The sequence below is a fragment of the Pelmatolapia mariae genome, linkage group LG14 (genome assembly GCF_036321145.2).
Source record: "Pelmatolapia mariae isolate MD_Pm_ZW linkage group LG14, Pm_UMD_F_2, whole genome shotgun sequence".
NCBI classification, from domain to species: domain Eukaryota; kingdom Metazoa; phylum Chordata; class Actinopteri; order Cichliformes; family Cichlidae; genus Pelmatolapia; species Pelmatolapia mariae.
Window position 1 is genome coordinate 33,125,959 of NC_086239.1, and position 288,358 is coordinate 33,414,316.

A 288,358-nucleotide genomic window follows, 5' to 3' on the forward strand; every position below is an offset into this window, starting at 1 on the left:
GGGGAACAAGTGCTTACAAAACAGCATGAGAGGTTTTTATCACATGTGATGAATGCAGTTTATCTCAAATAGCATTTGATTTGAGGTGTACCTAAAAATCTGTTCATATAAGCAATGTAATGCAGCACTGTAATGTAGTGGTTAGCACTGCCACCTCAAAGACAGAAGTGCCTTCTTTGTGGAGTTTGAATGTTCTGCCAGCGCTGAATCACAGAATAAACAAAATTTATTCACTCTTTAACTAATTTGTGAGATTCATAAGAGAAACCAAATCATTCCATAAGTTCCAGACATTGCAAAAAGTCTTTGGTTTATCAGCCTAAAAGTTAAAATACAGTTAAAAACAGACCTCATGTTTTCACTTTTGTTGATTTTCATAAAAGCATAGAGCTTATTTATGGGCCTCTGCCAGGCCACGCTCTGTAACAATCACAGTACCAACACAGTTTCCCAAGCCTTTGAAATTTCAACAGTAATACATTCATCTTTCTGCATTCCCAGTTGTTTAGGCTTATTAATATGTTTTACCAGGTATAATAAACTAGATGGAGGTCCCGGAATTGGGTCATTCTTTAAGAGGAATGGTAATGAAAGTGAAAATGTCCAAAAAATTGATGAGATTTATAGGACGTTCTACAGAGAGTACAAGTTTGCACTGTTTTATGTGCTGGTGGAAACAAGCAAACATTCATTTTAAAACATGAAACCTGCGATACTTCCAGCAGTCCTGCTGTTTGCTGTCAGATTTTGAATGTCTTCAATATTAATCAAGTTTGACTTTTTTTCTTTCAACATTTAAAGCCGTCCAGTCACATTTCAGAACATTAAATTAGAGTTAAATGACATGGAGCTTCCATGAATCATTAACCTCACAGCCTCAGAATTGTTCAAATCCATGCCACAGAAAATGAACAAGCTGCAATTATCTTCTTTTTGAGCTGCCAGGTTGCATAAGAGCTCAAGCTGAGTATTCAGATGAGTTTCATTAAATGGGACTTCAGTGTTCTGTTAAACATTTTGTTGCTTTGCAAACTTTTAGTAAAACTTTTAGTTAATAAGAAAAATATTTATCACAAAATTGCATATTATTGAGTGTTATCTATATTCCAACTGAACAGAGGAAATCCTTAGACATTCCTGAATTCCTGATCTCTACATTGAGGCGATCTAGTGGGAGTGTTGGGCTGCAGGGTGTGCACTCTTATCATCTTCTCACCCTCTCTCTTTTACTTACTCACTCACTTACTTGCTCAATCTCTCTTTCATACACATTGTGTGAGTGCAAAAATAAGATCACAAAGCAATATCAGTATCATCATTACAGCTTTTCATCTGCATGATGGACAACAGACAGGAGTTGGGTAATGGACACATTTATTAAAGCTTATGCTATAAACATGGATCATCTTCTTCAACTTGTCTACCACAAGCCCAAAACAGATTTAGTGTAACTAAAGTAATATGAAGACAACTGTAAAGCCTATAAGCATGGAACAGAAGAGAGACGCCTATAAACAACAGATCCTCACAGACAGACTGGATGGGTCACCGTGCCAAACAAGCACACTCATTTACAAAATTACTTATTCAACAATTATTTCTAGAGGACTAGCTTCTAGATATATCACTAAAACACACACACACTTGTTTTCATATCTTAATCAGACATCTAATTGACATAATGCTTTCCCAAGCCGCTTACTCTAACCATTGAAAATGAAGGCCCAGCCCTATCCCTTAGCCTGAACCTAACCATAACCTAATTGTAACCCTGACACTAAAACCAGATATTGAGCCTCAAAAATGCCTTCAAATTCAAGTATAGTGATGTGCCAATTTTCTGTCCTCACAAAGATGTCTAAACGTTCAATTCAATTCAATTTTATTTATATAGCGCCAAATCACAACAACAGTTGCCTCATGGCACTTTATATTGTAAGGTAGACCCAACAATAATTCATACAGAGAAAAACCCAACAATCATATGACCCCCTATGAGCAAGTACTTTGGCGACAGTGGGAAGGAAAAACTCCCTTTAAACAGGAAGAAACCTCCGGCAGAACCAGGCACAGGGAGGGGCGGGGCCATCTGTTGCGACCGGTTGGGGAGAGAGAAGGAAGACGGGATGAAAGACATGCTGTGGAAGAGAGACAGAGATAAATAACACGTATGATTCAATGCAGAGACATCTATTAACACATAGTGAGTGAGAAAGGTGACATGAAAAAGAAATTAAATGCATCATGGGAATCCCCCAGCAGCCTACGCCTATTGCAGCATAACTAAGGGAGGATTCAGGGTCACCTGATCCAGCCCTAACTATATGCTTTAGCAACAAGTAATATTTTAAGCCTAATCTTAAAAGTAGAGATAGTGTCTGTCTCCCAAATCCAAACCGGAAGCTGGTTCCATAGAAGAGGGGGCTGAAAACTGATGGCTCTCCCTCCCATTCTACATTTAAATACTCTAGGAACAACAGGTAAGCCTGCAGTGCGAGAGCAAAGAGCTCCAATGGGGTGATACTATAAGGTCATTAAGATAAGATGGGACCTGAATATTTAGGACCCATCTTATCTTAATGTACACACACACAGACAGAGACACACACACACACACATATTAGTGTATATTTTTCAACATTTCTTGCTGAACAAAGTATTGACAATGCTGTTGAGGTCCAAAGTCCTGGGAATATTCTCATCGTTTTGTCTCTCCTTCTTCTACTTTGAAGCACCATGTTTTGTTTTGTTTTTTGCTTTTTTGCTAAATTTATAGTGCTGTGCTGCATGTCAAACATCAAACTGTAACATAGTTTGTGCGGTTTGTGCTCATTTTCCATAAATGACAGCACAGTTAGGAAGTGCAAGTAATACACTTACCTGGTATGCCAAACACTATCAAAACTTTTCAGAAAAACCTTTAATCAGCACAGTTCAAATTGACTTAGCATGTGCAGCTAAAATTCAGTTCATAAGGAAAACTTAACTGCATAAATTAGGCTTTGGTTCACAAGGTAGAACCATGACTTAAACATATAGTGACATTTTTAAAATACTTCCAATATTAAATGTAGTGAATATATATGCATGCCATGTAATGCGAATTTGATAATTATGTTGACTGGGCCCATTCTACAGCTGCCTTCCAGCTGCATCATTGGAAATTACACCTTTGACAATGACCACATCCATTAGTAAAGAAGAGACACTGAATAGTTTGAGTATGAAAATTACATTTTTTGAAAACATGATTGGGATGTTGTTTTTAATTTTCTCATTGGTCACATAAAAACTTTAAAAACTAACAAACAAAACAAAAAACGAAACAAACAAACAAAAACACTACAATGCCTTGAAAAAGTATTAATTAGTGGTCTAGTCAAAGTCTGGACGCCCAACTAGTTATTAGATTTAGGGGCAATTACTTTTTCACCTGGGTCCAGGTAGGTTTGGGTGTCTTTCAGTTAATATATGAAATCACAGTTTAAAAAGTTCATTTACACAGGTTATCTTTGTCTAAAATTAAAATTCATTTATCTTACACATGTGTGAAAATCTGTGCAAAAAACTACGAAATCAAGAAGGGAAAAAATACTTTTTACAGCACTGTACCTCTCATTTGAAAATGCAATGAAAGCTACATTTATACTGTCTTATTCAACTAAGAACAAGATAGTGAAGAGAGTGTGGCAATTATTGAAAATTGCAGGTGCCAATAGCTAGATATTGTGACAGAGCCAGTCTTTCTATTTCAGTCTTTATGCTAAATTACTATAACCAGCTGCTGGCTTCAGGCATATATTAAATAAACACTTATGAGGAAGGTGTTGATTTATTATTTTTTTCACCAACTTTATGCCAGAAATCAAAATATCTAAACCTGGTGTTTGTTTTTAAAAACACAGATGTGACTGAATACACGGACTGGATGATGCAAATTAGTTTTTTAACCTTCAAATTACAGTTTCTGATCGTTCCACGGTGCAGCACAGAAAATCACATCACCAGCAATGTGCAGAGACAAAATAAAAAGCATTTTCTTACTCTAAATGCTGGGGAACAATGCAACGATCAAAGTTTTAATTTGATTGAATTTTATTTAAAAGAGTATTAGTAAATTTTGAAGCAATTTTACAAAGCTGATAAATCATTTCTGCACTCAACTGGAAGCAATTTTCAGACATTAATCAACTAATCTAACTCCAGTCTGAGCTGTGCTGCTGTTCAGTTGCAAAAAGTAATTTTACTTAGAGTAGGCTTTCTTTCTCTCTTTTTCTTTCTGTCTCTTGCTCGATGTAATGTATGCTGATTGCAGAGCCTATAGAGAGTGAACCAGCTGCCTCTGATAAGCTGTGCATTGTAATCTGTGCCAGGTGGAAAGAAAAAATAAACTTCCAAACTTCCAGATGCCAGTTGTGAAATTCAGTCTACAGCACATTTAACATAGGGTGGAAAACAGGTGTCAGTAGATGTTTATAGGATAATGCTGTTAAATAAAAAGAAGGGTAGTTCCACCAGTCTCATTTTGAATGAGTGCAATTAGTTAGAGGTAGTTAACAAGATTAATGTCCCCCAATTTGTACCATAGCACAGTATTTCTGAAAGAGAATGGGGGAGATGACACAGAAATCCAGATCTTTACTTTTTTTAATAAGAGCTGCCATGTATGTAAACAGTGTAAACATTTTCAAATATGCACTATTTGGATCTACTGCTTACTAGACTTTTAGAGTGGATTATTTTTGATTTATTAAACCAGTGCTTTGTTTCATGAAGATAATTCCCGACAGAACCATGTTTCCCACAACTGCATCAGTTTCCAGTTCAAAAAGCCTTGAAAAACATCAATAAAATTTGTATAGTGTTAAATACCCCAATTCTTTAATCTTTGGGCTGAAGGAAGAGCAACACTCGGTGTATAAATGCTCAATCAACAATCTCTTTATTCCATACGATTCTCATTATTCCATACAACACTTTGAGCATTACAAACGTCCGGACAGGAGATGTGCACAGGAGGGTGTCTGGCAACATCTCGAAGTGTCTAACAGTTACACATACTCTTATAGCTTCTTTCCAGGGCTTTAAGCCTAAACCATATTCTTTCTATCTTACGGCGCCTAAGTGACGGCCTTGGCTTCCTGTTTTATCTCCTCCTGATGAGATGGGGCAGAAAACCTCTACACAATATGTTCTGTTCTCTTTGTAAATGTAACTAATATGTAGTAAGAATTGGTTGGCGAAACATTGGTAGAGTTTCTGAAAGTGTATGAGTGACACCTAGTGGAAGACATGACATGAGCCTAACCTAACCCAACACACTGCATTGTTCAAATTTTGATTAATTAAATAATCACTGAAAAAAAACTTTAATGAATCTAAAACTGATTTGGTATTTTAGATGCCACCCATCTATAAAATCAAATAAAAAATATTTATTAAGTAATTTATTCATTCAGTTATGGAATATGTTATTTTGAAAGGAAATCAAAACAAATAAGGTCAATCAGTGGGAATAGAATTATAAAGTTTTAACATTATAGTGTTGGAAACTCAGTAAATCAGACAAGGTGAAATGTTTATGTTTTTAAGCACAGGGTAACTCTTTTTAAGAATGTGCAGGACCTGCTTTTATTACCACCCTCTCAGTGTGAAGCAGTGGTAGAGACTGTAACTTGACCTTGGCTCTTAATGGCTGTGCGACAATGGTGCCCCGTCCCACTGGCCTGTCTGCCCCTTTGTTGTGTCTATTTATATTGTCCAGACACAGTGCAGAGGTTATTCAGAGGTGCCAGTGAACAAAGGAACAAAGGGTGAGAAATTTTTCTCTTATTGTCTTCACTCTTATTGCTTTTTTCAAAGAAAAACTTTGAGATTTGTGGTTTTCATATTTTTTTTTCTTTTTAACCTGAACATATAATTCAACTCATCAGTTGTGAATTTCAGTTTTTTGGTCAGCATGTCAGCTAAAGGACGCCATTAAAATTTGTAACCCATGTCATTCTTGGAAGCGTAGGTGCAGTATTAAAACATATATGTAGTAATATGACTGTAAACATGTTTCTGGTTTGACTTGTTCTTAGATGATCACACTGCTGTGCTCTTAAGCCAAAATGGTATGTAAAGTAATTTTTACTTTTTAAAACTATCAGAAATTTTTAAGTCTTACTCTGCTTGAAACTGTTACTACTGTTACTACCTTCTGTGCTGGGTTATTTCTCTCATTAGGTAAAAAGCTAGAAGATGCCAATGGGCTATCATAAGCATTGTGACAAGTGTTACAAAGTCCACTGTCAAGTCCCTGCGCAGACCTCTGTTTCATGCATAGTCGTAAAATGTCACAAAAACTGTGGTGCAAGCCTCCACATGTGCAAGCAAGAAGAGCACCAGCTTCTCTGTCCTAATGAGATAGTCCCTTGCCTTAATGTTTATTATGGCTGTCCTCTCACCATGCTGCGCCACAGGCTGGCCAAACACTTAGAGGTCTGTCCTGCCAGCGTGGTCTGTTGCTCTCAGGAGTGGAACCGCTGGCCTATTTCAGAAACTGACCTGACCTTTTATAGAAATGTTTCTGAAAACCCTCTGGTAAACACTGAGGAAAATCTTGATGTTGCTATGGCTCATAGGGACCAAGAGCAGCTGTTTCAATCAATCAAAATGAAGAACATTTTTCCTGAGTTGATGTTGGAGGATTCTGCCCTGCAAAACATTGCTGCTGGGATCAACAGTCCTGCAGATAATGCTTGCTGTTCTTTAGACGGTGGTGAATATACAGAAAACGGCAGTGCAAAGTTGGATGAAGAACTGAGTCAAGAGGAGAGAGATACTTTGGCAAAGTGCACGGATGTGACAAGTATTCAAAATTATAGCTCCTGGGAGAAAATATTCAATAAGGAGAAGGAGGGATGCAAGCAAACCATCAAAAACCTGAATATGGGGGAAAAAGGAAAGGAAAAGGAAGACCAAGAATCATCAAAGAGTCAGAAAGAATTACACCAGGGTGGAGAATGTCCTGTAACTGCCAGAACCATGGACGGTGCCACTGGCCTTGCACCATGGCAAGATGGGGTCCTTGAGCGTTTAGGCAAAGAAGTCAACATTGCAGAATATAATATGTATCTGGTGCACAATGGGGTAATGCTGATTAACTTTGGGCAACTTGCTGCTTGCACACCAAGAGAAAAGGATTTTGTCTATGGGAGTCTGGAGCCCATTGAGGTGAAAAGTGTCCGAACATTTAATGTGCCTACCAGCTATCGAGCAAAGCGCAATCACTTGAAAGACCCCTCGCGAAAGGCCCAAACCACACACCAGAGTGTTGACACTTCAGATCTGGGCATTTCAGTTGAGGATCTTCCAAAGTGTGAAGAGGTTAGCACAACACTTCTGTGCTCCCTGGAAAAGGAACTGAAGGGACATTCAATCTCAGAGAGTGTGTCGACAGATGGTCTTTACACAGATATAGGAACACAAACGTACATCTTTTCTTCAGCTCCCTTCAAGCAAGATGCTTCCTTAGCTGATGTCATAGCAGGTAAACCTTGTCGTCTTTATTTATACATCGAAGCAGAATCTGTCACTAGAAGACACAACAAAACAAGTTCAGCCTTCAGCTACATGTGTGGCCACTACTTTCGCCGTGATGAATACTGCTTTCACTTCAAGAATGTGCATTCTGACATACAAGCCTCTCTAAATGGCTGGTTTCAGCAGCGTTGCCCTTTAGCATACCTTGGTTGTACTTTCACCCAGATGAGGTTTCACCCAACAGGTCAGGACGCAATAGTTAAGTTCTCCAAAGATGGCGGCACTGTGGTACTCCAACCAAAAGCCAATTCATCACTCTGTGCAGGTGGGAAAACCTTCAGTCCTCAAAGGAATGATGCACAAAATCTGGATCCCCTAAGCAGCCTTCCTTTGGAGATCATTCAGCATATTGCTGGTTACCTTGACAGTTTTACATTGTCTCAGTTGTCCCAAGTCTCCCATCTATTGAGAGAGGTGTGTGCCACATTGCTGCAGGAGAGAGGGATGGTCTCCCTCAAGTGGGAGAAAAAGAAACACTCCAGTGAAGGAAGTTCCTGGATTTGCCAAAAGAAAGCAAGTATTCTTATTTATCTAGATATATTGGTTTTCTTTTGCAAATGTGTTTTTTTTTTTGTTATAGTCACTTTATATTCCCTGACCTGTAAATTTGATTGCATTCACAGATAAGTGTGTGCACCATATTGTTTTACCATTTCTATTTATTTACATCATGTCAAACTTCTCTATCAGTTTCCCTTTAGTACCTGGCATCAGTCTATTAACTTTCACTGGAAAATCTGAGTCATTCATACAGTATGACAGCAGCTGCACTGTAAACACTCCTGACTCTCAATAGTCCTCTCTAACAATATTACAAACTGAGCTGCAGTTGTGTTGGCAACAGTTATTGAGTTCCCACTGAATCAGACCCTGGAGATTTACTGCCTTTGTCTGTGTCCTTGCAAAATATCAGCTTCTTCTAAGGTCAGGAACCACAAGGAAATGAAATTTAGCTTTCTTTCCTGACGTTGGTGTCCAAGCAATGGTTTGGTAATTAACAGCAACAGAAGAAACAAAAAAAAAGCACCACATAGCATATAAAGAAAAATAAGGCGATTGTAATTGGGCATTATTAGAGGTTCACCTACGACAACTAGAATTGAACCCTGGTTAAAGTCACACAGTTAGCTAGCTTGGTGGCTCAGGCCACTACCCCACAAGGATGCCTGTTGGTCCTGGAGCCGGAAATTAACTAAATCCTCTCTGGAATTATTAGAACTGAGTAAAGGGTTCACATTTTAAGTGGTTCAGATTTATGTACGCAGAGCTGTGGAAATTTAAATGCATTTTTCATTCAAGTACCATCTCTTCAGGACAAACGTTCAGCTGTGCAGAACTCTTTCAGGCTCTGAAGATGCCTGCTTATCATCATCATATTAAAGAATTTCGGTAGTTTACAGAAATACCTGAATTTGGCAGCTAGGGAGGTATAACAAAATGAATGAATGAATGAATTAAAATCTTTTGACTGAGAACACAACTATAATGTCCCAGATTTGTTGAAGATCAAATTAAATACGCTGGCAAAAAAAATGACTTGTTGTTGGTGAGCAGTGAAAATGAAGGTGGGATAGATAAGACATCTATTTTTCAGTTGCAATTTGGTTGTACTTGCTTTCATAATTTTTTAGCTACACTAAGTAGTTTTCCTGCTAACAAACGTGTGATCAAAGCCCCTCTGCTGGAGCTAATGAAGCAAAAACACTATCAATGCACGTGTGTATATTTTTGCATTGACTATCTCTGTACTGCAGTGATCATGAGACAAAGAGCATGCCGATGACATCAGTGATGTGGAATGGCCTGAGGCTTTGCTGCCAGTAAACAGAGTGCTACCATAACAAGTCAGATATGTGATCATTCATGGAAACATAGGATGTTAATAAGACTGTGTAGGCAACAGCTGGGTATTTGCTCTCAGATGAATTGCATAATTTGTATACATTTGTCACGGATCAAAACAGAAATAACACCATGCCCTAACATGTGATAAAAGTATTATGTGATCTAGATTCCATGGTATTTAAAAATACATTCCTCCTCATCGCAGTATACTGTAGGTGCAAAACAGTTGATAGATGCCATGACAGCCTCCCACACCTCCTTCAATTCTGCCTCTGTGTTTTACAGGTTTGGAAATTCAGCTCTCAGTTTTCCTCTGTGGACAGATGGAGCTTCAGCGATACTCCTTCCATGTCAAATCACCTGGGAACCTGCTCCTTCTACCAGAGAGAAGATCGCACTGAGCCGGTGGCTTTACCCTGCCTGGGAGAGGTCAGAGACAAACATGGGAAACTAAAGCATAAAAGATAACGCTCACGTCTCAGAGCACAGCGGGCAGACCACAACACGAGTTATGCCTTGTTTGAAATCACCGAGACGTAACATGTATGCACTCATCTGAAAAGTGGAAAAAGCATCCGCATGTAGAGCTGCTGTATAAAAACAGAGCTGCAGTGTGTTAAAGCCCTGCAGAAACACAATCTGTTGTATATTAGAAATAAGAATAATTTAGTGTAGCAGGATATCTTGGTGATGTAATCATCTTTTTTTTTTCTTTTTTTAAGCATTTACTCAGATCATTTTTCTTGTTGGTGTGCAAAATTCTCTGAGATGGATCTTGTCATGCAGTGTAGTGTGGAGAGAAACATGAATGCTAAAAGACACCGCTGAATTTTCGCATTTGGGCATGTTTTGCCTGGGGAACATCCTCTTGATATTAGATGAACCATTTGGCATGACTGAGATGACAAGTGCTGTTTGTTCCAGCATATTTCATCCTTATGGTGAAAGGCAATGTTTGAAAGAAAAATCAAGGAAGGGGAACCGCTGATGACTGTTTCAGTATGACAAGACTGACATCTAGTGGATAAAAACTTAAGTATCTCATCTGTATCAAATGGTATGATTTGGCATTTTAATGCTGGAGATTACATCACATGCTGCATGTGTCATATTTAATAAAATACAGCAGTGCCTGTTTTGTGATGAGAACAACTCTGTTTGAAATAAGTGTGATCTGCATGTGTGAATAAATGTGACTTTTAGTTGGATTTGTGACTTTTTTTTAAAAGCAGCACAATGAACAGAATTTAAAGAACATCATAAAAAGGTTAATTTATTGATTTCAGACTTTCAGAGAAGACGAACACCTAATGTTTTACATCACTGCATGTCAGATGTTTCAGGGTTGCGTAGTTTGTTGATCACCTCTGACAGCATTTTGTTACACAGGGCAGAATATGGATTAAGGACCACAGCCTGTTGTCGAGCAAATTCACTTCCAAGTGCAGCTGCTTTTTCAAAATCTGCTCTGGCTTCATCATTCTGGCATGCTAGTCTATGTAAAAGGCCTCGTTGCACCAGCGCCTGGCAGGCAGTACGCCCAGTGCTGCCGCTCAGAGCAATCGCTTGGTCCAGATCCCCCAGGGCTCCTGCAAGAAGAGAACAACACCGTGAACCAAACACATGTCTGGAAAGTTGATTTTTTTTTTTTAGGCCATGATGTTCTAAGATACTCAGCTTTGGCTTTGGGTCAGGCTACTGAAAAATTCATTCTGATAAACACAGCTGAAATGTGCTTGAACTACTTTTCTCTCAAGTACTGTGGAAATCAAATAATGAGGAAAAACCAAAAAAGTCATACTCAAGTAAACTGCTCATAACCAAGCATTATCCATTCAAACGCTTTATATGTATTAGTAATATCCTTGTTCTACTGGTTCAACAACACTTTTGCCTACAAACCTGCCCTTCTTATGTCAGGCAGCAGGTAAAAGCAACCAAACACAACACTATCTCAGAGCACCATCGCTGTTGACAAAGTGCATCAGCTAGACAAAGCTCCGGTATTCATGCTGGCCTTAGACTCGGCAGTCTGATAAGTTGGCACACCGTGGCATCTCTGGAAAGGGTTATTATTGAATTTGTTGCACGTACCTGCTGTGTCCCCCTTCAGCCGCAGGGCCTGTGCCCGGTTGTTATAGGCAGAGGCTCGCTGAGGAAGGATCTGGATTGCCTGGCTGAACAGCTGAAGCGCAGTTTGTAAATCCCCAGTCTCTGCTGCTGAGACACCCCGCATCTCCAGCTCTTTCACTTGCTTCAGCAACTCTCTGTCAAAGCCACTGTCTGGCAGGAGGAGATAAACAGGTTGAAAAAGGACTCAAACTCAATTGACAGGTACCGTGGAAAGGAAAACAGAGAAATGTCACTCGGAAATCAGTTTGGATTACAATGTCATGTTTTTCGCAGCCTAGAAATGGAATGTGTTCAAATAAATTCAATATACTGTGACATGATATGTTGAGACACACCAGTCAGAAGCTCATGCTCACCATCATCAATTAATTCCTCCTCTTGGTTTAGGCCGGGAATGTCTCCAAAGGGGGTGGTGGGGTTGAATATAGCCTGGAGTACAGCTCTGTCATGTGCCGAGGCCATCTTACTGTCTTACTGGCGTCTGCAAAACAAGGAGAGAAAGATGGCATAACAGGAAGAAAAAATCATTCCACCAAAATTACAGCGGGACAGAGATTTCTTCCTCCCCTAACTTTTGCCATTTCTATCAGCCAATCAGAGAAGGGGGCGGAAGCAGAGGTGGACTTTGAGATTTTCTGGCACTAAATACATCTGCATCTTGTTAACTAAAAAATGCAGGCCAGTAAAAACTGCATACCGCACAGCACAGACTTAAGCACACCAGAATAAACTGGAGGTCTGTGCACATTGGAAAAACTCTTATTGTTCACTTTTATTACAGTTCTTATATTATCATGATTCATTTTTATCATGATTGTATGTGTTTGCTTTATATCATGACACGTTCACATATGTTTAGTGTCTCTTTCAACCCCTCTGTAAAACACTCTTGCTATGTTTGAATAGTATTATACAAATACAGTTGGCCTGGCTTCATTTGACTCTTGTTGTATTGGTAGAAGGAGACAGAATAACCCTCGAAATGTTTTATATGATAGTTTTTGTTTGCTTGTTTGATTTACCCATAAGCATACTCTATCCATGGTGGGCCATTTTATTAACCACACAAACTGTTGCCATGAGTGGCAAAGTGGCTACTTTATAAGACCGTAGGTGTACCCAATAAAGTGGCCACAGGTGAATGCACACAGGTGCGCCAAATTAAGTGACCAGGATTTACTTAATAAAGTGGCTGGCCATAGGACTTTATCATAAAATAATAACCATTACAACAAATACTGGGTGCTTTTATTTTCCTTTGGTTTGCTAAATTTTTGAACAATTTATCGCCCCAAAATTTACTGTTCATTTTATTCAATTTATTCAATTTTTTCAGGAAAATCAAATCCCACTGATAATTTGATTTTAGTCTCAAAAACAGAGAAAAAAAAACTCATGTAAAAAATATGAGACCCTTGCATAGACACATTTGGGTGTTTGTGGATTTTGTGCATGAGGTTGTTTCTCAGAAAGCTCTAGTAAGTTGTTTGTGGTACTAAAAACACAGTAATACAGGAAGGAAGGAAGACGATGCCGCAACCACACAGATCAGAAGCTATAGTTGCCTATCATCCCTACTGCTTGCAGATGTTCCTGCACTTAGCAATATCTGCACCAAAGTATATATACACATTGATCAACTTGCGTATTTGAAAACTGAGAACCATCAGTAAAAATATCTATGATGGTTCTGTTCATCACTCTCCTTGTGCTCTCTACAGGTAACTGAGCTCTTATACCGCTAAAGAAAAAATGTTGCTTTATTGTATGTGATTTTTAATATCATTGCTGCTGCTTTGTGCTGCTTTTATCATATGATTTATGCTTTATTTTAGTATTTCTCTTAGCATATCTCAAATTACAGCCTAGACAAATAAAACAATTGCATAATAACTCATTTTTTTAATGTAAAGAAGCTATGTAAATGTTTGCATTTAGTGTAATTTCAACAAGTTCCAATACATGTTTGTGGTGGGTGTGACTCAAGAAGTACAGTGGGTTGTCTGTTAATCATAAAGTTGGTGTTTTGTTCCCGTCTCTTCCAGTTTGCATATTGAAGCATCCTTGCAAAAGATAATATACCCTGAATAGCCCCTGATGCATTTATGTGAGTCTATAAATGTTAAACAAGATGGTTAGGCATAGAATTGAAGCACTCTATGAATGTGTAGATGATAAGGTAAAAAGAACTCTCAGTGTGTTCAATTAGAGTAACAAAAGCACTATATAAGTACCAATCCAGTTTAGGTACTTGGTAAAGTTGCTGTAAAGTGGTACAACCGAAAGTTTCCCAGAACCTTCAGTTGTACTACAGGCTGGTACCACAGTAATGATCCTTTAACTACATGTACCCACATTGGGGCACACAAGTTCTACCACAGTTCTGATCTTCTCAACATTTATTTATTCAAAGTGCTTTCAGAAATACTAAATTGAGCATGTGTAGACATCCAAATCAAACTCTGCTAATCTATGGTACTTAATGTACTGGCACAACAGCAGTGTGGGTCAATGACACAGAGTTTGGAGTTTTGGTTGGTGTATAATTTCTTTTAGTTTTGAAAGTGGATTATATTTGCCATTTTTTAAAATAGTTTTTTGTGTTTCCTTGTGTTCATGAATTTCATTACCACTTTGATTGATCATATGTTTTCCTGTTGTTTTATTATTTGCACCTCTAGTCTTCAGGTTTGTTAGTCTCTCTTTCCTTCCTGTCTCCTTTGTCTTGTCTTGTGTTCAGTCCTCGTCTGCGTGTTAGTGACTTCTTGTTTTATTTTTCTGGTAGTGGTTCCATGTGTTTAGTGTTTAGTTTTACTTTCCCAGTCTTGTTTCTGCAGTCAGTTTCAGCTGTGTTCCCCGGATGACTACTCATTAGCACAAATAAACTGCTTGTCTTTTTAAATTCAATCTGCATCTCTGCATTTTGGGCCTCACTCGTTAACACTTGATAATCCCTCTTTCTATAAATGATCTAAGAAGACAAATATTAAACTGAATACTTATACTTATTAAATACTTACTGAATTACTAGACAAATTGTAGCATTATTAAAACTCAGAAAAAATAAACTATATGAAGTAAAATAATAAAGTATATTATCTGTCATATCAGTATAATATAAACTACTAAGGTCATAAAAAGGAGCAAAATCACACCTTTCACTATTTATTGCTTGAAAATGTCCAAAAATTAGTTACATTTCTCATTTCACTGTCCTACAGTTTAACCCTAAGTATGGCTTAATAGATGCACATGGTATATGTTGAAAATGGGCCTACCATCATTTACTGTAATTATAGGTAAACAGGGCATATGACAAAAAATATGGTGGCGCCATTTTTCATTCCTCAAATTTCACCAATTTCTAGAAATCCTATGCAAACAAAACCTATTTCAACTTTTAGAAGAACTATTTAACCATGTAATGTGTTAGTTTCATCAACTTACCAGAGTTAGTTTTGATATTATGACCTTAAGTGTAGGAGTAGTGAAAAAAGAACACATTTTCTGACATCCAGAAAAAACAAAGTTTGTAATGCTTTGGGCAACTGTTGATAAGCCAGATGCATACTGCTACTTTCTTTCACATAGTCTGAACTTTTCTGATTGGCTTTTGCTGATTATAGAACTACATGGATTTTTCCATGCTGTTCTACAGCCACAGAGGCGTGATGGAGGCCAATTTTGATGTCTAGTTACCAAATTGTTTCTGTATGCTGCAAATTCAAATTTATATATTATCTTAACTATTTTAGAGAAAAATGTACAAGATCATTATTTGAAATTTGGATAACTTTAATTGGACTTTATGATAAAAATGGGTTAAACTGTGCTATACTAAATATTGCAGTCAAGGGAGTTTTTCCATTTTTTGATTTATTTTATTCACATTAAGTGTATACAAAATATAAAATATTTAGCAGGATAGAAAAAAATCAGTCAGGGTTGGATAAAGTTATGGTAATTTATTACTGTGCAGAATGAATATTTTCCTTTTATCCCTGCTGCTTCCCTTTGTGAAACAATGAAAAATCACATGAAACTCTGTGAGCAGGCAAAATCTCCCACTGGTTACACTGTTCATACTGCGACAAAGGTTTTCAAAAAGATATTATTTTGATCGAAGGGGGTCACAAACCACTAATGTAAAGAATAATATTTGAATAGTACACATATCAAGCATTTGAGGTAAACAAAAGTGTTTTTCTGATTTTATTTACAGTATTGGAAATTATAGCTTATGTTGCAGAGTACAGCAAATGTCTGCTGTTGATGGTAAACGATACTATAGGGCTTGATATGCACCATCTGGGGCTGATTACTATATTACTGATAATAAAGAAGACAAATACAAATATTTGAAACCTATACGATGTATAAGATGTATATAATTATTATGGATATGTGATAACAGAAACAGTGTAATATTTCTGCTGTTGAATTGTTTTCTACTGACATGCTCAATGGAGCCGCTGTGTGGGAGATATTAATGCACTCTACAGAAATAGAAATGTTCAGCGAGGGGAGGGGAGAAAAGTGGTGCAGTTGTTTAAAATGTGCAATGTAAACTTTATTTTGCATGCTCAGTTCTGTTTTTGACTGTCATATTGGCCTCAAGTAATGGCCATTTATCCACTCTCCCAAGAGATTCAGTGGATTTATCAGGGCTGATAACCGTAATTATCTTAAAGAAGTGTCATGAAGTGATATGTTAACTGTTATAGTCAGTCTTACAAATACAAAGTTGCAAAGAGGATACTGAAGCTTCATCAGTATGATCAAACCCCTTTGTTGAAACTTAGCTAATTCAAAAAACGTACAGACAAATTAATGCCAACGCCTGTTATTGAGAAACATGAGTAAGCTTTGAACACATAAAACTAACTTGATCTTGATCTTTTATTGCTATTTTGACTTGCAGCTCTGTGGTTAGATTCATCTAGTTCTCTGTGCTGCTCCAGTACATGTACATCTGCTAGACAGGAGCACTGAGTGGTGTAGTTGAACTTACTGCTGAAGTGAAACTGGAATTCACCACAGTTTGAGATGTCAGCTGATAAGAATGAACTCTAGTTTGTAGTGTGTTCATAAAAATGTACTACAGCCTTAAAGAGTGCTAAATGTCACACCTGTTTTCTCAGTTCTTCGCAAAGGAAACAAAGAAAATAGTTAACTGGCACATCACAAACTATTCACCTTTTTTTAAAGACAAAATCTAAGGTTAGGGTTACCACAAAATGATGGATTCAGTTACACAGGGAGAAACAGTACTCTCATTGCCAGTTGTGTGTTCTTTGATTTTGAATTTAACTTTGGAAATGTTGTCTCTGTTTTTCTATCTGAATTCCTGTTTCTCTTAAATACAGAGTAAACTGTTAATGAGTAATTTACTTGTGACATCTAAACAACTTGTGATCACTATGGGCAGGCTATTTAGCCAGAATAAAAGCCAAATAAAAAAGGTAATAATCAAGCATAAGAAGCACATTTTTCATTTTGTCTAAAATCAGATCAGGGACACTCAGCTCTTAAAAGTGGAAAAAATATGTAGTGCACACCCTTGTTCACCAACGGTTATACCCATCCTGCAGGAAAACAATTACAGTATCACAAGAATGTCACTGCTACTGTCATTGGTGAAATGAAGAGCACTGAGCAGACTCGGGTATAGGGAGACCAAAAGTAATAGCTTCAAATAGAGGTGCCGTTGTGTTACAAATGGGTGATAACTGCAGCAGGGAATAAGAGATACTGCCACTTCGGGAAACCAACAGAAGTCAAAGTACAGGTGAGAGTGATCGAACCTAGATGATCAAACATGGAAACACTGTGGCTTGTCAAGGTTCTCATTGGCTTAGAAAGTAACTGCAAGTATCTCCACAAATATCTGTAAGTGAGTCCCAGAGATGAAAATGGTTCCAGTTCAAAGCCTTTTCCAGTTGTTTCCAATTACTGATAGCAGTGATCTGGAACAAGAGGGAGATTGTGGAGGTATGAGTTTCTGGTACCTTTAAAAGGATAAGGCAGATCTGACATTGAACTGTAGTAGCTGAAACACAATGTTTGTCTTGATAGGGGGTCCTCGGTTATTATGAACTGCATTTTTGGTTCATTTTTAGCTTTGTGAATGATGTGGCTGTTTCAATTGGCACACAGATCTTGTGGCATTCAGAGTTGAGGTCTGTAGCTAAACACTTCTTTCTGATATTCTTGTTGTGCTGCATTATACTGACATATTTATTATCAACTAGGAGTATAGGATTTTGCTGCATGCTTCTATTCAAAGAATAGCCACAAGTTTTACCCTTTAGCTAATGTATTAAAAATGAAATGAAATGTACAAAATCATGCATGGTGTGAACTATTGTGGCTGCAAGGCAATAGCTACTGTAGGCTCTACATGTTGTAGGCGTATTTGCCTATTTATTAGTGATCAAGAAAAGACCTCATGACCTGAGCCACAAAATTTTAAGCATGTACTGTTTATGGTTTAAGCATTTAGGGCATTGGCTGCAAAGAGTTTGCAGATTATATAGTGTTTTTTCCACATTTTGGACAAAATGATCTGTCTCCCACTTCTTTGAATGTTGATTTAAATATGCTTAAATTAAAGGTTAGATTTGGTACTTAATATCTATCATTGTAATTTGATTAGAATGGCTGTAGCACATACCCTTAAGAAAGAAAGAAACAAAAGCAGTGATTCAAATACTTACAGTTGGGGCACTGGATTTAAACGTCTGTTATACTTCTGCATCCTTTAGACAGAATGGTTACTTTCTTAGATGAGGGGAATCTGTGAGAAATAAAGGCTTGATTGCTGAGCTGAGAGAAGTTTCATTTTTAACCACTTGAGAGAGCTCTTGCTGCTTTTATTTCAGCTGGGCCTCCTGTTCTCCTTTCACCAAGTCAGCACACATAGCTTGATCCTGCAGGACTCCCATTTTCCACAGGGTAATACAAGTTAAAGAGTAAGGGCTGGGCTATCATGTCCACGGTCACTCAGTAAGAAGTAGATTTTCTGCAGACCCATGGTGTGTTCCCCATGGTCTCCCTTATAGTGCAAAAGCAGAAAGGCAATTGTGTGCGGATTATCGGTCTCCTATTACCACAAATGTCATTGCATCAGCACCACTTAGCCTGATTATGTCAATAGAGAAACACATTGACAGTATTAACAGACAGAGGATGGTGGTGTCTTTGGCATAGACCAAGAGGGAAATTACCAGATAATCTAAAAGCATTGACCAACAGTGGCAGCACTGCGGTAAAATCCACACATAAACAGCAGTGAGTGCATTCTTTGTATTTCTTCTGAGCAGTTGCAAGGACAATAGATTAAATCTGACTGTAAAAGCAGAGAATAAATAATGGAGCAGCATTAACTGGTGCGCTAACAGGGAATTAAAGCGAATGCTCATTAATTGTTAGTAAAATGGAAATTTCCACCACCAGTGAGATTTTGTTTTTTACAAGATATCCACTGAGTTTAGCTGAGCAGCTAAATACAGATGATTAAAATTTTGTAAGAAATGTTTCTTTTCTTCTGTTTTTTTCATTTTTAATGTCTGGTAGAGAAATTGACTTGGATAACCTAATAAATGTGAGAGGCTTTAGCTTTGCTCCACTACTGTCTGTAAATCTGACATCAAAGCTTGTGCTCATAATCCTTCTGCCCTATGGAGGTAAACAGGGGCCTCTGTGTCGATACCTGGCCTGTTATGATGACGAAGGACTGTTGTGTGCTGTGCAGGGGCATTCTGAGCTGGATTAAAACAAAATAATCTGCTCTGTGGAGAGTTAGGGAATAAATGCAGTGGTACCACGGGTTAGGTAAATAAACAATGTACGCCTTTTATGGGAAATCTTTGCTAAAATTACATCCTCTTGTCTCAGAATTGCAGGGGAAATATTATCCATTATTTCTGAATCCTGTATGCTTAATTTAAAGCTAATAATGGATGGCAACACAATTTAGCCACCAGCTTTGTCATTTTTTTTAATTTGTAAATTACACAAAATGCTGAACACCAATATGAAAGCACTTCACAGCATAGCTTACAAAAGCCGTTTTATTGAGCATTGTAATGGGTTGTCCATGTTCTCAATCAAGTTACCGCTCTTCTTTGTGTACTCTACGACCTTTTGTGAATTTGTCAACAAGCTCCAATAAACATGCTCCGATGTGGAAATTCCTTCTGTTTGCCTCATGTTTCAGCCAGGCTCAATGTGGAAACACTGACAGGCGCCACTGATGTCTCCCACAACGTGTGAAACATGCTGCATGTTGGGGAATCCATATTCAAGCTCATTATAATTTATTACCAGCTCATATTGATGTTATGGTTTGGTTTTTCTATTCAAAGAGGCTACTCAGAGTGCTCTAGTTTCAAAACTTTCAAACCCCAAAGTGATGAATCCAAAGACTTATGTGTTAGGTTAAATGGTGATTTCTAAATATGCTGAAGATGTGGATAAAGTGTCAACTTGTCCAGATTGTAACCTGCCTCATGGCCACTGACAGCTAGGATAAGCTTAAGCATTCTTGCAAAGCAAGTTGGATAAGCTGTTAAGAATGTGGATGGATAAGGAAATGGATAAAATAGTATGACCCTGATGGCTCTTTGTGTGATTGTGCAACTATATGATGTGACTCCTCGCCTTGAAAGGTAACCATAGTCTGTGTCTCTCTACCATCAGGGTGATTCTAAGAAAACAAACCATTTGCATGTTTAGATTTAAATATTGCAATGCTGTATTTCATAGGCAAATGTCAAACTAATGGACTCGTGGACATATATTTATTCTCTGACTGACATGTGATGCAGACAGATCTTTACTGCAATTGCTGCAACTTGACAAAAATGGCACACAATAGTAATTTTAAATGCTAATTTTAATCCTTAAACATATGCATTAGTTAGCCAGGTTTTTGTTAACATCATCTCCACTATGCAAATTAATATATTTGGAACAGTCACTACACTGCTCCCATCAGGCTGAGATGCATTACATTTACCATCCAAGTGATTCTTGTATGAGATGTCATTTATAAAATGGGTTAGTAAAAACATTAAAACCCCAAACTGATGAAGTGAACATTGATCACCTTGTTGTAGTGTGCTGTAACAATCTTGGGGCCTGTACTTTGGGGCCTGTATGAATGTACTTTGAAATGGAACAGCTACCTGAAAGTTGTTGTAGTCCAAGCACACTGCTTTATGTCCCTCCAGAATACTTGCTTCCTCAACTAGCAACACGTCCCATCACACTACAAAACTGGAACACGACAAAGAGTTCAAGGCAGTGATCGAACTCCCCAGATCCTGCAGATCATGGGCATTCAAAGACTGCTGGAAAAAGTCTGATATTCCCACAATCCACAGAAGTTGCCTTTTGAATAATGCTGTCTGTCACACACCACAAGACATCATTTGAAGTCACATTTCTATACACAAACAGGTCGGAGATGTTTTGACAGTATACAGAGGTGGTTTTAATATTGTGGCTTATTAGCGTATATTACACGTTCGACTTTTAAACTGCCAGGTCTAATTCATTATCGACTGTAAAATAGGTAGAGTATATATTTTTAAATGCTAGAATTGACATTGTAATATAATGTTGGACAAGACATACACTAACTGTAAGAACCATCATGGTTTGTGTTTTGAATGCAACTCTATCTTTTGAGTTTTAAAACAAAATTAGATTCACTTGGGCATACACATTCCCTCATGCTTCCAAGCAACCAACCAACTATGATTAAAATCATGATTGCATCAACTGAGGCACAGAGGAAAAACTAAATCCAAATAGCAATTTTAGGATTCGGGATATCTGGACATGTAACTGTAATGTTTTCCCAAAGTAAAGTGGTGGAGCGTGGCCGGAACTGTCATAACGAACCAAGGATGATTTATGGTTTTTACTGGGGGAAAAAACTGTGGGATTTAAGAGGAACAGGTTGCTTTGTTAGAGAGGTGTTGTGTACATCTCAGCTGTTGATACAAAACAACACACTGAAACTTTGGGACAGAACTAAAACTAGTGAGGTGAGCCATTCTAACAGATTTCCCCAGGCTAATGTACATTTCAACCCTTATGGGATTGTTTTGCAGATGTTGAGTGAAATTTGATTTTGGTTTGGAGTTATATTGCATGCGCACAGATGTGTGTCTTTAAGGTGAAATTTAACACATCTGAACGCATGCACTTAAATTAATACGGTGTTAGCATGCAATTTAAAAGTGTGATCTATCTATATTTAGAATATAGAATGGACATTAAAGAAAGAACATGAGTGGAAGCTTTTGTCACTAAATAATTAACTTTATTGAGAGACAAACATACCAGTGCTTAATGATGTATTCAATTTTTTTTCTATTGATATGGCGTTATTTTTGTGCCACTATTCTGAGTTTTGGACGAAATGGATTCTGGGATATTGCATTTCGTCATTTCGAGCTGATTGGAGACCAAAACAGCCAATCAGATTTTTTTGCATCCAAGTCTGTGATTGGCTGGTTTTGTGGCACAAATATAACGGTGTACAGAAAGAGTTGAGCGCGCACGGGCAGAAATGTTGAGAGCGCGAGCAACACATTGCGAGCGAGCGCAAATGCAAAAACTGAGCGAGAGGGGCTGCTTTTGTGTGTGTGTATGGATAATAGCAAACACTGAAATACATTTATTGCACGCAGCAATGAATTTTGTTCCCTCAAATTCAGCTTTTCTTCGCTCAAAATAAATTTCTCCTCAAAATACAACACTTGCACCTGCAAACTTTTTTTACGTGCGCTCAAATTTTTTTTACGTGTGCTCAGAATAGTGGCACAAAAATAACGCCATATATTGATGTCTAATGTTAGATTAGTGCACAGAGCTCTTTTGTACTACGTATATGTGCTAGTGCATGTATTTGCAAATCATAAGTCAAATCATTCCAATGCATGTATGAATATAAATAAAGTTAAAACAACCAATCAGTATCCACCCATCCATCCATCTATCCAAATTCCTGGTTACAAGGTTTTAGATTACAATATTTTAGAACATGTCAGGCTTTTGTACAAATCACCAAAATACAAAATTGTGTGACTAAGTCAGGGAACTAGAAGTAAAGCCATTTGGGATACTGAGTCATAGAGGTACTCTTCATGTGACCCAAAGGTCCACTGCCAATAATGCTAAGGAAGGGGATAGTTTAACTACTTACCTTGGAAATCGGTAATGCAGTACCAGATGCATTGCAGTCTGCTGTTTTGGTTGCTTAAAAATGGTTTTCACTGAGGTTCACTAAGTAATATTGGCTTCTTCTTTTCAAACCAAGGTATGTAGCTCAAAGGGAAGTGAGGAAATTCATCCACTGGGAGCGAGGGAAACGTCACCTTTTGTTCCAAAAGTCCAAGCCCTGTTTAAATCAGTGACAAAAACAATACCCAAACCACTCTGCTTCTTCTTAGAAAGACAGAGAAGTGTGTTAAGCTCTGTAGCTGCATTTTCTTTGGCAACAATAAACCTCGATAAGTTGGTAACATCAATTCTAGCTGATGCATGTGAGTCTGATATCTGCAGGGAATTAAACACTATATCATAGTTAGAGGCAGTGTCTCAAAGAGGAATATCATTACAATTTGTCCATGAAAAATATAAATGATAGATGAACACATAATCCACAAATTCACTTCTAGTCTCAAAATTTGGCAACAAAGATGCTTTATCTTTATTTTCCTTTTGTACTGTATAATTTTCACTATATTTTGGGGGTGTATTCTCTTTTATACTGTGTTTGCGTTTCTTTCTTTTTTCATATTACACATTAGTGATAAAATATCAACTGCATTTGTGAAGAAAATTACATTTTGCTATTAAATGTATTCCTCTATAAAACAGGTATTATGCTCGCTCCACCGCATTGACAGTGAACACATATAACACTATTCAATCAGTGTTACTCCTCTGCTCATCTGACAGCTCTGTCTGGGTTTATAAACATGAGTAAGAGTTTCTCACTGCACTCTGAAGACTCGCTGACATTTTGATTGGTACTGAGGGTTTCTTTAGCAGAAAGAGTAATATTCGGTGGTTCTGACTCTGGAACAGTGAAATAAACAGTGTTACAGTTACATCACAATTAGATATTCTGTCAGTTCATGATTTTGCTTGAATTTGGTAACAGTGCAGATACTTATATAGGTGCTTATTTTGAAAAAGCAAAGGATAGAAATATTCTGAAAGATCTAATCGAAGGGGCAACGCACCTTTAAGAATCAAAACACGTAAGCGGAAGCTTCTGTCATTCCTAAATTACTGTAATTGAGTAACAACAGAATGAGATTGCTAGAAGATGTATGCAAGCAAATATTTTCTGTTGCTGTCTAAGGTAAGATTGGTGATACTGAAGATTGCAGTTTGATTCCAGTGTTTATCTACAATGTATTACATTGTACCTTTAACATCAGAGGCAGAAAATAAATACAAAATGCTCCTCCACTTGCAGTTTTCCCTGGAAAGCACACATCATCCTACCATCACATTTCTCATGCATTTTTTAGAGTCAACTGTTCTCATGCCAGGATGCACTTGAGAAGGTCTAGTTGGTCTTTGTAAGGTGCCATCTGCATGTCTTTAAAGTACCCTTTTAGAAAGTTAAACAGGCACATGAATATCCCTGGAGATCATTTACCTGAATTGCATAGAAAATAAGATTTTTATGGTGGAGTAGACATTACAGTTTAGCCACAAAGTAGAATGGATAGCCTTGGTCCAAAGCTTATTTAACACTTGATGTCATGCGGCTACACCATTTGTGCAGGCGGGATAACTCATTTGGAAAATGAAAAGTCCCTTGGAATGATGTGTGAGATCTAATCGGGCGCAATATTGTATGGTTTGTAGATTACTCCTTGTCAGCCAGTCCACCGGGTGCAAAAATGGTTAGTTAATGTGTCAGGCTGGATTGTTTGAAGAACTGGGCATAGCTGTATAGAACTCAGAGAAACATTTCATTTCAAAGCAATATTGTTCAATCTATGTTATCCTCAGAAAGCTTGCAATAAATACACAATATACATAAAAGTAGTAACTGTGAAATAGATCATATTCATTGCTATTTCCCACCAAGACTACTCAGTGCTATGGAAAGCCTTAACAACTGTGTGCTGATGCAGTTATGCATATTGACCAAAGGATGGAGCCCAAAGACAGAGCTTCCTGGGCATGCTGCTGGTCACTTGAAGGGATACAGTCTGTGAGGTTCATGCATGGAGACTGAATAAAACATGATGCCTCTCTTACGCCTTCAGCAATACAACAGCACCAAGCCTTCATTTCATCACCGTCTAGCTGAAGCTGCATTTGATTTTTTTTTTCCACATTAGAGTATTCCAAGGGATTATCACTCAGAGCAAGATCTCAGGTTTTATTGTGGTAATTGAAAGCTCCAAGGTAGTTTCCATTATTATAAGTCAACAAGGTATTAATAGAAACAAAAAGGGAAAAGCATTAAGGGCAAATTTGCCGGTCTCTTCTTTAGTGACTCATAACATTTGTATCTGGAGGCTGCTCTGTTTTCATCTGGCGCAGGTCTTTTTGGAGCTGTCCGCCCACTTGCAGTTCCCATGTAAATACAGTTGTTTGTTATGAGCTATAGTTCTTGCTGCAGGTTTGAGGCACTGACCTCAGTCCAACTCTAATTAATCAACAGAGCAGTGCCACGTCCCACACCATTAACCTTTTTAGGAGTGAGACGATCATAAAAGGCACAGGCCAGACCTGTGAGATAAAGCCCGGTGATTTTATAAACTCAGCCTCTGCTGCTATTGTTGGTTCAACTGTTACATCAGAGTAAGTTTCCAGCAAGCAACTTGTCCTGTTTACACTGTTTTTGTTTTACATTGGAGAGTGTACTCTTAAAAGCAGTTTGCTTAAATAGTCGTAAACCAAAATGTCTTTAGGTCTTGTTTAGTTAACACTTAAACAAAACAAAAAAAATTACGTTATGTGGGCAGCAGCACAGTGGTGCAGTGGTTAGCCACGTTGCCTCACAGCAGGAGGGTCCTTGTCCCTGCATGGGTTTTCTCCGGGCAATCCAGCTTCTTCCAATCTGTTTTCTAATGGATTGGCAAACTGTCGAAGGTGTACCTCCACCTCTGTTGCTATGACAACAGGGACAGTCTCCAAGGATTTTAAATTGTTTACAAAAGATGTTTCGAATGGATGTTATATATATATGCACTATTTTTCAGTTGTTTTTATGCTTTACTTAACATTAAAAGAAAAAATGTTTTTATGTATGTCACAAGGTATTCTGAGAAATAATTCATGATCAGTGTATAAAATGCTCCAGCGTGTTCCCTTAAAGCATGATGCAAGCTTTAAGGGACAGAACAGAACAGTGGGCTTTACACTGTTGGTTTCTTTTAACTGTGATTTCATTTTTTTCTAACCCTAATCATTTAGTTTCAGTTGCCAAACCACAAACTTTTCTCAACATTTATCAAGTCATTTGGTGTGACTTGCCACATTAGCAGAATACTTGCATAAGTCAGTTTTAAAAACAATGACAAACTATTTTGTCATTTAGGCATGACTGAGGGCAATACTGAAGATGATTTAACTTTCATGTAATTAGGTGCACATCTTCAACCCGTTAATCTGCCAACAAGCAGCTCCAGAAGTTGCACTGGATACTTTTTGTCTTTCTCATGAGCACCTAGGCAGTACTTATGCAGGAGAGGAGGACATTTCCTTATTTAGTTTCCAATCTTCTTTTAAATTCAAACTGTAGTCCTTCCAGTCACAAGTCTGTTTTTCAAAGGTCAGAGAATCTCCGGGAGAAATAACCATCTGTTTCACAGTTGTCTTGTGTACTCTGTTTGGAGATGTGAAAATAGAGAAAATACAACTTGCCATGTGCACAGCAAAAAAAAAAAGAAAAAAGAAAAAAAAGGTACACTGTCAAGTGCAAGAAAAAAAAGAAGAAGAAAAAAGAAACTGAAAATCAGCCAAGCATCACCTTGTGCTCTACTTCGCATTTTTAAAAATAAAACTACTCACTGTTTTCCATATTTGGCAGTGTGTAGTAACTGATTATTTAATAGTAAATCATATATTGTACATCAAAGTTTACTTAAGGAACAGAATGTGTAAGCACATAGTTATTATTACTACTGAATACTTTCAGAAATGAATCACACAGCAATGCTAAAACATAACATTCTGAAGTTATTTAATAAAGAAAGGGATAGTTTTATATTTCTGAATTTCAAGCTGATACTTTTTCTTCATTAAATTCTTGTCATTTTGCTTTTTATCTGTAATGGAACTCAATGCTTATGCAGCAGACCTGATTCAAATTAGGTTTCCAACAATGAAACTCCATCGTCTGATTCTCTTTCAGACTTCTCAGAGCTTGACTGCAAATACCACCATTCTAGCAGTAATCAATAAAAGGGAAATTTAGGTGGGCCTATCTGGGAGACCTTTGGATACAGTACTTTTGCAAAAATAGACTTATGTACATAATTAAGTTACATTAAGTTACATTTTAGTATTGGCATAATTAACTTAAAGCTCCTGATGATGGCATAGTGTTGAAACACTAATGAAGGACCACTTGGATTTGGCAGAAACAACTTCTGCAACATATGTACAGACACGCATTTAAAAACAATTAACAATATTAATGGGCATAGCAGCAAGTGACCCTGCAATAAGAGCCAGAGGACTACGGTTGCAGAAAAAGCAGCATAAAAGTTAGAGGACTATGTACAATAAATCAGAGAAGGTAAGGCATCAAGGACAACAAATGTAAATGTGATGACTGCACAGCACTATTGGAATTATTTCCCTGTAGTCAAACGCAGCCAGTTCTCTTTCATAGAAAGTGTGAGGAAAGTTCAATCTCTGTGCCACCACTGATGCTACATTGCCAGGTTTTATCTGACCAACAGGTCAGCTTGCAGTTTTTCATTTATTGTGGCTTGGGCCTTTGCGACTCCATTAACTTTGGAATTCTATCACTGTAGCTTATCTGTACATTATTTTGTAATTATGATAATGAGTAGGTTTTTTTCATCATTTCCACTGCTGTGGAAAACTAGCTTTTGGCTGGTCGATTAGAGACTGAATTAGCACACATATTAATAAAAATGAGCGTTGTACTGTAGGAGAAAATGGCCTGTGTCATGTTGCTTTAGGTATTTAGGTAAGTATTCCCTTTGTCAAAAATTGTTTTTTGAGTGATTCTGCTTACTCTAAATCAACCCTCTTTAACAAACCTTAGACTGGGTGTCCTTGAGATACAAGTAGCTTGACTCACTTGTAGCAAGACTTTTGTCACACACAAAACCATTTAAAAGGACAAACAAGCATATATGGTAACATTTTCTGACATGATGCAATGAGCAGAATTTTGAAGCTGTTAAGAAAAGAAACATCTACTAGTCAGCCCCCGAGAGGCTTTTTACTCAGGCGTTATTTCAGTTTGTTGGTGGCATCCTTGGTGAGATAAGATGAGATAATCTCTGATTTTGTCCTTCTCAGCTGAGTGGCAGGTTTCATCTGCGTGGGATGCCACCTAATGTGACAGGAGGTGACACCCTGGAACTAATTTATTCTGCTCTTAAGAGAAATTCCATTCCTCATCTGTCTGTGACACATGCAGCAGTACATATCATGTAGTTAGCAAATTATAGAGATGTCTCATTGGCTGACCAGTGTGAGAAATTAAGTGCTCCTCTGCATGTGCCGAATCCACCTTGGCGCTGTAGAAATTATTTTAGTGTAACAAAAATCTGAAAGTGATACTTTGAATAAAGTATGAGGTAGTCAGCTCATGCCCCGCAAACAGGGGCTGATGGCAAAACAGGTAAGCACATGAATAAATGTATGTCACTTTAATAAATGTATCAGACTGTGGAATCAATTATAATTGATCCCCCATTTATGAAACTTGGCAGGGACATTTATTAAACCTCTGAGGGTTTGGGGTTTGATTAAATGGGCTGAGTGGCTGGGTCTGGTTGTTTTCATGTCAAAACAGCACTTAGTTGTAAAGTGCTTTAATAGTGTGTCAGATAACATTTACTTGCCAGTTGTATATTGTCATTTGTGGACAGGTGTTGGCTCCATGGAGGGTGTAAAGCAGTAACTTTGCCTCACATCAAAATGTGTAATAGCTAGGATTGTAAACAACACAAAACACGTCGTTTTCACAGCGAGGGTTCTAAAACTGTGACATGCTTGTGTGTTTTGGGTTTTTTTGCTTACTTTTATTGTAATGGAGACGCAGGGTTCCATTACCTTAACCTATATTTTACTCATTCATTGATGATTGATGGACTGATCCTGAAAGCTAAATATATAAGGCCAAACATTTTATTAGGGCTATTCTTTATTGTTTATTTTGAGAGTATTATTTAAGTGGCAGTTTATGGAAGGTAAAAATAGCAGAGGGGACGACTGTCAGAAAGAAAACCTCAATCAGAATTGTTCACAACTTGCAATTACTTGTCTTGTAGACTGTAATACTTGGTTTCATATAGTAGTTTACTAAAAGTGTGTGTTGATATAGATATTAGCAGTTCTCACCTTTCTTCTCAGCAGGACATGAAGCAAAGGAGTGAAATTAGCTCAGTCAGCTGCTTAAGAGCCCCTGGGGCAATCCAAAATGGCAAGTTAGGGTAGTGTTGTCATGGTATCTCTAAAATGTGCAATTGATTTATTTACAGGATTTTTATATGTATATAAATATTGTTCTTTGTCTTATATTTTAGTTTGATTCTCGTTTATGAGGATATTTAGCTTTTTACTCGGTTTTGTTAACCCCCAGATTTATGCCCTCCAGTTGCATTCAGAGTGTTGATATTTGTGAAATCCTGTCCAAACAGAAAGACCATTTCAATCTCATTCCTCTTTGTTTGAATCTGAAGCTACTGTTTGCCAAACTGACACTTATCAGTTGGCCATGAGTATCTCTGTGCCTTTGCAGATTGTCATATTTCTCTCTTATTGTTTGCCTTCCATCTTAGGACAAGAAGATTGTTGTAGCTTTACTATTTTTGTGTTATTTTAAGTTTTGGTTTTGTAATATTTTTCATTCAGCTTTAGTTTTTTGGTCACCATTTAAATTTGTTTGTGGTTCCTGTGTGGTACAGTCGTTTCATGTTCTACTTATAGTCTCACCTTTTTATTATATTTAAACTTGCTTTTGGTTTTAGTCCCTGTTTGCCTTTAATGTAACATGCTGCTCAGTTAGGTTTACTCAGTCTCACTGGTTTGCCTTTACATGTGCCCTTTTAGGACCAAATTGTCTGGTTGATGAGTCATGCATCAATAAGATTACTTTTATGTAAAAGCACCTTTTTTGGTTTGTTTAAATGTTAAAAAGAAGGTGAGAATTGCCTCGGTATAAGAAGCAAATAAATTCTAATAGTGGCCAGGAGAAAATCACGGCACACAGTCTGGTAATAGGGAACACTGCTTTTTTTTTTTTTCAAAGTGACCTAGTGGATTGTGATTCTTGCCTCCAGTCCATGGCCCAAGGAGGTCCCCTAGGCAGGCATGCGGACCCTCACGCTCGCTGTTTGATGATGAAATTTACATCACAGCGACCCAAGTGGACCCTAGCAGACTCACAGACACAGAAAGTATAGAATCTATTGAAATCTCCAGGCTAGGGCCTAGCAGTGCAACTCTCAATCTCTTTCTTTAGTCCTAGGTGCATCCATCAGGCTGGCGACCTCATAAATGCACAGTTAGCTTTTTTTTCTCCTTAGACTCCTCTATCACATAGGTTCATACAGGAAGTTCCCAGTCCAGTCCTTTGTTAAAAACATCCCAAAAGTGGATCATTCTTTCAATAAAAAACTGATTATTAAAAAAAAAAAAATAGAAGCAGCCAGATTTTCTCTGTACAGCTAAGGACTTCAAACAGCATCAAGCAGTATATTCAAAACTTAGCCTTGTAATTTGACTTTGGCTTTTACTCACTGGTAAAATTCTGGCACCAAAAAAATGTATGGCTACGCAAGCACTTCAAAAATACTTGGTTAGATTTTAGGTTATTGGTTACATTTAGATAACCTACTAGAAGTTAGGGGCAGATTTACTTAAATGGGGTAAAATAACATGTGACCACAATCCGCAACTAGCATTCATAGGTATTTTAGGGGGGATTTATAAAAGTTGCACAGTTTTCTAAACACAGAAGCGGTCTCTTCAGTTTATGATGCCCTTGTATACACCCCCGCACTGTTTCTTGTAACTTACACATTGTGTATATAGTTTTTTTTTTTATACATACATATATTGTTTTTTTTTTAAACTTGTCCATTTCTTGCACCTTTATGGTCTTGCTAGCTAATTTCATTGTGGAGGCAGCTGTACAATGACAATAAATAGTTCTAATTTCTAAGTTCTTAATATCTAATATCTATATTTAAAAAAACAAAGCATGCTTTTTTGTATTAAATATGTGATGTGGAGTGAGCAGTGTTTGTATTCTTCACGTTCTGGACTATCTTGCCATGGTAAAAAAAAAAAATTAAAATGGAAAAATGGAGTTAAATATTTAATAAGTCAGTGTTTTTATAGGCACATGACTGCACATTTTAGATTTTGCTGATTACTACAAAGGTGGCATTTTAGATATTCAAGTTAACAGTCTTTAGTCAGCCAATCAAAAGTAACACTAACACAGCAAATGAGCCAAAATGGGAGTGTAGCAGCCAGTAGTAGATTACTTTGTAGGAAACATTATTTATTTGAGATTATCTGAGATTAAACCCCAGACTGGATCAAATGTATTTCCTGTACTTAAACTTGAAATATTACAGTCAAGATAAGCAATGACTTAGCTTTTAGTGACATTAGATTTGCATTAGTGCATTAGATTGCATTTGGGTTGCTCTCCCTTCTTTCCCCTTACACTCTCTTACACACACACACACACACACACACACACACACACACACACACACACACACACACACACACACACACACACACACACACACACACATACACACACACACACGAAACCTGCAATTCAATTTCAGTAATCAGATTTATTTTCACCATAGACCATGCTGTTTCCGCCAGAAGCTAACATTGGAACCTTTCATCAACATCTTGACACAATCACAAGTCAAATGTCTAATTTACATTTGGCCTCGTGCCATGAGCTAATTAAAGATTTAAATTTGTTTGGATAGTGAACACAAATCAATAGTTCTTCTCTTTAGACACTTTAGTGGAGTCATCAGTTGCAAAGTTTAACACACAAGTTGGTTTAAGAAGCCGTTGCAGTGACTTAGGCTTGTGCCATTTGAAAATTGCGTCCCTGCTTCCTCTGATTCCTCTGATTTCCTGGTTGCACAAGCATCGTGCATAATGCAGTAATGATGAGTTCAATCTAGTGTCTCGCATTTTGTTAGTGAAGGAAATGTCAAATATAAAATCTCACAACTTGAAGTCCTGAATTTAGGTGGAATTGGTCTTTTATTAATTCACTGATCATTTATTCAGGTTGTGTCCTTCTGATGCAATTCCTGCTTAATTACATAATATTTTATTTTGTAGCAGCCATTGCAATGATGAAGAGCACTGTAAAGGTCCTGTAAATGACAAATAACCATGTTTAAGATGATGTGAAGTGTCTGCCCAGGGATTTCACATCATCTCTTGAAATCCCCTCAAAGTCTATGAAGGTCTTTGAAAGAGTGGAGAAATAGGATAGACTTTTATAGACTTATAATGACCAACTCTCCCTGTCCTCTTAGAAGCAGGGAGAGTCTGCCTGTTGCCCTGTCTGGCCTTTTTGCCCGTGTTGATCACAGTGAAGCACCTGAAAACCCTAGCAGACTGAGATTAGAGAAAGGATAGAAATAAAGTTGCTGCTTGGTGAAGTGGTCATGAACTCAAGGTTTAAGATGTGCATGATGAATGTAAAAGTAAGCGAGACTGAAGAACATCAGTGGTTCACTGGAATACAGATAACCTGAAAAGTTCAAGTAACATGCAATATACCAGATTCCGATTCAGTGAATATATACCAAGCATCATTAGGTGAGGAGTGAGGGGTAGAGTAGTCCTCTGGAGATTAGGCATTGTGGCAGACAACTGTAGGGTGCAGGTTTTTAAACTGTAGTGAGTCTATAATTTTTTTAAGATGGCAATATTTTATTGCAATGTTAAAAGAAACACGCAAAAATACTTCAGGTCTTCAAGGTAGTGGATTCAACTGATGGTTTGGCCATAAAGCGCATGATTCAGACAGCTAATCCTTGAAAGGAAGGCCCAGAGTTCACACTATTACACAACAGTTTTCTATTGTGTAATAGTAGGACCTTTCATTCACTGATTTTACCATCACCCAAAATGCAACACTATACTACTAATACTATTTTAGAATTTTATGGGAAAAGATGATTCATTTTCTATAATAATGTGGAATATTTTGATGGCATACATTAAAATTACACTATGATGCATCACCTCCATTTGTCTGAAGGTCTTCCATGATGAGCTACAGATATGTGTTGTCCAGCAGTTATGTGGATGCCATTAGATTCCATATTGTGGCACTTTCACCTGAGAATTGTCTCACTTCAGCTCTGCTCTCAGAGCATTAGTTTAAGATAGCTTCCCGAGCATGCTGACCTATTTGTACCATCTCTGCACTGCATTCTTAACAATTACAGTGTGAGTGAATCAGTTTGACTTCAACAGTTGTTGCACTGATTTGGACTGTGCACGTGCTTTGCACATTATTGGATATTTGCGCCAAGATTTCAAGATTTGATGCAATTAATTTGTACTTCATCATCCCAGAAAATAATAACTTCCTTCATAAAAAGAATTGGAAATCAGAACAGCTAAAAACCCTTAAAAAAATGTCAAAAAAATCTATAAAAGCAACGTGATATGAGTTTAGATATGACGATGTCCCACTGTTCGGTTGTCGAAATGAATAGGCGTTTCATTTTCGTCACAGAGGTTCAACTCTACTCCTGTTTTGGGTCTTATCCATGTGGAACATTTCTTAGTGTACAAGGCTAATCTGATGATTTATCCATTGATGCCTGAAAGCTTGCAGGCAATGCATTTTAACTTGGAGGCAAGCAAAGTCAATTTTTACTCCATTACTTCTCCCTTCATACATATTTCTCACAGTCCTTAAAATTCATTTTAATCAAAATCTATAAAAGCTAGTTAGCATTGTGGTAATTGTGGTCATGGCCCAATAATTAGCATTTTGTGGATGCTTTGTTGGGTTGCCACAGTTTGTAGTGTGTATTATGAGTCTGCAGGTTTGACTGTTTTATTGTATCAAATAAATATTCCTTTATTCCCAGACTCTGCCCTTGGCATTCTTGCAGTCACTTTAAAAATGTTTGGCATTTTTGTCTCTAATGAGCAACTATGCTGTTAAAGCCTGATGGCATCACAGGTTTGACTCACACAAAAGTGCTTTATTTCCTGCTATGGGAGAGATTTCTTCATGATTGCAATTAATCTCTGGGCTATTTCAGGCAAAGTGAATAACAGGAAGATTCAGAAACTTGAGTTCTCCTACTGTCTGCAGAGATTTTAAAATAAACTTTTTGTGAGCTGTGTAGCATGAAATGATGGCACTGTGTAGATAAAAAAAAAGAAATGTAGGAAACCTGACTGTAGAAGCAGAATGTTCATAAATGCTACAGTTGATCAACTGCAATCTAAAAAAAGGTGATGTAGAGCAAAATAAATATCCTGAAATACATCACTGAATTTTGATATCAAAAGAAAGATTCTATGGGATTTGGAATTACCTTCTCAATTTTTTAGAAGCTATCTCTCCCTAAAAGAGCTGGCAGTTCAGGGTGTTCCCAAAGTTTAATTTGTCCTGTTCATCAAGTGTTCATGCAGAAACCTACTGTCAGAAACCCACTTTTCTTTTTTTTTCTTAGGAGGAACCACTCAAAGAACACACTCGCCTATAATAGATGACCTGAATGAATGTGAACTTTTATCTGGTGTTTTCAGGCCCCTGGTTTCAGTGGATGTACTTGGCTATTAATTATTTACGTCTTATTTAGAGCAGATTGCCCCATTTGGCTTTTGAATGAGACAATCAAACTTTAACACGCTGTTCATGAGAAAAGGCACAACAATCATGACTTCCCTTGTCTACGTCCTTGTCAGTGACTTTAGTATCATTGTTAGATCAGCCACAGTGCTTGCAGGCTGTAGTTGCAAAGCAATGAGAAAAAACATCATGTTCCCTGTGCATCTTGCACTCTTGCACTTAGGAACTGGGACGTTCATACATTCGTGACATTCCTGTCTGATCGCTCTCTTGTGCTGCTTTCATGTTATATTTTTCAAAATTCATGATTTCTTGCAGTTCCTTGCTTTAAGGTTTGCTTTAGGGTTGCTTTAACCTAAAGTTGGTGTGAGGTGTAGGAGCCCAGGACCCCAACCCAGTAAATGTCTACCACATTGGTTCAATTGTCTTCTTCATTTTTCATTTTTTTTTTCAGTTTACCTCATTCTGGCCATCAGCACTACCCTGCTGCCTAGCCTATTACAGTATTAGATTTGATGAGGATTTACACATTTACATGATGCAATTTGAGCAAGAATGAATAGTGATACTGCCTCTAATTACTAGATTAAACAACAATAATAAGAGTAATTTATTGTTGCAAGTGTGTGCGTAGATCATTTTATGTTAGATTGTTTGTCCTCCTGATAGGAGCAACATTAAGCTGTAACACTGAGGCAGGGATTCCCTTAACTATAGGATTATGCCTTCATTTGTCAGTAGCCCTGCTCATTATGCTAACCTATATAACTCATGAGAGTTATATAGGTTAGCATAATGAGACATTTCACATGAGATCTTAGAAAAAAAAAATTGAGGAAGGTTTGGAGTACTCTGATTCAAAGGAACAGGACAGGATCAAATAGAAGAAAAAGGTCTTTTGCCTTTTCAGTAAGCCAAAGTGAAACTGCTTAAGTTTTATTTAAACAAGCAAAGGTTATGCAAAACATGTAACATCTGAAGAGGAGTACACAGCTGCCCCAGAGGTTCAGGGATGGGGCAATGGAAATGTTCAGAGAAACTCAGGTGACTAAATGTGTACTTAAGAAAATGCACGGCAGCACCAGGCAGGGTAATGTTTGCACTGACAAAGCCATTCAGGGAGATTCAGACTGTATCAGCACAGAAGAGACAAGTAGCAGGGAAACATCCAAGCACACAGTTTAACTTTTAAGGTTTAAATATTTAACAGCACATCTTCATAAAGTAACAATGAGTTTAATGTTTCAACCATTTATTAAAGCCGTGTGCTCTCTTCAAGCTAGGATTAAGATCCACTGTTAGCCGCTCCCATATTCCAACCGTGGAAGATGCTGGGAATATCTGAAAACATTAATTTATGAGAGAAGAACTAAACTGCAGAAATTTAATCTAAAGCTATCACCACCGGCAGTTGTAGCTAAATCCAATCCAGTATTGCAAACTTAGTTGGTTTATCTGTTAATAAACTTCTCCAAATATGTAACACAGGAACAGAAGCGAGTACAATTACTATGTTAGCCGTGGGGTAGCCATATTGTAATAATACTTCTCAGTAAGATTCACAAGACGTCTCCGCTGGCTTGTCGGACTCGGATAATAATCAGATTTCTGTTGACTACTCAAATGATTGGCTAATTATTTCAGTCCAAAAGTAAGAATATATATATATATATATATATATACATAATTTGGCTTAATAACATGCTTCGCAGTCTAAAGCAAACTGTATTTGGATGTTTCATGTAGAAAAACAGAAGGACAATTGTCAGGACAACTCCAAGGACTCCCAGTTTTATTTAAGGGTGTTGAATAAACAAGGACTCATTAGCTCTCATCAGTTAGAGGACACAGTGATATTGTGCTTAGGAAATTGTAAACTGACTGTCAACATCTTCATAATAATATAGGGTTTTTTTTAGCCCTTCCAAACCACAAAATGACCTTCAGTAACATATTAGACTATTTCATTTCAAAATACATCACTGATATTATGTGCTTGGTTATACCCCATTAATAAAAGTGGATTATTAATCACATTTTTGCAACATTTGCATCTCTGAAAATGACAAGCAAGCCTCAGCTGAGATATTGTTGAAACTTGCAAAGGATAAATTAGCCATATCTGAGACCTCTTTAACTCTGACTGCTAAACAGGTTTGTGCTGGTCCAGAAAGTCTAAGTCACAAACTTTCTTACGGTTCCAAATATGGCCAAAACATACCCCAAGCTTAAGGTAAGGTTTACAGTAATAATATAGCAAAAGTTCCCAGATGCTTCTGTGTTTTAACATTGGTCAGTCAATTTAGTTTCTCAACTAGAAGCAAACGGAGACACGTGGAATAATCGTTGTGATTCTGTATGAAATTAGCGTATTCTTACAGATGCAGCAACAAAACAGCTTTTTTAATCACTCAGACTCTTTGAGTCTCTTCACAACACGCATACTAAACGCTGCATTTTATTAGGCTCACATGTGATATTCTCATCTGTGCCTTCCTGCAGGGTTATATAACTCAAACATCCCTGAAGCCAGTGAGATAGAAAATGTCGTCTTCAGTTCACTGAGGCATACCAGCCCCTGACAACCATTACTGTGGCCCCGTGCTTCTTCTACATTGTGAGCATGAATACATTTCAATGACTCCCACATGCTCAATCTTTCATGACAGGGATGTGTGTGAATTCTTAAGCCAGCCTCCCTACCTATAGTGCAGTAGAGCTATCAGGGTAGTAAGCTGACTGGCAGAGGAAGAGGCATTTCCTTTTTACACGCTGTCACAGCTTTCTTCACTTACAGCCTGCAAGATTGTTAAAAAGGAATAACCTATCTTTTATGAGCAAAGTTGTGTCAAAACAAGCTAAGGATGAGCCCTGGCAATAATAAAATAAAGAGTTGGGGATTTGATTCAGTTTCACATTAAGAAAAGATTCTTTCAGTGATAACTAAACTTACGGGAAGATTGTAATGGTCAGTTAAGAGTTAAATTTTTATGTAAAGAACAGCAGCATAAACACTAATTGTCTTGCTACACAATTGATTGCAATGCCATCCATTGCTACATGAATGGTACCATCACTAAATATGCAAGTGAGAGCGGTGGCTAATGGTGCTTGCCAATAGGGGCTTGAGTTGATATTATAACAGATTGCACTCCAGTCAGGGTCTAGCCAGTGGGAGAAAGGCACAGCTTCTTTATTCATGTAGAAAATTGCAAGCACAAAGAGGAGAGGTAAACGTCATGGATGGGAGAGAGTTGTTTACACTCTAAGGGAAATTTTACACTTCAAAGGATTGACTGTGTCTCAGTTTTGACAGTGAAAGATAAAGGTTATTTGAAATACATTTTTCCCTTTATAGTTTCCAATCCAAGAAGCCCTTATTGGTCCTGTAGTATCTCAGCCGTATATATGTATATTTTTTGGAAAGCTTATTGGAGCGCTCTTGTAAGAAATTTGCAAAATTGAACAATAGTATGTCCTCATTTGTGATGCTTAACTTTCTCTTTCATTTGTCACGTCCTGCGAAACCCCACACATGCTGTGTGGCACATCAAACAGACAATGTGGATGTGTGATTCTTATTAAAAAGAATGACAAATGTGGAGAGAAGATTAGGGTCTGGGATTTACTGTTGAAAATGAAAGATGGTGCAGGAGCTGCCAAGAACAAAAGAGAAGATCTAGATTTATTGAATGATATATATCAAAAGAAAAAAAAAAAGGGGGGGGGGGGGGGGGGTAAATTTTGCTAAATTTGTATGAGGCTATCTCATCTAACTTTGGCCAGAAATCTATCTTCCATCTCTCTATTTCAAAAGTATAAATCAAAATAAATATACGACTGGTCATCTTCCATAAAGATGGGTTTTGCAGCAGTAACTTAGCTCACAGATAAAAATGTACTCTTCCAATGGTTGTGACTGAAGCCTGAAAGTGCGTACACTTTTTATGCCAACTATTTTCTCCCAAAACCCGAGTGCAGCAAGCTTTTACCTGAATGATGTGTCAAATAAGTTGTCGTTTTCCTTCTTTTGATGTACAGTGTTTTGTCGTCTTTCTGCGAGAGCCCTTTTTGAGATCTCACTTTCAAAAAAAATTCCATCTAAGCTAATAAGATGAAAAGTGGTTTGAGGCAAAGCTAGCATAAACATCATCTGCGCTGAGATTAAAGCACTGTTTCTATGATGAAAGTGCATGCTTAGATGTTCTGCTAATTTTCACCTGTTTCATTCTTAGCACTGTCAGCTCCCGTTGTCAGGATTGTGTTGGTGTGGCAAATTTGAATGTCTGGATGTGATCAAGAAAGTATGGCGGAAAATACACTGTTGTTAGATGTGCTGAAATACTGAAGTACTTTTATGATGGAAACAGTGTGAGACTCACTGAATTTGACTAATTGAGTTTTATGATGGGGGGTCTTCAAGTGTGACTGTGATTTAGACGTACTATTATAGTGTTGGCCTCTATTCATCTGAATGAAAAAAGGTCACAAAGAATCAAAGCAAAAGTGCTCTTTTAGGATATCTAGGACTAGATTCATCTTTAATTAATCTGTCCTTAAGTAGTCTCTCTTATATACATTTAGCACACGAAACAGGAATATCATGAAGGCAAGGACAGCTGTACACATTTGCTGAATGCCTGTCATTTTCTTTGACCTATTTATATTTCCTTTCATTTATTTTTTATATGTTTTATATATCTTTTTAACAAAAAAAAGTATTACATTTTATTTCAGTATATTTTTTTAATTATGCCTTTTTATCTTTGAGAGGGGCAGTCCTCTCATGACATAGCATATATACTTTAGGTCTACAATGCTGCATTCCCCTTAATTAAAACATGACAAGGAAATTTAATTAGTCATACATTAACCTTATTTAACACATATTTTCTTTGAGCAGCACAAATATTTACATGTCCTTTAAATATTATACTAGCAGATATACAGTATGTTTTAACCGACAGAGGTAACTAAAAGATGGAATACTGTACCAGACAAAGTAAACAATCATCCTATAAATCAGATTACTTTCAGAAAAAGATAGATGGCATTTAGGTCACTAATTTGTGTGGCCCCCAACTTGTCAGTGATATCCGAGAATGTGGTGAAGGCTTTTAAATGTGACAGAAAAGAGAATGAACTTGCTGACACATGTAACCCTCAGAGATATCTAGAAGACTTGCCTGTAGTCAGGCAATTATATGAAGTAACCTTGTAGGAACCAAGAGCCAAGATGCAGTGGTAGGAAGAGGGAAAAAAGGAACAATATAGCAGTATGTCTTTCAAAGCGACTCCACTGAGTGTTTTGACAAAACCCCAAAGCCCTGCAAAAGAAGAAAACTGGAAAGCATAGATCGTAGCTCTGCCAAGGCCACATAAACCACTAGATTAGTTCAATATTAGTTTCTTTTCTCTTTTAATCTGCACCTTTATCTGCCTCAAATATTAACACTTATAATCATATAGGTTGTCTGAATCCTGCCTGGTTCAAGTCAAATTAATTGTGTGCAGTCTGAATTGGCTGCAGTGTGATTAACAATGTTTAAATAAAGTTAACACATTGTTACTGTAATCTCTGCTATGGAAAAAATAAAGCTAAGGATTATTTTATCACTGGAAATCTTTTCATATCAGTTCAGTGTGAGAGTCCTCATTGGATTTTGCTTTCATTGAAGGTCTTCCCTTTGGATTTCTGTCTTTGATTCACAGTGTGTAGACTTCCCAACAATAATAAAAAGTCATAATTTTACACAAAAAATTTACACAAAATCCAAGGATTTAATAATAGCTAGGTGGTAATAGATAATGATAGATTGTTGCAAACCCATAGATTGAGAAGCACCAGTCTATATATTTATTTTGGGTATATTTATTTGAATGCAATTTTTAAAAAAATGCTTTAAAGGTTCAATTCAATTCAGTTTTCAATGAAATGTTATTTATATAGTGCCAAATCATAACAACAGTGACCTCATGATGCTTTATATTGTAAGATAAACCCCAACAATCGCACGACCCCCTGTGAGCAAGGACTGGAAGTAGCTTGTTTGCGTGCTGCTACAATATGAATGTATAAATGTGAATCTTGGTGTCTGCATTGACATCGTTCTAGCCGAACCAAGTTAATGTAATAACCACCATAAAAAACATGCTGGCTGAAGGAACCTGGTTGAACTTTTACCTGAAAAGGACAAACTGAAAGACCAGACTCTTTGTTCATTATAAGAGACAAGGAATGCATTTATTTTACTTTTGAGATTCTTTCACATCAGCATACAGTAAATTGATTTTTAGGATGAAGGTGTTCATTTTAATATCCCAGGCCATTTGTAACCGCGAGAGCAAGAGCTTCTCATCAGCTCTTTAAAAATTAAGAATTATTGGCTTCCAGGAGAATATGAAGAGGAGTTGTTCACGCTCAAAATACAACTCTCTAAAGCTTGACTCATATGGGATGATACTTTTGATTCTTTGATCATTTTCATTGCTTGTTTACCCAGCAGCAGTTGGCCCAGGAGAATTTGAAAGGTAACTACAGAGAAAACCAGTACTCTTTGCCTTGTTCGTCCCATAAATTTCTTTTATTTTCGAGTTCACTGAAGATAAAGCCTTACAAAGTCAGTAAGCAAGATTAACACCAAAATATAACATTTGTGTAACAGTTCTTTATTTATATTTTATATTGAAATATTTGCTACACAGTAAAACTGCCTTATGTGTTTGGGTTTTTTTAAATTTTGTTTGTTTGGAGGTTTTTTTCCCATTTGTGAGGAAGGATCATTACGTTGTTTCGCCAAGCTTTCAGATAAGTAGAACACGAAATAAAGTCATTATGCGGGTGTCAGTACAGCTTAAATGAAACTAACGTGTAAACATAACCCATGTGTGATAGACAGCTATTTAATATAGTCAGTTGCAATCATATAACAACACTGTTTATCAATTTTCTGCTCCTGTCACCTCCCACAGAGATGCTGGCTTTAGATTTTGTAGAGGAACAAGTTTAACATTTGATTGTCAGCATGAATCAGTGGTCGTCATATAATCAGGAGATGTGTATGCAGTTTTGCTCAAATTTGAGCTTTTAGCTGAGTTTTTCTGAACTCCATCAAAAGACATTATCTGTGGAGAAATAATTTGTTTGCCTTCTCATTGTGTTTCCTTTGTAGTTGAAGTTTAGCACTTCAGCACAAATGATTTAAAATCTCAGCTATGTGAAGCTTTTGAAGTCCCTGTATTTGATGCACATTTCAGCTAGACTTAATTATTAAAATAGAACTCAAAAGAAAAGCTTTGCATATGGGACGTGTTGTCAATGGAATAACAACTACACTCACTGGCTATAGGACAATAAGAAAGAGCATGTTTTAGGTTTTTTTTTTAAAAAAATATCTGCATTTATTTATGTGTGGGGGTTGTGTGTTCCTGTCTAGCTATCGTTGTGAGGACCGAAATCTGCATTCTACTATACTTGTGAGAACCAGCAGTCACTTGTGAGGACACACAACCCAGTCCTCACAAATTTGAAGGCATTTAAAGCCATTTTTGAGGCTCAAAATGTGGTTTTAGTGTCAGGGTTACAAGTATTCATTTTTAATGCTTAGGGTTAGGGCAAGGGGCTAGGGAAACCACTATGTCAATGAAGGTCCTCACTAAGATAGCTGAACGGGGTTGTCTGTGTGTGTGTGTGTGTGTGTGTGTGTGTGTGTGTGTGTGTGTGTGTGTGTGTGTGTGTGTAGGTAGCACAGCATGTGGCAGGCTACTATCCCCTTATACAGTTTGCAAGGAGAGATGTTGTTTTCCATTATTTCTATTGTGCACTGGTTATCCACAGGAAGCCACTCAAAGTCTGAATAGCACTGATCCATGATACCAGAACCTGCCATCAAGAAATATCTTCTTAAATCTGAAAAGAAAATTTGGTAGTGAAGATGGGTTCGAAGTTTGTATACTGCCTCAAAGAAAAGGGCATTATGAAACTTTAAAATGCTGCTCTTTGTAAGGTCTGTCACCACAGGGACACACAATTTTCTTTCCACAGGCTTCTCATATGGTCTAACATGTTGGCTTTTACCATATAAATACTGGTATTACTGTTATTACGTATCTTACTGCTATTATTGTTATTACTCAGATTGTCCTCTGTGTGAAGAGCCAAGGGTAGTCAACATTTTGGACCTTTAGTGTTTTGAATTCACAGAGTTCGTACCATTTTCAGAGTTACAGCATGTTTCTACAAGGTTTATCTTTTTATGACACAAAGGAAAAAAAGATTTAATGAAGCATTTATGACAGTAAACCTTAGGTCATCCAACAGAGACACAGTGATATTTCTAACTATTCCATTATCTCCTACTTTATATACAAAGTGGCTGAATATTGAGTTATATGATTATTTCTTTTTTTAAACCACATTTCAAAGCTACCGATATCTTAGTATTACTCTAAACTGCTGAAAAATCATCCATGCTGTTGAGCTCATGAAAAAGGAAAGAGAATATTTAACAACTGTTTAATTTCACATCACTCAGCCTGTTAAAATGAATATTATTGATTGAACAATGGATACTGGTATATTTTTGGATACCAGTCAGTGGATGTTTCTTTATAACACTATATCTCCATTTATTTGTTGCCTCTGAACACAGTGCATCTTCATTTTAGTTTTGAATAGGACAAAGGCATATTAAGAACTGAATATGCAGTGTAAATGCAGCTGGCTCATTAATTTGAGCATAATCTACAGTTTAGTAATTTGACATGATTTATGATGCACTGCACTTTGGGCTGAGGAAATCATGAAATAATGTATTTGTGTTTTTTTTTATTTGAAATATGAAAATCTGTTTATCTGCACCAGCAGTTTTGCCAGATGCAAAGCTAATGACAAAGGAAAAATATTGATGTTAGTATTTCTTTTATTGGTGCAAAACTTTATCCATGTAAGTTGCTTGCCCTGAGATGTATCGGAGGTCATATTATGTGGGGAGGCTGCAGTCTGACTGATTAAAAACACTGAGATCTAAATGGCAGGATAAATCGTGTTTGCTCTGTTTTGTAGGAACTGCAGATTGACTATCCATTTCAGTTATTCAGAAACCAATAACACAATTTAATTTATTACCTGGGTTTTTATGACTCAACAGTTCATGGCCTAATATGTTAGTATGCAGGTGTGAAACCAGAAAGAGAGTGCTGGACATAATGTGAGGTTTTTAAAAGAAAAAAGTCAAGTGTTTGACTCATATCATGCTTGATGTACAAGACCTGACAAACTTTATGTCTCTATTAGAACTGAACATAGCAAGCAATGAAAAGCTCTACAGTACTGAACAACAAATAAAACAAAATTCATAGTTACACCTTACACACACGCACACATATTTACACTCCAAAGCAAATATATATCCTACACAAACAGCACTGGAATGTCATTCCTGTGTGGAAGTGTGGTCGTATGGACCCAAGGGATGGTACTCAGAACTGAGGGGATTGCACTACCAGAGAAGGCAATATTGCAAGTAACTGGGAATCCCACATGCAAAGGGGAACCATGAACGGGCCGCTAGAAAAGACGCAACCACCAAATACCTGCAGAGAGTAAGGCAAGTCCTGATAAGTTAGCTCAATGGGAAGAACACACTGGCCAAAGGAGGAGATAGAAGCCACTGACATCAAGATAAGGAAGCTCCTTACCATGCATGGATGAGACATAAGAATCATAATCCAAGATAAAAACAACAAAGATCCATGAGTACATCAGGAAGAGGGCCACAACTGGCTCATGTTTTGTGAATACCTCAGGCAACAGAAACCCAAAAAAAAGAAGAGAAGGAAGAAGAGGCACCATTACAGAAGGATGGGTACCTGCATGCCGTGTACCACCAGCAGATAGAAGAAGGGGATGATACTGAGAAATCCTGCCAATAGCTGGACAGAGCTGGGCTGAAAGACAGCACAAAATCAACAATCATGGCAGCACAGGAACCGCACAGGAGCAAGGATGCCCCTGAGACAGTCTATCACATAACACCAGGTTGCAAGATGCTAGCAGGCAGGGCATACATGGCATGCCATAACCAAGCAGCTGGAATAGTATATAGGAACACCTGTCCCAAGTATGGCCTAGAAATCCCAAAGTCAATATGGGATACACCTCCTAGGGTGACCGAGCTAAGATCCTGTGAGACTTCCAGATACAGACAGACAAGCTGGTGTTCACTAACCAGCCAGACATAGTAGTGGTGGACAAGCAGAGAAAGATGGCCGTAGTGACAGATGCACCAGGATATACCAAGTGATAACAACATCAGGAACAAGGAACACGAGAAGCTTGAGAAGCTCGAACTCTTCTCCAGGCACAGGAATAAATAAATCAAAACTAAAGAGTGAAATCCAAAACTGCTGCCTAGAGCGATTACTTTAGACGTTGTCAGTTTCTTTCCCTCTCGAGGCCTTGTGGCATCTTTTGGTATAAAGTGATCAGAGACCATTCAGGTTGGTAAACATGAGCAGACTGTGTGCAGTTTACCAAGTATTTTGCAACATTCAAGTTTAATTTATTCAGAAATGGATTTCCTAAAAACGTCTATCTTTACATCAAATTCTAAATTGGCCCCTTGAGGTAAGAATGAAAGGGACTACTTACAAATGCTATTAAACAAAGTCCACGTGTAAAATTATGAAATGGCTTTTTCAAACGTGCATCCCTCATTTTGAGTACAGAATGCACTTTGCAAAGACCATTTGGCCAGCAGGTACAGATGGCAGAACCCCTATTACACTTTCATTCATGTTTTCATTTGGGTTTCCAGTTAGCATAAAAGACAGGGAGACAAAAGCAAAGGGAGAAATGAGAAAAAGCGTCTGTGCTGCCAGTTAATGGCATTCAAGCCACTCAACACTTTTCATAAATAGTTAAACCCATTACGTTTTCAGAAGTGTTAAAAGGGATAATCACAGTTTTCGACTTGTCAGCAGGACATTTAGCGTAGTCCTGACCATTCTGCTCAGATGTTCGGCTAATGGTAAAACTAAATCACATATTAAAAAAAGAAGAAGAAAAAAAACAAAACAAAACTTTCTGTTGGTTCTGCTTCATCACATTCATATTGTTCATTGTTGTGGAGAGCAAGACAGGACAGAAGCAGATTAGACTGTCCTCTGATGAATGCGTTGGAGATATCACCTCACAGGTACAGGTTTACACAGAATTACAAATATGGTGAGGCAGCTTGTGACAGGGCAACAGTGAGGCTAGCGGAGTGCACCCAAGTGAGACAAAATACAGCTAGATAGTAAATCACTGGCTTTGGCTCCTGGGGGCAGTCACACTGTTGAGCTGCATCATGGATGAGGTACTATATTGGCAGTGAGCTGAGGATGTGTTTGAAGTGATGAATAGTGGAACCCAAACACATAACATATCTGGGCACAATTTTGTTGCTTAGTATACAGCCAGGATAAAAGTGGATAAAACAGATTCATCTTCTCAGCCCTGAAGAAAACCACTTCTGCTTTTTTTTTAACACATGAAGTGTTTCTGCTCCAGTGGTAACTGCCTGCACCTTTTCAGGTTTGAAAACATTTCGCACAGTAAATTGAGCATAGAAATGCATTTGTTAAGTTGATTCTTGAGTGTTTATTTGTACCCATTTTGCTATGTGAAATAGCAATGATGCAGTTACTCCATGACGTTAACATATTTACCTAACTTGCAAAAGACCCCTGGATCAGTTTTGGGAGGGGACCAAAACTGGATCACTTAAACCCGAGGATTACGTCAGGAAGGGCATCTGGTATATAAAACCTGTGCCAAATCAAATATGTGACTCTATCTGCTGTGGTGTATGCTTGGGAAATTAGGGACCAGTCCAGTGCGTCTATAGAATTAACCTGTATTAACTTGATATTCACTGTACCGGCATAGAAGAGTAATTTGGAGAACTCACTTCTGTGACTTGATCGTGTTAAAAAAACAAATGACGTTATTTAGTCATCACCATAATTGCTGGCACAGACCCAGCCAAATGGTAAGAGTGTCCTTCCAAAGAATTACCAGAGGAAAATGATGTTTGAGAATAGAGGAGTAATAACGTACATGCCTGAAGTGAGTTAAACCATCAAGTGTCCGTCAAATTAGCCGTTAAGAGCGCTCAGTCAATTTCTTCCTTGTTCTTTTCCTTTAGAAGGCTTTTGCTACCGGGTAGACTGTTCTGTTGTTGTCCTGCATTGCAGAGGGACTTCTAAATAAGGTATAAAGCAAGCGGTTGTGACAGCCCATAGAAAGGTTTGCCCAGTATAGTCCAACCAGAAAGTAAAACTTTCCTGAAACCATGATTTCTGACACTACACAAAAAAGAGAAACAAACTTCAAGATTTGTCTTTTAGTTTCTCGACTGCAGTATAGGAGAGGAATATTTTAGAAATGAAAAAAAAAAACCCATGTCTAATATCAATACATGAGAGTCAGAGTTTCTGCTCCTTACTCTGACTGTGCCTCTTTGAAGAAATAAGAGGGAATGTAAAAAAGTACATTTTGCAGACCTTGTCACAAGGGATTAAAGAGTATTGGGACATGATATACAAATATGACAAACCTGTGATAACAGTGATGGAATGGAATTGGAAATGTTGTACCCAGTTTAAAAAAATCTTTTTATATCGCACCAGTACCCACCCCGCTGTCAGTGTGACATTTTCTGTTCTTGGCTCTGCTCTGGAATATTGGAAAGCAGCTGTAATTCCTTTGTAGTGTATTGTTGTAGTTTCTGATTCCTGGTTTCCAAATGATTACAATACAATTCTATCTTCACCTCCATACCACACCATGTACAAGGCTCTTAATATTTTTTTCATCATTAAAGTTCAGCAGAACAGCAATACATTGAATGTGTAAGGCATAATCATTTGAATGTGTTTTCTAAGGTATCCTTTTTACTTATATTTTATGATATTATAAGAAAAATGACAAAAACTGACTTGTCTGCAATCTGGGTTATCAGGGTTGCTAAGGCTGGAGCCTATCCCAACTACCACCAGGCAAGATGCGGGATACACCCTTGGACAGATTGTTAGTCTTTGCAGGGCTAACACAAACAGACAGACAACCATTCACACCTATGGGCAATTTAGATTCACCAATTAACCTAACCCCACTAGCTGCATGTCTTTGGACTGTGGAAGGAATCCAGAGTTCTTGGAGAAAGCCCACGCAAACACAGGTAGAACATGCAAACTCCACACAGAAAGTGATTTTTCACTGGTTTTAACACCTTTCCTGCCTTTTTAGTCATGCTTACAAAAGTGGCATATAATCTCATTAGCCTGACAGTGCTAACATAAACCAGTTGGATGACTTTATATAGTTCCACACTATATGGGACAAAGCAAGTCAGTCCAGGTTGATGAGCACTATTAAATAATGTATTTAATAACGTCTGCCCTGAATCTGCCCACTTTTAATGGGATGATAAATTGTGCACTGGCTTGTTATTTTAAGAGCCATATGGCTGTCTCTCAGGAGTTAATTAATTTCATTTATATCTTTGAAAAGGTGGGCCTACTCTAATTCACATAAATTGTCATCAAAATGCAGCACAGACAGGCTTTTAGTTCACCCTCCTGTTCTTATTCCACAATAACTCAGCGGACTTCCTGTTCTGTTATTTCCTGCCTGTGAAAATATATTTACATACGTTTTAAGGTTACAAACACAATCACTATTCAAACCTTGTTCGTGATTTGATATGGGATTCGTTCTGCTGCACAGTATTCCTCGGGGTAGAGAAAAGAACATGTTCTTTTATCCTAGCCACTCAAAAATGTAGTTTAAGATTGATGCAAGTCTATAAATCTGTAAAAAAATATCGCCGATAACTCAAAGCAATCAGTGAATAGCGTTATTAAATGGCGTTTCCTCTTGTGTTGTTGTCTGATTTAAAAGAAAATAAATAAATAACAAAAACAAACAGTCCCCACATGGGGCCTGTGTGAAGGATGTACATTATCTTATGACTCTGCAGTCTGCTCTCTTGGCTGCCTCATCAAACAATGCCATTATCCCAGATCAGCATGTGCGACATGGGTAGATAAGAAGTGGTAAATTACACAGCAGTTATATACTGCAAGTGGCAGGCAGTAAATTTCTCCCCAGCAGCTGCATTAAATCGCATCCTCTCGACAGAAAGGTGTCTCCTCAGTTTGAACTCGTGTGTAAGTCTTTGCAGCATGGTGCCTCATCTCCCTTTTAAAATACCTCTTACTTGTCCTCTGTGGAGGTTTCTGATGTCCCTCAGCACATATTACTAAACAGGAAATTGCACGGATAGACTCCTCTGGTGATCCAGATTCTAATTATGTAAATGAACATGATTTTATTTTAAGATTTAATGCTGATAGTGAACTCCCCAGTTTTGGTAAAACATGATTCTGCCTGGCTGGAAGGTCAGTTGCTTTCTTTCATTAGATGTCCAGCCTTGAGGTATTGCCAACAAAATATAATGACTTTCCTGCATTAATATGCTGATCAAATTCTGGGTTACAGGCATAGACATGTTTTTTTATCCTCACATTTCCCATCAGATATTCAACATCAAATATGCAGGAGCATCATCAGTTTAGTTTTAGGCACACTGTAACTGCTGGGGGTTACTTCCCGACATCACATAAAGAAGCATGCATCCTCACTGGCCATTTAAACATGAATGGATAGCACTCATGGCAACGCCTGGCTGCAGAGATCATTGCAATCTGTTTGGTTTCAAGAGTTATGCATTTTAAATGTCCCCCCCCCCCCTTTTTTTTTAAGGAAATGACCTTGGAAGAATGCTTAACACACTGTTCTCCAATAATTTATCCATGCAAAAACATGAAAATTCCCTGCCCTCCTAATGTCCTTTGTTTTCAAATAGTGTATCAGTACAATGCAGAATGTTTAGCTCATACAGCTAGAGTTAATGAGATCATTGCTAAGACACAGTGCTTTTCTGAAGGAGGTTTGGATAAAAGGTACACAAAGTAACCCTGTAAGGAAAAACTGGAATATACAGAGTATATATGTTCAGGGAGTACTTTAGATATAGTCAGAACAGGCAAACCTTGCCTCATAGCATCACTGTCATACCCATAATCACATTAAAAATGTCCTCTCAGCTGCCATTCCTTGCAAGAATTCTCTGAAAGAAGGTTTGTCAGTGATGCCAAACTGGTTTTAAATATGATCCCCCATCCCAGCACTGAAATTGGTTACATGTACTAATATTGCATTAAAAATGAGGAATCTCTGTATAAATTTATGCCCATTCTGTGGTTTTTCATGACAACCTATTTCAACCTATTTCAAATAAAATGGTAAAAGTGGACTTTTTCAACAAAGAGATTTGTGACCTTAGATATAATGACATAGAGGCATAGCTTATAAGTAAACTTCCACTGAATGACATCTCAAACTAATGATGCTATCGTGACTTTGATTGAGGGCTCTACACTACACTTATTGGGCACTATAAATAAAAGCGAACAACAAAATAAAGACAAACGTCACAGAGAAGTATCGCCAGGGGTTGTTTTCATAATGTAAATATTGAGGGCAAACATCAACATTAAGTCAAATAACGCCGAACATATCTGCAAGCTTCAGTAAACTGTGTTTCAGGATTTGTACTTCACAAACTCACAGCGCACACAAATTTCTGAGCAGTGATAACTGTCATCCTGAAGGTCAAGATTTTCAATAGCCTGTCTTCAGAATTTGAGATAGCCAAGGTATGAAGAGATGGAGATAGAATAAGAAAAAATGATTATAGTGGAATCTGGCATTTTCTGGATGAATGCACTTTGGCACTCAGAGGCTGATTGTGAGTGACACTCTATGACCGGGCCCAGCCCATCTGAGCATCTGTGCTGTCAGAGACAGAGAGGGGAGAAAGGGGGTCTGGTTTTGTGATCATGTGGCTGTTATTTTCTAGCTGAATAACTTACAGCTGGAAGATTATATTCGACAACAGTATGAGAGAATAAAGTAAGGTTGGCATTTCTTCGTTTCAGTTGCTGTGCTCTAGTGTCAGGTGATTTAATGCACTTCTGGCAGCCATATTGGAAGCACTCCGATCCTAGCTTCAGTGGATTTTAACACCTAATTGTATTTCTAAACAAAGTGACAACGTTGTTGTCTCAACTAAATTTATTAGACATGGGACTAATTTAGCACAAATACATCTGATTTTGCTTTAAGTTGACATCAGCTTGTTTGCTAGAGAAACATACTACTCTAACCATCACTGTGTCAGTTTTGACACATCAGATTTTCACACCAGAAGAGTTAGGCAGCCCACACATGGGTTTCCGGCCAGGGAATATGCTTCAGTGTCTTGGAAAGGAAAAACAAGAATCTTACATTTATTTTCAGAAAGGCACAAGTTTAACAGTAGTCCATGTGGATGTATCGCATCCACAGCATCAAACAATGTAAATATCACATCTAGTGTGACGTAAGTGCAACTCACTCAACCAAGCAATATAAATGTCCATTATTACTACTACCAAAATGAAAGAAACAATAGAAACAATAATATATTGATGACCTGTACAGAGTAAAGCCTCTCGCCCTAGGATAGGCTCCAGCCCCCCTTAAGATAATGATGGATGGAAATATGTAATTATATTAACAAAGTTACTTTTGAATACTTGTTTTGATTGGTCCTGTAGCAGCTAACTAGCTTTAGTGGTCTAGACCTCTGCACCACTCTGATTATGACGGATGGCAGCGATATGTTTTGGCAGTGTTTAAAAGCAGGAACTTTATATCCCCTGAATCAGAAAACACATCGCACACTGCTTCGACATGTAATTTTGAATTATCGATACATTTTTACGTCATAAAAACTATAATAACTCACTACCTGCAGCATATTTTTATGTGACTGCTGTAATGTTTGAACAAAATACACATTTTAAAAAAGTGGAGACATCGCTGCCATTGTGTAGCACAAAAGCACAGTCAATTAGTCAATTCATGACTAGCTTTTGTTAAGTTACTGTTTGTACGTTTATCTTTGAATGTTTTTCAAGACTGCTACAATGATGTGTAACACCTATTTGGCATTTTTTACACTTAAAAGCAATAAATAAACTACAAGAGTTTTGTAAATGTAACTGTAACGTAATGCATTTTAAAGGCAAAGAAATCCAATTTCAGTTGAGTCCTATATGTCTCGTGATATTTGAGGAAAATTTTAGCTATTTTTCATGTTTTAGTAGTTGATAGAAATTCTACATGGCATAATTCTGTTTTGGGTATCTTAATCTAATCTGGCTGTTTGGACAGTTTTCCAGTGGACCGTCATGATGTTGTCAGTCGCAGATATCTGGAGATTTATGATGCAATCGCACAGCCATTATAAAAATGAGAGTGAATATATCATTTGGCTTACATTTTTTTGTAACTTTTCACACCTATAAGGAAAAGTAATTGTAAACTGTCTGAATGTAATGTCACCATTTTTTTGCCAGTCTGAGAAATATTGATGCCCCTTGAAATGCGGTCTGGGAATGATAAGACATTTGAAACCTTGATCAGATTGGAGATCACATGAGCTGAGATTATAGACTGCTACATAAAACAAAGGTTTTCTTTGGCTGTGGGAAGCAGTTAGGCTGCTTTTGTTCTTTCTGCAGAGTTCCTGTTGGCTTGACCTAAGTCAGGATGACATGTTCACCTCCTATCCTCAGTACCTATTTCTGGATGACTGTAACTTACTCTGACATTGCTAGGGGCAGCACTTCCTCTGTATTACTCATGATAGAAAATCTCACTAATGTATTTTGGCCGTTATTTATCTCAGGAAGGAAAAAATAAATAAAAATATGAAATAAAATTCTGAGAAGTGAAAGGGAGTAAAATGTATTTTGGAGCAACAAAGCTGATAGTGTAGAGTAAATAAATCATTTAGCTGAATTTCAAAGCTTTAATGAGGAAGCAAGTGAGAAATTGAATTATTTTGTCAACATTCATCACCATTTGGAATAAATCATATACCTAATCATATTCTACCAAATCAAAACAATAAGAAATATATGACACAGGAGTTCTGTTTCAGAAACTAGAAAACAGTACAGCAAAAAGTAAGATTCCATGACTAACTAACACAAGTTCATGTCAAAATCGGATTTGAAGTCAATGAGGACCAGCAGTCACTTGAATATTAGTTATTTGTGGACACAGGGGCATTTGTGCTTTGTGTAGGATTTTTTCAAATGCTCAAGGTCAAACATCCACCAACGATATGTGAAAGAACTTGTAAGTACAATGTATAGACAACAAATATTGTAATCATTACAAAAACGTGCTCCCTTTTCATTGTGACGTCTAGTGGCAAAAATAGCACTACATCCACACCTTTTTTAGGAATGATCACAAAATGCTAACAAATTTCTTTCCGCATTTCAGGAGGTTATTGGCATTTTCACTAACATTGCAGAATTCATTTGTAATATAAAAAAATCATCTTCAAGAACATTGCCAGAAGGCATGCTGAATAGTTTAAATGACTGATCAAGTTTTACATACTTCAATTATTGTCCAGTTTGGTGAATAATCTGGAAATATAAAGTGTGTCTGAGCTATTCAAGTCTTAGAAGGCGTTAGGCAATACGCGATCAGGCAAAGAGAGGTTCGAAAAAAAAAAAAAAGCAGAGTTAACTCGAAACTCATTTTAATCAACCTTTTCTCACCGCACATAATAGGCCACATTTTTCTATCTAGTCCATCAGGATAATCACCTTTGGTTTCTCATGGTGCAATCAGTTTGACTCAGTATCAAAGTTTAAATCACAGAACGCAGCACAAAGGAGTCTTTCAGAGGTCTGAAGGTCTGATAGAGAAGGAGGGTCCTGGTGACACGACCATTTGAATAAAATATGCTTGAAGATTAAAACCAGCTTTTGGCATTTAAAAGAAACAGGGTGGAATTTAAATAATCAAAGGGGCTTTTCTGAAAAGCTCGGTGTTTTGCTTCAGATTGGAGTTGAATCTTTTTTTCTCTCTCTTTTCTTTAGCAGCGCAGGAAAATTAGAGATTGAGATAGCGTGCATCAAAGGCAGTCACTTATACTGAAGGCTGTAATGTTGGAGTGTTGCCTGATAAAATGCTAATAGAATTCTGGATGAGTTTATTTTATTTTTTAATGTTCTTCATCACATCATTGGAGCAAAACTAGAAAATACTACCAACAGAGGTAGTTCAAACATAAACAGGGCCGACAGTAAATCTGCTTTAAATGTGAGCAAAGCAAACATAATTTCAAGACTGTGAATGTCACTACTTGTATATTGACTGAAATTTGGAAATCCACTGATAGCAAGCAAATTGTCGAATCAAGCATCACTAATCTGTAATTGAGAAAAACAGTAAACAAAACTCATCGTTTTCTGTTTTATTAAGATGTGTTAATGTGTTTGCAATATTGCTGCATTTTAGAGTGCAAACCTGTAGTGACCGGCGAAATGCAGACAGATCCTGAGAGGGCTGAGAGCTCAGTTCTATTTATAATGCATGGGGCACTTGCCTGTCCTCATGAATAAACTGTACTGGAATGAATGCTTCCCACTGGGATTACAGTATGGGAGTGAATGGGAGGATAATGTCAGCTGGTGTTTTAGGTGGAAAATTGGTGGGGCATGTACCCTTCCTTTGGTGGTTTGCAAGTGGATCAGTTATTGATGACGTAAAACATAAACAAGGATTGTTATTTCATATTTAAAACAAACTGTATGCGGTTCCTTTTTTTTAATCTTATTACCATGATTTACAGCATGTGAAAACCCTGTATGTTCATTCTGTAACTGCAAGCTCACCAAAGTTTTGCACTGTTCACTGTCTCCATAACATTGTGTGTGACCAAGGGATCTTCAAGGGTTGCATAACGCTGACTCCTTTGCCTCACTACACTACTTTGTACACTGGGTTTATTTTTCCCACATTAGGCCATGTCTCTAAATGCTGAAATTCATGTATGATTACATGTAACGGCATATAAATAAAAGAATACATTACATTGTATTTTTAACTTATACATATGTCTTGTTTTAAGACTTTATCCTAAAACTTATATAGCAGGACCAGCTTTCCTCAGCATAGACTAATTCATCAATTATCCTCCCAAGCCAACTGAGCTTTGACTTTCACTGGTTACTACTTGCAGTCTGGCCTTGTGTCCTGCTCACAGCATTTTCAGATTGGTTATATGTCCTAAGTAAAACCTAATCAATACTGCACTCCATATTTGTGAGCCAGAGATGACAGAAAGGGGAATGCTTAAGCAGGATCCCACTGCTGTTAATATATATGTGCAGTTGCCATAAACACCACACACAGTTGTGATGAATTTTTATGATAAAAAAAAGGTTTTAGTCTTTATGACCAACATCACCTCACATTTCCAGAATTTTGTAGTGGCAGAATAAGCACAAAAACAGACAAAAGTGGCACTTTTTTTAAACCTGCCCTGTCCAGCTGTTAGTTTTTCCAATTAAGGGTTGATAAGATTTTGTGTGACATGATGTGACATCTTGTATCCAGGCTCCAGTATAATACACTTTGTTGCAATAAAAGGCAGTCAACATTAATGTTCAATGAAATTGTTCATGCATTAGTTTTGTGTGACTTCAGTGGAAAGACAAACAGCAAACCACTGAAAAATAGATGAGAAAGATGGGTTTAGAAAATGCAACATCCTTGACCTCTAATTTCCTACTTCTAAATTCAGACGAAACTGAGGTTAGTGGACTTGATCCTAAAAATCATTGTGTCTAACTAGACATTTACTTTATATGACATTGCATTGGCCCCTAGTTCACTGTGAGGAATCTTACTTGTAGGCTGTAATATTGTAAATTAATTATTGTTAGTATCATAATCGCCCCAGCTCTCGGACTATAAACTCACTTGTGGTTCTTAAGACTTTTAAAAGTAGAATGGGAAGCAGAGCCTTTAGCTTTCAGGCTCCTCTTCTGTGGAACCAGCTTAGGCTACTGGGGGCTTCCCATGAAGTACTGAGCAGTTCTTCTTCCCTCAGCCCCTTTTCACTTCCTGTGTGTTTATACTACTATTGTATTTAATCATTAATAATCATTAAACTTAGGCTTTTTCTACAATTTGTCCTGTCTCTCTTCTGTCTTCGCTTTCTTCTCATCCCCACATAAATAACTGACTCTTCTTGACCCTTGGTATTTATGTCTAGTATTGTAGGGTCTTTACCTTACAATATAAAACGTTTTGAGGAGACTGTTGTTGTAAATTTTCACTATGTAAGTGTAACTGAATGGAACTGAATTGATTTGAATAAAGATTGCACCTCCACTCTAAGTTAAATTTTCCTTATTTTGCATTTACTAACAGGATAGTTTTCTGGCTAACTTCCCCATAGACCATCCCCCCAAAAAGCTATGGGAATCATCTGGTCTCATTTTTCAAGGTGACATAAGGTTATTTACAAATACATTTGCCAAAAAATAAAATAAAATAAAGATACTCCTCATCCTCATTATTTTTTTTTAAATAAATTAAAAGTAGCCTATCATAAAGTTGCTCATTACTGCATAAATGTAACTCTATTATTTGGCCAAGTAAGAATTTGTGGGGTTTTGTGTCTGTTTTATACTTTACAACAGAAAAGTCTGAGAATTAATTGGATAACTTGCAAATTGGATTCCAGTTACCTGCCACACCTCTGTATGAGCACTCTGTTTGCCAACTCTCTGACCTGTTCTATGCGAGTCTGTCTCCCACAGAGCAGACAGACTCAAAGGGGAGTCCTCTGCAAAGCGTGATGCAATAGAAGAAATCCTCTGCCAGCAATAACAGTATTTTCAAGGGTTCCCTGTTATCACATTAATATATAACATCCAAAGAATGTTGCAAGTATGTAAAACAACAAGATATCGACTAAAAGGGCCCATACATAGTAACGATTTCTATCTGCCTTTGAAAGCTCTGTGTCAGCCAAACCCTTATTTAAAGTTGCACTTTGTATTGAAGCATTTTGTTTTGACTCTAAACTAAGCTGTGGTGACTTAAGCAAAAGCAATGCTGAGGCACTGTTGTATTGTTTGTGGTGATTAATAAGCCCATTGACCCCTAGGTATCATTGTGTGAAAAAAAATGTGATGACTCATTCAAGCATGATGAATAAGGGCATGCTGTGACTCTAAGGGTGAACTGAATATCCTGTTTGCATTGTTAGTTTATAATATGTGTTTAAGCGTGCCATCCTTTAAATTGCTCCTCTCTGCAAATCACTGTATCCTGCCTAATCTAGCACACATCCATTATATGCGTGAAAATACTCTTCAGTAAATCACCATAAAGCATTAAGAAATTCTAGCTGTAAAATGTAAATGTAAAAAAAAATATCAAACATTACTGATTGATTTAATTGCAAAGCTCTGTGATTCTCAGACATGCCATCTCCTTTTCATATTTAATACCAGCAGCCCAATTTACTTTTTAATTCCTTTTTCCAACCAAGAACAAAACAGGCGATGGAATTTGTAAACAACTGTCTCTGTTTTTTCCATCTCAGTGCTTTGATGTGACCCTAAGGTGATGCCAGTGGGATTGACAACACATTCCTGCAGGGCTTTCGGATTTGGAATAAATCACCAAGACAGGCGTTACCCTCTCGGTGCTTTGCTCCTGGACACTAATATATCTCCTATATAGCTCACTGCCCTAGTCACTTCGTTCAGATGAGAAAAACGACAAGGTGCCTTAGGGGAAATGAATTGCATGCACGCAATTTATTAATACATGGGAGAAATAACACCTCATAAATGTCGGTAGGTAAGGCGAAGACAGTGTATATTTGACAACGATTAATTTATTCCCGACAACGCGTTGCTTATGATACAGAAAGAAGGTGTGAGACATCCCAGGCTTTTTCAAGTGTATCATGTCGCAACGGGAAAAAATAAGAGGCAAAACAAAGAGAGATGTTGGATATGACACCTTTAGATAAAAAAAAAACACACCATCAACTGTAAAAACAGATAATGAGGTCAATAATAAGTGAAAACATGTCCAAAACAAAGAAAAACAGTGATTAAAAAATGATTTAAAATATCCTTTAAATGTGGTTTTACTCATCTAGGAATAGCAGTACTGTAATTTCCCAGTGTCATAATTAAACAGAAACATGTATGAGAACTAAAATGACAACAACCTTCTACTAAAGGTGTTGTTATAATAAGACGAGCCCTTAATTCTTTGTTATGTTGGTTTCATTTTTGTCAGAAATGGTTAGGGGATTGAATATTGCATTACATCCAGATTAATGCAAAACCAGTTGGCAGATTATCCAATGGCTGCATCACATCTTATTTCACGGGTAAATAAAGGATCAAGAACACATTAGAGACTACTCTCGTATTTAATCAAGTCAGAGCTGAACATTATTTGCCCACATGACATAATAAAATGTTTCATTTGAAGTGGATGTTAAGTATTTATGCCACAAATCACATGACCTCTTAAAATATCTCTGTCTTTTTCATATTTTATGCCTCCTGCCTAATTTAAAGGAAAGAATTAGAGCATAAAATTACTTAGCTCTCTACGGGGAGGAAGCGGTGGACACACACATGACATTAAGCACTATCCTTTTCCTCACCCAGAGCTGATGCCAACAAAAGAGATATTTTGCTTCCCACAGACTCTGAAAATGTTCAGTGTAAAAGCTCACTGGCATCAAAAAAGTTGTGTTTTTTCAGGCTGATGTCGGAGTTGACTTTTATGTATTAATCCATTCGGTACCAAGAGCTTGAAATCCAAACATGCAAAGTTGGGAGGACAGGATTACATGCTGCAGAATTAGAAAATAAAGAAATAAATAATAATAATAACGTGATTAATTTTGATGCCATCTGCAGCCAGAAAATCATGCTTACTCTGGAATCTAGAAATTTCTCATCTAGGTAAGCTATAGTGTAGATTTTTTTTAAATTATAAACAGGCAAAAAGTCACCTGAAATTGAAAGGATCCAAACTATATTTTTTAAATATATATTTGCAGTGGGAATCACCAGACATTCCACAACACGATATTCTGACAATACTTCACTCACACTATGATATCATTGTGATTTTTAACATTTTGTGATTTTTCACCTTTTTACAACTGCAACTTATGTCCTCAAAGTTAAACTTGGTCAGTGTGTTTTTTATAATTTTTTGCTACAAAATAAGATTATCAAATACCAACACTGTTATTTAAACCTGCCATAAATCTTGCCACAAGCCGGAGTAGGTCTTCTCTCAGTTTAATATCAGTCTGAATGGTTTCAATTTGGTAATCACATGCAATCTGTTTGTGATAACATAGCAATTAAATGGGATATATCATATAAAATCACATATCTGTTGCTGTCGACATAGACAGAAACTCACATTTAACAAAAATGTAACATTTAACATATAACCAGAATACAACCAGCTGGCAGCTAGTTGGGTCGAGTCAATTCAAGTTGCACTCACTGACAAAGACTCATTCAGAGTGATGGCAACATGTTGTCAGTCTGTCTGCATTTATAAACTAGACAACAATCGTTTGCAAAATTTTGAGAGGGATTGCAGTCAATCCAAGTCAGACTGCAATTGTTTGCAGAAAGATTGTCTCTTATTAAGTGAGGTGAGCGTTCTTGTTTGCAGTATTCCCAGAGAATTTTAGAGGGAGAGAGGGAGAGAGAGGGCGAGAAAGAGAGAGAGACTTTAGTGCCTAAACTGGATTGGTTGGATTTGGGAATCATTTTCATTTTGATCATTTCAGGCTTTCACCCAGTTAACTAAAAACTTAAATCAACCTTCAAAAACTCTGCTGCCCTTAATATTTAATGATACATCTGCACGAATTTTCGTTTCTCCTAAAATGTTATTCAGCATGTTGTTCAGGAAATGGTTCAAAATGTTAAAACTAAGAACAAAGACTTCAAGTGGCCACTCTGGCTGGCGGTAATACATTATCCACAGTATCTGCACATACACTGAGGATGCGTAGAGTAAGTGAGAAGGTCTTTAGCAGCATTTGCCATTTCTGATATCACTTTCATATATAAAAACCCACCAGGAGTCTATGACAGGCTCTGAGTGCAGGATGGGTTAAATTCTTTCCAAACTGCATGAATCTGACAGCATTACTGAATTAACACACACCTACACACACACTTATATGTACATACATACACATACACAGACATAAATATATATGATCTCCCCACTAGAGCCGTGTTTATTCGAAATGACATATTTGCTGCCCCATATGCTCTAGTCTCATAATCATAATTTCTCTCTTTCTTTCATGTCAAAGCAGCAGACATGACTGTAATTGGAACACTCCACAAAGCTTACACAAGGAAAGAGTCTTTGTTACAGATATATAGGTAGAAAAAATATTAACTTTTTTATGCCTCCTTTTTGACTGGAAAAAAAAAAGCAGTTCAGTTTCTCTGAGAGCAACATTGAGGCTCCAGTTGAGAGAAATAGTGAATGCTGCATGTCATTTTCATTTGCTAAGTATTTAAAACAAAAGCTATTTGCAACCACTGGCACAGAAACACATGCTGACAAGCAAGTGATTGTATACATTATATCATTTTTTATGTAGAGCAAAGGCACTGACCTCTACAAGAAAAGTCACTTGGTCTCCAGAGATTCTAAAGACCAATCTCACAGCAGCATAACAGGATGTAAAACAAGCATGAGTAGCTCACAGCATCAGGAGTGTTAGCTAAGCCAGCCTTGACATCTCTTATATAATGCTAAAAGGGAGCGCTACGTTGGGCTCCAACCAGTCTTGGGCACAGCTATTTCAATAAAGAATATTCCAGCTCCACTCCCCGGTAATTCTGCATTGTCACTATTTCTTTTATTATTCTTTTTTTGCATAAATAAAATGAACGACCCGTGTCCCAAATGGACTTAAACGCATCGCCTCCTTTGCACCAGATGCACATAGTGCTCATTGCTCAGTCAGTTATTTCGAATGTAGGAAATCCATTACACATGCATCATTGATTTTAAGCTGCATTTGCATTGTGAAGAGCCTTAGGTGTTGACTGTGTTGTAAAAAGAACTGTGTTTTTACTGGCAAACAAAACCCCAGCTAAAGCAGACACTAAGCACTTTTTGTAGCTTTCTCAGACTGTTTCATTATGGTGCCTTTCATGAATTAATAAAAGCAGGAACAGATGAAAAATAACATTTCACACTGTAGAGGCTTTGATTTCTCTCAGACCAGCATGCTAAGCATCATTTGGTTCAGTTCCTGAGCTGGAACATTACTGGAACAGTGATTATATTTTCTTAAACTTCTAAAAAAAATTAAGCGAATTTTTTGGCACTTTCCCAAATCAGGTTTCGCAGTAGGCATTTTCTTTAAAGACTGCAGGTTGTGTTTGAGTGTTGCACTGCAGGATCAGAGTGTGGGTTGTAATGCATTCATTCAAAACATTCATTCAAAAGCCAAATGGAGGTTTGAACTCAACAAAACTGTAGGGCAACCAGCACTGATGATATACTATATATCCACCCAATTTTTTTTTTGAAGTAAATAAAAACAAAAAGAGCCTTTTTATTTTGTTTAATAAAGGTGACTTCCACCCCAAAGAGGTGAGACAAACAATCAGAAACGTATTTTATAATTACACCCTGTGCCAATGGATTTATACAGTATTGTGCGAGTGCTGTTGTTAAGGTGTTATCTGAAGTTCCAGGCTCTCTAACTGTGCCTGTGAATGTAACATAACATTAATCACATACTAACAACCAGAAATTACTTTGAAACTCTTTGGTGTAAAACTTTAAATCCCGTACTTGTTAAAAGGTACGCTCCAATCAGCGAGAAGGGGGCTTAAATTATGGTAGATGAAGTGTTATTATGCTGCTGATTGACCCTTTATTATGCCCTCCATTCTTGCATCACTAAAAGTCCGATTACCCAATTGCATACACATAAGATTTATTTGCATTTTATTTACAGCAAGCGTTGATGATGTGACTCTAGTGACCATGACATTGTCTCTCGGCAAATTTGCATAATAGCAAGTTAGGAGAACACCCCTGCAATAGTTTCAAGCCCCTATAATAGCAAGCATGTGAGATACTGAGGTGTCCTTGAGCATACACTGTAACTGCTCCAGGCATGCTGTTTTGTAGCTGGAGCCACAGTCTGACCTCTGTAAAAAATAAAAAAAGAAAAGAAAAAAAAGATAGTTTCCTATTCAAGAATCCGTAGCCTCTCATGCATAAAGAAAATTCAAACTGTGACAGCTTTCCTATTATAATACATGAATAAAATACAAAATATACAGAGAAGTCTGCAACCAAGCTCAATTCATGGAAGGGAATCTTTCTCAAATATGAAAAGGTTTCTGTGAGAATGTGGAAATCGCTTCAGACTGTTGCAATGATTAATCTAAGTACTAATCAATGTCAGCTATAATTACATGTTGCAATGTGTGTTCGTGGTTTGATAAACTGTTTTCCTATCTCCCCCCACATCCATCACATTTTATTTTGTCTGTTGCTTGGGAGGACACAAAAAACTGGGCCGTTCCCTTCCAGAGGGAGAGGATGGTCTCCAGGGAGAATTTGCAACACACATGATTATCATCCAGCTGTTCAATTAACTATCAGCTTTCTCAGAAATGAATGAACAGGCTGCAAAAATAAAGAACACTGACGAAGTCAAGAGACAAATTGAAACAGTGGCCTCGTGCATCTGAAGGCGTGAAATATGAAAATGGACACATAAAATGCAAACTGTGGAGAAAAAAAGAGGGATTTAGCTAATTTCCGACAAGAGCCTCACAAAATATGCATAATATCGATATCTTGCCTCTCTGACAAGTGATAAGGATAATGAGCTTTTCTTCTTCCTCTGCTGGATTCAAGGAAATCACATTCTCTATGTTACAGATGTAAGTCTCATTATCTGACCTGAGTTTCTTCACTTCAATTCCCACAGTCTTTGCTCACTAAGCGCATCAGGCTGATTAAAGAACTTTTCTAGGAGACTAAGCCTGTTTTATGCGTGGGTCCTGTGTTATCACACCACAAGCACAGCCCTGTGCTCTGGCGGCCAAATAGATAATATAGCCTACACATCCAAAAGCTGGTTTTAACTCAGACAGCAGCTCATCACCTTCTTCGATTCCTCAGGTTCCCTCTCCTTCAAATAGCATGTCACATAAGCACATGGTGTGTACTCATCAAAGCATTGCTGCAGTGAAATGTACAGCACTTTGCAAAGCTTTTACACACATTCTTTCTAAATCTTATGCTGCAATTTACTTAAATATTGTTAGAAATTGTCATTAGAATTATTGTTCAGTAAAAGATGCTATTTCAAGATTCACTAGCAACTAAAGCTGATAATTGAAATTAGGATAAAACATGAAAAAAACACCTCAATTGTATTTATTTATAGATATTTTTTTTTAAAGAATATGCCCATTTAACTGTACATGTTGATCCTTAGACTGCTACATTAGCACTGACGTGTTTCAAATATATTCTCTCATATTTTCAAAAATAACTACATTTTTCTATCTTGCAATTATGTTTGTTTTATTTGTTGTTTTCCAAGCTATCAGCATTTATTATTTCCTGTTGGTTCGTTTAATGGGAATTTTAACTTTACTCATACCTGTTTTAGTCTCTTTGTGGTTTTAAAGGTCACGAAGCAGATTTTGTTTTCAAATGTAAGCCATCCTGTCTCCAGCAGTGAAATGATGTTTGAGATCTTGTTTGATCAAGTCAGTGCGATGGCTTCTTCCTTTTTCTATGGGGACAGTAAAAATATTGTCAGGTCGGCTTATCATCAAAAAGAACCTCAGACCAGAGTGTGGCAGGCTTGTAGGACCCCTGTAGCTATTTCAGCTTTCTGTTTGCTATGACAACCATATTCATCATGCAATCAAACACTTCTTCTAGTTTAAATGGTTGTTATTGGTCTATTATGAGAGGAAAATGATTCAGTTAAAAGGTTTCCACGGGATGGCATAGAAAAAAAAGAAGTTACAGCCTTGTTCAAGATCTCTTTCATCCTTTATAAATCTCCCACTTTACTGCAGCCAAAGCATCTATCACATTTCCTCCGCCCTGTTTGAAAGATGGCATCAAGCACTCTTCCAGCATCTTTTTGGTGTTCTGTGCCTTACAAATGTTCTTAGATTTTTATCCAAACACTTCAAAAAATCCTAGATTTACCTGTCACTTTCTTTGGATCATACTCTGTCCACTGTCTGTTCTTCTGCTTATCTTATTGTTTTTTCCTTTATTGGTCAGTTTGACATAGGTCTTTTCTTTGCACAAGTGCCAGCATCATGGAGCAATGTCTTCATTGCTGACATGGATGCTGGTGTTCTACATGTACCATTTAATGAAGCTATTATTGACTGTTGTCTGTTTCTCAATCTCTCCCACTTTACTTTTTATTATCGTTAGCGGTAAACGGTGTCTACTGTTCCCTTTACACATCTGTATAAAATCTTTAGTAATATTCTACATGGGCCTTACTTTTTCCAAATAAAAGACCCTGCCATTTTTGAGAAGATCTATAGTCGTACCCACATAGATTGTTGCTGCAGACACACAAGCAGCTAAAATTACTGCTTCATTAATCAGCATGATTTTATTTTACTTACAGGACTTTGCTAGACGTTATGCAGTATTTTTCACTTACACAATTACTATTGCCTTGTATACACTATAAACATTTATGTAATGTATATGCAGTATATTACCTCATACATTGCTTTAAGCCCTGAATTGAAATGCACTGAAATTACATTTGCAAATGTTTTCTTCTATTTCTCTCTTTTTTTCTCAAATCATTTCAGATCAATTCCAATATTTCTCATTTTACAAAAATGATAAAATAGTGTTATTTTTTAGATTTCATCCAAGCATTAGGACAAAATGTTCATCTTCCATCAGGGAACACAGTTCTCTGTGTTTACAGAAAAACGGTCCAATTTCCCTTTATTATGCCAGTACCAGCCATTAAATGCACATTTCTGTTCAACAAGTTGGAAACACAGCATGATGCATTGCAAATTATTCAATCAATTATCACAGACAGGATGCCTGCGTTTATCATACAGGGCCTAAAACGTTGTTTTTACTGAGAAGTAGAGTCTGTTTTAAAAAGGTAGTGGCACCTTCTCTAACAGGAAAGAGGTTTTAGCCACTCACCTCTACATCAAGATAATCAGCAGACCTATTATCGCCTGTGTGGTTAGCAAGTCGCCAGTGATGGGCAGCTCAGTGGGATAGGTTGCTGTCTGGCAAAGCAGAAGGAGGACTTGCTAATGTAGAAATAAGTTAACGGGAGAATCTATTTATTGTCCTCATAAACGTGGCTGTTGTGAAACTATGGGTCATGCAACTTTCAACTTTTTAGAAAGAGTCAAGAGAAAAAAGATTGCTTGTGGGAAAAAAACAACTGTAAATTAGGATGAGTGGAGTGAGCCTAGTACCCAGAGGAAAATTTTGCTGCTCACAATGGTATTTTCTTTGTCCCATCAGAAATAAATGATGTTCTTATTAGGAAATTACTGGATTCTTCCCTGTTTCTCTGAACACCCTCCTCGCCCCTTTAGGAGAAATAAGGAGCCATAGAATAAATCAATATAAGACAAATTATCCTGTCCACTTTGAGAAAAGCAAGAAAAACTCGAGAAAAGCAGGAGATAAAATACTAGGAGCTGAGACTTGAATTTGATCACTGAGACAAATTTCTGATTATGTGCAAGCTCATTTATAAGCCAAACAAAATTTCTTTTGGATCTTGCTGTTATCGCAAGAGCTGATTATTTCAGACAAATCAAGATCGATGCAGTGAGAAAAAAGGAGCATTTTAAATAGAGCCTGCAAATTTTTTGCTGCTGATCCTCAAACCGTTTATTTTTTTTTTCCTCTGCATTATAGTCTTTTCTCCATTTTGGGCTTTTAAAACAAGTGTTCATATCAGTGCATATAAGACAACACATGTCTATGATAGGCTATTATCAGGCCATAATATCAGGCTGATGTGAAAACTGTCGCATTTTACGCTCCTGATGTTTCAAGCCTGAGGGACACTCACTTCTCCTATGTCAAACACATGCCTGAAGAGAGATGCAGTGTAGCATCAGTCAGTGAAAACATCACCATTCTACTTGTTCTGCTGCAGTCCTGTGTTGATCATAGAAATTGAGTTTCTTCCGGCAAATGGCAAAATAAAAAAACAACAACAACTCTAGAATACGTTTTAAAGCCTTGTTGTGATAACTCAGTTTCGTCAGCTGGCCCTCAGTTCCTATTCTGTCCCAAAAGTGGCCCTTGAACTGAGCTACTTGACTATCACAGATACAGGATGTTATCGGGTCAAAATCCATCCGTTTCTACAGTATTTTAGTTAAATCAGCAAAATCCAAATGCAGAGGAAAACAGGCTATAATCAATTTCCACATCCTGAAGTGTTATCAGCTACAGCAGATCCAATTTTTTTTATTTCAGTTATCTTTGTATTCTCAAATGTTGCTACGTTGACTGAAAAAACCCCAAACAAACTGTTTTTTTACACAACAACTTTATAAGACAGGTTGTTACCAGGAGGTGAATGCTGATAACCCCCTGGCATGCTCAGAGGGTATTATTCAAACTCATGCAGGCAAAAGGCAGCAGAGATAGGCTCCTGAACTGTTGGGGTTTCAAACAGGAATATGAGACCAACATGACAGGATGATGTTTTTGTGATTGGGGGAGGTGGATTTATTAATCCGGGGCTGTTGACTGGGGTTTATTTTCTGTTAGATGACTTATATTCCTGCAGCATGCTTGATCTCTTTGAATCAGATTGCACCTTATCAGGAGAAACAGACTGTGCAGAGTTATCTTAAGATACTGCAGCAGGCTCAGCTCTCCATCCACGTGTTGTTCGATAGGCACATTAGCCACATCATTATTGCAGGCCCAGTGACATTACAGCTACTTTGAGGTAACTCCCTATTGCGGTGCTTGCTAAATATCTAATTGAAAACCAGATGTTTCTCTCACATAAGCATTAAACGGGATTGATCTTGAGCTGATTCCTTTCCCCCTCTGTGATAATATGAAAATAAACAAGATGCACTTTAGTACTTGAGGTATAAACAGCCTTCCTCCCCTTTCTCTTAAATAAAATGTGCTTTTCCTGATCTTTTATGAAATAAATAGATAAATGTGTTACATTTGGTGGTTTTTATTACATTTTATAAATTATAATTATATAAGTTCCATGACTTTCTGATGGTTCAGGTGTAATAAAATATATTATTTAACTCCTGTTGCCTGCAGCTAGAATTTATTCAGACAGACAGAGTAATTTTGTCCTGTGTGCACCTCCAGAATAGCACCAATGATGAGCCCTGTGTCACTGCCCACCCATTTGCTGATAGCCTACTGGTCACTCACAGACTCTCTCATTTTCTCAGAGCAGGCCTTTGAAGCACAAGACTGAAATTAAAGATCTCCAGATATAATACTTTCCTTGCAGCACTTTACTCTTTTTTTCTCCATCTTACTTAGCTCTTCAACTCCACACACTCTGCACAGTAGCATTTACAAGTATAAGTTGCAATATTTTTACATTTTTCAAAGAGCGAAATAGCACTTCACGTGTTGTATTACAAACATGTTTTAATACAGAAGTGAGTGGTTGTGTTTGGAGTAAGCACTGTTTATGTTGGCATAATGAATATCTGCTAAAATGTTTTATGCAGCACATGCTAATTTTTACAAGTATGTTGTTTGTTTTTTTTTAATTTAAAAGTTTTGGCTAGATGAGCACAAACTAACTTTTTTGCTCTCCTTGTTATATGTTGACTTTCCAACCCCTAACACAAGATAATAATCCCAAGATAATAATGGCAAAAATAAAATATATCTCCTGCATGCAGATCATTTCCTGAAAGCTAAACATAAGAGCTATTGATTGAATTTGGGTGCACATCTGATGGCTTTTGTAATTGTTAATATTGATGCCGGTGCAGAAAATTACATTGAAATCTGCAAGAACACAAGGAGTGAAATTAGTTTCTGTCTGCTGCCATGCTGTTAAAAGCATTAAAGAGTATTTATGGAGTGCAGATATTGTCTATCTTCCTTATTATGTGTATGAATTACAAGATGACAGCCTCTAAAAAGTCAGATCATGCCTTTACCTTACCTTTGCCCAACCTGATGATGTTATTATTGTAAAACGAGACAAACAAAAGAGAGAGATTAGACTGTGGCTTGATGCCATGCAGACATACGAGGAGATGCATATTAACTTAGGACTCTTCTTCTAACTTTTATTATAACCTTTAGACTTGGGACATTTTTGAATTGGACTTGAGGTGGATAGTCTAGCTTTGCTCTATCTTAAATTGATACGCTATTTATCAGTTATCATTAGAGTTTCATCTTAATTTTAATCTTTTAAGCTTTATTTGCTGTGCCTATGATTTTATTGTAGTGGATTTTGTGTATTCTGTGTTTTTGTATTCTGTAACAATGGATTTAAAAAGCACTGCACGCACAAAAAAAACATTGTTATTAATGTAAAATATCTGATTATTGAAATTCTATTCTCTCATTCCATTCATCCACTTCTCACCTCTTGGAATCATGTTTAAAGGCACTAGGCAAGTGGCATTTTTCCAAACAGCAGTCTTCATGTTTTGGACCAAAACTAACCAAAACTGAAATCTTTTCCAAAATGTAATCAAGCAGTTTTTAGTGTTTAAACATAACAAAGCAGCAAGTGAAAGTAGAACAAAGATGGAAAAAAAAAAAAAAAGCTCCCAAATGGACACAAACTGTGACTTCCTTGATTTACTCCACTGGCACCCCTCCAACCTCCTCGTGTGGATTTGTGGATTTTATCACACTTTAAAAAAGGACCATTATCTCTCAATGTCTAATATTACTGTAGCTAATGGATCGAAGCACTCAAGCCAAAAGACACTTTATGAGCAACTGACAGAATGGCATTATTAGATGCCTTGGTATGAAAATGCATTGCTTAAAATCCCATATCTGTACAACAAACACCAAATACCTTGATACTATTTGAAATGCAGAAACGACCATATAAAAAAATGAAAATAATAATCATTAAAATGCACATATAATTTTGTAGTTTTACATATAGAAACCTTGCTCGCAGCCAGTTCGTCTGTCGTAACATATGCACAAGGTGAGCGCATAGTGATAACGCATTTGCGGTTTTAAAGCTATAATATGTTGATTTTACATTAAGGTATGCTTTTGTGTCGAAGATAGATCATTTATAATTCAAGTAAAGTTCTATCACTTTTGCTCAAGAGTATGCTGCAAGGACAGCTTGAGGCTACATTTCTACGGCGTGGTGTTAAAGTTCTGAAAAACAACAAAAAGAGTAGAACATTCATTGTACACCATTCTTACCTCTGTGGTATCTGTTTCATGATCCCTACCTAATTCTAGAGCAATATGGTGACTGGCTTAAAAGATCATTTTCATACACTTCTTATACTTTGAAGTGTCAGTTTATTTAGGCTGGTATTTTTTTACATTAGTGGAAAACCAAAAGTAGTCTTTTGTGTCATTTCTCCCTGATAAATTTATGCTAATAAGCTCCTGGTAAATAAATCATGAAATATAAATAGAAGTTAATAGGCACCAACAGAAAGCATATGTCTCTCTGCAAACACTTTTAATGATGTATTCCTTTGAAATAAAATGAAATCACCCGCCTCAGGCAATAGTTGGGAATATCCTGAGCTCGATGCAGTCAGCATTCAAAATGTCCTATCTAGGTTTGTGTACATTTACTCTGCTTTAATTTACATAGTCCAGTGAAAACAATATTTCTTATAAATCCAGTTCTTTCTCTCTCATTGCCCAATTTTGTCTGTTTTTTTATAGGTTTATTAAGTCTATGCCCAAGTATGTGTATGTGGATGCTTTCAGTGAAAAGCACATGAACGGTATCCTGTCAAAGCTATAACAGCAAAGCAAACTAGCTGATATTTGTTATTTAAGAATTATGCTTTGGAGGTCCAATGCTCTGGAAACATTCACTCAACAAGGGGCCTAATTTAATGATCCCAGTATAGGTGGCACAGCAGATGATAGATGATTACGTAAACAAGTAATTTAGTTAACTTAACGCTGATTCATCAAGCATCTCGACTGGAGGATTGAGACTGTGATAGTTGCATGGTGACAGAGCAGCTGTGTCACCTTCAGGTGTCCTCCTCAGAGTCTGACAGAAAGAGATTCTCTTTCCATTATCACTTTGTAAAATTGCTGATGTAGCCTGTACTTTGACAACATTGTGAAAGTTTTTCACATCACTTTTTGACTTTGATTCCTTTGCTCTCTAGATAATGGGTCTAGAAGAGTAGTTTGTGGGTGTAACTGGTTTTAAATTGTCTTTAAATATTTCTGTGGTATACTGCGTCTAATGGAGACCATTTTCTACACGGAATTTTAAAGCACAACAGGGGCTGTTTTTTCTTTCCCAACACAGCAAATCCTTGTTGTATAGGAGCAAGAAGGATGTCAATTATATTAGGTCTTTTTATCAGACAGGACAGGCCTGGAGCATTTTCTGCAAATTTGTAAAGCACATGTGCTAAACCGCGGCTTTAAATGCTGCCACAAAGGCTGGATTCAATTCGTTCTCCACTCAGCAATCAATTCAGGGAAGTGGATATTCTTCAAAATTCAAAAAATTGAAAAGCTTTTGGCATGAAAAGGTTGTCATACAGAACCAGGGGATATCAGAATGAATGCTCGACCATTAGCAAATGAGGCAGTTTCTATTTACAATTTGAAATGATTGGATTGAAAGCAAATCATCCCTGTCTGGCGCACATGGACATCATTGACAGTAACCTGCCTTCCACAGCTTTAGATGAAACAGTTATGCTAAACCTCGCCTATTTTTAGCACTGATGAGTGAAATAAATGTGGCTTATTGCCATCAGGAAGGTGCCGTGATTATGGAACCACAAGTGATTTAGGGACGCTTGATAGCACCCTTAGTATGATAATTTAGTTTTCATGTCGGGGGAAGTCAGGTCGCTTGTGTATACGTGCAGAAAGAGCCACATTTTAACAAGGCAGACAGTCAAAGTGGAAACATCCTATCTAAGCTATAGGAGGCAGAAGTGGCTTGAAAATGAGTGTGCTGATAGATAGTTAAAACCATGTAACTTAGCAAGTGCTGCCATGCATGTGATCCATCTCATTATCCTCAGAGCAGAGATTTTATCCTGCTGCCACTGCAAAAGCGCCTTCGTGCTGAGACGTAGCTGTTGGATCCACATTCCCAAAGATAATGCAATCCACAACACTTCTACATAGTTTCATCCAGTGCTCAGAGACAGAAAAGTCAGCCGTAAATGGATTAGTATAGCTTTTAGTATTAGAATATATAGACAATAAGAAATGTTAAGGGACAAATGTGGACCGGATTCTGGTTGTTTAAAGTTAGAATCATTTAATATATATATAAATATTGTTTTAGATTAAGTAATATCTAGGATATTAGTATTAAAAATCAAGTGTTTGCTTCGGAAACCCAATTGAAAGTATAATTTCCACTCTACTTTGTGTCTGTGACAGGATACATTGTTTTGCCATTTACCATTTGCCAGCTATTCACTCATCCTAGGTGAGCGAGAGGATATGAATTTGCCTTCTTTGTTCAAGATTGATTTCTTCTTTAAGCTGGAAACGCTGGGATTTTCCTAAATGTTCCCTGAAGGGAAGAATAATCCAAAGTCTATATTTTCTGTGGACACACTGGCAAATTCACGTGCACAATTACATCAGCCTTTCTTGTCTAGTAAATGGAAGACATCGCGATTCATAAATAAAATGCTGAATACCTGCTCGGCACACACAATATGAAATGCTGTAGGCTGGTTGTTTTCTTTGGATAGTCTTTTTTTGTTTGTTTGTTTTTTGGTAAAGCTTGCCACATTTGCAACCTCATGGAAGAATACTGAGTTTAGCTTGACAAAGAAAACTCACCATATTTTTCATAGGAATGAAAACTTTGGTTGGTATTAGGAGCTATAGTTTCTATTCCTCTGAAAAATCTTGTAATGCCCCCTTTTCTCTCTATTGGGATTTTATTTGGTCCCATTTTCTTTGACCTCCATAAAACATATTAGTAAATATCTCAGCTTTAACTTCATATTTCATATCGGAAAACTTGTTTGATATTCTCTGGGCTTCTCAGCTGAGAACTAAAGTCTCCGAGGCTTTTTTTCCCAGTGATTTGGATTACATGCTTGTCATACCAGAGAATGCTTTTTCTCCTCCCACTGGTTTATATTTGAAGAACTAGATGAAGCATTGTCAATAAAAACATTATAAGATTGACCCACCTTTTCTAAAACAGATAAGACCTTGCTGTTCACTGTAAAGGAGATAAGCTGCCTCATATGTCCATTGCTGGCTTTTCTCCTCTTATGTCTTTTTTTTCATGTTGTGTTGGTGTGTGTGACATTTTTAGAGCACATGAATATAAACTTTCTATTATGGTCATGTATGAATTATATTTTAAGTAAGTTCAACTAGTGAGTTGTTCTATGTGTATTTTCTTTCTATTTGTAGCACAGATTTTTGGAAGTTGCCTTTTGTTCCGTATACACATGCATACAAATGATTTATAATCACTATGACCTGTCTATCAACACACCCTCCTGGACATCTCTGCTTAGAGAATGTCGATTTGAAGTCATTATCCCCTCAAGTATTTTATCATGCAATGCATCAATAATCTTCTTTTTTATATAATTGAACAGTATTAAATCTTGAAGGAAATCAGTTAACGGATGCCTAGCAGGTGCGTTTTTTATATCCAGATGTTAGTATGCTGTATTCAGCCTGAATACCTGCCTGTGTGGCTGCATGCGGATCCTACTTTACAATATAATGTAAGTTTTCCACATGTTAAAGCAGCACTGTAGATTTGCCTTTGTTCAGACTGCTTCTAGGCAAAAATGTCTCCATCAGATGTTTTTTTCAGGCCAGGCAAACTAACAGCTTTGGATCAAAAGACTTGTCTGCTCTCCAGGGAAGCAGACTTGGGTCGGACCCAATGCAGATTTCATGCTATTACGGACTGCAGAAAACCTGGATTCTGTTTTGCTCATCAGCACATTGCCAATGCGCTGCCATATTTTTTTGTGCTCACAATTGCAAGTTTGTGACAGCCTACATTAGGTCACGAATACGGCACATGTCTTGCTGTATAAATCAGTGTTTGCATCACTTCCTGAGGTGCCGACAGTATTTGGGATTGAAGCATTAAATAAATGCAACACACCCTGTGCATAGTGTACTGATCTGTGGCACAATGTAAGTGAATGATTTGTTTTTCAATGGTTTTAAATTTGAAATTGGGGCAAATTGAATATCATTGGGTGGTTATGAGTTAAATGAATGTTTTTACCTCAAATTTTGATCCATAACATTATGAATACAAATTTTGGGGTCTTTAAGTCATTTCTAAAAACTTTTAAATAAAGGTAAACACTGAAAAGGGATCACAAAGATACTGAGAAAAAACACATAAAAGAAACAAAACCTTAGGGACGCACCAATACTAAACACTGGTATTGACTGCTCTGACATATTGGCAACTAAGATTGAACTGACTAACATCTATGGTTGAAAACTACCACTATCAGCATCTTCTAGTGGCCACACTGGCTGTTGGTATTAGCCCAAAATTCACAGAATGCACACTCCTATAAAGGACCAACTACCTACATTGTTTACATGCAAGTTTTAAGAACTATTGGCCATTTATATACTCTTGTGAAATTTAAATCTGAAACTTTTATTGGAAAGTCCAGCTGAAATAATCACTGCCTCTCAATATATGTCCAATTTTAAAATTCTGTGATAGTGTCAATTATTTTGTCTCTGTAGTCAAAAATCATTTATTTGACACCGGTGCTATGACTGGAGAAACTTTTTCCTTGTTACCTTTGTTGGACCTACTCAGTACTTTAGCCATCGCTACTTTTTCTGATCCATCTCCATACATAAATTATTATGCAGGGCAGTTCCTAAGTCTCGACAGCAGCTCAAACCTCGCCTTGAGCTCTGACACAAGCAGTAGTTCAGAATAAGCGTATCAAATTTCATCAGCTTGCCTGTAAATCAATCACCTCGGCCGCTCGATGAAGGGGGCATCGGAGTTAATGCACCAAAGGCAAGGGGCAAATCTGGAGGTTTTTTTGTTGCTTTTTTTAAACTGTTATCTCTTGTAGGAAGTTTGGCCAAGCGTGGAAGCTTTCTGACAGCTGAGTTTCGACTCACACAGTTACAAACGCTCAAGCTGGCAAGTTTAGCCACCTGCAGTAATGAAATGCCTTGCTCAAGGGCAAAGTTAAGGTAGTTGGCCTTGAAGGGAAGGATTTTATGTTCCCTTCCTGAGATCCAGATTTTCCAGGTCTATCAGATTTAGACTAATTCCTACAGTAAACCTCCAGGCTTCTGCTGCTGCTCTGACCTTTCAAGGTATATGAAGTTAAATGATTAGCTTCCCAATGGTAAAATGTAATGTTAAATTGACATTGTTAATTCATATTGCATGTTTTATTCATAACCCTGGAAAATACTCCTGCTATCTCGTGTGATACCCATGAATTTCCACCTTCAGTATGTGCCTCATCAATAGTCAGCGAAACATTTTAGCTGCAAACTACACAGTACATTCTGATGGCATGATTACATTTTGTAAAAACCATTACCACAGGAAATGTGTGCAGAATTTTTAGCAGCAAGTCTTTTGTTTTTCTTTCTATTTGACGAAACAGAATGTCAACTTTTTAGTTTATCTGCATGCTCCCTGTGGAAATGCCCTGTCTTACTCTTATTACATTTAACAGAACTGTAGGCATGTATATAAACTGCACACTGTACACCTAGAGAGAATAGTTTTGGTTGTTTGTAGTTTTCCATTTTATACAGAATGAATTATATCGCCACCACTCTGACCCTAATAAGCAGTTGGCTCGGTATTCTTTTTGTCATGCCAGACAATTTCTCTTGCTGTTCTGCAGATTATTCTGTGGAGCTGATCTTAGATCATGATCAAAGACAGGATTTGGACCACATGCAAACCAGCACCCTTCAAACAACACAGTCGAATCTGCAATTCTAACCATGTTACTCCTGATCTGTTGTAATTATCTAAAGACCTTCTGTCCACAAGAGGGAAGTGTTATCACATTCATCCCCAAAATCATTTACAGCCAGTACCTTCCTCTTTGGTTGCTCCTGAGAGTAGGATGAGAAAGTATGGAACACGGAAGGGAAAAGGTTTACTGAGTGTGGTTAGTCAGCTCTCACAGTTACTTCATGATATAAACTAGCTCTCTACCCCCACCCCACCAGACACACACAGAGTCATGGTGAGTCATTTTTTGCAGTAAAATCAGATTCCTCCAGTGTCACTTCCTCTGTTTTTAATTTAGGAGCCATTACCTCACTAGCAGTGTATGCATGGATAACTTTGGATCATAATTCAGCTTTCACTGCCCCAGCTTATTTTTTAAAATTGTGGTTCACTTGAGGTCTGGGGTTTCTGTAGGTGTCACTGAGGAGATTCATGGGTATTCCCCGCTTGTAAAAATAATATACGTTCTCAATTATTTAATTAATTTGAAGTTGAAAGTGTAATAATTGACGGGTAAGTCTTATTGGGCTTTGCCTTATGAGATGAGCCTCAAAATATGTGCTTCACCTTTGGCCACTGGAAATAAATCAAATTTGATTTTGATACTGGATTTTTTCAGTCTGCTAGACCACGCAAAACAGACAATAACAAAGACATAAATAGGATTCATTTGGCTGTTAATTTCACTGGCTGAATTCTCTGGCTCCCTCAATACTATGAGCTAAGAAATAGTTTTAATATGTAGGCCATGTATTCACTGAAAGTTTTTGTTTTGATTCTCATTTCTCTTTTCCTGTCAGACGCCTCGCCAAGTGTCAATAGTTTCAGTGGCTCCGTGGGCCCTAAGGGGATTCCAATATATGAGTAGTGCGTGCACTGGATTATTCCACTTCTGTATAGTTATACGGGTTGTGCCATTGTTTTCCCACATCCCCACTCAGTCTTTTCGACAGATCTATCCTCCAGCAGTTGTATTTTTTACCCCTCTGCGAACATTTTTAACGCCTGCTCCAATCGTGCTATATATGAGACCACATGGCATGCAAAAAAAGTTAAGAGCACCCCGAGTAGGGGCTACTTGCCTGCTGCAGTTTGCCAGGCGATGCTTTTTGCAGGACAATCCAAGCTCCTCCCTTGCACAACGTCATCCGATCCCGATCTCTCTCCCAAAGCGTCAGCGATAGTCAGCAACATACTGTGGTGGCAGATCAGCGGGGCGGTACGCGCAGCAGGATAAAGCCACACTGTATTTCATCCAAAAAAGAACCAGAAAAGGGGGCGCATCCCACCATTTCTGGAGTTGCAACAACTTCGCCGGCCTGGTGTGCTGATTTCTGAAAGCTGGCCGTGGCTGCACACCGGGAGAACCGGGACATACGGAACTAAAACAGGGACCGTTCCCACTAATCTGCAAGGTGTTGTGCTAGTTTTGGAAAGGAAGTGGAAAGAGAAACAACATTGCCTCGGAGGAACTCTTAAGTGTTGGAAACTTCCCAGTAGAGCATCGATCGAGGACCTCCCGCCCACTTTACCTCAGTTCCACAATACTGGAGGGGGGGGGAGAGAGAGAGTTCAGCAGGCGATGCGGTGGATGGAGCAACAAAGGCTATATGGTTAAACTGGAAGAGCTTCTTTGATAAGAACCCAGCGCTCCTTTCTGTTCTTGCCTGCTATTTTGTAAAGCACTTCTACGCCTAAACAGCAAATCTACAGCTGCTTGGATCTCGCTTTGGGGACCAAGCCAGGTTCTCCTTAGTGCAAACTCTCTCTGGCAGACAGGGAATCGCCGCAGACGAGAAATTGATGCTTTGGCACGGAGAAGCGCACCACCAATCCTCTAGTTTTGCGAAAGTCTCCTACTGCTGTGTAAGGGAGGTAGACTAGTTTGGACCGAAGTGGGATTTCCAGAAGTTACATGCGGGGTCTGTGTTGTGTCGAGTGAGCACTATCCATCTACTCTCAGGTTATCAGACCAGATCCGGATAGTTGAGGTGCCATGGCGGTGTATGTGGGGATATGGGCGCTCCTGTTGGCGCTGAACATTCAAGGTAAGCCGTAGAAATAGACTTCAGCAGTGAATCGTCTGCCTTATTTTATCATTAGCTCCCTGCTTTCTCTGTGTGTGTGTGTGTGTGAGAGAGAGAGAGAGAGAGAGAGAGACGCATGATGTTCCCGTAATGACAGACTTGATTAGACAAATGCACGAATGTGTGGATTGATAAGACTGCATGGCTTATGTTTTGCAACAAAATGTGCGACATGAGTGAGGGACAAAAATGGAAAGTGGTGTCTGCCTTTGAATCCAAAACGGCTGCAGAATACTTATTTAGTTGCCAAAAAATGAACTTACCCCGGCAGCAGGCAGATGGCGATAAATGCGAGCCATGTAGGCCAGCAGCCCTTTAAGTTTTTCCAATATTTCATTGTAATGGCAACTCAGAGACACAGAGTGCACTGGAATGATAATTGAAACATATTATCCTCTGCGCCTGCCTGTTAGTTGATTTATTAAAATAGTAAATAATTAGTACTTACAATAATTAAATATAATTAGGATAGATTTTAATTCCCACATTTTAATCTCCGAATGACACATTGGGGCCTTTGTTTTGTAGTTTCCTTGTCGAATAATCATATTTTCAGAAGAATGACTCATGGTGACGTTTAACTCTCTGTCACACTGAAACCAATTCTTCTGGGAGTTTGTGTTTTGGAGTGGGTGGTGGTGCTGAGCGAATTAGTAAGTGAATAAGTGGAGCAATACTCTGACATTGATCACCCTGGCATTAAAGCTTCCCCAAAGTGGGGCTGATCATTAAGCAAATACCTAATAACTGTATTTGACTCATTTTTAAGGTGTGTCATTATTAACAACCTTTTAGTTGGAACACATATTTGTGCATGTGTGTTCATGTTTTTGGTTAGTTATGCAGAGAGGGCTTTAAGGCCTAGCTGAAGGTTTACCAAACTGTTTACTTCCTAGACTGATAAACTCTGTAAGGCGCCCCCAATTTAAGTAAACAATGGAAGAAGGTCAAGTGTGGTCTAAAAAGGTCACACCAGAGTTTCGATGGGCACTAATACCCTCATTCTTCAGGTTGTACGTGTTTACTCGATGTAATATGTTGGAACTCTTACTTTGGTGATCCCCTTTGAGCCTAATAGCTCTTAATAAGTCTTTACTAGAGAAATATTCTGGCACATCCTGTTTTCTTCAACTCCTTTGAGCTTGAGAACAACCAAGATGTTGACCTTGTTCGCAGTGAGGCTCCGTGTGGCTCCATGCATTTAAGACTGATTGAATACTTTGATCAAAAGCCCTGTCTGATTTATATTGAGATGATCCCTTTGCTTGTGGAGAAGATCAGGATTAACTGGTTCCCTTGGGATTCATGGTAGAAATCTTTTGAAGCTGTTCAATGGAGGGAGTGGAAAAAATGTCTCGAAAAGTGCACCTAAAGCGTCCTGGAAATGTCTTATTTGAGCAAAGCAAGAAAGGTTTTCTAAGCGTAATTAGAAATATATGAAAATGCTTTGCTCTTATCTCTTCTTTTTTTTGTTGCTGTAATTTATTTAAAACCAAAGTGAATACATTATTAATGTGTTTCGACATCTTCATGAAGAGAACAGCTTTGAACGTTCGTGTTTCAGCATCTGTTTGGACCCATTTCTTTTGACACGCAAAAACAAAGATTTGCTCCTTCACCCTGAGGTTAAAGGGCGTTGCCATAAATGCCCTCTAGCTTTGATGGTCTAATTGATATACAACATGTTCCAGACTCTTTCCTCATTACTAAAGCACAAACAAGTGGGAAAGGCCCTAACAAATGCAAGTCACAGCAACCCCTGTTGCAGTTATCCACGAGGGAAAACCATTTGTGCTTGGTAATAACCATTTGTGGAAAACCCAGCAGTGCCAAATTCATAAACACAGAAATATTCTGAGACGCTCGCCAAATAGATTATCAAATAAAAGGAACATTGAGAATAATGGATCTGCGCACAATAACAGCAGCTCTGTTCCTGTGTTCGTATATTAGCACTCAGTCTCTCCTGTATTCCAGACTGATATTTAATTGAGTGTGAATGCAGTTAGCAACCAGGTGGTTGTTTATGGCTTGGCTCCATTCTTTTGGCCCCGGTGCAGTAGGAACCCATATAGATATCACTCTGAGTGGTGGGATAAGGGGATTTCCGAGCTCTAATTCCTCATCTTAGTTGGATTTAACGTTTGGGAAATGAACTATGAATGGTGGACGAGTGTCAAGTTTGAATGTACTATTATTCAGGATTGGAAATTATGTGGCTGTGAATTATAATCTTTGTAATAACTTGGCAGCATGAAAGCTAAAATCATTCTGCTGCAGACCCCTGTTGTTCAGCTCTTTTCTCCGTGTTTGTCTACAGTGATCAGTCATAAGCTACTCTTGTGATGGCACTACACAGCTGCATCGTCTTGTGTCCGTGACCTTTAACTGTGCTTATTTGTTGATTTGATTCTCACATAATGTCCCATGAGACATGTGAATAAGTCTCAATGTTGCCCTTTTTTTTTCTTGATATACGGCTTTCTTGTTTCATCCATCGCAGATTAGTCGAGCAGCTAACTACCTGATTTCTATGTGCAAGCTCGTCATCAAAGCCTGACACACAAGACTTCATTTTGACTTGTGACGAACGGCCATGTGCTGTGCTGCTGCAGCAGCTTGTATTTGACTCATTTGAAGTACACTGGAAATCTACTTTTGTTTGGAAATGTCATGCACTTCAGTTGGACTGATTGATTGATTGATTGGGGAGTCAGGGGGTCGAGGGAACATTTCAGGCAAATTCATAAATGGATCTGAAGTCTTTGCTTGATGTTGAGTGTTGAAACAGCCATGTGGATAATTCCTTTTTTATGACATGGGAGGTAGGTATACAGGCTAGCCTGTGGAACATTGTAATTAGCATTTTAGCTTTTAACAAAGTTAAAATGCTCTTTTGAAGAAAACTGTAATTGCCGCTCCATGACATTTTGCATTTCATTTGGATGACAGTTGTGATATAATGAAATGGAGAGTGTCACTATGGGATTGTTGGGCCTTGATGGTTTCGGTGTAAATGCAAATTGCTTTGATCCTCGCTCCTTTGGGGAGTCTCCCGTTGGTCCCCGCTGAGGTGATGGATGGGTGAGAGCACTCTGAGTCCTGGGAGAGTAGCTTGAGGGGAGCTGACAGGAGATTAAGCTTTGCTTTTGCCAGAAGAACTAATGGAGGCACTTGGCCACTCAAACTTCATCTCACTGTGTTTAGCTCATTGGGGTTGTGCTGTCATCTCCTTAGCAAATCCTTCTCAAATCACTGCGTGAAATGTCCCTGTAAAGGGTAGATTCTTTTTGTGTGTCTGCTGTCATTATGGAAATTGAATGGCCCTTCATTAATTTCAGGAGGTACTCTCAAACAAGTGATATTTCTTTGTTTTTTCAAAGTATTGCTCTATACACCTCTGCCGAGGACAAGAGGCACATTTTCTCTTTTCTTTGTTAGTTCATGATGCACATTTCCAGCCCCTGTGGTCTTCACATAGAGTCTGCGTGTCACAAAATTGATGAATAAAACATGACGATAAGCACTGAACCTAAATAATGGAAAGGTTATGGCAAAATGGAGTGTTCCTTGCATGCGGATGGCTGCACAAATACTATTAATGACTGAACAAATGTTAAATTAAGTTCATCTTTCCAATTGTTTGGAGTTACCAGTGTACATATAGGATTGTAGTTATGTTTCAGGGCCCTAAGTTAGGACCTTACAGTCTTTTGCATGTTTCTCTGATAAAGAAATAGTTTGGAGCTGCGCTCCAGTCACTGAATGAAGCTATTTTAGGAGACAGAGAAGTTTATTCAAATATCACAAGCAGCGTTTGTCCCAGACAACAGCAGTTTAAAGTTACCAGATAGCCTGTTTTGTAAGAACATGCAGTTCAGTATCATATACAATGTTTTATTTGGTCTTTATTTTGGTGTATAGTGTCTGTCAGGTGTCCTCTCTGCATCCTTTGCTGTCTTAACACCAGACAGTCACCATATAGAAACAGGATGGAAAACACATTTATCAGCAAGCTGCAGCTGCAATTTTATGCTTTAAATCATTGAAATTCTTCTCTGTTTCAAGTCGGATCGCAGTATCAGCAAAGTGAAGGAAAGGGAAATCAATAAAAGGGATCAAATCTAGCCCTCAGCTTTTCTGATTTGGCATTAATCTGTTCAGTCGTTTTCTTTCTATTTAGCCGAACCTTGTCAAGGGATTAAATGGTTAAACTCTAGTTCTGATCTTGAGAATGAGAATGAGAATTGACGAATTATACTTGTTCCATATTTTCTTTACTCTTTGTCAGATTGCTGTTCCAGCATCTTAGGATAGGCTTATTATGGTTGCTGACTTGATGTAAATCTTCACAGACGAAAAAGTAAATAATCTCACATGCTGGAAGCATTCTGACAGTCTGTGCTGTTTTCATGAGACACCGTCTTGGCTTGCCAATAGCTTGTAGAGTTTCTCTGAACCGTTTTTTTCCCTTTAGTGCTCCGTTACTATAGTTACTACCTGTAATCTGTCATTTTTGTTAAAAGCAAATTGTATTTATTTCTCTACAGGATCTGCATCCATTTCTGTTTTTCAAAATTGTTGTGAAGGGAGTGCAGCCTTTTAATGGGTCTTTTTTGTTTTTTTTGCTTTTTGCTTTCTTGTATTTTCTGCTTCATTGGTTTTAAAGAAGATGCCATATGGAAGTACCATTCATTGCTCATTGTAACTGGGTTTACAACTAGAGCATTTAGTCATGGGCTGATCAGGGATTGAGAGTGTGGATAATTCCTGGTCTTTTCACTAAGGCCGTATACTTGTAAATAAAGCAGATCTGATCAGCACAGCTCCCAGCCCCCCCGGCGTGACTGCCTGAAAAAGTCAATTTACAACAGGCAGCTGGGCTGATGGTGTGCCTCCATTAGGGTGCAGAGTACTACTGGAAACCAGTCAGTGAACAACCTGCTGAGTTTGAAAAAAAAAAGGGGAAAACTGATGCTTAGAGGTTCCCAAATTTACACATGATTAGTGTGCTACAGGTGGACGCACAGACAGTGTCACAGTGCACTGGATGTTCTGTTACCCACTTGACTTGATCAGCTTTTAGGTTTTGTTTCATTGGCTGTGAGCTCATATTGTCCAGCTCTGTAAGCCAGACACTTTTGTATTTTACTCACAAGCCTGTTTTGTGAATTATACCAGCTGGATTCGTTTTAAAAGTTGATGGAGTAGTTGATACTGTTGCCATGTCTTCTGCTGTTCCACTCAGTTGGATTTTGTGCTGACTTGTGCACTCTGTTGACAAGAGCTGGCCTGCAGCTCTGCCTCTTACTGTCTTGGGTCAAACCGACATATCAGTTGGCTGACACATTAGACAAGTGGAGGCTATAAATTAAATATTAGCTACAAGTTCTTCCCTGGAAACGGTGGCGTTCTGATGATGTTGGGTTTTTTTGCCTCAACTTGATAATGTCACTAATAAACAACTAAAATTGTATTTCTCTATTTATCTTAAGTGTAATATTTTTTTGGGGGGGGGGGGTTTGTACATTTTTCAGTTGCCACAGTGACAGTTTCCTGCCTTAACTTGTAAGGTTAAAGTCACCATCAGCGATGAACAGTAAGCCTGACCCTATTCTATTCTGTACAGTTGTGTACTGTATTTATTCTTATTTATTCTTATTTTATTTTATTCTAATTGTCCTTCATAACTTTTGCACTGTCCACTTCCTGCTGTGACAAAACAAATTTCCCACGTGTGGGACTAATAAAGGTTATCTTATCTTATCTTATCTTATCTTATTCTATCAAAATATGGATTTCTTTTTTATTTGTTCTCACAGAAAAATTAATAACAAAAATAAATTCTATATATGGGGTTGGGGTTTGGGGCTAGGGTTGGAGTTGACATCACAGTGCTAAATATAGTGGCGGAAAAAAATGCTTTTTTGTGTCGTTAGAGATGTCTTGTGTTTTTGAAACACTTGCGGCTGAATAGATGGGTTTTCCATCCTGCTGAAAGCAAATTGGGATGAAAATCTTGACCTCAGACAGGTCAACTTTTAACACAGTGAATGTCTGCACAAGCTGCCTCCAACGTCTGGCTAAAAACTGCCTTGAAAAACCATATCTGTCAATCCCATTACAAGCCTTCCAGCTCACCCACTGCACATGCCATCCGCTGATAAATACCTCCAGGGGTCATGCTGAAATGGAATATTGGCTTGCAGAGCACATTCAAATGAAAATATAGAGGATTTCTAAAATTTAGCAGTATTTCTAGTCTTTATAGGTTCGTAAAGTAGTGAGGAATTTCCGTCATTGTGACACAACGCAGAAGCTTTCGCGAGGCTCAGAGTTGATCTCCTGCCAGAACTTTACATTTTTCTCTTTTTACTTTCTGCAAACTTGGGTGTACCCCCCTCTATCTTTATTCTCCCCTTTTCTCTCTCTCCTGTTTCCTCGCTTTGCCTTTGAGAACGGTGCGTGCTGAGAGTCGGCTTGGTTAGCACTTGATACAAAAGGGGGTTTGTTTCATGAAATGTTTCCCTTTTTAATGAGTGATGGTGTTCGCTCATTTAATATTCCGCACTGATATCTCTCTGGGAGCTGACTGTGCTTCAAAGCAACAGCGTGGTTGTAAATGGGGTGGGGCGGGGGGGGGACCAGCAACGGTGGTGGTGGTGCTATAAGAAAGGGGGGCTGCATAGAAAATACAAACACAGGTTTATTTATTCTCGCTGACATATAGTTAAGCTCCCAATGTGCTGCAGCTTGGCGTAAAGCTCCTTAGTGCCCTAGTCCTGTGCTGACAGACTGTCAGAATATGACTGATAACAGGTCACCTCATATTTCTCTCAGTGTCTTTCATTTATTTTTGCGCTGTTCCCCGTTATGATCAATTTTATAGGTTATTGCTCAATTCAGAAGGATTTATATAGTTTATATGTGTGCGTGTGTCTTATTTCTCCTATGGCCTCACAGGTGACGCGTGATTTCCCAGTACTTCTCATTATTAATAAGACTGAGGTCCACCTTGTGGTAGAAATTCTTCATTTTTCTGCACATAGTTCAACTTTGTTTTGAGAGCAGTGAAGATAAACATGTAGATGGCCTGCAGTTTGGCATTGATCCTTCCAGTTTGTTAGCAGGGTCTATGCCAAAGCAACTAATGCAGTCTGCTATTGATTCCTCAGTTTCAAGCCTGGCTGAATTTCACTCCAGTGTTGCATTGTTTTCAGAAAGTCAGGTGTGCCAAATGGCCTCCGCCGCCTCCTTCCTGTATGTCCTCTCTCTTTTTAAGCTGGCAATGCAGGCTACTTTGGTATCAGTAGATTTGGTGTTTGAATGTGTGTGAAAAGCGGGCGTGTGGGTAGGTGAGTAATCTAACCACTCGCCCCACCCCAGAGCGAGGAAAGGGGTTCTGTTTATCCCTTTATCTCGAGCTGTAACGGACTGAGTCTTTATCAGCAGTGCACCTATTTAAACTCTCTCTTGTATGCGTTAAAAGCAAAGCTGTGAGCTGTGTTGTGCTTGAACTACGTTTACTCCTGTAACTGAAATTCACTATATTAAGTGCAGTACGTCATATGCCACTAAGAGGGAACCATCTATTATTTTGTTATTTTCCTGACATTTATTAGGAGCAGCTTATATGAGCATTGACCAAAGGGTACTCGTACTCATAAATATAAAATGTGCACATGCCCTCCTTAGGGTTTGCATCAAAGAAAATGCATACAGGGTTGCTGCAGTGTCCCTTGAGCATTGTATTTTGAACTGGAACTGGATGCAGGTCTCCCAGGTGACAACATGCTGCTGTACCTAACTGCTCGTTACCCCCCTTTTGTATCATTAAGTCTATCCAATGTATGGCTTAGGCTGATATTTAATTCACCTTTTCTTGGAATAGATAGAAACTGTTTTAAACCACAGTTAAGATATATGTGGTGGTGGTGGGAGTTATGTTCATCATGTTCATTTCCAGTTTCATGTTTCTGTTCTCAGACTCTACTACACTAGCTTTACATGATTTACAATTTGAAATGATCTCTATTTACCTTACACTGCGGCTGAATACAGCCCCTCAGTTCATCCCCTATCTGGAACAATCCATTTTAGTCTCCTCCCTCTAAGCCAACTTTGTTGTGATTAGCTGCCCTTCGTAAACAAAACCTTTGAACGGCAGATGGGTAAGCCTTCTGTGTACCCTGGACAGTGCTCCAGCCCATCCAGGGCTAACGCACCTATGGCCAGTTTAGATTCACCCATTAATCAAATAAGCATGCCTCTGGACTGTGGGAGGAAGCAAAAGCATTTAGAGAAACACACACAGACACGGGGAGTAGATTCAAAATCCATAGAGACAAGCTGCAATTTCCAATTTTTTTCTAAATATGTACTTTTTTATTGAATATATAGCAAATAAAATCACAAGCTTTATGTTGGCTAAGAACAAGAAACAAAACAAAAACTGTTCTTAAAGTTTAGAAGAGGATTTAGGTCATATTTGACCACCAGTTGGCATTGACATTTTATTTAGATTATTGTTTACTGTTTTCCCTGAAGGTAATCATTTCTAATTCCGAACAGTTCTGTATAGGATTCCTTCCTCTTCTCTTTTTTTCCTTCTCCCTCACTTTAACTTGCAGCTGAATAACACTGCCAGAGGTCTCCACATGGGACCTTCCATTCTGGCAGCACACGCCTTACTTGGCTACGGCGTTGCAAGTAGAATTTACCAGTCAGGAATCTGGAGAGGGCTTTGATACCAGTAAAGGCATCACACAGGGCCATTTTGTAGTTCACACCAATTGTCCATTGAGCCATATAGATGCCAAGTGTCATGTTAGTCCACAGAAACAGAAGGCTCGGGGATCAAGGGTTTCCCTTTCGCCCACCCACATGTCCAATATACGAGTTCTAACATCTATATGATTATAAGTTATGCAGATGTAAGTGGTCACAAGAACACCCACTCAATGACCCTGCACCCACACAGCTCAAAGACTCACTGACGAAGAGTGAGAATGAACACTGCTTTTGCATGCCTTTGTCTGAGTCAGATTTGTTGCCCCACTTTTGTTGTATGCTCTGTTCACACGGAGCACGAGCATCGTAAATATTTATTTCAGATGGATGAAGGGACTTGCAATTGTTCCTTGCACTCTACCTTTTTTGTCAGCATTAGGAAACTGAAAATAGAAGCTAAAGAGGAACAAATGTTTGAATGAGAAACTCAGAGGTACAGAGGTTGTTTAATACCTCAGCAAAACCCTTAAAATACCTACCCTCTTACAGCCTACAGACTCATACCCTTCAGGTTGCTGAGTTTCAAATAGTTCTGCAGAATGGGTTTATGGATTGTACCTCACTTCCTAAGTCATGGCAAAGAAAAAAATTTGCATGGGAAAACAGCCTTATCCCAAAGAGAAAAAGTGAAACTAGAGAATTGAGATCTACGTGCACACCCTGCGGGGGATGGGAGTTTGCAGTGGGTCATGCTGTTCCTGAATAAGGCTATGTTCCAAGGGTGATTCTAGTTTGCCTTGAAATACTGTTCTTGGCATAAGTTCTATTTAGGCACATTGGGGCTGCTCACTGGAAGAAAAACCTTGTGCAAATAAAAGTTCATTCAATTTTTTCCAACTCATTAGGTCTTTTTTGTTTCTATGCGGGAAGCCAAGGGAACCCCCCCAGAACTAACTCGTGTTCTCCATTAAAACTGGCTTCAAACAAATGCATTTCTTATGGCATAATTCTAAGAATATTATGACACATAAAAAGGTAAATTTAATTAAAAGCCCTATAGTGTGCTAAAGCTCATATTGTCTGCTAAATTAGTTGAATTAAAGCTTTCCTAAATGTAAGGATTGAGCAAGTCAGAAGCTATAACAAGTTGGTCCAAGTGTAGATGAAATGGAAGTCCATGTTTCAAGAGTCTGATCAATATGCAGTGAAAGCTGACGGGGGATGAAACTGATTGGATTTACCCCACATCACCAAGAGTGCGTTTCATTCCTGCTTTTTGTGAAATTTTGGTTGAACTGTAAAAAAAAAAAGGAAGAAAAAAAGGAGGCAATTCCAGCCAGAGTGAGAGGTGCTCCAGTGGAAGTAATCCAAATAACAGAGGTGATTCCGTATGTCACTGACAGTTAAAGGGTTTATCCTATTGATTTGGTTGTGGGAATCTCTGGAGGAAGTTTTTATCACCAGATTAGGGGGGCAATTTATTGTGAACTGCACTTCCCTGTATCCCTAACCCCTCTTTTTATTCTCACACTGCTCATGCTATGTGACCGGTGAGGGGTGGATATTTGTTTTTGCTGAGAAGACCCGGGATGGGATGCACTGATGCATAAACTCACTCATATGTGTGTGCGCACGTCGCTGAGTGCACTACTGCACACGTCTGCGCGCAAGCCCAAGGCAGAGGCAGCTTCACGTTCCCGGCCCTGCTCCCTCCTGATCCTGACCCACTTTCTTTTCCCCGCTCATCACTCCCTCTTTAATTGCCGCGCGGCACACTGAGGCCATCTGCTCGACTGAGGCCCGTCGCCATGGAGATGCTGGGAGGCTTTTCGGATTTACTGTGGACTGACCAACAGGGAAATGGAGGTCAGGGAATGGGGGTAGGGTGTTGAACAGTAGTAGGGGCACCACAAGTGTATTACAAGGCACTTATTGACATTATAATAGTACACCTGTATGATCAGATACAGAAATTCGAGTGCTATAAAAAAAAAAAATAGATGAAACATATCTTCACAAAGTCCCTTTTCCCCGAGGAGTTTTCCCAAAACCAAAGGTAGCAGTGAGCAAGAATGACACAATTTTACTCGGAACATGGAATTAATTACATTTGGAAGTAGACACTGACATGTGATGGCATCACACCAGCTGCCATTCTCCGACCAGACCCATCGCTGTGCGTGAATCTTGGATAAACAATATCAGCTGCACTAGCGGACCAGGTAAATATTTTATGTTTACATGCAGATGACGATATTTCCCAATTGGGAATTACAAATACATTAAAAATGAAAAGAGAGTCATAATAAGAAGAGGCCATGGGCACTTCCATGGCCCCACCTCTCCACATCTGCTCACCCTTAGGACATTACACCAGCAAATACACCTGTCGACATGTGCGTGTCCTAAACCGTAAACGCACACCTTAACTTCTACATTACTGCATTTGTCATCAATATTCATGGGTCAGGCCACACTACAGACCTGACACTACAGACCTGAGAAGATACAACCACAAACGCTTGCCAAAAACTCAAAACGTCCTTTGCGGTGGTTTATTCCACAGCGAGTGTGTCCAAAATGACACCGAGATTAAGCTAGAAATTCCAACATGAAAAATGTTTTACAGTTGGAACCACACTGAACTTTTTCAAATTAATTTTGAGGCTCAAGGACAAAAAAAACAGGTTTTCCGACGAGTACAAATTACATTTTTTTGCTACCAGGGCAATTTAAGACAAAAGGCTATTTGTCTGTGTTAAGATAACACCGTTGCACAGTCAGATGTGTTTTTAGTGTCGTTTCATCTGCCGGCTCCAATCGTACTGAGCAGAGTTCTTTTATACTTATGAGTAGTTTGTATATTTTGCTGCTGCTACTTATTTCCTTTCTAATGACACGCTTCAGTGAGGAAGCAGTTGTGCTATGTTTCCAATTAACACTCGGGCGTATTTCAGAGCATTGGTCTGCACAGCCAGGTTGCCTCTTGTCCATCAGTCTGCCAGCTGTACTCACATCAAGCCCGCTTTGCATGTTGTTGACGCATTCACATATTCCGTGCTTGTTCAACGGGATCATTTGGGCCAAATGGCTAAATGTGGCATTGTATTCCAAGAGATTGTTTTACTCAAACATCTCTAATGGAGTCTTGGTATTGACCTCTGGCACATTATCAGTGCTGAGCTTTGGGAACCACTCTTTATTCATACTTTATTTATACTCTATCTTTTAAAGGTCAATATTGGTAGCTGTCATTTCTAAAGTGCCATTCATAGGTCAATACCTCATTAGTAATCTGGTGGAGTTTGGATCAAATGCAGCTCCTGTCTTGTCTGTGTCGCTGAGCTGCAGCCACCACCAATTCCAAGTTCACAGCTATTCCACAGTATTCTGTTTCAGGCATTCAAAGCTTGACACATTTAGCAGTATTTTTACAGTAACTGTAAGAAGTTTTTGTCTTTATCGTCCATATTGTTTAATCTGTATGTTTGTGTAAAAGCAGTCGAAAATCAAAAGATGTGCAAGAAAACAAGGAAATAAGCACAGCAGCAAATCGTCACTTTTCAAAAGCTGTATCTCATGTTCATTAAACGCCTTAATGACTAATAAGTCTCGTCGACTTTATTGATCATCTTAATTTAACCAGCACATTACTACAACACCATACTGTTACTGCCAGTAGGCTACAGAGTTCTATGGTAATGGTATTGCTTCGGGCTATTGGAGCTTTAGCAGTTGTTTATGCGACCAGTAATGCAGTGAACATGTCATGACAGACTGACTAAACTATCATGGCAGTTGTACCTCTTCCATGAATTTCTACTCCATTGTGTTGTCTGAGTTCCAGAGCTTTTCTACTAGATTGCTTAACAAGAGTCAGACCTCCTACGAAGGCTGTCAGAATATGCCGGCTTTGATGCCGTCACTATCTGCATAGATGTCTCAGAGAGCTTATTTTGCTCCTCCATCACCCGCCAGTGACAGAGTAACACAGGAGGCTGTGACAGCGGAAAAGGTAGCTCTGTCAATTTAAACTCCAGTGAGCGCTTGATCTCTGAGCTGCCCAAATGTACAGTCAGAGCTGAAGCTAACAAGACAATGTACCCAGGGCCTGTAATTGGACCAGGCCCTTTTCAGCAGTGTGAAAAGATAGAGACCGTCTGTCAGCCTGCTCTCCAGTCAAGGTCATGATGTTGAGTGCTGGATGTGTTGTATATGCTACAATGCCCTTCATCCTATCACAGCTTATCCAGCTGCTGCTGTGCAGAGGTTGGGTGAGAACTGCTGCACTCTGTGGGCAGCGCACTAGATTATGTGCTTGGAGAGATTAATCAAATCGTATGATGTTTGCTGTGAAAGAGTGACCAAGAAAAATTTCATCCAACCGGTCTTGCCAGCAAATGCCCCTTAAGCTGAGTTGAAAGTTGTTTTGTTCGTCCTTCATGTCATTGCCAAAGGAGCAGCACATTTATAACTTGACATAAACTGGTGCAGTGATGGGAAATAAACTGTCTTTCTGAAGGATTGTGTCATGGTATAGCGCAGTTGATAGACCTGGTTAGCTGAAGTCATTCTTCTTTGATGGCTATGCTTAAAAAGTTGTCCTCAAATGCAACTGTTGGCTTTTGTTTTGTTTAAAGAGAGACACCTGCCTCTTCTTCCTTATTTCACCTGAGCTTTAGCACTTGTTTAAAGCATCACCTGACTCCAGATTCTCTTCTGCACCTGTGTCCAATATTGTGTATGTTTGAATGCTTGCAAACAAGAACATCATTCTTTATGAGCAGCAGGAGAAAGAAAGGCTGTTCACTGTTTAGAAGAATACATTCCATTCTTCCATCACTAAAATATTTATTTATTTTTTTACCCTCCTGATGCCATTTTGGTCTGCGGAATCCCTGGAGAGTAAAGTGCATTAAGCCACTCACTGTATTTACTTGTGCTGGATTGAAGCTGATGTGTGAGGGCAGGTCAGAGGATGGAGGATGGGAAATTGATCATCGTTGAATGAGTGTCAGGGGAATCTTGACATCCAGAACTGTTTTTCACACTCGGAGTTCAGAGGCCAACAGGCAGAGACTCATTACCATGTGAAAATACACTATCACAACTCGATAAAACTACAGTAGATCAAGACATTGTTTTGTCACTCATAAACTATTCAGTTTTATGTGATTTTATAGAATAATTGAACTTTTTTGAACTTGTAGCAGACACACATCAGGATAAAGAAGCCTGATATTTTTGTAGCTGTTTTCTCTCACGTATAAACAGTGAGATCCTGCAAATGTATCCTAAAAAATGTGCCAAAAAACAAACCAACAACAAAAATTTCTAGTAGAATAATTTAATGGATCACAAACAACTCTAGGGAGCTAGATTGGAAAAGGCTATGTAAAATAAACCTAGTGACTGTGCAGAGGAATTTTGACTTGCAGTCATTGCACTTTTACTGAGATATCCACAGTAAATATAGAGTTCATTGATATGTTCTGGAAAAAACAAAAGATCATTTAGACATCTTAAACCACAACTGCCACACGATCAAAATAAATAATCATAAAGACCACAGCGGGAGCAACGGGTTAAGTATGGATGGCTATAAAGATGACCACAGTGTGAATACATTTAAAAGAAAGCTTGCTGTTAGATAATTGAAGACCAGCTGTATTATTTTGAAAGAAAATGGTAAAGAGATCAATTGGGAGTTTATGTACTGTATCACAGAGTAAACAGTCTGACATTTGTCTTGTTTGTCCTATTGTGGAGGAACTCTGTATTGAGAATGACAAATATCTGGTTTATTTAATGTGAACACAAAGAAGTTCTCCAAAACCAAGTTCAGCTCCGACTCTAGTCTGCAAATACAGTTTGAATAATGAATTGTACCCTTTTAAAATCACCTCCGAGATAAACAAAAACCAGGAATGAAAGGTTTATCTATGTGCCTTTGAGGTTCGCCTTCCCACACACCTTGAAAAAAGGTCTGATCTGACAATTTTTATTTGAATTTATGTGAAAAGCCTGTGGAAATTTAAGAGGAGAACCAACAAAAACTAACATTAAAAGGCAGGGTGTTATATTTTGAATTAAAGGCATTTCAAGGATGGGTAGCAGGATCTCCCGGGCATGAATAAGCTCTTTGTGCTGCATGTGTAGACTCATTTGTTTAGCGCGTCATGTAGACAGTACCGAGTTTCATGTGGTGAATGTGAAAGCAGACTTTATGAATAACGAGAGGATTACAGGCATTACTGTTTCACGATAATGCAAGTTTATTTTAATCCACGTAATTGTTGATTATTTTTCTTTCTGTGCAGAGTGGAAAACTTGTTCCCACAGGTTTGAGGCACGCAGCATTTGTGTTGTTTTCTTTTTTTTCTTTTCTTTTTTTTTAAATTGCCAAGTCATTATTGTAAATCAAATTTGTTCTCAGCTGATTTCCCTGATTAAACTTAGGTTTAATTAAATTTTTAATTCTGTACAACGAATTAACTGCGATGCCGTTACCTTCACAAAACTCTAAAAGTTAACGTCGCGCATGCTTTGTACTTGTTTTCCAAGTCAAGTAGCCATAGGCTGTTGAAACTTTCTCTACTCCTTAATTTAGAGGATTCATTAAATTTAGTTAATTAATATTCTCGACTGGTTGTGTCTTTCGGATTATTCACCAGTGTGGTTTGAACCTTAGATTTATGATTAATATTTATAGGAGACTGTCAGGAGCTGTCAGCCTCATATGAATCAACAAGGCTTCACGACTCAAGAGCCAGTTGATGTGCGATAAATCAAAGGGTGAGTGGGGAAAAATCCCACAAAGATGAATAAAAAGAATCCAATTAGAAATGTGTAACCTTTCTGCAGGGAGGCTTACTTTCTGATTTATTAGTACAAAGCTGTTTACTCTTCCCCTTTCTATTATATGTTTTAAGCATGGGAGGAAATGAATATGTCCAAGAGAGTGAATGAGCTCAGGCAGCATGACCGCAACTCATGCATTACAATGGGGTGTGTGCAGGCATCTCTTTCATGCAACGCTGCCTCACCAACACACATAAACACCCACACACACATTCACCGGTGAGATACTACTATACTATCCTATCCTCTGGAGCGTCTTGCGTGCGTAGAAGTATTTTTAGTAACACGCAGCACTCTGTGTTTTCAGCGCAATGTGTCAGGACAGCAACATGTTAAGGATTCAGTCAGATGGGCCTTAACGCTTTGCCCAGAGCTCTGCAGAAAGGATGTGTTTGTCCCCAGTGCTGGAGGGGGGTCACGTGCTGACCTCATTGTGTGCACGAGTAAGTGCACTCTGCATTATCAGCGTGCAGCTTCCCTCCGCGTAACAAAAAAGGCGACTTATCTCGCAATAGCTAATTGATTGATTTCCTTGGCACAAATATCCTAGACAGTAACATTTTTTTTATCTTCTCAAGTCAGTAGAGAGGCAGAGGAGCGGGTGAAAAATGAAAATGGACCCTTCTCTGGAAACGGAAAGATTTAATATTTTTCATCCCTAGAAAAAGGACTGACAAGCTTTATTACTCTTTGCTTCACCGCCCCCTCCCTTTGGTCAGGGAGAGCTGTATGCTACAGAAGTGCTATGGAAAAACACTTTGCAATAAAAAAAAAAAACATTGTGCCTTCATAAACACAAAGGTTAATATCTTATTTACAAGCTGCAGCCCCAGTGGTCGACACGCTTGCACAAATGTCTTCCTGTCTTTTTGAGTCGACTCAGGCAGAGGTGATCCAAAACAGGCAAATCCATCTTATGCCGTCCTCTTCACAGGGTTGTAGCTTCATGGAAGTCACACACCCTCCGCTTGGACCTTCAAAAATTGCAGCTGGCTCACTTTCTTCACCGGTACATTAACTCCTGCTGCCTGCATTGCCTCACTACAGCAGATGCTGCCAAAAGAAAACAAAGCTAGTAGGCCACAGGGTTAATCACACTCATCTAGGGGTCTGTCACACTGTTGCCAGGTGTGTCACATTCACAGTACACTTGCCTTCCTTTTGTTGCTGCTCTTTGACCTCTGCTTTTTTCACTAAGTGTAAAAGGGGATCAATTCAGAAGTCTCAGTCTGATGGAATCTGCTTCAGCTCAAATGAGAAGTTTCTACAGAATGGACAGAAAATGAGTGAAGTCACTGAAAGTTCTTGGTTGTGAGCAAAAGTGAAAAATTCAGCTGTTTTTCTTTTTCTCCTTTGGTTTTTATTTATGCTCATTTGAGCTTGGAAGTCTTCTCTGTCTCAAAGGTCTGGGTTGTACGCAAAATACCAGTGTAGTCAAAGAAGAGTCACAGAGCTGTGGTATTACTTTATGTCAAAAGCTGGGATTTGGTTTGTGGAGTCATTATATTTCTCTGTTACAACTTTAGAACATTGATTTCACATTGTGTACCAGCCCATGTTTATTCTGCCTTTCTTAGATTGTAACACAATGCACAAGGGTTGAATTTTTGTGTGGAATATATTGGTATTCCCTCTCCTTCGCTGATCTGTGACATTCACATTGTAACTTAGATGGTATTACTTGTGACAGATTGCATTTGAGTAAGGCAGAGTTGTACATCAATATGCCAGTTATATTTTCTATTATATTGGCTCTTGGCAGCATATTGCCTTTGTCTGCGTGTGCAACCAGCAGAGAAGATAGCTTATCTTTTAAGAAAAGCAATCAAAGAACTACTTGCTTTGCCATATTTAGCTAATTTTAGAATAGGTTTGAGTAGCTAGTAAAGAACATAAAGGTCTTCTCTGGGCCTTGCATTGTTGCTAAACACAATGTAGAGTTTTCCAAGATGGCGTTGCCTTAGTCAAATTCTTGTTAAGTCTGTTCTATGCTTATCATTTCTCTCAGTTCTCAGCGATGCATTTGTGTGGTAAAATGCCAATTCCTTCTTTTGAATGCATCTCCTAAGACACAGCTGCCTACTTAGATAGCTAATGGCTGTGTTTTGTGCTGCAGTGCTGTGAGCCAAGTGCGGCGTGATGGCATTTGTTCTGTCTGCCCAAGGCCTGGTCTGTCATTGTGTATCAGTCCAGCCAATGGCCATGACTCACACATGAACCCTCTGGGTGCTTGAGCTCACAGAGAAGACACAGTAGTTTAATGTTCAGCACACGGAAATACATACGGGGCGGGGGTAGCTGGTGGTCACGGTGTTGAAGGTTTTTCTGGGCACGGGTAGTGCTGATGAGGAGGTGTTAGTGACTATTTTCTCATCATAACAGCAGGGGCTGCAGAGCTGTTTTCATGGTGCTAAAACCGTCTTTTCTCTCCTGCATCTTTGGCTCTAAGCAATCATTGCTACTATGATTTTGTGCAGAGTTTCCTCTGCAGGCAAACAGCATGTCCAAGTCTGTAGCATCAGCTTTGCTTGGAGTGTCTGTTGATATAGTTGATGCTGTTTAGGCATTGTCCTGGTTTTTGATCAGTGATAGTGCTGCTCATGCTGTGATTCTGTTTACTTTCAACTATTGTTCTCTGCTGTTCCACAATTAAACAACATCACTTTGCGTGCTGCAGATAATTTTTTTTTTTTCCCCAAGGACCAACCGTGCATTTAGAACAGAAAAACTTGCAAATGTAAGCACTTTCCTGGCCAGGGCTAGATTTCTTTTGTAGTTTTTTAAATTAACGATTAAGAAGAGCAAAACAAACATTTAAAAAGAAAATGTCAGAGATAATTGCTTCAACCTCAGTCCCTGAGACGCTTGTTGATATTGTCAGTTTCCTGTTTTCATTCCTTTGGTGTCCTTTCTCAGATGGCTTCATCTCTCCATAGTGACGTAGCCTGAGAATCATATCCATCAATAGATGTCAGAAAGAACCCCCGCCATTCGCTGACAAAAACAGTGGCCGTTGTATAACATCATCTATCATCCCGGGCCTTTGTTCAGCATCCTGTCTCATATGGGGGCGAGCAGCCAGTGTGAGGGTGGCATTCTGTTTGACAGGCCAGTGCAGATGCTAAATGACAGTGACACAAAGAGGAGGCCCACCACACAGGTCCTGACAGGGCTGTTTTCCATAGAGAAGAGGCTTGACTTGACTCAAAGCCCAACCCGACATCAGATTACAGCGCAACTCTTGACACCTCTTTGGCCTGGTTTTAATGTTTATAATTCAGCTCTTTCCCTTTGTGTTAGTTGAAAACAACAGTTGTCATATATCTTTGTACATACCTGCGATTCAGCTAACTTAAAATATATTGTCAGCTTTTAATGATTTAACTTATCAACTTTGGAGTAACTTGAAACTTTGCTTGACACAGTTCTGTTACAGCATGTACAGTCAACTGAGAGTACTGTTGAAGTGTCCTAGAAACCGAAACACTGTGTGTCTCTTATTGTAAGTCAGTCTGGATTAGAACATTTGCCAAAAGCCTCGAGAGTTAGTGTGATGATAATATTCATTACGGTGTTTCAGTTTATGCTGTATCCATCTCTTCTGATCCCCTGAAGGGGAACTGCTCTGCGTTCCCCTCTTTGTTAAAATGGTGACTATAAAGTGCATTCATATCTGCAGCTTTATCTGCTACAGTGATATGGATACTCAGACAAGTCTCCAAGTTTCATACTGTAGTCAGATTACACGTCCTTGCCATTTGCAAAGTTGTCTTTCTTGCTTAGGTGTGCCACGGCTGGTTTTGGATTTGCATCTTTTTCTTTTTTGTTTTTGTATTTTCTTATGCAGTTACTGTATCACCCGAAGGCTGTAATCTTACAGGATTAGTGTTTTGTAAAGGGTTTATCGTCGTGCAATCCAAACTGCAGTTTTCTCATGATACCAGCTCCTGTGTCTATGAAGTGCAAACTACAAAATTTCTGAAAGTGTTTGACTAGTTTACTTTTTCGACAGAAAAGGTAAAGAATGTTGATGACCAGAGTTTTTTGGAAGAAAAAAAAAAGTACTCCTCCGGTGTGTTACAAATATTTGTCCAGCACCTGGAAGAGCGAGGAATTATAATAATGGCTTCATTTCAAAGGGCTTTCAACACAACTTTGATGTCCAGTCAGTCTCATTGTGTGAGATCCATTAGCGAAAAGAAAAGCTCGCCTTGATTTGCCTCTAGTGAAATAAATGAAATATAAATGTAGGGTATTTATAGATCTGAGGTGGCCCTTTGAGGGGGTGCGTCTTTGAATCTGAAACTTTTAAGAGTGCAGACAAAAGCAAAGAGCAAAGGAGATGCAGTGTTACACAGTCAGAGGAAAGAGAAAGTCCACCTGGAGCCAGCATGTTGATACATACATGGCAGTTAGTGCCAAGAAGAGCAGAAGTTAGAACTGGTTGGGGTGGCTGTATGAGTGCATTGAGTAGGTTAGCTTTTTCAGAGGTCAGCTGATCATTTTTCACCAATATTGTGCTGTTTGCCACCAATGACGTGCAATTTTTCTGTGTGGTACCATCACACAGCAGAAGCAGTATCTTCTGTAAATTACCTTGAAGTTTGTGAAATAAACTTGGAAATTCAATAAACAATTAATGCATAATTCTCTCAAACATTAAAAATATTGGCAGATATATATGAATTTCACTTTAATCAAACTGCAAAGCATAGAAAAAAATTTAAAATAAGACTTTGTGGTTTGGGAATTTCCAAACTTCATGCTCACATCTCCCCTACAGTTGCTTAACCTGGGGGGTGGAGTGGTGGTAAAGACATGTGATGAGTGGCCACAGTTCAGAAGCGCTACATCTGCTTTTTCTAAATCGGTGGCCTTGAATGCAGATACCTGAATTGCCCCGTGTTAAAATAAGTTGACCTAGCTTTCTCAAAGGGGAAAAAAAAAGGTTGAAATTCAGCGTCTTCTATTTTTTTCTAAATGGCTTCTATCACAGAGCATTGTAAGTGGCTAGCCACTCCCAGACTACAGCAGAAAAAAGGAGTGTTGCTGAGCTTTTTGGAGTCCCAAACAGACAAGACTGATGGATTGTAAAGTGATCATTATCTAAAGGTTAAAGGGGAACCATGAGCAGGGACTGGATTTGCCTTTCACAAAACAGGTTGTTTTAACTCAGGACACATAGAAGGACCCCTTTTATTTAACTTTGAATGGGCTTAGCCATGTCTTGAAAGACAGTCTTACATATGCACTGACTGAATGTTATACTACTTTGTGTTTTTCTCCTTGACAAAAATTAAAAACAGCTTTCTGCCCTACTTAACAGATTCGATTCATTTCATTTCTCTGAATATGACACAGCTACATTTGTGTTCAAAAGGGTACTTCACACTTGCCATTAAGAAAGATATGGATTTAAAATGGAGTTTAGATATTCAGAGGAATAAAAGCCTCTGTATTTCTAGAGAAGTTCTGGAATTGCAAGTGTCATCTTTATGTCTTAGCCCAAATGCCTGGCATTTACTTTACTATTAGCCACTTTTGTGCAACTTTGTGGACTGCAGGGATAATGCACCGGACAATTGGATGGTATAGGTCTTGCCATCATTTGAACTTGTTCTAGCAACGTTGAGGAACCAAGCTAAAGGCTGTTCATATCCAATTCAAAAACAGGGAAGGCTGACTCATCAAAATATATCTCGGCTTTCTCCTTGGGGTGCAAGTTAACAAATTTGTTCGTCCAGCCTTCTGTCTTTTATTTATAGTAATAACCTGGGGAGACATTGTCATAAAGGCCTCTTATCAGTCTGGATCTGCTGAGCCTTTAACACTAACAGCATCCCTCTCTCCACCTTACCATTCTTTGCTGCAGAGTTTATATTCCCATCAGCTTTCTTTGTGAGCTCGCCGCTGCGATCATTTTTTTCCCAATGCCACTGCACACTTCTTCATTTACACAAAAAAGGACAGTGCAAGCAGCAAATTCTTTTCAAGAACAAAAGTGTGACTGATTACACAGACATCCTTAGATAAAATGCTAACGAGCAATTTTTTTTTTTGGTTTCAGAAAATGAAGATTTTGTACATTCATGTCATAATGCTCTCATAGACGACAGGTGAAAAGCGCCTGCAAAGCCTGCTGCTGAACACAAGCTGTTTCCTGTGACAGCTTCATCTGTGAAACTGTATTCTCCAAGGGCTCAAAGCCTGCCCAGGGATCACTGAGACCGTTTAAGATTACATGTCTGCTGGCAGGGAGCAGCAGATAGGTGAAAATAATTGGCTTCGTCACCAGCCGCCCCTCCACCTCCCTATTCCTTTTACTCCTTGCGGTGACGACAAACAGAGTGACATGGCGAGGTAAGATGAGCCCAACCTCCCAACACCCACCTTAGCTACTTGTCTAATCGGCAACGATGCCTTTACCCGGCTCCTGTGGCATATAATCAAGAGAGGAACCCTTGTGCCCCCCACTGATTGGGTGTAAAAGAGGTTGCAGACCTAGTTTCATGCAATTAGTGGAGGAATGCCAGACGCTAATGGAGCCCAGAAGTGTTGGCAAAGCATTATGATGGGATTGTTGGGGCCACGGGAAGTTTAAAAAAAAAAATAAAAAAAATACACACAGGGCATTTGCCCAGAGGAAGAGTAAGAGGTACAGTATATGAAACAATAAACTGGAATGTACGTGGGGGAAATTATCTGCGCACAGCTTGCTTTTGGGTTCGGGGCTTATTAAGGAGGGGCATTGTGGGAAAGTGAGACTGCTCAGTAAAACATGATAAATATTATTGAAGTATTGCAGATGGTTAGGCACGGGGGAGCACTCTGGAGAGAAACAATACTGAATGGGTATCTCTGTAGTAATTACGCCCTAATTTGCGTTGACGGCAGATGCAATGTTGATGTTTTCTCGAGACTCTCGGCCAAATCTGATTGGTGACAGCAGAGGGGAGGAGACCCTTTGTATGCAGACAAAGCAGCTCAGAGTAAAAAAACAAAAACAAACAAAAAAAATTGCACGTTTAATGTGGATGCTTTAAATGTCATGTTTGAAGATCAGGAGTGAATCTCCCAGAAATAATCATTCTTAGCAGAGGATGCAGGAGAGTTTCAGACTTGGCAGTGAGCCTTTAGGATGGTGTGAAATTTTATTTTATTTTTTTTATTTGTCCTTTATTTATCCAGGTAAAAAAATCTCATTGAGATTAAAAATCTCATTTTCAAGAGAGACCTGGCATCATGACAACAAAAGTCAAAATAAAGGCTGAAATGCTCACGTGCAAGTAATTTGGTATATTAGCGTTAACATATTTGTTTTTTTTTATTATGATGCATGTTGACTTAATTTTTAATATAGTGGAATATAACTATTTTCTAGTGATATGTCTTAATTTTGTTTATTTTAAGACTTATCACGATGAATTTTTAGTGCAAAACCCTCTGCAGTCATCTTTTAGTCATTCAATTCACCTTTATTTACTTGTACTTTATAGACGGCCATTTCTGCATTATGTTGTAGTATTTTGTTGCTCATAAAGGACTAAAACAATAGCAGCTTGGCTACTTTAAGTTGCTAATACGTTTTCCCAAAACTGCTTTATTAGTTTTAGGCTAACAACAGGAAAAATACTGAATTCCAATTGATACTAAATGCAACTGTTCTTAGCAGTCTGTCTTGGTTGGCTCGGTAGCTTCTCTGTAACCCTACCAATTAGAAGACACAAACATGACAGATCATACCAAAGCAGCACAGATAAATTGGGGGAACTATATATAAGTGTAGCTTATCCTCTGAGCTGGGGGTTTGTAATGTCACCACCTCCAAGTGAATTTGCAGCTACAGCAAGATCTAAACAATTTCACCAGCTGTCTCTTGGGTATTCTCTCACTTTTTTCCCCCCCTTTGTTTGCTCTTCCCTCATAAGAAATGCACACTGCCAAAGTGTCACTGGGGGTTTTAAATAAATAATCACAAAATGCATTTATTCGATGACAGCTCTGCCTTCTATTTACCCCCCTACACTCATCTCCAGGAAGTTCAGGTTTGAGCACTGACAGGAAGGACAAGTCCCTGCCTGCACCTACAACGACAAACCAACTGTCTTTTAGTCACTGTTGAAACAATTCCTGATAATACCATGGGCTCAGCCCACTGAATAGGGCTGTTGTTTAGCTGTTGCCATGTGAATATTCAGTGCATGAATCATTCTTTATATTCGTGAACCTGCACAGTTTACACAGACCTTGACATTGGTTCTCTGTCAGCTCACAGATATAAGTGGAGCGGGTGGCATTCAGCAAAACCGTCAAGCTGTTGAGGCCCTAAGAAAACTCACAATAAAGCCATTTGCTTAAATATAAAGTGCCAACCAGACGGGTGAGTGAGGGAAAAGGAAGGTCCTTCCTCCACAGTGAGCCTTTATTATCACTTGCACTGTTTCCCTCCAGTGGCACAGTGTCCTTGGTACAGATGTTGAGATTTCATGTGTGGTTAGAGCATTTTCATAGCCTTTCAGAAACACAGCTCCTTACGGATAATGGCAGGGGATGGGCACTGAGTGGCTGTCAAACCTTGAAGCTTGTTTGCACAAAGCAGTGACTGAGGCATTTTTGGCTGGCAGCAGCGCTCGTGGGGTTTTCAAGCTTCTCATATTGGCCATGTCGTGGTCGCTGAAATGTGTAGAAATTATATGTGACTCTGGCCAGAGAGTAAGCTGCGGCAGCACAGGCTGCCACACCCAGTTCGCCCACATGTCTGTACCAAAGGAGGGAAAAAAAAAAAAAACCCCATGGGTGACATCAGCGGTGGCCCGAGCTGTTTAACCGGTCTGTGAATGGCTGTCGCGATCTAGAATCCAGAAAAGCCGTTAAACTCCGCCACGGGTGGTTTGGACTGGTTTGTGCATGTGTACTTTTGTTAAAGAACGTGTGTTTGTATAGTGAATATTGCCATTAGGCATTTATTTGTTTTTGGGCGAAGCGTATTCACTGCTTTATTTAGGCGCTCTGAAAGCTGTGGATTAGTTTGATCAACTTTTCGCAAGTTGACTGTGCCATTGCTTTAAATGCTCACAGATGTGTTGTATTATTGAGAAGTAGCAGCACGTCTCTGTTTCTGATTCACTGTCATGTGTGCAAGCATGAACTTCTCTGAATCTCTGCTATATCTAACTCAATTTCTGCTCCCAGGTGGATAATGTTCAAGACTGCAAATAGGGATTTATTGGAACCGAGTTAGCGGGGAAACTAACATCATCTAAGTTGTATTGTTTAACCTAGAGGTCTAACTCATTTAATTTCAACCAGTGTTAGCACAGTTTTAACAGAAACCTTTACATCTCTTGCCCTGAGAGAGTGACTACCTAATTTTTTAATTTTCTTTATTTATGGCCTTATTCTTTGAGCCTGTCTTTTAAAAAGTTGTGTTGTTTAGCTTAATTTATACAAACATTAGAACATTTTTTGTATTTTAGACATTTATGATTTTATATGTATTTATTATGGCATATGCCACTAATAACATTTCCTGGTTTGGAAAAAAAAGCACTGTGTCAGCTCTAAACTGACTGCTCTGAACAAGTATGTCTTAATACAGAAGCAGAAGGATCATGGATAAACTACCCAATTTCAGCAGTACTAAGGAAGATCTGAATTTTGCTTGAAACCTGAAAAACATCCGCGCTCCATCTTTACAGATGTTCAAGATTAAACTTTGAACAGCATTTGAATGTGCCACTTACACCTTTCAATTTTTTGCTTAACGGCAATTTCGCGAGGAAAATCGTCTGGCTTTGGAAAGCGGGATCTTTCTTGACACCATTACCTTGCCATTCTGAGATATCACAATTTCACACTAGGGACCGTGAAACTGCCTTATCACACCGAGCAGCCCTTTCTGTCTGCTGCTGTTTAGCTCGCACCGCTCTCGCTCGTCTCACTCGCGGTTCAGGTTTTGCTTTGTTTTTTTCCTCCAAATTTATTGACCTTAACAGAAACCATTTAAATTTCTTGTAGCCAATATAATTGTGCAAAAAGTACCAGATCAAATTTCATTAAACGTCCAGAAGAGTTGGAAGACGACGGGGGGAAAAAGAAAAGCAACCCATTAAATTTTGGGTTAGTTCTGGATCATTTAAAATTACAAGACAAGGCATTTGCATTGGCACTGGCACTGGCTGAGCAGTGTCCTTGCCAAGTGCCCTTGTAGTTTTTGTTTCTCTTCTATATTTTATGTTTTGCATTCTTCTTCTATGCCCTCTTTCCTTGTCAAGAAGCTCCTCTTGCTTTATCGACCTCCGCTGAGCCAAAGGCTGCCTTGTCTCCGAGTTAACGAACGAGGAGCAACAAAAGTTGAAACATTAAAGCAAGTGCACTTGCCTTCCTTGTTACTTTTGCGCTGAGCATAACGTGTTCACACAATTTTACTGGACAAAGTCGTTTTAAGCAGCTTGCTCACAATTCAGTAAACTTGTTTTATATCTCTGAATATTGTAATCCTGTGGGCTGTTTACTCATGCTTTTTACGCACACATTACAAAGCGCCATTTCTTCTCAATGGCACATCTGCTAACTGCATCTGTGAAGCGGGTGCCAAAGCTGGAAACCAGGTGTGCTGGCGAACATGACCCAAGTATTATACAGAGAGCTCTCATTTGTCATACAGAACTCTCATTATTCCCTCGCCAGTGACTGTGCACCTTTGTTGTAGTGCGTTCTAGAGATTTCTCCGCCAGGTTTGGTCTTGTTTTTTTTGTTAAACTTTGATAAAGACAAACAAATCCTTGTCAGAAAATCCTGACAGACATTTTTAATATTGGTTTCTTTTAAAATCATTCCTAGCCTATACCAGCATTGCACCAGCTGCACGTTTCTCTCTGGGGGGTTTTTTTTGTTTGTTTTTTTTGTATTATTTGGAATGCCCTCAGATTCCTGTTTTTGTAAAAGTATCGGAAAAATATCCATCAAGGACATGATAACATTTTTGCAACGTTACGTGCATGCCTCAAGTGCTTGATAAAAATGTTCTTGTTAGATTTGGTTCCAAAAAAATGTACACTCAAAAAAAAAAACAACGAAAGGAAAGGAAAATGCTGAAGCTTGTTGGATTTTTTTGCAGTAAGCACTTGGCACTTTATACAGTGTGTGCTCATGTTGTTTCATGGCCCAGATGTCTGATATCATGTGAGTATTGTGGCTTACATTCCGTTACATCTGTAAAAATCCTGTCATAACAGAGTCAATGGATTTAACTGACACTCTTGTGAAAAGCAAAAGCCATTAGTTTCACACATAGCAGAAGGTTACAGATAGTTTCCCGTTAGTTTCACCGTTTTTTTTTCCCTCTCACAATGGAAACCTTCACAATCTGAAGCAGTTTTTTTTCCCCGAAGCATAACCAGGACCACACATGCACGGCTGTGAACGCAGGTCTTGTTTACAATCAACAGCACTCCCAGTCCTGACATGATGGCTTGTGAGAGCATTTTGGAAATGATCTCTGTGGAGAGATTCCAGGATATGTTTACACAACACTGAAGAATAAAAACAACATATAACTACAATAGTGGACTCACTTAAAACTATATTTTACCTGGTGAGTCTATTGATTTTTTTTTTCCTTTGTACGTTTAGATTTAGTATAATATATTTAAATGGCAATACAATGTGGCACATTTAAGAATAATAGCACATACATTACAGTATAAATAGATATTTTGCTTGATGGCCCTTCACTGTCCTTTAATTAGCTTAATTAAATCATTCAAATGTGTTCTCATCACGGTCTATAAATAAGCCACATTTTTATTCAGCTGCTCCTCAAGGATATTTTCTGCTGCTTTGGTTCCATAATGCAGTTCTAAGCTGTGCACTGATGCTCATATGAAAATTTGATGCACTACACGCTTGGTTCTCCCCCATCGCTGCACAGGGGCAAAACAAGCTTCTCTCTCTCGCATTCCCATTTGATCTGGCATCCCAGCTGTTTCCGTGATCTCTGTCCTCTCCATCAGCCTCCTGGTTCTTCTCTCTTTCCTTTTTTTTCCTCCTCCTTTTTTTCCTGACTTTCCACATCTCTTTAAATGTGTAAGAGTCATATATTACAGGCTTAAGTTTGGCTCTGGTTCTTCCGGATTCTAAAAGCAGCCAGTGAGAAGCTTATGTCTCCCCTTCATGAAAAATTCACCCTTGACTGACCTTTTAGGTGTCAAGAATCACAGAAGCACTGGAACATGCTTTCTGGGTGCTTTTAAGAAACTACCTGGGGAAAACTGCTTCACTGTGATAAAAAGAAAAGCATTTGGTCTGTTACTTTTTCTTTTTTTTTTTTTCAATAGCTTTAAGTTTACTTCCAATATAAAGACTGAAAATAAAATGGTAAAAAAAATAAATCCTACATTTTCTGCTAAACCTTTGGTGAAATCTCTTTGGTTCCACTTTGTCCCACCTGTGATCATTCCTCATTTCACTAAACAGCTATTCTTTCATCAGGACCTTCTTTGTTTACAGCGTGGGTGTTGCACATTCACAAGGTAGAGTGAAGTATATTGCTAATGCATGAAAGGAGACGCAGCAGAGAGCAGAGTTGTCTGATAAAATGATTCTCCAAGGAATGAAAGTGCTCATCTCTCTTTCCCTTCCTCATCCCACTGTTTGTCTATATTTGTGTCTCTCCCTGCCTTAGTTATTAAACTCCCCCGCCTTCTGTCACTGTGCCATCCTTTTGCCGTATACCAGTAGTAGGTCACTCGTACCCTTTCATTAGAAAGAGGTTAGACATTGAATTTTTTTTTTGATTGTTTATTTTTTTTAATCTGGAAAGAAAGCTGCTGCAAATGGCCTCATGTCATATATTTCATGTAGCTGTGTTCATTGGATTTCCGGCCACCAGGGGATTTCTACATGACTCCGAACCTTGCAGAGCAGGCCAAATACTCAGCATAAACATGTCAGAGGCAAATCTCAGGGTGATTGCCTCAGCAAGGTCAGTCAAGGACAGTGCTGTCTGAAGGAGAGGACACGCACACACACACATATACCCATACATACGTTACCATGCAGTAATGCTGAACAGCAATTTTATTCTTGCTCACTGTGTTGAACTTATTGAATATTTAGCCAAGATGAAATTTAAATGTGTCTCTGGTGTTGTTTTTATTCATTAGCACCTCGAAGTTTAGAGCGAGGTCATTTCAGGTCAATGAATTGCAAATAGAAGAAACCCTCAGTTTTTTTTAAATGTAATCCCATCTATAGGCCTTTTATCTGAATGGCTTTTTCCCCCTCAGTTACAAGTTGCACAGGAAGTATTTAATTTCAGCATTAAAAGAAGTGAACCTACTGCCCCGCAGAGTATTTCTGTAATCTACAAGCTCTGTTTTTAAGTATATTGGCCTAGCGCCGCATTTTTCTTTGTTTATTTTGTTGTTTCTTTGATTTGCTTTATAGATAGTGTCTGGGTCAAGGGCATCTCTGTTAGATCTTTAAAGGAAATTTTCTAAGAAGCAACGAAAATAATGATCGGTTCAAAATTCGTGGCACGCTGCTCTGATAAGAAGGAAATATGGGCAAGAGTTAAAGTGTCAGGCAATTGCTCGACAGCAACTTGTCTAATTATATTAACTGTCAGTGCAGCTAAAATAGAAATGTCTGCTCTGTCTGTGTCAAATTGTTGCCTCAGATGAAGAGCGAGTGCCAAACAGTGCAGCTTTATTTAATTCATGGCACAGTTTGTTATTACTTATCGTAACATCCATAAAGCTAAGCTGAGCTCAGTGCTGCACCGCACGTCTCAGAGTTCACTTGTTAAACTGCTCGGGTGCACATACTCGAAATCTCTTCAGACATGGCTAACTACCTAAGGATTCTTAGCACTTAGGAACAGAGCAAGGCCCAGTAATTAAAATTGCATAATTATTTTGGCTTTGCATTAATCTGTATGGCATTTATTAAGGAGCACTTTATGTTTTCGGGAGGTTTTTTTTTTTTTTTTTTTTCAACCCGTGTGGAGCTTGTAGAAAGTCTAGATTCTATAATACATGAATTTTGGATTGTATTTTTTTATGTGCCCCTCAACAACATATCACTGTTTCTTTTCCGTTCTTTTGCCCAAAGTAATTTTGTTTTTTCATGGCATTTGTATTGATGCTATTAAACTTCTAGTAGGTGGCATTCATTTCTAATGGAACACATAGTACACACAAGTCAACACTTCCAGACTCTACCAGTTTTCGTCTGATATTTTCAGACAAGACACTTTTTTTTTTTTTTAAACAATGTGGATTTTGGCTGATCACACCTTAACAGATACCTGTCTGCAGTTTCCATCCACAAACAGAAGACGAGCAACAGCAGCTGAACCTTACAAGGCCATTATTTAACTCTCTAATGAAAGCAAATGCATGTACAATTACTCCTAACAGCAAGTCTTGGTAATATCGATTTTTATTTTTTTCCACATGAGTGTTCAACAAAACACTCCCTGTTAATTTCAGCAGTTTGCACATTCTTACTTTAAAACCTCCTTACATCTATCTGACTTGGTGGGAATGCATAGCTCCTCTTTGTTTCCACAGATAGGATCTATGCAACTGTTGCCAAATCCAATTATACTACCATCTACCCTACGGCTAACGAAACTTTTAATTCTCTTATGGTGTCTCATTCAGTAATTGGTTTATGTAGTCAAACCAACAAGCATTACGCATCTAGAATAGTAATCTGTTAAATCGTCCCTTAACAAATACACAAAGAAAACTTCAAAAAACTTTTGGGAAATCCAGCACTAGTCTGGTGGATGTAAGAGGCCAGTAGACATCTGTCATTGAGTATTTACAGAGGGGTTAACGGGAACTCTAGCGGATGAAGCACTAAGCTGGAAGAATGACTATACAGTAAAATTGTGGAAAGCAACATAATCGCTTTGCTGGGATGTGTTCTTACTGTGTTTCTGGCTAGTATCTCCTAACACCCTGCAATCACGCAGAATTTCTAATTTTCTTAATTTTGAAGTGATAATTGTAATTATTTGTCTTTCTTTGACTTTTCCAGAGGGATTGCCTGCTTTACTTGATTTGGATGAAAGTGATGAACACAAATGTGAGAATGTCGTCATTCTCCAAATAAAGCGGCTGCTTAACGACTGGGAAAGATCCTGTTTAAGGTGATTCAAGTGGGCGTGAACCTCGTGTGACTTTGAGGTGTGTTAACTGCTAGGTATGTTATTGCTATAGAAGTGAGACGCAACAGCAACAAAAGGAGTCATTTGCATGAGTTTTGCTCCTCAAGAGGCCAGCTCCGGAAAAATCTGCTTAGTCGAAACTACACTGCTCGTCTGGTATCTTGTGGGGATTGATGACTATTTGAAGTGGATCTTTGCATAATAAACATGCAGCGGTTTTGACAGACTCTTACACTGTAGCAATTTTGTAAAATTTCATGCAAAAAATAAATAAAAATCATAGCAGTTGTATGCTTGCTTTGTAGAACCGGGCAGGATGAACATTTGTGGTTACTATTTCAGGAAACATGAAGGAGATGTTGAAGTACAGTGACATAAAGTACTGTACGATTTCTGATGTGTAAGAGTTGAAAGCGCAGCACAAACTAACAACTTTCCCAGCACAAAGGGCTCTTTGTAACGCTTCTCAGTAGAGGTAAGAAAATGATCACAAAAGTGGCAGCAGAAAGCTGTACAATGTGCTTTGAGACCCGTAAATGGTGGTGATAGGCTCTCTAGTAGAGATAGAAACAGCCTATAGAGGTGAACTGAATAACAATCTCCTCACACACACGTACACGCACGCACACCTCAGTCAGAAACCTTCGTTTAGATTGATTTGTGAAACAAGCTCCCTGGAGTTTGAGTGCTCTGCTGTCTGCAATCATAGGACTGACTCATTTTAAGTTGTGCAAGGTAATTCGTGTCTGGGCAGGTTTGTGACGTTGTTTATTCTCTTCTTCTTGTATTTAAACATAACCAGCTGGCTGTACGGCCCCGCAACTCGTACATCCTGACAGTGTGGATCCTTCAGGTGTTCACTGGAGTGTGCCCCAGGTGCAGTCGAGCCAGCTGATATAAAGGTTGAGAGCCATCAGCAGAGTTCAACATTGTTTCATGCTCTTACTCTGACTGGCTTGTCTGTTGCATTCTTTTTTTCTTTTTGTCTTTTTTTTCCTTTTAACCAACAACCTTGGAGTTGTGTCCCGTCACAGTTCATCAGCCAAGCAAAGTCAAGCTGGCTGAGCTGTGGGAACGAGGGAAGCGTCACTCCAGCCTGTCCAGGCCTGCTTACCCTGCAGGGGAGTGGCTGAACATTTACAAAACTCAGCCGCCTCTGCTTCCTGTGACGAAGAGCCAAAGCAGCCAGGGCCTGTCCTTCACCCATCTAATCAGCCAAGGAGTAGGACACAGACCTGGCTGCTCTCTGTCCTGCTAACAAACTGTCAATAAGGAACCTTGTGCAAAATATCATGCTTGAAAAAAGCTGTTTCTGCTTGGCTAGCCTCACGGATAGGGGGCGGGCACGGCCTTGTCGTGTGGCATTCTTCTAACTAGGTCACAACGAGTTTCATTTTAGTGCAGCCAAGCAAGATGTGCTCGTAGCTAGAAAATGGGTACATAAATATTTACCAGTTTGGGTTTTTTTTATTCGCATGTCTTCTTTTTCTCTCCACAACAATGGGATTTTTAAAAAAAGGACATGAACATTTATATTCATAAAGTAAATAGCATTTCAAAACTATAGTAAAATTATGGTGAGCATAATAACTGCTAAACAACTAACTGTTTAGGGAATAGGAAGACAATGCACCCTTAATTACTGTACACCATCAGTGTTCCCACGTCTCAGAAAATGAATGTCTTTGATCATTGCTGCAATAAAAAATGCAGTTAAATCTAAATGTATCTGCTATTAATAACAGTTTGGTGCTTAATTAACCTTCATTAGGAACAATAAGCCGATATGTTAATAAAATACCCTTGTGGCTGTCGACGTTTATAAATACACGTTTTTAGATGTGTTTTCTGCGTCATTCTTCAGAGCCAACATGCAACCAGTTACAGCATTTTGCTTCTAACAGATTCCATAAACATAAACATATTTACCCATAATTTAAATTCAGTGAAAGTGATACTTGAAGGGGAAAAAATGGTTGGATAAGGCATATGGCATTGTATAGTTTCACGTTAGACTGTGTAAAGTGTGTCCTCATCAGCTACCACATTAGCATAATAAATGTAAACAGCATCACTGGAGAGGCGGCTGATTGGTATGAAGCATTCAAGCCTGTAAAACAGTGGAAAAAACAAACAAAAAAAAACCCTTTTATTGTCTGTGGCCTGCACCAACCCTTAGCCTCTAGCATCTGCAGTTTCATGGACACGAACACATCTATTATGTATGAAGGGTCGGCTGTGTCACAGTATAGCACGTGAGAATTACATTGCAGCTGAGCAGGGAAAGATAAAAGCAGTAAAAGCTCGGTCTCGGTAGAAATCCTTACGCACCCCACTGGCCTTCATCACTCAGTGATTTGTTGGATGTTTTCCAAGAAAGTGACAGCTTTTGATGGGTTGGCGCGAGTCTTTCATGTATTTTGAGACTACATTTCTTTATTTCTTTTTTTTCTTTGTAATTGTACTCTTGTATGATAAGGATAAACAAATGCATTGGGTTTCTTTCAAGCTGGATTTATGCTGCGTTTATGGTGTCAGACATTTTCAATACTGGAATCTCTTGTTTTCTGCAGCTGATGCGCTGTACTTCCTGAAAACACTTTGTGAAAGCGTCAATATTTTAAACCAAATTACACCAATCAGACCCAAAATTAAAAACTCCACCTAATGTGCATAGGTCCCTCTTGTGCTGCTATAACCAGCATTGGGGCATGGACGCAGGACTGCTGCTGGTGCCCTGTGGTGTCAGGCATACACAGTTTAGATGCTAATAGGATGCTAGCTCTTATCGTCTCTTGCGTGATTAATGCTGGGATGAGTGAATAATAAACTCTTGTCAACTGTTTTCATGGTATCTTTGAAACCTGCATGGCTTATGTTGCATTTCCAGCTGTCACAAATAGCTAGTTTACCCAAAGATAGAATGATTAATGAGTATTTGTTTTGCTTTCTTTTTGTTATCCTAAACATATCCATCATTCTGAAATTAATACTAACTGTAATTACCACATTGATATGCATGGCGGGTTATTGAACAACACACTCACACAAAATTATAAATAACTTTAAACAAGATTAAACACACAATTATGCCCACGAGGGATACACCTGTCTCAGCTCGCTGCCCTTTATTTTACTCTGGCCTGCACTAGCCCATATGTCGAGTTTTATCCTTGCATCCATTCATGACACGATATTTGGAGTGCACAAATGCAGTTTTGTCAGTTGTCCAAACACCTCCATTGGGCTCATTTGTGCTCCAATGTTTTCCACCAGCCTTGTGAGTATGGGATCGTTATAAGTGTGCGAGTGAATGTAGGAGTACAGGGTACACTTGCAATCTGTGAAGGACACTGTGAATATAAAACATTTTCACCCAGCCTAGAATAGAGTGAGCTGTTTTTGTTTTTCTGGTTTGTTTTTTTACACTAACTTAAGCACCTACAACGAAAGCAGGAAAATATTTTACACTTATACTATGAAAATCGTAAGACCAGTGTTAGAGATGAAATGTTTTCTTTTTCTTCATTACACAAGTATCTCCACCTGCTGTACTTTCGACCTTGCTTTCAGATGAACTCCCAAAAATAAAAGGAAAAAAATGCATACGTGAGGAATGTCCAAAGAGCAGCTGCGAATGGAGATGTGACCTAGCACTTCACTAACACCATCGCATTTTCCTCCTGCAAAGCCACTTTCACACCTACTTTAAAACACCACTGGCAATGTGTGAATTTGCTTCTTTTCACCTTACTGTTGTGCTACATCTTCATCAAATATCTAAATGTGGAAAAGTCGTGAATTAATGACACTTTTTGGCAAATTAGTGGTTCATTGCAATAATGGTTATTTGGCGAGATTGTCATTAAAAAAATTCTCATCAATGACAGCAGCATTTCCGTTTATAGAACATACCGGGGTTTTCTTATTGGTTCTGTTCTCATTTATAACAGAACATAAGAGTTGGCACTGATAATTTCTGTTTGTCTTTGTTATGTCTGTTACATTATTTTAGTCAACGTCTTTGTTTTCCCAGCAAACAGAAACAAGATTATGTGGTTGATCTGATGAACACAATGCGTCTTTTTGCACGGTGAGTCATATCAAGAAAGACCATCTAGGTGACTGTGTGGGAAACGGAAACCTGCGAAAATAGAAGTACTCTGGAGACGAAAGTAGTGATGAGTGGTGTGTGGGACGTGGTCTGAGATATCTTTCGGTAAAAGTCACCCAACCTTTGAGGTCTTATCCCGTGACTAAAGCTACGGTATTAGGTTTCATTTTATAGATTACTGTGAGATGTCAAAAAAAGAACATTTTCTCCTCTGTGAACTTGGGAGTGGAAAGCCTACCAGAAGGGATAAAATTGGTAAGGTATCCACAGAAGCAGGTATCTTAATTCGCTATCATCCAAACTCGAGCTGAAGTAAATTGAAACGTCCATTTCTGGATTATGACTCCAGAGAGTATGAGCAGCTGTAAAAGAAAACTGGCTACAACTAAACAGAAATTGTGAGGCCGTGACACCATAAAATCTGTGAGTCCTCTAACTTATTTGGAGAGGATTCAAGTGAACTTCAAAGATCTCTTTAATGATCTATAATCCTGTGGCAAATCTTGAGTGGGCAGCCCCGCTTTCCAAGTTATTTTTAACAGGATGTTGAAATCCATGATGAAATTAAGTCTAAAGCTGGGAAAAAATAAATACATTGCAGCATGTGCCTGTCAGTCTGCATTTTATTCCAGGCAGTCTCTAACTGAGGATAGTGGTGGTCAGTGCCATTGTAGCTGTACACAAAACTGCAAGAAAGGCAAAGGGAAGTAAAAAGAGGAAGAGAGAGGTGAAATGTTCTTTGCAAGCCAAAGCAGCATTGTCACATGCGCCAAAAAAAACTGTCTAGGTTGTGTCTTAATGGAGCCATTGATCCTGTGCCAGTGGAGGACACACCCTACAGGGGACTGGCTCACAGCGAGGAGACAGGTGTTCGCTCGATATCTGTCCCACTTCTCTGACCTTAAAGCTTTTAATCAGCTCTGCCAGGGAGCTTGTCAATCCTGTCAAACAATGAGCAGTCCATAGTATAGACACAGTAAGGGAAGGCGACTTGAGGGTAAGAGCTCTAAATAATAGTGCTGCAGCCCTGAGGAGGAAACAAAAAAAATCTGTGCATGCAGTGTACAGCTATTTGGTCTGGACTCTCACTGGACAGGCGCCTGTGTCTTGTAGCCAGCGAAAGTCTAGGCCCCATCAGCAGATTTCAAAGGTCGTTAATGTCAGAGGTAGATTCACGTAAGTGACTTCACCTGGGTTAATAATTGTTGGTGGCTGCAAAAAAGCTTGGGTTAACTTCCACACCATCACATAGAAAGAGGCTGACATCATGTGGTACTCTTGCCTGTTGATATAGTAATGAGACTAATTAGATTTTCTTTTTCCTTGCAAAGAAGCAGTATGTTTTTGCATTGGTTGAGTGACAGGGACTTCAATATGACCTAATTGAGTTGTTGTAGCTCCCTTTGACTGCCTGCTTCATTTTCTCTGCTTCTGATCAATAGTAATACACTATCAGGATTTGTCAGCTATATTTTCTTTCTTTGTTTCATCAAAGCTGTCAGAACAGTCAGAACCAGTTCCATTCCTGCCTGGCTCATTTCACTATATGTTCTCTTGCATTTCAAGTGTGAGTTGGCATCCTGTGAAGTTTAACACCCTGCCCTTACCATTCTCCTCTATTTTCCTCCTGCCCATTGTCGAGTATATCCACGTTCCCTCCTTCCACATGGTCAATCCAATACCTTCAGCTCTACCAATTCCAGCTTTTTGCCAGTGCCACCATCTCCAAATCACACATCCCAGCATAGCTGTTTTGCTTCTACTTTCATTCCTCTTCTCCGCAGAGCATACCTCAACCTCCTAAGGCTCTCCTCCACCCGCTCACTACTCGCACCACAGATCATTGCTGATTTGTTAGCAGTGAATATCACAATCTGTCTGAGCAGTCACACAGTTACAATTTGGCCACACTATTTTCACCAGTCACGGCCAGCCCCCTTTTTTTCCACTTCATCCTGATGCTACTTGACATTAAACTTTAAATTGTGTTAATAATCAGAAGAAAAAACACTCACAGGGACTGGAAGTGTTGAATATCCACTCCTCAGTTTTGAACAGCAAAAACAACACATAGTTAAAAACAAATAAAAAAGATAAACATGAGTTTATTTCTTCTTTTTTTTTATACTCCAAGCCCACAGCCCACCCACTGCAGTGGTTTCAGATGAAACTGAGAGAAACCCAGAGAGAGGCATTTTATGATTTTTGATTCCTATGATTGATTACTGCTCCCATTCTTTCTCCTTTCAGTCACTTTTTCGAAATGCCTGTCCTGTTTTTCTTGCGGCATTCCATCTTTGAGAGTGTACCAAATGGTTTTTGTATTCTGGGTCCTTGTGTCAATAGACATTGTTAGACATCTAACGAGCAGTGGAGACTGGGGTAACTTATACCACCCGACTCAGTTTTCAGGCTCCTTTCCCCTTGCTGTGGCTTTGTGGTTCACTACTTATGTCTACGTGCCAGTTGCTTTTCTCTTGAAAGGCCAGTTACAAACTGTGCAGACATTTTTTAGCTTTTCTTTTCTTTTCCTTTTTTCTTTTTTTCCTTTTAACTTTTATCAGAAATAATGTCACAATATAAAGAACGAAAGGGATAACAACCTCGAAGAAATTACTACCATCACTCAGTTTTGTGCATTCTATCCTTGCTTACAATTCTGTATGTAATAGTCATAATAGATGTGGTGTCAGAATGACATAAAAGCCCAGATCAGAGCTATTTCATAATATCCTGGAGAGGCTTGATCTACTGAAAGATGCTGTATAGAAACATGCTAAGCTGTGAGAAAAATACTGTATATGGTTAAGCTCAAACACTGGTGGGAAAGACAATACTTGATCCCAGCTGGAAAGCACATGCAGCAGAATATGAACATGGTCCTGAGATGTGGTGAGCATTCCAACGGTTATATGTATGTGGAACATGGAGCCGTACTTGCCTTGGAAAGATGGGCTGTGGTCGTGGTTTAGGAAATGGTTCAGCCCTGGCCTCGGAGTTCTGCCGAGAACCACTGGATTTCATAGAGTTTCATGATCAAAACACACATGAAAAGCAGATTTTGGCAAAGGCCAGTCTCAGCATTTATGCAGAAACCTTGTGTGTAGCCATTTCTACCACATGTTAGTATCAATCTTGTCTTTTTGTTTACATGTCATGCTTGCTGTTAATGATTCTACTGTAACTTCTCTTTTTTTCCCTGCCATGTCACTCTTTTGAAAAAACCTGTTCAGACTTCTTCTGCCAGCGATGCAGTGTCACAGTTAAACTGTAGCAAGGAGTGCCTGTTAAAATCTACAAGCATTGCAAATGTAAAAAATAATTTAAATAACAAGATAAGATAACGTGTTCAGGGATAAAGTACGTCTAGCATATCTAACGTTATCAGCTTAAGTAACTGAACACATTCATTCCTCCAGTGGTGAAATCAGGATACTAATCCATGCCTAAATGATGTTACTGCAGGGCAAAATTCATAATCGTGTTTATTTGTACTTAATTCCTTGTACACGTGCACAGAGATGACTTGTTTGTTGCAGTATTAGATCAGCGGTGCTGGTGAGTTGCTTCTGTTGCTTACAGTTAGAAGACCATCAGACATGGTACAACGGCTGCTAATCTGCAGCATGGCTATTGTGACAGCACATCTTGAGCAAATGCACGGCATTTTCCAAGTCCCATGACGATCATGACTCAGACACATACTAAGTGTGCTTGTTAATTGATAGCAGACTGGGGCTTCAGCCCACTTCCCACTCCAGCTGGAGTGTGAATTCCCTCTCCTATATGTTAATGGATCTGTTGTATAAATGGCCTGCTCCAGCAATGCAGGAGAAAAATAGCTCTGTGCAAAACACCAACAAGACTAGCTGTGTGCACGTTGCCCCCACTGTCCTGTTTGTGTCCCAACCACAATTAGAGATGCACTTTGATGACTGCCAGTTCTTCTATTTTTCTCTACACGTCCTTAAAAATGTATGATATGCACAACTTTAATTTGTTTCAAGAAATCTACAGAGGCTACTCAGAGTGGAAATGTCAGAAAAAATCACAAGTGTCTCTAATCAAATATTGATTGTACGTTCTCTTTCCTTGGGTTTAATAAGCCACTGGTCATGCAACAGTGCTCCTCGCTATGCTTATACTGGACCTATTTATCCTCGAAAGGCTTCTTCCAGCCTGCATGCCTGTAGGATATCAGCTGGCCTTTGTTGGTGGAAAAAGGGAAAAAAACTCCACCAATAAAGGTCAGCAGGGGTCAGACATACAAAAAAAGTGATATTCTGTGCTCTCACTGAGTATTTCTAAAGGTCACCTTGCATGGGGTGTATGGATTTACACCCATACAATGTTGTTTTGACTGAGCGTGCAGAAGATTCCCGCATCCAATGCCGATTTCTATTCTTATGTGCAGCCAATAATTGATCATCCGGTTTCAGCTGAATGGTTGTTTGATTTTTGAAATCTTAATGTTTTAGAATGTATCCAACACAAGTGCTTGGCATAATCACATGGAAATATTCCGTGTTTGTACTCTATGCAAGACTTATCTTTACTTCTGGACAATGGAACAGATGGTGTGAGAGAAGGATTTGTCATGCGTGGTTGTCCAGGGCCAGACTCTTTCTCAGCACTTTTTGGCAGGACTTTATATGCATTTCATGCTGTATTTGCTGAGTGCTTAGCAGAGGTATAGGGTACTGCTGTGGGTGCTGGCTTAGCCATCCTATACTCCCCATCCCAGTATCATTCTTATATATAATCTGTATGCTTCATTGTCCTATGCATATTGAGTCAAGGCATTTGAGGTTCATATGTAGAAAAACACCATTAATACTGGCTGATGCAAGGGACATGGGCAAGATATCAGAAAATTGTTAACTCAAAAGTCCCTAGGGTTCAAGGTGACACCCTGAAACATCTTTTGACAGAAAAATGTAAAATCCCCTCTCAGCAAGCAGACATATCTGCTAATTTGGGGGATTTATGCACATGGCCTAGTTTTACTGGTATTTCTACACTTAAAAAATATATTGTTTTACTTTTAAATGGCATTTGAAGTGAGCTTAAGGCAATGGTTCTCAAACTGTTTTGCAATGCCTCACTTCAGCAGCAAAACATTTACATGCCCCTCACCCCACTCTATTTTTTAATCAGTCATTAATAATTACAAAAAAAGTGGAATTTTACTTTGAAAAGGATGAGTATGGTAGGTTTTGCTCCCAAATCAAACAGATTCAGTGTAATGTTTTTCACACTGTTGTGTCGTGCCCCACCGGTGAGAACCAGTGGCTCAAGGGAGTGTTAACCCACCAAACGTCAAATTTATGTATCTCTGAAGTGTATACTATTCCTTTCGAATTTTAGTCTGAATCTCTCCCCTGTCCACTAGTACTATGTCCCATTGCTCCTGCAGCAATTGTGTTATTGTGTTGTTATGTCAACTGTGTCAAATGTATATGTGGACATAGCCGCTTTGTTGGCCCGTACTAATGCTGAAATTTCCACGGGAGTTGTGCCGCCTGCAGCATCGTCTCTCCTCTGCTTTAATATCCTGAGTGCTGTAATCTGCTCACCGCGTCTGACCCACTACGTGTCACTCTCACTGCTTACCCTCCTCCTTAACTCCCCAAAATCCTCTACATCACATTTATGTAACCCCACCCCTTAACTGCTCCGTGCTCCAAGCTGATACCTGCAGTCGCTGTGGCTCAGCCTGTCTGAGGCCGTAATGCATCGCGTCGCAGTTCGCCTGTGGCCCCCTTTTTATTTATTGATCAGCTCTTTCCTATTAAGACGTCCAACAGCTGCTCTTGTTTGAAAGCCCAGGGAAACGTTTGCATTATTGAAAAATAACCAGCGCGCATCATTGTGAACGCTGAACCCATTCTGTGGACGAGATGCTTTGCTGACTAATTGTCTGGTCCATGTAAGCGGTCCCTAGCGTCATGGCTTGAGAGCTGTCTGATAAAGCGTGCTATTATCTGGCTGATGTTACTCTTATAGCGCAGCATTTTATTTCTGATACCACAGTTGTAGATACTTGAAACACCTGGAGGGTTCCCAGCTTTTCTCTCCAAGTATCAGTCAGCCGCACACAACTCTGACGCTTACAGTCACTCATTTACTAAGAGGAAGGTTATCGCTGCGTTTCCCTTGCACCCGGCCTTTTGTTTACTGACAGTTGATTGCTATCTGGTATCAGTGGATGATGTCATCTCGCCATTTGGTCAGGTAACGTCAGCTCTGTTTATTTTGTGTCGTAGAACCGAAACCATGGTGGCCTTGTTTTGTTAAGCTGCAGGCTGAGGGAGGAGGGTCACAGCTCTCTGATGCTGTGTTTCTGTGTTTACACTCAATACGTGCTATACTTTCTCTGTCTCTCTCTTCCACTCTCGCTCTCTCTCTCTCTCTGTAGGGCAAAAGTCTTATTTTTGGCCAAGCTTTATTTGTCATTGCCTCAGTCAAAGACAACCAAAATCCCAAATTGCTTTTAGCTTATTTCCTGCTAGACTAGAATAAAAACACATATTAATTACTGAAAATCCACAGGCACTGCTATCCACTTTATGTTTTAAATTCAAAGGGTATCGTGAGAGGTTCCCAAAAAGCGCACAATAAACTCCACTGTCTTGTAGATTTGCTTCTTTGAAATTGTCTGATAACAAAATGGAGTAGTGATGTTTTCCACTTTTTCATTCAAGGATGAATCATTATCCCGCTGAACTAAGATGAGAAGCTCTGTTGCAGGCAAAGTGATGCATCCCCTTGACATTTGAAACGCCTTAAAGCTGCTCGAGGGGCGTGTGTGTGTGTGTGTGTGTGTGTGTGTGTGTGTGTGTGTGTGTGTGTGTGTGTGTGTGTGTGTGTGTGTGTGGGCTTGTGCTCTGAACCCCATGTTGCTTTACAAACGATGGATGCAGCTACATTAGGTGAGAGCCTGTGTGCATAGTTGAGTAGCCGATGCTACACACTGCCAACCCGAAAGTAGCAATTTTATAGCCCCGGTGGAAAACACATGACTACTGTGTGACGGTAGTCGACCATTACGATACTCTTTTGCTCAAACAGCCATTGCAAATAGTTCAAATGAAATGCACAGTGCCGCTCATGGAGCTGTCCCAGGTTGGGAAGTTGCCTAACATAATAAATATTCCCGATAATCATTAACATTTACAGCGCAGCAGATGTTACATTGTCCTCAATGAAAGCGCGTGTTGTACAAAAAAGCATTTCAAATTTGAACCAGATAGTGGAAAATTATGAGCACGGGTACTAAACCATCTGTTCCAGTGAGGTTTCGCTTGCCTCTGCAGTCGGATGTTTGCTTGGGGAGACAGAGGGTAAAGAGAGCTGCTTTGGCAGGTACACCATTGTTTACCCAAGAGACCTGGCTGAAGCACCATCAAATAGTGTCTGAGTGTAGATTAAAACAAATTCTCTGACACGTACTGCTCTGTCTCAAAAAGCTAAATGGCCACAGTCAATAAAGAGCAGCAGTACACATAGCATATGGCTTATCCTTAAATGAAGTGCCCTATCTGTTTGTATTAAAGCTTCGGGGACAGTAAGAGTTCCCAGATGCCCCTAAGAAGAATACCATCATTTATTTTATAAATCATTTTGGGAATCACTACTATTTGTTATAAAACATGAGCAAAATGCCACTGCAAGAGCTTTAAATTACTCACTGACAAACAAAAAGAGTAAAATTGTCCTACCAGGGGAATAAACAAACTGCTAATGGGAGGTTTCTGTGTGTGTATGAGACAGTAGATTTGGACTCCCCCTAAACACCCCATGTGTGGTCATGAATAGGGGAGCATAGAGGACTGTGCCATTGCCGTGGGAACTGGGACTACATTAAACAGTCATTATCCCGTGCGGCTCAAGCCATGTTTTATCTATCAGCATCCCACTTAAGCAACAGTAGAGTGGAGCAACCAAAGCATATCAAGCGTGAGGAGATGATGTGTTTTCATGTGATAAGCTTTAAAGCTGCACTTGGCAAGAAGTTTATACCAAAATACTCCACGTCTGCAGGGGAGCTAGAAGAGACTGTAGTGCCACTGAAAACTTTGACATTTGCTTAAGTGAAATAATTTTACGGAAGTTGGATCTCCCCTTGTTTAAGGAAGTAGCACTCTTCTCAGTAAAAACTAAAACTCTTCCTCATTTCTATCCTCCGAAGCCACTGAAAAGATGATATTTCAGTCCAAAAAGAATTGATGACATCACATTACACATTTGGGGCTTTTTGAAGTGTTGAAACTTCAAACGGAGACGTCTCGCTGCCATTTGGGACTGACAGTGTGCCGAGTTGCCTGGTGCAGCTTTAAATAGAAGACATTAATGAGTGCTTCTTCTAAAATATGCATTCAGTTCTATTTAATCTTTGCCTTCCTCGCATTGCAGCAGCTTGAGGTGAATTATTCTGAACTTTATTTGACTCACGCACAATGGATTCCTTTGGATGCACAATATTGAAGTAGGCAATAACTACCTTTGAAATATTGCCAATTTGGCTAATAAAAGACAACAGTGTTAGATTTTAGCTATGAGATATATTCCTTCCTGGTCTGAAGGAGATGGTGGGCCTGTTTTCGATGTTATATATACTTATCAAATTTATCAGTTTAATTTTGTCATGGTGATTTTATATGTACCAGAACAAGGTCTGTCTGAATACTGCCCTGTGGGCTGATCTTTGTATTTGGTTAAAAAACTTAAATTCTCTACAGCAAAGAAAAAAGGCAAATGTTAAATGTTTGCATCCTTCATTTTGGCTCGCTACAGACAGGAATTAATTGTGTTATTTTTTTGTTTTATCTTTGTTTTCCCACCTGGTTAATAAAATGTTTCAATGTGACTAATTTGAATACATTTTCTATTTTCCTGGACATTGTCCATGCACCATGGAGAGGCCATTTGACTGAAGGCTTTTATTTGGTGCAGCTTCTAATGCACAATGTCCAATGCGCCATACGCAAACAACACAAAGCACATGCTTTTCCTTTCTGCCTGACAGGCCAGATCTTATTACAGTTGAACGTTCCGTGCACAGCTCTGTGCCGAGGCCTTGGGAGTCTCTTGCTATCAGCGCAGGGCCAGACGGCACAGCAGCTGTTTTAATACTGCCCCTTATGTCCCCGTTGATCCAACTCAGCTCACCTGGTGAGAATCAAGCCACTCTTTTTTTTTTTTTTTAATTTAATATTTTGCCAGCTTGGAAATACTTTCTGCTTTGTTTGTTTGTCCTATCGCTTTTCCTTCCAGAAACACGACTCCTCTCTCCTTTGGCAACTCTTAAGGCAGTGCCTACCCTATCCACAGGTGTATTAGAGCATGACTGTTCCCCCAATCATCCTCTTGTCAGTGTGAGAACAAAGCAGCAGCAGCACAGGCAATAATGCCAGCCAACCTCAAACCAGTAGCGCACCTACAGTCCTCCCTACAGCTCCACCTACCTCTTTGTCTCTCTCTCCCTCTCGACAGTTCTACACTTCTCTACTTTGCCTATCTCTTTTTCCGTTTTTCTCTTCTGTTTTTGCACCACTGATTTTCATTAAACCCCCACTCCAACCTACCTTCTTAGACTCTCATGCATGTATGTGACTGTGCTTTCTGTGGCATTTGCCACTCTGTTATGTAGTCTGTAATTATAGCACTACTCTGTGCTCAGCCAAAGAGTCCAACAGTCCTTGAGTGAAAGGGGTCCCAGTGGGGGCTTCTGGCCCTTTTACAGAGTGAATTTGGGCTCTGTGACTGTATAATTATGCCTATTCCTCGAGTTTCCATTTGCATTAGTTGCTGTTTAGTTGATTCAATCTGAGTTGGTAGCATCAGAGAAAGAAGGAAGGAAGAGCAAAGCGAGAGGGGGAAGGGGCTCTTTGCACAGCCGGCCCCTGCCACTATTGTTTTAGCGCTGAAATGGATGAGGTCTGGCCAGGTACATATTTATGAGTTCTTTACAGCTCCCGCCACATGCAGCATGCAGCTCCTCCGCTTCAGACCAACTTAAGATTAAACTTTAACTAGTGTTGTCACGCAGTAAATTGTGTTTGCTATTTCAAAAATATCATACTATAGCTGCCACAACTGGTAATCTAAGCTGTGATAAAATGGAGTAAAGCATTGCCCTGGGGTGCACAAGGACACAGGTGGTTCTCAAGGTACAGATGACAAGGTTGCCAGTCCTCTCTGTCAAACTGCATTAGTAAATCAATCTGTCATCTTCAAATCCCCCAAGTCTAAATCTCTATAGAGAGGGTCTTGCTGATGTGGTCAGAAGGAAATGAAAGATGATGTGCACTCAGTAACTTCAAAAGGTTGTCACTTTGTTTTTTTTTATGTGATTTGATGTAGGCCGCAAAGGCAGCATTTGAGCGAAAGCACATAACAATAGATCGAAATTGCCTTTCTCTCATAATGCATTGCTTTCCAGCCTAAGTCATTCAACCTGAGAGTTCTCAGCCTGCTGAGGAAAAATACATGGTTAATCTTAATGGTCTACCCAGAGTCTGCACCATTTCCTCTCTACATGCATGTATTGGGCCTTGACGTCCTTTGGCTGACTACCTACCGTTTTTACAAGAAAAATCTTAACATAACAGTCGCTGCCGGTACTTAAGACAGTTTGACAGCCTTGCATACACAGAATTCGCTTTCCCCTCTTCCTCAGATCCTTGTATAGTTAAAGATCAACTACATCAGATATTGTAGTGAGTGAGTGTATACAGAAATGGATTTCTCTCACGCATTCTTACACATTTTAAAGCCCCCCTGTGGAAACTTTATTTCTGAGGGCAGCGATTATCCATCATTGTGATGCAGTTATTCAGCGTTAAAGAGCCGCTCTGCTTGTGGTGCATATGTTTAGGCCCCACTTCTCTACTTGAGACCACAGCATATTTTCAGTCCGTTTATGAGTGGATACATTGGTGGCTTTATGAGTCCTGCGTGATTAACGAAGGAATTTCAGTCTTTCTTCCTGCGGGTAGTTGTGTATCCATAGAAGATAATTATGGCTGCCTCTGGTTGTAAATACAAGCTCAGTCAGGGGCTGTCGCTTCAGGAAATGGGACATCATCAGACTTCACCTGGAAACTACCATAAATTGTAGCACGAGATAACAAAGAAGTGTTGAAACAACAGGATATAGGTGCCCTACAATGGCACATCTGTTCAGACTGCTGACACTGCAGAGCTCAGAGCAGGTTTAAGTGAAACTTGTACTTGTTTGTTATCCATGAAGAAGACCTATTACTACAGATAATAATAAGAAACCAAAAAAATGCACTAGTTACCTTCAGCATTAATTTCAATTCAATTCAATTTTATTTATATAGCGCCAAATCACAACAACAGTCGCCTCAAGGCGCTTTTATATTGTAAGGTAGACCCTACAATAATACATACAGCAAAACCCCCCCAAATCATATGACTCCCTATGAGCAAGCACTTTGGCGACAGTGGGAAGGAAAAACTCCCTTTAAACAGGAAGAAACCTCCAGTAGAACCAGGCACAGGGAGGGGCGGGGCCATCTGCTGCGACCGGTTGGGGAGAGAGAAGGAAGACAGGATAAAGACATGCTGTGGAAGAGAGACAGAGATTAATAACATGTATGATTCAGTGCAGAGAGGTCTATTAACACACAGTGAGTGAGAAAGGTGACCGAAAAAGAAATACCCAGTGCATCATGGGAATCCCCCAGCAGCCTACGCCTATTGCAGCATAACTAAGGGAGGATTCAGGGTCACTTGATCCAGCCCTAACTATATGCTTTAGCAAAAAGTTTTAAACCTAATCTTAATTAGGCTTAAAACTTAATGCATTCTTTTTCAACTAATCAGTTATTCAGTTTGGAAAAATTGCTGCTCTCACTGAATGACATCCATGACTGAAATGACATCCATGTTGAGACTACAGATTGTGTCAAGCCAATAGACCCAAACCCCAAAATGTTCTGTTTATACTGATATACAAAAAAGTATCCAATGATCAATTCTGACAAATCGGAATGTGTGAATAAGGGAGTGACTTGAGTAATTATTCTTCCTGTCACTTAATTTTCCATCTTATGATTCCAGTTCTTAATAAAGGCATAGAGACTGTAAGGGACAGTTAATTCAAGGCTGATAACTGCTAATGTTAAATAAAAAGCAAAAACGCATTACAAAGAACAGTATTCAACAGTTCAGTTTAGCACAAGGTCAATATATGCATAAAAGACTAAACCGAAGGTCCATGTTCTCTAATTGACCTTTTCTTTTGCCACCATGCTCCGCACAGGCTTAGATAGTAAAGGAGGAGTGCCTAATTGCTGGGTTCTTTTAATACAGCTAATGTGTGTGTTCTCATTGTTTTGAGTGCTTACACAGGACTACACATTGTTTCTCCTAATAGGAGCTCCAGGCAGTCATTGAAGTATTTGTGAGTAAAAAGTAATTAAAATTACAATGGGCTACCCAGTGTGTTGCTGGGTAGGTGGAGGAGAGCGCAGCAGACGACGACTTGGCTCCAGCTCACTGCCCTTGTACTCATTCATTAGTGATGCATTGGTTCTCGCTCGGCCCTCCCATCTCATCAGAAACAGCACCTTTGTGGACAAAGACAGGCTTGTATGGATGTGCCCATTATGTTAATAACAACTCCCCCAGCTTTCGCACACAACCACCACCATGAACCAACTTTTTTATGTATAGGGGGCAGATATAGTATCTGTGGCACACAGGTGCGTATGGCTGAATCCACGAGTCTGACTTCTGAGTGTTGTGCGTGCTTGTACTACCTAGGAGGCTGAATTGACTCCTTGACTTTCAGTGCATGTACTTGCTATTGACTGGAGTGCTTGCTTGGCCTTGGACACTTGTTAATTGTAATTAAATGGGTTTTTTTTTTCCTTTCCGCCCCCCTCTTTGTGTCTAGCTGGCAGTGGACAGATGGTACAAATGGACACCAGTAAGTCTGGCTTCGTGGGTTCACAAGTGGAGCTGCGCTGCGTTTTCAGCAACAGTAATCCACCAGTCAAGATCTCCCAAGTAACCTGGCAGAAGCTTCTCAATGGCACCAAACAGAATGTGGCCATTGCCAACCCGGCCCTGGGTGTGTCTGTGCTGCCGCCCTTCAAGGAGCGGGTCAGCTTCAAGCATGCAGCTGTTCGTCATCGTACTCCCTCATTGGAAGACACCACAATTGTGTTCTCCAACCTGCAGCTGTCCGACGAGGCTGCCTACATTTGCGAGTATACCACATTTCCTGCAGGCAACCGTGAGAGCATGGTCAACCTCACTGTGTATGGTAAGAACTGCACTGATTTTAATTCTGCTTTAATCTGTAATTTGAAAGGAACATTTTTTCCTAATCTGGTTTTAGCAAAAATAAAGCAGTTCTGTAGGGATCTAAATCTTAGTAATCTAATCGCTCATTGTTTCCCATTCTCCGGGCTTGTGTCTAGAATTTATCTAAGACTTATCTCCAGTAAAGCAGTAGCTGAACATTCAAAACATGTTCTGAATGTATATATGGACCTTTAGGGTTTCTCATTAAAATTGTGATCTTTTTCAAAGTGCGCCAGAGATTAATGGCAGTAATATTCCCAAAATGCTGCCTGATAAACATCCATCTTCAAGACATCTACGTTTAAGAAAGCCTAAATTGTGGCGAGATCAAATTATTAAGCTTAATCCACCGAGTGAATGGGAACATTTAAAATTACCAGCTTCTGGGAAACAGAAAGTATGTCTTTAGTGAGTGGAACAACCTGCCTAACATACTCTGTGACTTCTTACAAAGATCCTATGGAAAAACGTTGGGTAACTTTTCCAGTGAAGTATATGTGACTACCTTTAGAGTCAAGATAAGAGAGTAAAAAAAAACTAAAACCAAAACAGGTTAATCGTCTGAACATCAGTTAAGGAGTTATTTCCTGGAGCATGCTTATGCTGGTCTGATGAACAATCAGAGGAATGAAAACCCTGTTGCTTAAATTTGTTGTCCTATTGACGTTTTGAGTCAGATAAAACAGGGTCAACCTGACAACCTGAGTGAAAGGCTTAGTAAAAGCATATTTACAGCTCTTCTCTTCAATGCCCATTGCTACAGGCTGTGTTGTAAAATAGACTAAAAACCGTAGACTGGCTGCTTTCTATATGTTTGCTGAAGATCTCGGTATAACTGTCCTCTTTGTTGTTGAAACTGTAGTAGTTGCAGAGCAGCACCAACAGCCACGTCAATGAATAATATATATGTTGGTGAATTCCATATAACATGGGCCTAATAGCTTTTATAAAACAGGAAACTTTCGCAGAGGTTAGTTGATAAAAATGGCAGGTGAAATGGAAATCAATAGGAGCACTTCTGAGTGTATAATTTGGCTTGAATTGTAGTGTGGCAAAAAAAGAGTTCTCGAGATGTAGTTTATCTTGGAAAGAGGCAGCTTTGAAAAGGTTGCGTGCTGACACTGATTAGAGAGCTAATTAGAAATTAAGTGTTGGTTTGTGTTCTATTAAGCACCAGTAAAAGAAACAGCACTTGGCTTAAGTAGTCCCTGTTGCCGGGTCTTCTTAGTCAGCTCCGAGTCCCCATTTTGTGTCATTTGGCCTCCCAGGACTTTTTAGGCTTCAGTGACTCAGTTTTTAGGCTCAGTGAACATCAGGAACATGTGTGCAGATAACCAACCGGCAGCCTTCAAAGAGGCCTCTTTATAGCCTATCTCTTTCAGTTGTGCATTTGCTCAAGCTCAAGCCTGCCTTTTGATGTACTAAGAGTAGATTTCTGATTGGCAACTCACAAAGGATTGAAATTGGATGACTGCGCATTTGGGTAGGCAAGTGGGTTCTACATCTGAGAGCTTTGAGGAGGGAAGGAAGAAAAACAATGTTATTTTCATCTCAGCTTCTTAGTTTAATTTACTTCAGGAAATTGATTGTTAGAAAAGCAGACAAGACTAGACACTAAAATAAAATGGAAAGTGAAATTAAAAAATCAAGCTCATTCTTGAGTGACCCTTTTCTTCCTGAAAATTAATTTCTCCTTTCTACTCTGCAGCTCGGCCCATGACACGTATGACCTTGACAACCCCTACGATTGTGGCTAGGGCTCAGAAGCGTAAAATGACAGTTGCAACTTGTGTATCTGCGAATGGAAAGCCCCCAAGCGTGATCAAATGGGATACCAGGTTGAAAGGCGAAGCCACTTACCAGGAGACTCGCAACCAGAATGGGACAGTGACGGTCCGGAGCAACTATGTGGTGATACCGAGCCGCGAGACCCACAAACAGAAGCTCACGTGCATCGTCACGTACCGAAATGAGAAGATCACAGACAGCGTGGTGCTCAACGTCCAGTGTAAGACAGCACTCTCCTACTACTTCCACTATTTTTTGTCTGTGTTTTTATTTTGTCCTGCATCCATGTGATGATTTTGTCACCAGATCACACCAGTCAGCACAGTATACACCAAAAAAAGGTTAATTACAAGAAAAAAACTGAGCAGTAAACTACAGCACCAGACTCAGTCTAAGCATGTTAGAAATCAAGTTTTCCCAGTTCTATTGACATAACTAATAGAATCAATAATTAATAGAATGACTGAATAAACAATTATTCAAGACAAACACTATTTACAACAAATATGTATTTAGAGAAAAATCAGTGCTTAAACAAGACCTGTTTTTCAATGTTGTGTTGGCAGGTGTACAATGGCTCTTTTAAACTGCTGTATTATTTGGATGGCATGACCAAATATTTTAACCTTTTTTCAAGATTCTGGTGTTTTCAAGCTATTATTATTAATATTATTTTTGCAAAAGTAGGCTTAGGAAATGTTGAAATGTATTATTGTCATCATTAAAAAGCTGAATAAATAAATAAAATTAAACCACACAACCAAAACAATAGCCTGCCAGTCTACTTTTAGGGTATATTAACAACAGTTAGTATTTGGTGCAGGGCTTTAGACTCAGTCATTAACAGCTGGCTGGTTCTGCTTTTCAGGTAGATGTAATGCCAGTTTTTGTTGCCACTATTTTCCCTGAAATTTTCAAAGTGAGGCTTTGAAACAAGCTCCATTGGAGCCTGTCCTTTTAAACGTTGTGGCAAAATGTATTCTATCATCCACCAGAAAAAAAAACTTCAAAACATCAGACAAAGCTTCTTCTCTTTATATATTACTTTCGGGCATCTCTGCTCTCTTTTCTTCAACATCCATCTTGAATGTAGGGACAGAGCCAGCGGTTAACTGACTATTATGCTACCTGGCTAGATAGCATTATCCAGGATGGCATTCAGCTGTATAATTTTATAAATGTGCAGTTATTATCACTATGATTGGTCATATGTCATAGATTTTCTTTTGCCTTAAGACAGGTAAATGTTCAGTGATGTCTATATAATTGTTAGAACAGTGAGTAATGAGGGTGTTAATAGAATTAATAGGTGTCCTTTCTGAATAAGCACTCCAAAGTGCTCCAGGTGGCCAAAATCATAATGCAGTTATGTTTATGTAACTAATACATAAACACAGTTGGCATTTTGTCTGCATTATTTGTATCGTGCATTATCTGAAATTATTAGCAGTATACCATTAGATCCTGTGAACTCCTTACACTACTTGTCCATTCCATCTTTAATATGCGGTTTTCATGTGAATAAGTAGCATAAAGATAAAAATTAAATGTGAAGAAGTAGATAATTTGTTTGTTTGTTTTTTTTTTAGATCATCTGATCAAGACGATTTTTGATCCATTGTCTCAAGCTAATATGAGCTATCAGCTACTTTAAAGTGGATGGGTTTTGAAAGGCAAACTGCTAGTGTCCTTCAGCAAAGGCACAATGATAGAGCAGTGGATTATGTTCCACAGGGATAACTGACAGGAGTGCTCTTTCCTTGCAGATGAACCCGAGGTGCAGATCGAGGGGTTTGATGGAAACTGGTACCTGAACCGTCAGAATGTTCAGCTGACCTGCAGGGCTGATGCTAACCCCCCTGTCACGATCTACCAGTGGAAACTGTAAGTATGGCTAAACCGTAACAAAACTCCTTGAGGCTCAGAGGATGAGGCTGCAAGGATACATGCTGTTTTTCTCAGGTTAAATTTCTAGGGGAGGAAAAAAAAAAGTTTTATAGAGGGCTTACTAATGCAAAGGGAGGCAATTTCACCAAATGGTCAAAGTGAACATTTGTTTCAAGGCATATATACAAGAAAGTAATCTTCAAAGATAAAAACGCTGCCGCTTCCTTCATCCTCTCCAGAAATGTGTCTCAGTTTATTTGTTTGTTTAGAAAACATGTAATGAAGATAAGACTAGGACCTAAGGCAGAGCACAATGGGCCTATTACAGCAGCAACATATACCCCTATCTCCCCGATGGTCACAGATAGTGGGAGATAAATGCAAACAGAACACCATTTGCTTTGCTTTTGGGGTTGTGCTTTGAAGTCGGAGGGCCAGGATGCAGGTAGAGGGGTGAGAAAGCATCTTTGTTAGTGCTGTTGTGTTCTCTGAAGGGCACAGATGCAGCAGTTTGTCCCCGAGACAGTGAAGAGAGGGCTGAAACTGAAGCTGAAGTGGGAACCATGGATTAAGCCCACATACCGCAGGCCTGACATCAGGGCTTTCGCCTGAGAGCCTACCACTGAAAATACAAAGGCTAGAACAGACACAAACATGATTTCGAGCTGTTGGAGAATTGCTAAGTAACCTCAGGTTTGATCTGCTCTGAGGAACAACATAAAAAGTGGGCTTACAGAAATAATGAATATAAGTACTGAGATATAAAAAAATAAAAATAAATGCATAACTGCCATAATTTCAACTGATCAAACCCCTCACTGCCTTTGAATATCAGATGCAAGTACCAAAAAAAAGACGAGGAAAGAATAAAGAAGTAAAGTGGGCGCGGTTCTTCGGGTATAAAGAGTATCACCTTTTTAAATTCAAGTATTATATTATAAAATTGAGAGATAAATGTAGCAATTTGTCCTTTAATTGCTTAGTAAAAGAAAGGTTGAGAAATATGTCAGTGGACTTGAGTGGATGTGGATTAATAGACCATTGTGCCCTCATTGTATCTACTCTACAGACGACTGTTGGATTTTAATGAGACAGAAGGGGTTTCTTTTTCTCCCGTTCTGTCTTATTCATAGATTTAGCTTTCAGGGCAGAAAGACCGATACTTACTGATATATAGACATAGTAGCAGAAGACGAAGACAAAATGGATATTCTGTTTGGCCTGTTTGGGTTTATTTTTTATCAGAAGCAAGGCGAGATTTAGGGAGATAGAGGAAGATAGGAAGAGAAGAGGATGCGAAGAGGAAGAGATGTTAAGAGATGTGATCTAGAAAGACGAGGGCACAGTGCTGACAGATAGGAGAGGACGGCCATTGCTGCACTGAAAATGAGATGCCAAATCTGTTGTGAAGGTTCCCCTGGGCTCCACTGTGGAGGTCAGCACAAGGCTGTGACGGAACGATCCAGAACAAGCTGGCAGGATTGCGTCACACTCAACTCCAAACACAGAGATCTAAAAAGGAATTGCAGCAAATATCAACAAGAATTCAATATATAAATTCCAAGAAAAAAACACTACATAAAAGGTTTATTTTATATATTTTTATTTTGTGTTGTGTTCAATTTACTGTTGGAACTATAATTAAAAAAAGTTTGCTTTTACTTTGCACAATCACTTTCTGCCTTCATATATAGTCCTTGAGGAGAGCATCTAAGCCTCTTTGATTTTGTTCTCCTGTTCTTAGAGCACAATGCCAGAGCTATTTCTCAAAATGGGTTAATGGGGAGCTTCACTCAAGCAGCTCAGCTAAAAAAGGAATGCATCCTGTATGAACTGTGTTGTTTGTTTTTGAAATGTTTGTTCGTACAGCATCATTTCTGGAGTCTGTTTTAAGTGCACACAGCAGTTTTGAGTGGGCATTAGAAAAATAAGTGCAGGAAGGGTGAGCTAAAAACATGGCTATTCTTTCACACATTCAATTCACTACAGTTATAAGTTGTTTTTAAAAGAAAAGAGAGAAAGTATTTCAAGCAGACACATCATTTCCCGTTAAAAATACAAATCTGTATTATTTAAAGTAGACTGCTGCATTCCACGGTGTAATTGCTGCAGACTTAATTAGCCAGCTTACTTATCTGTATTGTGAAAAATATGATTCTATTAGTCATGTCAATGAAATGCCACAATAAAACAACTGTTGGTTACATTTTTTAGTCACCAGTCAGTGTGAATAAAACCTGGAGAGCCCTCTAAATTATATTTAAGTTGTATAACAGCCTTGTACAACTACTTCTGCTTAAGCACTTACTAAATATTTCTCCTGTTGCCTGGGGTTTCTCCAAAAGAATAACATTTCACATTACACAAACTTAAATTATAAGCGGACAGATGTGTGATTAAAAAGAGCAATCCTGTTAATTTCTTCTTTTAACTAACATTAGGTTGTGATCTTATCCGTTTACTATTACCAGTCCCATTATTATTGGTAGTATGTTTTTCACCTCCACATAATATTGTTAGTTGTTAAATGTTGCTGATTGGCATACTGTCCACTCACACCCACACCTATATGCATACACATATCATATATATGCATGCGCATGACTGGCTACCCAGTGAATAGAGAATATACATAACTCATAAGTTGTTTGTTAGTCTTTCATTTTTCTGGTTCCGCACACACGTGCACACGCAGACACGCATTCAAATGTCTGACACAAATGCAGACATCTTCGGTAGTGGCAGAGTCCGTGGTGAATCACAGTTTGCCGGCCTTTCATTTCTGCAACAAATCAATTGGGCTTTGCAGAACTCAGCATTTGATAGCGGCTCACAAGGTAACTGATTATTGAATCGTGACATACTGTATTGAGGGTTGTTTGCGGCTCCATTGCAATTGCTTTGCCAAGGTGGCCAATGAAAACAGCTCAGCCGTAGCTCTTTCTATTACTTTTGTTCTGAACTATGGACTTTTTGTTGCTACGAAAATATGCTGTGGTATTTTTTTTATTTTTATTTTGCCTTGTTTTCACATTTTCTTCTGTCAGATAAATTTAACCACACGCAGATCAGCTATTTGTACTTAACGTTTTTATTAAATACCTTGTCGGTGTGTCGTAGGCCCTGTCATTGCAGAGCCTTGTTAAAAGCCTGTTAAGTGAACCTCAAGTGCTTGATGTGTGACCATTGTGAGCATGAAACTTAATATTGTTGCCTCGCTGTGATGTTATTTTGTTTTTCTCTCACTGTAATGAATAGGAACACTACATTGTTTTTGATGTTCTTGCACGCCTGCGCTTCTCAGTGTGCCTTTCTGAGCCCACAGTAGTGGAGGAAATCTTTGCAGCATCCTTATTGATTAAAGAAACACCAACAACCAGCAGCTCACCTCAGTCAGACCAGGGGGCTCTTTAATATTATCATGATGTTTTGTAACTCTGCTCAAGCTGGGCCTATTCAGAGCAGGTGATGAGGCTAATTGAGGGAAAAGCAACAGGAAACATCTAATTGTCGTGAAATTTGATGCCTTTTCTAGCCTCCGGGCTCCATAAAAAGGGTCCAGATAATACAATAGAGGCTTTGTTTGTTCATGATCCATGGCCTCAAAGTCTGCTGACCTGATCAAAGGACATGAGCAAGTCTGAACACAGTAGAGATAGTGAACCATGAAGACAAACACCTCAGGCAGGAGAAACAGGCTGCAGTTCTCAATGACAGCACAGCATTTGGTAGATTCTGCATTTATCGCTTGATCAGCTGCCTCTCCTGACAGCTCCCCTGAGTTTTGACTTCAGCCATGTGTGCTGTGCTGTAGTTTAGGAAGGAAGGCCCCCCATCCCCTTTACCCCCTACAATCCTCTCCTCTGCCACTGTTTTGTATTCCACGTGTCAAAAAGTCCATGTCCTCAGGCATCAGCTATATCTTACCTGTTTGGACCTGCTGGGATTCCCTGTCCTCATAATTTTGTTTGGACTTGATGGATGATGGCTGAAATATAGCACTGTCAAATATTCTTGGTATTTATCTCACCCCCACATCCAAGTTTGTTTGGCACTAGAGACTGTATTTTTTATGCGCTTTGAATTGCATTGCTGCATCTGGGAGGGTTTTTTTTTTCCTTTTTTTTCAGTGGTCTGGAGTAATTCTGCCTTTTTATGGTGTCTGCATTATTGTTCCTCTCTCTTTTTCTCTCTCTCTTTCATCGCAGTTTGAATGGCTCCCTACCCAGCAATGTGGAAATCAAGAACAACACCTTGTTCTTCAAGGGTCCTGTGACCTACGACTTGGCTGGGACGTATGTCTGTGACGCTACCAATGGCATCGGGACTCGCACCGGCATTGTGGACGTCAACATCACAGGTAGGCTGATTAAGCTGGTCATTTCTCTCTCTCCAGTAACTCTGGCATGGCCTGATCAGTGCAGTAGCCCTCTAAAAATTCAGTCAGAAAGGATCAGACCCCCTTCTGCCCAAATAAACACAGCTATCAGTGCACATGCACATACCAGGTGATTGCAGCAGATCGCCTGCGTAGTTTCAATGTGGATCCAGCTTGCCTTAGCTGTGGGGCACCCTGCTGAACAGTGTGGCAGGTTGGGTGAAAAAAAAATCCTCTCTGTTTGTGTATCAGAGTTTCACACACTGTGAGAACCACCGCCCCCCTCCCGACCTGCCCTGTTACACATCCAAGCACATGTGTGGGAGCAACATAAAGCAGGTCTATTATCAGTGCCTAAAATAACATCAAGGAAATTGGGGGTTTGAGGTGAGGGTACTGTATTGATCATAGTTTGCTTGCATCATGCTCACATCTCTCTGAGCTCTGTGCTAGTTCTTTTGTCTCCTCCTCTTCTTCTTCTTCTTGTCTTCTGGGAAAACAAAATGCTGAACAAAACTGATTCAGTTTCCTTGTATTCCACATAATTGTTGGCACACACGCACTGTGGTTCCTCTGGGTTCTTATCCATAGGAGGCGATATTATGCCCTCAAAGCCCCAACTGCAATATATGCCAGATCTGACCTTGCTAGACAGACTACAAATGTGGAGATCATCTTTTATTGCTACCAGCTGTGTGCGTGTGGTATTGGGAGACTGTCACAGTTTTGCTCTGGTCGGACTGGAAAGTCTTTTCCCCTTTGCTCTCTGCGCTGCTTGGTTTCTGGGAAGCTGAGGTGTTCTAACTTGCATTGCTTTGCATGTTGACTCATGTTGTGTCTCTGGAAACGCTCTGCTTGGTGTGAAGTGAACAGCTGCGCCTTACAGTATCATTGCATACCTTTTTTTTTCTGTTTCCTCTCTTTCAGTGTGTTATTCTCTACTGGTAAGGGTAAGGCTAAGACAAAGAAGCTTTGTAGGATGTTGTGTGATGTCATTACCTGCATTGTGAGGAGTTGCCCTCCCAAAGCAGATGGGCTAGTAGCGTTATAATAGAGGTTTCAAAGGAGTGGGAACAGGCCTTTCTTATCGAACAGAAGATGAGGAAGTAATCTGCTGTTAGGAAATCGCTGTGCACCAGCTTGTATTGAGTAACTGGGTTCCAAGGAGATGTACTGTTTGGCATAAAGTACTGTACCCCTTTTTGGAAAGGCAAAACAAAGGCACCAAAGTAATTTTCTATTTCTTCTTTTTCATTGATTGCTTAAATTAACAAACCACATTGCTATTGTCCCAGTAGTCTTTCTGTTTATTCTCATCATTTGTCTATATAATTGTATCGAGTGAGTGAGGTGAACAATGCGTGGGTACATGATGTGAGTACGTTCGCTTTCAGGTCGCCTCCGTGCAAAATTGGAATCTAAGCATTCTGCTTTGTTTTTGTCTTTGAACCTTTTGAGTTTTGAAGAAGTTTGCACTGTGCTCAGTAGCAGGTTAGAGGAAGCGTAATGACTAATTCCGAGGCTGTGAAAATACATTTGGTTCTCAGTAGTAGGTCATTGTTCCTTTCTGTCACTCTGCATGTTTACAAATAATGAATGTGCTTCGTTATTACAGTTATTACATATAATTATGCATTAAAACTAATTATTGAAAATTTTCTACTTGACAGTTAGATTGTCACTTGATATTTGGAGCTATAATAACTGCCGTCAAAGAAAAAATATATATCAAACATTAAATGCCACAAAGCACCCAGTGGTCTGTTTGCCGTCTCTGTAGTAACACACTGGCTGAATATTTTGTTGTTCTGTACTATTTGATGGCAAAAGTTCCCAATTTCTTTTAAGGATATATTCCCAAAGGGTACCGCACAAGTCTTAAAAGCATGTTGCCAGTTCCCATAGTAACAGTTACAAGTTAAAGGGAGAACAGCCAGATTCCCCCTGCGTAAGCACAGTTCAGAGCCTCAGCTCTGACATGGAGCCCCATCAAATTGCACAATGCCTTATAAGCAACTCAGGTTGATTTGAAGCATTAATGCAGTTTCCTGCTTTAGGATGCACACAAAGGGCGACAGAGGCGGTCTGCCCCCGTGTCTCGTGCACTAGCAACATGGATATCTTGCAGTGGTGTGATGCATCTGCTTATGCGGTCTTTGCTGATAATGTGAAATTGATAGCATTCCCATCTTAGTGTGTACTTGTCACCAGAAACTCTAAACTTTCGGTTCAGGAGACATTTGTGTGACTGCAGATCTGCACGGCTGACATGACTGAAAAGACCTTTACATGGGAACTTCAGGGTGTTCACAACATTTCCTATTGACTTTTCTGAAGTGCTCTTTGCTGCCTTGACATTGGCAGTGCATAATGACCCAGTGGCGCTGGTGTAAGAAGTGTGCTGATGCTTCATTAACTTCAAAAAGCATCTTTGTGCTTTGCAACTTCAGAGAGGTCTGGCTGAGACATAGCAGGTGAGAGAGCCCACTGCTGGCTGCTGTTCTTGGCTGCACCATTAGGCCTCAGTAATCCTAGCTAAGTGTACTGTGCTGAAAAGGACCAAACCAATAGCTTCGGCACATTTGTTCAGAACCTCATATAGCTGCTAGAGCTGCCAGATTTTTTTGACCATTGAAAACACAAAATAATAATTTATTTCCCTTGTTAAAAGCCCATTTTAATGGTCTTTGAACATGGAGACTCCCAGGAGAGTTTTGTGTTACTAGAGTCAATAAATCATCATTGTTCCTGGTCTTTTTATCCTTTATTAAACTCTATCATTGACAAATATGACACCCAAGCAATCTTGTCACTATTATACATAATTTTGTCCATAGAAAGATTTATCCATATGCATACGTTTGGTAGTAATCCTTTTTTGTTTTCAAGTTCACTTATAGATTGCCACCATAATGTTCACCTGCTGTGGCGACAGCCTTGCTTGATGTCAGGAAGATAAAACGTCCATGACGTCTCATTTGTATAGCAGAAAAGCTATTTTCCCACAGTGGAATGCAGCACACGTGGGGGATTTTAAGAAAGTGTGTTTTAATCAAACTAATCAGTTTTCATGGACAGATTGGTGGAAGCTGCATAACTGTCACCTAGGCAGATAGCAGGGCCACAGAGCACCTTGTTTCAATTAGTTCTGAGATAGTGTTTGCTGCGGAGATGGCATCGACTATGGTCGAGTCACATGGGCTAAAATGGCTCTCTCCAAGGACATGTGTTCTGGAGAAATGGTGTCACTTGTCAGAATCTAATGAAGCACTCTCCTGTTTTAATCAATCCTCGCTCTCAGAAAAAGAGGTGGAAAGGAAGTCTAGGGGAAAAGGAAGAGAGGGAGGGGGAGGGATCTATAGCAAGGGAGATGAGTTTCATGTAATGGGCCTCTTCTTAGCAAATACCTCACTCATTTACATGCAGTTCAGAAATCTCCTGAGAGAAAGTTGACAAGTCGTCAGATCTGATTAATCAGCTAATTACCAACGGGTATCAGAGGCCGTGTTAAAAAATAGAGACAATTAAACAGCCTCACAATGTAAGTTATTTTTGATGAATCCTTCTCAGCAGCCTTTAACTGTCTAATAGGAATGTCACTCAAGCAGTCACCCCTGTAAAATATTGCAGCTGAGAAAGCCACAGGAATAATGCGGTTAAACCTCAAAGATCCTCCCCAACTTAAGAGAGACAGAATCAGTCTTTCATTAAGATAATCAGCTTTTCCACCATCAGACTCTGTTTTTGTGCTCGGAACAAATCAATGCTGCCATCTTAAATTTCTTCCTAGTGCTTAATAAGTTCTGATGAATGGCTGTTTTGCGAGGATGGCCTTACAATTATGTCATTATCACCCCTGAGAAAGGATATGTGTGGTTTTATTCTTGGCAGCGCACAGTTTTGTGACATGTGGGAAAATTAGCTTCAGTGAGGGGGAAGTGCATTTGTTTACTCGTTTTAACCTTGACTCACCCACACACCAGCACTCGTCTTTGAGAGATAGGGGCCAGAGTGAGTCAAAGACGTTGCATTATTCCAGCCATATTAGCAGGATCAGCTATGAATGATGATATCAGATCAGCTAGGGGTCAGCTAGTATGTGAACCTTTGGATGATTCCCCTTACAGCTTAGCAGCGCTAACTTTCATCCTCCTTTGTCAGAGCTGTGGCAGAGAGCTGCTTTAGAGAGCAGAGGTGCAGTCAGCTTTGCCACAGGGCTTTACCAGTTGGGTTAAACTGGATGGAGTGAGAGCGTTCTCATCAATTTAGCAAGAAAGCGTGAGGATGGATCCTTCTGTAAGCACAGTCAACCGGTGCCAACATCTGTTCACGCTTCCCTGAACACGCAATAGTTGGCTGCCATGTGAGAAAATGAAGTTTAGAAAGAAGAGGTGGGGGAGAAATCCTAGTCATGTGCCAAAATTATTTGAATAAAAAATATATATATAGTTAGAGATGTATAGGTAATGCATTCATGACACTGAAGGAGAAATTTGAGTTCATCTGTCTGATTTTTAAAATTTATTTCCAGCCAGACAGCATCGGGGACGTGAAAGAGGAAGAGAGGGCATGAAACTGTTTACAGGACTTTATGTAACAGCCTGTGTCAACTTCTAGTGTTCACTGGTTGTCACTTCTTCTTTCCTTCTAGTCCTACAACACTATAATGTGCAAAGACAGTAACACACAGTGATAGTGAGAGAAGGTGACATTGATTTAAGAAAAAAAAGGCCTATGTGGATTTTTATTTACATTATTTCTTCACCGGAAGCAAATGAGGTTATTGTCAGGAGAATTCAGTATGCCTATATAATGATTGTGAATGCTTACCCGCCAGGTTGGCAGGAAAGCAGCAGCGGGTAGTGGGAAATAGCACAGGGAGCTTCCTCAGCATAAATTTAACTTACTGACAAGAAGATGCTATCTGAGCTGACATTAGATCTTTTAATTGCCTTAAATATTATCACGACTTGAACTGGTTGTGAAACACACCCTTAAAAATTTACTTAACTTCACTAGTCTAGATTTTTGCAAGATATTTTTTCTAAAATTTGATCTCTCAAATTTTTTTTTCCGCATAGGAAATTAGCAGCTCAGGATTTAACATCCGGATTTAAAAAACAAGAAAAGAAAGAAAGAAAAAGATTTAAAATTTTTAATCACTCCTATTGGATTAAAAGTCTACTAAAACTTTATTGATTCTTCACTATTATATTCCAGTTTCCATTACTGAAAGAGTCTTTGTAACAAAATATACCAAAAATAATCTTAAACTCCCTTCAGTGACTTTGGGAAGATTTCAGCCTTCATGTGTATTATTTAAAATACTTTACGGTCCTCCGCATAACATTAAATTCCAGTAGATAATGTAGTTTATTTTTATCAGCTGTGAAACAGACATGGCGGTCAGTCCATCGCTGCAGGATCTGTTGGTTTTCTCAATGTGATAATGCGGCGATCGGTCGGTGTAATAAAACTTGCGAGACTACGGCAAGAACATCCTTGAATAAAACAAGTAATGCACCATATATTACTGACATCTAACAGCAGTGCCGCTGCGTGCAGCCATTTGTCTCTTTCTTTTCTCTGACAAAGACAAGAGACATTATGATGTCAGCTTTGCAAAGGCTCCTCTAGCTATGTGAAATTTGTTTGTCTTCGCCTGTCATGGTGGAGTCTGTCTCAATCTGTGCGCTATAGCACATTGCGCTTCTCACATCGCCGCCTGCATTATTCATAGATTCAAAGGCCACATGTGTATATCCTGTATATTATTACACTGTCACTTCAAGCAGATGCAGGTTAAGGGAGCATTTTCAGGATCTTGGTCTTCTGCTCCCTTTGCTAGCTTGTTATCACCCTTGAACTTCCTGCTTCTGCAAACCTACAAGGGTTTTGGTGTGCAGGCTGACAGAGTGACTTCTAGCCCCCACGTTCTCACTACGGGGAGGGGGAGTTGCTCTTTGCTCAGATCCTGCCAAGATCACACCTCATTATCCAAATGAGACATTAGCATGGCCCGTTCCCTCGCTTGCACAGCATAGGCCGCCCCATAAAGTCTCTTCTGTGTTGTGCTGTGCCAGGGGAAAGCACCGAGGGGGAAGATATTGTGGCTGCAGCTCATTTTGCATAAAATGGAGGAGGGAAGTGCTCACTGTGTAAAAAGAGTCTTTTTTTTATATTTGGAGAAGAAGAGATAACCCGGCTGGAGATGTGAAATGCAAATGTCACCAGGGGAGAGCATGTGAGAGCAGAGCAGCTGAGATCGTAGTGATTTATCTTAACATTTGTTTCTGCATGGCTTGCTGTTTCTGCTCTCCGGAGGATATGCAGAGGAGAGGGATGTGGCAGACAGATGGAGCAGGGGGATTGGCTGAGCCCCTTCGGCCCAGCTCACCTCCTCTGTCCCCCTCCTCCCTGTCCACCCGTGTGGTGTTGGATCTGTCACGCCTCCCTGAGAGCCTGATGAAGTAGGTCAGACGCTGTCCCGGGGTCTGACCACTGGCTCCGAAGCTGCTGCTGCTGTTGGTGATGCTTTGTGGTGATTCACTCATTACGCTCAAAAATAACAACAGGGAGAGAAAATAAAGGGGGGGGGGGGGGGGGGGGGGGGGGGGGGGGGGGGGGCAGAGAAAAAGCACAGGGTAGGATGGTGTGGTAAACAAACAGCTCGCTGACCTCTTGCTGACTTAATACGTGCTAACATGCAGATTTGTTTGCTGCATGTCTGCTGACCCAATAACTCAACTGCACATCACTTTGACTAAGCACTGCAGCCGCAGATGCAAATGCATTAATAATGTTACCTGCGTAAACATGATTTTTTAAAAGAGTTGCATTGGCATTTAGATGCTGGTGTAAATATTCATTGCTCATTAAGGGTGCATTAAAAATGATTATTGCCCCGTAGCGAAAAATGACGGATATTATACTTGCAAGAGGACCAGCTTGCTTTCTGAAATGTTCTGGAGCGCCAGTATTTTCCTGTACTTTCAAATGCGACCTTCATGTCGGATTACTGTTATAATAGTCATAACAATGGCGGCTTTGTTTATTTCAACTACAAATAACCATATATGAAAGCAGAGAGTCGGTGGTGTGAATTCTTGGTCTCAGTCAGAGATGACACGCTGTTTCTGCCGAGAGGAGATGAAAACAAGAAACAGTCGCTGTTTTTCTGACTCGATGGTCCTGCAAGTTGCTGCATGTTCACACGTTCAGGCTACAGATGATGTCACCCGTGTTTTGATTCCAGTAGTTTCACAGCATTGTCTCCTCCAGCATATCCCATCCTTCTAACCCACTGGTTTTATGACAGGGAATTGGATTTGAATTTGTGGGAAGCTTTTAATGGCACAAGTGAGGTGAGCTTGTGTCTCCGAAGTCAGTGGAAGCAAAAACAATCTATAGTGACAAATGGGAAGAAATGGCAGCTATTGGGAGGGAATATCTGATAGGCTGAAAAAGAGATTTGCCCCAGCCGCAACTCTCAAAGCAGCATGTTAAATTCCTGTCAGTGATGAGCTTTTATTCGTCGTGGCAGCATTACATTTCCATGACTTCAAAACCACTGGCAAATTCAGACAAGGGAGGTAATGAGGATCTGTTAAATCAGTGAATTAATGTGTCTTCTCTGATTGTGCCCTTCCTCACTCACTCACTCACTCACTCGCTCATTATGCCATTCTTTATTTTGTGTTGTCACTCCCCAACCTCTTAAGGCGTTTGCTCAATCTTTTTCCTTGTTGCCACTCCTCAACTTCTTAGAGTAGCCCTCTATGTTCTTTTCATCTTTTGTTGTCAGCTGCTTGTTCCTCATTTAGTCATATTAAAACACCACTCCCAGCGCCACTCTTTGAAAATCCTCTCTCATTTTCCCAGCTTCTTTCATAACCTTGTCCAAGTGATTGCGCTAAGTCTCAGGAATGTTTTTACCTGTCTCTCCTCCTTTTTTTTCATGTGCAGACATGACTGGAGCACACCCAGTAACAGTATCTGCAGGACGGAGTTGTGAAACTGTTTCTCTCACTTTAAAGCCCCCTCTGCTTTCTACAATCATTTCCTGCACTATCTCTGAGCATCTGCCGCTTCTACATTGAAATGCAAACCCCTGCTCAGAATATATGTTGTTTTCTGAAGCCACAAATCATTTTTATTACAAAATATATATGCATGTATATTATATATACACAGCATTTATTCATTTTTTTTTCTTAAGTCTCACTTGTGTTTTGCACAAATGACTCAGATGAGAAGCACTCATTGCGTTGTGAAGAAAACATATTGTGTCACTTGGATATTTTGAGGTAGTAAATCATCCACTTGATCATGTCAGATGTGAGGGTTCAGAGTGGTATGAATAACCCAATACGAAATGGCATTGTTGTTTGAGTAGCTGTAAGATTTCCTGTTATTTTTTTCCCCCTGTATAAATCTGTCATGCCTCTGGATTGAATTATAGTCTTTCACAGCACATCCTTCCACCTATTAATCTCAATACTACATTTTATTCGTTGCAACTAAAAGTTCCCCCACTATCTGCATTTTTCCTCACGGGTGTTAATAGACATTGCCTTTTACAGCATGGAACAGTATCAGGGCCATTGTTGTGCTGCTGAGATCTTTTTTATCTGTCCATTGGCAGGTAATGCCGGCAGCGAAGGCGTGCTAGTGAAACGCCTCCTCATTTTTCTGTGCTGTCAAACACCTACATAACCCAGCCATTCATTTCATTTATTTTTTGATTATATAAGGTGATTAGCTTGCACCCTAGCTGCTCTAATTTAACATAAATTCACAGAGTCCGTGAACTAGACAAAGCTGCTGTGCTGGAGATATGTTCACGTATGCACACGGCTGGTGGTGTGATTTTACAGAGGGATAAGCACAGAGAGGAAATGCGCTGGGTAACACGGTGAGAGCAGACAGTCCTCTTTGCCAACACGGCGTTTTAAGTTGCAAAATAGAAGCAGTGTTCCTGTACTGCACTCACTGATCTGATGAGCAATTTCTGGTCTTTCTGAGTTCCTCTCTCTCTCTTAAAGTGCCCCAAACACAGAGCTGAAGCTATCTAAAAACATCAGTAGTCCTCCTTCCATTGCCGCTCCAGTAAAACAACTTAATACCTCCTTTCGAAAACGCCATTTGTTGTTTTTGGTACAGCAGCTTGCAAAGCTTCCTCCAGGCTGGATACACCAGCCTAAAACCCACAAAAAATACCTGGAGGTTTACAACCTCTTTCATATCTGTGCTTTTTTTTTTTTAAATGAACACTTGTACAGTTATTAGTGTTGACATTCACATTCAGCAAATACGAGTGTCAAGAGGTAGCTTCCCTTGATGCTTTATAGGAATGAAGATGGCAGGGATCACCTTTGAAGGTTCACTGCGCCATCTTTCACTGCTGCTATTCTGCAATTTAAATGCTCTGTCCTTATGTTTTTCACCTCTTTAAATGATGGTAAATATGGAGTCTTGGCAACCTTTGAAATGCAGTACAATAATCTCCCTAATTAAGATTGAATAAGGGGACTGATGAGAGCAAAACAGATCCTAGTTACAGACGAGGGCAGTGAAGGGTAGAGGAGAGGATTACTGGAGAATATTTTTCCTTTTCTCTTTGCCCCTTCAATCCTCTGGATTTTCACCCGTCTTTGGACTTGGTGGGAGGATGTGTTCTCTAGCAGGGGTGACCTGGCTCTGCTCTCTCATTGATGTGTGTAATGAAGGCCTGTGTCTGAATAATCCCATTAGGTGGTCAGATTAAAACCTGAGCTGATATTTGAGACTGTGCCCGGCACGGCTATAGAAATTGGAGAGCTTTGCTGTCGGCCCTTGGAGAAAAGGTCCAGATGAAGAGCGGCTACGGAGAGCGACCGTGTTTGGGAGGTCTCGTCTATAGACTGATAAAGTGCCATTGTAATTAAAGCAGAGCGGAAGGCTTTAGTAGCTTCCTAACTTCGCTCACTACCATCATTTTATACTTGAATTAGGTTTGAGATTCATCATTTCCAGTAAAGAGCATTTCTCACCATGTGTAATGGCTTTGATTCACCCGTTAAGGGCAATAATTTGAAAAAGATTTTCTGCTTAAGTGGGAAATTTGTCTTTTTTGTGTTGCTTGATGAGGATGGCTTAGATTTGCTGTTATTGCAGTGGTGTTCTGATTCACCTCTATCCGACTTACTGATTACGCGTGGGGATAATTTATCTCCAAGGAACATTTAGGATTGCTCAACGTAAACCTTCATTTTTGTTCAATTATGACCCATTACTTGTAAATGAGCTTCAAATTTCAGAAAGACACTTTGCCCATGCATATTTTCCCCACCCCTGTTAGATCAACACAGATACAATTCTGCTCTCGGTTGTTGCCTTTAAAACCTTTAATAATCACCATAAATCATTTGTGTGCATGTTGTACAGACTACAGCTGAAATTCAGTCGTAAAAATGTCATAAAATAAGAAACGCATCCTTTTTCTTTTCGAATACAGCTAACATATTTAGTGTTATCAGTGTGTGTTACATTATCATGTGCCTAATGGGCGTGTAATTAAGCAGTAAGACTGGAAAGACAGTATCAGAAGGAAATGAAAAAGCAGCATGTATTTCACCTATATTGCTTTTCCCTGCCTTTTTTTAGACTTTACATACAAGTCTCTGGTTTGCTCCGTGTGAACAGGAAGCTCCTTCCTTTGTTTCTCACAGTCTCGTATTCCCTTTTTCCAGGCCTTTCCCACACCATTTGTTTAGTAGATGGTGTAACTGTGTTGTATCCCCCTACCTTTCTGTTGAGGATTCAGTGTTCACCATTGAAGTTAAATGTGCTTCTGCTCTGCCGGTTTACCTAAGCACTACCTGTGCGCCTCAAGGCTTTGATCACATTTCAGATAAAAAGTCTCTCTTGTCTGTGTGCTCTAAGGAGCTTTGCACAGTTTGTAGTTTCAAGTGAAGATGTACACATAAGGGACAGCACTTTCATGTTACTTTTACTGTATGCAGCACCCACATTTGACTCAAAAGTAGTCCTTTTGTTTTGTGTGTTTTTTTTCCTGTATGTACGCTGTGCGCTCTCTAAATGGTGGACTGAACATAGCGCCTCATTTTAGTGATGCTATGGACATGACAGTTGGGAATTTGAATTTTGAATGTCAGTATAGAGTCAACATATTCCTTTGGCTTTTGCAAGGTGAAATCCCAGCCTTCATACTCTAGCATCTTTGTCATTATCTCTCACAGGCCATTACTCATATACGCTCTGTTCTAGATTGGAGAACACCGAGGCTTATGATGATTTTCTCTCTTTTCTCCTCTCTCTGTAGTCAATAATATATATTTTTCATGGAGGCATATGCTATTTTTTGCCGTGTGCTCCTCTGCTTGAATGGAAGAGCTTCGTGTTTATCAGCTCTCTAAGTGCATCATGGCTGTGTATGCTTGGCTGCTGATAATCATCTCTGGCAGTGCTCTTTCATTTCATTACCACGATGCTGGTGATCAAAATGTCTTGTTTTAATTATTTATGCTGGACTGTACTGCAGTATATCGTTGAATATGTTTACTTTGACTTGTAAGTAAAACTTGTTAACTGAAAAGCCATATCAATTATAAACCCATCTCCAAGATGTTAGGATGGTGTTTAAAGTGAGAATAAAAACAGAATGATTTGCAAGTAGCACAATGCCTATGTTCATCAGGAACAGTACAATACCAATGTGCTGGGGACAGGTCTGGACAGCAGATAAGCCAGTAGACTCCTTACAGAGACATGTCTTAAAAAGACAAAAGGAAAAAAAGAAGTAGTGCATGTAGGACCACCTAGCTATCACAATGCCGCATTTTAGACTATGTACTGCTCCACCCTGGTTGCCTTTCTGCTGTTTAACTCAAAGAATAAGATTCTTAAAAATGAGCAGACATTTTCAACATTTGAAATGTTGTATTTGTACCACTTTCAATTGAATATAGGCTTTAAATCACTTGCAAATCATTTCATTCTCTTTTCATTTTACACAGCATCCCAGCTTCTCTGGAAATGGGGTTGTAATTCCTTCACTGTTTGCCTATTAAATTGTTTAATTTTCCTCCGCCTTCTAATCAGAGAAGAAATGATGGTTAATGCATGCTGACAAAGCTTCATTTACTTTAATGTCTTCAGTCATTTTACTCTTTGATGGTGTTGTGTGGTGGACTGGCTGTTTATTTCATTATTTCCGCGTCTAAAACTGCATGTGGCTGTAGCTTACGATATGTCACTAAAGACTACTGTTGGGCTGGGAGGGGGTGTTGTCGTGGGGCCAGGGGTCCTTCCCTTTCCCCTTTGCTTTTCCGTCCTTGTCTCCCTTACTCCATCTTTCCTAAAAAATAAAAAAAAAAATCTGCACCTGCACAAACGCACCTCTTCCCACCAGAGCACTGACACACTCCCTTCCATCTGTGTTTTCCTACCCAGAAATTCCTGTCCCCACCTACGGTGGCACCACACATGTCCCACAGGAGCAACACAATGCAGGTGTCGCCATCGGGGGTGCTGTGGGGGGTGTTGCCCTCTTGGGTCTGGCGGCCATACTGCTCTTCATATTCCTCCGCCGCCGCCAGCGCACCTTCAAGGGAGACTACAGCACCAAGAAACATGTGTTCGGAAATGGGTACAGCAAGGCTGGTGGGCTGCCTACCCACCCCCCCATCCCTAAGAACTTGCAGTACCCGGACGACTCGGACGAAGAGAAGAAACCCGCCCAGATTGGTACCACTGGAGGGTTTGAGGCAGGTGACCGTGATTTCGATGCTGAATCAGACCTGAAGAGGCCCTATTTCACTGTGGATGAAGGAGAGAGCCGAGATTACGATGAGCGGACTCTGGCTTTCCAGTATGAGCCTGAATCTGAAATAGCCGATGATATGATCTCTCAAACCGATGGTTCTGTCATTTCTAAGAAAGAATGGTATGTGTAGTGGCATGCAACAACCAAACCAAACAACCCTTTGTCCCCCACCTCCATTCCACCTCACCCTTCACCTCCATCACGACCCCCACCCTCCCATTTATCAAACAGCACTATCATAGTCCCTCTTTTGGTCACCCTAATATCCCGCCCCCTTTCACATCTGACCCCATCCAACTAATCTCAACTAGAAAATCAAGTGTCTATTTAAAGTGCTAGCAACATCCACTTCTCAGCATTGGTATCAGTACCATCAGGTGAATGGGCAAAGTGTACAAACTAAGGTATGTAGATGGACACACTGTTGCTGACATACAAGGTCGGTGTGGTGATTGGTCGATTAATCCTGGTGTATTCTTCATTTCGTGTATTTTTTCATATTATAAATGTGTTAAATGTATAAAAAGAGACAGCAGGTTGAGGTTTTGCTGAGCACATTTGTGAAAGTCCTACACTGGATGTTCAGTTTGTTTTCTTTTTCTTTTTACATTAGCATTGCAGTTTTGTTATTGTTTTTATAAATGTCTTTTTGTATGATTTTTTTAAGTGACCAGAGAACTGAGAGTTAAGTGTCTAACATAATTACAGGTGGAGTTCTACGTGTGTGTAGTTTTGTGGTCAAATGTTTCAGAGAAATTGGGGGGGGGGGGGAAATGGGATACATACCGTTTCTCAGTGGGGTTAGCGTTACTAATTTTTATATATTCACAGCATTAAAACACATATGTTAATGCTGTTTTCCAAAGGTGTGGCTAGCATTTCTTGACCCCTTGTGTTTATGTGCTCGACTTGTTTCTTTACCGAGAGGAAGTCAGTCTACTGAGCCATATGGACATGGCAGTAACATATAAATATCCAGTATGCTCTATTTTTTTTTTTATTAATTTCAAGCGTTAGTGCCCTTATTGTTGAAGCAGTATAGCCGAAGAGAGAAGGGCTGCAATTGTATCATACAACATAATTTCTACTTTTCAGTGGTGCATCACAGTCATGTCCAAAAGACATTTGGTGAGTTTCACAGGGAAATCTTCAAAAATGCTCTGAAATGTCATGATTGTCATTTGACTTGAACAGTTTGACTTGTGTACACAAATCTTACCACTGTAATGAAATGTCTGTCTTTTGCATTTAGCTGTCACAATTATATTTTTTTTTCCTGACCCTCTTTTTTTTCTTTTCAAATGGATGTCAGTCAAAAGTGTCTGAGGAGTTTTCCTGTAACGACTCTGTCTCTCTTTATAATTGTGACTTTACTGAATAGTTGGCTTACATCAACAGCATTTTCTATGAGGAGTCATCCATGGACACAAAGGACACAAATAGGAGAAACTGATGTTTTCATTTCAGTCTGAAGAGAAAACATGCTAACAAGTAAAGGGAATTTAAAATATGGTGGCCCTTCTGAAGTCACCTGCTGCTTTCATGATGCTTTTGTTCATTTTCTTTTGCTTTTTAAGTGACTTTCCGGAGATTTTAAGGTGATTTTAAAATTATGAAGAGTTGCTTCCTTAATTTTGGCATCTCAGTCTGCTAATGGGGAATCAATGACTCTGTCTGCAGGCTCTCTATATACTATATCTATATATGTTTTTAAAATCACCGCTAACAAGTGCCAGTGGATGCTAGCATAGCTAATGACTTGTTTCTCTCCTCAGCACAGAGGTTCATTACACAATCAGCAAAATGTATTTGCTTCAAAAAAAAAAAGCGCAATGTGAAAAATTGGTTATAATGGAAGCATTGGAGGAAATCTATCAATGTAAACGACATATCTGACTGGCTCTGAACAATATAAATACTGTATTAAGCCTTATTTTATGCATGTTTTGTGTGTGGGAGTGGAAGTGCATATGTTGCTATTTTTTTCCTATCAGTTCCAGTGTGCTTATCCTCATTTGCAGCTCAGAAGACTACACTTTGTCGGTGTTGTCAGTATTGACAGAGGTATGAGTTCCTAGGTACGCAGTACCCAGCAACAATTTTGCAGTTAACACAAAAAAAGTGTAAAGTATATATAAATATATATAGAATAATAAAAATGAAAAAATAACATCTCTGTGAGAGCAGTTCCCTCTGCTCGAGATGTGAATGTTTTACAGTCCACGCTTGTCTACTGTATGTTTTTAGATGAGCATGTTAATCATGAACCTCAAACTATATTGTATTTTCAAAACAAATCAGCATCACAGTATGGGGAATTGTTTTTTTTTTTTAAGTCTGTTAGTCTCAATTTAGTTAGTCAGCCTTATTTTCTAAAGCCTTACTTCTTTTCTGTTAAGTGCATCTAGTATGGAGTGAGTACAAGGTCTGCCACTGAAGGTTTCAGAGGGGGAAGCTCATTGACAGCAGTGGGGTTGCTACTTTCAATATTCTGAAGCAAAATACAGTTTTATAGTCTTTACTTTATTGTTCACCTGCAGGTGGAGTGCTTTGCTGTAACTTTTGAACTTCACAGTTTGCATCACAGCATAATAGACACAAACATATCGAAAGCATCCTTTGTTCATGCATTCAGTGCCTGTCAAAGTTAGGAGGCATGGGGTAGTCTAAACAGTTACTGCTCCACCAATCAAGCTATTCATACCCAGAATACTATCGTGGATATTATTAAACTACAATGCAGACCGCAAACCTGTTAAATATAACAGGTCGCTTGCTTACAGTGAATATTATAGCAGGTATAGAGGAGCTTTAGCAAGGTACAAACAATGTGTGTACACTTGATCTTTAAATCAGCTAATTCTGCACTTTTTCCTCTTAATACTGGAGAGTTGAACACCTGAAGAGATCTAACCTTTGCAACTTGGTTGCACGTCGCTGAATTTTCTGAGCACAACATTTGAAACGCTGGTCCAGTTAAGAGAAATTCAACTTGTACTTACAAACATCACCCCCTTTTAAAGCACAATTTTAAGGTTTCATCTGACATTTAACATCAGTTATGTAACCACTGCCACACTTGCTTGTCAGATATGTTGGCGTGAGAAAGTCTTTTATTTTGGGGTCAACAGTCTGTATAGTTGTATATGTAAACATTGTCTTCATGTCGTTGGGGTTTTATGAGTTTCTATTTTGTAATACTGACTGTAATTTCATTCCATCCTAATCTCTCTTTTTTTGTATGTTTCAGTATGTTTCAACATTCCACTGTAAATAATGTACATAAGGTTGAGATTATAATTGGGATTTATTTCGGGACAGCTGTGTAGGGACCCTGTCATGTAAAATATGCCTATTTTGACCACAAACATACATGGAGACTCGATGATGGATAGATGATGTTGATGCATAGCTTATTTCCAAAGTCCCACCTAATAATGCTCCCCTAGTACATTTTTTTAATATGCCAGTAGTGGCTTCACTGTTGGGGGTAATGCATACAGTGTGTCGATGTAATGTTATTAAAAGAAAGTCAAAAGAGAGAAATTGTCTGTATGCAGCCATGTGAATGTATATTTCTGAGGGTGATACAAATACAAAAAAAAAAATCTATTGTTCAATTGTGATGACCCAGTGAAGTAACTTGTATTTGTTTTCAGCATTAAATGAGTTCAATAGTCAAAAGTGTTCTGTCCCAGTTCACTGATTGGATAGATGTGTGTTATCTGATTGAATATGGTTTATGTCTGCAGCACATTTCTTATCGCTGTGTATTGATTTTGGTAATTGCAGCTTTTTCCCAGTCGGTTCGACCAGTAATTTATCCTTGTCACCTCATGCCGGTGCTTATTTGGACTTTTTTTTTTATTATTATTATTATTTTCTTGTGAGCCTTAAATGTAAGACATGATACGTTTGTTCTGTAAATAAATAAGACTACAAATAAATCAAATTTAACAAACATAGACCTTGTTAGTACAATATTTAACAATTTCAAAAAGCACAAATAGTGTCCAGGCTACAGCGGGACAGTTCTCTTTGTACCTTATCGATCTGTTCACAGTCATCGCTGTAGTTTACTGTATTTTTTTAACCTTATGAGACAAAGATGACAGATTCAAAGCGTTTTTCAAAGCTACAGTTTCCATATGTGAGTTACTTTAGTATAACGTGTGTCTTCATTTTATGTGAAGTTAACACAAGACAGATAAAAGGATACATACAGTATATAATAAGAGTCTTTGATGGTTATAACAGTAGTTTTTGGTATTTTTTCTACTTTAATTGGAGAGCAAAAACTGTCAGGCAGATGTTGATTTTGAGTTCAGTGCTTAATGAAGCTACAGTGATATGATGAGAGAGGCCCAGTGTAGAGGCAGACAGATCTGTCTCAGACTGTGGGACTCAAGTGCAGACATCTGCATCGTGCACATTAAGAACAGCCCAGAGTTTGCAGCTGTTGCCATCCATTTGCTAAAAGAGCCCTTTGTAGCCCAAGGGGCTTTGATGGCACATAGGCTTTTAACATGCATGGCCGTCTAGTTTTTTCTCCTTCTAATAGAGCCAGGAGTGGAATTCTACAGCATATCCTCTATCAAAGTACTTTTTGGATGAAATATGGCTAGATTCCTGTTCTAAAGTATGTTCCTCCTGGGTCATAAATTCAAAAGCGAGTTTGTTAAAGTGTCTTTTACAGTGTGTGATGTCACTCCATTTTACATGGTGTGCAATAAGAGAATACAGATTACTCTAACACATTATGAATGAGAAAATTGAAAAAGAATCTGACCGTGCCTGTCATTATTTATGTATTTCATTTTGTCATTAAATCAAGTTCCAAAATGCTTTATATTCAAATTTGAAGAAATCTTCAGTACTTCAACACAGAGTTTTCATACATTTTTGTGGTGAATCACATACCAATTCGATTTAGATTTTTCTTTAGACGTCTGTTAAATTTTGTAGGCCACAACTGTTCGCTAAATTCTGGTTTTAACCCAACCATCTGTGAGTTGTTGAGCTGCCAACAAGCCAGAAAAATAAATAAATAAATAAAAATATCACTCTTAATGAGTTCAGGAAAGCACACAGACAGCCTACGCCACGAGTCATTAAACTACAGTAATTAAATAGTTAATGATCATAGTGTATATTAATAAGCAATCCTTTGGGATGGCTTCAGGAGGAGAGTTAGTCAATCAGTGAGGTGGCTTTTAGCAGCACTAGTTTGTTCCTTTAAGGCTACTTTGTGCACATATTTGCATACTGAAACAGGGAAAATAATATCTGATTTTGTCTCATTTAGATTTATAATGATTGGACTCAGCTGTGCAAGTCACATTATGAAATATTTGCAATTTTTATGAAAATAAAAACAGATGACCATAACTGTGTCACAGACTGTTACAGTGTCTTAGTTCCACAGTTTATGCATCACTCTTTCTAATACTGCGTTCTTATTTTAAATAAAATGTATTGTTATTTGCACTTGTGCTATCCCAACTTAATGGGTGCACTCTGAACTTATATTGCAGTGATCCATAATGAAATGTATAACTCTGAGGGGCACGTGTGCTCTTATAATAAATATTCTGCAAGTATTTAAACACATTCCCAAAAATGATACCGTCTACCAATATACAGTGTTCAACCTTTAATCAACAATGCCATCTGAGTTTTGTTTTTACATTTACACAAACGGCCTCAGAAGTTAATGTTCTGTAGATGTGTTAAAAGATAAAATACTTCATTTTTGGAAAATGATAAGATAATATGCTGATATTTCAGATCTTACAGCTTTGCTAGTGGCACTCTGAGAATGCACTTATTAATATCAGCTCTGAGTCCTTGTTAACATGTGGAGAATGACATAACCTGCCAACAAAGGTGCCTCTCAAGTAGTAGTGATATTACTTGCAATTGATTTCTGAACACTTTCTGAATAATCGTTTCAACATTCTATCATGATTATATCAGGAATGTAATTTGCAATGCGAAGTTATGGGAAGCCTAAACTTAGATTCAGAATAATTAAATCTTTGTTTAAAGTTGCCTAACAAATAAATATGCAATTTAAATTTGCTAATTTTTAAAATGTAATTAAATAACCCAAGCTACAATGGTGCCAATATACTTGTTTGTTGTTCAGCAGAACAGTGTCTGCTATGTTGACTGATATACTTTGTTTTTTAACTTTGATAAATAAAAGTTGGGCTGATTTTTAACTTCATCAGTGTTGTACTAGAAATCCCTAAAGTTCAAGGATGATAAAGCATAATGCGATTCAGTTGCATATAATTTGTGTGTAAGCAAAATTAAAAACATTAAGTTACTACAAATTGTTTTTTCATTTAGTAGAAGTTGAAATGTTTATCAGTGGGTAAACAATTAGCATTGCTTACCCAGAAAGATCAAGTTCTTCTTAGTACTGTGTACTTGCAATAAATAAGTTGCCCTACCTTAGTAATCTGAAGTAAGCTTTACTTGGTTGTTTTGAGGTTATGAGTTTGCATCATTTTTTTAAGTTCTAAGAACTAATTAGATTTTACAGCATGATCAGAATGTAATAATCACATATAAACTGAAGCACTGGACATAGATTTTGTTTTTCTTATGACGGCACTAAATACAAAAACATGAGCATATTTTATCTGAGAGGACACTAATAACCGTACCAGTCTTCATGGCACTTAATCCAGTATTTTCTTATGTGATGATTGTGTCCAACAGACAGAAAGGAGGACATCCAAAAGCAATGTTCTAAAGATACACACACAATGAACTTTTAGGCAAACACTTTAGAATGTGTTATTACATTCATTCTTGGTCACCTCAGTGTGAGTATGTTCAACTGCTCATCCACTCAAGTCTTTTTTTGCTCTTAGTTTTTCTCACTAGTGCAAATTAACTAGAAATATTTGGAGCTATTGTATGATACACAGTTACAAGGTACAATCAAAAAGTTGCCAGTTAAATAAAATAAAATAAAATACTCAGCAGATTTTCCCTTTTCTGATAGTTTTGCATTTTAGCATTAATGTCTCAAACTGGCTCAACTTCCATGCTGAGGATCATTGGTGGTGATGAGAGCTGTGTCTTTGGCTAAAACCCAGCAGTTTTCAGTAGAAGAGTCCACAGTTTCCAAGCCCATAGATATTGTGCCAAGTTGGGAGCAGGACCAATAGCTTGCTCTTTTTTTCTTTTTTGTTACATTTATGAGGTTGTACACTGTAAACTTGTACCAGTGGGTGCGACTGTCAACACTGTAGCATTCTGAGGTCTCTAGAGGAGAATATTTAGCAGAAACAGACTAAACTGTGATGCTGGCACATGATGAAAAGCTGGACTTTTCTTGCCGCGTCAACACAATCAGCACCTGCCCCACTCACCAGATTTGCCTCCCCGTGAGATCCTCCACTTCCCCAAAATGAAATCAAGGTGAAGAGTCAGAATTTTGATAAAGTGTAAATCCAGTGTGCATCACAGATGCATAAGTACAAGTGGACCGATGGGACATCTGAACGATCTACAAATAGCAGCCACCCAGACATGCAGAAGAACACGATATTAAACGAGAGACAGCCAAAATAAAATTAGGAGGGTTTTTTGTTTTTTAACTGCAGATTTCTGGGATCTTTTAATTACACCTTATACATCTGACATGTGCTGTTACATAATTTTAATAGAAACCTGCCAGGCAATTTACATGGTACATCAATTTATCCCACAATATAATATAAGACCCAGAGGCGCCTCATGCCACCAGGCAAGGCAGGTAACCGTGTCGGCCCCAGGCGAGGAATAACAAACGTTAAACTGCAGCAGTGGCAATACGCAAAGTTTGACGTGAAAGTCAGAGAGACCTTCCCAAGGGGGATCCACCTAACTCCTCTCACTCCCACTGCAAGTGGTGTTTATGATTCTGTTTAAACAAACCAAATGACTGACTGTCAATCAATGAAAATGAAGAAGAGTTGTCCTTCTGCGAAAGAAAAAAGAAGGAAAGAGCAAGATGGTGGTGAGTCGAGCAGAATTTAATAATGATTAAATATAGTTATTATGAAAATAACTAAATGCTACTAGAATGTAATGTAACCATCATCACATTATTTCCTTTGTTTACATTGATATTTTACATTAGTTAAGTTAGCTGCCAGAGCAGCCTGGTGTGGCCATGATCACATAATATGTCATGTTCTGTTTTTTGGCATTTCAGCCCAGTCAAGAAAAAAAATCTCTTAGTTGATATTATTATAAAGCTATAAGACACTGGCGTGGTCTAAATAGACTTTGCTATGCTTTTATTTTAGAGGAAGGAGGTGAAGGATTTTGTTTGTTTGTTTGTTTTTCACAATTAGATCTCTCATTTTTTGTAGCCTACACAGTATAGTATGCCTAGTAGTATGCATCAGTTACAACATAATAAATATAATGCAGGCAAATACAGCTATTATTAAATAAACATTTTTCTAATGTCAGTTAAATTTGGATGTCTCCAGTAGCTCTTTTTTTGAGTGTGTCCATTTAAGTGGAATAGCGTTTTTGGCAGGCCCATTACTGTCATCATATGATACACTATTTTCAGCTTTTAACCAGTTATTTATAACAAAATGTCAGATTGATTTTCATGCCAAAAACAACTACAGCTCCATGAGAAAAATCAGCAGATACCACTGGTATTTTCTCCATCCCTTGTGGTATTTTCATTGGTCATATGATAAAAAGTGTCCTAAGATGACTTGCGTCATCCCGTACTCCATTTCTGCATTTTGACTCTCAGTTCCCTGTTTATGTCTCCTCAGATTTCATCTCTCAGGCAACAAGTGGTGCGACCAAAGTTGACATATGTTTCCCTTGGAGCTCTATCCAATGCGAAGGCACAAAATTTGGAGACATAAACCTGCCATGACCAAACTGGGAAAATGAACTATGAGAGAGGCACATTCAAATCTCACGCCGTTCTTTCCATTCCCCAGATCCGCTCTTAACAATGAGCTGTTTTGTGCTGCACTGCTGCAGCTGACTGTATGTTCACACTAAAACAAGCACTATTGTAAATGACTATTGTTTCTAAAACACTAACACTGACACCTGGCTCAGTGTTCCTGTCATGTTTAGAGCTGATATGGTGTTTGCCATCCATTTAGGTCTTTCTCAATGCCTCTGTTTGTGTTTACAAAAAAATATATATTGTTTATGAATATATAAACATGGAGTGAGGCTGCTGCTCAAAATAAGCAGTGAAGTGATTCATCTTTGTTGATCCTTCCATTGTTTGTTGTTATGTTATCTTTTGGCTTTTTTTCTGTTTCATGGTGCGCATCACTGTCCTTGCGAACCTCTAGTTTCTTGTGAAATGTTTACACTACCTCGTGCCTCCTTTAATGCAAATGAAGTCTTGAACTGTATCCTGTCAACTCAGAGGGAAGCATTTCCACTGGAGAACATAAATCCTGCCATTGCAGCTCACAAGCTGGACTGACCAGCCGCTGGACTCGTTCAGAAACAATGACATCATTCTTCCCCCACCTCCTCCTCAGCCAAAGGCACCGCTGCTGGGACTTAACTCAGGTCCCATTGGTGTTTTAGCTCCAGGTTCTCCACTGGGATGCACCATCCCTGGAAACTTAAAATAAGAGTGCAAGCAGCTTTAAACCTTTCAGTCCTGAAAAATGAATCAAAGGCTGCTAAAACAAAGCTCCTCGGATTATAATCCAGTGGGAATCGTAACCGCCAGCACATATTGCCCTCTGTAACCTGACACAAATTACTGACTTCAAAACCACAGGCAGCTCTACATTTCAACAAAGCCACCTCATCTTGTATTTAGTGTAACCAAACATTCACTGTTTTCACAGAAGATCTCTACAAAAGTGAAACTATGAAAATACTAGATTCCACTAGAAATGGTTCCACAATAAAGGTTAAGTTTTCATCAAAAAGCATTTAGCAAATGTTTGAGTGTGTTTTTCAAAATAATAAAAAATATCCATGAGAAATGAACAGCACACATTCGTATTTCATCAGTTTTGTGCTAAAGAGCTGGTCGATGCGTTGGGCTTCTCCCGTGGAGCTTTCGACCACATCAAAACAGTGAAATAAGTCACAAATTACAAAAGTAAATCATGCAAGACATGATTGATCATCTATAAATAGAAAGGAATAACAACCAAAAATGATGTGTTCCCAAATGAAGCATTTATGTTGTATTTCAATGAATAACACGCCATTATTTATTTCTTTTATTTGTTTGCGGTCTCTCTCAGAGGTCAAGAGTTTTGCAATCATACAGTGGAATTGTTACTGCACTGTCAAATGTAATTTCCATTGTGCGGAATGTTTTCTGATATTGTTTGCAAAGTTTTGTTTTTGTTTGGTAGAACATGTTTCACATATAATCTGATCAATTAAGCATGCAGTTTACACCCCACTGATGGACAGAACAAGTAAATTCTATTTCCAGAAAATGTGAAATGATAATGAATTGGCAATTATTTGGATTAACCCAGGATCAGTCTGCTGAAATTATTATTGCCTATTATTTTGTAAATGAGATGGCTCATAACAAACTGCTTGGATCCTATGAATACATTTGTTGGCACCTTGAGGGATGTCTGCACTAGCTACTGGAGACACACACACACACCAGCCCTGCTTTGACACCCTCCCATTTTCAGAGCCAGTCATGGCGTGAGCAGCTCTGCTATCCAGCTGCGCATTAGCGTTCTCCAATTAAACTCAGCCATCCCAGAGCAGAACGAAAGGCCTAAACCCTCTGGTGAGAAAAGTGCTGACAACCCTCATCTACAAAGTCCTGCTGGGAATACTTTGTCCCTGTGACCATTTACCCAGTGTCATAGAAGTGGCATGTGTGAGTGTCTGTGTGTGGGTTTAGGAGAGCCAGAGAGGAAGTTCGTGTGCATACCCTTCATCCCTTTGTTGACCCGTGCTTTTTTCTGCGCTCAGCCTGAGTGACTTTAGACACACAATAACAAATTAAAGTTTGTGCGCATGACCACTAATTCTTGATTTAGTGAGAAAATATGTCCTATTTCCTGTGCTTTTGAAGTTGGACTGATCAATATTTTTATTTTTTATTTTTGCATGCAAGTCTTGTCAAGAGCTTAAATTTAAAAAAAGAAAAGAAAAAAGTTTAAATATAAATCCCTGGAGGAACTGAACGACTAGCATCCTCCTTAAAAGATGGGGCGTGGCAGCAGAAACAGAGAGCTAGATTATACACTTGAGGCCAGTGAATATAGGCACAATCATCCCCAGTTATACTGAAGTACAAGTCCAGAACGTTCCTTCATCGGTGATGCCAACAAAGGATGATTTTTGGTCTTAATTTTGTATGAAAACAAACAAACACAAAAAACATTTTTGTTTTTTTTACTTTTTAATTTTTTCTTAATTATGTTTTTGGATAAAATTCTACATAATTTACCATGCAGATTATTTAATTACACAGATGGATTTCTGATTAAATGCACTATTTGCAATTATTATTATTAAAAATCAATGTAGCTTGATATACCTTACCCCCTCTTTTTTTTTTTTTACCACCGGCCCAGTGGCAGGCTCATTTTATTAGCACTATTTAAATGACTAATGCTAAAGAGACAAAATTCTAATGGTTTTGGAAAGAAGAGATGATGAGCTTTATGAGGATACTGGCATATCGCAGTAGCACAAAGCATTCACAAGGTACTGCACGCTGAACACAGACAGAAAAATTAGCTCTGTTAGATTCTACCATGTAAAATTTAAGCGGGTATCAAAAAATGATGGTATCATTTTATCATCATACCATTCCACTTACCGTAACCATTTTAGGCTAAAGAGAAAATTAAAATGGTTTCATAAAGATGAAAATTATTTTGTAATTTTACAGCCAAAATTGCAAAATATCTCCAGGCATGCTGTGTGATACTTGGGTAATAAAGGGTACATTTGCCATTATTATTAGTTAAAAACTCTAATTTTTATAGCTAACATCAAGAAATCATACATATCCCCATGCTGTTGAAACTAGGGCACTGTATTATTTTTCCAATACCAGTATTTTCTCTTCAGCAGCAGAGCTGACAGGTCTTGCCGCATTCGACTTTGACATGTATCTATGAAAATTATCCTCCTGTTAAATCCAGTTCTTAGCCAGTGTCCTTGGTGATCATCAAGCATGAATCTGCTGCTCTTGCTGGGAAAGAAAATGAATCACAGGATGAGTCAAATTTCTCTCAGCATCATTATGTCAGTTGAAATTAAAATTTCTCTGTCTCCCAGACATTAGACATGCCATGAAATGAACCTTCACCTGTTAAAAACCACTGAACCCACTGACTGTAGGGAGAGCTCTATAGTCAACATTCGGAATGATTCATCAACCCGGTTACCACAGAGTTTCAGCATCTGACAAATGGGACAAATGGGGTAAATTAAGAACCCAGTGTCTCTCACCCCCACCCTCTCTTCCCTGACTATTGACTCTCACAGCTTTATCAGTGTACATTAGTGTCAGTGCCAGTCTACATTTAGACTAACTGTGCCAGAGGAGGCAGGCCATCAGCACATACAGCCATGTCTGTCGTCATGCAGAGCCAATGACCCTTTGTCAGAAACAATCCTCATCAGTAGAGCTATCAAGCCAAGGCTGCACTGTCCAGTGTTTGAGCTCTGAGACTGTTCTCCAATTGTGAGAAAACAAATCTTGAGGTTAGTATACAGTTTTAAACCACAAAACTGCACAAGTTAGGAGTTTTATGTCTAAATGCGCCAGCTTCGTCAGCACAATTCACAGAACTGTGCCCCCGGCATGAAGTTGGTACAAAATTGACCGATGTCCAAATTGAACTTGGTGTTCGGGGAGAAACATTCTCCAACAACAAGGAAGAAAATTAATCATAACTAAAAAACATAATTAACAGCAGAAAATGGAAAAAAACTGAAGCCATCAGTGCTTGATGTCTCGCCTCAGTTTTCTTGCTTTTACTTTTGGTGTTCTTTATTGTACAGCAGCACGCAATTCTGTGTGCACTTCACACAATATCTCACTTTTGATGTTTGCAAAACTCAAATTCTTACCTCTGGGTGACAATGTTCCTGCTGCAGCCTAAAGCTCCACAAAATGTGGAGTGTGCCAATTAAAATGTAGATGTGATTAGTTGTTAAAAGAGCAGCAGTTTTTAGAATAGATTTTTTTTCTCCTTTTTACTGCTAAAAAGAGACAGGCACAGTAAGATGTGAAGGCAGTGGAGAAAAAGAAGCTGTGGGATCTGATTGCATGCCAGCAGGGACATAAGCAGGTAGCTGCAGCACAGACTGACTTAACCACTCAATTATCTTTAGGCACCAGAGGTCATCAGAGAATATTTAATGGAGTCCAAAGTTCTACATCCTACACTGCTTTGCGTCTCCATGAATCTGTAGCTGAGGATTTGTGGGCCTTGACCCCTAAACTGTGATCTTTGAAGGCTCTAAATTACTGCTAACGAAAATAAGTCCCCTAATCTGCCACAAATACCCATGTGGAGCCAGCCATTGATTAGATTACAGTGCTATTTGCAACTTCATCTTTAAGAAGCTGATCCATGCAAAAATGCAAACAAACTAACTGATCCTAAAGCAGAGCCAGTCACAACAAATTGCTCTGATGTTTAGTGGCCAGTTGCCATGACGAGTCACAACCAGTCAGTTGCCTCAGGAGAATTGGCTTTCTTCAGCAGCACGTTTCAATACCCAAACCTGAGGTCAGTCACTGAGTCCACATTAGTAAAGCTGAAATTTCTTTCTTTTGTCAGTTTGTCTATGGTATTTTATTTCCTGAGAAGGGCTGGATCTAAAAGGCGAGCTAAAAGTTTGATTTCTGCTTAAATCGTCATACCGATCATCATCCCACCTAAAATTTAACATTATGTTTCATCAGAAAGGTGGAGAAGATGTCAGAAGTACAACCAACTGTTTGAAATATATACATTTTTTTTAACCTTGTGTACAGTCTCCCACAAGCTTCATCATTCATGTTGCATTGAGTTTTGCTACTGTAGGCTATAAGAACGCAGTTTGATTAAGGGAACAAATTATTTTCAGCAACATTAATAATCACCAGGCATATGCTGCACTTATAAATTTATGTTTTCCTTACGATTTCTGATTGATGAGCCCTGAGATTTTAACTTATTTTTTGAGCTTTAATTTGCTAATCAAAGTTAGAAATGTATTACCATAATTTATTCACACAATGACTGATGACATGTTTATTTATATCTGTCTCTCCCTGAATTTGATGAAGGCATACAAGCTGATAATCATTCGGGCCTTTTTTCTAAAGAGCTTTGTCATTTTGTTTTGCTTCGAAGCTGGGAGAAGCTGTGGCCTTCAAAGACATTTCTGATTAATTTGACTACTTGTTGATCTTTATTCATTACTTGGAACGCGCATATTGCGGTGTTTGCTTTGCATTAGCCGCCCTCTGTGTACTCAGTCGTCAAATCACTTTTATTGCCCTTGCACTTTGCCAAAGTGAACATTTTTAGACAGTCGAAATGCTTACGATTTGAACTTGTTCCCATAAAGTCAGCCAATTTAACACTTTGATTCGTTTATCTATCACTTACTAAGAAATATATTTTTTTCTTCCCACCACTTTTATTGCTTTCATCTGTGATTTGATACAAATAAAATTCAGCTGCCTGGATTATTACATACAGTAATTTCTTGGTACACTAATGCTTGAGAATGCTTCATGCTGTCTCTGACACATCCATCCTGAGGCCCTTAAATCTGTCTCTGAAAGCAGGACAAAAAGCAATGGATGACTCACTCTGCATGTGCAGGTATTGACAGAAGGACTTCCTGCCATGAGGCATCTTGTTAAAGGGAAATGTGATACAGTAGTGTTGATTTAACAGGTCTTCCTTCTTCTAATGAATAGCCTTATGAGATAAAAGCTTCCTGTTTGAAGATAAGGTATTCAGCAACAACAAGTGGATGCATGGCTGATTGTCACGAGTACCTTGGTATTATGTGTCTCTTTGACAGGAAAATGCACAAGAAAACAAAACTCCACTTTAAACCTCAAATTAAACAGCACCAGCACAAAGTCTAAAACATTCAGGGGGGATCAGTTTTCTTCATTTTAATGCCAACCATGTCACATCGAATTTATTTGTCTGGACTTTTTAAAAACCCTTTTCTAGAATAAAAAAATATTTTTTGGAAAACAAGAAAGTGTTGAGTGCACTCTTACTGTAAATAAAAAGTGGTTTTGTCCTTCACCCTATTTAAAAAGGGGTCTGAGCGTACACAGCATATGGCTGTGTATTTTCTTACATTTCAGTGACAGAGCTGAAAGATGTTTTCTTGTGAGTGGCCCTGCGGTTGCAAAGTGGAGCACTACATGTGCTGGTGACAGTGGAAAAAAATAATCTGAAGTACAGCCCCAACAGACCACATCTATCAGCTGGCTGCAGTGTGTGAGAAGTATATTGAAACACCCTTTGTGGCTTTGATTTTCTTTTCTTTTCATATGTCAGCTCAGGGGTAGCCACCCCGAGACTGTGTGCTGATAGTCGTTTATCTGTTCTTAGAAATCTAAGCAGAATGATGTTATATGGTTATAGGAACAACAATCAAAAACCTCTACTTCAAATATCCTCTAGCAACTAAGGTTAATCTAAACATGATACAGGAGATAGTTGTTACCACTGCCTTGTCTATATGGTGGTACTTTTAAAATGTATTCCACTACAGATTACAGAATACAGGCCCCAAAATGTATTTTGTAACGTATTCCGTTAAGTTACTCACTGTGAGTAAAGTATTTTAAATACTTTGGATTGCTTGATATATTGTCGTGCTTTTTACAACTACATGAATGTACTATTGCTGTGTGATTTATTACTATTACTTAAGTCTATTTGCCATACCAATACCAACTAGATGGTTAAATCTTAATATAAAATGAGTAACAGTAGGGTGGACATAAGGTAAGGCTGCACTTTTTGCATTGATCTCGTATAGAAAACTTCTGTATCAGTAATATGTTTTCTTTCTGTCTGCTTTCAGAACTGCACATGATTATTTGCAGCTAGCAGCTTGCAATGCAGCCTTCATTAATAGTAATAAATCACACAGCAACACTACACTGAAGATACTAAAGTGGCACGTAACCCAGGTAGCTACCACAACTAAAACAAGGTAGTTGCAGTAGGCTAACATTAGTTTTTAAAAAAGAACTTACTTCCAGATGTTTCTTTAGGTTGGAGGTGGAGTCTTTTGATGCTGAGAGCAGCTTGGTTGCTGGCAAACAGAGTTTGCATTGCACAGTCAGATTTCACCCATCTCTTTCTTCTTTAAATGTGAAGTGGTGTCGGAATTTCCAAGTAAGAAATGCATTCCTGCCGTGCACTGCTGGCTCTGTTGTGCTGGCTCCGGGTCCATTGTGTAACTGACGCCACCAACATTAAGAGGACGCTTACATTAGAGCCTCTTATCTCGTGTTTTGTTTGCATTTCTGGCAATGCATAGAATTACCAAAATTAGAGAGGGGATAGCCAAACATATGAAACAGGAAATGTCGTGTAATTTTATTTCAACAAAGTAACTGTATTCTAATTATCACGTATTTAAGTGGTAACTGTAACAGAACCAGTACATGTACTCCGTTACTCCCCAACAATGATGTTAAACAGGAACCTACAGCAAGGAGGTAGTTAGCATGGCTCAGTTAAAGACAAGAAATTAGTGAAACTGTCCACACATGACACAAAACACCACTATCTAAAAAACATTATATATTTAAAAAAAAAAAAAAAAAACTGTTAAAAGTGTTCATACATACTCTCTTGTGCTGTTGTTGTTTTAGCCTGAAAGAAGGCATTGAGAGTTCAAGCTTCTGTGTGCACACATGTACATCAGAGTTTTATTTTTTCCTCATCTGACCCCATAGACTCTGAATTGTTATGAAGTCGAAGAAACAACACTCACATTTCTACCTGCAGGGTATGTTTAACACTTATCAAACCTCTGTAGACTTAAACTTGAAAACAAGCTGAGTTTTGACTTTTTTCTAAATGAAATATTGGTTTTTACTCTTTTATTTCAAAAGAATCGTAAAAACAACCCTATTTTCATCCAACTGAAAAAAAAATCAAATAAGTGTATTTTCTTATAAGGTGAACAATATCTTCAAACCTGTTACGTATTAGATTGCTGAGGAAAGGAGATCTACTCAATCCGTGACCTCACTAATATAGTGTACATACAGTATTGGATGAACGTGAAAGCAGTGATAGAAACCCTAGATGGCAGCTCCCTGCAATTAGATAAAAATGGTGGAGTTTAATAAACTTTATTCATCCCCACAGTCACAAAACCAACAAATATGATACAGTATACAATGCCATACACGCTATTCACAGATAATGATACATAAAAACTGTATCTGCCAGTTCAATAGTAAACATGCTGCTGTGGGATGTTGGAAATGGACTTCAGGTTAATGTATTGTTGTTAAATGGAGTTTCAGCACTTGGGAGTGATACTGTATCACAATACACAAGGTAATTATTATTACTATTATTATTGTTGCAGGTTGAATAGCTGAATCGAGTAAATGCTGCTGCCATACATGTTGCTGTGGTGTAGCAGAGGCCGTATTAGTTCTTTCTTTATATTGAAGGACAAATTTCAACTACAGCACTGTTGCTGACAGACAAGAAGAAATTGCAGTTTCCATTTAGTGCAGTAGATTGAAGTTTGGTCCATATTGTGTTTGGACAATGATGCAATTTTTTAAAATAATTTTGCCTTTGTACCCCACCACGGCAGATTTAAAATCAAACAGTTAAAATTTGATTTGAAGTTCAGAGTTTCATCATTAATTCAAAGGATTTAATTAAAGCATTGTATTAGCTGTTTGGGAATTACAGTCACTTCTATGCACAGTCCCCAATTTTCAGAGGCTCAAAACTAAATGGATAAACTAGCATAATTTCAACTTTTTCATACTTGGATGAAAATACTTTCCAGTTAATGAATGCAACGTCTAAAATCCATGGTTCCATGTTACCAAGTGCTATGTTACCTCTTGAGAGCTTCACCTTCAGCTACTGCTTGTTTGTGGATCTTTCTGCCGTCAGTTTTGTCTTCAGTAACTAAAAAGTGTGCTCTTTTCCTTTGAGATCATGACTAGCTTGGCCATTAAAAATATCCAATTTATTTGCCTTTAGAAATCTTTCAGTTGCCTTTGCAGTATGTTTTTAGTCATTATCTATTTGCTCTGTAAAGCGCTATCCTGTCCAATCAGTTTTGCAGCATCTGAGCAGAAAGTAGAGCAGCGTACGCTTCAGAATTCATCCTTATGTTACTTCTATCAGCAGTCGCATCATCAATAAACGCTAGAGACCTGGTTCTACTGACAGCCATGCATGCACATGCCAAAAGACAGCTTCCACCAAGCTTGATGATGATATGAGACCTACTATCTCTTTCCATCATTTTGGTACAAGTTCATCTTGTTTTCACCTATCCAAACTATTATCAGTATTAATATTATTGTTATCAGTATGAATGTACAGCTTGTTGTAAATGTTTTGCATTTACATCAATTGCTTTTTTTTCTTCAACAATGATACCCTCTCTCCTTGAGAGTGTTCTTGGCTTGGCAAAACGTTGCAAAGGGCTTTTTCTACCAGAAAAAGAATTCTAGTCCTGGGGTCTTCCAGGCCTTTTGGTGCTGATGAGCTCGCCCGTGGATTCAGTTAATTTAAGACTTTTTTTTAAAGCTCTTGAATTAAAGATCAGTGTCTGTAATTCAATCAAATCTTCACTGTTGGATGTAAAATATGATACGCTGTGGTTCCAATGAAAATCTACAATAATACTTTCACTGTCCAGAAACTTATGGACTAACTATACATTCTCACTCTGTTGCTGAGCTCTGCCACTTTTCCACAATTCTTCAGTAATTTTTTTTCTCATGCATCTAGCATGTTTGTAATTGTTGTATCAATGAGATACTAGTCCAGTCTTTGCAAATTTCAGGAAAAAAAGTCAAGAGGATATTTATTATATGTTGTATAGCATGCCTGTGTAGATCAGTGGCCCTTTCCTTTCAAGAACAACTCCCCGGAAAGGTGAAAGTGATTCCTTTGTGGAGCAGTTTACAGGAAAACAATGGTACCAATGTGTTTCTGAAAGTGTTAGGATAACATTAAAACTCCATGGTACTGAATGGTATGCAAAATCATGCATTCTATACACAGCCAGTACTTGTTGGCTCAATCAGTGCATTATTGTTGTTTCTTTCTTCATGGGATTTGCTGTTATGCTTAAAAAAGTTAAAGAGTGTGAAATATCACACTGTAAAATATCAGGGTAATGGATGTCAAATAGGTTTTAGTTACATCACAACTGTAGCCCGATTCCTTTAAAACGCGTCTTTTGGTTTCTGGTATTTTAGCTTCAGACAGCAAATGTGAGCTGTATTTACTCAAGTCTGTGTGGCATCCTTTAATTGAAATATAAATGATTCTGCTATGGTCAGTTGTTTTTTTATATAAAAAAAAATAATACTGACAACACAAACAATGGCAGCAATATGAACACAGCTGTAGGGTGGGCTTAAAATGCCTGCAGAGCTTACAGAGGATTACTCTACAATAGATGTAAGCAAAAAGAAATTGGGTAAAATCAAATGAAAGTATGAAAGACAGCAAATTCACACCTGCAGATGTGAATTCAAAGGCAAAATTCCTGTTATTATGGTAAACCATTACACACATTTCTGCTTTTTTTTTTTTTTTTTTAAACCCATTAAATCTGACCTTTGCATCATGCCAGCAAAATGACATAGGTTTATGACTCCTTTGTTCTGGTTCCTAATGTTATCACTGACAATGAACAGAAGTGTGATTTTTGTGGCAGATGTATTAGATATTAAAACACCGTCACTAAGAGTTTAAATTCAATTTAAATGCAAATAGATGACACCTCACATGTGTTTGAGCATGGGAGAATATCTCATGTCTATACATCTATCTAACATATAATGTGTGAAAGGGAGAGAGCATGTGAATATTAATATGCATTAAAGAAAAGTACAGATTTTTTTCTCAAACTTTTTCAGTGAACAATGAATGTGAATGAATGTGTTTGAGCATGGGAGAATATCTCATGTCTATACATCTATCTAACATATAATGTGTGAAAGGGAGAGAGCATGTGAATATTAATATGCATTAAAGAAAAGTACAGATTTTTTTCTCAAACTTTTTCAGTGAACAATGGATAGATGTTAATAAATACACAAAGCAATCTTTTGAGACTAATCACAGCCAAAATTAATCTGGCTATGAAACGGCAAAAATGAAAACTAAATACAGTTTAATCATTAGCCTCAATACAATGAAGGAACAGAGGCTGCATAGAGGCAACAGTGATATTGTTTTAGACTGACTAGCTTTGTATGCAACATCTGTAATCTTATGCTTTCATTTATCTGAATGATGAAGCCCTGTATCAGAGCAGGTGTGCCTATTTGAACAATGACAGCTCTCTGAATGTTTTCGAGAAACATCATTGTAGAGGTGCCTGATATGATTTTATGTACCTCATAATTAAGCGCCCGTTCATCCATCAGGTGATGTCTCTTATTTTTTGCGAGGCTGTGCTGCTTTATGTTTTTTAGCAGTTTTTGTCTCTCATCTATTTTCAGGTCAGAATGAATCAGCTTCTCCTCGCTTTTTTGTTCATTTTGACACCCGACAAAACTCATCGCCTCTAAGGGAATTGGAGTAGAGGGTCTTGTTTTGTTCTGGCAGTTCTTTCAGGAATGGCCATCAATCAGGTGATCTATTGTGTTAGAGGGAGACCTTTCTCTATTGAATTCATGACTTGCTCCAAAAAGCAGATGCTACAAAGGTATTGAAAGTTTGCAGGGTACATTATAATCTGACGTGAGAGAAGCACGGCGAAAGACAATGGCGCTGTGCTTCATAATGATTTTGCTGCCAGTTTATATGTCAGGATGAGGTGACCCCATTGGACAGTGACGCGGCTTTGACAGAATTCGTATTATATCAATATTCTCTCATGATTATTCTCCTCAGATCATACTGGTACAGTGATTCCAACAAAACAAAAGGAGCAACCAGTGACTGAAAATAAAGCCAGCTTGGTTATAAAGCACCACAATGAAAAACTCACTAGCCAGTTATTTTGAGCCAGAAAATATATCCCATCAAATAACAACACAATTATATTGTTGAGTGAAGTTCTTTATTCAGACTAAGAATTGCATTTTTGGATTTCTTTATGACAGAGAAAAGAGCAATCTTTTCCATGCAGCAACCAAATGTTGATAGATTTGTAAAATATCAGCTGGCAGAAAGAAAATCAAGGGGAAAAAAAACAGGAGCTGAACTGAACATTTTGCCTGATGTTCCAGCTTGATTGATGGGACTGGTTCTGGTGAGCTATTGTAAACACATTTACTTCTTGTTTCAAAGACTGCAGAGTAACTTGGGAAGGAGTTTGTAAGTCTTAATTTGCTGGCATTGTCAGTCAATGCCTGTGTCCATCAGGCTGAAACTACCCAGACAAAGCATAAACAAAGTGTAGGCTCTGTTTAAAGAGAGGTGGATAGAGGGGAACCAGAAACAAAACAAAGATGCGGCTGAAATTCTGAATTCGTGCGTCATTTCTCCAGTTGAGAACTTTTGGAACAATGCACATTTCTTGTGGGCTCACACATAAAAAAGAACAGATTACTCTGACAAGCCACTTGGTTAGTGAACCTCACAAAACCTAAATATCACATGCCAAAAATTGTCATCATCATTCCTGAGCATTCCCATTAAAACTCAAACAAGTTGGTGATGCCAGTTCAGACACTTGTGTAATTGTATGTCACCAAAATCTGCAAATATCCAAAGCAACTACTATGGCAACGGCGATAGAAGCAGTGCAAACTACTCTCCTCTCATTTGACGAAAAGCAACACTTTTTTTTTGCAGGTCTAGTAATTTAATGATGCACAATGTCTTCAGTGTCTTTTTCAGTATTTTTGGAATTCTGGGATGCCGATCACCAGCACCCAGCAGCACAGCACAGAATATGTCATTGTCAGGTTTTATGATCTTCAAATTAATCATTGTTCTCATATCAAGTCATTGATTCTTCACTGTGCATTTTTTTCTTGCAGATATCTTATTAGCTGCACGCTCCTTCTCAGGTTTTCTTTTTTATTTAAAAAAAATGCTTTTTGAGATATTTGCCTGGTGGTTTTCACATTGCATTATAATTATTGTGGGTCTGCATAATGGTGCTTGTTAGGATGACATTCAAATTTTGTTGCTGCTCAGGCTTTCTCGTGTGTTTCAGTGTGGCTCGCTATTGTCCCTGGGTGAAAATTTAAAAAATAATGTGTTTCCACCCCCTGCCAGCCCAGGCCAATGTGTCTCCCACACAGTGTTTGTTCTGAAGTCTCCTGTGGAACAGTTTTGTCAGCTGTGTGGTGTCGGAGTAGATAATGACATGCTTACTATGCTTCTATGTCTGTAAGATGTGTCTTATGAGTCATGATAGGCAAACAGTGGAGCCCAACTGTGGTTATTAATTCCACTGGACAAGGCTTGATTTGAATCGTTGTGCCCTGGATGACTTGAGGAGCTGAGTGTAATAACAATAATAATGATAAAATAATGGTGGTTGTAAGTGCAGAGTGTTGACTGCAAAAATGTAACACATGAAAAACACATTTATTTGATTGGACAGTTAGACATCAATTCTTTGCAAGTTTAACTTTGCAAATTTTTGTTTGGAATTTTTGCAAGATTTATTGAGTTCACTTGTTTCCTTTCGGAACCTGTTTCTCACTTTCCTATGAATGTAACCGTATTAAAGATCAAAATATGCCATTAATCGAGATTGCTTTTTCACTCTGTACACTGGATATATGATGCATCACTTAACCTTTGTCCTTTACATAAATGGTCACTGATATCTTGCACTTTGGGAGTTTGCAGTTGAGAGGAGGGGTGGCGGTAGTGTAAAGGTTCTGTTCAAATTTGAGCACTTTATGTTGCTCGAGGACTGTGGTGTTGACTGTATGTATCATATTATAGCTAAATAATTACAACTGATTGCTAGTTTTCAAGCTAGCTACCTAAAACGCTAGCTTGTTATAAGCTAAACACAGTTCATCAACAGTATTCATTAGCTGCCAAAACACAAACCCTAGTTAAACCATCTCCTTAGTCTTAAGATAAGATGACCTTTATTAGTCCCACAGGTGGGAAATTTGTTCCGTTACAGCAAAAGTGCAAAGTTATGTAGCAGAAATTGCTTGTGTATAGTTCTTTCACATCTCTACAGATCCTGTAGAGATGCCCAAGGATGCTCAACAGCAAGTACTTTATTCTGTTAGTGAATGCACTCAGTGTCTGATCAAAAGCAGACACTGCTCATTCATTGTCTTGATAATTCAAGACAATGAACACTTGAACAAACATGACTGTGCTACAGTCTTTATTACCGAAGCCATACTTTTTACCTCAATTTCTCCTCTGGATTTCCTTCTATCAGCTAATGCAGAGAGGGTGACGTTTAGGACCTATACTGCAACCAGTAACAAGGGGGACAGCTGAAATGTTTTTGCTAGTGGTGCGGCTGGTGAGAAATATGTTTGGGCATTTATTGGGTCTTTGCTTGTCTGCAAGATTTCTGTTCTCCCAATCAAAGAAAACTACTTCTTGTCTTATGTCAACTACACTACACTTCTCCTTTGGCTAAATTTAGATTTTCCACTTGCTCTTGCCATTGGCCACATGTCAGTAAAGGGTAAAATTGAACCTTTAAATATGTCTGCCGTCTGTGGTTGACATTAGGCACTATGAAAACACTCTTCTATAGTCAGAGAGAAATACGTGATCAGCTAAAAAGAGGAAGATTGGTGGCGACCATTAAAATGTCCTTTGCCTTGAGTCCAGAGTGCGATTAAGGGAAAGGTTTCCCTTTGAGACTTATGAGATAAAGAGTTCGTCACTCCTGATACCCTCGAGAGACTCTGCAGAAAAGATTAGGTTCATGTGCCACTCAATTATCTTTTCCCTTAAAGCATTCTCTTTGAGGATGCAATTATACAGAATGGATGTGAATAAGAATGTTGGACACTGTGATGTGGGGCTGGCCACTGGTGGAGCTTTCAATTTGGTCAGCTTAATAGATCACATATGCCTTGGCAATGTTTTTGTTTTCATTCAGTAGACAAGAGTCAAAATTCGTTATGGAAACATGAATGCAAAACTTGGGGACAGCATGCAGAGAGAAGGACATTTTATTTTTCCATCTGCTCAATTAATTTGCCATGGAAAGTGCTCCCAATGCTTTTCTAAACTTTTGGTTTTTCTACGACCTTCGTCTGATTGGTTTCTATTGACCAAAAACGAGTCAGACAATACTGTATAAAAAGCACAAAGAAACACGGTACAACTATCATGATGGTGCTGTTACGGCCTGGCTTTTGAGTCTTTATGGAGAGGTTTAACTGTACGCTGCCTGCTTCAGCAGATCAGGTTTCTACTGTTCCCCCACCGAATCTCCCTCAGGCCCAGCTGCCTGGCAAAACATTCATGATTAAATGTGAGACACGAGCCATCCTGCCAAGAGAAAGCAGGAGGAGGGGTTGCAGGCTTAGGACAACCACAGTTTGGAATTTCTGCGCTGTTTGTCATACACACAGAGAAAAATGAAAGCAGATGTAGGAGCACAGGGAGAGGGGAGAGGAAGGGAGAGAGGCAATCATCAAAGACAAGAGGTCTCTCAGGCAAGAGATACTGTAGGAATAAATCTGAAGCAATATTTATAAAGCAATATATGCTGTACACAGAACAACCCTAACCCTAACAACAGAGTGGGGCTTTAACTATACAAACATTTCTGACAAGGCACAAACAGTCTTATTGGCTGGGCTAAACCACAATGGGTGGTGCTAGAAAACCAGTGTTTTTTCTGGATAACAAACCCACATGTATTAAAGCTTCTCTAATATTATAATTATACAGGAAGGAGTGGAATTAATATTCTTGGTGTTGGCAGTGAATGAAATAATGAATGCAATATTGAAAAAAACGAAGAACATGTAGAGGATTTTTTATTTTTTTTTTTGCAATGTTGTGCAATGACTAGTCTGCACGGTGACACGGTGGTTAGCTATGTTGCCTCACAGCAAGAAGGTCCTGAGTTTTATTCCACCATCAGGTCTGTGTGGAGTTTGCATGTTCTCCCCGTGTTTGCGTGGGTTCTCTCCCAGTACTCCAGCTTCCTCTTTCAAAGACATGTAATTAGTGGGGTTAGCTTAATTGGTAACTCTAAATTGCCCATAGGTGTAAATCGTTGTCTGTCTCTATGTGTTAGCCCTGCGACAGACTGGCGACCTGTCCTCTCGCTCTAAGACAGCTGGGATAGGCTCCAGCCCCCCGCGACCCTGACAAGGATAAGTGGATGTGCAGTGACTTCAGCGTCTTTTAGACCAGAATTTATATTTTAAAGCCTTCGGGTATCCAACTCAACACAGATGATCACATTATTTTTTTACTTGCCTGATAAAAATCCTATAAAAAAAACTATAACAGTGCACAATTGAAGGTAGTTCATGTGGCTTATAATGTTTTGATAATTTTTTTGTACAATCTTTCAGTTTGCAGCAAATTAAGGCGTAGTGCTTTCACATTTCCACTAAATACGTATCATAAACTCACTGTACTTATACTGTTCTTGTCCAGCCAACAGACAACATTAATAAATTGGTGAAGAAAGTGACATATTTAGAAATTTGAACATTTAACAGCTACCATAAAGAGGCATCTCAACAAACAAAGAGCAACGTTGAAATTAGGCTAGGTTTGACTGTGGTTAAGCCCTAGCATATTCACCTTTTTAAAGCTTAGTCTTGGCTCAGTCTTTTTCACACACAAACTTTAGTTTTAATTATTGAAACAAATATGTTTCCAGCTTGTACAATTAGGTCTGATTATCCTTGCACTGACAGACTGCTGTATAAAATATGTCAGCTTGCATTTATTAATTTTTTATGTTTCCCTTCATACTGTCAGTGAGTTTCCCCAAATGCCACCTTGCAGATTAACCCTTTCATCTGTCTGTCAACTGACACAAATCACATGAATAGATGGATGATAGAGTAGGGATAGAAGTGGGTTGGAAAGGCAACCCTCATTTGCAAGTTTCTTACCTTCCAAGCAGACAATATTTTACTCTTACCCTCTACTTAATAAAATATTCCTTAATATAAACTGTATGTATATAAACTATACAAAACTGCTTTTTAAGATAAGATGGTCCCACATGCTCTCAAGATCTTAAATTAATCTTCTAAAAAATAGAGGGGCTGGGGCGCAGTTGGAGTTTTAATTATTATATTTTTCTTAATGTTACTTCATCTCTGCCTACTGACATCAACACATGGTAATAATTTCTAGCTCCAGAGTCACCAGTGAAAGAAAAGCTAACTAAAACTACCCGCAGGAACCTGGAGGGTGGAATCAAGGAGTAGCTGAAGAGGAAAACTGAGGAAATCTCCCCGGGTCTCACTTCTATCCTATTTCAGTTACTACTTTCTTATTTTTTTTTTCTTTTTGCTATTTGTTGAATTTCAGTTTTATGTTTTTTTTATCTGCATCAGCATTTTAATGATTCAATGATCACTCAATTCTCTCTTTTATCAAATTCTCTTCAAATTATTTTCTTAATTTGTAAGGCAGCATGCACATGACAGCATGACAATGTTTACTTCACTCAAAGCATGTTCTAATTAATAAATTAGTTGCAGTTGTTTTGGTTTGTGCAGCATGTGAACATTGAGAGAAAGCACGAAGCTATCTGACATTAAATGTTAAAGGACAATAAATAAGGAAACCAACACATATTTAAAGAGTCAAACTGTCAATAATCATGAAATCCGCTAACTAAAACAACTACATTTTGATTATTTTAAGGTCATTGTTATTATTCTGCAGGAGTTTATGGTATTGCCTTGTTGCTTACGCTCTTCACTCTGTTTTCTCTCCCCATAAGAGATTTAAGAGATTGATGGTTGAAATCATTTTTGTCTGCTTCATTAAGTCCATTATATACACAAATACATTCACTGAATTTGTGGTGCGTTTAGAATCCTCTCCTATGATTCTCTTTCTTTATGTAAACATTACATTTAAAATGAGCCTTTCAAAACTTAAACACAAAAGCTTGAGTGAGGACTAACTTTGTGCTCATAACTTTGTCGAGCTTTCTCTCTATTTAACAGCAGTCTGCTCCAGCTTCATCCTCTATGTGAACATCAAGAGATCCAAAACCTGATAATCAGAGTCTTTTGTTAAAGTGATGGAAGCTAAGAAAATGGGGGACAAACATAGCCTATGTTGGTTGTATGTGAATAAAGGAAACAAGGTGGAGCGATAGCAGATGCTTAACTTTGTTGCTATACGACAGAACTATGTGCAATTTTGTCCTACTGTAGTAGTTTTTGAAATATCCGAGATTTATCTCCCAATGAGCCAGCCGTTTTTTATGATTATTTGTGTTCTCTAGAATGTCATAAAACTCACATTCACTTCGTTCACTGTCTGATCGCAATATTTTTTAGTAACTGTGGTGTGGATGAAAATCCATGGCCTGGCACAAATTAACATAAAGTAAAAATTAACTGTAGCCCTGGCACTGGTGTTTTGTTTATTTATGTTTTCCCTCTGATATTTCTTTCCTTACTAAACGATTGCAGGCACTCTTGCCCAGTTTCAGTGAGGATATATTTCTCTTGGTTTGATGTGATGCCTTAGGAGTAAAATGTGTTTTCTTTGCCTCCTTTATTGCTTTCTTACAGCCCCGTCTTTTAAACTCTTTGTGATTTTTGCACTTTTGAAAGCATAATTACATTTTGAGAATGAATTGTTCCTGGTTTTCTGCTCTTAAAACATGTACTGTTGTTTTTATAAACACTCTCAGAACAATGAGAGAAAAAAACCCACATCTTTAATTAAAATCTGTTTGGTTACAATTGACATGGCAACTAGAAACACATGCATTTGTACACTTGTAGCATTTCTGTTAAGCTCTATATTGTGTGACCAGCAATATGTTCTGTGAAAATCTGATGTCACTGTTGTCAGGAGTTGGGAGAAGAGAGACCGAGAGGAAGAAGACTTGTTAGAGAGACAAAGAGAGGGAACAAGCCGTGCTGTCTGATTGAGGTGTTTGATCCAGGTTGTTCCGCGGTTTAATCAATGTAGCTGTGGATAACCACAGTTGGTGGGTTGTTTTATAAAGAAGAGATGGTTGTGCAGGCCATCTCTCTAGGACCTAATTCAATTGAAGAATAAATGAGTTCTGTTGGTAATTTGGAGATAACCTGTGCAGTAGCCGAGCTTAAAGGAAGATAAGAAATGACACAGAAATGAAGACAAGAAAACGAGACAATTTTTCACCCTGCCAATGCCAAATTAAACTTTTCCCAGTCCTCCTCAAACTTTAATTAAAACACACACACTTGCATGCGCATTGCACACACGGGTTCACACAGTCATGATCACGTTGCCCCGTATCCAGCAGATAATCCAAGAAGAGCGGTCAAGTTGTTTGAAAGAGATCAGTAGACGGTGAGCACTGAGCTTAACTCGAACATACTGTAGCTTCTTCATCTGTCCCGCCATTATTTGGATTAAACAGTGAGGTGCTGTGTGAAAGCCAGTCATCCTTTGTACCAGAGTGGAGATTTTTAAAGGGTCAGTTCACTCAAAGAACAAAAGCATGTTTTCCCAATGCTGCTTTCAGTATTGGGAAAAAACAAACAAACAAACAGTGCAGATTCATCCAAAAATGATTTTACTGCATTTATGAACAAAGAGAGAATGGAGAAGATAATGAAGAGGTGTGTCTTAGTGTGCAGAAATACATTAGAAGTGCTTCAAAAACACCACAGTTTTCAAGTTTTTGTGCAGATTTGTGACATGAGACTTTGTAATCTTTGAATGCAACCGCAATGAACCATGATGCAGAAGTGCTAAACTTTCAACGGTCTTTAACATGGATGTTTTCAGATAATAACTAAGACATGACTGTGTAGCATAACAGATCCAACTTTTTAACAATCCAAATAAATTACTGCCGATAGCAGACACTCAGTAACTCATAATAGATGTCAAAGTAAAAGCAGCCATTTGACTGTGGCTAACACTGTTTGTTTGTCACAGCATGACTTTAACTGATTTCAAATTAGTTTTGACTGGTGCAACACTTCAGGCTACATTGTTGCATCTTATCACTGCTTTTATCAGGTCGATATGAAATTTAGTCCTGTTAAACTCGATGAAAAGGCTTGGACGAAAGATCCTACTAAAAAGGATAAAAGAGCTTTCTTTCATCTCTAACAAGACTATTTATAGAGCCATTACTATCACAAAAACCAAACTGAAACCTCCCAACCTCAAACCAAGTATTCATTGGGAATGAATGGATCATCTGTGCATCTGGTTTTTGGGGAAAAAAAGCTGCCCACCAGGGCCCTCGCCTCCAATCCTCCTTGAAATTACACTGTTGCAGCTCCACTGAAACCGAACAAAGAAACATTTGGTTCTAAATGGCAATGCAAACTTCCACATGGCAACATTTTGTGGATGGGACCATTTAGCAAGTTGTCTCCAGAGCAGTTCCCCTCATTCTCAGATGGTTACTAGTCAAAGACCCACTCTGCTGTTGTGTTTATTAACTTCTCTCACATTGTAGTGTGATTGTTGCTGGCAAGACCCAAATCTGTAATTAATGCAGTGTTGAGGCATTACAAGTTGTGGTGCACGTACAAGCTCAGCTTTGGGCTTTTGAGTTCAGCCTTTGTCTTCAGAGAGGTTTGACTGCATATATATTAATAATCCATGCATTTTTCAGATTAGACAGGCTGTTCTTTCAGTTGTGACACTAGGACAACAACAGCATTAATTTTTAATTAATATAGCTATATATTTATATATAGAACATCATTAAAATTTGCTGATTAAAGTCCCAGATTTTTTAAACTACACACGCAACAATGCAGAATCACTACACCACTAAATCCTGATTAACTCTTGACAACCTTGACTGAACAGCTTCTGTATAGGTCGGGTTAAGGTTAGACGTGTGTCTCTAGATTCTGTTGTGAACTGTGTGTGTGTGTATTTTTGTAAGCGTTCGTGTGTTTTCATGCCTCTTGGAGAATAATAAAGCATGTTTTCACTGGGTCGTATCGACATCTTTTATTTTTCTTCTGTTTCTTTTTCTTTACCACACGTGTGCGCTTTCCAAAAGCAACAAAGCGAGTCCAAAGAAGGCAGATATGTAAATGTTTAAACCTTTTACGCTTTTACTGTCCTGTCCTGTGGGGTTTTCTTTGACTTTAACTCTGCACATGTTTGAGATCATTTTTTTAAATTTAAATACATTTTTATCAAAATAACCGCACATCTATAACATATAATGCTCCCAAACTTCTCCTCGCCCAGAGGTAATTTCAGGCATAACGTTGAAAAAAAGACCCCAGTTTTGTTTCCAAGGACTTGCACAACTTCATCGTCTCCCCTTGCTCTTTCCCCTCACTGATTTCCAACCACAGATAATTTTAGTGACCACAGCTGAGTCTTGAGATTCCGTGGCAGTATTTAGTGGTGGAAGTAAGCAGCTTCAGCCGCTCGATGAAATGCCTTTGAAACTCTGGTGTCTGTCTAAGCAGTGTGTGCTCAGAGTGAAGCTGCACCCTGCTTGGATGAGGGGCTGATGGTATGCGTGCAGAATCACAATAGTCACCCCTGTTACGTGGTCTGGAGCTGATCTGAGTTGAGCTAGCTTCTGCGAATAAGGAGAGAGCTTTTTCTCTTGTCTGTGGTGAAGAGGACATACCTCCTTCTTTAAACTTTAAACCCTGAGCCACAGATCAGAGGGGTTGTCAGGTATATATATATGTAGCCACTGCCATTAATCAGTCTGTCTGTCTTGGAAAATGTGCATGGATTGAAGCAATCCTGCGCATAAAGGTGCATAAGACTCAAGTGGAAATACTTTGTAAGTTTGTTGTATACTCAGTTTTCCTTTTAAATACTCAGCTTCTCAGCTTCAGTATGAGTACACATACATTTCAATCCCCCAGTGAGATTACTCAGTGATTTTCTTGGCTTGACCTTCATGGCAGAAATCTCCCCAAATAGTTCTCCTCATCATTGACTGTATTAGCCATAAAATTGTGGTTTGTGGTGATGGGTCATATTCGCATCAGTGGTCATTCTTTGCTTAATCAGCACAGTTTTAAATGACAGATATAGTCTTTGCTGGAGTATTACAACCTGTCTGACACACTTGTGTGCCTTCATGTCAGGGTCCACATTTCAGTTTTATTTGACTTTTCCTGGAACGACAACTGGTGACACAAACACATTTTTTTTGCAGTGGAGGTGGGGATTGCTGAGATCCAAGAAATCCCCTGTGTGAATTTTAAGGGGTTTATTTCCACTTGGAAAATTCAGTATGCACCCATACAGTGTTGTTCTCTTTAGCTTCTTCCTCTGCAAGTGCAAGGAATCCAGGATGAAAGCATTTCATCCATCCATCGATTGCTGTTTCCACTCCTAGTGCCACATCATGCTTTCAGTGAAGTGTTTGCTTGAATTCTCAAGAGCTGTGGAAGCAGTCAATTGTGGAGTCCTTATAGCAGCCTGGCTTTCCATAAACCACAATGAACTGCACATTAGTGCCAGACTGTGGAACCTGATTTCCAGTGAAACAGCATGGAGACTGTTTCTACCAGTGTAATTGTTCTGGCATGCTCACAAACATTATATTTGTTGCATATTGACTGATTCTCCTCATACAGGTGTTTATGACGTTTTAAAGCTTCTTTTTTTCAAGCTAAAAAATTATATTTTCTCTACTTTTGTCTGATACTATACACAGTTTCTGATCAGTAGCATCTCTCATGTCACCTAGCAATCTCACACTGACTTGGCATCCAAGAAGATATTGACTTTTTTTTTTGCCCTTTTTGTAACTTGAACAAAGCTCAATTATGTGTCTTTTCTTACCAAGAAAATGTGTCATTTAGTCTGCAACAACATCCTAAATCATTTCTGTCATCCATCCATTCATCCATTCATCCTCTTCCGCTTATCCAATTTAGGGCGAGTTGTTGGCAAGAGGCGGGCTAAACGCTGGACAGGCTGCCAGTCTGTCGCGGGGCTAACAGAGAGACAGAATGGGAAGAATATGCAAACTCCACACGAAAAGGCCTCAGTCAGATGGTGGATTCAATGAAATGTGTTCATCTCATTTCATTTCATGTTGTAATTTTCTTTATTTCAAAGCAAAACAAAATAAATACAAAATATGTCAAATGTTTGTAAATTTTTTCTAAATTAATTTATATACACACTGAACAAAGCATACGTAGAAACAAATTTGGGAAGTGAATGCATTGTGCATCAGGTAATTTTTAAAATGTTAGCATTAACATAGCTCACTCTTATCATATCTTCCTGAGAACCGGGAAAAAAAGGATCTTCCCATTTAACTTTTTGTGATTTCCTGCCTCTTTGGAGCCTCTTTAGGTGGTTAGCTCAAATAAGTCAAAAGATGCAGACCAAAAACAAATGTCCGTAACAGAGGACATAAAAGAACAGGCTGGTTCCCAGGAGGCTATCAGTGCCGTTGCTGCATTGCATTACTTCTGTTCTGATACTTTGGCCAGGTGTAGACAAGAGAAATACTTACTTTTGATATATGACATACAGTGCCATAAAAAAAAGTATTTTTCCCATTCCTGATTTCTTAATTTGTTTGCATATTCGGCAGAGTTAAATGTTTCAGTTCGTCAAACAAATTTTAATCTGCCTACCTGGCCCTGTGTGAGGAAAACCCAATACATGCTACCCTTGACCACATAAACTGCTATCAAGTATTTTCGATAACTGGCAATGAGTTTTTCTTCTTTGCAAATTTGTTTTAGCTTTAGGGAACAAATTGATGTCCAGATATTCCCCTTCAGGATTTTCTGGTAGAGAAAAGAATTCATAATTCAATTAATTAGAGCAAGTCTTCTAGTCCTGAGGCAGCAAAGCAACCCCAGATAGCACACTACCACCATGTTTGACTGTGGTATGATGTTCCTTTTATGAAATGCTGTGTTCATTTTATGCCAGATGTAACGAGACTCAAACCTTCCAAAAAATTACAATTTTGACTTATCACTCCACAGAATATTCTCCCAAAAATCGTTTTTTAAATATGTGAGATGAGCCTTTGTTGGGGTTTTTTTTTTTTTTTTTTTTTGCGTCTCTCCCATTGATGCCATGTTTGCACAGTCTGTTTCTTCGTGAACACTGACCTCAACTGAGGTAAATAAGGCCTGCAGTTCCTTTAGATGTTGTTCTGGGTTTTTGGTTCTTTTATGACCTTCTGGATGAGTCATTGATGTGCTCTTGGAGTAATTTGGGGAGGCTGGTAACTCCTGCTGGAGTTCACAACTATACCAGGTTTCCTCTATTTGTGAATAATGGCTCCCACCGTGGTTCACTGGAGTCCCAAAGCCTTAGAAATGGCTGCGTAACCTTTTCCAGACTGATAGATGACAATGTCAATGACTTGTTTCTCAGCTGTTTCTTTAGATCATGGCATGATTTATTGCTTTTTGAGATCTTTTAACCTACTCCACTTTGTCAGACAGGTTCTATTTAAGTGATTTCTTGATTCAACAGCCCTGGGTGTGGCTCAGCTTTCAAAAAATGTGGTTAATTCATTATTTAACAAGGGAGGCAATTAGTTTTTAACACAGTGCGTGCTAGGTCTTGATAGCCCTTTCCCCTTAAGAAGTGAAATAATCAATAAAAGATAACATTTTTGTATTTTACTCAGCTTATTTTTGTTTAATATTAAAATATCTTTGATGATCTGAAAAATGTAAATAATTAGGAAGGGGTCAAATACTTTTCCACACCACAAACTGTATTTGTGGATGAACTTGGAGCATAGATGCCAAACTCTAACTCCTTAATTCTGCTGTTACAATAAATAGGTGACTGGTAAATAGGCCATTTTATCCTGACCAACTGAAGTTATCTGTGCACTTAATCTAGGCAGTGTGTATTTACTACACTTTTAGGAAATTGCTTTGTCTTAAGTGCTTATTAAGACCCCCAAAAAGTTTGTCTCTGGCTCACCTAAAGGTAATCTTTTTGTTTTGTTACATGAATGACTGGTGCCATAAACACAATTGACAAATAATTACTACCCAGCTTCTACCTGGTATGTTAAGTATGCAAAACAAATGTCGTTGTTACTTTACAAAGCAACTAGATAAAGCATGAAGTCCACTTATTTTACTGCGTTTGAGAGGCTGTTATGCTCACTGAAAGCCCCCTAGATTTGCACTGAATTGTTCCTCAGTACAGATAAGAAAGAATTTAAAATTCTAAAAATATAACTGGGGTGAAGTCAGGGTCCCTCTACTACAACACCATTAATATGTTAGATTGCAGGAAGCCTGTGAATAATTTTAGAAATATGCTATATTTCATTTCCCATGCTGCTTCCAGAGCCTTTATGATTTTTTTTTTTTTTTTTTTTTTTTGTGGATCGCTATTTTGAGGATTTGGCCTGGGGTAGACATCGCTTCTGAAAACACGGTTGGAAATCCAAGGCTGGAAAAGTATCAACAGACAGGTCTTGTTTAAAGACATGTTTACTTTTGTGTGCTCCAAACAGACAAGATGGTTATCTCTGAGATGGTCATCTCTTGAATCTTTTCCCAAAGAGCTTTGCCTATTTTACTGAAAAGCTGGAAGAAGTCATTGCCCGAGGCCATGTCTTTTCTGGCAGGTTTCTTTTCATTTGTCAGTTCAGATTTCCTCTGGAGTAATTTGCGAGTTGTAGATCATCGTTTTAGCGATCCTAATTTAGGAAACTCTCTCTCTCTCTTAAAAAAAGCTATTGCATTACACAATGCAGTGCATATTATCAGGTTTAAAATTGGAAAATAAAGTGTTGCTGACAGACACAGCCATATTTGAATCAGCTTAATTAACTAATATCACATTTGGCACCATTAATTTTAAGAACTTTCAAACACAGGAGACAGTAACTCATCCAAGTTTAGCATCACCAGTACACCTAGAAAACAAAATGTGAAATAACTCTGAGCCTTGTCAGAAACGTGATGAAGGATTTTGTTTGATATACTTGGACATAATCAATCAAAACATTTAGGTGATTTCTAATTAGGAATTGGATAATAATTCTGAGTGATGAACATAATGACTTTGTGTGTCTATGTAGACAATAACAATTCATCTTTTAGTATTAAGATGAACATCAGCTTAATGTCTGCCTTATGAACAAGTATTGCTAATCACCATATGTTCCTATTTAATTTGCATCAGAAGAATCCAGTTATGTATTTGACATCATGATTGAATTAATTAAATGTTTTAACCAAGATTATAAAGCTCAAGGATTATAAATTCTTTCGCTGTTTACTTGACCTTAAGTTGTAGCTGATCTTCTTCTCATTTCTTTTTAGATTACCTTGTTAGGAAACAACATGCATAACACATAGAAAACACATGGCATATGTAAGTCAAATACTTGTTGGCACATTAAGTTGAAATGTCAGACCTGCAGAGATAATTAGAGGTTCGCACAGCAAACTGTCATCGGTGACATGAAAATGTAAAGATTTCTGGTGTTATGCGCGTTTTATAGGCGTTTCATTTATACTAGGTGTTATATAGTGTTAATGAAGTGATACATTTAAAAAAGAGAAAGCTCTAATGATTCACAGAAACAAAAAATGCAAATTGCAATCTATTAAAAGGTAAAAAGAAAAGCTGATGACAGATACATTGACAAAAGACTCAGCAGGGGAAAAAAATTAAAATGTCACGCGGGAGATGGGTGCTTTACAAATAAATATCGAAGAGCAAATTTGTATTCTTCCACTGAAATCCCGAGGTCTGCCAGTGCGTATAAAGGAATCAATGGTAATTTTCCAGAGAGAACACAAACAGTCCTGTCCAGGAATATAAATATATTGTATTTCAGATCTAATACTGACTCCCACAGTGGTTATTTGAATATGTTTGAGTGTGTATAGTGCTTGAGATGAAACACTTGCTTAGCAGCGGGGGCAGTGAAAGGGGCTGGCCTTTGGGATGGGATCTGCAGATTCCCCAGTCCAAGTGTTGCTAAATTGAAAACCCCCTCTCGAACATAACCAGACTGACTGGGTCTGTTGCTCTGTCAGCTTTTAACCAGGCAAAGGAAATTACAGCCGTGACCTCGTGGAGCTTGCCAGAGAGAGACAGTGAGAGGTAATTTTGCTTACATCGAAAAGAAGGCAGAAGAGGGAGGACAAGGTAGAGAAGGGGGTACAGATCTGTAGAAGCGCTGCTGTTCCTCCAGTTTAGAGCTGGAAGCATCCATTAAATTAACATTCAACACATAGAGGAGTTCAGCTGGGGCATGAAAGGGCTCAAGCACGAGAGAGTGCCTGCTTTAGCACACTGGGAGCCCTATCATCAAACCTTCCTGCAAGGCCAGCTCTTTATAGGGTGCCAAACTGTTTTCAGATTAATGACAATGCATAGGAGAAGAAACAGCAGTGGAGTTACTGTATACTTCTAAAAATTCAACATCTTTCACACAAAACTATTGGACAGTCTGTCTATAACATTGGTATATGCTTATTTCTAATTAAAGATCTCGGTTGAATGGATCAGTAAGCAGAATGCATAGAAAGCTCTGTAGCTTTAAAACTAAGCCATTATACCTTGACAGCAGCTACTGGCTTCCTGAAGTTAATAAATGAACGCAATTCACTTCCTGGAGTGATGCTGCGGGCTTATTCCCCCATTAGGAGGCAGTGGTCCACCCATTCCAATCACTTTTTAATTAGAACTGTTGTTATTTGGGCTGTCACAGGGGGTAATACCTCATGACAGCATCAGCTTGGCATCCAGCAATCTCATATTCATTGACAGGGGCTTTGGTGCTGCTTACTGTTGCTTCATCTACCTCACTGGACCCAGCGGTGCATCAGACACCTCAAGCTAATATTTGTGGTTACATGGAGATCTCCAGCTCACTGTGCTGGCTTTGAGTGTCATCTGTTTAACCATGGAAACAGGCTGTGTTTTTTATTTTTCTTATTGAAGATTGGTGATTACTCCCCCAGACTGCCTTAACGTACCATTGAGTGGCAAAATGTTTACACAAGAGTGAAAGAGGCTATAAAGGGAAACAGGATGGCTCAGCAGACATTTATTCAGCCATGCAGTGATATGAATCCATTATTACTGCAAGTGTCAGGAATGTATTAAAAAAAGAAAAAAGAAAAAGAGAAAATTTGTTATTATTATAGTGTACTTGCAACTTTTTGTTGTTGTTGTTATGGCAGCCCAGCAGGTGCAAGGTAGTTAGCTTTGTAATGGGCTTGGTTTCATCTTAATAGACACATCACATGTGTTAACAATTTGTATTTAATGAAGTGCTGCCCTCTGTGGAGTGATGTCGAACAGCAATCAGACACCATTACAATTCCCCTGCCCCCTTCACCTCCAAGCTTCTGTCTCCATTTTGATGCATCGGGTCTGAAAGGTGGCGAAGAAACAGACCATCAATGCGAATCTAGGTGAAATGGGATGCAGACCTCTCCAGAGGGTAAACTACTGTGGAAAAGACGATGACATCAGGAGCCCCTGCTCTCAGAGGAGAGCGCTCTGGAAACATTGAACTTTAACGAGATTACCAACTCAGGGGAGGGGTAGGGGAACGAAACAGCATGTACCGCTTGGAGTTGGCAGCTTGAAATACAGATTTATGAACTCCATTAAACCACATTTCTTTCTCTTTATTGGGCCTGTAGCATTTACCCATTGCGGAAAAGACTTGGAAAAAAATCTCTTCTAGATAAATTACTAACAGCCTGGGCATTTGGATCCCCATAAGGTAACGGTAAAACCCGTGAATAGAGAGATAAAGCTAGACACCTTGCCTGCTTTGCTGTGTTAGTTGACTGGCAACTTGTGCAAGCAAGGTAGAAAACCAGTCAGTGCGGTGTTTGGAACAGGTTGCTGTCTCAGACTGGCATTGGTGGTGTGGAGTTGGCATGGGTTACTAGCCAGACTCTCAATCTGTCCACTTGAAAACTCCCCAGTATTGCTGGAAAGTATTACGGCCCCTGTGGAGGAGATAGCAATTACAATTTCTGATGGGAGAGAGGGAGAATGCCAGGAGCCACATCCATTTTTGGAGAGTGATCAGACTTATGCCTGGATCATTTTTTGCAAAACACCACTACACAAATGTCCTCTTAATATTGTCTGTGTGACACCTTCTAGATTCTGACCTTCATTCTGCTTTACTGCTTTTTTCCACTTGCCAGTGATGAATTTATATGTATAAAAACTGTGAATTGTCTTACCTGTGCCAGTGTTTAACAAACCATACTGGGCTTTTGGAGGCACACAGTAGCGATCTGGTTAAAAAAAAAAGAGGGAGAAGAAAATGCTTCCCTTTAAATCCTGCATTGCTCCGTTCTGTGACAGATTGGATTTGGAGTGGGCAAAACCTGCTCCAGCTGGAGGCTGCTCACCCTTTGACCTCCTACCTGAACTCTTCCTGCTCTGGTATGTGTGACTAACAAGTTCTATGGGAGACTGGTAACACTAGAGCCCACATGTTTTGGCTATTGAGTACAGCTGGTCCTTGAGATTACACTGTTTTCACTCATTTGGACACCCCAGACGGTGAATTGCTCTGTCACTCTGCATGTAGTTTACATTTACTCAAAAAGGGCTTCAAGCAATAATGAGAAAACAATCACTTTTCAGGCCAGAGCTTCAGCTCATTAGCTGAATTTTTTAATAAAATGATGCCAGGTCTTCCCTAAGTAGCAACCGCCTCCTGTTGGAAGCATGTATTAGAATCTGTAGGATCAGCCTGTGAAATGAATCATCAAATGCAAAGCTCTTATTTACTGCGTCCTCCCCAAATACCATGGCACCTCTGGCTGGTCTCACATCTAAACTCCACAGCAAACAGAACAACCTGCTGGGTAGAAGTTGCACTTATCCAACGATGCCTACATAATAGGTCATCAGGGAATTTTGACGCAAGCGTAATGCCACAAACTCTGTTGCAGCTGGAGAACTGAATGTAGTCCTGTCACTGAGATCTATGTTTGAATACAGCGGTGCAGAAAAGAAATAGCACATACATCTGGTGCAGTTCAATGAGCACTGGAGAGTAGGTGTGACAAGAATGAAGGTTACCACCACCTCAGAGGGAGCTGCAGCCTCGAAAAAGCCAAGGTCAAGTTTGTCAGCTTAAATGTGCTACAGCGGTGGAGTGACAGCACAGAGAGAACTGCTGCATGGATGAGTGCTTCACACTTATTGAAAATCAATAGCAATCTTTCAGTGGCAGCTACAAAACATATTTGAACAACGGACTTTACTAAAAAGAGTTGATTTCAGATGATCAGATTTTATGCAGGTTTTCCACTTGTAAAAAAATCAAAGGTCAAAGGGTTATTTGATCTTATAGTTTATGGGTATTTATAAGGGTCTCTGTGTTTCTGGATACGGTGACTTATCAATGATAGCCAATATCTTTTATCTTGGAGTCAAATAAGTCAGTAAATATTAATCTTTTAAGACCTTTGTAGAAGACACAAACCCTATAAGACTTGTGTTTCTGTTTGTTCTCCATATGTTCTTCATCCAATCACAGATAAATAACAGAAGATGCTCTACTGATCTTTTTAGCCTGCTTTTGCTTGTTTTTTTGGTAGCATTACCTGCAGAAACTCATGTTAGAGACAAGTGTTTTCAGCTTTTTTTTTCTCTTTGACTAGAGCTGAAAAAAGATTCTGAATCAATACACTGAAGTGTCAATATTCATGTACTCATTCACTTTGAAGTCTTGCCTTCCAATATGTGCTTAATTGCGATATCTAAGAAGTTTGTTCAAATGTTGTAATTAAAAGTAATAATTTAACTATTAATTTTTCTGAGATGCAGTAGCATTTTTTAAAGCAGGTACAATAACACTTAAGTACATGACATCGCTTCTTATATCAAGTACATATTCAAAACAAACTGAAGTGGTTGTTTTTATTCCAAGAAAAGAACCTTGTCTATTCCTAACATTTTCTAATGCTGAAAGTAAAATTTGTACTTGTGTCAAAGCAGAGTGTCCTATAGTGTAGAGACAGGGTGCATTGGATAACCACTTTATTTGTTTTGATCCTTATTGTGCTTTGAGTTGGGAGGTTTTCTTTTTCAGTGTAATTTTTTTCCTTCGTTGTTTGATGACAACACAGAAGGTGAACATAATGCCAGGGCTGGTGTTATAACTGAGAATGAGCTGAATTCAGTCCCCATACTTGTTACTGGTTGGTGATCCAAAGCTTGTTTAACCCTTATCATTGGCTGCTGTGTACCGAGTGGGAATGTTTCCAAAACACATCAGAACTTAGAGTTCCTGCTTTCTGAGATTTATTTATTTATTTATTTAACTCAACTAATTCACCTTCAAAAAGTCTTTGACTGAAAGAAACATGTTTAAGTACGTACTGTGGAAGAGTTGCTCCGACTTTTGTGATGAAGTTATGCCAACTCAATTCTAAAATGGTGTATACTCTCTAAACATTTTTTTTTCATCAAAGCAAGATCCATAATATTTAGAATATTTATTTCACCGAAGGCAAACATTGTAAATACTATATTTTCAATTCAATTTTATTCAGTTTTATTTATATAGCGCCAAATCACAACAACAGTCACCTCAAGGCGCTTTATATTGCAAGGTAGACCCTGCAATAATACAGACAGAGAAAAACCCAATGATCATATGACCCCTGTGAGCAAGCATTTTGGCGACAGTGGGAAGGAAAAATTCCCTTTAAACAGGAAGAAACCTCCAGCAGAAGCAGGCCCAGGGAGGGGCGGGGCCATCTGTTGCGACCAGTTGGGGAGAGAGAAGGACAACAGGATAAAGACATGCTGTGGAAGAGAGACAGAGATTAATAACATGTATGATTCAATGCAGAGAGGTCTATTAACACATAGTGAGTGTCATATCTGATGATTGTTACCAGTAGTGATCCTTTAAAGTAGAACTCATGGACAGAAAATGCAAGTGTTAATTTTTTTCTCCAGCTATATGAGAAACAAACAAAGCACTCAGACTGCGCACCAGATGGCTCCCCCAACTTTATGTGTTAGGAGGTGACAGTGTAAATCCTGTGTGTCTAGTGCCTAAGGCTCCACAACAGGGAAATTGCATTCTGATCCAGTCCACTCCTGTGTGTATTAGTGTTATACAACACACTATTGTGTCTGGCATTTGCATTAGGGCCATGAAATTCAGCCCACTGGCTTTCACTATGTAGTGCAATGAGACAACAGTAGGAATTCCGACTTATCTATTCCCGTGCTGCAGCAAGATCACATTTACGCTTGGTCTTCAAAGCTACTCCACAGCCTTTTTACTGAAATGCATCACAAAAAAGAAGTGTGTGTGAGTACAAGAAAACCTATTTGCTTTCTTTTAGTGTGTAGATTTGACACGATGCGACTCTTACGTACCCGACGACGACAGAAAATTAGATCAGCCATAGCAACCGTGGCATGACAATCTGATGGACACGATATATAATCACCGACTTTGAGGCAGTGTGTGTTGGGTACAAGGTAGGGTAACGTGCTTGCTATTGTGTGGCTGTATGTGAAGTAGTCCTCTGTGTACCCATCATTATGGGCATTGAATCAAGCAAGCGGGGGCAGTTGAGAAGAGGGCTCCTGGGAGGCAGGCCTTGTCCTGTCACTACCAAAAAGGACAGACAGATAATAATAGAGACATCATGAGGGCAGGAGATAGGCTTTCCTTTTCAAAGTGGAAGATAGTGAGAATTTGCAGTGTCCCATCACAACAGGCTCACATCCACTGATTGGTCCCTGGCCTGTCTTAAAAAGGACGCCTTTAACTGCTCTTTCAAAGACAACAGATGCCAGTGCAGTGTTCTTCAGAAGCAAAATATCATACATACAGTAGGATTCTGAAAAGAGATGGCTGTTCTATTTTAGTGTTACCTGACATCAGTTGGGAAGACTTGCACATTGTAATAATTTACCTTTTTGACTGCGTGTGTGACAGCAGATGTATTACACTTTTGATATATTCAGACCTCACACAGAATGACTCATTGTTTATCAGATGTCAAAGCATAAAAAAACAACAGGCTCTCATGCAAAGAAGGTGCAAGAATGTCTCATTTCCTTTAATATATTTAGTTGAAAGAATTGTACGTTAACATCAAAGGATATATGTTTTTCAATATTTTCTGTAAATGTTCCCTCTGGTGCTGGTCAAAGTTTACATTTGACTGACATTAAAAAAATAAAAAAATAAAATCATATATATATATATATATTCTACTCACCAGAGAATCAAGTTTTAGGGATTGCTTTGTTTTATTTTTTTCATTGCAAACCCTGTGTATTTTTAAATTAAATAGCTTTGGCGTTATCAGCAGTAGGGAGACAGAGGTATTGAACAAACTCCAGAGAGTCACTTCAACTATCTGCAATGTTTACTGGATTAGACCTCCATGTTGTCTTCATAACTCAGTTGAACCGACTTTTGTAGACGTATCTCTCTCATCTTTTGCTCTCAACTGAATTAAATGAATTGTTTTGCTTCTGAAACCACGCACATTTTTTCTCTGCTACGCTGGAAATATATTTTGCATTTTGTTGGCCCCTGCTGGCAATGACTTTAAAGTATAATAGCATTGTTGTGCTCTTAAGAGTGCCTTTGGGTTCACTGTCAAATGCAAGCCAATTTAGGCTTCTTTTGAACAGATGATGGAGCACACATTAGGAATGCAACAGCAGCTGCTGAGTGACCACAACAGTGTGGCATTCATGGAGTGCCAGGACAGGCAGGACAATGGTCTCATCCTGAAATAAGTCTCTGAAAATATTGTTTGGATGTGTTTTATGAGAGAAAAACCTCAAGCCTGACATATGTTGTGTCAAACGGTTTGTAAAGGTTTTCTTTGGACAATAGCCTGTTGTTTTGTTTTTGTTTCTCTTGAGTGCATTGCTGCTTTGCTTTTGAATTATTTTAACCTTTTGTCCAAAATTTCTATTAATAACAGCATAAAGTTGGACTCCCTCTGTGATAACAGAGAAGTCTGTTTGTCATTGGTATTGTTTTGGAGGCTGTAGTTGATTTTTCTTTTTTAAAGTTCATCCAGGCAGTGTCAATTACTCAAAGAGCACATACTCTGACACCGTTATTTCTCCTCTTGTCTGCAGAGAAGCCAATGGCGCAGGGTCCCCCAGGTGGTGTTATCGGGATCCTTGGAGGTGTTGTTGCCATTGGACTCATCATTGGCGTGGCTGTTACTGTTGTCATGGTCCATCGGCGGCAGCAGAAGACCCGCACTGAGACAGATAATGACCTGTGAGTACCAAGCCTCTCCTGGAGAATATTGCAGGGGGATGGACAGGTGGTAAGATTAGGTGTGCACTCTTTGTCACTCCACGAGAGAAAAAACACTTCGAAAAGGACGAAACTCTTTTTTAGGAGAGTAAATGTGTTTGGAGACGGAGGAACATGCTGCAGACATGTCACTGTCTCATTCTCATTTATTCTGGGAGCCAGCAGTCTCCTTTCATAAAGGTCACGGTATGAAAATTAATTTAATTGCACTAAAAAAAAGCACGTCTATCTTCATTTACCAAAGCAGATAGAATCAATGATTTTTATTAAAGCAGCTATTAAGTGGTTGCTTGATTGTAATGTGGGCTGCAATGAGCCCATTTCCCATTAAAACACTATTGTTTTAATCACGGCTGATTGCAGGAGTATGTACTGCAGAGTCTTCTCGGGAAACATTTGCTTCTGTTGGATGGTCACAATATTGTCAAGAAGTTAAAGGAGATTCCTTTGAGATTTTAAAATTTGCAGGAGGTCCAGAGGTCGGGTCAGCCGTTTGTAGAATTATGCAAATTCATTTTAATTTAAACAGTAATTATAGTATGAACGACTTCTTTTCCATCGCTGCTTTTGCAAATAGATATACCTCAAATCGAGCACAATTTGGCAAGGCCTGTGATTCAGATCTAATGGTGAGGTATCCTGCAAATGTAAACTTTGTAATGTATTCTCAAATAGATGGTGTAAGACTTCTTGCATCCATTAAGACATTCAAACTGCTGAAGACACATTAAGGGGCCTTGTAACTCTGATGTTATTTACTCTGCAACACCTCCTCCGGCCAACCAGGTAATTTTGTTCTGTCTGCAAACCAGGGCCCATGACAATTTTCAGCGTTGCCAGCTGCTGCCCATACACAAAGGAGAAAACAGAAGTAGTAGAGGGTGCAGCTGAGAGAACAATAAGCAACAGAGCTGTGAAAATCTAAAATAGCTTTTTGCGTTATTTCGAGGTACTAAAAGTCTCTGCCATCTGGTTTGGAGCAATTGTCAGAAATCTGTTTTCAATGAAGAAGGAAACAAGCATTCAAGTTGCGTCCTGCTAATTCCCTTCATCTAAAACACCTGGCCAGGACAGATAGCTCAGTGGTTGCCAAGGGTTTTCATGATGCTCTTGGCTATTCTGAATATACAAGATTCAAACCACATTCCCATGGGAATGATGCTGCTGTGTGCATGAGCTGGCTATCTCTCTCCCTGGGATTATTACCAAAACAACTGAGGTTGGGGGGGGGTGCAGAATCTAGCTCAGTGTGCACATGAGCCTTTACTTTAATCAATTCAGATGATGAGATTACAATGCTTATTTTAGAGGTCCCCCTCCAGAATCTTCTAGCTTATTTGATTATTCAAAGCGGTGATGCTAACATCAGACGAGGCGTTCTGCCAGGTTTTTGGTCTCCGCCGGCTGCATGTTGTGGTGCTCTGTGGTGGCAGCAGGTCCACCAAGTCTGAGGCCACGCAGACGCAGAAACCACACTGTTTTTAGCTCTCTGCATTGCCTTTCAAGATAAATGAAGCACACAAACTCTTACCGCTCCCATTGCTTTCTGTCTCTTTCTCCCTCCTTGCTAATCTATCTTTCTTTCTCACTCTGATGCCAAAGTAACTGCTCTCTGTTTCCCACTCCACTCCCTCAGCATTGCTGTTGCTGCTGTTGCTGATAGTTGTGTGACACAGGGTCCTGAGAAGCCAGAGTCCCCCACAAGGAAAGTAGAGGCTCCTGACCCCAGTCTATCCCCTGCTGATCCCTGTACTCCTGGATCCTCTATTCTGTTGCCTGCATGTAATGGTGGCCTGCAAGTGACATACTTGAGCACACCATTGTGAGTGCTGAAAGCAGCAAATGATCAATAATCATTCACTAACGAGTCACACTGCACTTGATGCCTAAAATTTGAGCAATTTCTCTTCTTGCTTTGACAGCATACAGCAAATAAATACTTTGGAGTGAAATTTAGGCTTTACATATCAATCCGATGAATGGCAAAAATAAACTCTTACATCAAATAACGACAATGATGTTTGGAAAAAAGAAAGAATGAAAATAAAGCTTGATGAAAACAGTTCCACGACCAATTAAACCTTATCAGAATTCTTTAGATGGAAAATCCAGCTCCACTTAGAGTTTATCAGATTCAGGGAGCTTGGACAGAGCAGAATTACAAGGCGAGATGAGAGTTAACATACATATCAAATTGTTAATCAAACAGAAATCCGCAAGCTTATAGAGGCTTTGTTTTACATAAGCTGATGCTGAGTGATAATGTCTTTGACAGACCACACTGTCCAACCTCTCTCCTCCACCTCTTGCTCTTTTCCCTCCTTTTGTGTGCATGACTCTCATCAAATATGCATGACAACAGTTGTGCCAGTGCTGTAAATGTTGTTGTTTCCCACTAGTTTGGCATGTAATGCTTAATGTAGTGAAATGTGATTCAAAGCTTTAATTGTTCATATGAATTTTTGTCATTTTTCTGTGGCTTGTCATCAAATATGTTCAGTGTCTTACTCAGAAACTGTTTACTTGTTCTCGTTTAACCGTCTAACTATGTGGATGCAGAAAAGTTGCAAAAGAATGTGTGGGCCATATTTCAATGTAGGGGGATATTCATAGTTTTATATGAGTGTCTAATGTCAGAGTAAAGGGGAAGCATTTAGCCAGACTGTTTAATTCTGCATGTTGATGAGCTGTTAATCAAGCCTGGGCATTTGATAACATGCCTGACTGCACCGCCAGTCACGCCTCTGTTTGCCCTAACAAAGCAGCACATGATGTGACTCAAAATTGGTCAATCCTAATAAATCACTGGCCCTTTAGAGGCTGCACTGGCACAATAGTCAACTGATTATCAAAATAGATGGGCATTGTCAAAGGCGATGTTCTCAGAATAATATGTTCATCGCTCTGTCTTTTGCCCGGGTGTGATGTATGACCTCCAAAATGCAGAAGAGCACTGCCAATTGTGGCCAAAAAACCCCCCATCTTTTGAGTGTTCCTGACATACAGCTGGTGTTGACACAGTTGTAAATACTTGCTCGCATAAATCACTTTGTTGCCAATTTTCCAGTCATATTTACAACAGTATCTGAAAAGTATTGCATGCAGAATGTAAAACGGATGTTTAACCATGAGCCCATGTCACGACACAACCATGATTAATTTGAACTGAGCACAGGTTTCAAACTTGTTCTGAGACTGAAATGTAGCATAACTGGAGGACATTTGGACAAACAAGAAGTACACAGTACTACTAAGTCAATGAAGTTAGATTTCATTTTGAGACGTAACGTTAGCAGAAGTGATTTGTGGAGACGTGATTTGTTTTTGTGTACCCTTTGGTCTATAAACCAGTCACCAGTGCTTTTCACTTTTGCTGTGTGGAGACCTTTTAAATGTGATAAATGGTAATTTCTTAATGGACACCTTCTTGCTTTAAGCTGTAACCAAAGTAGAACTGTCTTTCTTGTCTTTCTGAGTCGCTCAACATGGACTGTGTTGTACTCGGTGTGATTTCAAATTATTTGCTATTGTTATTTATGCATAAAAAAAAGGTGCTTGGTTTCTCTGTACAGAACGTTATACATGCAGTACAAATGTTTATAACAATCACCTTACATCTATGTTTTTGCATAGTAGTGTGTGTACACTAGTAGCATTGCCTGAGGTGTTGAAAAAGGTTTGAAAAGTGACTGTTTGTGTACAACTGTAAAGTTAAGTGTTCTAAAGAGCAAAATTTTCCCCCAGCAACAGAAGTAGTTTTTGATAAACTTGTCAAAGAACAAAAACACCATTTTGCTTCATTCTTGTTTTTTTCCTTTTTTCTCTTGTGAGAGGAGAAAAAAAAGCTGAGCTTTGCAGAGTAATTGTTGTCCGCCTTTTGAAAAGATCGGAGCTAGACAAAGCATGAAAGTAATTGCCTCCTAAAGATCAAATCACATTTATCCCGTCTTGCAATTAAAAGTATCATTAGCATTTAAATTGCCAAATAAGATTGTGATCAACAGAAATCAATGAGAGCACCGAGGATCGGCTCAAACACTCCACGTTTTTTTCCACGAGCAGGGCTGCAGCCATACGGTGGCTCTCTAATCCAAACGCTTGTGGGAATGCGACACTTCACTTTCTCTCACATGAAGTGGACAGAAAGAGGGTTTTCTGTCACCTTTGAGAACATCTTAATTCTGAGTGTGAGCTCGAAGACTTCCTCAATGGTGCGAAAATTTCAGATAGGAAAGTCACTTTTTTGTGAGTGCATTGTAAAAGTCATTTTCTTTGCTGTAAATCTTCCCTCACAGACTACTCTTCTCAGTTTAAGGATTAGTTATGTTTTCTCCTTGCTATCCCCTTTAAATCTCCCCCTAAGCTGCCCTGAGCCTTTTGTAGCCAACAGAGCGAGGAGGAGCAAGGTCTTCAAGGTGGATGTCTGAGTAGGAAACACTGCAAACTTGAATGTAGCTTATGGTTCCCTGCCCAGTGCTTTCTGCTCCCCACGGGCTTGTGTTGCTTGTCAGCTTTCATTAGTGTCTGCGTTTTCACAGAGCCAACGCCCCCATGCTGCCTGCATCACATTCAGCACTAAGGAAGTACGAGATGCACATGTGGTGGTCAAGCTGTGCGGGACCGCAACGTAGCTTATTAATGACTGATTGAGATCGCATCATCTGCATTCCTGAAAAGCGCACAGATCTGTAGCAGTGAATATGTCGCTCATTTTTACATGTGAAAGTACAAATATTAGTAGAAAACATCTCTAATATTCAGTCTTTTTCAGGGGGTTGATATATTATGCATTACACCTTTTCAGATTCCAAAATCGTAGTTTGAACAAAAAGCAGGAATTTTAAACCAAGAGCATGTGCACATATTAAAACATATTTTTTAGTTTAAAACTAACCCAACTTACTTGCTGTGAGAATAATAATGGATTTTCTGTGTGAATAAATGTGAGCTTGATATCAATATTTCAGGTATGTTCATTCTGCTTCTACTTCCTAATAATGTGGTTTAGATGGCCATGGATAACAGCTGGCTAATTTAAAATCTGTCTGATCCTCTGACCACTTCTTTTGGCACAACACAGAGTGTTGCGGTGGAAGATCTGAGCAATTACTTAGAGTTCCAAATTATTTTTGCTAAAGGAAATTATGGACCTCAACTAAGACATTCAAACCCAAACTAGAATAAACAGTAATCTTCAAGATTATGATTGCTTATTTTCCTTGATTTTTGATTGTGGTGCTAATGGACACTGGTTTGACTCACAGTAAAACAGAGACAGTGGATAGAGTTGTTTTTGGATATTTTTCAAAAGTGGCTGCTACATCGTAACATGCAACCATTAAATCTTAAAAATACATTTTACTTTTGACCTTTTCTTGTTTTTTTTTCTACTTCCTCCCCTACAAGTATAGTTCATTAATAATATACATACCAAGTTCTTTATATTATTAATATCAAATATGGAATTGTGATGCCGACTGAATGACCGGCCACACACATGCTGTATATCTATCTTGGTATTTTCTTGCGTGAGCTGTAGCTGTAGCTGTGCTATATGTTTTCCCTCTCTGCACACACAGCACTTCATGAAATGCTTGTGCTACTTTTTGGTCTGCTTTCCCGCCCTTGTGTCAAACAGTAGTGACAGTCTATGCACTGATGTTCTCCTGAGACTGCTTCTTGTGTGTAGTGTGATTACAAAAGTAGCTGGATTCAATCAAGAAAGGGAGGTATGACAGGGAGAAAGTTGTTGCCGTGGGGTGGTAGTCATGAGACGAGGGAATTTCTTCATGTTTGGTCAGATTTAATAAACTCACTCTGCATAAGGGGCCCCAGCACACTACCTATTTGAACAAGCTCCTTTGCAATAAAATGCAATCGTTGGAGGTCCTATGGGATCAAACGTAAGTCCAAAAAAATTCAGCAAATCAGAATGCAAATGGTGCATCATACATAAAAAAAAATCAGATTTCATCCTGCTTGAATAAACCTGTCGAATCCCGATGATGCATAACTGATTTATCTCAAACTACAGTAAAATCAAAATCCAGTCGGGCATAATGTTGTAATGCTGCATGTCCTTTTATAAAATTCCAGTTAGGTCATTGCATGATGCTCATTAGTGTTATGTTTCAGCAAACTGAAAAAAGGCTGTTATTTGTTGTCTCACATACACGAGACAGACAGAAGCAAAAAATTACACTTAGTATCACACATTTCATGGATACAAATGATCTTGTCTTGTCTTAAGTTCTCACCTGTATCAGAATCCAGTCAGTCATAAGCAGTGAATTATAATACTTTATAATGAGCACACTGCTGTACCTGTGAAAACCGCATTCCCACAAGACTCATAATTATCTGTCTCAGAAAAAAATGGATGTTTCTCTTCTCAAGACTCTACAGCGGAAGGCGTTATTGTTGAAGAGCTAGTGTGCTGCACGCTGCCTTTCTGTGCATTTGCTGTGCCTCTGTGCTGCAGGCAGGCTGAGGAGGGTGCCACATGAATCTGGCAGTGGCACGGCAGCCCTGTCTGGAGACAAGGTGATACGGACTGGAAATAATGAGCGTGAAAGAAAGAGTTAAGAGGTGCACTCATGCACAAATTTTCTGCACATTAAAACGGCAGCATGGCCTTGCGGAAAGGTCATGTTATTCAATAAGGACGTGAACCAGTGCGAATGGGAGGCGGGAGGAGCTGGAGATAATGCATGTAGGTACACAGCTCAGTGTCTGTGCTCCACTTCATTATCTTTGATCACTCCTGATATCATGTCAGAATACGACAGATGACATCTGACTGCCAGCGTGTTTGAGGCAAGGGGTTTTCTTTATAATGATTCCGTAGCAACAACCCTTCTGCTTCCTTGTCTGAAATAATTATACAGATACACATCAAACTATTTCAACAGAATGCTTTCAGTTACCGCTGTCTTTCCTGATCACATTTTATTTCAGTAATTTTCTATAATAACTCAGAATGACTCTGTACAGAGTGGCTTTTACCTCCATCGAAATTTGATTGTTGTTGATTTACAGAAAACGGTTGCTTACTCCATTGTTAATAGCGGCGTGTAAACGAGCACAGGTGTTCAGTTTTTGAGGCTTTGTTCTTACCCAGGTGTGCCAACAGAGGGGTGGGGTGAGTGCCTTGGGATTAGAGGATGTTAGTACCAGGGCTCCTGGTGGAGAGCTGAAGCCGCCTGCCGAGCTCTCCGTGTCACAGCTCAGGACTATATGTCAAACAAACAGTCGCTGCACAGTAGGCAGGGTGTTTGTCCACGTGGCACTCTGGATGAGGCTCAAACCACCCTTGACTCACACATGCCCTTCTCCCTGCCCCCTATACCCCCTCCATTCCTATCTCCTCACTTCAGTCCAATTACAGCCTACTCTCATTAGCACAGTGTCTCTCCAGCGAGAGCCTTTGAAAGGGCAGGGATGGCTGCTGCTGCAACAAAGCCACCAACACGAGATCTATCAAAATCCAAGGAAAGAGTGAAAAAGGCAAGTGCAGGCAGGACTTCTCATTATAGAGTGGTGTAGAAGGTGAGGGACGTAAAGAGTGGCGATCCCTTACTGTGCTGAGTGTCATGTTATCTTTTTACTCTTTTAACAGGACTGACCTCCCACCTGCGCACAAACCAGCCCCTCCTCCACCCAAAAAGAAGAACAGTGACATGAAGGGACACTTGACATCTGATGACATCCAGGTAAGCTCCTCCCCCTACTTCTTTTCCTTGCTTATTCTCCTCCTCTGTGGCTGATCCAACACAAGGTATGACAACTTTGGCAGTATCTGTCTCTTTCATATGAAATCCAAGCCAAAATATATTTTTAACAAAAGAGCAAAAGCAAAGTAATGTTTTTTACCTCCATATATCTTTAAGAGCAGCGAACCAGCTTAGGTCTTTTTTTGTTTTTGAAAAGTTATTTTCATTTATTGGATTTTCAGGTGAATTTTTAAATTGCAAAAATGTCAGTTTAGTGCTGTGAGCCTTTTGTGTGTGTGTGTGTGTGTGTGTGTGCGTGTGTGTGTGTGTGTGTGTGTGTGTGTGTGTGTGTGTGTGTGTGTGTGTGTGTGTGTGTGTGTGTTTCTCATCTTACACAGCTGTCCAAAGCAACTGTCACAAAGACGGTGAATAAAATTAGCTGAATATAGAAATGTCACATTCTCCAAGTGAAGCCAATGACATGTAACATAATTATCCATGTGTGTAATTAATTTCGCTCTTAATAAATAAAGTAATTGTCAGTGGGCAATTTTTGACATATAAATAACGACCTTGCACTGCAGCAGGGATATGAAAAAGAACTTTGTTGCTTATAAAAGTATTGTCAGAGATTTTTTATCTGTACTTTGAATATGCAGTGCAGAGAGTCTTTGACATTGTCCATTTTATTATTTAATCACTGCACACAGTACAAGTGCAGTATGTTAAATGAAGTTATTCTGTTTATAGCTTAGTAAATGAGTGCTGAAGATTGCAAAGTGTGACTTGAGTTTGATAAACAGCTTAATTTCTCACAGACTTTTAACCTCAAGACATGTTTTCATCATTTTAACAAGCAGTGTTTTTTATGTTAATCAGTGACAAACTTACTTGTCACTGATGGGAATCTAGTGATTCTCATCAGTGATAATTTGTTCATCCCAACTTTGAAGACTGCTGCTGAATCCATGGAAGTTGTACTGTCTGAATGTACAATAACAGACATGCAGAGCCTGGAGTGGTTGCACGGGAACCGCTTTTTACAGTGCTCCCTCCCGGTGAAGTTACTTCCTGGCAACATTAAAGAAATATGCAATTTTCTCAAGTCCCCAAATTTTACTGTCTCTAATTCTAAGCAGATTTGAGTATACTCCATTCAGACCTCATTTATATTGTCAGTACTGGAATGTACTGTCATCTGGAAAAGATTAAAATAATAATTGATGGTGAAATAGTGCCAATAACATCTTTAAAAGCAAAGAAAAAAGTAGCAGTCAATCACTGGTTGTGTTAATGGCAAAAAAATTGAATAAAAGTCACATGCTCTAATATTAATATATCGGGTGTATTATATGCAGCCAGTATAAAGTAAGATGGCCACTCATGTGCTCTTCCACGTTATGAAAGTGCAGTTAAACCTCAAACTGCCTTTGGTGAAAAAGTATTCTGAACATGCTCTTGGAATTTGAAACCTCACTTTCCATGGTCACACTGAATAGCCTCCCTATTCATGTTTGGCTCCCGGTCTGTGTGGCCACCAGAACATTTTTTTTTTATTTCTTGTCGAGCTTCCATGAGAACACAATCCTTATATTGCATTAGGCTGTTTAAATAGCACAGAACCAGTACTATGTAACTGTATTCCTGGAAGTTCTGCCTCAACCAGCCCGATAGCTTTCCAATCTGCTTATTGCAAACTTTACTGTAGCACAAGCTGTAGTTTAGGAAAACAAAAGTTACTCTCATAATAATGAATGTGCAGCACTATTTACATGTGAAGTGTCATCAGGAGTGTGCAGAGGTTGCAGTGACTTTTACTGTTGTCAAGGACTACAGTATGTGAGAAACTGAGGAGCTAAAGAAGTAAAAAAAAATGGAGCTATGAGGCTCTGAATAATTAAAGATTCACCTAACTGTCAAGTTGGTCACCACCTATCAGCACCGCTGAGAATTTAAATCAAACTTTGATACTTTTCATAAGCCCAAGGTCAAACTGCTAGGCATCTGGGCAGAGAAAGTCGTGGAGAGAGGGGAAATAATGCACTCTTCTTCCTGCACAACTACTGCAGAAGATTACTTGAGCAAGGCATCGTAACCCTGACTGGTGATTAGTATAAAAATGAGGCTTTAATGGTCACATTACAGGATTTAATGTGTTTGGTTTTATGGCTGCCATTGCTTTAAAAGAAGGTGCACACTCAGCAAACTTACATCTGGATAGATAAAAGTAACAACAAAACCCCAAAACAAAACAAGAAAACATCACGGCAGGTTTATGAGTAGAGAATGCATAGATAAGCAATCCTCCCCCCACCCCAACTCCCCAATAAAAGGTTAAAATGTCCAAGCAGATCCTGGTGTATGGATAGCTTCTTTTTAAACATGCTTTTATGAACTACATTTTCAAAATGTCCATAAATACAAACAAGTTGTTAAGAAATAATCTTATCTACAACTTTTAATCATACCGTATACCAGAAAAAAAAAGTCTCTTGGTCGTGCCTTCATCAGTTCAGCTGGACAAGTTCATGCCCCAAAGCCTGTCAATCATCATGATTAGCTGTTCTTTAAATTATACTGATCAGCATCTGCAGAGCCACCAGGCAATTTGTAATGACATAGTTCTAATTATTGTTCGCTGCTATTTTTTGCTCCGGGTTTAGCTTTTCAAGGGTTTCCTTTTGAGAATGAACTCGATGAAAAGCTAAGAAATGGACTATTTGAAAGAGAAATGAGATCAGGGATAATTTTTCACCTTCAAATGTAGTGAAAAGATTTTGTGGGTTATGCAGCATATCTGAATGTTACAACTGGTCTTAAACAGCTTGGTATTCGGGCATAGGTTGCTTGGTCACTTCATTGGGCAACAGAGCCAAAGTATCAGTGTGCGCTTCCTACAATTAAATGTTGTGTATTGCTTTGAATTAGACTTTGAGAGCCAAACTCACTATCAGGGAGTTAAGCGTCTTTATAGCTTGAACAAACATTTCCCCCCAAGTAATTGCATATGAAGTCTGGCACTCAGCTCACTGTTTGACCACTCAACCATTAAATGCTTCACCTTTTGATGTAATGTGAGTAGAAAAGTTCACACCACCCAGATGCATATTGTCATTCAAAAGCTTTTTTTTTTTCCTTGAGTGGATGAAAAAAACAGATTAAACAGAATTTGCAGGTATGAAGAGGGAAAACCATTGTTCAGCAACCATTATGAGTCTCACATTTTCATTGATAACCTCATTGTTCTGAGTGACTTTAATTTCTTTCATTAACTCTTATTTCTTTTCATTGCAAAATGTGCAGGTCTGACAAACGTTTTATGAAGGTTTCGCCTTCATTTGTCATTAAAATATTAATTAATTCCTTTATGCCATTAGGCATCTCTATAGACTGTTTTGAGTACCCCACCTAAGAAATCCTTTAAAGGTACTTTGATGTCAGAAGCATCAAATTTTGCTTTTGTGATTATGACAGGTTTTGACAGATCAATTAGAAGTACTCTGTGGGAAAAGTCTAAGACAGACAACCTGGTGAAAAGGAAAACTATAGGAGTGGCCCCCTTTCCTCACACAAACCCACCCTTCAAAACACTGTGCCTATTATGCCACAGAAGACTGGTGAAACAGCCAAATCTTGATTTCTAAAGTGAGAACCTTAACCCTCACCCCTTGTAGATTTACAGTCATCATCATACAGTCATCACCCAATCAGAATCTGAATATTTATCAGTCCCTAAGTGAATTATGTAAGGAAATTATAGTGCAACTCAAGTTGTTTTGGAATTTACATATACATTGAGAGAAACCTGCAATTAATATGAACCTCAAGAAGCTTCTCCAGATTTCCACATAACTAAGTCTTTCAGGCACCACATGAAGATACAGAACCAACTGACACAGTATAGCTCTTCAGAAGAAGTAGGTCAATTTTTCTAGGATGATTATACAACCTACCTGTCAACCTACCTTGCCAAGTGTGCATGTGGAAGAGCACTGGAGGTGTTTAATGTCTCATTCTCACTACCCTTTTAAATTAAACAAAACCATAAATAATGTGACACCACCTGTTGTTTATCAAGACTTTTATGTTGCATGTAATAGGTTACAGATTACAATTGAGTTGGCCTGAATTGATTGACTTTATTGGTTTTCAATCTTTTCCTCTGGTTCACATTGAGTGCATTGATGTTTTCCCCCTGGGCAACCATGATTTACTCTGTACGGTCATGTTAGTGCCCTTTTCTGATTTCTGAGGTAAAATTTTGTTGAATTTCCAGCACTGAAAGGAACTGTTGTCCAGCGACAAAGCCACCTGCTTTGGTGTGGTCAACTGGTCATAGGCGTGCTAGATAGGTTTCTTAGAGTGATTTGACAGGTTGATGAGAGGGGGTGTAAATACAGACAAGAGAACCACATGAATGGAGCCTGTTTTGATGTCGACACAGCTGTTTTAATCCATTCCTCTGAATGGTAAAGCAGCCAAATTTGTGCCAGCTGCTTTGCAGATCTGCATTGTCCAGTAATACACTAACAGAAGCTACAGTGTGCAATCATGCAAACCAACATACTGATCGGATCGTCGTCAGTCTACAGAAAGACTTTGGTGTTCAGCAAAAAGATATTCATCTACAATCTCAATGTAACTGTAATTCCCCAGAAACTGTGATGGATTACAATTTAAATTATTTTATAATATAGTACCATACTCCATTAAAGGTAATTAGTCACCCTTGAGAAAGTGACATATGTTGAATGGTCACCACAGAACATCATGCTCAAGTCCACTGATTAAGGATGTAGGTTAATTTTGAATTTAATTCACAAGGTTTCTGAATCTACCTAAACCCCCTCTTTATTTATGCAACACTTTGAAACAAGTTTTTGTGTCTTTGAGAACCATATTGCTGTTTTATTTGCATAAATAAAATAACATCTGATTTATTAGAAACTTAAAGAGCCTTCACCCTAAGCAAAAAATAAATAAAGAAAACATGTGAAATGAAAATTTAGCATTTGTACATCAACCTTAATCCTTGAAACACAGTAAAAATGTGTCCCTTATAAAATATCTATACAAAGGGATTTAAAGAAACATTTAAGAATCAAAACAGAACACCACTATAACTTAAAAATAAAACACAGTTTAAACCTTTTTGAAAACAAAAGTAGAAAATGTAAAAGCAGAATTTATGTTATGTTGCGCTGGACTACATACATTTTCTTAGGTGTACCTAATAAAATGTCTGTACCATATTAAAATGGTTTCAGTAAGCCTCATCTACATAGGCAAGCTATTTTTTTTCAAGTTAAAAATAATCAGATTATGTCAGGTTTATGTGAGAAATGAAATCCCTCTGTAATATAGTGGCTATGTATCTCAGCTAGCTCTTGCAGCTTTACAGTTACTTTAGCATTTCAGCTCAGATGTTTCAAAAGTTTGCATCATATATTTGTGTGATCTGGAAGTGATTCATTTGACAAAATAACTTTGATGCACATAATAACTTTAGGTTCAACGGAGCTGCTGAAGTTCAAACTGCTGTCAAGCTGTATTCTCTGTCGGATGCGAGATTAACGTTGCTGATTTCTGTTCATTACCACAGACACAAAAAAAATGTGAGCAACAACTGTCAACATAATGTTTTGCTGCTGATGTGTTTTAATTAATGCGCATGCAATAAGAGGTAGCAGTTCACACTCATAGACTAATTGCAAAGTTAACCTTGGTGAGGACTGCAGAGCTGGCTGATCTATCCCGGTTTCGAGCTCATTATAAGTCACGCTGAGCTCTTGGTGTTTCCTGTAGGTGGTTCATCTCGACAAGGAGGAAGAAATGCAGAAGCTTCCTCTTCAGCCTCCTTATTACGACATGGCACCCTCTGAGTCGACCCCCTTCACCGATAAGCCGGTGAGTACTGATGCCATGAGCGGAGTCACGTGAGCTTCACTATGGAGGGGTCATCCACAGCTGCTGCCTTTGGTCAGTAGTAACTGCTGCTGAAAGGGTGAATATTTGGTGAGGTTCTGCTTGGTGGTATTGTAGACTTGATTTACAATGAACGGTGCTTCTATACAGTCACTGAGGAGCTTTCATTTTTGCTTGTCTGGTGTTATGAGTAGATGCTGACCAGTAAATCCACTGGGCGGTTTGACTAAGCTTCTTATCTCATCATCAAAATCAGCACCTCTCATCTTCTATGTAAACCTGGCCAGCCGCCATCCTCTCTCTTTCTCTCTCTGTGGACGATTTCATGTTCTGACCCCGACGGCCTGCCCTCTGCCTCACCTCCCCTACTCTTCCTCTAATCCATCGTAATTACTTGTGGGTTTGCCTGGCAACCGTCTGCAGATACGTTACAGTGTGGTGCTCCACAGTACATCATCACCCCTGAGTCTTAACTGTTGACTATGAAATGTTTGACTTGTTGTATCAGATGCCTCTGCTAACTGTGGGGAAACCTCCCTCAGTGGCACAGATGCTTGAGAGCACTGAGGGCTTTATTTGCTTTGGCAGCATTTCTTTCTGAGATGAATTTAAAAAACAACGACAACCAGGATTTTAGACAATTTGTGTGGATGTGCAAGCTTCTGCATGTTGTGTGTGCTGGCTGAAAACAAAATCATTTTCACTGTGTCTCTTGGTAATGTGAAAATTTGTAACCACACCATAGCTAAGTTTCTTTCTTTCTTCAGTCTCAGTTTTACTTATTTGGTAAGCAGTGTCGTGCAAAATGCAACTTGCTCAAATGCGTAACAACACGTGGGTATCAACTGTATCTTAATGAGATCAACTTATATTCTCCTTAGTTTTATGCCAATATTCCTTCACAAATCCAGAACCATTTGGAAAGTTATTTACAATTTTGATAATTAAAGGTTAAGCTGATATGTTGACTTAAGTCAGGTTGTATGTGTTACCCTTGTGCATGATGGAACTTCACAATTCAAATTAAAAGCCACATCAGTGTGACACAACTGCTGACATGCTATTCTCTATTGTTTCTGCTTTTTAGCATCCCATTTTCTGGCTACTTGAAATCATGACAAGATATCAGTGTATCAGTGTACAGGGCCTGCGTACTTACAGCCTACAGACATGTTTTAAGTAGTGCTGCCAGCGTTAATCTCGTTAAAATGGTGTTAACGCTATAACCGCATTAACGCGCCAAATCTCTGTTAGCGAGTTAGCGCGGATCACCCCGTGCATGGGGCTGCACGGCGCTAACAAGTTAACGAGCTAACCGCGCTAATGCGTTGATGCCATGCCGTCTGACATTTTGTTAAAAAAAATTATTCAGAACTTTTGAAATTGCATCTTATACATTCTCACTTATTGAGGACAGCAATTCTAAAAGCCTATTTCAAAAGTTTAACTATTAAACGCAAGACTTGTTTTTATACAAAAACTCCATTCATAATGTATAGTGACTGTAGTCAAAGGAGTTGCAAAGAAAAGTGTCTGGACTTCTTTAAGTTGCTTGAAGACGTTTCACCTCTCATCCGAGAAGCTTCTTCAGTTCTAAGGTCAAATGGCCGAGAGTCCCAGATTTAAACCAAGTGGGAGTATCCCCCCAAAGAGGGACAAAGGACCCCCTGGTGATCCTCTAATCACATGAGCCAAGGTGTGAAAGTGGGTGTGGGACCTACTCAGCCAGGGTTTCGGGTGTGCTCATTGTGAAACCTGGCCCCACCTTGCCATGTGAATTCCTGAGGTCAGATGGCCCAGGATGTGAGTGGGCGTTAAGGCGTCTGGGAAGGGATCTCAAAACTGGATTATAGATGGCAGACAGTTGATGTCGTAAACCACCGCCTCTGTTCAAAGATGGTCGCTCACAGTGGACATAGATGGCCTCTTTCACTCCTCTTTCAAACCATCTGTCCTCTCTGTCCAAAATGTGAACATTGGCATCCTCAAAAGAGTGACCTTTATCCTTAAGATGCAGATGGACTGCTGAGTCTTGTCCTGTGGAGGTGGCTCTTCTATGTTGTGCCATGCGCTTGTGAAGTGGCTGTTTGGTCTCTCCAATGTAGAGGTCTGGGCATTCCTCGCTGCACTGTACAGCATACACCACGTTGTTAAGTCTGTGTTTTGGAGTTTTGTCTTTCGGGTGAACCAGTTTCTGTCTGAGTGTGTTGCTGGGTCTGAAGTACACTGGGATGTCGTGCTTGGAGAAGACTCTCCTGAGTTTCTCTGATACACCGGCTACATAGGGGATGACAACATTGTTGCGTCTGTCTTTCTTATCCTCCCTCGCTGGTGTCTGATCTTCTTTTCTGTGCCTCTTTGCTGACTTTATGAACGCCCAGTTAGGATAACCGCATGTTTTGAGTGCTTCCTTTACGTGTGTGTGTTCCTTCTTTTTTCCCTCAGGCTTAGAGGGAACATGTTTTGCCCGGTGGTGTAGGGTCCTGATTACTCCAAGTTTGTGTTCCAGAGGGTGATGGGAGTCAAAGAGGAGGTACTGGTCCGTGTGTGTGGGCTTCCGGTAAACTTCGATGTTGAGGTTGCCATTCTCTTCAATGTGCACAGCGCAGTCCAGGAAAGGCAAACAGTTATCCTTTGTGTCTTCCCTGGTGAACTTGATGTTTTTATCCACGGCGTTAATGTGCGCAGTGAAGGATTCCATTTCTTGTGTCTTGATTTTGACCCAGGTGTCATCTACATATCTGTACCAGTGGCTGGGTACTCTTCCTTTGAAAGAGCCAAGAGCCTTCCTCTCCACTTCCTCCATGTAAAGGTTGGCTACAATAGGTGACACGGGGGAGCCCATGGCACAGCCATGTTTTTGTCTGTAGAAGCCTTCGTTGTATTTGAAGTATGTTGTGGTAAGGCAGAGGTCTAACAGTGTGCAGATCTGATCGGGTGTGAAGTTGGTCCTGTCTTCCAAGGAGCTGTCTTCTTGTAGTCGTTTTCTGACAGTCTCCACTGCCTCCGTGGTGGGTATGCAAGTGAAGAGAGAGACTACATCAAAGGACACCATGGTTTCATCTGGATCCAGGGTAAGTTTTTTCGACCTTGTTGGTGAAGTCGGTGGAGTTCTTGATGTGGTGTGGGCTGTTCCCCACGAGAGGTGCAAGGATGGTAGCAAGGTGTTTCGCAATGTTATAAGTGGCTGAGTTTATGCTACTGACTATGGGTCTGAGTGGGACCCCTTCCTTGTGGATTTTAGGAAGTCCATAAATGCAGGGTATGGCATCCCCTGGATAAAGCCGGTGATATGTGAGGCGGTCGATGATTTTGTCCTTTTCAAGGTCTTGAAGGCAAGCTGTAACTTTCTTTTTGTAGCTGCTTGTGGGGTCTCGCTTTAAAGCTTCGTAGGTGTTGTTGTCACTGAGGAGAGTAGTGATCTTTGTGTGGTAATCTGTTGTGTTTAGGACCACGGTGCACCTTCCCTTATCCGCTGGTAATATAGTGATGTTGTGGTCTTTGCTCAGGGAAGCGACGGCCTTCTTTTCTTGTAATGTGAGGTTAGACGGAGGGACTTTCGCACTGGAGAGGGTGGCTGAGACTTTCATCCTGATTTGCTCTGCTTCTGTCTGTGATAATTTATTAATCCGTATGGCGGTTTCTGTGGCTGTGATGAGGTCCACTATGGGCAACTGTTGCGGCGAAATGGTGAAATTGAGTCCTTTGGCTAAAACCCTCTTTTCAGGTTCAGTGAGATTCCAGTCTGAAAAGTTCTTTACCCATTTCTCCCGACTGTCTTCAGGCGTGTTTTCTTCTCTGGGTTGTGTGGGTTCAGACTGAGGAGTGTGGTTTTTTAAAAGCAAGGTGTGAAATTTCTTGCGTTGTCTTTCTTTTCCTTTAGAGTGTTGGTCCCGCTGGGCCTTGTCAACAAACTTGTAAACCTCTTCTAAGATGGGAGAGGGTAGAAGGGTTTCCAGTTCCTGCAGAGTCTGGCTGATCTTGATCTGGAGGGCATCTATAGTGAAATGGACCTGTCTTATCCTTTCACTTAAAAGGTGATTTTGTGCTCTCTGTAGAATCAAGTCTGCTCTGTGTCCCCTGACAGTGGATCCAAGGCGCAAGCTCCTAGGAACAACTCTGCTTTGTCTGCATCTTAACGTGGTGTATGCTGTACAGTGCAGCGAGGAATGCCCAGACCTCTACATTGGAGAGACCAAACAGCCACTTCACAAGCGCATGGCACAACATAGAAGAGCCACCTCCACAGGACAAGACTCAGCAGTCCATCTGCATCTTAAGGATAAAGGTCACTCTTTCGAGGATGCCAATGTTCACATTTTGGACAGAGGACAGATGGTTTGAAAGAGGAGTGAAAGAGGCCATCTATGTCCACTGTGAGCGACCATCTTTGAACAGAGGCGGTGGTTTACGACACCAACTGTCTGCCATCTATAATCCAGTTTTGAGATCCCTTCCCAGACGCCTTAACGCCCACTCACATCCTGGGCCATCTGACCTCAGGAATTCACATGACAAGGTGGGGCCAGGTTTCACAATGAGCTCACCCGAAACCCTGGCTGATTAGGTCCCACACCCACTTTCACACCTTGGCTCATGTGATTAGAGGATCACCAGGGGGTCCTTTGTCCCTCTTTGGGGGGATACTCCCACTTGGTTTAAATCTGGGACTCTCGGCCATTTGACCTTAGAACTGAAGAAGCTTCTCGGATGAGAGGTGAAACGTCTTCAAGCAACTTAAAGAAGTCCAGACGCTTTTCTTTGCAACTCCTTTGACTACGATGACCTGGATGACTGAGAACCTTCACAGACATATAGTGACTGTAGCCTTCCAGATCGCACTTATGTAAGTTGGGCACTAGTCTTGAAATTCCTATTGCGGGTACTTTTCAGACTTTAGTTCAACCTAGAGAAACAAACTTCACTGCATTGTCAAACTCTGAATATACATCATCTAAGCAGTGAAGGTCAAAGTAACTCAAAGGCATTTTTAAATGGAAGGAGGCTTTAAATCTATAGTGTTCAACTGTTTCAGGGGATTAATTAACCTTTTTTTAACTATTTAAATGTGGTCTGGATTTGCTTTCAGTAAGAACCAGTGAACCAGAGCTGGGTGTCACTGACAAGGTCAGTAATTCAGAAATTAATCAAGCACGCCAGTAAAAATCTGGAATCCTTGAAGTATGCTTTTACAATAAACTAGATATTAAATATAAATTTTTTCTTTCTCTAAAGTGCATATATTTTGAAGGACTTAAATCATCGTAATTTAATTTAGAGTGTCAAAGTAAAGAGCCTGTTTTATGCTCATTTACAGGTCCGTAGTTTTGTTTCAGGTACTTATAAGAATAGGTCTACCTGTTTCAGTATTCACAAAACACAATATATCAGTTTCATACTCTGGGGTTGAAAAGAAAACTTCTGCACAGCTGTCACCTGGCATTAAAACCCAGACTTTCAGATCCAGAATAAGAAAACTCCTTTAGAAGTCACACTGTTTCACATTCCACAAAATTACCTATATCACAACCATATAATTTGTATGTGTTTAAAAAAAAGCTAGCAGAGTTATAGGTCTCACTATAGCACAAGAGACTGCATTAAAACACAATGTGTGAGATATATATTCTGGTTTGGGTCCACTTGTCCTGTTAGAGGAAAGGGTCACTGTAAATCAATATAAAGTTGTTCTACGTGATCACCTCTAACCTCCTATGAAACATCTTCCAGAAAGACAATGCCTCAATAAACTGGCTCTAGTAGTTTACTGAATAGTTTTTTCGAAGGATCAAGTCATATGATGAATTTGGTTTTCAGTCACCAGATCTCATCACAAACAAACACGTCTTTAGACGTCACTTATTCAAAGCATCGGCAAACATCCGCAGCTCTACAGCCTGCTAATCCAAGGATGTTATTGTTCTGAGGACATAAACACACACACTCACAGACACACATATACAGTATACATATCTACACAATTTAGAGGTAGAAGAAGTGACTCTAGCAGGTAAAATAAAAGTGGTGGACTGTGAGACAGCTGAAATAATGTTTAGATTGTCTCTCTAACCAAGTGTTTCCCAACCACTGGGCAAAAAATGATCAGGTGTGCCATGGAAGATTATCTGGTTCCACCTAATTAGTACTCTAAGCCAGCGGTCCCCAACCTTTTTTGTGCGATGGACCGATTTACATCCGACAATGTTTTCACAACAATGTTTTATTTTGTTGTATTTATTTTATTTTGTTGTGTTTATCTATGAAATACATACAATAAATATAAATAATAAATATAAATACAATAAATAAATACAACCCTGAAAACCATAAATTTCACACCCGAGTCTCTCGCAGCCTGGTACCAAACGACTAGGTCTATGACCCGGGGGTTAGGGACCGCTGCTCTAAGCAATCGGCGTGAGTAACAAGTACATTCTCTTCCACTAGAGGGCAGTACAACTACCTGCTCTAATTAAATAGGTTGCCAACTGCCAGTAAAACAGAAGAAGACTGAGAAGCAATTACATAATAGTCAAGCTGTGAGACCATGCAGTGCATAATAGCAATAGTTAAATATTTGAAAAGAAAAAGTAATCAATCTAACCTGGGTCCTGGAGGAAATTCTGACCCAGATAAAGGCCCTAGCATGAGTAGTGCTCAAAAGAAAGCAAAAAATGGTATATTGGGGACAAGCTGAGCCAATTCTGCTATACCTGGTGCATAGGGGAAAATGATCAATATGCTTTTTGTGAAACTTTTGTTTGGTGGTGTGCCGTGTGATTTTTCTAATGTGATATATGTGCCGTGGCTCCAAGGTTGGGAAACACTGCTCTAACCATTAGGGTAAAAATGCTTTGTTACGTTCTAAGCCTAACTAACTCATGCATAAAAGTACAAATAATAAAAAAAGAAATAAATAAAAACCCCACTGATGTTATATTGATGCCACCAACTTTGTCTATCTTCCATTTATTGTTCTTTATACTGCTGAGGTTTGCGTTTATATATTAGCCTGTCAGCTAACCTTGTTAAAACTGCTTTGCATTTTTGGTGCACTTTATAAATGACTCATTCTCACCGAACTTGAGGGATAACTCAATTACTATCATTCTTTTCCCTGGACGAATTGATTTTGATTTTCTGTGTAGTTATTCAAGGATATTAAACTATCATCTTCAATTCTATGCTCAAAGGGACTGGATGTTTAATTCAGATAATCCTTGGACACCAAGGGTAGATTTTCCTAAGATTTATTTCTTATCTCTGATAACATTCCACTTAAATTGAAGTTTAGGGCTGCTCTTAAGATGAATAGGGTATCACTGAGGTTTTCAAAACACTATTTGTGAAAGACATGCATTGACTGCTGAGCGTCGAGTGTTACTAATGATGATTCTCTAGGGGCAAAACACTATCTGCCAATTTTGAATGCAATGTGGCTGTAATTTTCCCCCTGATTGCACTCCGGTCATGACAAATACTCTCGATATTTAAATATCCAGTGAGTGCAGAGTGTGAGCGGCGGGGAAATATGCAATAGTGGAGAGATTGCAAAGTAGATTTAAATTATTTACAGGAGATTCTGTAAAAGCTTCAGTCATTTCTACGTAATCTTTTCTCAGATGGAATTAAAGTACATTGATGCAACACGTATCATTTCATTCCATTTCTCGTTCACAAGTCTTTACCACGCAGCTTTAGATGTGGCAGGTGCATTTGTGCTTTGCATTTACTTAACCATGACTCTCAATTTTACTCCACTGATTTCATTACAGCAAGGATTTTGTTTGTTGGTTGTACAATCAGTTCAGAGACACTTTGAACCCTGTTGTTCTGTTTTTAAAAAACTTACATTTTATTTCATCATCATTGCCTATCTGAGCTCTGTTTAGATTGTTTATTTTATTAAAATAAGGAAAATCAAATAAATCCATTTTCACTTTTCCTACATAGGATACATTTTTAAAGGGGGCACAATATATTATGTTGGTTTTCTACAGTTTTTGGCTATTTTCAATTGATAAATGATAAATGAAAACACCTTTTTTCAGTTTTTGTAAATTTTGAGTTTTATTAATGGAGGAAAAACGTGTTTTGTTTTGTTTTATTGGATTTGGATAAAGAGCGTTCAAAGCTGTCATTGTCATTTATTGATCACCCCATTAAGGTCATTTGCTCAATCATCCACTTGGCCAATTCCTCATCGAGTCAGTCATTGAATTTGTTTTTTGTGCTCAGTGGTCGAATTCTAGTTGAATGAAGGTCTTTGTCTATGTTTACATGCACACTGAAATATCAGCACAATGGAAGCCACACAAGCATCTCCATTAACTCGTTTCTGGGCTTTGCAAGTATCTCCATGTGCCACAGGGTAACCGTGGTTGCCGATGTAAACAGTTAATTCAGAGTGTGATCAGGACACATTTATTAGTTTCATTGTAGTCTGAAGGATTACATGGACATGTGTTCAGTATAATCCAAGCATTAGAGCTGCGCATGCCCGCAGTGGGTTTGGCTTGTTTTGTGTTTGTTTCCGTTGGAATCCAGTTTTCATGACTATCAAATGTACATGATTTCCTGGATATACATAGATGAGCTATACACACATAATCTTAAGAGAAAAATAGCAGCTGGACCAAAATATGTTCCTCTTGCACATGCCAAGAGGAACATATATGTGCATATATGTGGTATGTGCATAGTAAACAAAGATTAAGTTCTTTTCCATCTCTAATTTTTAATTTAATATATAATAATTTCCCCACTGTTGTGATTTTCTGTTCAACGACTCCATCGCTGGCTCATCATAATAATTTTCACCTTTCACGTTTTCTTTTTCCCCCATGCGCACACATTTTTCTTTGTCTTCCACTCTAACACTGCTGCTCACACACTCAAAATGTCCCCACGACCATTCAACCTTCAGTCATCAATTTTCTCATCTGTCTGCCTTTCACTTGCTCTCTCCCACTTTCTCTTTCTCTCGTCAGCTTTCTATCTTTTTCACACTTTCATTTTTTTGGCTGCCTCACTCCTCACACACTTTCGCCTCTCTTGTCTCCAGAACTCTGGCCACAAGGACTGTGATGTCCAGTATGCGGAGCTGGATACTGCAGCTTTGGCCTCCTCTCCAAGCCCACGAAGCTCTGCTCACACTGGCCCTGGGGATCTTGTCGAGTATGCAACCATCCAGCCTAGCTCACACTAGCGCATGCCATTATAGGCCTTTCCCCTCAGACTTTGGCCTCAAGGTATACAGACCAATGCACTCCATCCCTTCGTTCATACCCTTTTCACATGCACTGACCTTCCTTTATATGCTCCACATGGTTCCCTTGTCTACCTTCCTCTTCAGCCTTGGTCATCTTTTGATATCCCCCATGTTGCTCTTCAGAAAGTTTGATTGAAGCAGAGTGATTTTTAGGGTGTTATTTAACACAACAGCACTCGAGCAGAGACGTGTGGTACAGAAAGCACATTGTAGTGAGAGAATATAAGATCAGCCACACAAGTGCTCTATAATTTTCAGAAAATGTCATGCAAAATATGGCTCGCTGGCAAAGACAAAACAATTTTTAACTCCTTTTCTTCATGTTTTCTTGATGCTCCTTTTAGTCTCTTTATGCATGAAGTCTGATTCCAGAGAAATCTGTAGAGCATTCCTGTCAATAATGTGTGAGAATTAGCAGCATGACTATTTTGCATGAAAAACATTTGGGATTTTGAACATCTCTGGTCTTATAAAAACAAAATGAAATAGTTCTTTAGTGTGTTTTTATGTCACTTTTTTGACTTAATGGCAAAATAATGTAAAATATTGAAGATATCATATGTAAAATACTTTTCTGAGCAGTTGCGCACACGCCAAAGGTGGTTGTCAAGTGATTATGACACACTTGACAGCCCTGATTGGTAGCAGAGGAAACATGCTCTCATCTACAAGACTCTGCTCTGATGTCTTATCTGTACCCAAGTCAAGACAGCTGGGAGAAATCCTTCCATCACATGCAAACAGTCATCTACACCACTTGAAATACTCCTTATACACATACAGGAAGGTGGGACAGGGGCACAAATCTCTGTGCTGCTAAACTGGTTAGACTGGTTTCTGTGTGTTTCTACAAGTTGTTGTTCAGCCAGCCAGGAGGCTTCAAGGTTAAAGGCATGGAGAGAAGTAGTGCAAAGTGTGTGTTCATAAAACACTGTTGCAGAATTTAGTTGTTTTTTGTTTTGTTTTTTTCAAATTTTAGCTAAATGAGCTAAATGTAGATTTAAAATGCATTACTACATTACAAGCTTTGAGAAATCACATCTTAAAATGAATGTTTTGCATTAGTTAACAAAGCTGGAATGAGAATCTTTATGTGATAACAGAAGCACCATTATTACTACTTGTTGCACTAAACTGCAATTTCAGATTTACTATTGAAGTAATTTGCAGGTGTGACATCTCTAGAGAGCAAAAAATTTAAAGCTACATTAGGTATTCACTCACTGGCAGCCCCAGATGGTATCAGGAGATACTGTTTGAATTTTGAGCAGCTAAGTAGCCAGAAATCACAGGACGTGATGTCCGTAAATAACAAACACTTTTCTCAACCCAGACGCTCTGTGATGTCTTACACTAAAACAAACAAAAGACGACAATAAACAGAGGAGTCTAGCTTGTTGCCAGGAGACAAGAAGCTGGGCTCATCTACTTAGTTCTAATTATTTGCCTCTTGATGACCCAATGTGACAACAAGGGTAAATTAGAATGTGTGCCATCAATAAATAGACCCACACATAACAGTTCAGTTAAACTAAAAGTTCTGTTGTGGAAGAGTTTGTCTGTCAGTTTTTCAGCTCATCAACACAATAATAAAACAACACAAAGAAAATATGCTTCACTTTGACAATTCAGATGGAACACATTCATTTTTTTGAATGTAGAGTAAACTAGCCTGTCCCTGCAAATGCAGAACAGACTTTGCATTGCATAGACTGGGAGAGTGACAATAATTTTACTATAAAATGTTTTTATGTATTTATTTAAATTTCCTAATTTATTCCATAATGTCATCATACATGTACAATGACAATAAAATGCTACTCTGTTCTATTCTTTTCTAAATTATCCAATGGACTGTGCCATATTCTTAAGCCATACTGCTTTTTGGGGTTTTTTGCTAGTAAAACAAGAAACAGAACAATTATAAGAAACTTGAAAGTCAGTATTTGCTATCACCACCTTTATCCTTCAACACAGCCTGAATGAACTTATACAAGTTTTCTTGTCATTTTTTAAGTAGTCTTCAGGTATAGTTCTCCAGGGTTTATGAAGGGACTTCCAATGTATTCTTCATTGGATGCTGACCATTTTTGGCTCCATTCTCTGTCAAGATGATCCCAGACGGATTAAAAAATGTTGAGGTCTGGGCACTGTGTTTCACTCTTTTATTTCACTAGTACTGTATGCTAAAAAATAAACCTATTACCATTTATACTCTTTCCAGATGGCTTTGCATGGTAGGTAAAAATCTGATGGAGCCCATAATTCCATCAATTTCTCCAACACCACTGACTGAAATTCAGCCCAAACCCTGACAGAGCTTCCGCTGTATTTTAAAGATTTCAGCAGATACTATAAGTACTGTCCATCGGCTATAGATAGTTTTGAAGGCCTGACACTTATTCTTTTGTGCCCCACTTGTCCAGTTTCCTCGCACTTTATAAGGACACACTGTACATCAGGCGAAGACATGCCAAATTTCCAGCTAGTAATGCTTTAGCAATCATCTTGTTGGTGCAAAAATTGTGTTTCTGTTTTTGTGCATACTTTTTTATCTTTGTGCATTTTTTTATTCAACTGATGAAATGGAAAAAAATGTTTTTGCAGAATGCTTATGATGAGTTACTTATTTATAGTTAAGTAAGTTGTTTGTAATGTATTGACACAAAATGGGTTCATCCCTTGAGTGAGGTGCCATTTTTATACTGAAATTTTCATAGGTCAGTTCTAGGTGGCAAAACTAAAAAAAACAAAAACAAGGACTGGACTGAAAACGAGAGAAAAAGCAGCTAATGCCCTATCCTTCAAAGCAAGGCATAAAGAAATGATGATGGCACTTTTGCACAGTCTTGTATTTGTATGTATTATTAGTTTTTTCTAACTTACACTGTTTAGACAAAGTCTGAAGAAAGTACTATAGTGATATTTCTAGATTTCTACACAGGGAGCATAAAACTTGTTCAAATTTGTTCTGAGTGAGTGCAGAGATGGCCAGAGATGTAACAAAAAAGATTGGACTTGCATTACGCATTTTATATTAGCAAAAGAGAGAGAGAGAGAGAAACGACAAAGGATTACTTCAGGCAAGCATTCATGCAATGCAGCACAGCCCAGCAGAGATTGGAGAGTGACAGCAATAAACTACCAATAAAGTCGGTGCCTACAAGTGAATGTCAGGTGGGGGCAAGGCTAATAAAAAGCTACATAACAAGCAGCCAGTAGAGTAGTAGTAGCAACTGTTTGTAAATTACCAGACAACTAGTCTAGCAGAAGCATCAGTAGCACTGACAGTTTAAATACACCTTATTATTGCAAAGGTGCACTGAATGTACTGAGAAATGGTCTCATGTATTTTGTGTAGTGTAGTAAGATTTAAAGCCTAAGAACCTATTTGCATAAGAGAAAAGAAACATAGTCTATTTAGTGTAGATACCGGTAAACATTTAAATATGGATTAAAACCAGTTGAAATTTGAAAAAAGATAGCATTATTTTTTTTGTTACCAAATAGACAATATATCAATAAAATGTGCTACTGCACCATCCTGAGATTAAGGCTAAATAAATTACAGATTTCAATATTCTTGCATACAGTACCCCAGCTTTGATGTGGAGCCAAGTCTTTACTAACACCCAAGACTTATCTTTGGTATTAAACCTTTGGCAGCTGCATGCTGGAGGAACTCGTCCAAAAAATATCCACAGTTAAATACAATTATTTCTGGTTTTGGGTTCTCAAAATCTTCATCACACTCACATCCTGTAAGTGAAAAATGTAAAGAGTGTATTAGTTTTACGGTAGAAAGAAAGAAAGAAAGAAAGAAAGAAAGAAAGAAAGTCTTGTGTCAAAGTATCATAACTTTTAAAAATATTGTGAATATTGTGGCCAGTGGTATCCCTCTGCCTCCTAGTAGATGTAGTTTTCAGTAGATATAGTATCAAAATCCTAGATAACGTCTTACTTGAATCATAGCATTCACAAGAGTTTTAGAAAACCTGACCTCTGACCTTTGACCTTTTCCACTGTGCAAAGTGACTACTGAGTGATGTCTTTTGTAAGACATTTTGGACATGCATTTTGGTCCACTGAGGGGGTTGTTTTGTATTTCCAGGTGTCTTTTTTTTTCTACATCTGTTGAATGTCTAGTGTTGAGATCTGTAGGACCTCCGTGTACTGGCTACTAATAGTCCAAATGTGTTTGTTGTGGACATGTTTTCAGTGCCAGACTTTGACTCATTTTAGACCTTGTTTTAATGCTGCTTATATAGTCTTTGTAGGCCCATGTTTTATGTACCGAAACAGTTATGTGTGAAGGAATGCAGAGTGATCAGCAGACGTCTCCAAGATGGCGCGGGCTCTTGACACTAAAAAAAGTGAGCTTCTGCATGGTGGATTTGGAGCAGAAATGTCCCGAGTTTCTCAAAGGCAGTTTGCAAAATGTTTGTATCGACAAAGACTGTCGAGCAGATAATCCAGTTCATACACACTTGCACAATCTTCTCGTACTTTTCATCACAACCTCTCTCAGTCTTGCTACTGATCACAACCACATTTACTTCCTCTTAGAAAGGTCTTCACAATAAAACAGGATACTTGTAAAAATGAACCAAATATAATGCAAATGCTCTTTTTAACTTGTTAAACATATCATATTCCTTTTAAAAGGAAGTCTAACATTTTTCTAAATATTTTAAACAATTTTATTTTATATTTTAACATGGATTTCAATGTTTTTAATATTTCAACACATAAATGACATTTTTAAACTGGTTACAAACAAACAATTTGAATAATTGAAATAAAAGAAACGAGTAGAAGAAAAACAGCAAAATGTAAAATAACCCCCCAAAAAATACCCACATGTACTTTTTTATACATAACCCATATTCAAATGTATTATGTTGATAACAACAATATTGATATTAATCATTAATCATGTAAATTTCTTGCACCTGTCATAGACGTCCAGATGATTTCCAGAAAAATGAATGAGTCCAAAGTTCAAGTGTTGAGCATCACACTGACATTAAAGTTGTTTCATGGTTGGACATCTTGTGGACCTAGTTTGGACATCGTATAGATGTCCCAAATTGGTCATGGACCGACGGACCCAATGTAGACATGATCTGCACATCTATCTGACGTTCACTGTTTAGTGGGTTAGGTCGAGGTCACTGAGACTCTGACTCACCCTCGATTTTTAGTGGACACACTGAGGGTATCATTTTGAAAACCCTGGGTGTCTTTCTTCTCGAGTTATTGCATTCACAAGATTTTCATAAAACTTCAAAACTTAGACCCTTACCGCCCGCCTGCCCAAAGGGGTGATGACAACACCTCATCAGCCTTTTGTGGCCGAGGGTTTAAAAACTGTTAAAACAAGTAAACCTGAATAAGACAATGAAGTTAATTGTTTGGTGATTAAACGAAACCGCTGTTTGGTATTGAATGGTTATGAAATATAGACACAAACGCAAAGGATTACCATTTGTAGTGTTAGAAATGTGTAATCATAATAATAACATTTTTACAAAACTAGAAGTCAACACATTTTTCCAGCACTGGGCAAAAACAGTAGATTACAGTATCTGAAAACTGGTATCTGAGCGAAACAGATTATTGGATCTGTTCAACATTCACGTTCCACAGTTCTGAGACAAAGCAGAAAAATTAATGTTTATTGATTTACTTCTTCTGTTAGTTTATATAACACGTTCAGTCAGCAGCTCTATAACGGATGGCACACTGTTCCAACATTAACTTCTCTGGGGAAATGCCTGTTGACATTCCCTGTTTGTAATAAGCCTTGTCTTGGCTGGCTCCAGTCACGGGGTTACACCATTCAATAAAATCTGTGTTTGCTGAGCCAGAGACTCAACCACTAGTTTATATCCAGGGTGACAACATTATCATTTCATTTTCTGCCTGTGCAGTTCACCTTTGGCCTGTGATTTAGAAGTAATCAGTGAAATAAATCAGCGAACTGTTAATCACAGCCTGATTGTATTTTTCTAGCATCCGCTGGCTTTGACAGAGCTATTACATTATCAGATATGAAAACTTATTTGTGCCATCATTCTCCAAGGTTATGTTATCTACTCTTTATATACCGGTGCTTAAAATGACTTCAAGGTGAATCAGATTTCATTTAGATTAGCTTTCATTTTTTAAGTATGCACAGGTGATGGTTCTTTTTGTGCGCTTTTGCTTTACATTTAAACAAAGTTAGAAGAAAATCCTAAAGCTTCTTTTTTCTTTTCTTTAGTCTGACTTTACTATGAGTATAACCCAATTATAGTGTAAAATAATTTAAATATCTTTTGAAGTTTTACATTTCAAATGCTTGTTTCCACTATTATCCAAATCCTCCAAAACACTTCTTGCAATAGTTTTGAAATAATTGTGAAACTGGTAACACAATTAGCTTTGTTTTTATTGTTTTCATACTGTTTGTTTGAACGGAACCATACTGTCAAAGCTATTGATGCTCCTTTTTAAAAATATCCACTTAATTTGACCTTTTCTGTTTCCTGATGTAGTTTATGTTTATTAGGTTTAAATACAATAGGGCATCTTATGTGCTTTTTGTTGTCTTCTTGTTCTTCTTTCTGGCCTTAGCTGTCTGGATAGTGATGCTAGATAAAACCAGCGCTGGTAGGCAGGCTGTGGTTGTCTTTCTTTTACACTGCCAACAGTGCATGTTTTTTTCCTCAAGTGGAATAAAATGATACTGGAAGTTTAAGTGAACTCCACAAAACCATAAATATCAGCTGTATTACTGTGTTGAATTACAGACTTTTGACAAATCTTTTATTTTGGAGTGAACGTGGCCCGAAGCACAAATGCTGAGCAACATGGGAATAAATCAAACCACAAGGGTCAATAAATCCAATTACTCTTCAATTAAATGCTGGAACGAGTAAGATGTGTAATTTGTGAAACCATGGATCAATGGTGACTGATGGTGCAATGTGCAGCGCTCTCTGAAACAAAGCATGTCGACTTTTAATGTGAAACAGCTCCAAGAAATGTCTTTATTTTTTATTTATAAAAAAGAAAAACATACACATTCTACTTCAAGCCCACTTTAAGGTTGTAATGTTCAGTGTAACAATTTTATGTCCAGCAAATGGAGCTTTTTAAAAGGAAACACATACCATTCATATGCACTATAAAATGGAAGGTGAATATCCTATATAAATGGAAGGATGAGGTTTTTAACAAAAAAACAATAACAAAATTGAATACTTATTATATTGTCTGCCAACAAGGTTGTGCTATCAAAATAAATTCACCCAGCCAGTCCAATGCAACGTACATTTATTAACTACAAACTGTAATAAAAATGTCAAATTAAGGTGGTTTAAAGTAGTGAAGATAAAATTAATCATGGTAGCCTGAAATAAGGGACAATGGTACAATCTCAGATCATGATCAAATCTAGTGAAGGGAAAGCTACATTTAACTGCAGATGTACTATCTCTGTTTCATCAAATGTTCAATCTGCTTCTGCTCACATGACAGAAAGAAAGAAGAGCATAGGTATGTTGAAGATTTTCAGTTGGCTTCTGTCATCTAGCTTAGATGCAGTTTCAGGGTTTGAGAACAACCTTGTCTCATTTATAGACTTTCTGTGTCTATGTGTGACCCTTATCCCCGCCTTAATAACGTATACAGACAAATGTAATCACGGACTGGATAATGTTCTGGGACAATGAACATGCCTAGAGATGGTTAAGTCACATGCCTGTCGTTCTGACCTATAGCACCAGAACTAGGCTTAAGCAACAAATGCACTACAGTTAAACTACCAAAAAGATAGAATTGAAATAAACACACTGTGTTTCAACTCACTGTTAACTTGTTCTATATTAATGCTGAGATATATAGGTTGTTTTTCCACAACACTTACAACTATTACCTATAAGCTGTACATCTAAATTTTGAGCTGTACACTCAAAAGATTCTGGTCAATGTATTTAAGATATATTAAAAAAAAACTGTAACCAGTAACATTATTTAAATGTTGAGTTCCTCCAATATTATTTTATTATTGTTTAACCATTACTGAAAGTCACAAATTATTAGAGTGGTTTAAAGGAATTCTGTGCTCATTTATGAGATATGGAAACTATAGGGAAGTATAGCAATTAAAAATAAAGAATAATCTAAGCTAATGTTAAGTGTGAGCTTATTAAATATCTTGTCAGTAAATGTTTAATTGTAATGTTCAGGATCACATTTTTCAGACAGGACTCAGTCAACTTTATTTTTTCACTTCTTGTGGGCAGTAAATACCTCGAGTAATGACCATTCCTTATTTAAACACACTTTGATTGGCGAAATAACACTGATAAGTAGGCTGATAAAAATGTCTTTTCTTGTACTCCTTTAAATCTTAATTCCAAAAAAGTATTTTCCATAAATGACCTTTGCATTTAATTTCCCTTCAAAAATCACTACACAGCTTCAGATAGGCAATTGTCCTAAATCATCAAAACTCCTGGGCTCCCTGCCCAGCAGTTTAATGGAACTCTGGAATTTGTTAGCAACAGAAAAGATGCTTTCAAACTGGCCTCTGTTCAGAGTCACCATTAAGTGAAAAAATAGCATAAATTTAACAAAAAAAGTGTGTGTCTATGTGTGTCTGTTGTTTTTGTTGCCACCAGTTTAATTTAATCTTGAGTCACTGTTTAACGTTCAGTTTTGTGTTACTGTCTTGATTTCCTTGTATTCCACAATAAGTCTGATCATTTGTAATATTTGAAATCTTTGGTTAGGTCTGTTGTGTGATTTTCATTGTTTTGTTTTGTGCTTTAAGTTCTTCATCCTAGCTTCCCTTGTGTTTCTATCATTTTAGTGTGTTTTCATGTCTCTGTGAATCCTCTTGTGAATTAATGTTGTACTTTAATAGTCAGTTGTCTCTTTTGTCTTGCTTTGAGTTTCCCTCATTATCTTATGCGTATAAAAAGTCCGGTCCAGTTGGATTTGATGTCCTGTTTGCTGCCTTTAATAAAGGTTCGATTTTTGTTTGCTGGTATCCTGCATTTGAGTCATTTAATCTACAAACTGCAGTGATATTTTAAAATTCAAAATACAAACATCAAAGCCTTGCTCTTCCAGTGTTCTAATTAAATAGTCTTTTTTTTATAATTGAACATCAATTCTAGAATGTCTGGGACAGAGAGAAAAAAAGTCAGATTAATTGTAGCAAGAGTACTTTTTTATGATTTTTCTTTTTCTTTTGCACGTTTGGAACTTTCCAAAGACATGCAGAGGTTTAATGATGATTCTAAATTGGCTGAAGGTGTGGACATAAGAGTGAATGGCTGTCTCTTTGTGTTAGCCCTGAGATAGACTGGTGACCTGTGCAGTGCATACGTCTTATGACAGGTGCAGACCAAGCATGAAGCATGAATTTGTGGATGGATAATGCAGCTCAAACAAAAACAGGGAAAACAGACTGCCTGCATGGAGTTTTTCTTCTTTTCTTTTTTTTTTTTTTTAAATATATGGAGGTGCAAAAACAATTTTACAGGGTGTTTGCTGTGATACATAATTTTTAACTGACACATATTAAAATAAATAAATAGCTAAATTAAGACAATTAATACAATAATAAAATACATACCACAATGTTTTCCACCCATCATCCATCCTTCCATCCATTCTCATCCACTTATGTTTCCATTTTTAATTTGTTACATTTTGATTTCATTTACTTAATCTTTTTGTTGGTCATTGTTTAAATGTACAGAATAACCAGATTAGTAGTTTCCAGTTGTTATCTGCATGCTAACTTAATATTCTTTGTAAGAAAGAATGTCAAATTACTGCATGATATATAACTCTTCTCTGAGCTCTTTTCTGAGCCCCCCGCCCCCCCTGTACTTCTCAAGCTTCTCGTGTTCCATCTTCCTGATGTCGCTGTGGTGATCACAAATGACAGCAACATCAGTAAAAAGGAACATGTGAAGCTAGAGAAGTACCAAGGGCTCAGAGAAGAGCTTGAGAAGATGTGGAAGGTGAAGATAACACTGGTCCCAGTGGTAATCGGAGCACTAAGTGCAGTGACTCCCAAGCTAGGCGAGTGGCTCCAGCAGATCCCAGGAACAACATCGGGGATCTCTGTCCAGAAGAGCGCAGTCCTAGGAACAGCTAAGATGCTGCAGGACCCTCAAGCTCCCAGGCCTCTGGTAGAGGACACGAGCTTGAAGGATAGACCGCCCGCAGGGGCAAGAGGGGAATTTTTTTAAAATCCAAATAATCTTTGATTTATTCAGCCTACAAACTTAGAATGTGAGAATTCAGGGTTTTTACTTGTGCAAGAGTGTATTTGAATTAGGCAGGGTGTATTTTTCTTCAAAGAGACAATACCTAACATTGAATCAGACTTTTTCTGTAGCAGTCTTCTAAAGTTTCAAAACTAAATCCCAAATGTCTTGTAACAAACCTTTAAGATAAAAAAGCTGCTCCTCAGACTGCTGGTTTTAATTTTGCTTGATATCACCAAGGTCTTTTCTGCACACAAAAGAAATGAATAACGTGACAAAGTAGAAAGTTTTCTTAACATCTTTAGTGGTCCTTGATACTGACCTGAAACAAATAAGCTTTTCAGACGCTTCTGTCAATGTCTACCGCATGTGTGTCAAGAGGGGTTTACTTGCATGTCTTATGCTGTGAAAAATCCAGTTCACCTTCACACAAGCTTAGTTCTCACACTGCCACCATTAACAGCTCCCCCTTGCTTTACTATTACAGCATCTTTTGTCTCTCAAAATATCATACATGTAGCAATACAGAGGTTTACGTTGTGCTATTTGAAAAATCTTTTTTTTGTGTGTCATTGTACTGCTTGCCTGCTTATTAACAGTTCCTTGATGTGTACCTCATGTTTTATCCATTTTACTATATTTATATTTTTGTATTATTTTTATTTATTAATTTGTTCTGCTGGGCTAGCTTTTCATGTAATGGAGTCATAAATTTTATACTTTGTTTTGATGAATGCAATGATTTGTAGGCAGGTTTAAGTCTGTTTCTGGTTTTGTTGCTCCACCACAATATTTACAGAGTTGGGATCATCGTTTTCGTAGATGTAGAGATGCTTGACGATTATTCGTAAGTTGCATTTTCACTATCATTCTTATCATTTTGTTTTGTTTTTGCATGTCTGCTATTCACCACCTCATTTCATTTTTATTATAATCACTTCATTTCAAAGCACATCCAAGTAATTCTTTTAAAAGCACTATTTAATTTAGAGCTGCTTAAGGTTTTCAGTGATTTCAATTTGGGAACCTTCAATTATCGTTCTTTAAAAAGCTAGAAATTTAATTTCTCAGAGTCCCCCAAAACAGTTCAGTGCTGAGGGCACTATATTCATGACTGGTAATGTTATACTGCCACTAAGGTAATTTTGTTTCTGTGATGTACTGTGGTGAGTTTATGGCTTCATCTGCTTGTGCTATTTAAAAAAAAAAACTAATCTGTTGAATCGGACAGGGAGCATTCTGGGAAGGAGTGTCAACAAATGTAACAGCGAAAAACAATTATGATGTTTGAAACTTGACTTCCCACCTACCAAATCACATGTTGGCGCACAATTTAATTTAGTAAAGGGATTGCTGATGGTAATGCAGAATATTCAGTGAGGTAAATCTAACCTGTCAATGTCACCCACAAGTAGGTGTATAATTGCCTTTTCTGTCGGGAAATCAAAATAAATACCAAAGTTGCATCTTTTCTGCCAGCTGAATTTGTTGATTCTAACTCATTGACTCCCAAGTTGGAGCCAAATTCCTAGTTCAAGCATAACAAAGTGACTGACATGCTGAGAAGGCGGACTTGCTGCTCTATCAGAGATCTTAGTGCCATTATAAGCTTTCAAGTAGCACTTAGAGCATTTCATTGTAAAAAGCAGATGAACAATCAGACCCTTCTGACAACATCATGTAACATCAGAATAATGGTTGCTTTTGTTTCATAAAAACTGACAAAAGCAGGATAGACTACAACACCAAAACACTTCATGCTGTTCTGTGTAGACATTTATCTATAAAGAAATACTTTATAAGATAATAACAGCATAAATAATTTGTCTTGGTCTGTGAAATCAGTGGCTCACTGATTATTAACATAAATGTAATTTTGTAAGTTAGAGTCAATGAGGTTTGAACCATGTTATGGAGAGTTTTTAAACTATAGACAGATCATTTTTAGATTTTGACACTGCATAATTAAATCTTGTGAAGGTGGTGAAATTACAAGAAAAAAGTTAAAATGTTGAGGAAAAAAAATCAAGAATAAAATTTTGAATTTAAAATGTGATAACTCTTATCTTTTCCTGTATGTGACACTAATATTTTGCAATTGAAAGATATTTTATTTCTGTATTTTTCTATAATAAAGGATCTGCAGCTTTGTGATTCATGAATATAGGGCCCTCGGTGCAAAGAGTTGTGTTGTACATATGTGACATGGCGGAAGTGTGACATGCCCAAATCATTTAAAGACATAAAATGCTTGAGTACTTCAAAAGACGCTGCTCTGCTGTGTATTGTACTGTATTACTGTGAAGTCGCTCAGTCAACTCTCATCAAAAACTTTGTGACCCTGCAGTATTTTCTTCTTTTTTCCGTCTCCACACAGGACTCTGGGAGGCATCCAGAAGAGCCTTTGAACCCAGCTGAATATATGAGCTACCAACGTGTCTGCAACATGGAACAGTTCCCCGAGTCTCAGCCTGCTCCTGCTTACCCTCCTGTTACTTTCCTGCCTCAGCACCCTTACACTCAGCACCCCTCCAACGAGCCCATGTACTCCAACACGAGCTTCCCCACCCACGGCCCTCGAGCTCCATTCACTTTCCCAAAGGAGCAATCTGTGTGACATGCCACGTAACTATTATCTCAGCGAGAGGCAACATGATAGTGCCACAAATGCTTCGTGAAAAACAAAGCTCTGCTGAACAGATGTGCATCTATCCCCACCTTGCTTCTGTTTCCTCTATAGGCTTAAAACACATGTGGGCTTCCCCCTGCCATAAGAAAGTGTCCCTCAATCCCCTGTGTATTGTGTGCTGCTTGCTCCACTGAAGCTATAGGGCCCCAGTTATCTCGTGATGTTAGCATCCTCGCCACCAGCTACTCTCTTCCACCACTCAATCCTTTACCCTTCACATGTGCCCACTCATCCTGTTTGCTTTTTATTGCCTCCTCACCTTTGAATATTTTGGGTTTTGCCAACTGTCTGTACAGAATATGCCACTCAAAATGTTTTCTCTATTTTTTTTTTTTACATCTCCCACAGTGGTAGTGACCTTTTATAGCAATGTGGTTCTTTTGTTTGTATTCTGTTTGTCTGTCAATCATATGCTTGCTTCTTTGAAAGTCATATACTATAATGTATGTGTGATCAGGTGTTTACTGGTGGACTAAAAAAATATAAGAAATGCCAATTAATTTGTAAAACTAATTATCAATCTGTAATGACATGGACTACCCCTTTAATGACGGTTAATGACTGGGTTGTTATGTGAAGAGGTGAATTGGCAGTCTTTCAGCTGGATCCTTCATTACTTTTCATAATTGCTTTGCTGTTATGAAGTTTGACTGGCTATTTTGGACTGTTAGAAGAGAATGTTATCCTCATTAGCTAAGAAGAAAAACAAAGGGCTCGAGATCCAACAGTACCTACTTTCTGCTCACTCTCCATGTCTCATTATCCTTCCCTTCAGGCTACTGTTATTTTCATTGTCATCTACCAGTAGTTGCCAAAGACATAGTTTTGCTTGGATTTTTTGTCCATTTGCTTTCATGCTAGCAATTACATTAAAATTATCTGAAGGGAAATAAAAACATACTTGATTGGCAACTTGCTACGCTTTCCCAGTTTACATTATCCTTTTACCATATGCTGTATTAATCATATCTTTATATGAAAAGGTGTTCAGAGGTTGGTTTGAGGTTCATTACTTCATGGGTCCATTCTCAGATAGCAGATGCATTTGGGCCTAATCTGGATGACTTTTTGTCACCTAAGGCTCTACCAAGTATTGTGTAGGACAGATATGGCCCGTAAATCATGAGCCGGGCTTAGTATGGGTTATAGTAAATATCGTGCTCAAATGTCAAGACAAACCTGACCCCTGGATCACATAAAGTAAACTTGAGGTAGATTTGATGCAGGCAGGGTCATTCCTGAATGAATGAAGTCAGTCAAGGTCAAATATGGTCCATAGAAATCTGCAAATGTGGGCCACAGTTGGACCAAATATTCCTTGCTCTCTGGGTTGTGTTTGTTCAGAGTTATCAACTAACTGGTGCGGGTAAAAGGTGAAGACAATCACATACAAGGGTTGTCCTGGAAAAAAAAAATCATGGATAAATGAAAAGGCTTTTTCAAGGACAACCCACCCACTTAACATATTTAAATATTTTTTAAATATGATTTGTACTAATATAACCTAAATAAGTTTAAATCAATCTAAGGAACCGAAGATAAAAGCTTGCTACTGTATTTTTTTAGACAATACTCAGTTATATATGATAGCACTCCACATATTTTCATAGTCCATTTTACACTGTTACTTTCAGACCATACATAAGCTAACATGCTTGACGAGCCAATTTCAGGATACCGCCTCCTACACGCAAGCCCTCTAGACACAGAAAATTAGCATAAACTGAAAGTTCACATTTTTTGCCATGTCAGATGTACGTTTGGAAAAAAAAATAAAGAAAAGAAAATACTTGTGTTTGTGCTCGATGTGAAAAAAAAAACCTTGAGGTGTTGAAGGTAATTTAGTGTTTACTCTTAATGGTGATGGTAAATGGAATAGAGTAAAACTTGTGAGACTTTCTCCTGTGCTCACCTTGTTGTCTTGCAATGGCTTGATATGTGTGCTAGCATTTAGTTTAAGCAGTGGTATCTGGTTTGAACCACTGAAGGAGTTTGTTATCGCTGTACCTGCTGTGAGAAAAGACACTTACACACATCTTTGTCTTTTTGTGACACATTTAATCTTCAAGAGATCCTTCCTTTTTTATTATTATTATGATTATTATTAGTATTATTATTATTGATAAGTACAACTACATACTATATAATATGCTAGAAATTGGGCTTTACATCCATAAAAAAAATATAAATTTTTACTCTGCTCCTTTTTGATGTCCTGACAATGATTGCCATGTTTGTTTTAACCTTTTGATTTGTGTTTTGTAAGACTGTAACATTTTGTTTTATTACTATTGTTTTGGGTTTTTTTTGTTTGTTTGTTTGTTTTTACAATTTACAATATTCATATACATTAAAGGAAGCCTACATCACATTTCTTTTGACATTCATTGCACATTTGTGGAAGAGTAAAACCCAAATAAATATTACGATTATAAGCTCTTTTGACTGAAATAATGAAAGAAAGTTCAACAGTTTAACCTGTTTTTGTTTTATTTGTTTTTAGGGATTTTGAGTTATGTCGATGTAAATATTAACAATGTATCTGATGTGTGTAAAAAAAAAATCATGCAATTTAACATTAAAGTTCACAAACTAAACATTATTGCTGTTTTTATTTTTGTTGTATCTATTGCAGTGTTGGGTGTAACGCGTTACTGTATTTAAAATACTTTTCCACTGAAAAAGTAGAGTAACTAATTACTGTTCATTTTTAGGTATTTTAAATACAGTTACTTACAATGTACTTGCGTTACATTGTAAGTAACTAAACTCGCTGAATATCATTATTTAATTTCATTAATTTATCTTCTAAAGGTAAAAATAAACTCTGCCGCTCTAACATCGCTGTAGTGCAGCTGTACGTCATTTCGCGCCAGTTTGCTGCATAGTCGTATTCTACAGCGGAAGATGTCGGACTCGGCTGAAGCCTGTGGCTGTTTTACGAAATGGACATATTCCCGTCTCTTCACGTTTCTGAAACAAGCAGACAAGAACATTACAGCAACATGTAAGCTATGTGCTGGGGAGAAAAAACTATCGGCTGCTGTTAATAGCGCGAGTAATCTACTGAAGCGCCTGACACAGAGCATAGACGAACACTTCTGAGTGATCCTTGTTCATCATCCATGGATAACACCGCAGCAACTCCTGCTAAGCAGCAAAACGTGATTTTACTTCAGCAGCACAGAAAGCGTCTGAAGGTGAGCTTAAAAAATGACTGCAGGCTACATAGCTGGACTGGCCATCGGGCATACCGGGCATTTGCCCGGTGGGCCGATGGTGATCTCCCTCTGTTTCTACTTTAATCATGAAACTGATCAGTGATCAGCTGATCAGCTTTTCTCTCTTGTTTGTTTATCGCTCTGAATCTTACAACAAACGTTTTCATCTGATGTAAAATGTATAGAAATCCATTATTGTACATAGTATTTTTTTAGGGTCCCATCATAATTTCTTCAGAAGTAGCTAAGTACTGTTTATGATGCCAGTATTTTCCCACATTTTCTAGATACTGTACCAGTACTGTGTGTGAAATGCCATCAAAAAGTCAGTTAAGTTTTTCTTTCTCACCTGTCTCTCTGTCTCCTTTCACTTTTTAAAGGTTGCCATGTTAGAAAAAATATTTTGCCCTGCCATGCTGTTTATTGATGTGGCAAATGAATGGTTTATGAAAATATATCTAAATCTGTCATCAGTAATCAGTAATGATCATGTCTCACCACTAGTCTTCTCTGTCTTACTTTCAGGTTTTCACTATGTGTTGTAGATAGTTCAGGAGGTTAACTCGACCAATACCAGAATAGGGAGGATGGTGTAGGTTTAAGTTTATTAGATTGATACATTTATACCAACAAGACAGTGTACATCACTGTGAAAAACAGCGTTTGTTTTCATTCAAAGGCTTTATGGCTTTTCCTATAATACCTGGCGGGCCGGTCTCTAGTCAAAATGCCCGGGCCGATTTTTTTTGTCCCAGTCCAGCCCTGGCAGGCTACATTGTGGAACAGATGCTACCGCTGCGTACTGTGGCGTGTCCGTCTTTAAAAAAATTTATTTATTATTTAAAGAGTTTAATTTCTATTGTTTGTCCACTCAAGGTTTATATGGATTTTAAGAAGTATTTAGTTAAATACTTATGTAGTACTTAAGTTACTTTTCTGACACAGTAATTAGATAAGTATTTTAAATACAATATTGACTAAGTAATTAGTAATAGTAATTAATTACTTTTTAAAAGTAACTTACCCAACACTGATCTATTGCCAGTACAACACATTTTTTAGTGTTTTACTGTCACATATACAACTTGGGGATGGGGGGAGGCTGCAGCTTACTGTTCTGAGGCAAGAGGCAGGGAACATGCTGGGCAGGTTACTGGTTTATAGCGGAGACAATATCCACACAACTTTCAATATAATCACCATTTAACCTAACATGCATCTTGCTGGACTAGACTGGGTCCATGCAGGCATAGAAAATCCACAGGCTCCTCAAAGAAAGACCCTAACCAATCAGGAAGTTTCCTCACTTTGGTGGAGAGAAAGAAAAAAAGAAAGAAAGAATGAAAGTGAGGCACTAAGGATTAAAAAAACTGTTTGCAACAAAGGACACATTTCTGAATAGACTTTGCCTTGTGTCCACTCTTAATCATGTCTCTAATTTCTCCTTAGCACACCAGCAGAGTCCATTTGGACTTCACAGGACCTAGTGTCAATGGACTTAAGTACCCAACCTAATCTCAAGTGTATGTGAGGTTCCAGTGGCTGTACTCTCACACAGTCACCTGGTTTCTAGCATATCATTTGTACCAGGTACTCTGGTGCTGTTTGTTTTTCAGATCATGCTGTGCAGGAGTCTTGTTTTGTTTGTTTTTTAGCAACAGTATTCTGGCATGGTGGCTGAGCCGTCTCTGAGCTGCACTGGTTTCCAGACCTTATGATAATGTGTGATTGTAGTGATCTAATAGTACAAGATAGGGATCCTCTCCTGCAACTTGCAACAAGAGTCTTTTGGCTACCTTTATGGAAGATTCTGTCTTATCATTGCTCCATGGGAGCAATCGTTTTTCCCACAGTCTGCTGAATCTCTGGAATTCTTGAGATGTACATTGAGATCCATTATCTGAGCTTTCAGTTTCTTTATCACGGTAGTAGACTTTGTGTCTGGTTAACTGTCTATTGCTTATTACCAAAATATTGGTAATAACTACCCTGATGAAGTAGTCTCTGTTGTCAAATGAAAACAAATCCAATCCCATCTTTGTCCATGGGCTGCTTGGCATTTTACATGGAAGGAGGGTTTCTATTGGTTGTGTGAAGTCTACCACTCTGAAGATATCACACTTGGCTGTATATGTCTTTATCTGGTCATTATTGCCATGTCAGTAGATGCATTCTCTAGCAACTTTCCACACCAAGATGTGAGGACGGTAAACAATAAATGAACTTTCTCCTTACATTATCAGGCTTCACATCTGGATACTATTGCGTTTTGCAAATAAAGTATGGCCTTATTTCACTTGCTGTTTTTACTTTATCTTTTAGCCATCCCTGCTGTATTCTTTGAATGAGAATCTGTATTATCCTCTGTCCTGTACTGAATGAGAGACCATATTAATGGTGGACATTCAGGAAGATATGCTCTGCTTAGAGTGTTGGCGAGTAACATATTATTTCCTGATACGTACACCACATCCAAATCATAGTTTTGAGTGCATAACATAGTTTTTCCTGAATTTATTTAGGAGCTTTTTCACTATGGCCTCTAATGACTTACAGGCACTTTAAACGATAACTTTGCAGCTGTATGTTTACTGGTGGAACTTTTCCATTCTGAACACCACAGCCAAGGATTCTTTTTCCATTTGAACATGGCGTCACTCTGTGTCTTTGAATGTTCTGCTTGCAAAAACAGTAGGCTCAACCTCCTGCAGAAGTGTTCCACCCAAACCTGTGTCTGAGGCATCAAACTGCATTATCAGTTATTTCTGTAGGTTATAATGTTTCAAGACTGGAGAAAATTGCATTTGCAGTCGTCTCTGTCAGTTTGAGGAATGCTTTTTAAGATCAGGCTTAAAACTTACATTTTTGACAAAGGATATAGTTAGAGCTGGTGACTCTGACGTCATATGATTGTTGGGGGGTTTTCTGTTTTCTCTGTATCATTACCAGGTCTTTACTTTACAATATCAAGCCCCTTGAGGTAACTGTTGTTGTGATTTGGTGCTATATAAATAAAATTGAACTGAACCGAAATCCTCATGCTGTGATGAAAACTTCCACTCACAGTTTCTGTGTGTTAATTGCTTCAGTGCCTCATGATGACCAGAGAGGTGTGGGCAAAACTTTGTTAGGTAATCCGCCATACCCAGCAGCCTCTGGACCCCTTCTACATCTGTTGGTTTTGGCATCTGTCATGCACTTTTTCAATGTCTGGTTTTAGTCCATCTGCCTTCAGGAGGTGTCCTATATATGTAACCTCCTTTTGTCTCAGTTTAAACTTGTCTGCATTCAGTTTGATGTTCTTTTGCCCATATCAGTTTAGACACAGTCCACCATCATCACATTCAGCTTCCTCTTGCATTTCTCTTTGTCTTGTGATCAGCACCTCAGCTGCAATAATGTACAACCCAAGCAGTCATCTAGAGCTTGTGTCAGTTTTCTCTGAAAGATTTCAGGAGCAGACAAATAACTATTGGTATTCTCAGCTGTAGCAGCCACATGGAGAATGGTGTAAGGTAGCTAGACTCATCCTCTTACTTGATATGCCAGAACCCACTTTTGACGTCACATACTGTAAACACATTGGCTTTGTAAAGATCTTGAAGCTGGGAATATATCCTTCAATGGTTGGTAATGAGAAGCGTCTGCACTTTAAAGCCTTGTTCAGGGGTCTTGGACCAGTGCATATCCTTGATCAGCTGTTCTGTTTTTTCACCATAACTATTCCACTGATCCAGTCTATGCAGCATTAGCTGGAGTGGCGATCCCTCTGCACAGGACGCCCTACAGTTTCTCCTTCAGCAGCTCCATCATTGGAACATTCAACAGCTTTGCAGGTTTCTCTTATTGTCTCCCTCAAGACATCCATCACCAGTAAGAACATCAGCATACTTTGCTATTCTTTATCCCATTAACCACGGTCAATCTGTGGGCCTTTCTGGTGTAGCCATGCTGCCTGTTTTATCAGAATGTTTTGCACTGTACCTTTAAAAGTTTAACAACATTAGAGTCATTTGCCAATTATTGGGGAAAAAACCCTTCATTGTCCACCTGAAATTTCAGTTGAGATATTTTGTTTCTTCTTGGATTTCTTAAAAAAAAAATCAGTTTTATTATTATCAGTACAATTTTGGTATATTCAAGCTTTGTGTCAGGTTTGAGCAAGCTATTTGGAATAACGCAACAAGTACTGTAGCACCACAGACTATTTGGAAGTTCACAACATTCTTGCCTCGGAGTATTCCTCCTAAAAGTGCTATTTGCTTGTTTAGTGTTGACTGAATTCACATTATTTGTCACTGCTTCAGTAACACAAAATAGCTATCATTCTCACATTCAGGTTTGAGTGCAGGTTTCTTTTCTTTGTGTTCTGGGCATGCTTTACATTTACCTGCAAAATGATTGTCTCTGCAACACTTTTTTCTTATCATATGCTGGGCATTTGAATTTGCTTTTCTCAAATGATTTCCTACAGTACCGACACAACACTGTCTTGCTGGTTTGTCTCTGGCTTGCTGTGCCTTGCCAGCCATCCCGAGATTTTCTTTGCAGGGTTGCAAAGCTGATTTCAGAAGATTTGGTTTTGTGGGCAATAACATTCTGGTATGGTGGACTTTCAGTCCCTCAATACTGATGCTTACTCTTCTCCTCTGGTAAAGTCAGTTATGCTATATGCTGTCTCATATTCACAACACAGTCAATAACTACTGTCTCCATTTTTGATTCTTACCCACACTGAGCGACCACTTTGTTGAACTTGTCAGACACATGTCTGTAACACATTGCTTATCCTGCATACTCAACCAGTGCAACCACAATGCATGACAAAAGAGGTAGACAGATCCACTTAAACATATACTTAAATAATAATTTCTATTGTCACAAATATTTACCTTAATGCCAGTATGCTTATGCTATAAGCTAACCAAATTAACTGTTGTTCAGTATTCTTATAATATAAATGTTCAGTATGTGAGCTTTCTAATCAATTACAAAAATGACAAAGACTTCATACAAAAAACTATAGAGATAATTATTAAGAAAGTCACACACTAAAAACAACTCTCAAAGTCAGTTTTTAAATTGTTAAATTTAGACATTTTGTGGTTCATTTAAAAGAAAAGTGTGCTGATTGACTTCCTGCACACTCTTGATAAGACTGGTTGCAGTTATTTGACCTGATGATTATATACTGTTATATAATAATGTGTGTGATACTTTTTTCTTGTCAGATTTACAGACATTTTTCAAGGCCAGCTTTCTATCTAGGTTGCGAGGAGGCCTACAAGCCAGTCAATCCTTTAATCAGGGTTAGAGTTACCACATAAGATGACTTAGACCACAGAGAGTTAAACTTTATGTCATTCATTTATTTTTCTGATTTTTCTTTTATCACTTCAATTTCACTCTGAGGAGAATAGCAAAATATAAAATGTAATTTACACCCAGATAATGACATGTCCATAATAGTATTGGTGTAATCAAAGGGTTTCCTGAATGTGCCTAAAACGCAATAATCTTACTTTATTGAAATTTGGATTCTATCCTCTTCAAGGTTGCCTGCTTGGGCAGTAATACAATAACGCCAGTGTTCATGCTATGTTTGGATCAGGACCTGGAAGTCACATTGTAACTCCTGTGCAAGTGTGCATTTCCAATTTCACCACTGACTTCTGTGGACTTATACATGGACTTCCAAGAGGTAAGTTACAGAGCTGAAAATGAAGTCATCGTTGAAGCGCCAAAAACTGCAGTTGTCTAGCCACTGCTTGAGGCTGGCTCCAACAGGGGGTCAATCCCCTTAGACTCCTATATTAAGGTGAAGCTCTTCAGTGTGCGTGTACTGTTGGACCCATATGCTACACTATAATTGCCAGATTTTCGAAACCTCCTAGAATCACCAGGAGGGGTTGTTTTGACCCCATACTGCAACAACCAAAGTTATTGCCTAATGGCAAAGATGTAATTTCTTGTACAATTGTTAATTATCATCTAATTCTTCCAAGTAGGAGTTGGCAAAATGAGTATTTAAAATTAAGTTAAAGCTCTTTTATTAGTTTTTTTTTCAGATGATTGAGATGATTTATTATTTTTCAGACTTTGAAGTTGAAATACATATTAGTATTCGTAAATAGATGGTGCAAGAAACAACACAATAGTTAACATCTAAAAAATGTAGCTATTTTAGAAAAAAACCATGGGGTACATTTTAAAAATTAATTTTTACAATAACATGTGGTATCCATGTGGTGTTTGACTGAAAGTGTTGAGAAACAAGATGAGTTGCTGGTGTTCTGAGCAATGAAGGAACTGTAGCTTAACTGAGCAGTGAGTTCATAGTGTGGAGAACTAATCAGAGAAAATAAAGAGTGAAATCCAGAGCACACCAGCCAAACGAGTTTCAGGCCTGAGCAGGAGAGCAGTGGAGGGAGCAGACTGTGGAGCAGAGTGGACATGGGCTGGGCAGCTGCAGGTTTGGTGATAGTAGGCAGATGTTCACAAGATGATAAACTTTGACTGTTCTAATTTTACAGTGGTTATTTAAATATGTTTGTGATGTTTTTGTCCCCACGGCCCTGATAAGAATGTGTGTGTGTGTGTGTGTGTGTGTTTGCTGTGAGATCAATTTTAAAATATAGGCAATCAGCTGTTGAATCTGTTTCACAGTGAACACTTTGCCCTTATACCATCTTTATCTTAGCGTTACCAATCCTCTAAGTTATAAAAATATATTTTTTTATTTTTCATAAAGTTCTTCTATAATAATTACATTTTTTTCAGAAGTTTAGCTGTTATGTTATTTGTTATGCTATACCAAATGTGTGTTTTCCCTATACAATATATGAAGAGATTATTTAAGTCATTGATAAAAATTAATACAATCCCTAAAAATTAATCTAGAATACATGTTTTGTCAAATCTTACTTAAAATGAGAAAAAAATAGATGAAAATTTTAAATTTCTTTACATGACGATTTATTTGCCATCACTGCTGCTGTTGCCATCACAACAACCCATCTACAACCCATTCACATGGTACCATGTGGTGGCTAGCTTCAAAAAGCTACAGAGCTATGGTTAACAATAAAAACATTAGCAAAGTGAAGCTCTGGGATGAACACTAACTTTTTTCCCCTCAAAAAAAATTCATGTGAGGGTCCCTGATGAACAGAGACAAATGCAATTGCATGACAGGAAAAATAATAATATACTGCTGCATGGTTTGGATTACTCACTATGAAAAATTCCTGATCCTCAGCTTCATGCACCCATTCAAATCTTAGCTAGCCTCAGAGGTATACTTTCCTGACCCATTCAAATAGCTGGTGTCTTACTGTGAGGCAATTAGCTGTTGTCACATTATAAGGTTTTAAAAACTGAACTTCAAAATATACTGCAGATAAAAAGTGGTCATAAAAACCCAGAGAGGCCAACAGTAATCACTGACTATTTTTAGGGACTTTTCAGATTAAATAGAACAAGATACAAGATGTGTTACTTTAACATATATGATTTTTAAAATGTAAATGGGTCAATCTTCCACTAGTGTATGTTTGCAGCTTGCTAATCAAGCTACCTGGCATTAGCTTTTAACAACTCCACCCTACTAAGGTAGTGTCTGCCTCCAAACAAATGAACATGGTGGTGACCACAAAACTAATACAGAGGCTTCAAAATACAAAGCCCAAAATCAATAGGTGGCATTCATCTTTTATGGTGTCTTTGTATTAAACTGACCCAGTGCCCACGCTGAGGATCATTAGTGTTGACAAGAGTTTAGTGTATCCAGTTTATGAGTTTCTGAGTCTAAAGAAGCACATCAAGAGTACAACCACAGGGATGTTCATCCATTTCTTCACCATTAATGGGTTTGTGCAGTGTGAATGTTTCCCCAAAACAGACTATGAAAATTCTCTTGCAGTGCCATGAGGCATCTGAATGAAAACATTTGGGTCAAATGACATAAGGACAGGAACTCAACAACTCAACAACACAGATGAGCATTTAATAAGAAAGTAACAAAAAAGAAACCAAATTAATGAACTGATGACCAGCAGCTTAGTATAATGAGCAGTGAGATAAGTATAAGAGTTTTCTTAACATAACTCTTAGCCATAAACACTGTATAGTTACACACCTAAAGGAAAATTGTTGTTTATTCTTTAATCTTTAAACAGAAGTCCAAAATTGTGAAACCATGTGAGTTTAGGTGCTGCCAATCAACAACCACGAGGCAGACATGAAAGCCTCTTCAAGTTTCAAATTGTAGCGAATACAATAAAAATTCACAAACTAGAATAGAATGAAGTTTAGCATCTGATGCCATAATGATTCAAAAAAGAACAACTTAGTTAATGAACACAGGTAAACGGGAACCAGTGACCTTGTTTTGCTTTGTCTTTTCCTTTTGAGATTGCAGATAAGAACTACAGAAATGAGTTTAGTGCCTAGAGCAATCAATTGTAATATAAATGGAAAGTATACACAGCAGGCACACAGATTTAAAGCATAATAGTAACTCTTCTGGCGTCAGTTAAAACGTTTTTTGGACAGCAAATCAAACTGCCTTTAGGAAGCCTCCAGTTAGAGTAAAGGTTAGATCTCAGTCCATTTTGTATTAGTGATCAAAAACACTAAAAAACAAAAGGAAGAGTAAAATCATAAATATTTATAAGCTGCCACCATTGGAATAATGTTTACAATGAGTCTACTGACAAGTGCACTGAATGGTTTTGAGATTTGACGGGTAATTTATCAAAAAAAGTCCAGTAAATCATTCTTAAAACATTTAAAACAGTTTTACAGTGTGACAACAATATGATTAATCTTTGGTTATATTAATGCAGAAAAAACACTATCATTAAGTTTACAGAATAACAATTGCAGGGTTGTAGAACAAAGAGTGGACTAAAGTCAAATGTTTTTGTCCACCCAGCTTCCTCCATAAGCAGCCTTCGTCAAGCAGTATCATTGTGTGCTCCCTTCAGAATTCCTTTAACTGCTAACCTTTAACTGTGTCCTTTTTTTCTTATTTTTTTGTTGAAAAAAATTATTATTTATTGGGTGGAGAGAAGGTTTTATAAATAAATATATTAATAATGCTGTGTGAATCTAGCTAAAAAAAGATACCTACATTACGTAGTGTTAACTTTAATAAACATAGACAAATATTGCCACTCGTCATGTCAGCACAGTGATAAAATTAAAATGAAAATTATATGTGTCGATTATTAACAGGCATGCAAAGATGACAAAATACTGCAAGCAGCAAAAACCTTTCTGAGAAGAATTATAATTTGATAAAATAACACCATCATCTCTCTGCTGCCTTCTGTATTAACGATACAGTTTACATTGCTGGTGTACACATTTTCTATGTGGGCAGTAAGAGCCATAAAATGCAGCAGAACATCATACTTGTAAGAAAAAAGCTAATTTCCTCATTACTGAAGGACAGGTCAACTCGAGTGCTTTCTTCTAAGACATGCACGAATCGCTTGAGAACTCATCCAGAAAAGCCCACTTGATTGGATTGGGTGAAGTCTCCTGGAACAAATCCTCTGTGTCACTTTTATGTAAGACATTGCTCCTCTCTTCTTTTCTGTACCCTAATTTGCTTTGTCTTTCGCATATCTGTGCAACAGACATCTCAGTAACACATACTTTAATGATACAAGTTAAACTATAGTATTACATGTTTTGCAGGTATTGTAGATCTCACAGTTTCTAACTTCACATTTCACAGTGATTACAGGTGCAGATGGCTGGTTTGAAACTCTAGCTTTGGAAATGACTGTGGAGCCTAGAAGTGTCTGCAAGCCTATGGGTTTGTCCAAAATAAAGGAAAGGAGGCGTTATTTGTCACCATCCTCTCATCCCTGATTTAACAATATTGATTGTCAATGCCTGTCAAAATAAATATGACAGTTATTGCAATCATTTATTTCAAACGTCTATAATGCTAATCATTTGAGTGTTCTTTCTTGATACCAAGGACATCAGAAAACACGCTGATCGTTATCTTCTTCAGTCATTCATAGCATTCTTCTTGCCAGTGCCTGCAGTGTAGCTTTGGCACTCACCACTCATTTGGAGAACTGGGAGCGTTATGCTATTAGTGGTTATGCAGCTTCAAGGTACAGCCCTTGAGCAGACAGCTATGTTGCGTAAATCTGGTGAACTGATGTTTCTAACTCCACGTCCACAAATTTACAATATGACACTCCATTAACGCTGGAGAAAATGGTGAGCATGCTCGTGGTTTCACTCTTGAGCTCGTGTTCCTTCTTTGGACGAAGAAACTGCAGAAACACTAAACTCTCATCAACACTGATGATTCTCGACTTGAACGTGGTTTTGGCTGGGCCAGTTAACAAACAGATCCCATCCCTGTTTTTTTGCTGTTCGTGTGGTTTTGTTGACTTTGTCAAGAAGTAACCTTGTAGTTTTGTAGCCTAAACAGGTGGGATGTGAATTGGCACTTCCAAAGCCATGGTTCTCAGTCAGAAAAGGGTGGAGTACCTACCCCAGGTCTGGGACAAGTTACTGCCCTGGGCGGAAGTATTTTAGTATCTCAGGGTCTTGTTCACAAGTTAGAGGAGAGCAGAGTAGGAGATCAACAGACAGATTGGATCAGCGTTAGCAGTGATGTGAACTCTGTATCAGTCTGAAGAAAGAGCTGAGGATGAAAGTGAAACTGTTAATTTACTACTCAATCTACATTCCTATCCTCATCTATAGTCATGAGCTCTGGGTAGTGACTGAAAGAATAAGATCTTCCTTCAAAGGGTGCTTTAGAGATAGGATGAGCAGCTATCAGGGTAAAACTGATGCTCCTTTACAGTGAAAGGAGACAGTTGTGGTGGTTTGGACTTTTGAACATTTTGGAAATGTTCAAAAGCTGGAAAAAGTGGCCAGAGAGAGAAGGCTGGGCATCTTTGCTTAGACCGCTGCCTCTACAACCCTGATATGTATACGTGACAGAAAATGGACCATATGGAAATTTATACACAAACCTGCCTCAAACATATTAGGACTTCAACCTCTATGACACAATGCATGCTCTGAAAGAGTGGATACTGCTTGTTGTATTGGCAATTGTAATATTGAACAAGTTTTTGCTATTTTTTCCACATTTCATAGCTTGTAAAATGGATAAGATTGCTAACAAGCTCCCTGGTTACCACATGAGGTGGCATAGCAACAAGCAATACTAAGCTTGTGCATGCTGTATGGGAATCATCAGCACACCTGCAATATGTCTGTGACCAATTATCCTGCCGGGCTTGAGGCACCAAGTATATATATATAGGCTTTAAAGAGATCTCTGTCGCACTGAAAGTCAAAGACAGATTTGACCATCAGCATATTAAAATGGAACCTGGAGTAATTTCTCATTTTCTGTCATGTATTGCAAAAACGGCAAAAAACGCAAAAAACGCAAAAACCCCACATCAATTGCGACAAGTGTTTTGTAAATGGATAAACAATTCCATCTCATTACACTCTGCAATAAGTTGGACCAGGCAATTTTCTTTGAACATTTGACCTTTCAGACAAGCATATAAAACACATCTGTTTTGCTGTGTACATGCACATATGTGTCTTTAGAGTTCTACTTTTACCCAAATTTAGCAGTCAGAATCAATGCACCTAATGTGGATGCAGGGAAAAGGGACAGATGGTAGAAGCAGCCGCTCAGACGAGCATTACACTCATTTTTTCTCATCAGCTTTCTGCCATATTTTAATATTATGTTAAGCTCATTGGGATGCATAGAAAGGAAAAGAGAAATAGAGATAAAACTGAGTGATTCACTGACTTGAACAAATGGAAACAAATTCCATGTGACACTCCTCAGCAGAGGGAGATGAGCTCTTTCCTTACAGTGGCCACAGCCAATAAGTATTATTCCTCCCACTATGCCTCATACTCAGTCCCTGTAGTATAGACTTTTTTTTTCCTTTTCCTAATCATATATTGTTGGTAGGCTGTCTCTAGCTGAAATTTATTGATTCTGTGACTCAAGTTTTGCAAACTGATTCATATTATTTGGAAATGGTTCTCTTGTTTGGCAATTTGTGTGATATGACAAGCCAAATAATGAATAAGAGATAACATTTTTTGGCCTGGAGGGAGGATGCACAGAAGCAGAACAGTTAAATATCCCGTCTCTTTCACATCAATGCAGCAGGAACTCATCAAGAAATCCAAGCTCCTCCTGAGGATCACAAAAAAAGAAAAACTTTTTTCTGCCCTCTCCAATAAGGCACAATGAGCCAGAATGCTTAAAGAGCTTAAAAAAGTCAGATTCACCTCATTACATCCACAGAGCATAATGGATTCAATTTTCTCAACTATCACACCGGTCACTGATGATTACCAATACCAGTGTGTCAGTCTTGGATTTTTGTTCTCTCTGAAACTAATACAGATGGTACATATAATAACATGTAGTCCAATTTTTGTCTGCTTTCTTGAATTACTTTGTAGGATTAATTTGTAAGCTTGGATTATGCTTTCAGACAAGAAAAAAACAAAACTTTTGCATCATTATCAGTATCAATAATATATCAATACATTTTTTAATTTTATGGTGGTTAATGAAGTATCATGACATATCATATAGAGGGGAGCAGTGGGTCATAAAATTACTGCATCAACAACAAGCTACTTCTTAATAGAACCGCTTCATGCCTGAGTGATTTGCTAGTTATTAGGAATTTATTTTTCTGTTAATTAGTTAATTGCATGCTTGTTAAAGCACCAGACAGCTTTTTATAGCAAATAACAAATGTTTATTGCATGAATTTTCTGAAGTAATTGGGTGATTACTGTTGTTATGCCAGGCTTGTTCAGCACAAAACAAAAGAGGTACAATCACATAGCTACAATTTTTTTTTTTTTTTCATAGCTACAATTTTAACTAGGTCAAAATTTAGTTTTGGTAAATGAAAGACAATCTAGGTATTAAAAGTAAGAAAATAAGAGCAAATGCATAGTTGGTAAAACAAAATAACATCTCCCTTAAACAATTGAGAACTTCAACACAATCAAACAAAATCTAAAAGGTGCCAGTCTTATTGATCCCCAACATGACATAGCAAAGCATTTTATTAAACAGAAATATAGGTGCATGTAACACCCTTTTATGTTATTTTGGTTTTATCTTATTGGCTCTCACTATTACATGTGTAAAAGATTCACAAAACATATGCAACAACCTGTTTTTGTTCTTAGTACATGCACTTGTTAGTCAATCATAATGATTTTGAATAAATAGGTATTCTCACTATCTGCAAAATACACCTGAAGCCCAGTTCTTTGTATAAGAAACATGCTCAAGTTGAGTAGGATTAGGAGGAAAGAGGTAAAATGATTATAAGAGAAAGTCAGGTAGCAAAAGAAAAAACAATTATGTTCTTGTTTTTGATACGATCTTGGCAAATTATTCACAATTTTACTGTTTCTATTTTATTGTAATTTTACTGTGATTTCACTAGCAAAAGGATAAATTTGGGTGTCAAAAATGGTGAAACCGAATGTTCTTTTTGCCCAAAGAATGTGCTATCCCACAGCCTGGCAGTGTGGTGCAGCCAGGCTAACATCTGATGCTGTCTAGAAAATCACCCTGATCAAGAGATGATCTGATCTCTGATCTAAATTTTCCTTCCTAAATCAACTTTGTGTGTGTCCAAGATTAACAGTAAGAACAGTATATATGCATCAAGTGCAAGAAATATGTATGCAACACACATCAGTAGGCTGAACTTTATAGCAAAAAATAATGTAATTTTTATTTATAAATGTGCTCCAACAGAGGTTAATACCAAATTTTAATCATACATGTGACTCAGATCACTGGGAATTGTGATAAACTAAACTTATGTATTAGTATTAGTCAGTTAGTATTAGTTTACTTTTTTATTTGTTTGTTTGTTCAAAGCTGGATTGATTTAGAAAATCCAAAATGTAGTGGGTCCAACAGACCCCAAAATAATGGCTTAAAACAGGCAAACAAAAAATAAAACATAACCACCACATAAGTGTTGAGCACAGATTTGCCTGGACACACTGTTTGTAATTGACACCTAGTGTGGTGCCAGATGGATGGCTGAATGGATGAAGCTTTGCACGCATGTTGCTACTGCTACAATTCTGACACACCCATCAAGTCCATTGCACACTGTTGCCCACCACCACACACAGTTTAAAGTCATATCTTTTAACCAGGAAACCATAGCAATACACTGCACGCCATTTTCAAATTGAATGTACCCCAGCAGGTGCACCTCAGTGAGTAGGAGGAGCGAACAAAAAGGAAAGAGGAAACTTTAAGGTAGGTCAGACAGCCAGTACTAATATAAAGCCCTAGGCCTTCATGCTGTGAACACTCAGATAGCAGCAATACTGAAGCAAAGAGTGACATTTTTCATATAGATCCACAGGATTTTCAACAGTATTCAGGATTTAGTACGGTGTCATATTCTGACAGCCTCAAAATCTAAAGTCCTGAAACTGGCAGGTAATGCACCCTTTATGTTTATGTCTTATTGAAATTGTTTGGAATTTGTCATTATCAGTATCACTGCAGACTTGTCAAATCTCAGATAAGTGCTGAGGTTCTGACTTATTGTTTGTTCCCAAAGCTCCTTGGTCCAAAAAAGTCTTTTAGTGGTCTATGAGAAATTTCTTTACAGGGAAGTCTTCAAAATTGTTTCTGAAATGAGGACCTCTGAGCTGTGTTTAATTTTTTCTTTATCTCATATTTTATTTTTTTTCAGTATGTTGGTTGAGGACCACTAAGATGTAAACGTATGCAAACCTTAATTTGCAAACAATTAAAACATATTTTTTATTAACATCTAAATGGTCGGGAAAAACCCCCCCCCCACTTTTTTTTAAAATCCGGGTAACTTTTAATTTGATTAAGCAGCACATTTCAGAAAAGCTTGGGACATTGAAAACATAAGAGTGGAGTCTTAAAAAGTCTTGTCAAACATTTCACAGCTAATTAGTTTTAATACTTTTTATGATTAGTTATAAAAAGAACCTCTCAGAGGGGCTAAGCCTTAGCTTTAGAGTAAAGATGAAAAAAGGGCTCACTATTGTGTGAGATTGTAAACACTGGAAAGATCTACAGAACATGAAATGATTGATAGATTTGCCATGCCCCGCATGGGCCAAGGCCAAAAAACAAGATTCAATAGACTCTTTAACATAACAATCTGCAAAGGCAGTCAGTGCATGGGATCAGGAAAATGTGCGGAAACCATTCACGAAGAATTATTATTATTATTAATATTATTATTATTTTTTCAAATTAGTGACACTGCATCCTCCACAATGGTAACCTGCACACAGTTCAAGTCATGAGCTGTGCTGTTTAGGAAATTCATTGCTTTGCATATCATAGATAACCTCGACACCGTGCCATCGTTCATCCATTTATTTGCTAAATGATACATACTAGTTTTAGAGTAATAGATTATGTTTTTCTCAGACTAGACCTTGCTTATTTCACTAAGACAATATCAAGCCACATTCTGCACATATTACAACATAAGGCACTGTAGAAAAAAATGTGCTAAACTGGCCTGCCTCCAGTCCAGATCTGTCACCCGATGAAAACATTTGGGATATTGTAAAAAGAAAATATGACAAAGGAAGCCTCGGACTGTTAAGTATCTGCAACCCTTTAACAAGTAAGAGAAAAACAGAGAGAGAAAAAAAAAACATTTGGCTTTCAAAAATACAGCATTTGGTCTCTTCAGTTCTCCAGCTTTGTTGAAAGAAGAGGTGATGTAATATAGTAAACATATATTACACTAAGAAATCTTAGTTTCAACCTTTTGATGTTTTGTTTTCGGGCTTAGTGACATTTTAACTGTTTAAATGTTTGTATTTTTATAAAGTTTATTGTATGTTTGTTAATTTTAAGCGTTCAAGGAAAATAATTAGCTGTGGCCTGTTGGTTATTGTTCTGGTTACATTTAGAGAACTCAGATAATAAACTAACTGTACTTGCCCTCATGCTTTATCTCAAACTAACGTCCTTAAGATGGTCAATCAAGGTCCCAGCTGCCAACATGAGGGTCGCAGAAATGACACTCACATAAATTTCTGATCATACCCATCGCCACTCGGATTTTCTGTGACAGGAGCGGGGAGGAAGATTGCTTTAACAGAAAAGCCAGAGAAACTAATTTATATGAGATCAAAAGCATGAAAGAGCACTTCTGTGGAGAGATGATAAGCCTTCAAGGCCACTGCCAGAGCCCCAGGACAGTGCTCTGGTCTGAGCCGTGTGGACACCTTCTCCGACCACCTGTGTCCATCATTGTCCAAGAGACAAGCCACGGGGATGCTTTAACGGGAATGCCAGAGCAGCTGATAAATGGAGAGCAGCGGTGAGGAGGCAGATAAACAAAACACAGTGAGAGATAAGAGGGTGGGGAGGGTGCCGCATGCTATCGTGTAAAAAGTAATTTTTGTGCATTACACTTCAAAAGCTTGTGTGTCTATGTGCTTGTGATGCACGTGTGTGCGCCTGTGCATGTGTATGTGTATGTGTGTGTGTGTAAGTAGGCAAGGAAGAGTGATTATTCATGATCATCCTTGGGTCACAATAGTAAGTTGTCCCCTATATTATCTTTGTTATCAAGGCTGAACCTTGACTTCTCTTAAGTTGTTCTCACAGTTGAGCTTTATGTGGAAACACATGTATAAATCATTTGTGGTCATTAAAATGATTTTATATTGCTGGCTCCCTGGTAACAACTCTAATGTCCATTTGTGCTCATATGAAATTAGCACAGGTAAATATCCCCAGAAGAAGCCATGGCACCGGTCCACTGCACACCCTACCCAGTTGCATTGACGTACTGTAAAGAGAACTTTGGAGAATATCCAAACCCAACTCAACTGAAATTTTAACCTAATATTTCTGTGTATTTCTAGTCAGTTCAAACAGGAGTATCTCAAAGCATAATGTAAATGTGATTTTAGACTAGAATCAGTATCACAGTTGGAGTTAGATCATTTTTATTTTTGTTTGTTTGTTTGGTTGAAGTCATGTTAAACATATTTCATTATAAGTTTGTGTATCTGTATAGACATTTTTTTCTTTACATAGTCTTTTTCCATAGTCGCTGATTTGTTCAGTTTATGTTAGTAAAATGCCATGCTGAATCACAACAAGGCAACTTGTGTTTTTGAAGAAATATTTATCATTCTCCACAGTGGCATTTACCAAGATGTAGTGAATGACTGGCAGTTTTTAAAGTACCTTAGCAGATTATGGTAGTGTCTGCAGGAAGTCCACATAAAGACACAAAATGTCAAAATGGTGGAAAATCCAGTGATTTACTATTTTCTTTGGCTTGTCCTTTTTGCTACATCTACTGCTGGTATTTGGTCCTGAAAAGACACAGAGAGCAAGGGCACAGGAAAAAAAAAAATCAAACACCATTCAAAGATCAGATGAGACTCTCTCCCTGTCGGTTCTTGTGTCGCTCATCTTTTTTGCCTCACTATGTGAATCCCAATCTCAGCCACCTTGTGTAAACTCTGCAGGTGCCAGAGCTCCTGCAGACAATCTCATAGAAAGCTTTCATCAAAATTAAGCTCTGATGGTTCCATTAAAGGCTGACAAGAAAAAAAAACATTCACCCAAATTGTCAGAAATACTAAAACTAGACCATCTTGCAATGTGACACCAGCTGCCAGAATTCTAGACTACACCCATCTTTGAACTGGGTCTTCAGTTTAATGATAACATTAAAAAGACTTTGGATTGGGGTGCAAAGAGTGGCCTATACTCAGTACTCCCAAATTGTTCCTACTGTCATACTCTTCTTACTCAGCCTCATTTTGATTTCAGCAACCCACCTGTAAGATGCACAGTGGTGATGCTACCACAAAAACTACCCACACTGACTTATAAACAACTGGTAAGAACACAAATAGTCAGATACAAGCACTGGAATGAAAATAAGTGAAAAAGCAACTCATGTCCAAAGAAAAACTTCGAAAGACCTCCAAGCTTCAATGTTGGAGAAGTATTGCACAAAAGGCTCATTGGAAGCAAATATAAAGAAATTAGGTGTGGCTCCAGACTTTTATGCAGTACTGTAAATTGTGCAAAAAGAGAACCCGTAACTAATACTAATCAGTTTCATACTTGGTGTCTTTTTGCATTTGTGTTATCTAATTTAGCAGCAAACTCTAAATCTTAATCAACATATTTAGCTCAGTTGATTGAATTCATTACAAGCATTTAATACACTGAAACTTAATTTAGTATTCATAATGCATGCTTTTTATAAGAATTTATGTAGGCAGAATGAGATTAAATAGAGGTGAAAGAAAGAAGAACATTTATAAATGTGTCTGTCACCAGTCAATTGAGTGACCCTTAATTTCTTACCTGAGAACTCAATAGAACTACTGATAAATATTAAAGCCATACCGAACATGACCTGTATGTAAACCTGTCATAATTGTCAAATGTCTGTGAACAGTTATTTTAAAACTCTAAGCGCTGCTATCGGAGTAGCACTATATTTCAATTAACTTATCAGAGTCAGTGACGACGTACTCATAAAAGGGAGGACTATATGATTAAAATGAATAAAAGTACTATTATCCAACTGTAGATAATTACTATTACTGAAACCCTGTCACAGAACAATTCCCTCTGCACTTTATTTAGTTATGTAATGCTATTTAATTTAATTTAATGGTCACCTGACTTTGGATTGTCACTTTTATTCAACAGCTCCTAAAATGCACATTTTACCCATTAAATGTGGTATTGCCCTGAGGTGAGAATTGCGATGCATGAGCAGAGTGAGCGAGCGAGTAACCTGATGTGTGAAAGCACGCTTACTTTCTGACTCTTGATAGAGTCCAGGTGGGATGACAAATGCACATCTCTCTAAACTGCACAAGTGAAGCTCAACAGTAGAAAAATTGTCTTCTGGGGGGGAAAAATGTTTGCTTTTTGCTTGAGAGTAAATGAGAAGATTAATAGCACTTTCAAGTTAGTTCCTCAAACATGTAGTTTCAGCCAGCGAGGAATTACTTTAATTTGGTGTTAAGATGCAAAACATGGAGAAACTGTAAGCTTCAAACAAACTTTGATATGTCCATCAAAGAGCTTTAGAAAGGTTTTGGTATGGAATTTGTTACTTTTGACACAGCCAGGTTACTATTTCTATCTGTTTTATTTTTTTTTCCCACAGTAAATGCTCCTATAATCATTAGTCAAAGGGAGTTTACCGTGGGGGGGTGGAAGTTGGAGGCATGGTGTAGCATCACCCTCCTGGAAGTATCATCATCATTTCTGATCCTCTCTCCATGCCACCCCATATAGAAAAGATATATATAAGTCTTATAAAGTTTGTATCTGTCTTGTGTGAAACTTGTATGAAAAGCATACAAGAGTGAAAACAGATATAAGATCCCTTGAAAAATTATATAAATGAAACTTGTATGTTTTGGATACTTACTAAAACAATATATGAAAGTAATGAGAAAGTGGCCACTTTCATGAGTGAATCATATAAGCCTTATATGATTCACTATATGAAGTAGGCCACATCTTATGCAAGTCTTTTATAAGTTTTTTCCATTTCTTTTCCATATGGTACCCTTTAAAAAAAATCCTGAAAACATCCTAGTTAAGTTCTTAAACATGTTTAATTTATGAATTTGATGGATATTGAATGCGTATCTCTAAATTACCCGAACCAATATGCTGAATATTGTGAAGCAACAATATGGAAGAACAAATTCATACGTGAAATTTTAACCTTAATGGGTTTAGCATTTTTTAGAATTGCATGCACAAATATTTTAGTATTTATTTTTTGTCATACAAGATCAGAAGTGTCTGGTTTAATTTTTCAGACTCCTTAAAATAGTAATGCACCAGACAGCAGCTGAAGTTCTCTCAGGAAACATTTCCCTTGCATCCCTTCTGCAGAGAAGAAAGCATGCCACTTTAAATGCTGTGCTATTTAAGCAGGCATGAGTGAGGAGAAATGAGTGCTAGAAAGGGCAACACAGCATACAAAGGTAGTTAGACAATATGTCCAGGTCAGTGGGAGGTGGTGCTACTAGGCAGAATCAGGTCACACTGTAGTTCTACTGTGTGAAAAGCCCTGGGAAAAATGAAACTTAAAAGGTAATTGACAAACTGAATGAGGCTAAACAATATAATCTAGTCCAAAGGAGTAGAAAGGCACTGTTGGTATTAAGCTACACTGCTTAACTTTAACTCTCACATAACAAATTAAAAGTGTTTAACTGTGAGATTCATGATAGGCTACAGGGGATATTTTACTTAAGTAAATGTAAGACCTTTAATTAGTGTGATACTAGTACTTTTTTAAGGAGCTGCTTCCCTTACCACTGGGTCCAGAGTCTGCCATTATTATATTGTACTGGCTACAGATATAATGAACTTGCTTCAAGGTAACTACACTACTATAGACTGGATTATTTTGTCCGTGTATGTTTTGTGAAAATAGAAAGTGATTTTCTTTAATCAGGTTTTTAACATTAATATTGATATACACACATAACACTTGTATTATTGTAGGATCTACCTTACAATAAAAAGAGCCTTGAGGCGACTGTTGTTGTGAGATGGCGCTGAAACTGAATTGAATTGAATTTGGAAAACATATTTTTTAAATATATTTTGTCTACACTATGTATCTTTCTCTATATATTTATCTATCCATAGGGAACGTGTTCAAGGCTCACAGCTGCAAATAGACTACTCTGTGTGAGAAAATCAGTTTTTTAGTGCCAGTAATAATATACTGATACAACATAAGGTGCTGGCTAATTTCAGTACAAGCTGACACTCTGTGGCAGCTGTAGCTTTCAGCTTGTTCATGAGAGCTATCGCAGACAATAAAAAGAGAGACTCGCTCGCTGCACATTGCCAGTGACAAACTGCATCTTATTTAAGAACATGGTCATCCTTTGCTTTTTTGAGTTTTTAAAGACTGGGAAGACTGCCCTTTTTGATTTTGCTTTTTAAATAATGGCTAAAATGTAAGCACATCTGTGATGTTCTCTTTATCTGGGGCAGAACTTGTGCTAAAGCTTTGTAATATATTTGACTTCTGGTGTCACAGGGCAATTAGCTGTTTTACAGCAATTAATTAATCAGAGGCTGAGTGATAGGGTTGCAAAATGGGAAGGGCTAATTTGGGCTATCAGCAATAGTAGGAGTCAAATGGACTCTTATTTTTACTGTAGACAATGTTGAACGACATGTCTATTCTCTGACTTTGCTTTGCTCAATCATATAAAAGTCTATTTAAAATAAAGAAGAAAGATTTTTTTTCAACTAGTCCGCTGACTGTGTTTACTCCTGCCTTATGCCACTGTCACACTAGGGACAACAGTGGTTGGAGACCAAAATGTTTTGTTATAATTCTAAGATCTCTTCTCAGCATTTCGCCTGTCTCACTCTGTTTGACTTGAGTAATGGGTTCACATCAGAGACATTTTAATCTTACATATCAAACAAAGCATTTTCAGAAACGATTCAGTGGCCACTAAAGCCTGAAGTGTCTCCTGAGGCTGCCTTTTTTATATGTATAAAGGCTAACACTGGAACACATCATTTAAAAACAATAGTAAGTGCTGTTGTTACATAGATGTGGGTTTTTTTTCCAAAAAAGGGCACATTTTTATTTTCCTTGTTAGATCATTTCAGTTCAGCCTATTCAGTACTGTTCTCCTATTGTGCAAAATGCAACACATTGCAGGAGACCAAACTATATCCACCTTGCTTTAGCTTCCCTTTGTTACTAGGTTTATGAAGATTTGACTTTTTCAAACACATAGAAAACCTTTTTAAAAACATAAAATAATTTTAATACATCTCTTTTTAACCATTCTTTTTTATATTGTTCTAGTAAGCAAGCAATGCTATAGTTAAATAAGGGACATACAGAAGAAAATTTCAAAACAGGCTTGTTAATTTTGCTTTTACACATCTGAGGTGAGTTACAATTTCGTTCATTGCCAGCCTTCAAACATCAAACCGATTTGAGCCTAAAGAGTAACACATGAATGGCAATCCTGTTCGTTTATTAATCACCACGGGATGCATACAAAGAGATGACGTGTGCCAAAGTCGGGGGTTAAAAGTGGGATGGTGTTTTTGTTTTTGCCAAAACACCGGAACCACTGCAGGTCTCCTAAGTTGCTGTACTTTGGCATCTAGCTAGCCCTACTGAAGAGGAGCGAACAACTCATTTCAGATGCAACGTTTCTATCAGCTCAACAAACATCAGCAAACACGCAAATTGTTTGTGTGCAATACAGTGTGTTGCTAGCTTCAGGAGCAACAAAGGGTCCAGAAAGAGAGCTAACTTCACTCAGAGATTGAGAAAGATAAGAAAGCCAGGACATGACAGGATGAAGAGAGGTTAGATTCAGGTGAGGACTGCTCATGTTTATGGTTCCCCCCGGGTTTTTAAATCAGATATTAGGCCGGTACACGTGACATTTTGTTGTTGTTGTTTTTAATTGTGAAAAGTGCTGCAAAACAAACTGAGGTAGACTAGCTGTGTTATTTAAAGGTTACTTGAAAATAGAGATAAGTGCAGGATAAGCAGGTTAGTTTGCTGTACTGTGATGGGTTTAAAGTAAAGAACAGTATGTGACTGGTGCACAGTGGCTGTGGTCTCACGGTCAGAGTTAGGTTACTTTAAGTGTAGCAGATATTCATTTGAATTTAAGCTGATGATGCTGAGATCCATTGACTGTGATTTCACCTTCATACCAACTTTGTACCATTTAGAAAAAAGACATCTCGTGAAACATCTGCTGGCATCTTGTTGAATGAAGTTGTCCACAAAAAGCAGCAGGTCCGCTGATCACAGCCTGTACACTAAGAAAATCTACTGGAGCTCTCAATAGAAATTATTGTGAGGTATGATTCTTTTCCCAACACTGAGCCAATACAACCAGTTTTAGAGTTCCCCCACCTGCTGAATCCCACTTTAACCCCTGACTGCAGAAGAAGGCCACACCACGTGCCACTTCTATCAGTTAAAAATAGAAAACTTGTCAAGAACCCAGGGTGGAGAGGACTCAATGTCAGGACTCAGAGAGGTCAAGTTTAGTGCATTTATTTACAGTGAAGCACTGATACATACAGGTTGCAATGGGGGAAACAGGGGGTCAAGGTTTTTTACTGTAACAACCACAAACATGTTTATTTAATCATATTTCATTACTTTAAATGCAAATATAAATTGCCAATTTTAAAATCATATGCACAAGTTTTGCAAACAAAGTTATTTGCAGCCATTTACCTTTTACCCTTTTTAAAATAACCATTTCAAACTATTTACAGAACAATCAGGTGTTCTGCATTCAATAAGATGCCGCACAAATTATTTGTGCCACTCCAAAAAAAATAATTTCTGTCCACTATAAAGGAGAACATCACAGCCTGATACCTGGAGACAGCAGTCACCTCATTGTTCTGACACACAACACAAAACTATCCACAACACTACACACTAACTACACAAGACAACAAATTAACTACACACTCCAAACACGCTAAACGTCACAAATCTCTCACATCTCAAAACTCGCTCTCTCTCTCTCTTTTTCTGCTGTCTTTCTTTCTGGGGTTTTTTTTTTTTTTTGTCTTTTTTTTGGTCATAAGCAGAGAGTGCGTGCTTGAGCTGTCCTTAGACAGTAAACGTGACGAAAGTATTCAGGAAAAACATGTGTATATATTGTTTATCATGACTCTGGTTGTACGTGGCCTATCAGCACAATTTAAAAACTGGTATACATCACCTTGTTGCTTTGTCATCTTGAAGTGGTCATGTGATTGGCTTACCACGACTACTTTATTCTTCCTCAGTCAAACAGTATGGCGTTACTTTTGTGCCACTATTCTGAGCGCACGTATAAAAAATCTGAGTGCATGTAAAAACAATTTGCAGGTGCAAGTGTTGCATTTTGAGGAGAAATTTATTTTGAGCGAAGAAAAGCTAAATTTGATTGAACAAAATTCATTGCTGCGTGCAAAAAAATGTATTTCAGTGTTTGCTATTATCCATACACACACACAATAGCAGCCCCTCTTACTCAGTTTCCGTATTGAGGGGAAAATGAACGGGATTCGTCCCATTCTTCAGCTAGAATGAAAAAAAGACACAAAGCTGGAGTTATTCTGTGTTTTTGCTGCACAGCTGCCTCTTCTTCTCTCATTCTCTCCCCCTCCCTCTCCTGTTGCCACTTCAATCATGAAACTGATCAATGATCAGCTGATCGGCTTTTCTCTCTTGTTTGTTTATTGCCTACTTTGCGACAGAAAGAGGAAACCAGCGGATGTCGCACTAAACAACAGCAGCACATTCAAGCTTGATCAGCTGTTGTTAGAATTTATTTAATATTACTTTCTAGTATCAGCTGATGTTTGCTGGAGCCACAGCTGTAAAAGCTGCTGGTCATGATATCGGTTTGGATATCTGGTGAGAGGGAAACATGAAGGTGATACAAATCATACATATATACCAACAAGACAGTGTACATCACTGTCACAACAGCGTTTGAAAACATGAAGTTTGAAGTTTACACAGCACCACTCTCGCATGAAAATATCTTAAAAGTTAATTTTGTGACCCAGAAAGAGTAATATTTCAAACTCTGCCACTCTGTGTTCCTCCGCCACTGCCTCGTTTGAGTTTTGGACGAAATGGATTCTGGGATATTACATTTCAGCCAATCAGATTTTTTTGCATCCAAGTCTGTGATTGGCTGGTTTTGTGGCACAAATATAACGGTGTACAGAAAGAGTTGAACACGCACGGGCAGAAATGTTGAGAGCGCAAGCAACACATTGCGAGCAAGCGCAAATGCAAAAACTGAGTGAGAGGGGCTGCTATTGTGTCTGTGTATGGATAATAGCAAACACTGAAATACATTTTTTGCACGCAGCAATGAATTTTGTTCACTCAAATTTAGCTTTTCTTCACTCAAAATAAATTTCTCCTCAAAATGCAACACTTGCACCTACAATTTTTTTTTACGTGCGCTCAATTTTTTTTTTACGCCATAACGCCATAAAACAGCAGCACTGATGCTATTGTTTTGTCCCCCTAGCTACAGGTGTTGTGCTAGAAAGTGATCGTCTGGCAGAAAGTGATTGCCGTCAGCGGGAGCGCGCAGCTGCTTAAAGCTGTAGCGCCCAGATTACTTACTGCTACTTCCGTGCAACTGATATAAGATGCGGTAAGCTGAAGACAGCTTCAACCGTCTGTTTGTTGAAAAATAGTAACGCGACCGCACCGCATTTTCTTGTTAGTAACGGTAACGGCGTTGTAACGATAGGAATAGTAATTAGTTAGATTACTTGTTACTGAAAAAAGTAACGCCGTTACTTGTAACACTGTTATTCCCATCACTAAATAGATCCACTCATCCTGCCTTGTATTTTCATGCTGGTGGTGTACTGGTGTGGGTCATGTTATGTCACAAAGCTCTAATCATCTCAAACTGGTTCCTTGAACATGACAGTGAGTTCAGTGTATTCAAATGGACTCCACACTCATGAGAATTCAATCCAAGAGAGCACATTTGGGATGTGGTGGAATGGGTGATTCATATTATGGATGTACAGCCTACAAATATGCAAATTGTGTAAAGCTATCATGTTAATATGAATGAATGTTTCCAGCATCTTGTTGAATATATGACACGAAGAATTAAGTCAGTTCTGAATGTCAAAGGGGTCTGGTTCTAGAAAGGTGTACCTAATAAAGTGCCTGGTGAATGTATAGGAGACTACCGTCTCTGTAAGTCCTTAGGGACCTTCTTATGCTTGTACCTGACACTTCTAGCTGAATCACTTATCAGTAGCCTTTTGGACACTTAATTCATCAGGAAGCAGATTAATCAAGATAATAAACAGAGCCAATTAAGCCAGTGCCAGCCCCTTACTAACTTATGCCTATGCTGACAGTTACTGTAACTTCAGAGTGATGGGCAACGAGGTTCTAGGAGCTAGCTCATGTGTCAAGTAAGCAGCAGCATCACTGCTGTAGTTGCAATGACGCAATATTCAGTGTAAGAGTTTCATTGCACAGAAACACCAGTGTCTTAGAGGAACGTCGATATAACTGCATAAAAAAAATTTAATCTGCCGTATATGCACATTTATATGGAACATAGGTCAGATGCATACTGTATTTGTGGTTTAGTAGTACTAACTATGTTTCATTTTATTACAAACTAAATTCCTTCTATTTATATATATGCAAGCATATATTTAAACAATTGTAGTTATCTGATTATTTCTCCAATTTTACAGTTTTCCTTATTTATTTATTTTTTGCTTGTCACATGAACTGAAAACTGTGACAACCCAGTTAACTACTGTCAGTTAACTCTTCTCCTCTACTGTTACCTTTCTCATTATTCCTGACTTGTGCCTCTGACAGTATCTCCTTCAGGCCACATACAAAATTGCCTTAAGTCTAAACTACAAAGACAAGAATATCTGTGAGATATTGTGCGTCATCAAAATTATGATAATCAGCATCTTTTCACGTTTTCTCTGTCTCATCTGCAGCCATAGAATTGGATTTCACACTCAGAAAGCCACAGACAAACACTTTCAGGTGATAGCTCACAGGAAAAATGGCACAATGCAGCATGGCTTTTTTTCAATAAAAGATACTGCCAGCTCAAAAACAGCAAAAAAAAAAAAAAAAGTCAGAATAAAATGTTTCACTAAAATATTGTTCTAATCTTCAAAATTATTTTTTACATGCAAAACTAGGTTGTGAATAAGTTGTTCAATCTATATTAAATGGCAAACTTGCTCATTTAAGGGACCAGGCAAACGCTGGGACATTCAAAAACTAAAGTACATTTTGTGCTTTGAAGAGTTCTTTCTCTTTTTTTATGCGGACCTTTAATAAGTGTTATATGGGTAACGAGGGAGCAAGCTTCAAATTGGCAGGCTGTGTGTTCCTCATAAGGTTAAAATGCGCTCCGCATGGACATGCTGTGAGACTCCCAGTAAGCTCGTGTGGGCTGACTTCATTTTTCAGCCTTTTTTCACTGACCACTTTAAGTTGGACTACAAGCAGTAGCGGTTTGGAACAGATACATAATGAAATCAATTAATATTCCCAGTCATAGCTGACCCATGTGGAGCTGATATGGACATATTATTGTGCAGAGCCTTTTCATTGGCTGACTGTTGTCCAGTGAGTAGGAAGGCAGCTGACACCCCATTTGCTCTCATTACCCCCTCAGACAGACTGGATATGTCGTCAGTGTGTCTTTTAAATTATACATATATCTTAAATACATTAGGGAAATGTCTGTATCTACACAGTAGGCATTTAACAGTATTTTTTTCTTGTAGCTACAAGTGTTACCTGAGATGATGTCTCAACTTCTTGATGATAGTTTTGAGCAAAAAAGTCTCTGATTTTGAGGCTTCCACTGTAGCCAGTGGATATCCAGGCCTGGACCTACTGTTCCATCCATCAGTTCATTATTTATAACTCAAGCTTAAATTTAAAAAGGCTCAGAAAAAACTGAATCATTGTCAGACTACAGCCAATAGTTTTGACACTGCCGTTTTCACCTCTCGTCTCCACACAGACAGTCTAAATACAGACAGTTTCCAGAAAATCTTTTTTATTGAAATAGAGTCATTTTAAAAATACCGGGTCATTCTTTCAATCTGGTGTTTACATGTCATACAGTATGTAGTAGGCCATTAGTAAAGGTATTGTATCATATGAAACTTTTTCTTTGTTTTTTGAACAGCATGCATTTCTTTATTCCTGGTAGAAAATAGCTTGCTGCACTACTCTTCACATTACTTTCGTGTTACTCCACATTACCAGGCAAGGAGCATTTTCATATAATTGCCAGTTAACAGTATACACTTGAACATTAAATATGTCCATATACACTACATTGCCAAAAGTATTCACTAACCGATCACTGAATTTAACTACTCTAATCACTTCCTTGCCACAGGTGTATGAAAACAAACACCTGGACATGCAGACTACTTCTACAATTATTAGCTCAAGAATAGTGCATATAGAGCTACATAGAATGGGTTTCTATGGCCGAGCAGCTGCAGTGCAATTCAATACAGTGGTATAAAGCACCACTGGATTCTTTACCTAGTATGGATGAATCTGGGATTGGCGGTTCCCAAGGGAACGGTACTTATCTGACTGCATTGTGCCAAGTGTAAAGTTTGATGGAGGGAGAATTATGGTGTTCCAGTCAAAGGAACCTAGGACAATTTCATGCTCTCAACTTTGTGGAAACAGTTTGAGGATGGCACCTTCCTTTTCCAACATGACCATGCATTAGTGCACAAAGCAAGGTCCTTGAAGCCAGGGATGAGCAAGTTTGGTGTGGAAGAACTTGAATGGCCTGCTTAGAGTCCTGACCCCAACCCAATAGAACACCTTTGGGATGAATTAAAACAGAGAGCCTTACAGCCTTTTGTAAGAACGGTCAAAAGTTCCCATAAACACACTCCTAATCCTCGGAAAGCCTTCCCAGAGTAGTTGAAGTTGTAGCTGAAAAGAGTGGGCTGAGTTTGAAGGCAAACAACTGAATACTTTTGGCAATATAGTGTATTTGTTTATTGTATAATGTATTTAGCATAAAAAGCTATCATGTAGATATGTATCATGTAGCTTCATCTATGACTTTTATGCTCTTAAGTAACCCTTAAAAAGATGATGAAAATCAGACACAGGGCACATATGGCATGAAAAGGCTCAGCATCATGTCTGAGGCAGTCAAGGTTCCTGTGACAGCAAGAAAAGCAGCAGTAACTATAACTAACTTGCAGCTATAATATTGTTCCTAATTAAGGTAAAGTAATACATCAAATTACCATATTACTTTGTAATACATATTGGTAGTTGTGGTGACAGTGATAGAAGATTATGACAAATAGTCTTAAAGTAGCCTGTCTTCTCTGTAAATGCAGTTCATCTATATTAAGTTAAATGTTAATGTGCACACAGTAGCACTGCTGAAATACCGCGTGCTTATAATATGCATGCTTGTAGTATCACTATCTTAACTTTGTGTTACAGTATACAAAATATCACAACTGGGGCTCAGGGTTCTGTATTTGGATTTTTCATGTGTTTTGTCATAAACCAAAGTATTGGACAAATTCACATGTCCAATGGTGGCAGAAGATCAAAATCAGAGGATTACCAAAGTTATTACACTTTATTCTCAGGGGAAATTTGGATTTCCAGGTTTCATGGCAACTCATCTGTCAGCAGTTGTTGAGTCGTTTCACTCAAAACTAGAAATGTCAACCTTGTGGAGGAGATAATGGTAGAGCCCAAGTCACAAAATCATGAAAGTCATTTGGACTCATCACCCGGAATGTCTGTATAAACTTTCATGACAATCCATCCACAGATTGAGACTTTACTTACTTTAATCTGGGCCAAATTATTGGGTTGACTTGCCTGTCAAGAGAACAAAATGCATTGCCATTCCTTCCTAGCATGGCTAAAAATATGAAAATGGATTTTATATTAGTTAATATTTTGTCATCAAAGCACAAAAAGCCAACAAAATTACAATAACAAGATAACAAGCTTTTAGCGTTTCAATAGTTTAATAAAAATACTCAAAATATGCCTTAGAAACTGAACAACCTTAGAAACTAGTTATTCTACCTGCTCTCAGTCTCCGTCTATCCTGGTTTTCAAAACAGAAATAACAGCATATATATTTTTCACATTACTGCATGCGAAAGGACAGACTTCACTTTCCTTCTAAAATGATGAGATGTATAATTTGGCAGAACAAATAACTCTAGAGTCATGGTTACTGGGTATCTGATAAGGAGCCCACTTAGACCCCTGATGTCTTCATTCATGTCAGTCTCCATTGGCAACAAAAGAGCTGAAACAACATCAACAAGTCTCTGACACAGCTGATGCTAGCCTGCAATTAAATACACATTTTAACAAGAGATGAGTAAGCTAGATAAATAGAGCAGAGATCCTCCATTAACTTAAGAGGTTCTTTGTAATTCACTTTTTGGCAGGAGAACAAAATGTGCTCCAGCTCTGAATCTGCTTTTAGCACATATACTCATCTTCGAGCAGTTGTAAATGGAAAAAGATGGAGGGGAAATCCTGAAAGCCAGAAATTTCAGTACTTGGCAAAGTAATTGTAATTCACTGGTATTGATCAACAGCATGACCCTTGGAGATATATTATGTCAGTATTGTCCATCACACTTTTTCTTTTAAATTTTCCAACACAATAAGATGGGATATTTGTTTTCTTTTTATTTTGGAAAGCTGAATTCTGAGCTGACAGATCCCAGTGTTTGCCCAAACCTAAATGCCAATGTGAGCTGCACAAAAAGTCAGGGACACTGAATCATCTCAAATGTTCGACCGGACCAATGCATTTTTAAAGGCCTTTTCAAAAAGCTGGACACACAATTGCTCATTTTGACGCAGCAGTCTGTGGGCGCATTGGCTATATCGGCCAGACAAATGTGATCCGCAGAGAGTTCTGTTTTTATTCTCCTTCCTCTTTCTTTCTCAGTGGTATCAGCGATGTTGGACACACTGTTCCATCTTTTCTTTTCTTAAAGAAGATACAGCAGTGTATCAGAATATTCCATCTCCCCAGTTATTGCAGACACATTTCCTCAATAATACTCTTGTCATTTGTCATTTGTTTGCTTAGAAGTCACCATAGGAAAACTATGGTGACTTCTAAGCAAACAACACAATAGCGCAAATGGATGCTTAGTGCTCCAGGTTAATGTACTTCATTAGAGGTTCAGTTTTGCATGTGTGACTTAATTTAATGGGCCAGAAAGCCTTGGGACAATTTTTCTGACATTTCAAGAATGCCAAGGCTGGCATAGAAGGCTTATGTTCATGTGCAGCCACAGACAGGAAGAGAGAAGGGTTTTGGGAGAGGCTAGGGCTTCCTCTGCCTATTAATGATGGTATAGAGCCCAAGGAGACAGCACGCAGAGAAACTCAGGGAGCACACAGCTGGAGTACAGGAGTGGTGGTGGTTGGGGGGGCAAACATCGCAAGGTAAAGTGCTGCCAGGAGGGGGTGGTGGGTCACGTCTCTCCTATAAATGACAGCAGCATTCATTCATACTGAACACCCTTGAGGTTTTCTAGTTTTGTCTAAACTCCACCCCTCCCCCTAAAAAGAATGCACAATATTGAATATGGACATATACATAAACAGGATGATATATGAAAATATAAATGCCACTATTTGTCATTCTGCACTTTTAGCACAAGAAAAAACTAACAATATTTTATGAGACAGCTTTCTTTTTTCCATATTTAGCTACCCAATTTATATCATTTAAAGTCCTGCATGGCTTTGTTATTGCCTTTTTTCATTAGCATCATCAGCACAGGCATTTTACAGTCTGCAGCATCCCATCAAGTTTGATGCAAATGAACCAAACTGACTATAGCTGTTACAGGTTGCAAAGCAAGCAAAGCATTTCCTTTTAATGACTTTAGTGACCAGAAGGCGAGAAGAACTGTGAGGCAACAGCAAAATAATGGGTACAGTTAATGCAGAAAAAGGTCATCTTCAAAAATTGACAATCTAGGACAGACGCTAGAAGGAGTAGTTAATAATGTACTACATATGATACGAAAAGAGTTTACCCGTCATATAAAAAGAAACCAAAAAAGTTGTTTTTATACTACACCTCAGCCATATTTGTGTGACGTTATGCATTCAATGTATCTATGTATCCTAATCAGTGCTTAACAAAAACAAAGGATTTTATCTAAATTTCAATTTCATAAATTGAAATTTATACTCGATACAAGGGAATTTAAATCAGATTTTCACATTTTTCTGGTTAATAGGACACTTCATTCTTTTGTTTATATTGTTTTAAAGCTTTATATAAGAATTATTTTATTTCAGGTAACTTTATCCATTGCAAGTAAAATTTCTCAATTTAAAAATGTGTTAAAAATTCATCTGGATTTAAATATAAAAAGCAGGAAGAAGCCAAAGGTGAAAGAAAGAATGTGTATTCGTAAACGCAGAGTTTTAGTGTAATTAACAGGAAACCTCTAGTGGCTTCGTGAATTTGATAGTACAATTCTGTTTAAAAGTGAAAAGATGGTGAAAAGTTATTGGTTCATTTTCAAAAATGAACCAAAAGGTCTTCAGGAAAGAATTAAAATGTGAAGACGTATTATTCAAAATATGCAGAAGAATCACGTTTCCACAGGCTACATTTCATGTAAAAAATACAGCTTCCAACTTCGTTTTCTCTCTCTTTCAGTGTCACTCCCGTTCTTCACAAGCATGCATATGTCTGACGCAACAATGGTTAATTGAAGCTCTTAACTGAAATGCCATAAGTAATACGCTTTAAGTTTTATAAGGTATTGTTCAGCATGTCATAAACAAGCAAACTGCAAAACTTTGTGAAGAAAATAATGCACTCAAAGTCATTCTCCTTTGTGAGTCTTCTTTTCAGAAGATGTTTGCAGCTTGGGAAGAAGTCACTTCTTTCAGAAGTTTGACTGCTGTCTGAGGTAAGGATAGTCTTTACCTTACTTCAGCAGGATGAATACTTGCTATGAGTTCCTGTCTTAGCTCTGTTGCTGTCTCTGTGGTGTTTTGAGTGTTATTTTTGCCGCTGATTTCCACTTTTCCGCTGAGGATGTATATGTCTCTAGGTAGTGGCTCTGCACTCTAAATTGCTCTATTGTTTTGGCTGAACCTTTTGATTGCTTTTTGTTATTATGAAGTGCATTGTTTATTTGTGTGTTGTGAGGTATGGTCACGATGATAGTGCTGTATTTTCCCTTTCTGGCTGAGGTTTAGTTTTAATTGTATAGATGTGACCAAGGATTATTTATCCTGGGATTGGCTTTTATGGAAAGCTTGAGCTGGTTTATAGTTGTGGTTACTTTTTTTTTTTAAACGCACACAGCTTTGCATTAAGGAAACAAATAGTTTTATGTGGCAGCTGGCTTTATTATTCTTTACATCATAATGGCATCTAAACTGCTAAGCTCCTGCTCTGTTTAAGCTGTTGCTTAAATCCACTGCATTCATAGTCATCCTTAAGATATAGCCACAGTCATCCGTTTCATGTATTTTTGGGGGAGGGGGGTTTCTGCCATCACTACATAACGTTTTATAGGAAGAGTTTTTTGAAATGCGCCATGAATTTTTCTCATACCATGAATTTTTATGACGTCTGTGTATGAGAGGCTGCTGCATAACTTGCGCCTCTTTGCCTTTCGCTGTATATTTGGTTCATTGCTGGGTTTAGAGACATCCCATAACTGTGTAATATCCAACAGTGCTTTACAGAAGCATGGTCATACACTATAAAGGCTGGTGCCTCTGGTCCATCTAATTGTAAGCTGACTGTATTTGAAATGGATGTAGCAACTGTGACACTCATGAGTAAGTGAAATCCAATTGATGAAGCATCAAACGGATCATTTTTTTCCTCTTAGCATCTTGGTTGATTATATGCTAGATGCTTGCCAATTAAAAGGCCCACCTTAAAGCATATCTATTTTAAAATTCCCAGTTTAAATATAATGAAGACTGTGATAAAACCAACAAGGGAGTTCAGGGCCTCCTATAGATTTCTACAGTATATAACACAACCTTTAACTCAGTACTCCTGTTCCCCTATAAAGAATAAAGGTTAATTGCATTTCTATACTGGTTTAACTTTTTAAACTTGCAAGATATGTCATTTTTTTATTTACAATACACATTATAGTTCTCATTATTAATATTAAGTATCCAGTTTGCTTTAACATATTACAGACAGATGGCTGAATCATAACCACTCATTCTCTTTCTTGCTGAACCTTAGTTACAGTGTTTTTAATGGCAGTAGTCACATATTCAAGTCACATATTAACTGTACTCCAGCTGCAGTATCAGGGTTGACTGGTTTGGTATTTGTTCAATAAGCTCCCACCTAACCAATTCCTACTGGTTCAGCAATCTCAAGTGTCACTTCAGTGCAAGTAAAGGAGTTATATTAACAGGCCCCCAGGACATACCCAGTTTGTTTTTTTCTTTTGTTTGTTTGTTTTTTTTGGCAATGCCAACAACAGAAAATCTGTGAAAAACAAGAGGTATTAAAAAAACTGCAAAATGGAATGTTAGATGGATACTGCTCCATCTAACATGTTTAATGTTTCCATTACTTTCATAAACTTTCACTTGGCGTCAGCTGCAAACTATGTCATTTTTTTATTTGAATATTTTAATATATTTATTCTAATAATGGGTTCATATCGACAAGTTCACCCAGGCATTGGACTCCAGGCTGGTCTGTTTGGAGTGTGGAAGATTTTTACACCTGCTGTTCCTGATGCAACTCCAATGGGATTAGTGTTTTCTCCCAGAAATGAACTGGGGATCCTTCGTTTGATATGCCGATGTGTAAACCACTACACTGTTGAGATACTTGTGTCAGAATAGCAAAACAAGATGAGTCTCGTTTATTCTTTAGGAAATTTGCAAAAACTAGAATAGAATATAAAGAACATCCCTTTTACTGTCATTCTACATGTACAACAAAATTATGGGTGCTCCAGGCCAACTGTGCAAGAATAAAATATAAATAGTAAGACAGCAGGAATAAATAACAAACAGGAAAAATATATGGTCAAGTGGATTATATACAAAACAAGAGAAAGGCAAACATTGGAGAACAAAGTGCTTGGAAGTAATGCAAAAGAGTTGGTCTGAGTATAGAGTCCACGTGTAAGTGGCCTGAGTGATGAGCGCTACTCAGACCGTGGCACAGATTGGTGAGGTGGGTAGGCAGGTGTGGGTTGTGTGTGTGTGTGTGGGGGGGGGGGGGGGGGGGGGGGGGGTGTAGTGTTTGTTAACAGTCCAAATGGCCCAAGGGAAGAAGCTGTTTATGAGTCTGGAGGTGTGGGACCTGACTGACCTGAGGCTCCGACCAGAGGTCAGCAGGTCAAACTGGTGGTGGGTGGGGTGCAAGGGGTCACCTGTGATGGCCCTGGTTTCTCTGAGACAGGAGGATTTGGTGATGGCCTCCAGAGGTGGCAGCTAAAACTGTACACAAAAGAATACACATACAAAACTACCTTTTATTGTGTGTGTATAGATAATTCTTTTGTGTAACTGAGGCAGGCAGGTAGATTGTACTCCACACACTGTGGCACTTTGCCAGAGACAATGTGTATTCACCTCCAAATTGCAGTGACTAGACTGAAGTCTTTGTCATTTAATGGAAGGGATATACAATGGATTGTTATTATAATATTCTATTTTTAAAGTTTAAATTCATTCTGCTGCGATGGTGTCTTTAGCGTGGCTTTATGTGGGTGTTGGAGTGTGTTAAAAAAAACATCTATGATCAAATAAGACAGAGCTGGATGAGCTAAAGTTGTCATGTATGTGGTAGATTCACAGATGTTATTTGTCTCTGCTTCCATTTGTTTATGTTACATGTTTACATTTTATATTACATTTCATCAAAGATGTAAAAGCAGTAGCATTTTAAAATGCACACCCTAAAAGACATTCATTGTGTAAAGTTGCCATAGAATTCTGGTGTTTGAGCCACTGCTTTGACACAGAGGTCAGCGCAGTGAATGGTCCACTGCCCCTGCTGATAACCATAAAGAACCATAGCTAATTTTTTAAAAAGCAATTTTAAAATGAATTGCAAGTACTCAGAGTCACGTTCGACCCCTTCCCCCAAAATAAAAACAAAAATAAAAACTTAAAGCCTCAGTTGTCTCACACAGGCCTATTGTGTTTCTCTTGGGATTTGCTCCCCCCCAAAACCTTGTTAAATCTCTTAGAACCTGAAACTCAAATAGTCTGAATCCCTGCAATGCAGAGGTATTTTACTAGCAAGGTCGATCCTGATTTGCTTCACACAATGTAGTTCATTAATATTGTTACCAAGTCACTCAGAGCAGTTCTAGAATAGTTGTGCTCTGAATTTGATGTATTCAAACTGTAAATGTTCAAGGAGAATTCCCATGCTGTACATTATGAATTTTACAGTTTCTAGGTTAATTTGAGTATGGTAAACACAACAGCTACTGCTGCTGTTAACTTAAATACAAATTTATTTTAATCACTTTTGATTTTTAAGATGTCAAAACCCTCAAATAGGTTGTTTTTCTAGCAGTGAAATGAGGAGGGATTAATCTTTTAATGTTCCAACCCACTCTGGGTTTTCTGCTGAATAACCTATGTTATATTTTAGCATTGGGGGCACAGACAGATCCCAAATAAATATTTTACACATATAAATAATTCTATTTGTTTCTTTTGCCTGCGTGGTGCTTGTGTTACCTGCTTTGCAAGCTATGCAGGCCTCTGCCACACATCCTGAATAGAATGTTCAAAATCAACAACGAGAAAACAGACAGCTTATTCGGCAGTAAAACGATGAAATATATATTACCCTCAGGGTGTTTTATTTTGCTTCAATTTCCATTATGGGTCCATTATAATAGTTTGTCATTATGAATAGTAACTTAAATGGGAAGGAAGTCAACTCCATGATACTGTGATGGAAATCATATATTACATGTTCTTGCATTAATTAAAAAAGGAAATGCATTATTGAAGGATGCAGTTTTTCCATTATAGTGTTGTTTGATATTATGGTCAATGTAAGTATGCTTCAGTATGTTTAAGCTTCTCATGTGGGTAATGTCGGCAGTTTTGGTGTGCCTCAGGGAGACACTTTGGTCCTGCTCTCACTCCGGTTGATGGTACTAATAACGCAGTTTGTGAAGATTAATGCTTTTATTTACACAGAGTGCAACTGTGCTTCAATTACTGCATCTTACCTCAAACTAGATTTAAATGCTGTACTTACTTTTCTCATGAAAGAATAAAAAAAAAATACATAAATTTTTAAATTTAAAATGTTAAACTTGATAACAAGAAAAAAAAGGTGAAATTCTACAATCCTCTCAGCATTAAATGTTCATAATGTCAAACACAAAATAAAATTTAAATAATGTTGTTCAATATTGTTTACAAAAAAACAAGGATGCGTTATTGGGGTGTTACAGTCACCTCATTCCCGTTTTAAATGAACATATTTTGCTAGTTTTTGATTTTTGTATTCAGAATAAGTCATGCGATTAGTTATAAATTCTTCAAACAAACAACAATAGCAAAGTGATGATAACAGGAGGAGACACAACAATGACAATAACAACAATATAACAATGATGAGCAATGATGAAAATATCAGGGGTCTGTACTACAAAACAACTCCAGCGTAGCCAGACTTTTGTGTTGTTTGTTTTGTGTTAATTACATGACAAAAGCTAAAACTCAGAGATAACAGGTATCATCAGTTTTCTTTGTTAACCCAGGCTTTTTTGCTTTCTTCAAGGTTTGAGCACGCTCACATAAAAGGGAGAATCTGATGCATCATTTGACTCTTCTTCAGCACAAAAAGGGCCTTCTGCCTGCTTCAGTCAGAGACAATATCAGAGGAACAGGTGATAGAAATCTATAAGAATGTGAAAAATAAAATGGCAAAAGTCAAATGCAGTGTGGAAAGGAACTGTAAGGAACTGCAAATCTGGTGAATTCATGAGTTAATATATTTACTTTACCACTCAGTGTGCTCTCGATGTTGTCATTTAGTTCTGTCTTGACAGCTGCACATTAGAGTGCTGAAACTTGTACACTTAATCAGTTTGCACATTATAACATTATAGCAGAACTCTGTCCCACAGTCTGATGAAAAAGATGAAGAAATACCTTAGTTTGTGGATACATCAACATCAAACTGAATATCGCTGGTGATCTTACCAATTTTCTAATCTTCGTTTCACTTCAGTAGTGTAATTCAGACCTGGGAGCACAATTCACTTTACAAATGAACTGATTTTTCAGTACAGTAGGTATTGTAGGCAGTAAACCTACCAAATGTACCAGTGCTTCCTGAACTGGCAAGGGACAGCACATGTATTCTCATCCTGTCAAACGCAGGAAAAAACTACACACTCCACAGCAAAAACTGGAAGGCAAAAAAATCTACAGACTAGAGCAAAAAACTTATGATATTGGAACGTCCCCAATTGCGCTTTAGAGTACAACCATCTAATGAAACAAGAATGTCAATAATGTAAAATGGACACTCTCAATAATAATAAGAATGATCATTATGGCAAGACCAACAATAATCATGATTTTCACAACATCAGGAAAATAATCTTTGTGTTTAATTAGGTGTTTATTTTTTTAATGTTAAACCAAATGTTAGAAAGTAAAACCACATTAAAAAGAGGTTACATAAAATCAGGTCAGATCTGTTCTCATTTTAATTTTGCTTCAGTCAATGGTGGAAAAGGTGGAAAAGTAAGATTAGTTTGAAACACCTCCACACCTTTGGATCACAAAAATAGGTTCTGATGGTCCTGATGTTTTTTATGAAATTTTTCATGAGTTTCCTTTGATGCTAATGATTCTAAATTACTAATAATATAGCTATTAGGTCAAAATCATAACTGGAATTCAGATCATGTAAAAAAGTAGGATGCACCTATGTTAATTATATTATTCCTAAAATACATTTTGTTCCTAAAATTTTTCTTACTTTATCCTATTAATGAAAGGGGTGTATTGAAACTTGTAGAAACAAATAATTTAAAATAATCTCACTGAAGTACTTTTCTAGGGTTTTGTTGTATGTGAGATAAAATTCTTATGAACACAGAAATGTCAGTCCTTCAGTCATGCTGTGAAGGCTCCTATTCTATCCACTCACGAAAAAAGGGAGCGCAAAGCTCCCGTTTTTATTTAAAGTTTTACTGCCTTTAGACTCAGGCTTTTTCATTTGCAATTTTTTTCTTCTTTTTTTGCCCTATAGGGCATCTAAAAGATTAAAGAGAATAGAACTTTGGCATGCTTGTGAAGTGGATTATAAAATATACTGGAAAGTAGTCTTTTCTGAAAAAGCAAGGTTAATTTGCAACAGAGCAGATGATATCTTGCCCATCATTCCTTTAATCAAACAGCTTTCTTCAGATATAAGAACAAGGGAGCCAAATGATGTCATTTTCAGCATCACTTAAAAGGGGAAAAAATTAAGTGAAGTACGTCTAAGGCTGTATTTTGGATTTTTATTTCTTTATTCAACACTAGCTGACATTTAGAAAGGAATCCTCACCAACAAAAAGAGCTTAGTATTTAATCAGTCGTTTCTCTTTATTTTGTTTGTGAACATTTATTACTATCTATTTACCAAATAATCAGGGTAAAGCGATTACTGTCCAGACTTCATTTATCAGTGATGTCCATCTTTTCTCTTACATTATGAATCAAACACATTCTGTTTTGAGATTGATATAGAGCTACAACAGACTGTGCTGTTTAGTGGGAATTTCATCTGCTAATCTTACTCTCTGCCTTGTTTAAAACTTTTCATCAGCATTATAATGTGATACAATATGAATAACCAGTTTAAACAAAACAAGGTTTGTGGTGCCAACCAGTGAGTGCTGCAGCATTTAATTGTCTAGTCTATAAGGTGTGCATATCCCCTTTGTAATAGTCTACCACCCAACTAAGGCACATTGCCCCAATTTATAAGTATGGTATGCATCAAATGTGTCTACATGCTTTTCTGTTAGCTTTTTCGTTTGCTGCTTGAATTCCAACAAATTGATAGATTAGAAGCTGGCCTGAGTTTATGGGTTGTTGTCACATAACACATTCAATAAACTGCTTCAATTTGGCAAAAAACGAAGTGATTTACACACTTCCATGAGTTCATGGGACAGTGCCATATCCAAATAAACTTCTTGGGTACCATAGTTTATACTTCAAATTTCAGTTCACTAATTTGCAGCTGTGACATTAGAAATATATGGGGGCATTGAGAATCCACTGAGTGGTAAAATAAATAACTTATGAGTTTACAAGAATAACAATTTTCTGCAGCATTGCTCTCTTGCTTCCTTTTCAGTTAATGTGTTGACTTTTGCTGAACTACTTGTGCCTCTGTGTGTGTGTGTGTGTGTGTGTGTGTGTGTGTGTGTGTGTGTGTGTGTGTGTGTGTGTGTGTGTGTGTGTGCCTGCATGTGTGCGTGCGTGCGTGGTACGTGCGTGCGTGTGCTTGTGTGTGTTCTTCAGATCACCCTGACTTGTTGTTCTTGGTGCACTCCATCAGTTTGTTTTCCATCAACCATCCCTTTTTATGTGAACAGAGCTTGGAGCTTGAAAGTTGATACCCATTGCATTGCAGATTATCTCTGAGAGGAGAGTTTTGTTGAGCCAGTTAATGGAAAGAAACCTGGCTATGGAGTATTTTGTTTTTAGCACACCTTTCTGGACTTTGTGCTAACCATACATGTTGGTCCCAGAAGACACTTTGTTATGTCTTTGGAGTATGTTGGGTATGTTGGGATTGTTGCAGTGCTGCAGAATAACTGTATAACCAGTCAGATGTCCCTTCACTGGATTATGTGTTCAACAAAAGATATGAGTCCCTGAAATATTTTTAGCCTCTGTCAACATAGTCAATGGCAAGTTTTGCATTTTAGATTTAATATATATTACATATCAAGCCTTGTAAAAAAATCTTTTCACTGCTCATGATTTTGGTTAAATCATTTAATTTCACCTGCATCTAATTCCATACAGTGTATGATTAAGGGAATATTTACCTTAAAGTAAATTTCAAACTTAATAACTTAGAGAAACGTATTATGAATGGCAACCTCCATTTGATTTTTCTTGTAGTTGCTTATCAGGCTTGCACACCCGTCTATGAGGAATTCTAAACAATTCCTTCCAACCTGTTTTATTTCAATATTTTTGGCATGTCTTGGCTAAACAATTCTCTTCAGGTCAGCAGCTATAAGGATTCTTCTGTGACCATTCCAAACCCTGAGTTTTCTTCTTTCTTTAAACAGAAAAAAAAGTGTTTATTTATTTATATGTTTTTGGGTCATTGTTTTTTGCATTGCTGAACCCCTCCTAGATTTCTGGTCATTGACATTCTGTTCTGAGCAATGGCTACTTTTATGCACTGTGCGCCTCGGCACTTGGTGACCTCATAACTTGCCACATTGTAGCTGAATTGCTGTGGTTCATAAATGCTTCCAGTACAGTACAGTGCAGACTCTTGATTGATGAACATCAAATTTGTTCCAACGTTATGCTTCTTTACAGTTTTAAGAACTTAATTAAAGAACATCATGTTGCCTGTTGTTGAGAATACAAAGATTCCCTAAAAAAAGGACAAACAAATCCATATCCAAGTATACTTTAGCATGACGCTGATACCTGATATCACAAGAAAATTATTCATATCTATAGGTGTTGCTGTAAATAATAAATGAAACTGAAGTGGAAAATAAAAGTAAAGACTCCCATATAACACCACAAAATGCACAGTTAGAAATCAGGGTTATTATATCTAAGCTATAAAGAATGTTTATTAAATGTGAATGTTAATCACCCACCCTGGGTGAAGCAGCTTGTGGTGGCATTATAAAGGAGCTGTCCTTGGTGCTGAAAGCTTACGCGAACCCTCTGGCACTGCCGTGCAGGCTCTCAAACTAAAAACAATTAACAACACATAACATCATAATTGTAAAGTGTGATCAGAAATTCTCAAGTAGAGGAACCCTTTAAAATTCTTTTGCTTTCTTTCTTTTCTTATGGCGAGAGGGGGTTAGACATTTTAAAGTAGCAACTGCTGAATATGTGTAAAGAAATGTTGCTTACACAGGAGATGATCGGTTAATTAATTGCAACAAACATTCACACTGACTGGTTCTTGCTTCATAAATTTGAGGATTTACTTGTTTTATTTTGTTTTGTTTTGTTTTGTTTTGTTTTTTCCAACTGGTTAAAACATAACACATACTTGAATATATTTTAGATTTACTGTTGGTTGGATTAAAGGGGAAAAAAAGAACGGCATCTTTGGAATTGAGTGTTTTATTAGTTTCAGTTTAAGTCCGCACAAATTAGAAAAAACAGTCTGTTGGCTTAAGAAAAAACAAAAGAAAAAAATACCCTTTTTTTTTTTTTTTACATTTGTTTCTTGTTAATTTACTCTGTCTCACTTCATGTGAAAGCATTATTTAAAAAGTCAGGGCTTTTGTTATTACTAGAAAATTACCATTATAAGGCAGGAACAAGTAATACATCAAATTACCCTTTCAAATTAAATAATTGACTGATAAATAAAATTAAATAAATTTTGAACCTTTTGAAGTTTGTTTTTCTTTTGACCATTAACAACACACATTAAGATTCGCTTTCCAATTACAGTAACATTGAGCAAAGCATCAACTATTCCCTCTGATATCTAAATGCAACAAGCTGACAGTCTTTTTTATAGTGTCAGAGCTCCAGTACTCTATGTAGGTAAATACAACATGAGCAATTGAAGTGTAGACATAATGAAAAACAAAACAAGCCAAGTGATAGAACAGGCATAATTTTTTGGCAAACAGCCATAATCCTTGCTAGTGCAAGCTTGTAACTTCCCCTCAAAATTCCCATTTGGGATGCTACAATATTATTAGAGGACTGAAAACAATAGCAGGCAAACAGTAAGCTGGTCATTTGCTTTTAACCTACTTCCTCCTGTTTTTCTTTATCATGCATAATACAGTCTTTGATTGCACCACTCAGTGTGACAGTGCTCACATAAAACCGGTTGGATAGCTTCCCATTATCCCTCATCATATACTACTGTGATGTTACTGAAAGAGCAGCAGAGGCAGACAATCATGTTGAAACAACAGGAGGGATGCTTACTTAATCTGCAGAATAGTTCAAAAAGAGTTTAAAAATAATTAGTTAGTTCAATAAAGAGAAAGAAAATGTCACAGAAATAGAAATCTACAGACTAATCGATTGTATTATTTTGAGGATTTGGATTACACTGAAATGATATTGTAGGTATATGGTTGAAATTCTTTTCTGAGGTACCACATTGGAGTTTACTGCAATGACTTTTCTAAAGTTGGGCTGTTTTAAAAGACATTTTAGGGTTTTTTTTTTTTTAACTAATTATTTTTTGCTGTTTAAAAATAATTTTTCAGCTGAACCTGTTCATTAAGGCTGTGCATAAACAAAGGTTTAGTATCCAGCTGTGCACTGTACATTTTTGGCACAGACAAAATATGATGCATATAACAGGCTATAAAACTGAAACCATTAGCTTCAGAATGCTGTTAACCTTGCTAGAACTGAGTGAAACTGCAGAGAGGTTGTAGTTGTTTTTGGCTTTTCACTATGCGCAGCACCTTTCACTCCCACCTACTCTACTGGTAGTAAAAAAGACTAACTGAAAAAATTTTTTTTTCCATTTCTCAAGGAAAGATCTCAAAAATGCTCCAGCATTTGATCACAATTTTGGGAGGTTGAGCATTATGGAGCAGCTTGTAATTAAATTATAACGATTAGAGTCTGCTTTAATTATTGGGTGACAGCAATAAATCATCTTAGATTCACAATTGCTTAAAGAGAAACCATAAATACTTAGATAAGGGTTTGGCAAGGTATTATTATTACTGAATTCATTAAAAAAATGCATTTGTATTTGCATATCCAGACAGTGGATTTGTACAAACCACATTTTTGCAGACAGGGGATAAACATTTTGTTTACAGCTTCCCATATTCATGACACATAACATTCTTTAAAGTAGTTCAAATCAGGTGAATGGTTTCACAGATAAAGTTTGAATATTGGGGATAAAAAAGACACGTCTTCATCCAAGTTCAGTGTTACAGTGGCTTGCAAAAGTATTCGGCCCCCTTGAACTTTCCCACATTTTGTCACATTACAGCCACAAACATGAATCGATTTTATTGGAATTCCATGTGAAAGACCAATACAAAGTGGTGTACACGTGAGAAGTGGAACGAAAATCATACATGATACCAAACATTTTTTACAAATAAATAACTGCAAAGTGGGGTGTGCGTAATTATTCAGCCCCCTTTGGTCTGAGTGCAGTCAGTTGCCCATAGACATTGCCTGATGAGTGCTAATGACTAAATAGAGTGCACCTGTGTGCAATGTAATGTCAGTACAAATACAGCTGCTCTGTGACGGCCTCAGAGGTTGTCTAAGAGAATATTGGGAGCAACAACACCATGAAGTCCAAAGAACACACCAGACAGGTCAGGGATAAAGTTATTGAGAAATTTAAAGCAGGCTTAGGCTACAAAAAGATTTCCCAAGCCTTGAACATCCCACGGAGCACTGTTTAAGCCAGTGGTTCCCAAACTTTTTTTGCTGGGCCCCCCTTTGTTTACAAGAAAAATGTTCGCGCCCCCCCACGCACACGCGCACACATCCTCCAACCACACACACCCATATTTTGCTCCATTGCGGTTTATTTCACACCTCAAACATTTAGTAAAAAATTAAGCAAATACAAGTAATCTGCAATAACTTACAGGTAGTAATAAAATAAACTACTAACTTTTTCACGCTACGTCCACACCTATAAGGGGATTTTTGGAAACACAGCTGTTTCGTCCACACGTAAACGGCATTTCGAATCACCGAAAACGGAGATTTTTTAAAACTCCTTTTTTGCGTTTACGCCTGGACGAGGAATACAGAGTTCATCACGCAACGTCAAAGGTATGTGCCTTTATTCACGTCACGCTGTGCGCCACGTTATTGTTTACATGAGATGAATTGCAGAATGGCAGATAGAGACACAATACTGTTAATCTGACTGTCTGCAGGTTTTACACGCTTACATATACACATGCAGTTACTGTCCCTCCATTTAGAAAGGCAGAGGCGTCACGGTGTGATTATGTAGTTGTTTTTTTCGTGTGTAATAATATTCAACATTGCTATCAATACATTTTTCAAAAAATGCCTCTCTGTGCAAAATGGGTTCAAAAACATAAACAGCTGTGGGATACTGTTTGTCCGTGATTTGGAGAGCCCAGCGCTGCTCCCGACACAGGGAAAACCAATTCTGCAGGGGAGACCTACCTCAGTACTTGTGCAGGTGAAGCCAAAGGGAAGATATACTTCACCATATTTTCTAGTCTTTGGCTTAGAATGAAGTTGGTTTGGAAACATATTCAGCGATGCTTCATCTCCTGCTTTGCGTTTCTGTGGCCGCCCCGTGCTAGCAGTGTCCAAGCGTTTTGTTTCCCCCCCTCTTTCATACCGCGCCCCCCCTGCAATGGCTCTGCGCCATTTTGGGAAGGTCTGGTTTAAGCGATCATTCAGAAATGGAAGGAGTATGGCACAACTGTAAATCTACCAAGACAAGGCCGTCCACCTAAACTCACAGGCCGAACAAGGAGAGCGCTGATCAGAAATGCAGCCAAGAGGCCCATGGTGACTCTGGACGAGCTGCAGAGATCTACAGCTCAGGTGGGGGAATCTGTCCATAGGACAACTATTAGTCGTGCACTGCACAAAGTTGGCCTTTATGGAAGAGTGGCAAGAAGAAAGCCATTGTTAACAGAAAACCATAAGAAGTCCCGTTTGCAGTTTGCCACAAGCCATGTGGGGGACACAGCAAACATGTGGAAGAAGGTGCTCTGGTCAGATGAGACCAAAATGGAACTTTTTGGCCAAAATGCAAAACGCTATGTGTGGCGGAAAACTAACACTGCACATCACTCTGAACACACCATCCCCACTGTCAAATATGGTGGTGGCAGCATCATGCTCTGGGGGTGCTTCTCTTCAGCAGGGACAGGGAAGCTGGTCAGAGTTGATGGGAAGATGGATGGAGCCAAATACAGGGCAATCTTGGAAGAAAACCTCTTGGAGTCAGCAAAAGACTTGAGACTGGGGCGGAGGTTCACCTTCCAGCAGGACAACGACCCTAAACATAAAGCCAGGACAACAATGGAATGGTTTAAAACAAAACATATCCATGTGTTAGAATGGCCCAGTCAAAGTCCAGATCTAAATCCAATCGAGAATCTGTGGCAAGATCTGAAAACTGCTGTTCACAAACGCTGTCCATCTAATCTGACTGAGCTGGAGCTGTTTTGCAAAGAAGAATGGGCAAGAATTTCAGTCTCTAGATGTGCAAAGCTGGTAGAGACATACCCTAAATGACTGGCAGCTGTAATTGCAGCAAAAGGTGGTTCTACAAAGTATTGACTCAGGGGGCTGAATAATTACGCACACCCCACTTTGCAGTTATTTATTTGTAAAAAATGTTTGGAATCATGTATGATTTTCGTTCCACTTCTCACATGTACACCACTTTGTATTGGTCTTTCACGTGGAATTCCAATAAAATTGATTCATGTTTGTGGCTGTAATGTGACAAAATGTGGAAAAGTTCAATACTTTTGCAAGCCACTGTATATTCCCCAGGTTTGACACCATGCACCAATTCCAAATTCAGTCTATTAGAAAAAGCGCATTTCTATTAATATTATATATAAAGATTGTTTCGGCAGAAGGTGGTTTAATTCAATTTATGCACCCTCACAGGTTTTTTTCAGGCAAACTTGGGATGGTCAGGTAGGAGGCATTTGATGAGATCACATGGAATTAACCAACTGTAATTATAAAAATAATATACTGTACTTGTACTCTAGCACATTATTGCAGCACTGCACTCCCACTATCATTTGGTATTATTTCGGCAAGTGTAGCCATGTCGCTCTGGTCTTGCTGATTCTTGTTTACTGTCCACATTAAATTTTTTGTCTCTTTTCTGTAGCCAGTATTGTAACTGTTTACAATGGCTTTATTGTCTGCTTGGCTGAATGCTATGATTAGTTGACTCATTATATTGTCATGCTCTGATGCTCATTGGCTCCCCATCTGCTAGTGCAAAGAAAGACTCACAACTTCACAGGCATTATTGGCACCTTTAAACTTGTCCAAGATATAAACACAAATGAAATAAATCAAAGAGAGCTGTAGTTGTGAACTTCTGTATTTTTAGTGACATCCCCCTCCACCCAGCATAAAAAAAAGCCTCTCACTGTGTACATCTTGAAAACGATTCATAAGCGTCACTCTCCAATCACGGCATATAAACAAACCAACAAAGCAACAAAATTAAGCAAAGTAGAGAATTATAGGCAGCCTGCCCTTATAAGGGCTTTTATGGCTGGTAATTGCTGACTGTAACAAGTACTACACTCTCCATTTCACCCCATGGACCATTTGCTGTCTCTTCAAAACTCTTACAGTAGCTGTTGTTCACACCCACCTCTACTCCTACTCCCTTCTTTTTCCCCTTTCACGCTCTATTCATTTCCAGCTGTGTTAAGCTCATCAGACGTTTTCAGGATGTTTTTCTGGTAAGCATCAACATAATTTACATGTTTTTTGTGCACTCTCACTTAACACGTTTCACTATTTGCTGGACAGTGATGCAAATAGCACAGAGGGCACAGCTGCAAAAGTTTAACCTCACCAATCCAATGTTGAGAGTTTTATTAGTTGTACTTGCAAAGGATGATGGGACTCTTATACGTGAGGTGTGTTTATGTAGTTTAATGGTGTGCTTCCCTTTACATTATGCCTGTGAGCTAAGAAATACACCCACAGTTTAGTAGTAAAATCCACTGTTCACTAAATATATAACATTGTTTATGTGAAAGAATTATTCTAGATTATGAATGATATTATATTTTGACTGCTTCTAACTCATGACTAAAAGCATTTCTATTAATTAAATCAAAAGACAGTGTTCATTTCACTGCTCTTCTGATCTTATTGATGGTTGAACTGGTCTTCACTTTGCCATGATAACATAGGCAGAAACGAAGAGATGTAATTGTTGAGAATCATGTCAGCTAAGCTGGGGGCCATAGCTTTTCGTCATGATTTATTATTGAAGCACTGGGCACATTTGCCAATAGGAAAACACTTTCAGTAGAGTAATGGTGATATACAGAGATGGATGAGAACAGAAATTGGAAATATTTCCCCTCTGCTTACCTCACATTCTCTCCAGTCCTCTTGTAATTGTGACCCGGAAAAGACAAGCTGTTACATTTGAGTCTAAATGTATATGTTTGGGTTTCACTTGCAGATGATTTATTTTCATTGCAATATGTTGTCTGTTTTTTAAGCTGCTAAGTTTTTTCTTTTGGAAGATGTCCTGTTGTGTTGCTGGCTATACTGCTCAAACACTGGTGGTATAGTTGAAGCCACCTCTGTTTTAGCTACTAGGGTATCACTTCCTTTTCCACTCTTGGAAGAAATATGGTTCCTCTGTTGTCTAGAGTGACTCTTTTTATTATTTGTGTTTCAGTGCCGCCCCAAACGTATGCTTGTTACATCTGTCAGGCTCTATATCATCCATTCCCTCATGTGGCTGTGTCAGACTGTGTGTGATGTTAGATTATTTGCTCAGCTGTTCTGTTATTGCTGAAGATAACAACCTAAAAAACTGAAAAAATGACCAGAATTTACCAGACTACAGAGAAGTATCAATTATCTAAACAAGTATATCTTAACAGAAATATATTCAGTGCTACTCTTATTAATGTATTAACTTGTCAAGATTATAGCTGGAGTCCAAGTGATTTAGGATTTTTAAGACCAATATTTCACAAGAATCTGATTATCTGACATATCAGCCAATATTTTCTTTTTTCAGCCAAAATAAACAAACACATTTCCCAAACATTTGTTTGTAAAAAATTTATTATTTACTTGGGTATGTGCTAACTGACTCTGCTCAGATCAGCCGATTGTCATTTGTAGCCTTCCAAGCAAGTGTGTTGCCAAAAGTTGCCTTCTGGTCAACTAACTATATAACATCAGCACTCATAACATAGTTGAATGGTGTTTCTTCCAATTCTGTTTCTTTAATTTTTAATTTACCAATCAGCAAATAGCTAATATCAGCTGATAATATTTAGCGCCAATAAATTGGTCAGGATCTAGTTAGAGTTAGAGCTATATAATATTATAAACCGAATAGACTTTATGAAAAATGTTTTGCTAGAAAAATGGGAAATTGTTCTATTGTGTAATTTTCTGCCCAGTTGCTTGTCCCACATTGACATTGTGTTCGGTATCACTGGCTTGCCAATCAGACACTTTTTAGATGGCTTCAAAATCTGCCCTTACTTTTCTGTGTTCACAATCCATCAGTTTTAACAAGATTTCCAATACCACTGGCTGAAATGCAGCCTCAAACCTTGATAGAACTTCCACCATGTTTTATAGAAATCTGTACCTGCAGTACCCTGTCTGCAGACCATTTCTGATGTTGATAAGCTGGAAAGGCAGATGTATGGCGGGTTTTGTTTCAGGTCATTGTTACATTTTTGCCTATTTCTTGAGAAAATTATTTTCAGATGCAGTTCATTTCCTTTTCCTTTTCTTTTTCAGATCAGTATATCAAGACCATATATCATTTGAACGACCGCAGTGTGTTTGGCCACATAGTAGTGTGTAAGTCTCTGCTTAATATTTTTATGAGGGAGAATTGACATTTTTCATTTCATGTATAGTAATCTCCTGAAAATGTGTGTGCACTCTACTGGAGTCTTAGATGTCATTCTTTACTCCTGATGGTCTATGTTTTCAGTGCTCTGTGAACCCGTCACTAGCGTTATGGCAGAGGCCACAGCTCCAGTTGTTTGCACTTTCCCCTCATACCTCTCAAGATGTTAAAGTAGAACTCAGTGGTTGACAGTCTGACCTTGAAGAAAAGAATTCGTGGTGCAAAAGCCCATGAAAGAATAAAAAGTTTGTGCTCCTACTTTTGATCCTGACCGGAAGGGTTTTATTTGGGATTGGACACTGCACTGCATGTTGTTCCACTAACTTTTACTTATAGCCCCCGTTTACAACAAAAAGAATCTCGACTTGCTTTAGAATTCCATAATTCAGCTTTCAGCTTGAGTGACTGTAGCCATTCCACAATAAGATAAACTAGAATTGGACTGAAGACAAATTTTAATTGGGTATATTATCTTGCTAGGCTAGGTAAAAACATTTTGTAACATTGGACTATGATACATTTTATTATGCCTGCTATATAATAAAGCCACCTTTCTGGTGGCTTACTTTTACATGTAAGGTGTTGCTTCTTACTTGAATAATACAGTTGGTTGGATCCTAACACTTTTTAATTTAAGTGAATAATGTATATTATACAATCAATAAATCAATCACAAACATAGTCGTGCCAATATGGGTACTTCTTTTTCTTCTTTCGGCTGCTCCTTTTAGGTTCGCTGCCTACATCTCACCTTATCCCTCACATCCACCACTTCTCCTCCTGCCCAGCAACTCCATATTCAACACCCTTTGTCCCTGCTGCAATGTCACCCCTACCTTGAACCCATCTGTCACTCCTACTCCACTCCTACTCACTACTCTCTCACTCTCCTCATAAATGTCCTGCATCACCTTCACATAATTTTCTGCCACCCCTGATTTTTCATCCAGTACTACGGGCCCTCTGAGCTCCGTAAGATATACTGGCTATCTCTATACGTTTTCATTAAAACTCAGAAATCAAGCATCTGTAGTGCTCCTTCTGTCCATGAAGTCATACTACTGCTGACTAACCTCTATGACTTCTCTTCTTAACTTCAACAACTGTTTCCCACATTTCAGTAATACTGTATGTTCATCATGTTCATCCCTCTGTAGTTACTACAGCTCTGCAGATCACTGTTGTTCTTGAAAATTGGTACCATTAAATTTCTCCTTCATTCCTCAAACATCCTCTCAATCTCCAGGATTGTGTTAAACAATTTTACTGTCCTCTTTCATAGACATCTCTATACTGCTATGGGTATGTCATCTGGACCAACCACATTTCCACTCTTTGTCATTTTCTGCACTTCCAGCCAGTCAATACAAGTCCTTTTCCAGCCTCACATACAGCTCACTTCATTCAACCATCCAGTCTCCTTGTCTTCTTTCCTCTGTCCAGATGACACCTGTAGAATACCTTGTTGGTTGTTTCTCTCACCACTTCATCTGTACTTTTCCCATCATCTGGCAAGACTTCCCCTACACCCTTCCTGAAATCTTTGCAACATTCTTCTTCCTTCAGTTTTCGCGATTTAATGCTTCTCTCTCTTGATCTTTGTGATTTCTAAAGTCTAGACTACCCTCCAATACTGCATATCATTCTCCTGACACCACCTTGCAGCCTCCTATCTCCTTCTGATTGCACATTCTACATACAGTAAGATATAATCAATTTTTGTGCATCTTCCTCAACCCTTATACAATATATTGCCAGAACTATTCACTTGTCTGCCTTCACACACATATGAACTTATGAGACATCCCTTTCTTAATCCATAGGGTTTAAAATGATGTTGGCCCACCCTTGGAACTATAGCAGCTACCATCTGTCCTTCTGTATTCCAACCCTTAACGGGATACCTACCCAACACCGTCTCGTCACCTCTGATCCCTTCAGCTACATGTCAAATGAGGTTTGCTCAAGTTACCGCTCTCCTCTCATTGGGGATGCACTCTACAGCTTCATTCAACTCACTCCAGGATTCCTCTTTCTCTTCTGACATGCAGCATGTGGGGAATAAAGACTGACAAAATTCAAAATCACTTCTTTGACTCCCAGCCTCAAACTCACGATCCTGTCTTAAACTCTCTTCACCTCAACACAATTCACATACCCTTCCTTCAAACCTCTGTCATTTCTTGTCTTATCTACACCATGGTTGAACAGCTTGAATTAATCTCCAATGCTCTTGGACTTGCTTGCCTTCCACCTGGTCTCCTGCACACACAGCATGTCTACCCTCCTTCTCTCCAGCATATCAGCCAGCTCAGTCCCAGTGACCAGTTATAGTGCCTGCATTTATAGTTCCCTGCTCTCACCCCCACATACCCATCTCATTCACTCTTAACATGCCTCCCCCCTTTTCTCTTGTCTTTGGCACACAGTAGTCTGCCCTGTTGACCAACACGACAGAGGTGGTATGATATGCATGTTTGACTTGACAAAAACTTTATGATGGATGCTGTTCCTGAAAACAGCCCTCCCATTAATCAGTTTGGGACCAATACTACAAATGCACTGGCTTGTGGCCCTCCTGTGGCTGTGCCAATAGAGGTACTGGTGTTTACAATAACAACTCAGCTTATAGCCAGTGTCTGTTTGTGTAGGTGTGGGTCTGGATGTGTGTTGTTTTGTGTATATTTTCTAATCAGTTATTCAAGTTTTTCATCAGCCATCATTTAATATTTTAGACAGAACAAGATTATTACGACACAAGAAACACACATCGACCACTGTCATTGGCAAATGTTGTCTCACTTGCAGAAAGGCTGATGGCAAAATAATGACGATTTTGGCTAGTACTGATGTATGGTAATTTATCAGTGCACTCCTAGCAGCTAGTCAACATTCTTAGAAACAACAGCATAAAACTTATCTCAAACAACAAAGGCAACAAAATAAAACTTCAGTGATTGATGTGAAATGAGAAATATTTGTTGACACATTGAACACAAACTTTTGAAGTTATTTAGCCGCAGTTACACAACTAAATAAATGCAAAAAGTTATCTCTTCATTAAAAGGCAAAAACAAGTTTTATTTTTGACTGACTGGGTAATTTGTTAGGAATGAAAGGATGCCACATTGTTTGATGGAAATGAAAATTATCAACCTACAGATGGCTGAATTCAAAGACTCGCTGAGAAATAAAGTGAAAAAATGATGCAGCAGGTTAGTTCATTTTGCTTGCGTGCTTCTAATGACATGACAAATGCTGTCCTGGAGGATCTCCTCCCCGATCTGGACCAAGACATCAATGAGTTCCTGGAAACCTCCTGGAAACACAGTCTCCCAGAGTTGTGCTACTGGAACACCACCGATATATAATGGCAGTCAGGGTGCCGTTGCCTAGCCTGTAGAGGTCTATGTGTCCCTCCATGGATTTATCTCAGTTACCAACCACCAAACTGATTATACTGCATGATGTTACAGGGAGCATAATGTGTCATGTGTGTAACATGTGGTCAGGGTGAACCTGCTTTCAGTTGTAAAACAGCACAGGGGTTGGACCTGCCAATTCTGGTATTCCATAACAAATTTCTCTCTCAAATTTCCTCTCTCTCTCTCTTTATATATATATATATATATATATATATATATATATATATCAGCTGGATAGCGTAAGACTACACGCCTTCGGAGCAGAGGATCGCAAGTTCCATTCCTGCCTGGGGCGTCTGTATCCAGTAAGGGTCCTAAGGCTAGACCCCCTATGCTAAGCGAGCCTACCGCAGACATGAGCGAGACAGATAAATATGAAGGCATGCCGGCTCGGACGTCGCCCGGTTCAACAAGGTCCGCGTCAGGTGTTGAGGAACCAGGGCACCCTGACGAGAAGTGGGCTACTGGAACAAGAAGGCATCGGTGGGCAAGAGACGAAAACAGGGCGTTGTTGGAATGCTACTACGCAAGTAACCCTGGCGGAAGGGGTTACATGAATAGGATGAGGGACCTATGGATTCTTCGATACCCAACATCCACAATGACGGCGAAACAACTAGTAGCTCAGTGTTTCAACATTCGAAAGAAGGGACTGCTCTCACAGCTAGAGATTGACGAGGTACAACATAAATGCTACGGCAAGGAGGAGTCAGAACGCCAGGTCAGGGGGGAGATATCATCACCCCCACCCGAGATTGGGTACAAAGCCCCAAGTGCGATAGGAGAAGGATCGTTGAGTGCGAGAGGAACTGGCCTGAAAGATAGGATCATGGCCAAGCTTGAAACCTGGATCCCCCGTAGCCGGTTACCAAGATTACGTGAAGTACCCTCAGAAGGTCTGCTTGATGATGTTAATGCAGCACTATGGATGATACCTACAGCCACACTTACCGAGACTAACAAGCTGATCTACAGTACGGCAGCAGTGATCAGTGAGATGCTTGGCTATAAGTTGAACAGCCACAAGGGGCAGTACCCTCCATGGAGAAGGAGGCTAGAGGGCAAGATCAAAGTAGCACGGAGGGAGGTTAGCCAACTAACGGAGTTGCAGAAAGGTGCGACAAAGAAGGTGCATAAGAAATACAGCAAGCTGTCCATACCTGAGGCCTTGGAAACTGCCAAGCAAAGACTCACAGCCTTGGCCAGCCGCTTGAGGAAGTACACCAGAGAGATAGAAGGCAGGAGAATAAACCAGCTGTTCTCAACAGAACCAGCAAAGGTGTACGCTCAGTGGCAAGGGAACAATAAGAGAACAGCACCACCAAGGCTGGAGACGGAGCAATACTGGAAGAGCATATGGGAGAAGGACGCAACCCATAACGGCAATGCTCAGTGGCTAGTGGATCTGAGGGCAGACCATAGCGACCTCCCTGAACAGGGTCCAGTAACCATCACAGTGGCAGATATCCAAGAAAGGGTCTCCAGTATGAAGAGTTGGACAGCACCAGGGCCCGATATGGTTCACGCCTACTGGCTGAAGAAGCTGACTGCACTCCACGAGCGTCTGGCAGCACAAATGAACCAGCTGCTAGTTAATGAGAGACACCCGGAATGGCTAACCGGTCCCATCCAACTACCGACCAATAACCTGCCTCAGTACTACATGGAAGCTCCTGTCAGGCATCATATCAGCTAAGATGAACAGGCACATGGGTCAATACATGAGCGGGGCACAGAAAGGGATTGGCAAGAATACCAGAGGTGCAAAACACCAGCTACTGGTAGACAGAACAGTCAGCCGAGACTGCAAGACCAGACTGACCAACATGTGCACTGCCTGATTGATTACAAGAAGGCCTATGACTCAATGCCCCACAGCTGGATACTGGAATGCCTAGAATTGTACAAGATCAACAGGACCCTAAGAGCCTTCATCAGGAACTCAATGGGGATGTGGCATACAACACTAGAGGCCAACTCCAAGCCCATAGCACAAGTCACCATCAAGTGCGGGAGATGCTCTGTCCCCACTGCTGTTCTGCATAGGCCTGAACCCCCTCAGTGAGATCATTAACAAGACTGGCTACGGATACCGACTACGGAATGGAACAGTTGTCAGCCACCTCCTGTACATGGGTGACATCAAGCTGTATGCCAAGAGTGAACGAGACATCGATTCACTGATCCACACTACCAGGCTATACAGCAATGACATTGGAATGTCGTTCGGGCTGGAGAAGTGTAGTCGGATGGTAACAAAGAGAGGGAAGGTAGTCAGAACTGAGGGGATCGAACTACCAGAAGGCAACATTGCAGACATAGAGGACAGTTACAAGTACCTGGGGATCCTGCAGGTGAATGGGAACCATGAAGAGGCCGCTAGGAAAGCCGCAACCACCAAGTACCTGCAGAGGGTCAGGCAAGTCCTGAGGAGTCAGCTGAACGGTAAGAACAAGATCCGGGCTATCAACACCTACGCCCTGCCCGTGATCAGGTACCCAGCTGGCCAAAGGAGGAGATAGAAGCCACTGACATAAAGACAAGAAAGCTCCTGACCATGCATGGAGGGTTTCACCCCAAGTCCAGCATCCTGAGGCTGTATGCTAAGCGGAAGGAAGGGGGCCGGGGACTGGTGAGTGTCAGCACCACAGTCCAGGATGAGACAAGAAACAGCCACGAATACATCACGAAGATGGCCCCAACTGACAGCGTGCTCAGTGAATACCTCAGGCATCAGAAACCCAAGAAAGAGGAGGAAGGCGAGGAACCATCATGGAAGGACAGGCCCCTGCACGATATGTACCACCGGCAGATAGAGGAGGTGGCTGATACCCAGAAATCCTACCAGTGGCTGGACAAAGCTGGACTGAAAGACAGCACGGAGGCACTAATCATGGCAGCACAGGAAAAAGCACTGAGCACAAGATCCATAGAGGCTGGGGTCTATCACACCAGGCAAGACCCCAGGTGCAGGCTGTGTAAAGATGCCCCAGAGACAATCCAGCACATAACAGCAGGGTGCAAGATGCTAGCAGGCAAGGCATACATGGAACGCCATAACCAAGTGGCCGGCATAGTGTACAGGAACATCTGTGCCGAGTATAACCTGGAAGTCCAGAGGTCAAAATGGGAGATGCCCCCAAGGGTGGTGGAGAATGACTGAGCTAAGATCCTGTGGGACTTCCAGATGCAGACGGACAAAATGGTGGTGGCTAACCAACTGGACATAGTGGTGGTAGACAAACAGAAGAAGACGGCCGTAGTGATCGATGTAGCGGTTCCGAATGACAGCAATATCAGGAAGAAGAAACACGAGAAGCTGGAGAAATACCAAGGGCTCAGAGAAGAGCTCGAGAGGATGTGGAGGGTGAAGGTAACGGTGGTCCCCGTGGTAATCGGAGCACTAGGTGCGGTGACTCCCAAGCTAGGCGAGTGGCTCCAGCAGATCCCGGGAACAACATCGGAGATCTCTGTCCAGAAGAGTGCAGTCCTGGGAACAGCTAAGATACTACGCAGGACCCTCAAGCTCCCAGGCCTCTGGTAGAGGACCCGAGCTTGAAGGATAAACCGCCCGCAGGGGCGTGCTGGGCGGTTTTATATATATATATATATATATATATATATATATATATATGTATATGTGTATATATATATATGTGTATATATATATATACATATACATATATATATATGTATATGTATATATATATATATGTGTATATATATACATATACATATATATATATGTATATGTATATATATATATATGTGTATATGTATATATGTATATGTGTATGTATGTATATATGTGTGTATATATGTATATGTGTATGTATGTATATATGTATGTATATATGTATATATGTATATATGTATATATATATATATATGTATATATATGTATGTATATATGTATATATGTATATATATATATATATATATATATATATATATATATATATATATATATGTATATATATATATACACACATACACATATATATATATATATATATATATATATATGTCAAACTATGTGTGTTCTTAGTATTTCAACACAGAAAGAAAAAAGAACAAATTTCACTAACAACTGATCAGGCAGTAGTTGATGCAGCACTGTTTAATCTGGAATATTTAGTCATTAAATTTTCTGTACGTTTATCCAAAATCTTCTTTAAAAATTGCTTTTGGGTAACTCTCCAGCAAGCAAACTAACAATATTCCTATGGAAATGTGGCATTTGCTTTGTTTCCCACCATCTAATGAGCCAGTTAACATTCAGTTGTTCACCCTAATTGACTCCTGCACTAACCGGATGGAGGCACAGGACTTCAAATAATTGCTATCTTTATGAGCCAATGTCTAATGAATTTAAGTGCCGTATTTAGCAGTTGACTGACTCTGGGTTGAAGTGGTAGAATGAAAAAAATATGTTTTGCGTCTTTTACAAAATTGAATAGATGGAAATGTAGTCTTTTGACATTTTGAGGGAAGGTGTTAGCTCTGTAGTACTACTGATATTCAAGGTTTCCTTGACAATATATAGATATAGATATAGATTCTGTGGCTCTAAAATTAACTTTGTATTCCTATTCACAGCTTTGCCTTGGTTTTTAACAGAGCCAACAGCAACTGGGAAAAGTATATCATCATTTTCATTCATTTTCATAAGCTAGTCGAGCTTTGTCATGAAGTGCAGTTAACTGGTCACTAATTATATGCCGCAGTCATAACATTTATAGTACTGTTCATTTTTATATGATATTATTATACAGAACCAATATGTAGTGTGCAAAATGTCAAACTGAGTGAAACCTGTCATAAAGCAATAATCTTTTGAACTCTAAAGCAATACCAGTGCCACATCGACTGCTGTCATAAGATTTTCACAGGTAAGTGAAAACATATGTCTCTGAAAACATCTGTCCCAGAAAAAGACCAGCTCAGGACTGCAGGTATGTGAAAGAAATTAAAGAAAGTTATAAGGAAAAGAACCTAAACCTGCTCAGCAACCGTTTCTTTTTTTACGTCTAATTTGACTGGTTTCTATAAATGCATTATTTAGATTTCATGTACCCGTGACCACTGAAATTAACAGCAAGTTGGACGACAAAGCCAGCAGGTGTTTAAAGATGGTTGATGAGAGCCGAAACTTTGGTGTAACCTTGGAGCACTGTTGTTGTTATTGATAGTGTTTTCGGGATGAAAGGACAACCTATGTTTATAAATAAATGTAATTATTTAAAAAGATGATATTTTTTTCCTATGGCAAGAAAATTATCCAGTGGCGCGAGCAGCTGGTCAGCTCATGCAAACAAACTCTGCATCCGCTTGATGAAATCTAATCCATATAGTCATGGAATCATCTCACTGATCATTTTCACTGACTATTGTGGTTGGAGAAACAAGAATTATGGTGTTCAAAGGGTTTTATAGAATGACATAAAATACCTTTGTAAAGCTTGTAACCTGGGATTAGTAAAACTAAATGTTGTTACGAGAGATGATGTTGCCTGTATTATAAGACGGGACTGAATTATTAATAGTAATATGGTCATTCAGCATCAAAACTACCTATAATCACATCTACCTAAGATCACGACACTTTCAGTTTTACAGTCTGAACTATACCAGAGCACACAGTCGAAAGATGAGCAGTCACAAAGCCCCCTGAGTCATACAGAATCATTTTGTCACTGCGACAGTAAGCATCTGCCCTGCTGAAGGGTTCTTGAGCAAGACAGAGATTGCCCACCACTCCCAGTGACACGGCTATGTTTCTAAGGTTATTAAAAAGATGAATTTGACTCCAGCAGTCAGTAAGTATCAGAAAATGCAGCAGTTTGAAAGGAAAAATAGAATATTGTGATTGTCAGGAAATTTCTTTCTGTGCAGTAGAAAGGCAATTTCACGAATCCAGAAAAGATCTATGCTCAGTAACGTGTGTTTATTTCAAGACTGAAGAGCTTAACTTGAATTGTTTTGAAGCTTTTGTTGACGTAACTGTGCTTTGATGACAGATAAGCATAAAATATGCACTATATCTTTGAACTGGTCCCATGATCTTTTTTTTTAATTTCTTTTTTCAAAAGTTAAAGTGACTTTAGTGCAGAGAGTGAGAGCTAGCAGTGGCTTTCATGTGTGGAGTCATAAATAATAAGCTTTAGAGTAATATGAAATTCCCTCAAGTACACATAATTAAAACATTACTACAGTAAAAACTTGCTTACTTTCCGCCCTCTGGCCAGCCCACACAGGTGAAGCAGACATCTGAACAGTTCTGATGAATTTCACAAATATCTGTGCTGGGGCATCTGAAGGCAGCCCTGCACATTTGGCATTGCTGAGATGGTGAAATTTTGGATGAAGCTCTTTAAGCATATCAGTGCATCCCATAAAGGCTCAGCAGAATGTTTAGCACTAAGGTGCCGCCTATTCCTTGCCCGTATCAGCCTGTTTGAGATGGACAGCAGATTATTAGGTTATCTGCTTTGTCAGGCTGTGATCAGACAGCTTTCACCACTGATGTTATCATTTAGTTGTTAACCCTTCATAGTTTAGGGGGTTGAAAAATGCATTTTCAACCTAAAAGCATCAACCAGCAAGAACACATCTGAATACTAGTGAAAT

General features: G+C 38.6%; 3 protein-coding genes across 14 annotated transcripts; 2 read left to right on the forward strand and 1 right to left on the reverse strand.

Annotated features, from left to right (window-relative positions):
* The first annotated feature begins 6,243 nt into the window (after nucleotides 1-6,243).
* Nucleotides 6,244-9,900, forward strand: LOC134640711 (F-box only protein 40). The gene is made up of 2 exons (XM_063492613.1): nucleotides 6,244-8,100; nucleotides 9,718-9,900. Exons 1-2 carry the CDS (start codon nucleotides 6,244-6,246, stop codon nucleotides 9,898-9,900), a joined length of 2,040 nt encoding a protein of 679 aa, XP_063348683.1.
* Nucleotides 9,901-10,684: 784 nt separating this feature from the next.
* On the reverse strand, nucleotides 10,685-76,084 carry ttc36 (tetratricopeptide repeat domain 36). 2 transcript variants are annotated; one of them, XM_063492403.1, is made up of 4 exons: nucleotides 75,975-76,084; nucleotides 11,922-12,046; nucleotides 11,527-11,715; nucleotides 10,685-11,021 (listed from the first exon to the last, which is right to left on the reverse strand). In XM_063492403.1, the coding sequence occupies exons 2-4, from the start codon at nucleotides 12,025-12,027 to the stop codon at nucleotides 10,753-10,755; spliced, it is 564 nt and encodes a 187-aa protein (XP_063348473.1). In that variant the 5' UTR covers nucleotides 12,028-12,046; nucleotides 75,975-76,084; the 3' UTR covers nucleotides 10,685-10,752. The 2 variants fall into 2 exon arrangements, with proteins under 2 accessions (XP_063348473.1, XP_063348472.1); XM_063492402.1 differs by lacking the exon at nucleotides 75,975-76,084 and having other exon boundaries at nucleotides 11,922-12,143.
* A 2-nt stretch (nucleotides 76,085-76,086) lies between these two features.
* Nucleotides 76,087-228,149, forward strand: nectin1b (nectin cell adhesion molecule 1b). 11 transcript variants are annotated; one of them, XM_063492391.1, is made up of 12 exons: nucleotides 76,091-76,940; nucleotides 124,794-125,165; nucleotides 126,915-127,214; nucleotides 128,761-128,878; nucleotides 133,090-133,241; nucleotides 189,495-189,642; nucleotides 191,318-191,384; nucleotides 197,298-197,393; nucleotides 203,199-203,300; nucleotides 212,383-212,495; nucleotides 223,663-223,710; nucleotides 225,241-225,380. In XM_063492391.1, the coding sequence occupies exons 1-12, from the start codon at nucleotides 76,889-76,891 to the stop codon at nucleotides 225,269-225,271; spliced, it is 1,599 nt and encodes a 532-aa protein (XP_063348461.1). In that variant the 5' UTR covers nucleotides 76,091-76,888; the 3' UTR covers nucleotides 225,272-225,380. The 11 variants fall into 11 exon arrangements, 10 of the variants coding, with proteins under 10 accessions (XP_063348466.1, XP_063348467.1, XP_063348461.1 ...); XM_063492397.1 differs by lacking the exon at nucleotides 203,199-203,300 and having other exon boundaries at nucleotides 76,090-76,940; XM_063492394.1 differs by lacking the exon at nucleotides 223,663-223,710.
* Nucleotides 228,150-288,358: the final 60,209 nt, after the last annotated feature.

Bases quoted from the DNA above. Each gene is read 5' to 3' on its own strand.
- LOC134640711 (XM_063492613.1), top strand. From the start codon at position 6,244: ATGCCAATGGGCTATCATAAGCATTGTGACAAGTGTTACAAAGTCCAC. The intron at 8,101-9,717 runs GCAAGTATTCTT...TGTGTTTTACAG, and splicing joins CCTGGATTTGCCAAAAGAAA to GTTTGGAAATTCAGCTCTCA.
- ttc36 (XM_063492403.1), bottom strand. From the start codon at position 12,027: ATGGCCTCGGCACATGACAGAGCTGTACTCCAGGCTATATTCAACCCC. The intron at 11,716-11,921 runs GTGAGCATGAGC...TCCTCCTGCCAG, and splicing joins GGAGGAATTAATTGATGATG to ACAGTGGCTTTGACAGAGAG. The intron at 11,022-11,526 runs GTACGTGCAACA...CTCTTCTTGCAG, and splicing joins GCTGAAGGGGGACACAGCAG to GAGCCCTGGGGGATCTGGAC.
- nectin1b (XM_063492390.1), top strand. From the start codon at position 76,889: ATGGCGGTGTATGTGGGGATATGGGCGCTCCTGTTGGCGCTGAACATT. The intron at 125,166-126,914 runs GTAAGAACTGCA...TCTACTCTGCAG, and splicing joins GGTCAACCTCACTGTGTATG to CTCGGCCCATGACACGTATG. The intron at 128,879-133,089 runs GTAAGTATGGCT...CTTTCATCGCAG, and splicing joins ACGATCTACCAGTGGAAACT to TTTGAATGGCTCCCTACCCA.